Source organism: Aethina tumida, chromosome 1 (genome assembly GCF_024364675.1).
Source record: "Aethina tumida isolate Nest 87 chromosome 1, icAetTumi1.1, whole genome shotgun sequence".
NCBI lineage: Eukaryota > Metazoa > Arthropoda > Insecta > Coleoptera > Nitidulidae > Aethina > Aethina tumida.
The window spans coordinates 999,248-1,287,605 of NC_065435.1; the positions used below are offsets into that span (position 1 = coordinate 999,248).

At 30.6% G+C, this 288,358-nt stretch overlaps 13 protein-coding genes and 1 non-coding gene across 23 annotated transcripts; 6 read left to right on the top strand and 8 right to left on the bottom strand.

Annotated features, from left to right (window-relative positions):
• Positions 1–2,628: 2,628 nt before the first annotated feature.
• On the top strand, positions 2,629–9,525 carry LOC109594710 (acyl-CoA synthetase short-chain family member 3, mitochondrial). Its single transcript, XM_049969532.1, has 10 exons — positions 2,629–2,776; positions 3,848–4,013; positions 4,067–4,356; positions 4,412–4,720; positions 4,795–5,023; positions 5,074–5,530; positions 5,581–5,803; positions 5,855–6,030; positions 6,098–6,239; positions 7,374–9,525. Exons 1-9 carry the CDS (start codon positions 2,653–2,655, stop codon positions 6,191–6,193), a joined length of 2,070 nt encoding a protein of 689 aa, XP_049825489.1. The 5' UTR covers positions 2,629–2,652; the 3' UTR covers positions 6,194–6,239; positions 7,374–9,525.
• LOC109594709 (plasma membrane calcium-transporting ATPase 1) lies at positions 8,826–114,683 on the bottom strand. 9 transcript variants are annotated; one of them, XM_049969519.1, is made up of 17 exons: positions 37,070–37,183; positions 34,894–35,065; positions 33,245–33,439; positions 32,905–33,188; positions 32,631–32,841; positions 30,828–30,863; positions 29,730–30,124; positions 29,425–29,667; positions 29,129–29,370; positions 28,427–29,072; positions 28,165–28,371; positions 27,911–28,109; positions 27,638–27,849; positions 27,428–27,579; positions 25,705–25,840; positions 17,085–17,153; positions 8,826–12,654 (listed from the first exon to the last, which is right to left on the bottom strand). In XM_049969519.1, exons 2-17 carry the CDS (start codon positions 35,048–35,050, stop codon positions 12,433–12,435), a joined length of 3,606 nt encoding a protein of 1,201 aa, XP_049825476.1. In that variant the 5' UTR covers positions 35,051–35,065; positions 37,070–37,183; the 3' UTR covers positions 8,826–12,432. The 9 variants fall into 9 exon arrangements, with proteins under 9 accessions (XP_049825476.1, XP_049825480.1, XP_049825469.1 ...); XM_049969512.1 differs by lacking the exons at positions 8,826–12,654; positions 17,085–17,153; positions 37,070–37,183 and adding exons at positions 18,299–20,030; positions 71,711–71,755; positions 114,499–114,683; XM_049969509.1 differs by lacking the exons at positions 8,826–12,654; positions 17,085–17,153; positions 37,070–37,183 and adding exons at positions 18,299–20,030; positions 71,711–71,755; positions 108,836–108,915.
• A 5,422-nt stretch (positions 114,684–120,105) lies between these two features.
• LOC109600713 (uncharacterized) lies at positions 120,106–127,164 on the bottom strand (the record flags this gene model as incomplete). The annotated part of the gene is made up of 12 exons (XM_049961616.1): positions 126,926–127,164; positions 126,769–126,874; positions 126,535–126,713; positions 126,375–126,485; positions 125,801–125,939; positions 123,467–123,648; positions 123,303–123,410; positions 123,167–123,243; positions 120,686–120,840; positions 120,445–120,626; positions 120,284–120,391; positions 120,106–120,226 (listed from the first exon to the last, which is right to left on the bottom strand). Coding segments are annotated over exons 1-12 (1,482 nt in total), but the record flags the coding sequence as incomplete, so codon positions are not given.
• Positions 127,165–129,252: 2,088 nt separating this feature from the next.
• Positions 129,253–143,529, top strand: LOC109600724 (uncharacterized). Its single transcript, XM_049961625.1, has 6 exons — positions 129,253–129,447; positions 136,993–137,187; positions 139,317–139,520; positions 142,902–143,105; positions 143,160–143,302; positions 143,356–143,529. The coding sequence occupies exons 1-6, from the start codon at positions 129,364–129,366 to the stop codon at positions 143,444–143,446; spliced, it is 921 nt and encodes a 306-aa protein (XP_049817582.1). The 5' UTR covers positions 129,253–129,363; the 3' UTR covers positions 143,447–143,529.
• Positions 143,530–144,888: 1,359 nt separating this feature from the next.
• LOC109600834 (Bardet-Biedl syndrome 5 protein homolog) lies at positions 144,889–146,575 on the top strand. Its single transcript, XM_020017029.2, has 6 exons — positions 144,889–144,983; positions 145,035–145,183; positions 145,280–145,329; positions 145,610–145,737; positions 145,791–146,028; positions 146,092–146,575. Exons 1-6 carry the CDS (start codon positions 144,934–144,936, stop codon positions 146,494–146,496), a joined length of 1,020 nt encoding a protein of 339 aa, XP_019872588.2. The 5' UTR covers positions 144,889–144,933; the 3' UTR covers positions 146,497–146,575.
• On the bottom strand, positions 146,568–152,363 carry LOC109600813 (putative uncharacterized protein DDB_G0277255). Its single transcript, XM_049961630.1, has 6 exons — positions 152,046–152,363; positions 147,691–150,256; positions 147,343–147,658; positions 147,019–147,287; positions 146,835–146,965; positions 146,568–146,783 (listed from the first exon to the last, which is right to left on the bottom strand). The coding sequence occupies exons 1-6, from the start codon at positions 152,135–152,137 to the stop codon at positions 146,645–146,647; spliced, it is 3,513 nt and encodes a 1,170-aa protein (XP_049817587.1). The 5' UTR covers positions 152,138–152,363; the 3' UTR covers positions 146,568–146,644.
• A 6,252-nt stretch (positions 152,364–158,615) lies between these two features.
• Positions 158,616–170,609, bottom strand: LOC109601116 (chromodomain-helicase-DNA-binding protein 1). The gene is made up of 13 exons (XM_020017337.2): positions 169,990–170,609; positions 168,342–168,433; positions 165,366–165,606; positions 165,203–165,306; positions 163,692–164,613; positions 163,362–163,640; positions 162,053–163,300; positions 161,538–161,996; positions 160,356–161,485; positions 160,200–160,296; positions 160,029–160,141; positions 159,717–159,974; positions 158,616–159,662 (listed from the first exon to the last, which is right to left on the bottom strand). Exons 1-13 carry the CDS (start codon positions 169,996–169,998, stop codon positions 159,446–159,448), a joined length of 5,169 nt encoding a protein of 1,722 aa, XP_019872896.1. The 5' UTR covers positions 169,999–170,609; the 3' UTR covers positions 158,616–159,445.
• Positions 170,610–170,712: 103 nt separating this feature from the next.
• LOC109601124 (SHC-transforming protein 1) lies at positions 170,713–179,121 on the bottom strand. The gene is made up of 7 exons (XM_049961873.1): positions 178,606–179,121; positions 176,053–176,123; positions 175,748–175,982; positions 173,387–173,550; positions 172,979–173,244; positions 172,684–172,916; positions 170,713–172,622 (listed from the first exon to the last, which is right to left on the bottom strand). The coding sequence occupies exons 1-7, from the start codon at positions 178,693–178,695 to the stop codon at positions 172,494–172,496; spliced, it is 1,188 nt and encodes a 395-aa protein (XP_049817830.1). The 5' UTR covers positions 178,696–179,121; the 3' UTR covers positions 170,713–172,493.
• Positions 179,122–181,600: 2,479 nt separating this feature from the next.
• LOC109601053 (uncharacterized) lies at positions 181,601–187,203 on the bottom strand. Its single transcript, XM_020017261.2, has 4 exons — positions 186,772–187,203; positions 183,647–183,790; positions 182,447–182,801; positions 181,601–181,950 (listed from the first exon to the last, which is right to left on the bottom strand). The coding sequence occupies exons 1-4, from the start codon at positions 186,854–186,856 to the stop codon at positions 181,704–181,706; spliced, it is 831 nt and encodes a 276-aa protein (XP_019872820.1). The 5' UTR covers positions 186,857–187,203; the 3' UTR covers positions 181,601–181,703.
• Positions 187,204–189,861: 2,658 nt separating this feature from the next.
• On the top strand, positions 189,862–196,981 carry LOC109600922 (coiled-coil domain-containing protein 1). Its single transcript, XM_020017111.2, has 4 exons — positions 189,862–189,932; positions 192,428–192,516; positions 194,249–194,506; positions 195,292–196,981. Exons 2-4 carry the CDS (start codon positions 192,444–192,446, stop codon positions 196,758–196,760), a joined length of 1,800 nt encoding a protein of 599 aa, XP_019872670.1. The 5' UTR covers positions 189,862–189,932; positions 192,428–192,443; the 3' UTR covers positions 196,761–196,981.
• Positions 196,982–198,600: 1,619 nt separating this feature from the next.
• On the top strand, positions 198,601–204,685 carry LOC109601079 (uncharacterized). 2 transcript variants are annotated; one of them, XM_020017298.2, is made up of 3 exons: positions 198,601–198,881; positions 199,532–199,804; positions 204,179–204,685. In XM_020017298.2, the coding sequence occupies exons 1-3, from the start codon at positions 198,815–198,817 to the stop codon at positions 204,628–204,630; spliced, it is 792 nt and encodes a 263-aa protein (XP_019872857.2). In that variant the 5' UTR covers positions 198,601–198,814; the 3' UTR covers positions 204,631–204,685. The 2 variants fall into 2 exon arrangements, with proteins under 2 accessions (XP_019872857.2, XP_019872865.2); XM_020017306.2 differs by having other exon boundaries at positions 199,535–199,804.
• Positions 204,686–206,659: 1,974 nt separating this feature from the next.
• Positions 206,660–212,389, top strand: LOC109600735 (uncharacterized). The gene is made up of 4 exons (XM_020016915.2): positions 206,660–206,818; positions 208,375–208,611; positions 209,243–209,335; positions 212,041–212,389. The coding sequence occupies exons 1-4, from the start codon at positions 206,731–206,733 to the stop codon at positions 212,352–212,354; spliced, it is 732 nt and encodes a 243-aa protein (XP_019872474.2). The 5' UTR covers positions 206,660–206,730; the 3' UTR covers positions 212,355–212,389.
• Trnal-aag (transfer RNA leucine (anticodon AAG)) lies at positions 210,805–210,886 on the bottom strand. Its single transcript has one exon. It is a non-coding gene; the product is annotated as a tRNA-Leu (tRNA).
• Positions 212,390–219,427: 7,038 nt separating the features above from the next.
• On the bottom strand, positions 219,428–225,928 carry LOC126264306 (dynein axonemal heavy chain 7-like). The gene is made up of 2 exons (XM_049961637.1): positions 224,746–225,928; positions 219,428–224,646 (listed from the first exon to the last, which is right to left on the bottom strand). The coding sequence occupies exons 1-2, from the start codon at positions 225,926–225,928 to the stop codon at positions 219,428–219,430; spliced, it is 6,402 nt and encodes a 2,133-aa protein (XP_049817594.1).
• Between the last annotated feature and the right edge of the window lie 62,430 nt (positions 225,929–288,358).

The window sequence follows — 288,358 nt, forward strand, 5'->3', positions numbered from 1 at the left end:
GAATAATATGGAAATGCCGTATGCAGTTTGATTAATGCTTAATACAATTTAAAATGTTTTATTAGAATAAATAAATTTAACTTTTCCTTAATTGCAACGTGCAAAAATAAAGCTTCTCATCGTACATTTACCTTTAAAAATTCACATACATTCCACAATTGTGCCAAAACATTAATCATTTTAGATCGTTGACTCAGAATAATTTGAAAATTGTATTGTATAAACATAATTTGATTATTCATTTATACCATTTGAAATGGTTCATTAAAATAAATAAATTTAACTTTTTTCTTTTTATTTGAGCTTTTTATCGTACGTACATTTTCCTTAAAGAATGCATATATATATATATATATATATATATATATATATATATATATATTCTTCAGTTGTGCCAAATTATCAATAATTTTTCATCGTTGACAATTTAAAATGCTTAGAATAAATAAATTTAATTTATTTTTTTAATTTGTTCTACTAATTTGATTATTATCAAAGTTTTGGCACTTTTAATGTACAATAAAAATCTTAATTTTTATATGTTTCAATGAATTTTATAAATTACTAATGTTCTTATTACATACTCAAATTAAAAAAAAAAAAGTTAAATTTATTTATTTTAATGAACCATTTCAAATGGCATAGATGAATACTCAAATTTTGTTAGATACAATTTTCAAATTATTCCGAGTCAACGATCTGAAATGATTAATGTTTTGGCACAATTGTGGAATGTATGTGATTTTTTAAGTTAAATGTACGATGAAAACCTTTATTTTTTTATGGTTCAATTAGTTGTAGATATAAAAAGGAGAACTTAAATTTATTTTTTCCAATAGAACATATGAAATTGTATTAATAATTAATCAAAGTGTGTTAGACGTAATTTACACATTATTCTTTATAAACAATGAATAATTATTAATAATACGGCACAATTGAGCAATATTCGACTATTTTTTAAGAAAAATATACGCTGAAAACTTTTTTCTAGATGTATCAATTAGTTCCAGACATTAAAAAAAAATAAACAGTGTTAATAAATAATCAAACTAACTTAAACATAATTTTCAAATTGTTCCATGCCAGTAATAAAAATTGTTAATAATTTTACACAATTGAGAAATATATGTACGTGTATTCTTTAAGAAAAATATACGATGAAAAGCTTTATTTTGCAGACATTAAAAGAAAGAGAATTAGTTATCTTATTTATTCTAATTACTCATTTAACTTTTTATTTAGAATTAATCAAATGGTGCTAAATACAATTATGAGTATTGTATGATCGTTTTTAAGGAAAATATACCATACAAGCTTCTCATGCACTAAACAGTTATTAATATTAAAATTTATTTATTGTAAACCATTTTATATTACATAAAGTAATAAATAATCAAATTGTGCTAGATACAGTTTTAACACTATTCAATGTCATACGGTTTTGTGTGTTCTAATTAATTATAGAACTTAATAAGCTGTTTAATTAAATATTTATTAATTGACATAATAATTAGTAGAGCTTCGATCAATTTTTATTATAGGTTAGAGATTTCACTAATCAATTATTATTAATATTATTTTTTAGATTATGTGTGTGTTCAATAAAATATGACGAAATGAATGAAATACCATAAAACTTTACTTGTGAAGTTTCAATGGAATTGTAAAGCAGGTGAAATACATTTATAGCATTTAATCGTGAACACGAAAAGTTAGTTTCGCAATTTGCAGCTTAACGAACTTTTGTTTTAGGACGTTTACATCTATAGACAATTTTAAATTGTAATGTCTGTGATTGTATTGTGTGAAATTTTTAATGGCGTCCTTACAATAATCTCACAATTTGTTGATGTTTAACTTTATTTACCGATCAATCAGTCCACACTTACACACATTTACCTATTCATGGTTCGCATTTATTTATTTATGATTTTACTCATATTTCCTGTCTTTTGTCATTTATGTTAATAGACCTTTGTATTTGACACTTCACCTCTATTACCTGACCCACATAATCAAATTTATCGCCCAAGTTGTAATGCGTTTATGGTATATCACCGATTTACTTTAATAATAATAATAATAATAATAAAAATTAATAAAAGTTTTAAATTGTAAAAAATTCATTATACCCCAAAAATAATAGTAGAATGAATTGACATGAATTTGTAATGATTGTTTATTGTACATTGTACATTGTTGTCTAGGACCAATCGAATTAAACAATAACAATAGAACAAAATCAAAGCGCTGTGTCCCAAAAATATGTTAATTTAGTTCTATTTTTACTATTTTTGACGCACACGAAAAACATGTGAACTTCGATTGATTCGAAGTCGAAGGCAGTCGGGGTATTCGGATAACAATTGACCACTAACCAACCACTTACTTACTAATCCTGTTTTCCGCACAATTTTAATTTATTCCTAATGTACCGTTATTTGATCATATAATCGGATGTATTGAATTAACTGAGAAGCACTGAGAAGTTTAAAAATCGTAAACAATGAGGAATTGGTGGGGGTTGATTACAATACGTAATTTATTCGAAAACAATTTTAATTTTTACTTATCAGATCCGGATGACATTTAGTTTTAGTTCGAATTTCGTTAAGTGCAGTGCCCGTGCCTTTTATTTATTCTGTAAAAATGTTAAGTTCCTTCTATGAAGACGATGAAAAAAACGATATTGACAAGAAGATATCTGATATCATAGCATCTCATATGAGGAGTTCCCGTGACCAAAGGTTACTGGAGGATCAAGACTGCGAAGGTAAGAGACAGTTCATCTCATTTTGGTGTATAATATTTAATCAAGCACACCATCAAATCTTTAAAAGAGCGTTACTCAGCTGGAGGAATTCCTTTTGGACGCGAAAAGAAAGTTACTCTTGTTTATGTTTGACGAAATTTGCGTTAGCTTCAAGAATAACGACCCACATATTGAACATTATCATTTCGCCCCTGTTCGCAAAGTATATAGTTATTCCAGCATAGAATTTTATAACGTTGATACATTTTAAAACGCGTCAAAGTTTTGTTACGAACATAAAGTAGAAAACGTTGTTGAGTTGTCCATAGTATATAGACTTCATAATAACTTTAAGGTGTAAGTTTATATACCACAGAGAACATGTGGGCTTCACTCTAATTAGTCTATCACACCGGATTGATATTGATTTAAACCGAATTCGAACTTTCGAACGAATTTAACGCAAAAACTTTCCTGACGAAATATCGTGCAAGCTACGTTGCTCATTCTTTATTCATCAATTGCACTACCTACACACACAATGTGTTAAAATGGAATTGAATTTTCACGTGTTGCTCTTTTTTTGCACACATTGCGCAATTAACATCCGTCTCTCAAATAAACTCGTCCGTTCTTAAGTTGAATTTATGTCCTCCGTAACAATTGTCTAACAATTAATTAAAGACATAACTTAATAAATGACCGTTTCGTCTGGCGTTTGTCTATTTTCATGTCCCAGGAAAGGGATGCACACAAATTAATTTGGGAAGCATCCCAGTTCCGCAGGAAACGTATTGTCACCTTTTATTAAAAAAACAAAACATCCATAAACTGCAGCAGCCTTTACTGTTCTGGAATATCCAATTACCATAGTTAAGCCACACACAATTTTTTCAATAGTTGTGTCCAGATGTTGATGTTGTTGTTTGATGGCGTAACAAATCAATATAAAAAATGGAATCAAGGAGGCAAACGTTTTCTAGCGTCCTGTTTCTCTAAACGTGTGCGTCCCGCCATCTGTTGCCCATTAATTGGACATAACAATGCTTCCTGAAAAAACCTAGTTAGTTACCTAACAATATGTTTTTCTAGATCTTCTCATCAAGGAAAATCCTTACTTCAGTCAGAAATACGAAGACGCTTACCGAAAATCGATCCTAAAACCAGAGGAGTTTTGGGGGGATGTAGGGAATCTAGTCACATGGACGAAACCATGGAAAAAAGTGCTCGATCATTCAAACCCTCCATTTACCAAATGGTATCCGTTTATGATTTGCTAATTTTCGTTTGTTACTCGATTTTTTCTTCTAGGTATGTCGGGGGTGAGTTGAACGCTTGTTACAACGCGGTGGATAGACATGTGGAGGCTGGCAATGGCAATAAGATCGCCATCATCCACGACAGTCCGTTCACTGCGACTGTCCAAAAAGTTAGTTACGGTAAATTATTAGATAAAGTGTCACATTTGGCTGGCGCCCTGGCCAAATTGGGAGTGAGAAAAGGTGACAGGGTTCTAATTTACATGCCCTTGATTCCTGAAACCATCATGGCGATGCTGGCCACTGTTAGATTGGGGGCTGTCCACTCCGTTGTGTTTGGTGGTAAGGTTAATCAATTCGTCGAGCTTTCACCAAAGATAATGTTTGATTATTTGAGGTTTTGCTGCGAGGGAGCTGTGCCATAGGATAAACCACGCCGAGCCAAAAGTTATAATCGCAGCTAGCTGTGGAGTGGAACCCAACAAAATCATCAGATACAAAGACATATTGAATGAAGCCATCGAGTACTCTTGTCATAAGCCTTCGAAGTGTATAATATTCCAAAGAAGAAACATCGAATCGTGCGCTTTAGATGTAGAAATGGATATTTTGTGGGAGGACGCCTTAAAAATGGCCGGACCACACGAGTGCGTTTCAGTGGAAGCAAACGATCCTTTGTATATTTTGTACACGTCTGGCACCACAGGTAGTTGTTAGATACATGACTTCATTGTTTTTACCATTGTATGTACCAATGAATTAAATTACAGTATTTTACAGACCAACCCAAGGGTATCCAAAGACCAGTCGGTGGTCACATTGCGACCCTCACGTGGACCATGAGTAATATCTACGGAATGAAACCGGACGACGTGTGGTGGGTGGCCAGTGATTTAGGTTGGGTCGTAGGCCATTCATACATTTGTTACGGACCTTTGCTCTACGGCATAACGACAGTGATGTACGAAGGGAAGCCCGACAGAACCCCCAATCCTGGAAGTTACTTCAGGTAAACTCGAAGATCAGACGAAGAAACGTAATGACCCTCCGTAATTTCAGAATAATAAACGAGCACAAGGTCAACGCCATGTTCTCGGTACCAACAGCGTTCCGTGTGATCAAACGCGAGGACCCGGAAGTCGAATTTGGACGCAAATATGCCATAAATAGTCTCAGGACTATATTCGTGGCAGGTGAACACTGCGACTACGAGACCAAGTCGTGGATGGAGAAGATATTTAAAGTGCCAGTTTTGAACCATTGGTGGCAAACTGAGACCGGCCACGCCATCACGGCCTCCTGTTTAGGCTTGAGGAATAGCTTGAGCCCTCCGAAGTATTCTTCGGGGATGCCCGTTCCCGGGTACAACATTCAAGTGTTAAGGGATGACGGAACTGAGACTAAACCTCACGAATTAGGCAGAATAGCTATAAAACTGCCGCTGCCGCCTGGTACCGTTAGCACCTTGTATGAGGCACCGGAGCGTTTCTGCCAGACCTACTTCAACAAGTATCCGGTAAGTTTTTTATAACATTTCTGTTGCAAGTCACTGAAGGAATGTTTTAGGGGTATTATGATACAATGGATGCGGGTTATGTGGATGAGTACGGATACATTTATGTAACTGCCAGAGATGATGATGTTATAAATGTGGCCGGCCATAGAATATCAACAGCAGCCTTAGAAAATGTTGTTCTCGCCCATCCTGATATAGCGGATGCTACGGTTGTTGGTGTTCCGGAAGCCACCAAAGGGGAAGTCCCTCTTTGTTTGTTTGTCATTAAAAAGAGTAAGTGTATTTGAAAATCGTCTTACGATGGTGGTTCATAGTGTATTTTAGACGCTAGGAAAAATGAATCAACTATAGCGAGGGATTTGATGAGAATGATAAGGGAATTGGTGGGTCCCATAGCAGCCTTCAAGATGGCTGTGTCGGTACCAGCTTTACCTCGCACGAGGTCCGGAAAAACTTGTAGGAAATCTATTTCAGACTTAGCCAGGGATAAACAGATCAAGGTAATTGGAAAATAATAAGAGTGAATAAAGAAAACACTGTTGCATACGAAATAATATTTTATTGTAGATATCTCCAACGGTAGAAGATCCAACAGTTTACAAAGATATCAAAGCCACCCTTCAAAAACTGGGTTTCGCACGCACAGTGCAAGATTTCCAGTAAAACGAAGTTAAAAATATAAAGAATGACGAATAGCAATAAATGTACGGTTTACAATATTATATTTTATTTTATTTTATTAAATAGGTAATTTTAGAATATTCTGTAACTTATTATATTATGTACTTCATACTAATTGTTGGTTAGTTAGCAAACACTGTAACAGTACTGTGTCTACACTTAAACAATTATCCTTTTTATTAAATAAATACATTACAATACCAATAAATTAATTTTTGGTTACTTGAATCCTTCCATCTCATCTTGTAAAATTGATTTAAACCAGTAATAAAACAAATTATTAATTAATCAAAATTTTCCAATCAGTACTTGGTTGATCCTCCCTTGCTCTGCTGACAGCTTCCACCCCCCTTGGCATATCCCAGTTAACGAACAATTTTTTAATCTCAACCTCGCCAATTTTCACTAAAAGCTCTTCCAAATTTTGAGGCTGATGGGTTCAGTCAGTTTCAGCGATTACGAGACCAAATCGTGGATGGAGATAGTACCATTGATGGCAAACTGGGACTCCTATTTAGCTTTAAGGAATAGCTATAAAACTGCTGCTACCGACTTGAACTGCTAGTACCTTGTAGGTTCTGTCAGATCTATCTCTTATTGAAGAGATGTTACAGAGGTATTACGGTACAAATGCAGCGTTGAAAAATGTCGTCTATACTGATCAGTGGATGCTACAGTTGTTGGTGGTCCGGAAGCGACTGAAGAAGAGATTCCTCTTTGTTCATTAATAAAAATAGAAAGTGTATTTGAAGATTGCACTTACCTTGCTATTTGCCCTCACAATGGCGGTTCATGATATATTTTAGATGCTAGGAAAAAGAGAGAAATCTGATGAGCTCCAATTGTAGCTTTCAAGACGGTGGTGTCTGTGCCTCGCACCATATTCGGAGAATCTTGTAGAAAATCAATCTTATTCTGACTTAGCCGGGTATAAAGAAATCAAGGTAATTAAGAAATAATGTGTGTGAAGTGAATAAATAAAAAACTGTTGTATACGAAACAATAATATTTTATTGTAGATATCTCCGACGGTAGAAGATCCAACAGTTTACAAAGATATCAAAACCACTCTTCAAAAACTGGGTTTCGCACGCACAGCGCAAGATCCCCAGTAAAATGAAGTTAAAAATATAATGAATGAACGAATAGCAATAAATGTAAGGTTTACAATATTATATTTTATTTTATTAAATAGCTAATTTTAGAGTATTCTGTAACTTATTATATTATGTGCTTTATACTAATTGTTGGTTAGTTAGCAGACACTGTAACAGTACTGTGTTTACTCTTAAACAATTATTTTTTATTAAATAAATACATTACAGTACCTTATAGTATATTAATTAATATATCCCTAAAATCCTAGTTTAAAAATAAAAATCCTCTAGAAGTGTTGTGCATAATAGGATAACAACTTAGAAATGGGTAAAACAGTAAAACATCGTTTAACTATTACATATAATATAATATTTGTAACAGTTACCAATAACAGATGTTCATTGGAACATTCCTTTATCTAAAAACGCGAGTTTCGTAGTTTCATGTTTTAAACACCTAAATTTATTTAAAAAATAACAATTTATAATATATACTATCTACTAATATATTGGAACTTCGCGCCATTTAATAATATTTATATATTTATACCGCGGTGCACAGTAAGCTTCAAAACTAGCCGATATAATAATATTTATAATGGCTTTAAATATTTGCCATGAAACTACAACAGGAATAATAGTTTTTTGGTCCATCTCCAATCGTAACTGGCTAAGTCCCAAGAAAAATCTGTCATTTTATTTATAAACAGTTTCCGACACTATTAAAACCCATCTCTTAAAATCTTAAAAAACATACAGATAGACAGAGAGATAAGAGAGAGGTGAGAGGATGTTAAATAAAATTCCAAGTATAATTATATATGCGTGATTATATTTTAAAATTCATCTTTAATATGAAAATATCAATAGCATTTTGTAAGTTCTTTAAATTATATTACAACACTTATACGAAACTCGAAACAGATAAAAAAGGCCTTTCACAACAATTAAAACAATTTGCAGGCGATGATTCCTGAAATGGAACTAGTAAACACTTTTTAACAGCATATGTTATTCACCTCTCTTTAATTTTAAAGCTCAGAATACCTTTATAATATAAATGAAAGCATAGATAAATTATAGGGTAGTCCACACGTTGGACGCTTTTCCTTCTGATTTACTCAATCAATCAATCAGTTAACTTTATTAAAACACACGCAATGGTGGACAAATACTAATACGTATACTAATACGTATTTGTGCACAATTGGTTTTCACTTTTGAATTTGATTCACGAACGATTTAGAAGAATGTTTCCGATATTTCCGGAAAGTGTCCAACTTGTGTGGGTCACGACCTTACTCCTATCCACCTTTAGTAGATCTGAAAATCTTAGCAAGGCAATTATTGTAATGAGGTTGATTCACGTTACGATTTGTATTCTGTGACGGTGGTGGTGGTGGTGGTGGTGGCGGTGGTGTTGATGGTGGTTTTTTTTTTTAATTATTAATATGATGAATTTTGCGAGCAATGAGCGATATAATATAAAATAACACTATACATAATAACAAATTAACGATTTTTAAATTTATTTTATTATTATTAATATAATTACATTAACAACTAAAACTGATTTGCCAAACATTAATTTGGCATTAAAAAATTATCTATACCGACAGTTTCAAGTAATCTTATCCGAAAATGGATTAAACATGTTAAATACAGGGAGAAAACATGATCTTTACGGAAAACTAGCAGAACCTCCCTACATCAACAGATAGAGAGGCTCCATCAAAAGTGTAAGACCATTTCACAAATTTTAATCTAAAAGGTCGGCCTACATTCAACATGCCTTCATCATCCCCTACTTTTGAATAATAATGCTAATTACAAGAATAAAAACAGTGATCAATGTACAAGTCAAAAGTAGGTAGTGAACAATTTCAAAATCGATTTGCGAATAAAGTCGAAAAAATTTGTCGAAACACCCGGTACTTAATAAATAATAAAACCGTACGAGGGGCGCCAGTTTTTAAGATGGCACTCACGACATTCTTCCGGACCACGGAGAAATTATGTTTGCGCGATCGAGTGATCAGGAATTAATTGACAAATGACTTTCCGCTTCTAGAAACTTGCCAATCCAGTGTAAAAAAATTCTTATCAAAATAATTGTTTGTACTTTATTCACAGTTTCTCTTTGTGGGCAAGAAAACGATTTTTTTTTTTTTTCGGCGGACTCTCTTCTATTAGGCACGTGATTGTAAAAGCCAATCATCACACAGATTTGAAATGAACCTGGCAGGCACGCGTCTTGAAAACTAACGCCCGATTGACACGATTTTTTCTTCTTTATATTATCTACAGGCAAAAATTACTATAACACCCCATTTAAAAGATTTTTTTTTCTCGTACTTGTTCTCAAATTAGTCAAGGTGTGAGGTTTTAGAAATAAACTTATCTTACATATGTATGATCTATGTAGAAGCTCGCCGAGACGGCGAGAATGGATTTTTTAATGTACGTGACAGATAGTAGAATACGTAGTAGTAGAATACGTAGTAGTAGTAGTAGTAGTACTAGTAGTTCGTTTGATCAACTAGAAGTGTTTGGAGTTTTGAAGTGATGGCGTGACGAACTACTTAAATTATACTCTTTATAATACAACTTGATGACGTACATCGCTAAGGGGCGATGTGGTGTTACTTTTATTTACGTTTAGAAAGTACTTCTACGTTCTTCTTACAGCACACAATGCCTTCTGTCCGGTGCCTCGAAGTATAATTTATAATTTACAATGATTTTTGACAGAACAGCGGTCTAGAAGGCAAGAGAATTTGCGAGAAGACCGCAGCAAATATAAGAGCCTGCTACCAGCACTATTAATGATGGTAAAAATGGCGAAGCTGTGCGTCCGCAAACATGATTTTTGCCCTTGAAAAAACATGAAATGATCGTTTTTAGTGCTGGCAGTATCCCAATCGATAGATCCGATACGGAGTAGTGTATAAATGTGTGCGTAAGCGTATTGGAGGAACAAGCCAAAACGCAGGTCGCGCAAATACTGACGAAACTGTTTCTTTCATTTACTATACTGTGATTCTCTGATTTCCGGACAAAAATTTCAAACGTTTACTGTTCACGAACCAGTCCGTTCCCACTTCAACCATTGATTGCCCCATAACTTTTTATTAATTATAAATCTATTCAACATTAATTTCAAACATTTATTATTACACCGGACACTCACACCTTTCTTTATTAGGCTTGCAACAACGGGACAGGCGTGAGCCGCAACGTTGGAAACTCCACCGCCGACGTATCCGGTACCTCGGTGCAGCACCCGACGCGTGCGACCCTCCAAACTTACCCGCCGACTCGTGACCGGATTCATTCCGACCGTTGCATCATCTGGTTGTAATTTTTTCTTGCAAATATCACTGATATAGGGAGATTTAAGTATTGGTCCCATGTGTTGTTTAAATTTTTCGACTTAAAAACGACAACTGGAAGAAACAACTGTGAAAAAACCGGGCGGCTCCGGAGACGGACGGGGGTAAGCTTCGACGGCCCGAAGGTGCGTGTTGCACGGGTGCACCGGATCGATCGACGGTCGAATTGGAAACGGGGCGGACCACACGTGTGTGGGGGTAAATAAATGAATGGGGAAAAGTGTGGATGTCGGTGGAGGATCAACAAGATGTGACATTCAATGGTCGAGGTGGAAGAGAAGTGATCGATTGGCAACGATGATTGTGGTGAGTAACAATTGAACAGTTGAAGAGAGATATAGATACGATATATATAGAGAGATAGAGAAGAATTGGGAGAGATAGAGAGAGAGAGAGAGAGTTGAATTGAACCCAGTTTTAATCCTCAAGGTGCAAGAGGAGAAAAATGGTGTATTAAGTACAATTAGCCGACTAGAACGTTCGGCACGACTCAGCTTGTTTTTCCGGTGCGCCCTTAAACACAGCTCACTAACTACATACGTAATAACTTTAGAGTACTGTACTTGTAGTTGTATTAATGAAATACACACAGATAAAGTATAAAACAATCACTGAGGCGGAGGTAGTGTCTAATGCCCGTTGCCTCGTACTAGATCAATTAAAATATGTATAGATTACATACCTAGTGTTCACTTCTAAACTTCTATCTACATAACTGTCATAGTTAGACCTAGATTACAATAGATGAAAGTTGAGGGAAGACGGTAACCAGTTAACAGTAATAATATTATTTATAAATTCTAGCCTATAAAGTATGGGCGATTATCGGCTTCCCTCGAACATTTGGCAGACAACATATGAATCCTACCTTTAAAAATAAAACGGCGCCCGTCAGCGAAAACCGAATCTAGAAAATCAGTTCGGATCGATGAGGAGGAGCCGTCGAAAAAACTAACGAGGGCGAGAGACGTGACGAAGGCGCAACGAAATTGAAGCCGGGTGATGGTGCACTACTGACCTGGCGAACTTCGGCCTTCGGTTTCTGCGGCCTCGCGTCCCCGTTATTTTGTGGGATACGCCATCAACAAGCGAACCCCAACTAGGCACCTAATTTTAATGCTATGAGCGATTTGATCGCCCATTTATTGCTAATCTTTTGTTCATTTTGCCAGCACGGATCCTGTCTTGTGAATGTGCCAAACGAGTCACTCAAGTCCACTAAATAACAACAAATCAACGAACAAACAATGCAACGTATTCGTAGAGCAGCGGCGGAGGCGGCGGCGGCGGCGGCGGCGGCGATGGTAACGGCGACGGCGGCAGCGACGGTCGGCTTCTGATCTTCTTTATTGGTGTTTGTTGAGAGCCTGCGTTTGCTGTTTTCGCAGGCTCGTTCTCTTTTACATTTGCTTGACTTTAAAGGCCACGGCGACACCGGCGGCACCGGTAGTACTACATCTTCAACGTCTGTCCGACGCTCTTCTCGCTCAGTTATTGAGTAATTGTCTTTAAAACTATATAACATTCGCATTTTACTGTAGTGACTGTACTTGTAGAAGTAGAAGTTGTAGTAGAAGTTGTTGTATTGAAGGTGGTATGTATTGTAACTGGAAGTGATGGTGTAGTAGTAGTTGTTGTAGTTGTAGTTGTAGTTGTTGTTGTTGTTGTTGTTGGTTGGCCGGAGTAGAACAGGAACGGGAAGGCGAGGCGCGTTTGCGCACTGGGTGGGGAGCTAGACAGCCGTTTCAGTGTGACTATGAGAGGACAACCGCTCCACATCAATCTCGGGAATCGTCAACTCGTCCGGGATGTTATCGGCATATTCAATGGAAGATGTTTGGGACAGTCTCTTTGACAGAGACGACTGTTTGCGAAGTACCTCGGCTAGGGAAGTATTGCTGTGTTCGCCGTATCGAGCATCTAGGCCCTGACGGAAAGCATTAACTACTCGGATCTGAAATTAACAAGAAACAACAAAACAGGGAGAATTAAAATAAGAACATTCCCGGGAAATGGCGAGCTGTTAGCATAGACGATAGAACAATACAGTGCCATTAGATCGGCTCCTTGGTTGATTCTCTGTGCCTTGCTTGATGCTTGATGCTTGCTGCTGCAGCTGCTGATTTGCTTTTGCGTTTTAATTATCAATTTTTTTTTTAGTTTGCGGTTTTGCATCTGCCCTGCCTTGCTGAGCTTCTTTCACCTATCGCCTTTGCATGCTGGTAATTTTTTTTTGTTTTGTTCACTTGGCGTTACGCATTCTGGCCCTCCTTCCGTTTCAGTCACTTGAAAATCCTCTTTTTAAAAGTAAAACGATCAACTAATTGACAGCTAGTCAGGATTTTAAAGCAATTTGAAAGTGGACTTCAAATGCCACGCCTTGAGTGAAGGACAGATATTACCTCATAATAAAATCCACATTAATTTGATGATTTACTAAAATGACTTTAGGACTTTATTTGTGAAGGAATAACTGTATAAATTTTGTACACTTGATAAAACTTAATCTTTATTTTAATAACTAACAATTATATCAGCACAGTATTGTTTAAAGGGTGATTTATTAATGAATTAGTTAATTAACAGGGTGGTTACTTATTTTGAACCACCCCATTGTGTTTTAGAGAAAATTTTATCCAGTATACCAGTTACCTTGTATCCAACGTAAACTTCATTTTTGTAGCTTAAAGTTGGCACAAAATTTGGCAATTAATTAGTTACGTTGAATACTCAGTAATTAATTCGTTTTAGTTTGATAATTAACATTGTGTTTATAGTAGAATTTGTCAAAAATTATAAAAATGGATAATACTCTTAATGCTTCTAGTATTAATATTAATTTTATTAATTATTTTGCACAATTTTAAATTGATTTAATTAATTTTATAATTCCACCACCTTACCAACCTTTGAACTCTAATTACACATTTATTTTGAACGTTATTATTTGAATAAAGTTAAATTGTATCAGAGGAAAGTGAGTGTGTGACCTAAATATGACTTTAATTAAACAATTTGGCTTTTTTGAAGAAACAAATCGAGTTTGAGCCATACACAAAGAAGTGCAAGAAGTAGAAGTGCCCATGCAACAAGTATAATAATAACAATAATAATAATAATAATAAATTGAGATAAAACTCTGTACACAATAAAGCATTAAGAGACTCGTTGAAGTAAAGAATACTGTGCTGAAAGTAATTTTTATACCTTCTGACAAATGATCAATTAATTGAGTGTGGTGCATTGTTTGGCAATAGTTATTGAGTAAGTAAAGTGCTGTTCAAGCCAACTAGAGCGTCAACGTCGTTTTGGTATGAAAGATTTGAAGAAATAAAAATGATTCTCGTTTCATATCAGTACACGTTCGTTCGAGAATCGACCCAGGAGCCAGAAAATTCAAATAACAACTTAAACAACCATGCATAAATAATATATATATTTATATTATATACATGCCACAAGGAGAGCAGTGGCAGCGTCATACATACATGTGATTCTTGAGGCAGTCCAATTCATATACTGCCAGAGCGAAATGTATTTGTGTAGAGCTATCATGCCAGTGATTTGATATTTCGAGGGCAGGTTAAGCTTTACATATACATTACTGATATAGTGAATGTTTGAACGTCCAAATGAACTGTAACGTTACTCTGCGTACGCTAACTACTTTCCCCAAAAACATGTGAATGTATCAAACTAAGTGAGTTCCTGCCTTTTTTGTTGATTTTAAGCAGTGACTTGCGCAGAATAATCACACACATAATGTCAGCAGCATTGAATTAATATAATAAATCATTGAACATTAAGGACATTGACAAATGAGCGTAGTCGTTGTAACGTTAGATGGTTTCATTTCGACGCTAGTTGCAGATTGTAAGCTGCTGTCGATTGTAACATTTATATGATCAGGACCGGTGACCTGCCCTGCGGACGGACGGAGCACCAGGCAAACCCGGGGGTTAAGTTTGTTGTTATAGTTATAGTTATAGTTATAGTGTCCTAAAGGTAGGTGTGACTGACTGGGTTTGTTAGTGTTACTCTAACTGTTACTGTTAGTGTTAGTAGGAGTTTTGACGGTTCCTGGTGGGAGATGCGTGGTGCCACGTCCGCACGGAGCCCATCACCGGTCCACTGGTAAAGCAAGCAGTCGAATTTTTTCATACCGAGTGATTGAGGATCAAAAACATTGAACTTGCAAAATTTTCACAACTCAACACAATTTAAATATTCTGAGCACCACTTAACACACACGAATAACAATACATACAGTCTTTACCAGGTATTGGTTATATTGCTTACGTGATTATGCCCCACCTGTATGTATGTATATGGGGGTATTAGTAAACACACAAAACTGTATAAAATATTAATATAACACACAAAATAAAGGCCAGTTCAACACAACCTAGCATTAGTTTAAAATAAAAAGTGAATATAAGTTCATCAACTTTATTAAAAAAAACTTCTTTATCGAAAACAGCAAGTGTGTTAAAATAAAAACAATTCTAAGTACACTTTGTCAATATCTATATCCATATGTATCGAATTCCCCAGATATGTAAATATACACTACAACTTAATTCTATTCAAACTGGGTCAACATTAATGAAAATAACGTGTATATTTGCATCTTGGCCTCCGAGAACCGACTATACATATAAATACATTGAAAATACAATACCAAGTAATCGAGTTAAACAATTTCCTCATATATAAATAAATAGAAGCCTCTACAATAATTTAACAAACAATACTATCTATGTGCAAAGAGGCTGATAAGAAATAGCCTAGAATAAAGCGTACAGGCATCGATTTTTCTTTGTGAAAGTGTACGAGTCAAGTATAGTATTCGATTTCGCTTTGCCATTTTACAGGCTGACCATGTGATAATCCAAAAGTGAATAATAACGCTCAAAAGAACTACATCAACTGTTTTTTTTTTTTTTTGTTTTTTTTGTTTTTTTTTTAAGGGACAAACCAGGGACACGCGTTTCTCTCGCACAAACCTTGGAAGACATTGTAGACCGCGTTCGCCACATGATTTACTTACTGATACCGATGGTGGTAGTACTTTTGAGGTTAAAACAGTACTGGGTAGTGTGACTCAAAATTATAACTATCCTTTTTTACTTTTCATTTCAGTGGCAAGGCGTAATTAATTTTTGAAACGTTGAAATGACGGAAACATCACACCGATTGAACGACGAAAATGGAATGCTCGCATTAGCTATTACTCTCTATAGTAAACTAGTTAACTTGTTTTCTAATTAACAATTGTTTTGCCAAAAAAATGCCCGAAGCTAATAAATTTATACACCTGCTTCAAAACAAAAACAACTGAAATAATATGTCAATCAAAAATTTAGAATTTGAAGTTATTGTATATATATATATATATAATATTTTTTCGGCCGAGCAAGTCGTTTAGAGCGATCTTATGCATCTGTGAACTATGTGTAAATAATAAATAAACAAACAAAAACAACATGCAGCATGCGAAACAAACAAAAACGAAAAGAAACCTTGGTCCGATCAGAAAAAAGGAATACGGAAAAAACTACAAAAAATCTTATTATTCGTATACTTCACTGCTTCGAAATTGACAAGGCGACTGGCAATTGACTCTCTCTTGTACGGATTATGATATAAAATGTGGACTATTGTAGGTAGGTAAGTAAGTAAGTAAGTAAGTAAGTAAATAAAATACTACATACCCCAACTCCAATAACGCGTAGTTATTAGGACTTGGAGGTCTACAGTTTTCTACTCACTGAATCAAGAAATCAAATCAAATAGGTAATACATAAAAATCATTATAAAAAGCCACACAAATGATCTAATAATGGGCAAAAACACTGTGTGTGTTCGTCTGAAGGTGAAACGTCGAAAGTTTTTACCCACTGCAATAATAACAATATATTTTATACAGAATGTCCAACGTTACTGAATCAATTCAAGTCGTAAAAAGGGTGCGCAGACAAGGATGATGTAAAAAATATGACGCAGACATGCGCAGTTGATGATCGCGCGGCGCGCATCACGTAACTATAGTTACTCGTTACCGATCATGCGCACTTGCTACAGATACACCTCGACCAATTCCCATCGCCGTTCGGCACGGCGATGCGAACGTGTATCGCTAAATATATGTAATCATAATCATAATCATAATCATAATCATAATAATAAAGGTCATCCTGTATAGTGAGATAAAAAACGGTCAGTCATATAAAAAATGTAAAATGTAACAAGGGGCGGTGCCTTAGGCCTAAACAATGTGGAAGCAGTGAAAGCATTGCCAAACACAAACGTCCAAAAAGAGCGATACAGCGGCATACGAATACGGTTACATAGCGGACAGATAGATTTAGGAAAGCGGCTTACAGCTTGATCAGTCGAACTCTTGCTGTACGGAACCGGAATCAAACGCTCCTGCAATTCACCACCTATCACCTTCAAGAGTAAAGGGCAACGTTAAAGAGTGGTACGATAGACAGTGATAGACAACATACAAGTAGATAGTGCACAGAGTAAGACAGTAAGATACTACTGGATAATACCATTTCATCAATTCCAACATTTAGTTAAGTGTTAAAAACATTCAATGGTCGATTGGTCGTGACACTGATGACACACCACGTAAACACACGTGAGTTGCATGATGAAATGATACTATAACAAGTCACTAGATCTACAATAGCACCCTGAAGTCCTTACCCAAGCACACGTCAAACATTATAAACCGAAACCTGTCCAATATAAACACAATGACACCCCACATTATGTTATGTATAAATCTGAATTGTAGTACTAGTAGTAGTAGTAGTAGTAGTAGTAGTAGTAGTAGTAGTGAATAAATATGAAAAAATGTAGACGTGAGAAAAACGTGACTAATAAAAATGTAAGGAAAATAGGCTATTTACTTACTTGCTGGCTAAAACATGTAAACTAAGAGGGTAAGGGGGGTTAAATCATCGGTTTGAACGCTCGTCGCAATTTGCAATGTTTGAGGCATGCGTGCGAGGGGACCGGAAAACGAGATAGCGTTGCCAGATCTAACAACCCGCATAAATTACTTGAGAAGAGATCTTAGATCAGTGCCGAAGGAGAGTGCTGCACACGCAAATATAAATAATGTACATAAAAATAAAACAACAAACACCACATGACATGGAGAAGAGTAGAATTGTAAGTGATATGCAGCGACCTTATTCCCGAGACACTGGCCAAAATGAAACAGAACAGGTGGAAGCTGTACGAATACACGGTACGGCACCTAAGGCACATTGAAGATTAGAAAATACGTTTTGTTCTGGGTGTGGTGCAGCTTACACATGTTCTAAAAATATCATAGATTAAAATCAACAGATACACGATTGCTCGAAACAAGTGTATCTACAAGTGGCTCATTGCCGAATATATATTTGTCAAGTTTCGTTTAGAACAGAGCATAAAATATATAGATTGGATCAGGTGTAACCTAAACCAGAGACGTCCACTTTTTCATGGAGCGGTCTAGACGCAGTTAGGATCTGGGCTGTAAATGGTACTGTCTCTAGATTGAGTTAGGCCCAATGTTTACTAAATATATATATAGATAGATATGTAGTTATATATTTGACGTTTTAGTAACAATACATAGATATATTAAACATTTAGTTTTTTTATTTTTCATTTTTTTTATTTTTATCAATAACCTATAAAATAATTATGAATGTAAATAAGTAAATGTGGCCTGCTCATAGTTTATGGCGCAAAGTATTTTGGATGGGTAATCGTAAAAACCGTTCATATTGTTTTGTATTGTATTTCGTAACAATAATAGTTTGCTGGCCATCGACACACAATACAGTTGACTCGCAGTTAATGTGCGCATGCGTTGAATAAGTAGAAAAAAATAAAATAAAATAAAATAAAATAAAATAAAAATAATAACGTAATAAATTTGTTTCCATTACCACTAACCTGAATAATATATAGTACTAAGGCTAACTAACAAAAAATAAAAATGCTATACATACAGCTAAAACTACAGTGAACGACGAGTAAAACTTTATATACAGAAATAATACAAGTAGACGAACGGACGGACCACCGTTTAACCGTTTTATCGGAGACACAGCTTATTCCCTAATATTCTTGATGTCATCATTCGAAATCGAAATGTGTAATATTGTTTATTATTTTATTCGACCTGCATTTTTATAAACACTACAAAACATCAGAAAATCGAAACCACCTGTCTGTTTCACTCGAACTGGTCGATCGATCAATTATATAATAATTGAAGATTAATATCACAAGATGAGGCTCATGTAACAGCACCTAATTGCACTGGTTGTCGTATACTAAATGTACTATGAAAGGATATGTTGCAACTTGTAACGTATGTAAAAATGCAATTTCAAATCAAACATATTAGGAAATAAGTAATCCGGATAAAAGTGTGGGCCCAACGGCGGCCGATAACGATCGAAACGAATCTTGGTTCTGTCTGACTGTAGTAACGAGATTAATCAATAATATAGTAAGGTAGATAATAAGTAAATAAGTAATCTACTTAAGAGTGCTAAGCTAAAAAAACGATAACGATAAAAAAGTGGATCGTATTCAGGTTCGGTGATGGTTCGGATTGAGGGGGTCCAAGGGGGCGGGATTCTGGGGGGTAACATCTACTGCTTGCTGATAGAACAGTGGGCAGTGGCAGTGGCGGGTAGCTTTTGCGACGACCAAACAACACGAAGAGAGCGTTCAAGGCGGCGGCGGCGGCGGGCGAGGGGGGCGGGGGGTTAAGGCGTTGGCGTTGGCGTTGGCATTGGCAACTGTTTCGGATTAGCTACTACTACTGTTGCTGTTGGTGTTGCATTCGTATAGCGTCGATGTCTCGAGACGAGGAGACGACATCGACTTTGATACCCGCTCGGGGGAAGAAGAGTGGACGTTGGTGATTTGGGGCCACGACCGACACTAGATGCGAGTCTCATGCACCGGTTTCGGCAAGTCCGAGTTGTTGGTTGCGGCATTCGAATTCGGGGAGGGGATATGGTGGTGATGGTGTGCGATGTGGTGATGGGCGGAGGGTATTCTCAGGGTGTTAGGTGACAACAGACGTTGATCGTCGCCGCGTTCGCTCTTCGACGCCTGTTGGGGCGACAATTTCGTGGCAGTGGGATCCTCGTCTATGTATGTGATGTCAGAGAAGGGACGAGGTGGCCAAGGGCCGGTGTGGCTGCGCGAGCTGCGCAAACTGTGTAAGCTGTGTAAACTATGTACCGAGCGTCGCTCCTCCAGATCCTCCAGGGTCGACTTGAAAGCTCTGATTACTCGCAGCTGCAAACACAGGGAAGCAGGGTGTTCATGAGGCCGGCCGGGATTAACATGCACGCATTCACACCACATGCCACACATCTATTCGCGCCGCTCTTCTTTCTACCATTCATTCACACATCTTTTTTTTTCTTTTTTTTCTTTTTTTTTTCATTATTATTATTTGGCTCTTTCGACGACGACTTCCAATTTTTATTATTGAATATACCAACAGTGTCGGTGAAATAAACTAAAGTAACCATCAACAGACTCAAGTTTAAACTACTTCCAAGGCCTTATTAATTGTCTTCATTTGCTCATCATCAGAACAAAATAAAAACTCAACATAAATTTCCAATATTAATTCGTTAAATAAATTATATGGTTTTCAACTAATTAACTAAGAACTTGAACACTTGAATGTTTTATCTGATGATGACCTGTAAAGAGGAACTGATCAAGACAATCACAAATAAGGAAATATTTTAAACTTGGTATTTATGATAATATAACTACTTATTTTAGTGTGTGTTTCTAATTTATTTATTGACTGAAAACGAATTAAAATTTTCATCAGTTATCAATTTGACTTGAGTTGTTTGTTATTTAAATAATTTATAAATAAATATTTATTAAAAAATTAATTTGGGCAGTTGTAATTAAAGACAAATGATTATTTAGTGCTTAGTTTTAGTGTTTTCTCTTTAGTATCAAATTTTTATATTGACATTAATTTGACCACAATTTGTATGGAGTTAGTAATTGAAGACATAACTGATGTGATCACAGTCAAAGACTATCAACCATATTCACCCAACAAACATATGCTTTTTGCTTATTTATATAATGCACAAAGAGATGAGTGTACAAAAGTAAGTTAATTAAAAACAAATGACAGATAAATAAGCAAAGATTATCCATGAAATCGAATAGGAAAAACGTAGATATTTTTAAAGCTGTCCCCAAAAACAGGACAATGAAAATTTCCTAGTCTCTTCCATGGCGCACCACCACAGCATAGAAGAAGAATACGAGCCGACGTCGTTAACCGTCATATTCTTCCATAAATCCCAACCACCTGTTTCGCCCCCGCAAACATTCAACATGTAACTTTCGTACGGAAGACCGACTCGTCCAAACTGTTCCTCAGTCTCGTCTCCATGGCACTTACAGCCGATAACGCACGTCCTTCCCCTTCTATAGCGTTCATTCTATTTGCTTTTCTTAATTGTGTTCTTGGAAAAAGCTTCGACCCACGTCGCCGGCAAGCTGCACGTTTCTTCGTTCGAGTTGCTTTCGACAACTAACTTGTTGTGTGCCAACGACATGTCTGGGTGTGAATTGAAAGCAAATACGAAGTCCGAAACAACAGTTAGCCGGCGACATTTGCCGGAGGAAATCAAATTTCTCTTACCTATTAATGAAACTTCTAATCACGCTGGTGATAGTTTAACATATATTTTTCAATTTTGAGTTAGTAAAAAGGTTTGCTGCCAGACACCAATGTAGAACAGTTTGCTTGTATAGAGATGGTAAACAGAAAGATGGGTAAATAGTAAATAGTGAAGAGAGACAGTAATAGTAGTAGTAGAGGTGAGTTGTACCGTCCAAACACCCGTCAATTTGCTCTATGAGAAACAGGTAATTAGATCTATGATCAGGTCGGCAAGGAAAGCTCAGATTCACTCAAATACCCCCGATCTCCATTTTATTGTAACATCGTATAACCGGATTTATTCGCATCGCAAGCTAACGATTCGTTCGGTGGCTGTGTTGTCGCCTAGGCTGCTAAAATTGATCTACAGTTCAATCTACCTCCACTACCGTCTATACACATATCCACCGGGATCAAGGGACGAAATATAAGAAAGAGAGGGGCCTAAACCAAGCAGTGCACCTCTGTTACTACGCATAACCAACACCTTTACTTATTCTAGATACTGATTTTGATCAAGTCCTCCTGTGTTTTGTCGGTAGCCGCACTAACCCACTCCCCTGTTTGTTAGTTAATCATTTCGTTATGGTATAAACCGCCACTATTTCAATTTTGCATTTCAATTTTATCGCTCGTGTTGAAATGCTTAAAGTTTGTGTGTTAATAAAAGATTACATTGGCTCGTAAAGTGTACTACTGCCCTATTAAATAAATAACAGAATCGAAATGTTGTGTTGAAAAGGTCCAGCCTCACACATCCTGGGTTAGGAAGACAACATTTGCACGTGACTTGTTAATACAAATGTAGGTGATGGTATTAGTAAAATAAAAGCACCTGCTTTGCAATAGTTCCGAAATTGGATTTTTGTTTATCGGGTCCGCCAACGAGTTTATCCAACACACACACAACAGTTGAACAAAATGAAATTTGGAACGCAAGGAAGGTTGTTTTTGTAGCTTCTGTGCCGATCGGAATAGAACAGAATATAATAGAATAGAATAAGTGAAAGTTACCCATGTGTAGTAACGTATTGGGTGCTCTTCTTCGTTTAGATGGTCCTTTATTTTTGTATTTTGTAAAAGACATCCAGGGTTGCTCTAAGACAACTAACACCAGACACAGTGCAACACAGCAGAACGCATCTCAGTCACTGCACCAGCTAAAAGGCCTACTACAAACTACATACTTGTTTGATATTGTTGCAGATTTGACGCATGGCAGAGTTCCTATACCTCAGTTTCTCTCATCGGCTCCGCTGGCTGATAAATCACAAAATAAATGTTAACACACCGATCACTCGATCGATTCATATATTAGCATATCATTTCTCTAGATCTGGAATTTTGTTTGTTTGTTTGTTTGTTCTACAGTTTTATTTTTAGTTATTGTTTCTCGTTCCTTCCTTGTCGTTATTCTGTCTTACTTTATTTTTGATTGTTTGTAGTGATCTACGTCCGCTAGGTGGCTAGTTGCACAATCAATCAACACAGGACAAATGTTAGTGGGGTGAATAGATAGAGCGAGCTAGCATGAACAATGGAAATAATAACAAGTCATCAATCAAAATCAGTCACATGGTCCGGAGGAGGTGAACAAATCAAAGATCCTTAGGCCTTGCGGGGGTGTAGTGGTGCAACCTTAGACAACACAGCCATTTCGGGGCTCGGGTACGAAATAAACGAAACGGAGTAAAACGGATAGACTCAACGGGAATGAAAGATTTTGCGGGACAGTTATCGTTACTTTTACAACTAACTATCGAATTATACCTTATAAATATATAACTTCCTTCATTTTCAATGTATTTAAACATATTTTATCACCATTATTATTTAAAGTCGTCGTATTTAATTATAATATAAACATTCATAATAAATATTTACATATTATGTAAAAAACACGATAATTTTACTTCTGGTCTGTTAAATTTCAAGATGTCCGGTCCATTTTGGTCATGATTTTACATTTTGATGGAAATTAATCATTTGATTGACATTGACATTTTCTTTATTAGAAATTAAATTGATTTTTTCATCAAAATTATTATCATATTACATTATTTGAATAATAAAAAAAGTATAAATTAAATTTGTCACAATTAATATTTTTATATAAAAAATTCTTCCCTTTATATTATATTAATTTAATAACAAAAAACAATTTTGTAAAAATAAATATAAATTTAATTTGTCACAATTAATATTTTTTATAAAAAAAAATTGCCTTAAATTAGATAGTTTGAATAATAAAATATTTGAAATTTAATTTCTCCAAATGAGGTTTCTATTAAAAATTCTTCTTCTCATATTATATTATTTGAATAACAAAAAACAATATTGAAAATATATATATAAATTAAATTTGCTAAAGTATTAATTATTTATATTAAAAAAAATATGGTCAAAATTACTTTGATCTTTGAAATTGCTCAAGAATCAGCATATTTCAGTTCCATCAAAACATAAATCCAGGACCACAATCGACCGACCGACTTGAACTTGGAACAGCCCTCTATAAAAGCAGCAAATCCAAAGCATATTTGCCCCATTTAACAAATAAGTAAATACGTAGAGCACATAAATACCGAAAAAATCCATAGTTAATTCGAGAATTAGTCCTAAGAGTAAACAGCCCGTGAAATCGTCCATTTCTCGTAACTGTCTGAACGTCCTAGTGAATAAACGAGTGTCCAAGTCACCGCACAATCGATATTAAAAATGCGTTTACAGCGTAAAAGCCGGCGATCTAAAGTGCGTCATGCAGTTCGTCGTAATCATTATTCTTTGGGAGGTAATGTTAGCGCCTAAAGCGGTGCAGTAACTTGGAACGCGTTCGGTCACGTAGTCGTCCACCTTGTGGCGATTCGGACATGCATAAACTACTTGTAAAGTTTAAATACTAAAATGGCGCTACGCTAATGCTACGTGTTTCGCGGTAAAATCCTAATGTCTACGTGATGCGAAATGCACCGCAGTGTTTGTATTACCATTATAATTATTATTAGTTAGTGACAGGTTATTAGAGCATGCTAGGGTTGTTAGGTTTAGAGACAGAATTAAAGAGAATATTTGAGGTATATGTTGAACTAGAGTGAAGATGTATTCTTCGTTAAAATATAATTAAACACAAGCAAATGCTATTTAAAATATCACCAACTGTTTCAAAAACAAAAATTCAATTCCAAGAGGACGGGTGTTATATCCACTGCTGGCCAAATTAAATGGTCCTGTCTTGTTTGTTCATCATTTAAAATTATCTTATCTGCTTTTATATCACTACTTTGTGTGACAATTACGTCGTTTATTTTGCATTTGCAAGGCACTTTAATTTACTAATTGACAAAAAACATTTACATGAAATTATGCTACAAAAAGAAAACACTGACAACTAAATAAGCCATAATTATTTGGGTGGGTACCGATTTACGATACAGTCCAAATAGTCACCTCGTCTAAATTTGTTAAACTGGATCACATTTAGCTCAAGTTAATTTAGCGTAAAATCAACAAAAAATAACAGCGTATTAGCAGCTTCAAAATTTAACACGCATTTAAATATCTATATTAGGGGGCGTTGGTGACATTTTTTTCCAATTTAAATCTGTTGGTTGTACTAATATAGAAATTTAAACACAATCTAGTTTAGCAACACAAAAATTACATATCCATCACACTGTTACAATTGACAATTTAATTAAAGTGTTTTATTCTAATATAATAATAATAATAATAATAATTAAACGAACCAAAAAATAAAATAGTAAGTGTCCACTTCAACTAAGTGTTCAAGAGACAAAAAGGGTTGTGCATGGCGTGATGGATTCGTACGAAAAGGTTGTTTGGTCAAATAATTAATAAAAATAAATAAATAAATAAATAAAATCAAATAAAAGTGTAACCACCCAATTAACTGAATAAATAATATTTGCACACACATTGTCATATGTCAAAGCACCATGCTGGTCAAATAACAACTAACACAGATTCGGTATTCGGGATGAAAAAGGACGAGAGACAGGATGGAAGCCTCAACTGAAAGTGGTCTTTCTGATTGTCTGCCTATCAGATCCTAATAAACTGAGCTCTGTTTAATCAATCACACTTTTTCATAATGCCTAGCACACGCATAGACTAGAGGTGACCAAGTTAATGTACAAATAAATAATAATTAGTTTTAGTTGGCACATCTCGTCTATATGGTGCATACAGTCGTGTGAATCACATCGCAAATTTATACACATTGTACTCGATGCACGTACTTACCTGGGTTTGTAACCTAGTTAGACCTCTAATCCACAATATCTGACCCGCCCTAGGTTTCTTATCAGAGTCTACATCGAATTTCTCCTCCCCGATGTTTATCGCTTCAGTGTACTCTTCAGGGTGTCCTCGACCCCATCTATATATAAGTTTCAAGTAAGTTGTAAACGTGAATTCAACCGGTCACTGTTAGTTTATCTTAATTATTTTTTTTTTTTTTTTTTTACATTCCCTTCACCGACAACATTGAACTTCCGTGTTAATCTTTCACAATAACGCACCGTGTGTGCTTTCTAAACAAACTGTGGTTGGGACTCGTACGTCCAGAACTGCAAGACAAAATCATAAAGAAAACAACTAAATGACACAACATCGAGTTTGTCTACGACGAGCAGAGTCAAGTATCCGATCGGTGCCGCCCCAAATTTCACTTTACACAAACTAAAGAAAATTAGGAACAGGTTATTATCACATACGGAAACACGTGTGTAAGTGTGGTGTCTTTTGTCCTGCAGATTGAAGTTGACAGGAAGAGAAGATTAACAACGAAGCTCAATCTTGTACTTGTAAATAAATACAACTCAGGATATACATATACCATCAATATATCCAGTCAGATAGTCCTAAATTTTTTGATCTACTACTCTCATTGCAAAAAATTTTATACCAAACCTAAGGTCTGTCGTATGAGATTTTACTTTTCTACAATTAAATTTTGTCAACATAAGCACTTATCAGTGTTTGATAAAGGCATATGTTCCTTAGAGACTTTACTTTTGCTGCACTTTCACTGATATCATCAGTTTAATTTGTAACTAAGTCGAAACGTCAGAAGGTGTGAATGAAAAGTAAAATCTCTGGATTTTATGGATATATTTACCTGGATTGTATTTCTCAATTGGAATTTTGTTAATGAGTTTTACACTTATCACTCAGTCTCAGGTACTTTAATAACATGTTAAAACTAAATTTGATTGTTAATGGCGTTATTAAAATAAATGAAACGTCATAATTCCCCACAATGCGTAGGGCTTACATGCATATTTACACTTGAGTGGTACATGCTTGGTTACTTTAATGAATTTAAAAAGCCTACGTTGTTGTTAAAAATCGCAAATAAAAACTTAGTTAACATAAAGCAGTTGTGGGAAAGTACAAAACCTAAAATTTAACACCAAAACGGATTTATATAGCCTCTGGTATCCGTTTTCGTTTGCTAAATCCAGAAAGAATGGAAGATGCTAATATACAGGGTGCTAACAGCCAGCGTTTTTGTTCATAACTACTAAAAAACGAACAACACTCTAGCAAATCACGATTGATGGCAGCTTGTAGTACAGTTTTGTTACCATCCTGTATTTTAACTCAACACGCTTATTTTTTAAATAATTCCATACTCTCTGAAGGTAAGTGTAAGTGTTGTGTAGTAGATATGTGGTGTATACCCAAAAGCCACAAAAATATGATAATAATAAAATTAAAAGCTTTAATTATTAGTACGAATATTTTCTGACTATAATTTAGATAAACCTCGACCTATTAGATTTTTCAAGTTATTAATTATATAAAAGAGAGAAAGGTGAGTCAGACACATGCAATTTCAGAGTTGATTTCTATGAAATAAGACAGATATAAGACAGATTAGACCGTTGTGATAATGACTAAAGTTGTTAGTTGCATTCAAAAATCCAAAAAATAAAAAAAATGTTGAATTGGGATTACTCACGAAAGAATTTTGGGTAACTTTTTGGTAGGTATCGTTGTCACCAACTGTCCCCACAGCAATGTACCCACTCCAAAGAATAGACACCAAAGCCATTGTTCTAACGTCAGGCTCTTCGTTGAGAAGGCCATTTTACCGTAATGAATAATGACGAACTGAAAAAACACGTTATTAATTTTAATGTTCGAGGACATTAACAATCTGGAGATTCACCTGTGACAAACAAGTTCCAATCCAGATACAATAGAAAATGGGATTGGTGGTTATTCCTTCGAACACGTTGCGCTGTCCGTGGATCTTCCTGGCGTTGAACTCATTGAACAGGGTCATTAGCACAAATGAATTAAAGATAACTGTGAAATGTTGGGTTGGTCCGTGGGAGATTTCTACAGATCTACCGTTTTCAATGTCTAACAATTTGTCACCTAAAAATGACAACAATAATAGTAACAAATAACTTAATTTTTACTCCCTGTTGATACATACCGACAAACAATAAAGCGAATATAACAGTCAATTGATATATTGCTTGTCCTAAAATATTTTTCATCATAGTTCTTGAAATTAAAGGCTTTGTTCTTCCGTAGGGTTTCCTTAACAATAAGTCGCTTGTAGGAAGTTCAGTCGCTAAAGCTAGAGAAGCTAATGTGTCCATAATTAAATTTACCCATAACATTTGTACAGCCTGAAATAAAATTAATTTTATAATGTAATAGTTGTAAGGTAGTTGAATTTGGTACCTTGAGTGGACTGTCTTGTACAGCACAAGCACCAATAAATGCTACAACAACGGCAACAACATTAACAGTAAGCTGGAACTGTAAAAACTTCGCTATACTGTCATAGACATTTCTTCCCCACATTACAGCCTTCACGATACTACTGAAGTTGTCATCTGTTAATATAATGTCGGAGGCTTCCTTTGCCACGTCGGTACCAGCGATACCCTAAAACACATTTACATAATTATGTTGAAAAACTGAAGGAAGGTGGAGATTGTACCATGGCAAAGCCTACGTCGGCTTTCTTGAGGGCGGGACCATCGTTGGTACCGTCGCCGGTCACAGCGACGACTTCCCTATTGTCGTTAACTTTACTGTCAATGATACCCTTGACGAGCGTGAACTTGTCGGTGGGCGAGGACCGCGCCAACACCCTCAACTTAGGCCATACTTTGTCCAGCAGATGTTGCTGCACCTCTCCGCTGCTGTCCCTGATCCGCTTGTTGAACTCCTTGCCCTCGAGAATGAGGAAGTCTTCGTTCGGCTTGACGATGCCGCACTTCGTCGCTATCGACCTGGCCGTGTTCACGTTGTCGCCAGTCACCATGCGGACGGTAATACCCGCCTTCTGGCATCGCCTGATCGCCTCCGGCACCTCGGGACGTACGGGGTCCTCGATGCCGACCACGCATAGGCACGTCAAGTTGTTCACGATGTTCTCCTCGTCGTCCCAGTTCGGTTCCGTGTTGGGGTCGAAGTGGACCTGGTTGATTTCGGCCTTGCCGGGCACGAATTCCCTGTACGCGATGCAGATGGTCCTCAGGCCGTCGCAGGCCATCGGCTCGATCACCTGTTTGAGCAGGCGTTCCTGCATGTCGCGTGTGAACTTCTCCAGTTGGCCGTCGTGACCATATATAAAGGCACACCTAAAACCAACGTGTTACAATCCCCCGAACGATCATCTACTTTAGCCATTACTTACTTGTTTAATATAATTTCTGAAGCACCTTTAGTGTACAACCGGAAACCGCCCTCTCTCCTCGGAATTACGGTACTCATCGACTTCCTAACCGAATTAAAAGTATATACACGAGTGAAATTCTCCTCCGGGCAGTCGTCGCGCACCGTCTGATAGTTTTGGTTCAAGTTCTGCACGAAACCTAGCAGGGCACATTCGGTCTTGTTACCAACCTGTTTTGGCAACTCGTTTGCTTCATCAGGTGGCTAAAAAAATATTCCAGTTTAGTGCATTTCCACAATCCTTCATTCAATACATACCATGATTCGTGAAGTGTATGCGCAGTTGACGGCGATACCCTCGATGATGTATTTGCCGACCTGTTTTGGTATATCGCTGAACTTGGGCATTGTTTTGCAAAGTTGCTCGCAAATGTACGATTGCACGACGGTCATCCGATTTGTTGTGAGTGTACCAGTTTTATCTGAACAGATAGATGTTGCGTTACCCATGGTCTCGCAGGCGTCCAAATGTCTTACTAAATTGTTGTCTTTCATCATTTTCTACGGAAAGGAATACAAAATTAGTACGAACTACCCCAATTAGGTCCAATTAATTGAGTTACCTTAACACTATAAGCTAAGGACAACGTGACAGCCAAAGGTAGACCTTCCGGAACGGCGACGACCAGCACAGTGACACCGATGATTAAATGCCTGACCAGATTGTTCGCGTACGAGTTCTTCCAGGGTTTGCCGGCAACCACGAAGGTCTTGATACAAAAATGAATAATCAAAATAACGACGGTCACGACGGCGATACTGGAGCCGGCGTATCCTATTTGGATGGCCAATTTGGTCAGCTTAGCTTGCAACACGGACTTCTCTTTCTTCGGACTGTCGCCGCCGCCGCCCGACGACTGCACGTGGTTCTCCTTGCCGTCCTGGGCCTCGTCGTGTTTGTTGACGACCGGCGCCGGTGAGTTCATGTGACTGTTGCTCGTTACATTATCATCGTCGCCTGGATTCAATCACGATTTAATTTATTTTGCTATTTTGTCGTGCATGCTTTGGAAATTTACACTATTTCCATTGATTTGATGGATGCGGGCAAAAAGTCCGTTCATCTTACGTGAACTCTTACTTAAATAATATAATAACTGGTGGGTTTAATTGTGGACTTTTTGCCCACATAAATTTGTGATTACCAATACAAAACTTAAGCAGTTTTAGTAGTGTAATTTGTAAGAAAACCTGAAGCAAATCCAACATATACTGTGTTATATTATGTTGTTGACTTAGTCTCAATCAAAATTGGCTATCAGGAAACAATTTTCAAAGTATGTACTTAAAATATTATTTCCTTGAGCCAATTATTTAGTGTGAAATGTAATGTAACACTGCTAAAGTTTAAGACATAAAAAACGAACATGGAAAACAAACAAACAATAAAAACAGTGCAAATTTTTGGACCACAAATCAAAATTAGTATGTGGCAATACGGACAAAACAAAATAAAAAGCATGCATTGAAATTACTATTATTGATAGATGTAACCTGTTGTGTAATAATTTTTTCCTCCTTTTAAATTTAATTATTTAAATGAGCTCAATTACAAAACAGATTACATTGAGGATTAATTACAAATTATTAATATTAATTTAAAATTTATTTAATGAATGATTTCAATTATAAAAAAAATAAAATAAGAAAAATTTATTCACCTGTCAAACTTTTCTTCTTCCGCTGCTTTTTAGCTTCTGTACAAAAACACATGCAAAAGGAGAACATTAGCAAATTTTAAAACACTCCCACAGTCCTGGCATGGGTAAAAATTTAATAACAATAAATACAATCTATGGCGAAAATATACCCCAACAACAAACAAAAAAATAAAAATAAAACGAGGACAAAATAAACAAAATAAAAAAAGGGACTATAATAAACTTCTCAGATCACGTTACCCCCAAACAAAAAAAAAACTATTTTGAACGTCACAACATTTATCGAAATTCTGAGAAGTTCTATTATTTTAAGTTAATTTTAGTAAAATAAAAAAATAATTGTAAACTAAAAAAGAGGATGTGCGGTCCCATTTTATTTAGAAGATTATTATTATTGGTTTATTTAGGTTGTTTTTATTACACATTAATTGGACATACATGTGTTTAGGGTACATGCACAGTTGTGGGCACATTCAACATCTATAAGAAAATTGTTAAAATAGAAAATCTAAACATTTCCTTCGTAAATACAAACCTTGTTTACCGGTTGCTATATTTGCGCCATAAATTGATGACAAAAATAATATCACATCATGATTCAAGTGTATCAATTGTATTATGCAGCAGAAAGCAGGCTCAAAATGTATTGCAATTTAATACTGGTACTCCTTCCTGATTTATTTAATGGTGGTAATAAATCCAATATAAGAACTATTAAAGATTTGATTTTGTTTCAATAAAAGTCAGTTGTAATACAGTAAATCCCGGTTATAACATACTGGAAAAAATATTTATAAAAACCTCAAAAAATATTAAAAATTTGATCAGAATATCAGAACGTAAAAAACATACATATGTTTTTATTGTTTCTATTATTTTATGGAAAAAAGTAACACCATAATTCAGTTTAGGAGAAAACCAAGTAAACAAAATTGTCTTTAGTTTATAAAATATCCATTTATATAGTTAATAATTTAATTTAAAACAAAAAACTATCTTTACTTTTAACGACTTGCTAAAATACTGTGATATGAATAGAAAACTACTTAGGTATATTTCTTTCTAAAATTACTGAAAAAAATATTTCCAAAAACCTCAAGAAACATTAAAAAATGGAACAGAATATTAGAAGGTAAAAAACATACATATGTTTTGCCAAAACGTTTGATGACTACAACAATATTTTGATGTGAATAGAAAGTTCCACCTTTGTAACATATTATTTTTTCTAAAATATAAAACAAAAATATATTTCTAAAAATTTCAGAAAATTTCGGGAACATTTTGATGTGAATAGTACATTCTACCTTAGTATTACTAATATAAGTGTAAATAAATTATCCTTATTTCTTTAATGTATGTTATAAGCGTTTTACTGTATAATACTGTAAAAAATGTTTTATTTGGATATAATAATTTTTTTTATAATTTGTGGTACATTTAGTAAAGACAGCAAACAAAACATTTCATAAATAACAAGGAGTACATTTTTGAGGCTGCTTCCCATTGTAGTGAACTTATTTGCAATCATCAACAATTCAATATGACTTAGAATAAAGATACATTAAGGGGTGGTGGGTCTGGGGGTAAAGGGTGTGCACTAACAGTGACAAAAAATGACATTTAAAAATTCGATGCAACGCAACCACTTGCACGGCAGCGACCGCCTCGTAGAGCCGGCGAGGTCGTGAAAGTAGTGGCAAGGTGGTGAACCGTGTATGGGGGACGGGGGTATGTCGAAATTGTCACGTATCTCAAAACAGAACACGCATGCCCGGTGTCCGTCGGACCGTGGACACGTACCTTTCTTCATTTTCTTGATCTCGGCCTCCTGTTGGTCGACGGCCGCCCCGAGCAGCGTGAAGATGATACCCGCCTGGGAGTTGACGCCGACGGCGGTGACCAACATCTTGCCGGAACCCTCCATCACGTGGGTGCCGGAGAGCACCATCGGGTCGTAGCTCTCGCCTTTCTTCACATGGTCCGATTCACCCGTTAGCGACGATTCATCCACCTGAAACAAATTGTGCCACAAAATGTTTGAATACTTATTCGGGGGGCTACTGATTGATTATACCTTTAAGTCGTTGGATTGTATAAGAATACCATCGGCTGGTAAAAGGTCACCATATTTAATTTGGCAAATATCACCTACTACTATATCGCTGACTGAAATTTGTTTCACCTCTCCCTGTCGTATGACGGAAAACTTGTGTTCGCCTTCGATCCTACTTTGAAGACCTCTGAACTGTCTTTCTTTTGTATAATCGTTAAACGCCGTTACAAATACAACTACAATAACGGAAATTAAAATTGCCAAACCCTCTATCCAACCGTGACTCGTCTCATCGTCGTCAAAAGCTGCAACAAAACGGGCATTAAACGACACACCAGACACAAATTCTGCATTAACTTACGTTGATCATCTTGAGGTGGTTGGTAAAATGAAAGACCTAAAGAGACTATGGCAGCTACTTCTAAAATAATAAGGGTAATGTCTTGCAAAGCTTCCCATACTAATTGCATAAAAGTTTTCGGTGGTTTGGGAGGTATTGAATTCGAACCAAATGTTTCTCTCCTATGGTCTAGATCTACTCGTGAACCACTCAGGCCTGAAACACAAACACACCAGTTAATTATATGAAAAACATCCCTGTTGAATTTTAAATTAGTTTCACTAAAATTACATAAAACAGAATGTTTTTTAATAAAGTCGTTATTAATCTGTGTATCAAATTTTTACCCGCAAAAGCTCGTTCATGAAATTCTGAAAATTGGAAAATAAATTTGCGAGTAAAAACGTAGTTAAGTGTAATTTAATGACGACGAAATAATAAATAGGCTTTCGGTGAAATATTGAATTTAGCCCAACTTTTAAAAGCATGATGTTGAATTTACAGTTTGATAAAATGTTGAATTTACTCAAATTTAAAAAAGTAGGTAAACCTGTAAAAATAGGAAAATGATGTTCAACAATTCTTGAACTGTGACTGAATTTACCTTGAGTTGGGATGAAACCCTTTTTAATTAAATATTTAGTTGCTACAGTCTTTAGAACAAATTAATTGATTTATGAACAAGCTTGTTCATGAAGTAAATAATGATTTCTGACAGGATTAAAGACCAATTTTGAACAAATTGAAGTTGTAACAACAAAAATGGATAAAATAAAAATACGGAAACAGTTACAGGAAAAACTTCAGACGATTAAATCTTTGTTAATTAAATATTTGGTTGCTACAGTCTCTTGTACCAAATAAATGATTTACCAAGAAGCTTGTTCATGAAGTAAATAATGTTTTCCGACAGGATTAAAGACCCATTTGAACACGGACAATAAAAATGGACAAACTACAAATACAGAAACAGTTAAAGGAAAAATTCTAGACGATAATAGCCAGTGCGAATAAATAAGCGAGCATTTGTAGACGGATCCAGTTACAAAGTAAGAAAATCGATCGCCGTCCCCGGCTTCAGACGCAAAACCGAAACGTGAATTCGGTAGGTAAGAAAATGTCGTCCGGGTAATATTCGTTAATTCCCCGGCGATTATAGAACTGGCAAATTCGCCTAATATTTTGTCATCGTTTTCAGACGGTCGGACGTACGTCACATGAGAACGAGACTGAAATAAGTTGGACAAGATCCAACGATCAACTTTGACATTTTATTCATCCACCCGACAATTTTACGATTCACAACTGAACGCGAAAAAATAAAAATTCACTTGCATTACGCGAGTTGCGGTTTACTTAGTCTAGACTAATAATTCATTGCGGACGTTCGATTTTGTGCAACTCCTTGAATTGATTGCGCCCGATGTCGGCGGCATGCAATATCTGGTGGTGTGTGACCAAGCACACGATTAAATGACGTGCAGGAATCATTTCCTGTTGATTGTGGGCTTACGATTAGATTCACTTAAACTTTTATGACTGCTCAAATAAAATATGAACGGCTAAAAATATCTTTAAATAAGCAAAACTTACTCAAAAATTATTGATCAATGTAATATTTAATTGTAGCCCTCAAATATCAATTTGAAACAACTTTAAAAGGATCTTACCTTCACTGGGTGATGTGTATAATTTTTTACATATTTCTTGTACTCCTCCTAGTTCTTGTACTTTATTTATTCCTTCATGACCTCGATGTTCCATAAGGTCGCGCAAATGTTTTAAAGATATTCCATATTGCGCGGGACGGCCGTCTATCGTAGCCATTTCTTATATCGTAATCTGGAACAACATTTTACAAACATTAATATTTATTATTACGTTTAATGGGGGCAAAACAAAATAATACGGTGAAATAGCCAGTTATGCTGTGACCATGTGATTCTATTTGATTAAAAACAGTTTAAACATTAAATAATTAATACACAAATCAATAATTACTGGGTATGAGCAAATATTTAAGAAATATTGTAATTAAACAAAAAAGAAAAGCAAATATAAATAGACAGAAAAATGTAACATTAACAGTCATTATTACGGTTTGAAAGTTGTGGTACAAAAACCAAATTTTAATGTATTTATATCAGGAATAGATTTCGAAATTATTGACCTTAATTAAAAAGGAATAATCTATATACAACGAACATAAATCAAACATTAACAAGCACATAAAGTTGACATGTTGCATAATAATTAGGACATGAAAGCTTACTTATAAAGAGCAAATTTTAATTGATTGATATGTTGAAAAGCTTGCATTGATAGCAATTAATGTTGGCACGTTCTAAAATAAGTGGAACATTGGAAGCAATGTAGCAAATATTTAAGAAAAAAATCATTGAAACAAAAAAAAAGAGGTCTAGATATAAAACACAAAAATCAAACATTAACATAACATTAAAGTTGTTACATTTTATAATAATTGGAACATGAAAGTTTTGCTACAAATACAAAATTGTAATTTATATGTATGTGTAAGAAATATTGTAATTAAACAAGAAAGTAAAACAAACATAAAGAAACAGAAAAATGCAACATTAATATGAATTAAAGTAATAATTATGGCTTAAAAGTTGTGGTACAAACACCAAATTTTAATGTTTTTATATCTGGAATAAGTTTCCAAGTTATTGACCTTATTAAAAAAAAAATAATCTATATACAACACACATAAATCATACATTAATAAGCACATAAAAATGACATGTTCCATAATAATTAGGACATGGAAGCAGTCTTAGGAAGAGCAAATTTTAAATTATTGATGTGTGGAAAAACTTGCAATGAAATAAAACAAACAGAAATTAAATATTAACTAGCAACTAATGTTGCATGTTCTATGCAAAGCAAATATAAAGAAACAGAAAAATGTAACTTTAACATGACCCTAAAGTAATAATTATGGCTTGAAAGTTCTGGTTCGAACACCAATTTTAATGTATTTACATCTGGAATGGGTTTCGAAATTTTTGACCTTAACTAAAAAAGAATAATTTATATACAACAAACATAAATCATACATTAATAACCATATAAAGTTGACATGTTGTATAATAATAAGCACATGAAAGCTTTCTTTCGATGAACAAATTTTAATTTATCAACATGTGGAAAAACTTGCATTGAAATGAAACACACAAGAGTTAAATGTTAAATGGCAACTAATGTTGGCATGTTCTAAAATATATGGGACATTAGAATTTTGTTACGAACACAAATTTTAGAACTATTTATATGTGAAACAGCTGTAAGAAAAATTGCTCTCACATAAAATATGATAACTAAACAAAACAAACAGAAATCAGATGTTGATAAGCAACTAAAATTAATATGTTTTATAATAATTAGGACAAGAAACTTTAATTACAAACAAAAACTTTTAATGAACTTTTATGTGGGACATTTTTTTTTATTATAAAGGCAACAATTTAATGAACTTATGTGTGAAAAGTAATATATCATTTAAATGAGTAAGTAAAGTATGTATAGTATCAAACTTTGATAAAATGCTTTTGTTAGTGAAGATTTTTATAAAAAAATTCATTCATTCATTATTCATAAACACAGCCGAGTCTTTAAAATATGAATCTAGTTACTATTGATTAAAAAAACAAAATTTCTTAGTTAATCTGTTGTAAACTTCTTCAGAAAACACAGCAACCTACTGTAAAAAAACTACAAATAAAAATAAATTTTATTAGACTCTTGTAACATAACCTCAACACGGTTTGCAACGTCTATGTTCACATATAAATAAGGACACGTAATCAAATTTGTACGATTTACCGTATTCCCAGTCACAAAAATTACATTTCCTCAAACGTTTTTCGCATGTTAAACCACCACACCAACCGTGAACCAGTCAAAAAGTATTTAAAAACCCACAAGACTCGACCAAACATCGAGAAATACGAGACCGATGAATGATGTCAGTTTCGGTGCTGCGTTGTCGGATTGCCAAACTTAATCACTGAACGCGGCTCATTTTAATTAAACGCCCAAGATTTATGCCCTCGTTTATATTGAATGCCAACCAAATATTTACCCTGATAAACTGGCTAATAATGACGAATACTCATACTTTTTGCTGTCAATTCCCGGTTATTTACATGTGTGACGTGATTTATTTAACAAATCCTGTTATATAGTCTTATAGCAACACTATAGGAATGTAATAGGAACAGAAGACTTGTTCATTTGTTGTTTCACAACACGTAAGTAAAACAGGAGTTTACCCATAAAAATTGATTGGTCAGTGAACAAAGTATTATTTAATATATTATTAAATAATAATAATATTTTATTAATTAATACTTTTAACATAAAAAATGTAAATTAAACTTTTTTCTACCATCTAAAAATGTTATATTATTTATTTCAAGTATAATATGATTTATTTTACAAATTATGGTGTTATTTATTATAACTATAAATATAATATGAACAGAAAACTTGTTCACTTGTTATTTTACAACATTTTCAAAGTAATATGAGAGTTCTTCATATAAAAATTGGTTGGTAAGGGAAGAAAGTGTTATTTACTTTATAGATATTAGCAAAATATTTTTTAATTAATATTTTTAACCATCGAAAAATGTTATTTACAATATTTATTTCATGTGTGATGTGATTCATTTAACAAATTATGGTGTTACTTCTACAGAAAATTTGTTCACTAGTTCTGTTTTACAAAATCTTGAAAACACGTAAGTAAAATGAGAGTTCTATCTATAAAATTACGAAGGTGTTTTATTTACTTTATAGCTACTAGCAAAATATTTTATTAACAAATATTTTTAACAAGTAAATTGAAGTTTTTTCTACCAACGAAAAACGATATTTATTTCACGGTTTACTATAACAAATAAGATATTTGATAAATAAAGTTCAAATCACAAATTGAGAACATAAAATGTTTTTTATGTAAAATTTAATTTTAAAGGGGTTATAGTTTCAAGGTGCTTATAAAATTGGGCCTGGGAAGGAAACCCTAAAGATCTATTGTTATATCAATTGTAATGGACAGATGAGACGTCTGCTTTATCTTATCAAAGGAGAAAAGGGGTTTTGATCGTGGCAACCAAGATCATTTGTTTATCGATTTTGACGTATCAATTCGCTTTTCCATTATAGAGGAACCAAGTTATATTTATGAATATAAAAACACAAGAAATGATAATTAATAAATAAAGCATTAAGTTTAAGTAAAATATAATTTTTAAACTAAGTGATTTTATAATATATTTTCATTTTTCCTTCACTATTTTAAATAATTTATACAATATAGAAATGAATATAAACATTTTTTAAATTTAGATTAGCCGTGGTGATGGTTTATAATTAAAAAATTCACTCGTTTTTCCTTTTATTTTAGGTGTTTAATGGGAGCCTGGATCAAAATGATCATTTTTGTTTCAGGTTCTAAAGTTCGTACAAATTTTTTAGATAAGAGAAAAATATTTTAAAAAAATGTTGATGAAGTTAAAGATTTATGGTTTATGGTTATATTGACAAGACATCAAATATTTACCCTAATAAAATGATAAAACTAATGTTATTAAATATGTATACATACATATAAATGAACAAACATTGATAACAACTCTTCTATTATATTATATATATATATATATATATATATATATATATATATATATATATATATATATATATATATACATATTTGCAAATAATAATATAAACTGTAAATTATAAACAGCGACATGTGAATATTTTTTTTTTTTTCAATTTTAACAGAAATTGAAATGTATGACAAGCTCGCCGCATGGATATTGTTCTAGATACATATTTGTAATTTTGTTTATTAATTCAAGGTTACTGAGTCAGATCTGGCATCATTCTTTTACCACACATCTCAACCAAAGCAAACACTAGAATAATTATACTAAATTGCTTACATAAAAATCCACTGATTACACCGATAATAAATTAATTAGCTTAACGTTTTTTCTGAAGTAAAGTAAATTAAAAACTGCGTTTTTGTGACGTGCGTGACTGTGAAAAGATCAGCAACGAGGAGGATCCGGTGTTGTCTCACTGTACGATAACTTATCTGCTTGTTCTTGACGTAAGAGGACGGAAATATTTGTCACTTTATCTTGTATAAGTTGCGTGAAAAATATTTTTATGCTGCCAAATCGGAGAGGAACAGAGAAAAGGTTGATCGAAATGTTAGGTGCCACGTCGTAGGAAATCCGACAATAGCGTAACCAAAGGAGAAACGCCTCTAAACAATTGTTTTAACTGAACAGTTTTGCAACGGATGGATTACTATGCGAGGCATGTCTAGTTTCTTGGATGGTCATGTGAATGGACTGTTGTGTATTTCTTCTAGCACCGCGCCTGGTGGTTAACACATTTAAATTCGTAATGGTTAATTATAACTTCGGTGCACGTAGTTAGCGTCTAAAAGTTTTAATTGAAAACCAATATTAAGGTAACCTTAACTAAAGGCTAAGTGGCTGAGCCGCCGTGCAAATTAACAGAGGATTTATCGAAAATGCTGGCTTTGGGTTAAGGCGTCGCCGTGCTAATGTTACGGAGGTTTTCCTCTGACCTTGGCGGCGGTGGAAGCGGCTATGCCACCTGTGCACAAGTTCCCTTATGCCACGGATCTCTGGACCGAACTAGTTTTTGTTATTATACACGAAGACCGGGTACAAAAATACACTCTGTCCAACATAGAACCGACAACCGTGCAGCCGTAAGCCGTAAGCCGTAAGCCGGACCCGCTATATTCGGCAACAGAGCCAGACCAAAACACGTTTTGTTTCGAAGAAGATTCGAAAATCCGAAACGGTTAAAAATAGTTATTTTAATTACCCATATTCCACCGAATTAATTACAAACGTTCTATAGTTTTAAAGGCGACATTGTCCAAGTTTTTATTTTAATGTTTAGGTTTTGACGAAATGGGTTTTATTTTCATAAATTCATTCAATAAAGCGACGATTAAACCATTTCAAAATAGTTTTATATATTATATATTATATATTATATATTATATATTATATATTATATATTATATATTATATATTATATATTATATATTATATATTATATATTATATATTATATATTATATATTATATATTATATATTATATATTATATATTATATATTATATATTATATATTATATATTATATATTATATATTATATATTATATATTATATATTATATATTATATATTATATATTATATTATATATTATATATTATATATTATATATTATATATTATATATTATATATTATATATTATATATTATATATTATATATTATATATTATATATTATATATTATATATTATATATTATATATTATATATTATATATTATATATATTATATAAACTTTATACATAATTTTCACCCCAGATTCCATTGACAACCAATTTGCTTCAATATATAACCAGGGTACATGCGCACTTGCACATTTGCGTTCGCACTGGCATCTATCCGACAGTAGCCGAAGTTATCAAGAAAAAATTGCACATAATTTTCACCCTGGACGCCATTAACAACCAATTTGCTTCCATTTATCAAACATTCGACTTACCGATGTACTTTAAGAGTACGCATCACTTAATTAGATAAACGTGAGAACGAGTCGTTCAAGAGCGAATGAAACTTTTTCGCAATTTCCACACCCGTAACAAATTTGCCGCGTTCTATTGTTTCAAAAGCCTCGGACCGTCGTAAATGTTGGGAGATTACCCAACCGACCCATCGAGGAAGTCGTAGAATTTATAATTCGCCGCACGGCTGCATAATATAAAATTTAATGAAAACGAACGTATTAATGGTATTAACTTCAGAATAAATCGGGTCACAAATAAAAAAAAAATGTTTCCATTAATTTTTATGTCGAGTGATTTAATTTTGCGTTTTAACAGGTCGTCAGCAATGAATTTATCCAATGTGGAAATTTGCATAAATTGACAGATACGAGAAAAACTTTTAATTGGACTCCAAAGCATAGTTTGTCGATTTGTTTGATGTTTTTGATGACATTTATTCAACCCATGATAAAATTTTCTATAAATAGTTGAGAAGGTCATTGTAATTTAACTGAGGTAACGTAATTCGATTTTTAGACATTAATTAACAAATTATTATGATTCTTTTTATTAGATTTGATTCATATATTTGATTAATGAGTTGTTCAATGAAAACATAAAAATATTTCCTTTTAAAGGAAAAAGATGATAGATATAAATAGATGTTGAAGTACGTAATCGTTATTAATAAATATGCGAGTCAATGTAATGTTAAGGAGGTAGGTTAGGATTATTAACTAACATATTTAAAAGTTGTTGTACGTATCAAATAAGTTTATTCAAATTATTATTATTTTCTTAAATATAATATTTAAAATTATTTAAATAAAATTAGTTATTTATTAGAGACCGGAAGAAATAATTTAGTTTCTGGTTTATGATTTAGTTAATTAAATTAGAAATGACTCTCCATATTGTCCACATTATTTGAAAGTTTTTATACTCTTTCTAATTATGCTATTTATTTTTTGAGTTAAAAATAATGCTATAATTCATGCAAATTCGTTTTAGGAGTTAAAAATTAGGCTTAAAGTGATAGAAGCCATTTAAAAGTGGCATTGAAGATGAACAACGTCAAGGTTGTTCTGAAACCTGTACCCATGAAGAAATTAAGCAATATTTTATGCAAAATCCTCATGCAGCAGATTTGGAAATAGGCAAGTCATTTAACTGCGATGAATCAACCATTAGAAGAAGGTTTTATGCAATGAATTTCAAGTTATACAAAAGGATTGCATATAAATTGAGGATAATAATGGGCTAGTAAACCGAATGAAACAATTCTTAAAAAAAATTAACTCAATAAGACTTTGATGAAAAATTGATTGGAAAATTTACTATAGATAAAACAAAAAATGAAAATGGTAGAACAGTATTTAAGAAAAGTGATAACCCACTTGATAATATATTGTTGATGGACTGTAATGGAATTTTAAAATATAGACTAGCTGTTAGGAAATTAACGAAATTCATAATAAATTTCAAAATTGAAAAACAACTAGAGACCCAAAAGAAGCTTCATAATGTTAAATGTGAAGTTTTATATTATCCAGAAATATAGTCCAGAATTCTGTAATTATTATTAATTTTTATGTAATAAACAGTTTAATTCTGAAAAGAGGTCAAAACTGAGGTTAACCTTTTCTTCACTTTAAAGAATTTTTTTTCGTGGTATGAATTTCCACAAGATGGCAAAAGATTGTTGATTATAATTATTGAATTATTTTATTGAATAAAACTTAAAATTGAGAACCTTTTCTTCACTTTCAAGAACTCAGATTTTTTTTTTCTATAAGATGGCAAAATATTGTTGATCATCATAATGGATTACTTATTATTTCATTTATTTATTTTATTTATTTATTTATTATTCCATTGATTGAATAAAAGTTATTTAAAGAGAATTATGTCAGAATGAATTTTTTCAAAAACACATAATGTGATTGTTATTTCTTCATCATTCTAGTACGTGAGAAAATGCAAATTGGAAATAATAAACGGTTTAATCAAGGTTGAACTTTTCTTTAGTTCCAAATACCCAGAATTTCGTTCTCGTGCCATAAAATTATTTAAAGTGACTTACGTTATTTTAACGTTAAATGTTGAAAACGTAATTTATTTTTTCCGGTAGCTAATATAAGAAAGTGACAAATTTGTTGTTGATTCGTATTGTATATTTTACGACATTTAACAAGATATGTAAATGTCCAGTCGGAGTTCCGACTAATTAAAGAAAATATACAAAATACACGATTAAAAATTTGAATGTTTTAACATAAAACGATCCAGTTCAGTGGCTTATCGTTCGTTATAATAAAAATATCATGGATGCGTGCAAAAACTTCATCATACGAATTGTGTTAATATTTGAGGTCATAAAATTGCAAATTTATGAGTCGGTTATTATTTTTTTAAAAATAGATATTGGAATGAATATACTCCATTAATATTCAAACGTTCCACATAAAAATAATAATAAAAATACGCACATAAAATTGAATGGGATGTGGACTTATACCATAGAACGATACTGCTAAAAGTGAAAAATGTGGTCTAACGCGAAAAAGTTGTGACTCATAAAAATCTTGATAATGTCACATGAATGCAAACCATAATAAAACGTACAATCACGTGCATAAATAATTGAACAGAGTGCAGTGCTTTTCGTTTTTAAGGCGTCGCGTCCCACATTTTTCAAAACAAACTTAACTGTACATAATATACGTTCACCTGTTCATACCAGAAAACGCACCGAGTATTACCACCATTCTATACAATTTATCACAGATAAAAATAGTGCCTTTCATTGGTAGGAAGTAATTTATTTAAAAAATTAGCACGATATTTTAAACATCAATTACTACTGACGCAATTATTGTAGGACTTTCCCCGTAAATTAATATTAAAAATCATCCATACACAATGATTATACGAAACGTGAAGGTTATGGGCAAACTGATTATGTAACATATTTTTAACAATATTTACTTAACGGATTTGACTGTGTTCTTTATTCACTCAGGAAATTTATTAAAGGGATTAAAAACATCACTAAAATGACCAAATAAAAAGAAAGAGCATTAGTAGGATAAAAATGAAAAATGTTTAATAAAAATGTAATATTGCATCCGTTTCAATCAAAGCAATTATTCGCTCATTAAGTGACCAATTCCATTGTATTTCGTGATTGTTAATGAAAAAGGTTAAAAGAATGCGATATCTACATTTTTTGTTAATATTTGAACGTTTTAATAGAACATTTGATGAGCATATTAATTCAAATGTATTAATTAACCTTTTCGTAATTTAATAAATGTTTTTATAATGAAATGTTTATTTAAATAATGCGAATAAGGATTTTTTTAAATATTTAAGCATCAAATAAAAATGTTAAAAACTTTTCTGAATCCATCTGAACATTTAATTTATAAAACTGAAGGAAATATTCAAAAAACTAATACACATTATTCTTTTTAACATGTATTTTATTAAAATTTTATAATTTGAAAATGATTTTATAACCAAATATTTAATTAAATACTACAAAAAATACACATTACTGTTTTTAACATAAGAGTATTAAGCTTTTATAATTTGGAAAATAATTTTGTAACCAAATATTTATTTAAATAGTACGAAAAGGAACTTTTAAATTTCCCAGGTACCAAATTAAATGTTAAAAGCTTTCCAAAATCAATTTTACACTCGTAATTAATAAAAGTGAAGAAATAATTCAAAAAGATAATACATATTATTGTATTCGAAATATTCATTTAAAAAGTACGAAATGGAATATTTCAGATAGTAAATAAAATGTTAAAACGGTTTTTAGCATTAAGTGTATTAAACTTTTATAATTTAGAAAATGTTTTGTATTGAAATACTTTAAATATAACGAAAAAATAATATAGGTATCAAATGAAATGCAATGTTAAAGAAAATATGTTAATACACCTTATTGTATTTAAAATAATTGTGTTATACTTTTAAATTTAGAAAATGTTTTTATATAAATTTTTTTTAAAAATATTATTTAATTAATATGAAATTGATTATTATATTAACCACATTTAGTTTTCTTTTTTATGTAATAAAAACAACAACAAAATCTCATTTACAAAACTTTGGAATTTTTGGAAACCCATTAACTTCAATAAATTTAGATATTAATACAAAAAAAAAAAAAAAAAAAAAAAACATTTGATTTTAAACATTTGTATATGTAACACTTGAGTTTGTATTTTAGATTATAATTGACGACAGTCCTCACAATAAATTTAAGATAATCTGTCAAGTATTTATTACAACTTATTAATTATTTGATTAACTCTCTTGAACCACAATCTATTATATACTGATTGACAGACACAAAATTATTGAAACACTAATCAGTTAAATAATTTAATTCAATTTTCCAAACTAATACAGTTACATAATGGTAAAAAAAATTGGGTCGTTTAACTTAAAAATGTCAAATAACTCTAAGGCCATGCCCATGCTGTACAATGGGGTGAACAATTCATCTAATTATAAAAAATTGATTTGCATGAACGTGTTCGTCGAATAATTTTCATTTCAGTTCAGAAGTTGCTGAAGTATGGATGTTATGTTAATAGGTTTCCTGGGGTTATTTACCCGATAATCGGAATCAATATTAATAAGTGAAGTAGGTACATGTGTTGTTGTTTTTAATAAAAATCAACAATGGCAATATGAATAATTTTCATTATTGATTTTGTTGTTGATTTTATTTTAATTTTTCGAAAATTGGCGGATGCACCGGGGTGACTGTCATTTATTAATAGAAAAAGACCAGAGGACGCAGTTCAGTTGAAATATCCATAAATAAATTAAATAAAGTGATTAAATAAAATAAAACAAAGACGTATTTATGTAATAATTTGGCGGAAAATCGAAACGGGTGTCGAAAACGTGTCCGTTGACAAGTAGCGGACGAAACGAGGCGAGGGGGCGTTTTCGAAAGGGAAAAACAAGCAGGAAGTTATTCGAAAACTTTAATAATAAAAAAAATAATGTAACTCACCTTAGTATTTAGTGTAATAGAATCCTTAAAAACATAACTAATATCACAGATAAAATTAGTAGTCTTTGATGATAGACAACTTTACTATAAGTAAAAACTACAGATGTCACTAGCTGAATTTATCTGTCCGATTTAACATGGTACAATTTAACTCGCGTATACGAGACCAACTAGGTTGCAAGACCAGCTTACTTCGGGCACCAACTCTGCTACAGTACACTTTTACCGACAGAATGAAATGATTGAGGGACTTGGCACAACTTGGTAGCAGGGCTGGCCGCCACTGCGCCTGCGTACTATCGCAATTTACTCTCCTGCCGAATCCAGCAGTATTGGTATTTCGAAATTAGTAAAGCTCCGACCGCCCGAGCTTTCCGATCCCACGTCACTGCGGCTCTACTGACACCACTCTCCTCACACACCACTCGGCGATCGCTTTTTCTACTTAATGTTTATTGTTCGGTTGGCAGTTGGAAGTACCAGTAGTATTTTTATAAACATGTTGACGAAATGGTACTTTCACAAATATTTTGATCACAATTAACAGGGTCAACACTTTGTAGTTTACGTATTTTCTAGGCAATATAAAAATGACTGACAACTGACACATTTTCAATTTAATATGATCTAAAATTTATTTTATAAACCGTCGAATTTATTTTAGTCATAAAAATTTTTAAAATAGTGATATTTATATAAAAATTGAATAAATGTAAAATTAAAAAGTTTGTTGAAAATAAAATCACTGCTGGGAGTCATTTTTTGTATAATTCACCCCATTTATTATTATGAACAACACAATTTTCATATAATTATATATATATATATATATATATATATATATATATATATCAAACAAAAGATATTATAAAAATATTTAATATAATAAAAAATATTGTTAATTAATAATTTGTCTCGTATAATTCACCTCTTTAATCAACAATTTTAAAATTATAAATAGTATAATTTTTATATAATTATATGTATTAAACAAATAAGACAATAAAAAATATTTTAATATATAATATAATAAAAAATATTGATTGAAAATACGAATATTGGTTACTTAAATTTATTTAGAAATTACAATTAATATATTTAAATATAAAAATATAAAATCTATATAGAAATAAATATTGAACAAATGACATTAATCATAAATCATAGTCAGGAATTATTTGTCTCGTATAATTCATCTCTTTGATCAACAATTTTATAAATAAAATATACGTTAAAAATATGTTAATAATAATATTTATTAGAATTTGTTTTAAAAAATGGTAAAAATTTATTTAGAAATTACTATTTTTTAATTTAAATATAAAAATATAATATGTATACTAAACTAAAAATTTAATAAATAACACATTAACCATAATTAACAATATATAAACTATTATAAATGAAATAATAAAATAAAATTGATTTGGGCAAATTTTAATTAAATAAATGAATAAATCTAATTATTATGGCATTAATAATAGTAATTTGTTCAACCTTATCTTGTTTCTTTATTGAATTATAAATAAAATTATATCAAATAATTATTATCTTATTACATTTATATTATTATTATTCAAACATTTTATTATTTACTTTAATTGAAACAACCCAAACATGTTTTTAAACAAATAAAATTGTAATTGTATTTATTAACGGTGAGACAGTATAAAAATAGTAATTACCATATTGTTAGACAAAACAAATACAAAAATAAGTTCAGGTACCATTAAATTTTATAGCAGATATGTATCTGCGTACCTACGTCATTAGTGATGGTATGACGTAAAATAATGAGTTAAACATAATTCCTGGATTGGCATCTCGTGACAGAATAATCCAAAAGTAAATGATTACTTACGTTTCAATCCGGCATAAAATTTAATTGCATTTCATTCATAACAAGTTCAACTAAATGGTCTTACATACTACATTTACCTGTAGCCGCATCAGGAAGTGGAATATTATTAAACGGATATTTTCAAGAGTTCAATGTTTTGCATTTCCAACGTTTCGTTTATGCCGTTTTATGAACTCATTATTTAAGTTCGACTGCTCATTTCTCAACTGAATTTATCCTTGGGAGATCACTGATTAATTTACGTTAAATTTAAATTGATTAAAGATAAACAGAAATATGTTTGAACTACAATTTTTCCTTTCAAGCAAATTTATTACGTTCTCCTATCAATCAATTCTTGTCAATAACCATATTTATGTGAAAATATACATAATTTTAAAGAAACACTTACCAACAAATCAACATTAATAATCATAATCATAATTTTTATGAACAAATTAATATTAATTGTATTGTTTAGGTTCAATTTTAATAAAATAATAAAAAGTAATTAGCAGCAATGAAAATAACTGTATTTAAAATGTGATTCATTTTTTTATAAACAATTCAATATTAATTGTATTTTTTTGGTTCGCTTTTAATTAAATAATAAAAAGTAATTAGTAGCAATGAAAATAAATTTATTTAAAATGATGTGTTAATTTTTTTTATAATCAAATCAATATTAATTGTATTTTATAAGTTCAGAGTTTTAATTAAATAATAAAAAATAATTAGCAGCAACAAAAATAAATTTATTTAGAATGTGATATTCAAATTTTGATCATTACAGATTGTAGTGATTTTTTGTTTAAAACGTAAAACACATTTCTAATTAAAAATAATAACAATTTGAGTGCTGAGTGAGTATTTACATTTACGTAAAACTTACGTAAAATATTGAAATAATCTGATAAATACATTAATTTAAAATGATTCAATTTCGAGATTAAACAATTAGTAACAGACGTCAATTAATGAATAACGATTAAAATATTAGATTTGAGAACAAAATTCAAAATTGATTCACATATATAGAATTGTTTGACGTAATGAAAAATTCCGATAATTGAATATTTTATCGGGGATTTTTATTAGTGGGGTTGACGAAAAAATTGTTTTAGCCTGGATCTGTACAAGTAATCATAATAATAACAATAATAGTAAAAATAGTGGTAATTAATCGATTATCCATTAAGAACGGAGCAAACGGCACACCTTTAAATCATATCGGGGGAAGAACGCGAGCTGAAAGACTCGGAACTATTTATTATGTTGGTGCATGTTTTAGTCATCGGACACACCCCTAATTGTATATCTTAACATAATTTTTACTTAATGTCGTATTAAAAGGCGTTTTAACACAACTAAATGGTACTCGCACGACTAGATAATTAATTTTCCTTCAACCTAGAAAATATTATATTTATTCTCATCATTTTCTTAGCTGAATTAAGCTAATCAGTTTCCAGGTTTTCTTTGTAGGTCACAATTATTGGCAGTTAAAAAACGTATGCAAAATGTACATCTAAATTTATAATATTCGTGTTCCTGCATAATTTAAATAATCGATGAAGTAAAATATCAATGCACCAATGGCAAGTACGAAAAATAATAATATTAACAACAATTTCCATTGTCTAAACAAGCCGAACAAATTAATTATGGTCGTTTCCGCCTCCGAATTATTTGGAACAAAATGCATTAAAAGTAACAGTTAGCATTTTATGGTGTCGTCTATATTTAAATTTAGCTCATTTTACTGTTTAATTACACCAAATTTTGGTACGGATTAAACTAGAATTTACTGATATTGTTTATTATATTCATACACCACCGCAATTCGTTTCTTTTTCGCACAGGCTAAGCCCAGAAGGACTTTATTGATTCATCAATTATCGATATTCTCTTTGTCGTGTACTATCTATTTTTAGGCACCAGTTTAACAATAAATAATGATTCAAAGGCATCAGACAATGAGCGATAGGAAGTGACCCCAAGTGACTCATTATCTGTTCCTAAAACTATTATGCTTGTGTTATTAACGAAATTAATATTTAGAAATGAGTAATTTCGATTATTTAAATTGCTTAATGAAGGTACAGTGGTGGACAGATAAATGGCACCAAATTTAAGATCAAACATTTTGTAACACAGGAAATCATAAAAGGCTTTAATTCAAATTTTGTCCAGTCAGTATAAAAAAATTATTTCAATATTCTATAGGTTTTTTTTACTTTTTTTGTCACGCATCTTAAAAACGACGCAGATATTACTTTAAACAATACTCTTAATAGTGCGAATTTATTTTTATTAAGATTTATATTATTTTTTGAATAATTTACTTTTAGTGGGAGGAGAGAAACGTAGCATTCCAGGGAAGAGGGAAATAATGATTAACGTGAAACATTAAGATCTAAATAACCTCGAGGAATTTATCTGAGGCAGAAAAAATTCGACTTATCGAAGGTTGTGTCAAATATTTAGTTCGAGTTATCAAAAAATCGAGTAATCGAATTTGACACAAAATTTTCACCTCAGACGCCATTTACAACCAATTTGCTTCGATATATAACCTGGGTACATGCGCTCTTGCACATATGCGTTCGCACTGCCATCTATCCGACAGTAGCCGAAGTTCAAGTAAAAATTGCATATAATTTTCACCCTGGACGCCAGTACCAACCAATTTGCTTCAAGTTATTAAACATTCGACTTACCAAAGTACTTTAAAAGTACGATATTCATGTAATCGAAGTTATTAAGTAAAATTTACACATAATTTAATGTATTAAATCAGTGAGCCAATTTATTTTGTTTAATATTTAATTAGAAAAGTAGAAGTAGAGTATTTTGGTTCAGGTATTAAAAAAATAATTGTAGAAAGAATATAGTGTAATTATTTTAAATAAGGTATAAAATATTTTGATTAGAGGTGTACACTTCCTAATTAACAATAAATAATTCTCTGGCCTGTATCTTTAGATATGAGATTCAATTGTACCATTAATATTCAATGTTGCGTGTCATTTACATAAATTAATAACTGTACGCAATTAAAATGTTGTTTTTGCATGTAAACCTAAAAAACAAAACGTTTAAATGAATTCATAAACACAATAATCCCACACATCTAAGTGAAATTGTTATTGCCGTGTAAATTTATAACAATAATGTACATAATAGTATAATTTAGGGCAGTGGGTAACACTATAATTTGTGCCTGATGATGATATAATTATAGTACGATAGTCATTTAAAATTTGTATAGGATATCAGTGCGTTCGGAAATGATGTAATTATGTAATGGCAGAAATTCAGGATCAAGGTTAATTAACATTCTGGCACAAACTGGTAAAACCATTAAAATTTTTCAATGCAAATATTTAAATATAGCATCTTTGTACTTGAATAAAATGTTGTTTTGTCTGGGACACGTTCAATACCAAAAACTGTTTGATAAAGTGAAAATCCAGATTAAAATGTGTTCCATTTACCCAGTTCCGATAAGACCGATTATAAAATTTACTGATTTACGTCAATAGAAAAAACAAATAGACTCAAATGTTTATAATGGCAATAAACTCGATAGAGAATGGAAATACCTATTTTCACACATTCAATAGATAAGCTTCCAAAAAATGTTTTGATCAAAATAGTTAATTACTATTAAAAATGATGAGTAATGATAATGGACCCCAAAAATATAAAACGGGATGTAAATAAAAAGGTATAAACGTCAGGAATTCTCTCAAGCCCATGAAGTTATTTCAGTAGTAGTAAACCCGTAATAAAATATAAAGCAATCTGTGCATGTATTTCTATAAAACGTGAAATTTTTAAGAACTCGTTTTATACACGCTTTTACATACAGAAATAACATTTCGTTAAAAATCGAGCATGAAAACAGAATCAATAATTCGAGGCTGAGCATCCAAACCGCACCAACGTGGGAAATTTTCCGTTTTCCGGCGTTTAGATAAATACTGTGCTACTGTAATCTGTTGTGGGATAACGTTTGTTTACAATTATTAAAATAATATCGTTCCCCCCAATATTTACTGGAACGACAATAATCATAATAGTAAACTTAAAATATAATCACGCGTTCCTTGTAAAATTTTTAAATAACACGGACTGAACATTTCTCCAACAATTTACATAATTAACGATAATTGTTAAACACAACAATGAGACGAAACGTTTTTCCAGCATTTCTCAAGTTTTCCTTCACGGTGTTAAGCTGACCTGACCTTATCCCTTTTCCTGGGACTTTGACTGGTTCGATTCCAAACTGATGTCACACACTCCTTGCATGTGAAAAAAATTATAAAACCATTAAAAAAGTCTTTAATTAATTACACTAGTAATTTGCTAAGCTTCCGATGTTCAGCCCCAAAATTATTTTATCCGAATGTTGGTGTCAGCGTATCGTAATTAATTTATTTGTGTTTGTAGATTAATCGGATTTAGTTCGATGCAAATTATGTATTTAAAATGGTACCATTTAATGAAGTTGAAACACGATTTGTTTAATCCACTATACATTTTAATTATTTTCTGTTTATTTAATTCACATTTTATAATCTTATTGTCAGTAAAATAACATCGGTATAATTACTTTTTATAACATGATATTGTTGTAATCCGAAACGACCTTCTGCTACAATTACCAATATAAATTGAGTTAAATTTAAAACTGTTTTGCTACAATTTACATTTTATGAATGAATACAATAGCTTCGCAGCATGTTAGATGGCGCCACCATTGATGCGATGAAGTATGCAACTCTGTTGACATCTGCACTATTGATTCTTTAGTAGATGGCGCCACTGTGGACATGGCGAGATATGCAACTGTTATAACGTCTGGCTTATTGATTGTCCTATTTAAAAAACAATTATAGTTTTGTTTTATTGTTTACTACCACATTATGGGTTTTAGTAATGCATAACCGTAATTATTATTAATTATTATTAGCATTTAAATATTGACAAATAGTTAAAATATTTTATTAACGTTCGTTAAAGATAATAAAAATAACAGAAATTCTATTACGGTTAAAAATATCCGTCCTTGAATGTTTCACATCGCGATAATTATAATTATAATTTAAAAAAATCTTGGATAAAGTTACGTGAATTTTGAACATTTTTTATTTTTTGGCAAGTTTTAAATCAAGAAACGGACGAAGTCCGTAATGTAAATTTGTCAATTTATTATAAAAATTATAAATAAATCTGTGACGCATTAGTCTAGACATTTTTTCAAAACGATAAATTTCGAACGTTGCATTTTCTTCTCCGTCATAATACTGCCTATAACGACTGAATAAATTATATTTAAACTGGTGGTGACTGTAAAAATAACCCATCATATTCGAATATTTGTCTAGATTGTACAGGTTCGAACTGTGAATGAAAAAATATTTCCGAATCAAATGGCAGGGGTCCAAGAAGTTTTGTCCACAGTTCAAATCCAGTTTGTCTGACACAAAATAGAACATCGAATAATTAAACATCAAACAAACGGAACGAAGGGGACGGTGGTCCGGGGACGGGCACCCGAAGAGTTCAAAAGACTTGCAGGCTTCGGGTTAGCGACAAGGGGTCCAGAAAGTCGGCCGCGTTGCGTCCGGTGCGTCAGCGTCTACGTACTTCGCATACATTTCCAGACCCCGCAAAATATCTCTGTGTTGACAAAATAGAATTATTTAACACTGGCTCGCATAGCGAATAAAAATACACACGAGATACGTCATCTTGGACACGTCAGTGGTTACAAAATTAATTAGTCTGCTGCTACGGCGGGACGTTTCGCTGAAACACACTCGCTTATATAACGCAAACAATTTTCATTAAACCGAATCACGGCGAACTGACAATTTTTACGTTTTACCTAGCCTGCATTTCTATTGATTTCGGCGTTTGTTGAAAGGGGGCATCACGACCCGTGCACAACTATAGGCAACCCATTCATTCTGTACGGCTTTGTGCTCTTTCGTCAAATTTAGTTTGATTTTGTTAATCAATGGGAGATTATAAACAGTGAAAACCTGTTTGTTGAATAATTTATGGATTTTAACACTGCCTCTTTTTTTTAAACAATAGCCACATTCAAACAGTTTTACAGTTTTATATTGTTACATACGTTTGTTTAATTATTCAGAATCAAAAATATTTATAGACAATAATACAAATTTACAGATAAATTGTATAATGGTTCATTATTCAATAGATTAATGTTACTAATAAATAAAAAAATATCTGAAGTACTTTTTACGTTTTATCTGGTTTACTTTTGTACTGATTCAAATGTTGCTTAAAAGGGGGCAGCATATTCCATCCATAAATGTAGGCAACCCATTCATAGCATGCTGCTTTGTGCTCTTTCATTAAATTTCATTTTATTTTATCAATTTTGTTTCGTCAGTAAATGAGTGAGTGTAAAAACTAATGGAAAACTAACTTTTGCAACATGTTTCGTCTAAATTATGTGTTTTTAACACTGCCATCTATTGTAAAATAGTCAGATTCAATCGTGTAATACAATATATAAAAATTAAAGGAAAACTAACTTTAGCAATGGTATTGCTCAAATTATATTTTATTGAACACTGCCATCTATCATATAATAGCCATACTAAAGGGAGTACCTCAATTTTGATTATTAAAATGTTATCAATATGTATTTATCATTTGATTTTCTATTATTTACGATAAATTAAGGGTCATATTTTACACTTTTTTCCCATTTTTGAAAGAGCACATATTTGAAGGCAGAGAATATTAAAATTTCACAGACAGTTTGAATAATCTCATTATTGAACAACAACAACAACAACAACAATAAAAAATAAGGGATGATTATTTTTTTATAATTTTATTATCTAACTGAAATAAAAGGGCACTATTTTTACAAATTCATATATGTGAAGATAATAAAATAACCTATTAAAATTTGATAGATTTATGTTATTATCGCGTTTAGTTTAGAAATCAATTGTTAAAATCCATCACGACCTCCAAACTGGTTGATTATTTAAAGTAGTATGTGATTAATTGTTGTTTTATAACGTGGCATAATAGATATTTAATAATGATGAATTTAAACATTAATCTAATGCAAACCGCAGCACAGCAAAATGCATTTCATTCATGCATTATAATAAGCAACTAAGTTTGCACGTGCCTTAATGGTTGCCTGTAAATTTTAATGCACTAACTATTTGAAAATAATATTTTGAAATCTATGGGATTTTTGTCAGTTGTTTACAGTTTCAATTAAACCATTATATTGGAAAATTAATGGACTCAAATATAAACAAAAAATTTCAATTAATAATATTAATTAATTGTTGACAAATGATGGACTTTAATGTGTTTTTAATTTTGTAATTCGATTGTTATTTATACAAAACATTCAGATCACTCATGATGATCAAATTAAGTCGTGGATTTATTTTAACTCATATGGATGTTAAACGAGGGCAGCACATTTCGTCTAGTAATAATATACAACACAGATAACATGTGTATTTTTGACATAATGGAAATAATAATTTATAATGATACGTAAATGTTACATCATATTTAATTAAGCGATTGTTATTAGATTAATGACGTTATTAAATAATATTAGAAGGACAATTTTATATGTTGTCTGGAATATTAAAGTGTTACTGCCATATTTTGTTAGATGAGTGGTTTTATTACAGTTTCCACATTATGATGGCTCCATGCATAAATTTTATGTTTAATTAATGTATAACAATGCGTAATAAAACGATTTATTTTTAGAAAATAATAACCATGTTGTTCCAGGACTTATTAAATACACTTGACTGGGCGTTAAATTATTTACATAAAAAATTTGTTAAATACGTCACAAATTCGTCATAAAACTCATTGTGGGATTAATTATACAATCAAGATAAGGTACAATAAGGCAAATTGTTACAGCAGTCTAGTTATAATATTGTGTTTGTTGTAAAAAGAGAGAGACGGCGTGACGTGTTTGTATCTGGAGTTGGGCATGGTGCAGCAGCAGATAACATTTAGCAGAATCATTTCTCGAAATGTGGCAATCGGAATGTCAGTAACAGAAACGGGCCGAGATGCGATAAGTTGATATTGGCAATGCCTTACTGACGTCGTTTTATGCGACATTTGTCAAGGTTTAAGGACGCAGAAAGTGTTTTCTAGACTAGACCAGCCAGTGGGAGTAAACACGGCTCAGATATAACGTAAATTATGACTAACAGCGACGTATTTTCGTTACAGGGGGATTTTAAATTTTTATTATTGGACCAAAAATGTCGGGCCGACAGGAAGCCTGTCGTCTCGCGCAAATATTTTCCATGTTTTTTTCCGTCCGCATCAAATTATAATACTTGCTATATTTATTGTGTGCGTATATACCGAAATGTTGAATGAAATTTTCAAAAGTATTTTAAGAATTTTAATAAATCTTACAGGCTTTAAAATAAAAAAAAATATTTATTGCTTTCCAGGTTAAAGACACTTATGTTTTAGTATTTTTGGTGACATTAATAATTCGTATATAATCATTATAACTATAAAAAATATCGAAAAAAGAAAAAACATCTCGACAGTTCAATTATTGATTCATTATTGTTTGATTTGGTGATTTAAGACCTTATTGTTTTTTTTTGTGAAATTTTATGAGCCTTAATTAGTCTAATTTTGTTGGTGATAATTTAAAAACTTTAATAATTCATATAAGAGCTTATAATAATAAGAAAATGTCCAAAAAAGGAAAAACATCTCGACAGTTAAATTATTGATTCAAATGTTGTTTTATTTGTTGAAACATTGGTGGTTTAAGATGTCATTGTAGTGTTTTTTGTGAAATTTTTAGAAATTTTAACAAGTCTACTCTTTTTGGTAACATATTAAGAACACTAATAATTCCCATAAGAGTTTATAACCATAAGAAAATATCCAAAAAAGGAGAAAACATTTTGACAATTTATTTATCGATTCAAACATTGGAGGTTTAAGATGTTATTGTTTTGCTTTTTGTCAAGTTTTTGAATCTTTAATAAGTCTATTCTTTTTGGTGACATTTTAAGAACATTAATAATTCATATAAAAGTTTAAAATCAAAAGAAATTTTTCAAAAAAGAAAAAATATTTCGACAGTTCAATTAATGATTCAAATATTGTTTGATCTGTTGAAGCATTGGTGGTTTAAGATGTTAATGTTTTGTTTTAGAAGTTTAAGAAGTCTATTTTTTTAGTGATATTTTAAGAACTTTAATAATCCATATAAGAGTTTATAATCATAAGAAAGTATCCAGAAAAGAAAGAAACATCTCGTTCTATTATAGATTCAAACATTGTTATATATTTGAAACATTGATAATTTAATATGTAATTATTTTGCTTTTTTGTGTCATTTTAGGAACATTAATAAATTAATAAATAATAATTATAAAACATTACCCAAAAAAGAAAAAACATTTAACAGGTTATTGATTCAAATATTCTTTGACCTTTTGAAATATTGAAATTTTGGTGACATTTTATGAACTACAAAATTTGATAATTATACGAAATATCAAAAAATGAGAAACCACATTTCGACAGTTAAAATATTGATTTAAATATAATTTGGTAAAATACAGCGTAAATTATGACTAAAACAGAGGTATTTTCGTGACAGAGGGGTTTTAAATTTTTATTATTGGATCAAAAATGTGTGGTTTACTGAAATCCAACCGTCTCTCGCAAATATTCCATGTTTTTCCCGTCCACATCAAATTATAAAACTTTATTTATTGTACATGTATATACCGGTTTATTAAATGAAAATTTGAGGTGTGACGCATCGCAGGAATAAATAATTAAATTGTGCAGCACATGGCGAGAAGGAAAGGTATTTCCGTTCTCTCATATTAAAATTTATTCAGCGATGCGCATTGCTCAATGTTGAAATGAAAACGAGGGGGTGGCCGGTCGGTTACATCGGCAAATGCACCGAACGCAATAAATAATGTTATTCGAACACTGTGGAAATATTGAAATTTCCCGGGATCGGAACGGAACGTACCGGCGACAGGCAGTAAGGAAAATTTTTAATAAAAATTTTAATTTCTTAAGCAGGTCATAAAGCGAATGCTCCGCGTTCATTTGTAATTTCTCATAAAAGCAACTTTACGATCTAATTCCAATTTTAATAGGCAGTTTGGTTTGGCTCGTACGTTTTATATGTGCACTAAAAGGAGATGCATTTATTCGTGATTCACACTTTCAACGTTTTACAATGACAAATAAACTATAAAGTTCCTTGTTTAGGGTGACCGGTGCTAAAACAGTGGACAACACGAGTGCCCCTTGATTTTTTTTCAACATCGTTCATAAAGAGTGTCAAAAATCGAATGGAAAGTTAAAGCTGTTAGGACTTTGAATAAGTACTGTATCTATCCTTAAATTTCAGTGTATGTTAGTTCACTTTAGTGTAATCAAATTAATTTTTTATTGGTTCTGAAAAGGTCTACTTTTGTGCCTTTATTCAAAAGAAATCTGCAGCTGAAGCACACAGAATTCTTGCGGTGCAGGGACTGGTTTAGACGCTTCACAAGTAATGATTTTGAACTTGATGATAAAGGACGAACTCAATGTGTCGGTCAGTACCATAAAACGAAGACTAAAGGAAGATGTATTCTATGGTAGAAAATCAGCAAGGAAGATGTATTCATTTCTGTAAGAAATAGAGAAGCAAGACTACTGCTGGTCTGTAGCATGTGAACTGGGCAGTGGGCAATGAAAACAATTTACATATTTTAAAGGATGTTATTTTTTATGAGTAGTGTACTTTAGCAGTATCTTTTGTAATATCTAGCTTAAATCATACTTACATGGTAAATACACATTTATAACTTTCTATGTATATATTATTATATACAATATTTATGTTAATAATGACAAAGTACAAACGGTAAATACAAGATTTCTCTAATGAAATAATTAATGTATTTGGACATTTGTATTGTTCAAACATTCATTAAACGAATTCTCATTATTCAATGCAATGAGTTGAAAACCATTTTGAAAATATCCACCTCAATTGAACTTTTTGTTAACATTAAAACCATAGGAAATTTAAATAAATAGATAATGTTCTTTCTATCAATATTTTCATTTTTTTTTTTTTTGAACTTCTTTTGCAGTAGCTTGAAATATCTGAATAAACCAACCACTGAAAATTTAAAAATTGGGTTATTAAAATTATTTTTTGTTGAAAAAAACTACTCAAATAGTGAGAATGGCTAAAAATTAAACTTTAAGTTCCTTATATTTTAAACAAAGCTTTTATTTTGCGAGAACTTATTCGAGTTCCAAATAGTTTGGATACGAAGGGGTTAATTTGGAACATCTGTAAAGTTCGTGCGAGTCTGAGACCCTTGAGCATTAATAGGTAATTTAACCGAACTGGTGTAAAGGCTGAATTAACGCATATGGAAATTTTAAACAATGGCCGTGCACTGGAGCCGAGAATTTTGCCAAGAGGGTGGTAAAAGGACAATCCAACAATAATACACTATGTTACATGTGGAAGTTGCATTTTAATTAAGTGCCATGGTGTAGTGTGGCATTAATTAACGGTGGCAAATTCATTTTTACGCGTTCCACGTATTCGATTAGGTCCGGAACGTTAAACAAAATCGAGATAAAGCGTCGGAGATTGGATAAATCCGTCAATAAAACTATGGCGATGGTACCTATTAGTAATGAAGGGTAAATTGCTCGTCGAGCATTTCGCTAATTCAAAATTGATTTGGAACAACGTCGCGGCGGCTTGTTTGTAGTTTGTATCACATACTCATCCAACAAACACATGACTAATTGTTCGGTATATTTATTGACTGATGCAATTCGGTGCACACATAAAATCGTTAATTCGCTGGAAAATTTATTTATAGAATTGCTAGACATAAAAATATTGCCCAACACAATCAACGAAAATAAATATTACAGCAAACCATTCGCCGCGACGGTAATTGTTCGGATATGGGGGGAAAATATTCTTTCTATCTTATCTGTTTGGTGAACTTCTTGACCTAGTATCAAGCGATTTTTCTCGCATAATACTTGTTATGGAATCCTCATGTGTTCACTTTCATTCATCACACACAACAACAATTTGTTGTTTTGGGTCGGTACATTGTAACAAATAAACACTATCTTATGTGTATTCATTTTATATTTCTTTATTATTATTATTATTATTATTATTATTATTATTATTATTTTTATTAAGAAATCAGGTTCAAATAAGACAATTATTTATTTTCTCCTCAGTAATTTGGTTTTCTTCCTAGAAAATCTACCATAGGTGATGAAACATATGAAGAGAGTGAAACGTTTCTTCAACATATGACTGAAATAGAAAGAAGATATCAAAGCTTCAGGGATGACCAAAGGGAAGGAGAATTATTACTGATTTTTACTGAATACAAAAATACAAATGTGCAAGTCCAAAAAAGTGAATGAAACATAAAAATATAACAGCACCGGAATATAAAATACTTGTAACTGAATAAATTAATGATTAAATATGTAAAAACTGGAAATTTGAAACAGCGAGTGACTGAAAATGGTAAAAAATTACATGAAATTTGAACATTTTACAGCTATAACTCAGTTATTTTCCTTCCTATAGAAACGAATTAGACACCGTTGGATGTATAATTTACTCACTTTTCTGACGAAATATTATTAATATCGATTGAGCTTGCTGTTTATTCTGGACGACGTATTAAGTAAAATAATAAATCAAAAAATACAAATTTGCTATTATCCAGATAACGTCCCAAAAAAAAAGGCACTGAATATGATTTTCGTGTTCAGTATACTTGAATTAACCTAAAAATTTGTAAAAAGTACTATACTTTTGTTGTGAATTGGTGTTACGAATCTTTAAAATGTTTAGAATAAAAGAAAAATATATATTAATTATTTCATTAGAGAAATCTTGTATTTACTATTTGTACTTTTTCATTATTAACATAAATATTGTATGTAATAATGTATACTGTTGAACTTACATAACTGAAACCATGATTTACTACAAAAAAATCGAGTTATTAAATAAAATACATAGAAAGTTATAAATGTGTATTTACCATGTAAGTATGATTTAAGCTAGATATTACAAAAGATACTGCTAAAGTACACTACTCATAAAAAATAACATTTTGAATCCTATAAAATATGTAATACACAATGTATTATATCATATAAAGTTTTTGTTTTAATGGAAAAAGTCAGTTATTTGTGTTTGATGAAAGGATTTTCATTTGTAAAAAAAGCTACACTTAAATCATTCCAAATTAAATTCTGGCTGTTCTACGTAAGAATAGAATCACGTATATTGGTAATACATATGCAAACTTTGTAAAAAAAGGTACAACATGAAATAAAACCGTAATAAATTGTGCACATGACCGTGTAAAAATTCCACACTAGTTAAAGTTTTAATTGAAAGTGATGTGAGAAAATGGCCACAGACATAAATTGTTTTAATTAGTATAATCATGTTGAAAAAATGTCAATTACCCTACAATTTCCTGCGCCGTTTAAAAATAGAAATTTACCATTTCGTATTAGTGTCATGACAAATTACACCTTTATAAACCCGTCCGTCATTCGAAATCGGAACGATCGGAACGATCGGAACGATCGGAACGGTCGGAACGAACGGCGTCCACGGAAAAATCCTGCCCAACAATAAAATCGAAAATATAAATCATAATTGGTTTCTTAATGAACCGAAAAATTCAAATTGTAACGCATTGTTTTAAAATAATTTCGTGGGCCCGTAAAACGGTGATTGGGTTTTGTCGAAATAGAAAAGCAATAACGCATTCGGCATTATTATTAATTGGCGGGCATAAATTTAAAAATAGTCGAATTTCGAATGGAACAATTTCTGCCTGACCTCATCTCATTTGATTATTTCAGACGGAAATCCCACTGCTATTTTTATTCGTGCCTCCTCCACCTCCTCCACCTCCTCCACCTCCTCCACCTCCACCCGCTTCTCTTCCAACAACACCACCACCACCACCACCACCCTCTCCTTTTGCGCCCCATCCTATTAGGATTATGCCCGGGGATGAAATATCAAAGTCGACTAAACTAATAAGTTGTGCAAAAAAATAAAAAAAATCCACGTATCTCGGGGAGGAATTTAAAATGTAGTTGTGGATCCGTCAAGGGCGCCGCTATTGATTTTTCACACGCACTTTTTCTCCGTTTTTCCGAACAAACATTCGATAATTTCGTTTTCGAGGGTGGTAAATAGTTCAAGGGCGCGCCCTTATTAAAATATGTACACAAAAATAGATAAATAAAAGTTCAAGGCCGGACGCCGAGGACAAACACATATAGAGGGGCGACGAACATCAATTACCATGTAATATCTATCATCTAGTCGTGCATGTAAATTAACTGTATTTGTTTGTTAATCTAGTTCCAATACAATTAGGGTAAATTATTAACAGCGGACCCGTTAAACAAGTGAAACTTCTTCATCGCAATCAATCCGCTGACCTATTCTAGTGTAGTGTAGTGTACATTACCATGCGGTAATTACAGTTGCACTCCGTAAATGACTAACAGCAGTTAATTATAACACCAGTTTAATTCGTAGGCATGCGTGATCGTTGCAATTAATTATTCATAACTCCACGTGATTTACAGATAAACTGTTTTAAACCACCAACAACTATATCGTTTACCATATACACTGTTTACCGAACAAATCACAAAAGGAACGTCGCAGCTTTCCCGTCTGGTTGTTTATGTAATTATCGTCAAGATTTTACAAGGTTCAATTTTATTGTAATAATTGTTGTTTATTTATACAGGTTTAATGGACATAATTGTTGTCATTAAGTCGTACATCGACGATACTTTCAATATTGATTGACTTGACTGTATTGTTAAAATGTGACTTCAGATTTGAGATATTGTATACGCAAAACTTAATTTTATTTTAATTCAGGATATGATTACAAAACCTTTTTATAACATATAAAATTTTATTTATTGTTTGAACATATATTTTAATAATTTTCATAAATCTTCATTTTTCACAAAATATATATTTAAAATTAATTTTTAATTTCATTAACATTTTATAGATTTATAAGTTTTTCTAATAAAACTATACAGTTTATGTAAAATTTAATATTATTGTTGAGACTGGTAAAAATGAAGGCCACATATTTCGAAATATTTATTAGATATAACGTAAATAGGTCAAAGAACTTGTTTTAATAATAATGGTAAATTTTATTGTTTCTATTAATTATAATGAATATACATTTTTAATTTAATTGATATATTTTACAGATTCATTCATCAAGATTTTACAAGGCTCAATGTTATGGTAATAATTGTTGTTTATTTATACAGATTTAATGGAGATAATTGTTGTCATTAAGACGTACGTCTTACATCAACGATACTTTCAATATTCCAATTCAACAATATACGATTGTTTTATTAAATTAAAAACAATTAATTAACAATTCATAATATAATTATAATATTTTATAAGTATAAAACCTTTTTATAATATAAGAAATTATAATAATATACTATAAAATTTTATTTATTGTTTGAACTAATGATAATATTATGTACAAAATATTTATTAAACCCAAAATAAAGTAATAAAAAAGTATTTTTTAATAACAGGTACGTACATCATATTTTTTTTGTTTGTTTAAATTAATAATTTTTTTAATAATTTTCTTTTCTCTTATTTCTTCACAAAATATATGTTCAAAATTTGATTGATTTTATATTTTATAGATTCATTTTTTAAATAATAATACGAACATTTTATATTAAAAATAAAAAATATATTTTAATACTAGGTATGTTATAAATTTTATACATATAAAATTTTATTTATGAACATATGTTATAAAATATTTATTAGACAATATAAATTAAAAAAAAAAAAATTAATCATAGGTACATATTTGATGAATTTTATTATGTCTATTAATTATTAATATTTATTTTCAATATCATTAGTTTAAAATTTTCTAAATTCAGTTTTTATTTATTAACGGACATATATCGAAATGTTTATATTATACAGAATATAACATTTCGAAATGTTTATTAAACATGATATAAATAAGAATAAAAAAAATATTTTAATAATATGTATATGATAATTTCGTGCTCTCCAGTAATCATAATTATAATGATAATTTTATATTGAATTAATTTAATATTTTATAAATTCAAAATCATTTTATAAAACTGAACAAACCATGCAAAATTTTATGTATAGTTTAAATTAGTAACAATAGAGGACACATTTCAAAATATTATTGTTTCCAATAATTATAGTTAATTTTCAATTTAATTATATACAGAGTATGTAAAATATTATTGATTGTCAAACTAATATTAGCGGTCATACATAAATATAAATGAATAAAGTAAATATATTTTACTAATAAGTAGTTAAATAATAAAAGTTACTATTTCCATTAATTATAACTAAAGTTAAATTTTATTTATCATATAAAATGTGGGACATTCATATTTTAAAATATTTATAGAATACAACATAAATAATAAGTGAATAAAATAAAATTGTTTAATAATAAGCAAATATATCATTATTATTGTTTTCATTAATTATAATTAATATTTATTTTAAAATTGTCAAATTTTATTGACTGTTTAAACTGGTAATATAGGGGAACATATTTCAAAATATTTATAGAATACAACATAAATGGATAAACTAAAATTATTTTATTATAATTATAAGTACATATATCATAAATTTTATTGTCTTCATTAATAATAACAAAATAAAAAATAAAATATTTATTAAAAACACTAAAAATGAATAAAAAAATAATTTAATATACGTGACTTAAATTTTATTGTTTTTATAAAAAATCATTTTAAATAATTTTGTAATTCCTATAAATTTATAGTGGACCCATACTTGTTTAAAATAAATATTTATTAATTAAATTAAAAATGTTTTTACTTTAATAAAGTATATATAAACTTTATTGTAAAAATTCAGATTCAGTCAGTCAAATTATTAAAATATAACATTCAATTTTAGTTTTTAATTAAAGTAATTTAATATTTTATAAAAAGCAAAAGCTGTTTTTTATTATTTGTATTACTGAATATCAATTTTCAATTAAAATATTTGTTAATTATATATAAAAAAACTTTTAGCATTATTAAATCATGTAAAAACTGATTAATTTAAATTATGAAAATAAAAACGATTTTACCTTTTATTGTTAGTTTTTCTATTGTGTGTTTTTACTGAGCCACAAAAATGTACAAACGTTTTTATTTAGTGCAACGTTGTACAACAAATAAATTCGCATTTATAAAACGTTTATAGACACATTTTATGGAATAACGAACGAAATTATCAAGAACACAAAAACATTTATGTACCAGGAATGATTTTTTAATGAAAAACGTACCAGAATCGATTATTCATTTAACTGTCAATGAAAACATGAAGGCTAACCTGTCATTATTCATTTTTGATCGTGTTAAATCCCGATGGAAATAACTCCTGGTGCAGTAATAAATTTTAGTAATCGCGTTCAAAATTCAATGTAAAATGAACCTGCGAAATTTTCATTTTGCATCACACCAAAAGTTTTGCCCAAAAATTCTAATTGTCACAACGTGATTTATTAATAATTTTTCTTTGGAACGTCTGTTAATTTTTTCCTCTCTCTCTGGTTTCGACGTCTAAAAATAAAATTTCCGACGGTTTAGAATAAATCCATTAAGTCAGCGTCGAGAAAATGTTTAGATTTATTTACGAATAGTTTAAAACAAAACCTGCCTGGTTTTATAAATATCGATACAAGTGTAGGAAAATTACGTACCTAAAGCACGTTCTAAAATTAGACTAACATCAATTAAAACAAATTCAGGTTGAGGGTCCAGTTAATTACTCGCCATTTCCTATTTAACGCCCTAACGAAAAAAAAAAAAAAAAAAATACAATTTGCCGAAAACAATAAAATGGAGAGTCGGAAAGGCGGCTTAAAAAGCAAAAAGCTAGCGTACGTTAGCATTAACTTGTTTTATCTAAACATTGCCGCTTATATCTAAATTTAAATTTTAAAAACACCATCGACGCAAACTATTTATAGAACAATTTGGTAATCGTACTTATATAGATATAATTAAATTTTACATTAAAATAAATAATAAATATATGTTATAGTAGTGATCATTATTTTAACAACAAATTTTACTTATTTTTGCATAACTCTTTTGTTTAATGTGAACTGTATAAATAATATTAATTTACTATTATCGTTTTATATATATTATTATAATAACTACTGTCTTCTTATTCTAGGAAATGTTACAGATATTTTTCTGAATTGAGTTGGACATAAATATATCAACTTTAATCTGTGTTATTTAATTAAACTCCAACTCACTGTATAATGTCGTTTTTTATAATTTTCCGAATATACGACAAATATATATTCCTTCAATCTTTTTGAATTTCCGTGATGAATTTATTCAAATTTGGAAAATTTTTATGTCGAATTTAGTTATAAACATGATCCCCCATATTTTCTATAGTGTTGATGTCTGGAGATTAGAATGGGCAAAACAAAACCTCAATGGTTTTATCTTTTAACTAATTCATGACAATTTTGGATTTGTTTTTAAAATTGATTTCATGCTGATAATATTTATTAAAAAGATCATTTCTTCAATATATGGAAATAAATTGTTATTTAATATATCCCTTCATATAAATCAGTTTAAGGAGGTCAATGTCGGAAGGGTATAACAAACCCTTTGAGTAGTTTTATCCCTGTAGGATGTTGAGCATAATCAGAACCATCATTTTTTTATTAATTAACTTTTAATATTTTTTAATAGAAACCAGGGTTTTTAAAGGTTTGGGGTCAACCGGACTCCCATCCACTAACCATCTTATAACAGTCCTTATTTTTAATAAGATTGTGTCGTCATCTGCATGAGGGGCACAGAATCATTAAAAAAATTGCAATCTTAAAGGTAGATCTTCCAAAAGACCTTGGGCTTGTCGCTAATGGAAAGTATACAGCTGTTGTTCTTTTACAGTTCTCCAAACTACAGAATGCAATACAATGTGTATGTCTAAACCGACTATGATATTGTAATTAAAATTAATCATAGTATTTTTTTATAAAGTGTGCCAATGAAATGTAAATAGAGTGAGAAAAATAGGGGAACACCCCATCCAGAATCTATTATATATTACAGTTTATTACATTAAATTAAAGTTATATATTTTATGATGATAAATACCAAATTTAAGCACGACACGTGTTACCAATTTTTCAAAGGTACTTAAATTTTATATTAAAATAAACAACCGTAACCAAAATTGATAAGACACACACACACACACACACACACACATACAAGTCAATCAATTTGGTTATTTTCGGTTAAAAGTGTGAAAACTTCCTGCGAGGTGAGCCCATCGATTTTCTTCGACAAGATGGAATAACTGTTTTTGTCTTACGGACCATTTGTTTTAACCGTGCCGCGGGCGAAACTTTTCAACTTCACCTCTCCCGTATGTGTCCGACGCGATTTTATCAATTCCAAACGGATCGATTTTTTAATAATTTAACGGCTTGCACGGATTCGTGTGTTGGTGCGCAATCTTATCGGACGACAAAAAAAAAAAAAAAAAAAATACACGACGGAGACGCACTGTCAATAAACAAATTGTCAGTGATAAAATCACAATTGTCGTCGTCCGGTCGATTATTAATTTATTTTGTGATTATCGTTGTTACGTTTTGCGTAAGCGTTCCCAGAAGTTGTATCGATTTCGATTCGGGCTTCGGTGGAAGCAACGTTTCGGGAATTTAACGGGAATTCCTTTAAATTTTCTCAGAAATTTATGTACATGCTTAGGTTTTGTTTTGTACGATTTTATCGCTTTTATTTCATGTTAAAGGGGATATTTTTGGATTTAGTGAGTAAATAATCTGTTGTTGAAAACAGCGAAACGAAATTACTTAATTGTGTAGGCCTGGAATTCAATTGATCTCGTTTTGTATATATTGTAAAATAACAGTTAATTCTAGAGGTACACAATAAAACAAAATCTTTAATTGTATGTTTTAATTAAACGGGAAATCAAATGTTTTTTCTACGTTTTCATCCTTTATTCAATCCGTCAAAAGTCAGAACCTACTAAACAAAATAAACTGATCTAAATAAACAAAGTGACTAATTATAAAAAATTAGTAACAGCATTATTTATAAACAAATTAATAAATATAAAAATTTTTGAAAACTATCGGAAGCAACGTAACTTTAAAAAAATTAATTATGTTAGTAATATTACATGAAGAAACAATTAAAAAAATCAACATGAATTTATGAAAAAAAATTCTTCTTTCTATGAAATAGGAATGAAGTGATAAAATAATTCATATAAAAGGTAAAAATATAATAATATAGTAACTTTAGTATATTTAAATGAAATTTATAATTTAATTTGAACTAAAAACCATTCAACTTGTTCATTTGAAGTGGGATAAATATTCAAGAGTTAAACTTTACACATAATTAATTAACAGATACTTCAAATTAAATTTATCATTAAATGTAACATTCACTTTTGATGTTTAATTTATTTAGTTAATATTTTACAGATTCAAATGCTTTTTACAAAACTAAATTTTTTGTATGTATATATTATATATATTATGAAAAATATTAAAAACATCGAACTGTTATTTAAAAGCAAAGGTAAAAATATTTGAGAAAAATTATTTATTAAACTATATTACTAAAAAAAATTCATTTAATAATTCTAATTAATTTATAATTTAAATTGAACTAATTACCATTCAACTTGTCTATTTGAAATAGGATGAACACTCCAGAGGTAAGCTTTATGGATAATCAATTAAAACAGATACTTCAAATGCAATTTAATATTAAATGACACATTTAATTTTAGTGTTTAATTTATCTAATTATTACATTGTAGATCCAAAAACGTTTTACAAAACTAAGTAATTTTATTATCGTATTTACATATTTTTGTGAAGTGTATTCAAGTTTCAGTCGTTTTCATTTTGAATAATTATAAAACCTGTATCTCACATATAACGTAAAATTAATAATTTTATAAGCCTCATACTGAAAAAGAAAATAAAACGAAGTTTGTTATTGCAGTTTTATATAAAAGAAGGTTAATGTAAAATTCTTTGTACTTTATCACCCTTTACTCCATTAAAAGTAAAAACTTATTAAACATGTAAATATAATAAAGCGAGTAAATATATAGAAAAAATAATAATAAAAAAATCTACGGAAATACAAAGCATCAAAATAATTAATTACTACTGCTACTAAAATAAAATTTAAAGAAACTAATTTAATAATTTTGTACATCATAAATTAATAATACATGAACGATGAATAAGAACGATGAAAAGAACTCTTTTCCTGATAAAAATGGGGATAAAGTGACATAAAATCATATCAAAGGTAAAATTAATAAAATATAGTACTTGCAGTATATTTAAAATTAATTTATAATTTAATTTAAATTAAAAACCATTCAACTTGTCCATTTGAAGAGGGATAAATATTCCAGGGTTAAATTTTACACATTATCAATTAAAACAGATACTTCAAATTAAATTTATTATTAAATGTAACATTCAATTTTGATTTTTAAATTTATATTGTTAATATTTTATAGAAAATTAAATAATTTTCTTATTTTTGTGTAGTGTAATTAATTTTCAGCTGTTTTCAGTTTGCCTAATTATAAATCCTGTATATTACATATAATGTAAAATTAATAATGGTATAAATCTGACACTGAGAGAGAAAATAAAACGAAATTAATAATTGCAGTTTTTAATCAAAGAAGGATAACGTAAAATGTTATTTTTCGTACGTTATTACTTTTTACTCCATTAAAATTAAGAACCTACTACAGAATATAAATAAACAAGATGAGTAATTTTAGAAAAATAAAAAGAACAACGAATTGTTATTTAAAAACGCAGTTAAATTCAAAAATATTTGAGAAGTAAATAAACATCTTTAAAATAACTAATTACTATTTAAAAATAAAATTAAACGATGAATATATGAAAAGAACTCTTTTCTAGTTAAAAATGAGGGTAAAATGATAAAATTCCACATCAAAGGTATATTTAAATTTAATTTATAATGTAATATAAACTAAAAAGCATTTCACTTGTCCATTTAAAGTTGAAATAAATTTTCCAGAACTAAGCAATATTAATTATCTATTAAATTAAATTTTTATTAAATGCAATATTCAGTTTTGATGTTTAATTAATTTAATTAATATCTTATAGATTCAAATACTTTTCATATTCGTAGTGTATTAAACTTTCAGTTGTTTTCATTTTGTATAATTATAATTCCTGCATGTTACATATAATTAAAATTAATAATTTTGCAAGCCTCAGAATAGGAGAGAAAATAAAACGAAATATTTAACAGAAGATTTTAATTAAATCGGGGTAACGTAAAATGTTATTTTATGTTTGCTATCAACTTTACTTCATTGAAAGTAGGAATCTCATAAACAAAATACACAAAAATGTAATAAAAACAGACGAATAATTATTTAAAAGTAAAGAGAAATATAAAAATACCTGAGAAGTTTTATTTATTAAAGGAAAATTCTATCAAGAATAACAAATATTTTTAAAACTATCAATTGTGTTGGCTTAAAATAGAATTAAAAGAAAAATCAATTCTCAATAAATATACGAAGGGAACTTCTTATATTTAATTTAATAACAAATATGTTAAACACGACTCTTTTAATAAAAAAGTGAAAGAAAATTGATGTAAAAGCTAAAAATACTAAAATATCTTATTTCTAGTACATTTAAATGTAATTTAGATTTTAAATTGAACTAAAAACCATACGATTTGTTCATTTGAGGCAGTATGAACATTCTATAGTTAAGCTTGATTAAAAAAGTTTCATGAAGTTAAAATTATTATTAAAATTTAATATTCAATTTTATTGTTTAAAATATTTAATTAAATATATTAATATAAATTCAAATACTCTTTAGAAAATTAAATGTGTACGTGAATTAGTTTCTGTTGTTTCCGTCATATATAATTAATTATAAATCCTGATATTACGTATAATATAAAATTAATAATTGGGCCTGAGATTGAGTTGTATGTTTTAATTAAGGGGTATATTTTGTACGTTATCAGTCCATATTTCGTCAAAAGTGAAAAAATACATTAATCTAAACAACCAAAGTGGATAATTATAAAAGAATTAATGAAAAACAAGGAGAAATTATTTATAAACAAAGGCAAACATAAAAATGCTGGAGAAAATTTAATCAAAAATTTTGAATAATTTAATATTCATACAAGATAAACGTAAAAAAAACTGTTCTCGTTTAAAAAGCAGAAGCAAAATAAAGGAAAAATTCATATAAAACATCCGTATTTTTAATTTAATTTATAATTTAATCCGAACTAAAAAAACACACGGCTTGTTCAATTAAAGCGGGATAAAGATTCTGGAGTTAAGCTTTTACACCCACATCTGTTAAAAATCAATTAACAAACGCTCGGATTAAAACCGAACAGAGATGCTGCGCTGGACCGCAACTACTCGCACAAACGTTCTCAACTGAAACTGCGAACTGCGGCCTCCTTCATTAAAACACACGTTTCATTGTTACGTCGGACGACGTCGAAATAACGTAAACAACAATAATATTTTCGTTTTCCATTTCGTTGGACAATTTGAGGAAATACGCCATTGTTTGTTTGCGTTTAATAGAAAACAACTATTTGAATTATGAACGTGCATTTTGCTGGAATACGTGCGTTAATTTATTTTTCACTTACCCAAGTCCTCAGAAATTCGAAATAATCACGATTCAGGCATGGAAGCTGGAAAAAAAAAAAATAAAAAATTTAGATATTCCAATGTGACCGTGAATTACTATTAGCTATATTCAATGTTGGTTAATTGTTTGTTAGGTGATGTGTCTGTTGATGTTTACTTTTTCTGTTCATTCACACGTTTGTTCCTAACATGTTATTATAAACTACAAATATGTCTATATGCGAGGAATTAAATTAAGGTTGATATATTTTTCATGTGGGCGTATTTGAAAGACATATTTTCAGGGATACGCACATTTTTCAGGACGGTTTTTCTTTTGTTTGTAATCATGCCATTTATTAAAGGAAATATGCGGATTCTTTTTGTTTTTTTTTTTTTGGCCACTTCAAACGTTTGAGACAAATTTCATTTTAAATCTTATACACAAACCATTTTATTTTAAGTAAAGAATTTTTAAGTATCTGTCCTTATATTATATTTACTGCGGGTTTTTTGAAGTGGATAATTTGAATTATTTCAACATCGGAATAACAACGGCATTATATTGCAACAAAGATATTATCAAAGACAGTTTTAATAAACAATGCAGTCTCAATGTAAATGTGACCAAATTTCTTGCGAAATTAATAGAACAAAATTAATTTAAATTAGAAATTTAGACTACTTCTTGTTGCCATGTTCCAAAATTGCAATTATAGTGGCAAAAACTTCAGAAAAAAGTCTTCTTTGAGGTATTTTACGATGTTAAACAACAGATAAATTAAGAATGAACCAAATTACAATAAATTCTATATATATATTAGGAGAATTGTGTATGTTCTTTTGAATAAAAAAGTGCAATAAAATTGCAAAAAAAAATACACTTTATTTGATACAATAAAAAATTACTTTGTTTACACTAAAATGAAATAGCATACATTGAAATTTAAGGATAGATTCAGTACTTCCATGCACTGAGTACTATTACTGACTTTTTTGAAGAATCAAATAAATAAATAATATTAATAAAAAGTAAAATAAATTTAAAACTGTCTGGTCAAAATAAATTTAATTTAATGTTTAAATTATCCACATCAAAAGAAAGGTATCCTATACAATTTTTTCAGGAAAAGCTTTATAATAGACAAATTAAATGTCAAAACAAAATATTAGTAAATAACCGTTTATAAATGCTTAGTTATCTTTGTTTAATACAATGGAGCAATTCCGTAAATATTTTTCTCATTGTATTTTCTTTGTACTTCTTTAGAAGTATTATACAAGTATAAAACGATTTGTTGGAGAAACCTTATTCTTCGAAAGACTTCATGTTTTACCTTTTTACTTAATATAAATTACACAGTAACAAATTGGAACATTGTTGGATATAATTGTGGGAAATAATATTTATTCAATTTCAGTATTATTACCAATTTATTTTATTAATGTTACATATACACTATCGTTCTTATAATTGTTTATTAGTGGTTTCAGTTAGGTATTTATTAATAATTTACTTAATAAACACCGTTTTTTCATTGATTTCAGTAGCTTTTCAATATTTCTTTCCACTGATTTGAACTTTTTCTTCGTAGAGTTCATTCAAATTTGACAGTTTTTTGTATGAATTTTCTGGTCAATTTCACCTCAAAGGTTTTAAATTTGGAGTGAGGTCTGGGCTTTGTGCTGGCCAAGACATTACACATACTTCTTGAGAAGCAAACCATTCTTTAACTAATTTAGACGTGTTTCGTATCGTTTTGAGCTGAAAGGTCCACATTAAACTCATCTTATCTTCGGCAAATAAAAACATATGATTCTACAGAATGTCACGATAAACGAAACGACCCATTGTCCCATCTATATTAACCAGTGGGCTCATGTCAAACTCATGAAAACGTCCCCAAACCATATCGGCTCCTCCACCATATTTCACAGGAATTAAAAAGAATCGTCCATTTAATAAAATGATTATGTTTTTTAATTTGTTGCTCTACATATGAACGACAGTGTATATCAATTTATTTTTGTCTCAAACTATATTAATATTAAAAGATATATTTAAAAATTAATATAAAGTTCTCTTTTAATTTTTGCCGCCAGTTTATTTATGAACTTGCCATATTAATAGTAATCGATTCTTTGATCTGAAAATTTAATATACAAACAGAGCAAACCGTCGGATCAATTCAAATTAAATTGATCGCGCTGTAATTGATTTTATTCCGATTTAATGCCGTTATCTGCTATTTGAGCTCGAAACGATCTCCAAAATGGCACTAAACTGTTTACACGTCATCCGTTTAATTAATGCACAAATAATTCAGGGCTAAATTTTAATGTATGGTATCACACCGGATAATTTTAGCCGAAAGGTTTTTCGTCCTCCACGACCGTTGTATCTTCCACGTTAACAACCAACAAAGATACACGGCCACAATTATTTTTATGTGGCCCATTTTTTGTTGTTCCAGCATCCTGTTCGTGCATAATTAAAGGAAAAATTGTTTCGCGTTGATTTAACGGGCCCTGATTTTGCTCTGTGAAGGGGGGCGGTTTCGAATTCCATTGTAAATCACGTCACAGGTTTTTTTTTCTGTAAAAACTAATTTATTTTCCAAATATCCGCGTATTTGCTCAGTCAATAATATTTCCCGTGTCGTGAATGGGGGATTTTTGTGTGGTTTGCGCCGCCCCAGATTTTATCCATAATGACTTCTCCTTAAATACCGAAAGCGTACCTATACCATATTTATCTTTAATATCAGTTTATCCAATGAAGACCGTTACTTGATCCCACAGGAATTAAACATTTCATGGGATGAAAATTTTAATCCTGGTCCGTATAATATTTGTTTGAGAGATTATTTTGTTAATTAGAAACCAGTTACCTAAATAATTAAATTTTCCAACGTTTATTAACATGCAGGTCGCAACAATATAGTTTGTGAGTTATATTTATGGAAGAAACTATAATATCGGTGAGTAATCATCATAAAACTTCTAAAACTAAAATGGTTAAATGTGAAAATAGGTCAGAAAAATAGTAGGGGTGGAAAAGAAATTAATTACCGGTAATTTTTTTATTTACTAATATTTTTGGTGTAAATAATTGTAAATTTTTAATTTGATTTGTAACTGAAATTTCAATTAGAATTAGTATTGGAACTGAAAGTTAATTTGGAATTGAAATTTTGAATGTTATTCTGAATGTGAATTAGTATTAATTAGAAATTCGAAATTAATTGAAATTAAAAGTTAGAAGTAATCAGATATTAGAAAATAGAAATAATCAGAAATAATTAGAAATAATCAGAAATTAGGTTAGCAATTAAAAATAAAAAATGATTAAAACTAGAAATAATTAAAAATTAGGAATCAAATACTTAGAAATTAGAAATAATCAGAAATTATAAATTATAAAACAGAAAAAGAATTAAAAATGTGAAATTATTAAAAACTAGAAGTACTTAGAAACTAGAAATATTTAGAAGTTAGAAATAATTAGAAATATGAGTTAGAGTTATGAATAATTCGAAATTTGAAATAATAAGAAATTAGAAAGAATTAGAAACAATTATAAATTAAAAATAATTAGAAATTAGATAGATTAAGAAATTAGAAAAATTTAAAAATAATAAGAAATTATATATTAGAAATTGGAAATTAGATATTGCAAATATTTAGAAGATAAAAAGAGTTCAAATTTAGAAATTAATAATTTGAAATTAAAAATAATAAAATAATCTGAAATTAGACATTAGAAATTGGAAATTATAAATTACAAATTAGGTATAATTATAAATAGTTATTAATGAGAAATAATTCAAAATTAGAAATTAAAAATAATTATTAATTAGAAATTTCAAACATTTAAAAGTTAAAAATAATTCAAACTTAGAAATCAGAAATTCATAATAATTAAATTAGTTGTTGGAAATGAGAATTAATAGTAATAAAAATTAGATATAAATAGAAAATAGTAATCAGAAATTTAAAAATGTAAATTAGAAAATGGAAATTAGAATTAGAATTGATTGTATGTCACTTACGTTGACTGGTTTATTTTTAATAGCCGTAAAAAGAAATAATTAATTTCCTCCCTAGTTCCTCCGGTGAATTCTTTTATGCAGTGGTCTGATAAAGTATTCCGAGAATTTCAATATTTCCCACTACAAACGTAGGTGGCTGAGAAAGACTTTTCTTTGAGCCAGACGGATAATAAAAACACGGAAACCCAACATGATAAATAATATAATATTTTTTCCAACATTCTGTCCGTTTGAAGTGTATTAAAGAGAAGAAATTACAATTATTTTTGTAGTTTATTGGCATCACCTTCCTACGTTTATTGTCAGTGATGCCTTCTACAAAGTGATAACTAACTATGATTCATTCACACGTCAGGAAAACGTAATGCATTATTAATCCGAATGAATGAAACATTGGCGTGCCCAGACTGTTTTAACGTAACTCAAAATTGCTCTAATGCAAAATAAAATAGATTCGAGTATCAATTATAAAATTCGCGTGGGTGGAAATTGGATTAATTTCAATTTTATTGTACGAACTATAATGAGAATAAAAAAAACGTCTTTAACGTCGTATCGATAAAACTGGAAAAGTGGTATAAAAACATAAATCACAATGAGCATTAATCACTTAAGAATTCGATGAAGTCGGTATTTTCGGATCGAAAGTCTTTCACCGACAAAAGCCGCTCACTCCGGATTTGAATATTAATTAATTATCGAATGTCAAAACAAGAGCACGAGCATCGTTATTGTGAGTCTTTGTCCTTGAAATACTTAATAAGACTCGAGAGGGTTTTTCAATGGAAGACAACTTAATCTAATATGATTATCGAGATCCCCAACGTTAAAACGACCCCCCGAACTAATTAAATGGCCTAAATAAATTTTCCGAATCATGTTCACATTCTGTGAACAATGGAGAGCTGGAAAAGCCTGAAAATGCACTTAACGTTGCTTTTTCTTTATTTTCAACAGTTCCAATCCAAATAGTTTTATCTATACTAGTCGAATAGTTAGATTTTAACTAGTTTACTGACTAAAGTGCTTCAAACAGGTTATACGAACGAAATATTAATTAAACCAATTTGGACTTGTTCAAAACTCTTGACGTCAAAGATTAATTGTAGTTAATTAAATAAGCTACAAATTTCCGCGAATACAATTAAAATAATCTCATTAAATTCGCTTGTTAAATTTATTCGTCTAGGGACTCACAAAAATGGGAACATTTTTGTGTACCTACACTAACGCTCATAACTAGAGCCATTTTAGAAATTAGCATTTGTCTTGAAAGCTATATAAATAAAGTTACCCGTATATGAAGGGAGGTACGAATTGTTTAGACATTTAATAATTATAAAATTAATATAAATTTCTTTTAATAAAATGATTATGTTTTTTAATTTGTTGCTCTCCTTATGAGCGACAGTGTACTTGTTAAGATTTGCTTATTTACAAAATAATTAGGGCCGTACTTACGACTAATTTAAAGTAAACTACAAAAATGCAATTTGTTTGCTTCTGAGTTCAGTGTTAAAGGTCCTCCTTTGAGCTAACAATAAGGTAATTAATGTTGCTGCAACCAAACAAGATTGGGACTTTCAGAAAAGTTATGCCGAGCTTTTTACAACAACTGGCCGTCAGTTATTGAGAGACGTAGCAACGAAACTTTCCTCTATTGCCCCAAACTTTTCAATGGACTGCTAATTAATTAATTCAATGGATAAACGAGTGTAACCGCTTTGAAGGATTGAAGTATTGAAAAATGTTCACCGTCCAATTGTGGACGAGTGTTTAAATTTTATTTCATTTTACGTATTTCATAACCCGAGTTAAATTACTTTCCCGCGTCTCGCTTTCCTTGAGGCATTTGATAATTGTGTTATTATAATTTTTGTTTTTCTTCTAAATTAACATGTCAAAAGCAAGGCAGTAAAACGTACCTCGTTACTGAATTTTAATTTTAGCAGCAGGTTCCTTATTAAGCGAAACCAAGTCAATTTTGCTTATTAAAAATAAATCTACCAGCGGACGCTTAAATTTACAACCGCCCCAAAGGGAAGTATTTGCATTCTTAATGCGCATTGTTTAATTCAAGTGTATTTAAAATAAAAAAAAAGGGAGCGATAATCTTGACGTAAAAATTTTACGATTAATATCACAATTCGTTATTTTTAGTGCGGGTAATAAACGACTGTAAGCACGTTATATGATCTCATCATAACAAATTAACTCCTTGGTTAAAAGAACAATATCGATTGCAATTTACTTTATAGGGCAGTTAAAGTCCAACGACAAATTACCCTCTTATATTTCTTTTCCCTTTCATAAATTTCCTTTTAAACTCCGGTGGACTTTACAAATGTCCCACTACCGTTGCATCAAAATCACCACCTTTACTATGTTCAGGAAGTGTTTCATTGCAAATACAATAATAGTGGCGTTTAAAGGCATTGAAGAAATGTCCAAACATTCTTTATGGTTTTGTCGAAATTTAGTAAATGTTATTAGAAATAAAAATTATCTGCGTCATCAATCGTTGACCAAATGATGGGATTTATGACTAATTAAAAATGGATGTAATTTGGTCGAAACTATACTAGTACTTGCTAATTATGTATTTAATTAAAAAACTTCGTGCTTAAATTTTATTGGTATTTGACACTTAACTGTTTAACACATAAACAATTAGTGAAAATAACAATTAATTATATTATATGATCTTATTTAATTAACAATATTGGTTTTATGGACGCTAACAAACTTGACTATAACAAGTGGAATGTGTTAAATCAAAATATGTTATAACAACGGTTTCATACATAATAATAAATGGGACGATAATTTGTAAGAAACTGTCCTAAATTGCTGTTATATATATATACAATAGTGACCACAATTCTAGCAACAAAACGTATTAAAAATATGAGCTGTTTTATTTGAATTAGATGTTAGTACCTATAATGTTTATTGGTTTTTCTATTATTACTAAGATGGCTATTGGATGGGGATTTGTTTAACCTCAGACCTACAAAAAGGTCCTGGTTTCTACTAATAATGTGTAGGTCCAGTTGATCACATTCACTGGATCACAGTGATCACAACAAATAGTCTAGTGACGAGCCTAAATTTAACTTAAACAAAAAAATGATGGTTCTGTTGATGTTAGATATTTTACAAGGGCAAAACATCACCAAAAGTTGGTCATATTATGCTATGGGGATGTTTCATTTCTGCTACTGTAGATCCCTTTAAATTGATTTATGTATTGGAATATATTAAACAATAATTTGCTTCCATATATTAAAGAAATTATGCTTTTAATAAATGTTCCAATATGAACACAAATCCAAAATTGGATTGAATTATTTCTAAGATCAAAGCATCGATGTCTTGTCTCGTCTCAATCTCCAGACAAGCAACCCTTTAGGAAACATGGGGGATCACGTTTATAACCAAATTTGTCAAATTTAAATGAACTCTTCCCAACTCTTCAAAAAACCTGAAAGAACGTACGGCGGTGAAAATGTAACTAATTTGAGGCAATGCTGCAAATGAATGTCATTAAAATAAAATGCAATCTGGTCCAGAATTATGTATCCAATTAAAAAACTTTATGATCAAATTTTATTGGTGTTATTTTCAAGTACATATGTATTTGTATGCTAATTAAATGTTCTATACATATTAAAAACTACAGATATTTTATTCTAAATTTATTGTGTTTACTACCACTGTTTGATAAATATTTCCTATTAAAATAAACCTGATTTATAATAATTATTAGATTGAAAACTACAACTAAAATCACTCTATAATCAACATTTGAAATTATATGGACTGTTGTGGAAGAAAAGCGAATACACACAAACACACTATAAAAATATTTTAATGTATTTATTGTTTTTACATCTAAAATTACCAAATTCTAACATTACTTAATATCAGAAAATATTAACAAATACTTTTTATGGTTCTTTAAGTGCTTAAATATAATAAACAATTTGAATACGTGATACAAATTAAAAATTTGGGCTTGAAATCATTGTTCAAATCCATAATTTTACATCAATCAATCACATATCATCACTCCTTACTTATTTACCCATGAAAATTTATTGAAAATCTATTTACGGATAGTTTGTCGTGTTGAAAAATTGATCAGAACTGAACGAATACTCCTGAAAAGTTCCTTCATTAGAAATTCATTGTCACTTTTAAAAATAATGTGTTTTATTTTGTTTGTAAACAATACTCACTCTCAATATGTTGACAGGACTCAACAGAAAAATTCAACACGAACCCGAAACTTAACATAGGTTAGCGTCTCCTTCTGCGTTTTGTCCATAAATATGCGGAGTGCGCGTGATTCCCGTGAAACGATAAAACGTTTGACCTATTTAATTTATTTCAATTCGTTTTGAAATTACATTGCCAATTTGTTTAACGATTTTTCCACTCTTTTGATCTTATTGCATGGCAACGGAATTCCATATTAACAAACTACGGGTATTTTTAAATATTGCAATGTTTGCAACGGTTCCGCATTTCTATTGGCCTCACAGGCTCATTGTAACCAATATAATGTAATTTAAACAATTTACGGCGAAAATTAGAGTTTACAATCCGTTGTTTTCACGGATTTTTCTGTCGTGCTTGTTGTGTCCACGTGTATGTTTGGGCCGAGTTTTTCGTACTGCTTAAATACATATTGACATTATTGTTATTGTAATATTAAACAAAGTTTTTCATACGTAAATTATGTAGATAAAGCATAATAAATAATTGTTTGTGATGAATTTTCTATTGGTTAGAAATGTATGGACCCTAATCTAATGCAGTTTTGACATATTTTTATGATAACATTTTTCCTCGGTTTTCACGAGTTTTCTATTGTGTTTATTGTGTGAATGTGTCGGTGATATTTCATTTTTTGTTTGACTGATATGTATGATTTAAACGCTGAATTCTGATGAAAATTCGGGCAAGTTTTATGAATTTTAAGAGAAACATACAGTGGTGGAAAACGTATGGAATATTTATTTAATTGTTACAAATGTTTTCTCTAATCATTATATACACAGGTTTTACTTTTTTAAATATAAAATGAATGAATATGGAATATTTTATAAATATTCATAAGAAATTAACGATAACTCAAATATTTCAATATTTTGTGGCGTAACCTTTGGCTTCCATCACTGCATAGTTTCTTTCAGGCATAGACTCTACAAGTCTGTGTAATGTGCCAACAGGAATTTGTTGCCACTGCTCCTGTGTGGTTTGAAGAAGTTCTTATATCCTTGCCCCAGGGGATAAAAATCCAATTTTTAAAAATATCACATACTTTTTTCCACCACTGTACATACTAAACAACAAGTCTTTAAATATCAAAATGTTCATTATGCAGATGAATAAATTAACAGCTACAAATTGCAAATCATATAAGACACACTGCCTTTATGTTAAGTGGTTATTTTTGATGAATTTTTCCAGTCATTTAAATAATTGATGTGTACTTCTGTATAGGGTAAAATTTTATATTTACGTAAGTATTTTAAGCCGCTTTTCTTCATGTTTGAGTTGCCAGTTTAAATAATAATCGAGTAAACTTGAGACTTCATACAAAAATCAAGCCTAAGGATAAGAAAGTAGAACAGTCTCCAAGTTGTGGCTGAATATATGTATTTTAGATTTTCAATTGAAAAATTGTTAATAGTTTTTTTTACACATATGTGTACTTTTCCAATTATCAATTTTAGATATAAACATACAGATTGTTACATTTAAAATGAGGAAGTTATCGAAATTTCAAGTTTGTATTAGTTTTTCACACGAAATTTGTTGAAAAATTTATTAGTTAACATAAAATCTTTTAAAGAATGTCAGAGATTCCAAATTCAAACGTAACCTTAGCAAATATAAAAATAAAAAAGTTACAGACCATTTGTGATTGACTTTTATGGTACAGTGATGATCTAATATTAATTAGGAAATACACACCTCTAATTAAATGTATTCCAAATATTTTAGCCTTTTTAGGAATGGAAGCTGAGGTAATATTTTATTATTGTGGCTTTCAGTCACTACTTGTGTTTATCTATATTTAAAACCTACTTTTTATTATTAATCTATAATTTCCTTCTCCTGGCCAATCGAGAACTTTAGCATGATTATCTTTTAACCAATTTTGAACGTCTTTGGACGCATGCTTTGAATCATTATCAAGTATAAATCCATGTAAGTGGTCAATTATCGTTGGCAAAGGGTTTCATTACATCTCTCATGCTAATTCTATACATGAAACGGTCCATGTTTCCAATAATTTTGTGAAATGGTGCTATACCATGCCAAGAAAAGGAACCCCAAGCCATAACGTATCCTCCACGGTGTTTCAAAGTGTTAGTTTTGTGGCCAACCAAATCAGACTCCAACCATGAGACAGTTTAAAGTAATATCTCTATCGCTTTTAAGATGTGTGACAAAAAAGTAAAAAAAAAAAAAAGAATATTGAAATATCTTACAAATTGTTTAATTTTAAATTTAGTACTTTCTCTATATTTATGAAATTTTAACAAAAAAATTATTGACAGACAAAATAATACAACTAAAATTGAATAAGAGATGGAAGTGCCCAATAGACGAATATTTAATGCTTGCGGAGCTTCCAGAAAACAAAAGTCAGCAACGTTCTGCAAACTGCAAGTTGTTTATAAACATCAAGCCCATTAGAATTTCAAGTTGTCAATACAGAAAGTGATAATCGTTCGTGAAATACAATATAAAAATGATAAAAACACGTAGCAGCAATACCTTCGGTATTCATCACTGGAGTGGTACTAACAAAAACAAATTCCTCATATACTGCACGGTACCACTTGCCTCCCATCAGCACATCCGCAAGCATGTCGGCCACAAATCCTGCCGAAAATTTCATTTTCTCAAACGACGTGGAAAAGCTGTGCAAACTAGTGGACGAAGTGACCAGCGAGACCGGCGACGATTTGGACCTGTTCGAGAGTCCGTTCCCGAAACTGTACGTACCGGACTTCCACGTTTTCCACGTCGACTTCCCGTGTCAGTTCACCGTGCCGGAAAACCCCGGAAAAGCCCCCGGACTGCGATCGCCGAACTCGGTGGCCAGCACCCCATCAACGTCAAGCGACCCCTCCGTCGAGGATTCAGTGCTGAAGATGTCCAAATGTCCGGACGAGGATTGGATGACGGACGAGCTGAAGGAACGTTTCGGCATTTTGCAGAGGATGCACCAAGTGGCGATGATTCGGTGCGAACCCAGCTTTTGGTCGGGCTATATGCAGTTCAGGAAGGAATGTATGAATATGGCGCGCAAGGCCGAGAAGGATTTTTACGAAAAGATCATATTTGGGGAGAGGAAGCCGTCCGGAATCAGGTCGGTCACTATGAAGAAGTACAAGCCGAAGAATCTTCCCTCCAGGTTCATTCAAAGAAGTTATATGAGGAGATTTTTCACTGATTTTTTCATTTTAGCAATGCCAAGATGAGCATAAAGAAAGAATGGAGTGAATGATTTGTTTAGATAAGCTTTTTAATATTTACTTTAAGATTACCGAAGTCTGGATTTTGATTGTTATTTTGTTGATTTATTCAAGGTACGTTTTCAGTCTCCTATTTTTGTTATACTTTAGAGTTTATAGAAAGTAGGCCCAATTGATTTTTTTTGTGTATTCATCTTGTAATTTTTGATACAATTATTAGATTTGAATATAAAATATTAGGACGGGTGTAATAGTTTGCGATGGAAATCATCATTTTCACTCCAGAAAGTCATATGCTAAATCTATATTTTGGTTGTTTTTTGTGTTTTATTTGTAATAAAAATTACAGAATTTTGTGTGAAGTATAATTAATACACATTGTCCTTTTTTTTCTCTCTAGATTTTCTTTTATATTGTTTTATTGTTATATTTGAAAAAATTGTTAAAATTAAAAACCATTTTCATCGAAATCAGATGAAAATTGAAGCTAATTTCTTGTTATTTTCAATGTATTTTATATAATATAATAGTTATATATAATAATTGTTTTAATTGTGTGACATTTATAAATAAAACTTTCAAAATTAAACAACATAATGTGAAATGTATATAAAAATTGAATGAAACCTTTTATGTATATACTAAAGTTTTTTTATATATTCTACTATATATATATATTTTTGATATAATTATTAGATCTAGAAGTAATATTCAAAATGGGTGTAATTCTTTGCAATGGAAATAATCACTTCCGAATGAAATCAAATTGAATGTTCAGATAATTTTATGCAAAATCTTGATATTGACTGTTTTTTCTTTTTTTACTATTGTTTGTAATCAAATTCTCATGCCAGAAAGTGATATGCAAAATCTCGATTGTGATTGTTTTTCTTACAGTATCTAATTTTATAATATATAATTAGTTTTTTATAAATTTGTGTAAATACAATTTCGAATTGATTGTAAAATGAAGTTTAAAGAAAAGGAAAGTTATAATAGTAATGGTGTGAAGCAGAAAATGACATTTCTGTTGAAAATTTATATTTATTAAGTATTTTTTATTATATAATATTTGTGTCTTAGTTTTGTGACATTTACAATTTTGTATTGACTGTTTATAAAAGACTACGTTAAAATGTACAATTAATATATTTGATATGTGAAGATATAACTGAAAATTATCTAAAATATATTCAGTAAATGTTCTTGTAAATTTTTCATTGTTGTGTAATGTAAAATTTATAGAAAAACAGAATGAAATTTTTTATGTAAGCTCAAGTGATTTTTTTGTGCATTCAACATTTTATTGTAGGTATTAAAGATATTCTTTGATTTTTTTCTTATAATTTTCGAAATAATAGATCTTCAAGTGATATTAAAATATCTGAAATAAATATATGAAGCAAAAAATGGCATTTCTTTTGAAAATTTATATTTATTACATTTTTTTTTTTAATATAGTATTTGTTACTTTATGATATTACTGATACTTTTTGAATTGACTGTTTATAACCTGTATATTATTGACATTCAAATATCTAAAATATGTACAAATGAATTTGTATAATTCGTGTTAATAATAATACATATTGTAGTTCTCTCCCAATATCTTATGTTTTAAAAATATATTTGACTAGACTGTTATGGACTAAAAAGAACTGATTTATTGGATTATTTTTTGTGACATACATATGTGACATAATACAGAAGATGTATCAAAGATAAATCAACCCAATCAAAAGCAAATCAATGAATATCAGGAAAAAAAGCAGGGGATAAGAAGCAAAAGGTTGTATGTGACAAAGTAAATTTGTAAGTATCAATCAATTTAGAAGTTTGTCACTTAGAGTCGTTTTCTTATTTTTAGAATGATCGTGAAATAAAATATATGAAATAGTGGTCAGGTCAAATAGATTTATATCCCAGGTGAGGATTTGAAAATAAAATTCAGCTTGAAAGTCACAAAGCCATTGAGTTTTAACGTCGAACTAATTAATCACTGGTCGATCCATCAATGGTGACCCAATTTTTCTCACAGACAACCAAGCGATAACGCCTACATCGCCTACATCGGAAATCCACAAACTCCAATCGATCCCCGTTGAAATTAAATGCCCTCCTCGCCGTTTAAACAATGTTTTAAATTTGGAACGGTTGGAGCGGTTGGTGCGGTGTTTGATATGTCTTATGAAATGGAATATCCAATTTTCGATTTAAAACGGATTGACCCTCGGAACTTAGGACGGATGAGGGATTTGTTGTTGACGAAAAATCAATATTGTGCCCGTCGAATCTATTTCCAGTGAGCTTTTAAACGTCTCTGGTGTTGTCAAGGTGCAACGTTGCACCTCGCAAAACCGACGCCGGATAAACGATAACGGAATTGTTTTCGGGAAACCGGAGACGTCTCTGTAAATATTTACAAGTAACCAGAGAAAAATCGACTCTCAATTATTCCTATTTACCATAGATAGGAATTCTCGTCTTGCCAGTCAAACATGAAATGGAATTTTCTGTTGTAGGGTTAATGTTTCTTGACATGTGAATGTTTAATACCGTGCCGCAACTGAACGCGACGTCCTCCCCTTTACACGATTTATCCGTTTGCTTTGGTCATGAAGCGCATACGTGATAAACGTTTATTGCTACATCTCACTAAACATTCTACGCTCAAATTTATTTCGCGCTCTTGTAAAAATAGATACTAGAAGCGGCAAATTGTCTCGTTTGTGTCTGATCAAATTAGTTTTACGGAGCCGTTTTCCACTTAAATAAATAATAACGAGAGCTTCAGGATCATAAAGCTGAAATCAAAAAATGTGATGGAGATGTAATGAGACAGGTTTATCGTCCGCCGATTTGAGGATTAAACTAGTTTACGCGAAAATATTAACACGTAATCGTGTTGTCTCGTGTGTTCTCTACAATTTATATTATAGTTTTTACTCAAATTAGCACAATTATTTCAAAAGTGTGGAGCATCTCTAAAAGACGATTTATATTTTGGAATTTTACGTCAAAATGTCAATTTCAAAAAATTTCTCATTACATTGGTACAAATTATTTTTATTTATGTATATTCGAAACTACCTTAATTTATCTGATAATATTAATATTTAAGAATCATTTTAGTTTTTTAAAAAAGTAACATAATACTTAATTTATTATAAATTTTATCTGTTAATTTAAATAGATTTATATGTAACATTCTATTTAGTTAAACAAATAACACTATACAATTTGTTGTATAATTTATCTGTTCATTTAAATAAATTTATATTTATTAACTTTAATTTAATTTTATTTTTGGCTAATTTAAATTTAACTACTATACTAAGTGTTAAAATAAGGAGTTATTCTTTTATGGTAGTAGAAACTATTTTTATTTGAGTATGTTGGAAATTACCTTAACTTAACTGAAAAGATTAATAGTTAAAAATTATTTTATTCATTTAAAAAGTAACATAATAAATAATACATAATTTGTTGTATATTTTATCTGTTAATTTCAATAAATTTATGTTTATTAATTTTAATTTAATTTTATTTTTGTTTAATTTAACTGTGTCGACTATATGAAGTCTTAAATTAAGAATTTATTCTTTCATTCTGGTAGAAACAATTTTTATTTGGGTATATTTGAAATTACCTTAATTTAACTCGTAATATTAATATTTAAGAATCATTTTATTCAATAAAAAAGTAACATGATACATAATTTGTTGTATATTTTATCTGTTAATTTAAATAAATTTCTATTTATTAATTTTAATTTAATTTTATGTTTGTTAATTTAACTAAATCTGCTATATAAAGTCTTAAAATAAGAATCTATTCTTTTATAGCAGGAACTATTTTTATTTGTGTATGTTAGAAACTTAATTTAATAATATGTATTTATTATATGAAGTCTTAGAATAAGAATTTGTTCTTTCATACTGGTTGATATTTAAGAATAGTTATAATTATTTAAAAAATTATTTCGTATGTTTAAATAAATTTGTATTTTTTATGTTACCTTTGTTTAATAAAGGTATTTAAACGGTATTTACGAGAAGAAAGCAATTTATTCTCTCGTACTGATATAAAATATTTTCATTAGGGTGTATTTGAAACTACGTTAATTTAACGGAGAAAATTAATATCAAAAAATCGTTTTACTTATTAAAAGGAGTGAGTAACAAAATACTTAGAAAGTGTAATTTAAATAAATTTATATTTTAACGAGTAAAGCTCCAGGAAAATAAAAGGCAAATAACAAAATGTGATGGAAATATAATGGGACAAGTTTATAGTCTAATGATTAGAAAATAATGGCACGGCCAATTTAATATTTGTTATCGTCGTAGCCTTTAAACACCACCACCAGGTGCATTTTAAAACGGTTTTAACGACATCTCAGAAATGTCATTCACTTGAAATGGAACACAGACCTATTTTTAGCCAAAGGCATATTTGACACAGATATGTTTATACGCCATAAAAATGTGCACATAGAGAAAATGTTTCTCTAGTACCCTCCTTTCAACGTAATTCAATGTGCATTGACGTTAAGCCGTACAAGTTATTAATCAAGGGACTGGTAAAAAATTGTGCAGCGTTGAAAATCAATGTATAAGACCGTGTACCAAAGAAACCATCAGGTTTTAAACCGTATTTGACGTTCATTTGCCCGATCAATTGGCCCATTGAAAGGGGATGAGAACATCACGGTCGTATACCATAATTAATTTGTGGCTATTAACCTAAATTTTATGCATCGAATAAATTGCCGGATTAGAAATATTCAAGTTCCGTCCGAACAACACGATACACGGGCATATCGTGTATTATACACACATGAAATTTTCATTATTAATGAAATATTCACCCGACAAGAAAAACAAGGTTGGTTCATAATAATTTTTCATCCCCATCAGCACACATAAAATTTATTGACGTAACGTACGGGATCTATTAAAAGATGACCCAGATACATTTTTAGAATAATTTTAAATTCAGCTGTTGCAAATTAAAATGGCATATTAATAAAGAAAAAAATCAGTGAGCAACACACGAACAAACTTACATACATATGGTACACGTGGAGTGAAAATTACAAAAGCCAGTAACGTAACATAAAGTAATGAAAATACAAAAGGTTTCAATATGACATTCTAATAATAGCAAAACGATACCACTGTCTGCTGTTATTTATAATTCTTATAGTAAGATATTCAAGTTATTATTAAATGCGAGCTGTGACAATGCCGTAACGAATACAATACATGTTAAAAATTGTTCAGAAAAACATCCAACACTAAATCAATTCATCTACCAACACGAGTGTGGGGAATATTACATTTTCACCCCTTTCATACCAACCAACATCAATAGCTTGTCTGTTTTAAATCAACTGATTTTGCGTATGTAATTGCAGTAAACAACTTTGAAATTTGCCTCTTTTTGATTTCAAAACCTTCTAATAAGGTAATTTAAAGTCCTTGTTATTTATGTTCCGTATAATTTTCTATTTAATGATATATTCATGAAGTATTGATCTTTCTTTGATATTCATTAGCAGTGTTTAGTTACAGTTTGCATACGGAACATGCATAAAACAGTACGGTGTGAATAATTTTACTTAAAAAGTTGCTTACGTTATATTATTATTATATTATTATTAAATTTTTCTTACTTAAATTTCAGGCAATTTGCCTACATTTGAAACTATTTCAAATTTACTCAAAATAACATTTATAAACCATTTTTTTATTAACTAAATACTTCATTTTATATTTATATTTGTCAATTTCACTAAATTTGTCTTTTCAATTTTAACACATAATTTAACTAATAGTAACATTTATTATTTTATTTACTGAATAAAGTAATAAAATACTTTATTTATTACATTACATTTATATATGACAATTTCAATCTTATCATTTTAGTAAATCTCATAATTAAAAAAACAAAAAAAAAATTATTAATTACAATTATTTAATTTAATAATTATTTTACTTAATAATGATGTAAAAAATACTAATTATTTTAAATTAATTTTTACTTATTTATTAATTTAAATTTGTGTTTTGTATATTATATTTTCAATTTATATTCATTTAAAAATCATTTTATTTCTTAAAAGAAGTGCCACAATATTTTCCTTGACGTATAGTTTTATCTTAATTTTAAATAATGTATCTGTATTTATAATACTAAAAGTCTTAAAATAAAACAATTTATTCTTTCGTACTGGTGGAAAATATTGGATTTGGATATATTTGAAACCACCTTAATTTCATAAAGCACATAAAGATTTCCGAGTTAAAAAAGCCCCACATAAAAATGATTTACCTTAATCCAAATCTTCATTATTTACTTGTAATAAGTCTCCGTCCTTTAATCAGGCCTCTGCGGGCTTCAAAGCTTCAAGTTTGATCACTGAGAGAGCGAAAAAAAAAAAAAAAAACTGATTGCATTTTTGCCCGAGTAAATAGAAGTAAAAAATCAGGACATTTTCGTTGATGGTAATTATGTGGCGAGCAAATAAGGAGAGACGGGAAGAAAAAAAAGCAACGGGAATTCGAAATTAAAAACATTAGTTACGTCCCCGAATTTAATTTTCTTTTTCCTTAATTGAAATAGAGGACTAATATCGTACAAAAGATTATTCAAGTGAATGGCTTAATGAATTTGAAGAATGCTCGGTGTCACCGCCCGGACCGGCGGCATAAAATTTTACAGAAAACAAATAATACGGAGATCCGGCGGCCGATAACTCGCCCCGAAATTATTCGGGGTGTGTGTTGCACGAATAACAACAGACTGTATCAATAAATTAATGACGATGTTGCTCTAAAATATAATTAACGCGGCCACGATATCTATCAAATTTGACTGTTTAATTATGCATGAAAGACCCATTAATAAATTGTCCCACCATGTTTGCCAATGTTTATTTTTAATGAGAAATTCCTATGGGCTCCAATCTAAATTGAATGATTCAAGTGTTAATAAATTGAAGGGTTGTTAATAAAAGCGTTCGCAATTTTAAAATGTTCTGTAAAAAATTGCCGTTGCCTTTCCTCGGCGAATCAATACAAGCAATTTTCGACCAGGCATATTTTACTTCGTTCCTCATTATTTATTTGCAACCCCTTTAATATTTGAACGTGGCATGTGGAAGACTACAACAAACTGGATCATGCTTCCGTACTTTTTTTAAAAACCCCAAGTTATTTATATTCAAAAAATCACTGCCATTATTTTAATTTGCCTTAAGAATGTTAATGGTTCAATTACACACATTACGTTAATGTCCACGTCACGCAACGAAGAGAGCAATAAATCTTGGCAAAGGCAAAACACAAACGAATCTAAATTAAAGCATTGTAAATTGCATATTTACACGACTTTGTTGTCTACTATTTAATATGACGCTGGTAGTTTTACAAAGAAATTTCATTACCTCAGACGCACTGAAATTAAATTCATTCATAATACAAAGGTAAACAAAACACAAGGTGGCTCATCTAAAACGTACCGCGAGGCATTGCCGGCTTTTCAAACGAACGAAATTCAAAAACACGTCAAACAAACAAGCAAAACATGCAACCCCCTAACTGAGGGTGTCGTCATACAAATTTTTTAAATGTGACATGGCAGAAACGTTAAATATAACTCAGAGTGATGTTTCGAAGATTTTGTGAACGTCGATGCAAGTCCACGAAAAACCACTCACAAGATAAACAAAATTATAAAAAGGCTCGCCCTCAAAGAGACTCGCAAAACATCAAGGCAAATCACGGAGGAAAAATGGAACACTGCCCCTGATGAAATTAATTTAATTTGTTTGTGTAGAACATTTTTGAGACGGCCAGTGGGACAACGATACCATTTTAAACACCACATTCCTACGGTTAAACTAAAAGAATTTGGTTTCTATGAAAGACTCTTCAGCAATGAGACTGCTTTCTGAAAGAAGACATGTGAACAGGGCAGATGGGCAATTTTGTTTCCCGATGAAAGTCGATTCCAATTATTTAAATCTGACGGCATTTCATGGGTGAGAAGACCAATTAATGAAAGGTATAATCTCAATTACACCATTGTGAAAAATGGTGGAGGAACAGTTATGGTTTGGGGAGGTTTGGCATGGACCCACTGGTTAAGATAGACGGTGTAATGGTCGTATTGTTGTTATAACATTTTTATGAAGACAAATGTAAATTTCCAAAGTTGCTCTACATGTTGTGCGATAGTTTGTAAGGAATTAAAAGCCATTTTTAATCATTTAACCACACCTTCCATTTGAAATAAATTGGGGGATGGCGTCCCCATTTAGGGGGTTGAGAGTTTTGTTTTGCTTTTTGCGTCCCTCTGAGAAACAAACTTGACGTGTACATATTCATAAGCCACCCTGTATGTGGTGTATAACTGGTAGGTCATAATTAATTATATACTGGTTGAAGGTAGTTCAACACTACAGGAAATGGAATCTCTAAAATTAACTTTAACAGTAACAACCCCGATAACAGTACTTTGATGTCCTATTAAACAATATGTATACATTTATATCCATGTCACGCAACGAACAAAGTAATAAATCTTGTCAAAAGCAAAACACAAATGAATCTGAATTAAAGTAAATTGCGAAATGGAACTGAGGACCCTCATATTTATACGAATGTTATCTGATAATGTTCCGCATGACTGTTTGTACAATGGTCATAAGTGTGCTTGATATTTCCCACTTTATTATCAGATCTCCTCTTAATTATTAAGTTTCATTTGGTTTAAAACGTTGGATGCGTCACATTTTGCGGTGGTCTCCTTGTCCGTGTCCGTGTCCGTAATGCCGAACTTCCAAATGGCTGTTTAGTTTCAAAGCTCCTCGAAACCTTCAAACAACATAGTTTCGGGAATATGTAAGATAATGTAGTTCCGGTTAAGCATTTTTCTAACGTGCACAATAAATCTAAGCAACAACAAGGATTTAAATAAAACTAATATCACAATTATGTGATTTGCTGATAAAACGGTTAACTATCGAAATATCGATGCTAATGATTTTGTAACAATTGCACTTTATTTTAGTTTTTTAATTGTTGTAATCTCACACGTAAGTTATTGATAAAATTGATCAATTTCAGATTAGAACTGAATAAAACTTTATACGTCATAAAATACACTGTTCCAAGAAATTAACGTACAACCTGTAATTTCGTAAATATTTTTTTCTTTTTAAGTAAATAGTACATTGTTTGTATTATCTTTGAAGCACCTTCGAATATGTTTAGTTTTTTTGTTATTTCAAATATATTTATATATATATATATTCTTGAATGTAACTTTGTTGGGATTAATGCTATAGTCTAGCCAGCTTGCAGTTCGGACTTTAACCCAATATAACATAGCTGGGACATTATTGGGAGACCATCCTAACTGTTCAAAGAACTTAGAGGATGTAGAACGTCTTCTCGAAATTTGGAGAATTTGGACCAAAATAAAATTTGAACCCAGATTTTGAGTATGAACACTACTATTCGTAGTAGAGGGGGAAATATACCATTTTAAAGACAAATTTGTATTTTTTTTTAAACCGTCAAATTTTGTTAATTTTTAATTTTTTTAGAAAAACTATATTTTTTAAGATTTTCTGTAACAATCATGAGAGTGTTTTCAGAAAATATTAATGATTATTGTATGGTGAGTTAATTTCTGGGAACAGTGTAAGGACTTATAAATAAATCCCCATATGTAAGTAGCAAGTTATCTAATAAAAATTGTAGGTTTAATTATATAAAAAGCATTCACCGCCCTTTTAGCTAATAATTCGCAAATACAGCATAATTTGAGGACGCCTTAAGGGCGTTTTACGTCACCCTTTTGATGTAATCATATACTAGATATCGATTGTCTTTTGTATTCAGATATTATAGAACACTCCTTTTCAAATATCCCTAATAACGTGTTTGCCGACATCAACTTCGTTAACTCCCTCCTTTCTTTCTTTCTATTTTTTTTTGCCGTCTAAAATTATCGTAGGTCAACAACATTTAATCTAATGTTGCGGTGATTTGGTTAGAAAAGTTTTGCGCGACCGAACCAAAAGTATTTTTATGTTTATTTACAATCCATAATTATAGAAGCGATGAAACGTGTTTCCTTCTAAAATATAGCCGGTGCTGATTTTTCAATTTGTCTATTGTAGCATTTCTTCCACTGTAATAAATCATGGAAGTTTAAACGTTAATTTGCTTGGAGCTTTGCGCTTTCAAACTTTATAGTTTCGTGTCGTTCTTTGATTTTGATGTTAATAATTTACCTGCGTAAACTTTTCGTGAACTTTAAAAGGGACTTTGCCGTGGCACTTTATGAATTTTAACGCCGCGATGAAGTGTATAAAAAATGAATAGATATAATTTAATCCACGTTGCTGATACAAACTTATTTGTGTTTATTCGAAGTGATCTAATTGAATTAACCCACATGTGCGTTATTGACTGGCTCTGAGTTTGCTCATGGCAATAATTGTGGTTGATTTGTATTAATTAAAGGACTAAATGTTGAAAAAAAAAAAACGTGATGCAATAAAATTCAATAAATCGAAATAAAAATATTAATAAGTGAATGAATTATTTGAAGGCATTGAGTTAATCGACGTAGCCGATAAAGATTTCTGGCATCATAACTTATTAACAGTTATCGAGCTTCCCGAATGGACTTCCGCTAACCTTCACCTATTACTTTCAAATGAGATGAGCCTTATTTTCGTTTTTACGGAACATATTGTGGCATGCACATGTATTTTTCGTGTGTGTGTGTGTGTGTGTGTGCTCGATAATCTAATTATAAAACCGGTGGCCAGTTCACACAAAATGTGGCTATTTTCGAAAATTGATAATTTATGTAACTGACTAAACACAATAAAAATACTGTGTAAATTGTTCTTATGTTTAATGCTTAGTTTTATGCGTGCTTTTATCTTTACACGTGCTCGTTAACCTATTTTATTTTAAACGCGGGATCAGTTTCATAAATGGATGGCAAATTTTATAAATTCGTTTTACTCACCGACAGTTTAGTCAATATACATTGATAACACTCACCTGTAACAAAGTAAACATTATTATTTGCCATGTAAATATGCATTGTTAATTTTCAAAAACAATCCTAGTTAATATTTACTTTTTGCGATTTTTTTACTTTTCAAATTTGACCAATTTTCGAAGGAACCAACTGAATTATAGAAAACAGACCACAGTATAAATTATTTTATAAGGTATACCGCACAATGTCTTAAGTGGAGATAAGATTTCTGGTTAAAACTGTATAAAATTGCTTTTATTGAGTCGTTGTTATCATTAACCATTTTTATCAGTATAATAATGAAAGTCAATAAGTAAACATGTGTCTAAGGAGTCCTATCATATTGCAAATAATTTATTACATTATAATTTATTTCCAACTGTAAAAATTATTAGTATCCAATTTTAAATTTATTGTTTTCACATTTTTTTCCAGCTTGATGTATGTTTTTTTTTTATTGGAGTAGTAGCAAGCAAGCATTTTAAAAATTTATTTAGGGTTCATTATATTAAAAATAATCTGGCAATTATTACTTTTAATATGACAAAATATGTTTTAAAAGCTTTAAAATTTTTAATGTTTTTATTAAATAATAGATATTAGAAATTTTTATTATATTGTTTTAATAGAATTCTAATTCCAAAAATATAATTCGAATTAAAAAATTACAAAATAACATTTTTTAGGTTCTTAAAAAATATTTTTATATTAATCTATTAGAATCTGTATTAGAAATATTTACAGTTATTTTATATTATTTTTTGTTTTAAAATGTGTAAATCATCATTTATATGTTTTAGAAAAATATTGTTTTTGTTATAATAATGATGATTGATTGAAGTTTTTTGATTAAACATAAATAACACAAAATTATATTATTTTTATTTATGTTGTGTTGTGTTATTCTCTTCTAATATCAATCAATATTTTATAAATTTGGATTGGATGCATTATATTGGAAGTAATAGTTTTTTTATCGTTTAATTTAGCAATTATTATATAACATGTTTTAAAAACTCTATATTTAAAAGTGTTATTTAACAAATAATTATTACTACAACAAAAATAAATTCAAAACCGGCTTCAGTAAATAAAATACTGTACAAGTATGTCACCGATCGATTGACGTGGGTTTCTTAGTAACAAATTTGAATATGTAGCTACTTAAAGCTGAGATTAAGTCAAGCATAAATATTCCGACATAAATCTGGTAAACGTACAAGGGTGCATAATAAGAAAACAAATGATGCAGTCATTTCAGCCCTATTTTCCAAATATAAAAAACATACACGAACAAATTGAACGTGGAGCAGACACGGGATATTTTCCGTTCCTGATGAGGAATGTTATCCCCAAGGCAAAATCCAGTTCCTTATTTTACTAAGGGATGTTTAACATGGAAACATCTAAAGAAAGTTACGTTTCCCTTGATAATATTCCATCTGATTTCCTCTTCGATTAATCTAAAACGTGACGCAATAAAACTTATCGTATCATTCATATCATCGGAGATTATATACTTATATATTTTAAGTATTTTTAGTAAACCACATGGCTTTGTTTTGTTTAAAATTCTAACATATTCACATATAATTATTGTAGTGCAACACTTTATATAAATTCTAAAATAAACCGTTTCCATTGTCACATTTCTTCAGCTGTGTAGTTTCAGTCGTCAAAGAAGATTTATTTAGAAAAATGAACCGAGCTCAGTTGAGTGCATTTTATAAGTTGATACAAACGGTTTTCCACGATGGAACTATCCATGCCCAGTAAACCGTGCTAATTTAGACACTGTCACCCCCTTTTTTTGGTGTCTCTTTTTATAGTTGAAAAGGAAGTTGTTAATATGAAGTAAACGATGATAACGTGGCAGAAACATATTTATTGGACAGCTAGGAAATTTAATAAAAGTCGAGACTGGATGTAATTACTTTTGCCAATTAGCCGAGCTTTTAAAACTACATATACCAATTAACTTTGATTATACGACCTGCGTTTTTAAACGCATAAATACATTTATTACACGTAAGTCAGCCCCACGGAAAATTAATTGTGCATTCGCCGAGTTGCTTTTTGCCATTTTCATTGAAATTTGACCACGAAGTGAGCAGGAATTGGATTTGGCCTGTGGCTAGAGCAAATTTTCCCCCCTCGCAATCAAAATATTAGCATTACTTTTAATCATAAAGTCATTTGGCCGCGTGCTTTCATCAAAATGAATAATTTCATCGACACAATAAAAAAATACTAATAGATATTAACGATCCCTCAAACCTTAAAAGCCTTTTACACTACGGTTTTTTTCCCGTTAGATTGGCTTGTCCATAAAGTTTTTAGGACAAGTTTTCTTCTATATCATTTCTAGTCGGGGTTGACGCCGTTTTTATGATCAATCATAATTTCGATGTTGTCATCTCAAGCAATGTATGAGGGAATCATAAATAATTGACAAACAGTATGTTTTGCTCCGCTCTTTTCTTTGACCTGATTTGCTTTTACGATTCTCCCTTGAATTTATTTATACGTCAGTATAATAAAGTCTTTGTTTTATACGGAGCCATAATTAATTGACAGACCTTATGTAAACAACCGGCGCATCCACCATTTTTATAAAACTTTTACACTCCGTCTTTTGAAGTGGATCATTTTAAATCTAAAATCAATAAATATATTTCCAATAAATTAATGTATATTTTAATAAACAATGTAGGCTCCTGAATAAATTTTAAAAAATGCATCAACAATATAACTTTTGAGCTAGTAATAAACCAAATTCCTACTGGGTCAGTCCACCCTTGCTCTACGAACAGCTTCCACCCTACTTGGTCTACTCAACATTACACATGACCAAATACAGCTATTCGAGTGATATAATGTGTACTTAGACTCTTATGTGAACAAACAATTACGCCATTCGACTGCAGTCTATCGACAGTGATCATTGGTCCATACTCTGTGAGTAACCCTGTTAACAGAGATTGTTGAAAACGTCTTCTGGCTCTGAGACCAGCTTCATGCAAACTTTTTCTAATGGTATACAGACTTACAGTGTTTCCGTGATACATATAGAAGCAAAATCTTCAGAAGAAAGTCTTCTTTAAGACATTTTATGAGAAGGTGAGCTTTTTGAAATAAAAATTGTTATTTATATTAAATATAAATCAAAATAAATTTAAAATACTGAAGAAGCTCCAAATATTCAAATTACAGTAAGGACCAGTATTGAAAATATTTTAAAATCTATTCAATCTAAAAAAATTCAAATTATCCACTTCAAAAGTGTAAATTCAACGAGTTACACGACGCAATTAAAAAAATACATTAGTAAATGCACAAACGTAAGTGAGTAATTAAAATAAAAATGCGACATATGTTGAGGAGAATGTATTGATCTGAAACGTAGACATTACATGTGTACGAGTATATTTCTTTTTATGTAGGCGCCGAGAATTCTGCCACAAATGTAGGGCATAAACTTTTACATTATTACTTGTCGTTTAGGATGGACCAAAAACTGAATAATCGTAGATCACTTTGACAAATGCTAATTGCAATAAATTTTATAAAGATTAACGATTCTCCTGGCGATAAATCACTGAAAATTTAATTGCTGAAAATACATTTTATGCAGCAGCACAAAAGAACTTGAGTTTATCGTGGATTATCATCGAAAATAACAATGGATTATTTAATGGAAATGGTAAAAGTAACTTCTATATTTGTTTTGTTCTTGAAATAATTTTATCCATTTCTAAGGAATTAGACTAGGGACTTATTAATATTTTATTTAATTAGCTTTTGCTTAATGTCACCGATTTCCATGTTAATGGTTCTTGAAAATAGCTTTATCTGAAAAACAATTCTTGCACGAGTTTACAAGTTTCAGTGATTTATTTTTTCACAATAAATAAACGTGTAAAAGCGTCTTCATCAATCAATTTTGTCAATTTTAACTGGATGTTGCAGATGACTAAGGTGGATAAAAAGAGACTCATGTTCTATGCACACTTTTATTACATGAATCATTTCAATTCCCACGCAACAGAATTGATTAAAACAAATAATCGGTAAACATCAGCTTTGCAAAACTAAATTAAATACTAATTATAAAGGTATAGATAACAGGTTCGTACAATACCCATGACACTATTGTTTAAATTTGTCGTAATTAGGTATGGCAATACCTGCACACTATCGAACAACGTGAATCGCATAGAATCATGTGCCATAAACATGTTTACATGATGTCCAATTTGTCTTAGCTAACTTACCAGTTCTAAATTAATTAACTCACCTGCAACAAACAGTTTAATTAATTCGCCGATACGGACGGACATTTATTTAAAAAATCAGGACAATTCGATTCGGGTTATTGATTTTACAAATGTACAAATCAACTTATATGTCGCGCACAAATACATTATGTTGTCTAATTGTCAAATTAATATGATTATCGTAATTACATTTCAATTACTAAGTTCATTTATAAAGCGGAAACAGAAAATGATAGATCGATACAAATTATAATGAAAAACTAATAATATATTCTACATGAATTAATAATAAAGTTTAAAACCAAAATATATTACCAACGATTTATTCGAAATGAAATAAATTGTCATATTGAATAAAATAAATATATCCTATTCTGATCACGTTTTATACTATTATTACTTTTAAAATAACAAAACATCCACCCAATTAATATTCAACAGTCAATTACGTGATCAAAAGGCTATTGCACAAAAAATTATTATGTTCACAAACTTTTCACCAACTTTTACATATTATTTATGTATGTTGTTCCAGTTTTAGAATTATAAAAGATTTATTTTTAACAATTGAACACATTAACAAAATATAAAAGGTGTTTCTAAAATGGTCAAAATTTGGAGCCAATAACCAATAACCTAATAATGAAGAAAACCTAAATAAAATTTAAAAAAATAAATTTATTATTTATGTGAATGAAATTTATGTTTAATTGATAAAAAAATATATAGTAAATGATTATTTTGTTCTTTAATTATCAAAAATATTCAAAAGTGTATGGAAATTACTGCGATAATCCAAATTTATCAAGAGCACTTTTTTCTTTTAAACTGTGTGAATAATATGAAAAGCTTAATAGTTTTAAAAAATATGCAGTGGCGTAGTAAATAGGACGAATAAAATAGGGGAATCCCCAGAATCTATGCTACTGTATCTACTGTATATAACGGAAAAAATGTGTTTTAGGATAATACATACAAAATTTAAACATTATTGAACCAAAGGATACGAAAATATGAGAAAAAAAACCAAGCAATAATGAAAAAAATATTTAAATTTTCTTCATTATTGTATGTTTTAGTTGTTTTGACCACCTTGTATATAGTTTATTAAATGGAATAATTTTATGAATCCGTAAGTTTATTATATATTTTGTTGATAAATATATAGTATAACTAGGCAACCACGAAAACAATGTAAACTTGGTTGCCACGCAAAAATATAATTTTATCTGTTTATTTTTATTTTTATTAGAAAAAATTTCCCGCAGCCAAAAAAAAAAATGTAAAAAATTTATTTCCGATTTATTTTATTGTTTAGCTTAACATTTTCCACCGGTTTATAAATAATTATTTAAAGAATTAGTTCACAGTCTAGAACATAAAATGAAAAATTACTAAAATTTCCTGCAAGACTCCCCCCTCTTTTGGTACATTTACAAAAGGTTTGAAGTCTGTCCACACAGACAGCCACACATTTGCTTATCAAATTGTGTCCGCTAATGGATAACAAAGATTCCCCGCATTTATATAACAAGAGTGGACGGTAATATTGCGAGATATTAGCGGGATAGTTGGTCGCCCACGTGAATGCTGGTAGAATGCGACAGTTGGCATAGAATTATATTTAGAATTGAAGCCAATATATACACATGTGCTCATGTTATGACACAATAAAATTTCCTTATATAAAAAAAAACGTGCCTCAATGTCAGGTGGGTTTCTATTAAAGTTTTATTGCGTTCGGTTGTTTGAAGGTTCGGGAAGGGTTTTTGTTTGTCCTCGATAAAAGTATTTTTCCTATCATCGTAAATATTTTTTTGGAATTGCGGCTGTAAAGTTTTTTAATTGGGCCATTCGCTAGATACCTGTGGTATGTACAGGGTGTTCCAAATTGACTGTCTGTGGTTGGTACGAGAAAGTGACTTTTTAACAGATTTAATAAAAATATAATAAAATTAAAGCAAACATTTTTTTTATTTTAACAAACTTCGTTGATATTTCATTTGGCCGCATGCTCATTTGCACATATGCGTTCGCACTGCCATCTATCCGACAGCAGCCATACAGAAACAGGCAGTAAAGGTTTATATATTAATTTTTTCCAATACTTTGATTTAAACATTTAAGAATTAATTGAATTGTTAAAAGTAAAATTTTAATATATTCATACAAAATACAGATTTCATGTTTATTATAGAAACAAAATATTTATATGTCATAAATTGAAACACTCTGTATTTTATGTAATTATATGGGAATTTAATTGAATTAATATTTTAGTTTAAACTTGCTTATTTATTATTTATAAACTGATCAATATTTACAAGTACGGTAATAAAATATATTTCACATTATCAAAATAAAATATTTATAAACAAATATGAAAATGGGTTCAAATTTAAGGTAGAATTTGAGCTAAAATAATATTTATTATTGTTACTTTTACCTTTTTTAGTATTATTATTAGGTTATAGTCAATCAATAGCTGCCATATTCCAACAATACTTGTGTAGTTATTTTTGGATATAAATTAATTTCAGGACATTGACATGAGAAGGTGATTTGCTATAATTCGCATTGTAATATATATGTTTTATAGAATAAAATTTGATTTCTTGATTGAAGTTAGTGTAATATTTAAGATTGTGTTAACGTAAAAAAATATATAGAAAAGCATCAGATTTCACCAATATATTATTTGTTATTCATTAGCACAATCAATATATCGTTACAAATTATCGATATGCAGTAATTTGATACAGTCTACATTAAATATAAATCCACAATTAAAGCATAATTAATTTATAGAAAATGTTTCATTTTAACAAACATTTAGGTAATATTTAACCTGGATACATGCGCACTTACACACATGCGTTCACACCTCCATCTATCCGACAATAGCCATACAGAAACAAATAGTACAGGTTTCTGTATTAATTTTCAGATATTTTCACTTAAATTTAAGTTTCAAGGTTAAATTAATCGAAATGTCACTTAATTAAAATTGCAGATCTACTCAGAATCATTGATTAAGATTTTAATACTTTTTCACTCATATTTTTTTATATTTTCTTGTCAAATTAGTGTTTATTGGTGGAACAACTATGGTTTTATCATCAATATCCTAATGATAAGTCACTCACTTAGTGGTTAAACTTTATTTAACAACATTTGTTGATGTTACCAAAATAGATGCGGTCAGTTTCGTAATATTTATTTAAATTATTTAATTGGCTGTTAAAACTGAAATTCGTGTTTACCGCACTTTCGTTTCATTACATGTCATAATTGAACAAACCAATAAATTGTGAGGCTTCACTAAAATTATTTCCCCAAGAAAAATAAATATTGTGCTTTCAGACTGTTTGTTCTACATGTATATTTGCTTGTTTGATCTAATAATACAATGAAACAGATTAGTCATGCCGCAAACGAGAAAACTATCGCATTGCACAAAAGAAAAAACAAAAAACAAAAAACAAAAAAGGTGATTTTAATTTAAAGCAAGCAAGCAAGCAATCAAGTATTTGCTGCGGGGTGGACGGATCTGTTCGCGCAATTACCAATTTCCCTTAAACCGGGGGCTACGCAAATGCGATACTCGAACTGCACACAGAATTTAAGCGACGATGGAATTTGCATTCGCCATAAAATCTTGATCTCCCTCCTCTGAACAATTCCGACTCGGTTTTAGTGCGTCTGCTGTTTGCAAATCATTAAACATTAATGCCCTTTTAAAATTATTGGTCACGGGCTAATTTTTTATTGGTTCAGGTCGAATTACTTTAAAGATTATCCGGGGATCTCTCGTTTTTTTTTCTCGTGCCTTAAATGGAATTTATTAAATGGATTCGTTGACTCCTCGGAAAGTTGAAAAAATTCGGTTGGGTGGATGTGCTTATTAGAATTTGGTCGTTATTATCTGTTGAAGTTTGGAAAATGTGTACAACGTACAAGTTATAAAAGTTCCCTCTTTAATACGCTTAACGTTACTGTATTTCATCTTCTAGTACCAATATTTTTAGTGCGGCAAAGCTCCCACGGGTCATATTCTATATAACGAGATCGTATTGAAGAAACTTGGATAACTTATAATGACATTTAAATGTACTGTTTGCCGTGAGATGTGAAGTGTGCATTAAAAATTAATTTTTTACACGTTTTTATTGACATCGATACGAAACAATTATTAGACGGTGTGTATTTTTTTCTTTGATTGATTGATGCAGCAGAAAAACAATGTGGGTTGGAGTCTAGACCAATAAATACAGATATCCGATAACAATGTTTTTAAGATTGCAGTGCCAACATAAACACTAATCATTGACATTTGATGGAAAATTTGGATAAAACAGGATTTAATTTGATCAAATATAATCACAGTGACGCAACCATTGGGAGTGTATGAAATTATTACGAAAATAATCGAGTTATCAAGAATGTGTATTTATCATGTATGACATGCTGCTAAAATACACTACTTTTCAAAAATTATTTTTTGAAATCTATAAAATATCTATATAAATAGATAGATATGTAAATGATATGACAATCAATATTTTTATTATGTTATTTGTGTTTAACGAACGGATTTTGTCATTTTCGAGTTATTAAGATATTCGAGTAATCGAAGTTTGAGTTAACAAGTAAATTTTACATATAATTTTCACCCTAGACGTCATTAACAACCAATTTACTTCGATATTTAACCTGGGTACATGCGCCCTTACACATATGCGTTCACACTGCCATCTATCAGACAATAGCTATATAGAAACAAGTAATAATAGGTTTCTGTATTATTTTTCTTACAATATTTTGAATAAAATTTAAGTTTCAAGGTCAAATTTATCGAAATATTGCTTATTAAAATTGCAAATCTACTCAGTATTATTGATTAAGATTTTGATTTTTTTTTCAAATTCAATTGAAATTTAACAGTTAAGAGTAGAATTCTAAAGAATATTTAATATTTTCATATTTTACACATTAAACTTTATTATTGTGATTTGTGAGAATAATTCTCAAACAAATTTTCAATGGTAAGATACGTTATTATTAATTTTATTTATTTTAATATTTGGTAGATTTAAAAAATACTATTTTTCAAAAATTTCACAGAGGATCTTTTTAAATAAAAATTTTTTCAATAAATTTCTAAGAAACTTGGTGAATTAATTTTGTTACTTGCTGGAGCAATTTGTTTAATTCATTCAGGAGATTACACTGTTTATTAAAACTTATTTTGATAATTTATTTGTTGCAATTTGTATTCTATCTGTTGGAATAATTCAGATTACCCACTTCAAAGACGCCAAGTGTATTATGGCGACAAATTGAATTGAAATATTATATTAGAGGCATAAAAATTATATATTGTTATACTCACAAATGAACCTCATTTAGGTTTACTTCTGTTGTTTTTCTATTAACTCTATAAAGAGAACATCAGAGAACATTGAGTAGTGTTTAGATTAACCTATATATAATCCACGACATAAACACACACTATTCAAAGTTCTATTTACGAGAAGGTTGTGTAAAATCTGTTTGTTCTAAATTTAGCACCAGGTTAATATAAGTGAAACATCTAATTAAATGTAAATATATGTATATATACACGTATAAATTGAATTTTGAACACACTACAGGCAGTAGACTGTAATTTTAATAATTTTTAACTAAAATATCCGGAATAAATGTGAAAGATTTATTCAGTTTCAGAAATTTGACTTTCAACAGATAATCAAAAACACTTAGATAGGTTTTTAACAGGAGGCAGAACAAAGGAATTGTGCCATATTGTACTTAAATCGTCTGTAAAGATACAAATTGACACTAAAAATTTGCACATTTTAAAAGAGCTTACGAGCTTTGACGTTTCAATCCCGTCGAAATACATAATTTATCAAAAAAAAAAACGACTACATATTTGCATCAAGATTGAAATTCAACCCATCCGGATTTGCAACAAATAGTGGAATAATTTGAGCGGACCAAAACGAAAACGTAATTATGTCGACGTCGTGTGACACGTGCTTGAATCGGAGGCCCCGAATTAAAAAAAAATGACTTTATTCCTTCGTGTTCCGCTGCACAGATTAATTATCAAAGCTCTTCAAATTTCAGGTGGAACGCCGAGGTTGCGGAACCCACCTCGTGGCCGTATCACGTGAGCTCTTTCAAAATCGATATTTCAAAAGTGTTTAAATGCAACCTTGAAATTAGTAATAAAAATGAAAAAAACTCCCGGGAGTTTAAACGGCACGAAAACTTCCAATTAATAACGTTCGAAGACGCGAAAATGCGAGAATGCATTTAAACCGCCCCAGTTTGCATGGCTTTCGGAATTATGGGGATATATTTTTTTTTTTTTCTCTTTTCGCGTTCACAAAATTAAACACTTCGCTCATGTTCTCTATGTAAATTTCATTTTGAGTTGGCGCGTATCGTCTTTTTATTTTTAGTTCAATGTTATGTAGGTATTATTTTTGAATAGTATCACTGTGACTTAATAAATATTAACGGTAATAATGTGGAGCAATTTTTGCCGACAGTTCGATGGGTGGAAATAATTGAGAAAGTGCAAACATCGATAGCCGATAGCACGAGCTCCAGAATGATATCGATTACCCTCCCGATTCATATTTCATGCACCTAAACAATAATCCGGTGTACCGAATATGTTTGTTATTTATTTATAGTTTCGAGTGTTTTCCAGTAAACAATTCATGAAAATTAGCGCACCGCTTCACTAATAGACGTGCAAACATAGTTTATTGCATTAAAATGCGGACGTAAATTATTTCGAATGGTAAATTGAAATTGCACGGATTTATGGTGCATTAGTTTTAAGAAACTTTTACAGGAAAATCATTTATTTAGCTCCGCCTGAATATTTTATTAAAAATATCCGAATACGGAGAGGGAACTGCGTTGTTTCTGAACTAATCCAATTAAACTCGAGTGGCGTGTGTTGATTTCCTTATTGAAATTCTGGAAAATGTTAATAATGTCACTGTTCAACAGTAAGTTTAATTATGTATTTGGGCAACTCTACTAAGTACATAAAACTAATGGATCCGTGCCTCTATAATTGAATTATCGATCATTTTCGTGACGCCTAAGGAACAAAAAGGGTTTAATGAATAGTTAATGAATCGTGGCCAAGATAGAATAACTAACCTAGACAACTAGGACACCTTTATATCATTACACTATTTCTTAATCATTAGTTTAAAAGACACTAATTATAAATATGGGCAATGGTCTAATAAATGTACAGTTCCGAATTAAAATATTCGTAATTTATCTATAGAAATTTGTTTATTTTAACAAACATTTAGGTTTTATTTAATTGGGCGCATGCGTTCTTACGCATATGCGTTCGTGCTGCCATCTCTCCGACAATAGCCATATAGAAACAGGTAATACAGGTTTTTACATTAATTTCTTCATAATATTTTGATTTTTTATTTTTGTCAAATTATTTTCGTTATTTATCGCCTTTTGCAGTATTATTATTGAGATCATTCAATCATTAGCTGCCATGTGTCGATAATATGATGAAGCTATTGTTAGACACAAATTAATTTCAAAACATTAACATGGGATGTGTAATAATATATAATTCGCTTTGTAATTTGTATGCTAAATAGAATAACCAACGTATTTAAGCTTCACCATTATTATTTGTACACTACACGTCATAAAATGTTATAGACTTGTACAATGGTCTAGTACACCTCGACAATAAATATAACTACAAAATTAAAATTAGTTACTTTTCTATAGAAAATTTTTCAGCTTAGCATATATTAGGTAATATTTAAATTGAGAACTTGCGCACTGGTATATATGTCTTCGTACTGCCATCTATCCGACAATGGACATACAGAAACAGGTAATACAGGCTTCTATATTGAATTTTTATATTTTTATTTAAATATGTTTTTAGATTGAGTCAATCGAAACATTCCTATTTTTTGTCAAATTAGTGTTAATTGAACAGTTAAATGTAAAATACATACAAGTTCACAAGTACGATAATCTAATTTAATTGATATTAACAAAATTAAATAGTTATTGATAAGTGTGAAAAATACGTTGAAATAAAAGGTGAAACCTAAGATAAAATAATAAATATTATCATTATTTTTTCAGTATTATTATTGGAATTATTCAATCAATAGCTGCCATATGTTGATAATACTTTGTAGCTATTTTTAGATATAAATTAATTTCAGAACATTGACATGGCAATGTGATAATTCGCGTTGTAATTTATGTTATTTATGAAATAAAATTTGTGTGTGTGTTAAACTACCAGAAAAAGATTTTTGAAAGGCACCTACGAATTTAACTTCATCATTACATTAATTAATACGTGTTCAAATTAAAGCATAAATTAATTTTCTATTGAAAATTTTGAATATAATAAAATTAGGTGATTTTTAACTTGAGAACATGCGCACTTGTACTTGTGCGTTCGCACTGCCATCTGTCCGACAATAGCTATACAGACTTGACCAATATACTTATATATTAATTTGCTTAATTTTATTTTAAATGTGTTTTAATATTAACGTTCCTATTTTTATTGTCATATGGTGTTAATTGAATTGTTAAGAGCAAAATTTTAAAGGTGTATATAATATTTTCATATCCTAAATATACATTTCAATTTTATTATAGAAACAAAATATTTACATGTTACAAATGAAAGATCCTGTATCTATTAAATAAGTTGATTTTATGTAGTTTTATGGGAATTTAATTGGCTAAATATTTTAGTTTAAAGTTGCTTATTTAAAATTTATAAACTGATGCATGTTCACAAGTACGATAATCTAATTTAATTCATATTACCAAACCGAAATTTTATTGACAAGTGTGAAAAATACGTTGAAATTGAAGGTGAAACTTGAGTTAAAATAATACATATTACCTTTAGTTGTCGCCTTTTTCAGTATTATTATTGGGATTATTCAATCAATAGCTGCCTTATGCCGATAATACTTGTGTAGCTATTTTTGGATATAAATTAATTTCGGGGCATTGACATGTGAAGGTGATTTAATATTATTCGGTTTGTAATTTATATGTTATGTTATTAAAGTTTGATTTTTTGATTGAAGTTGGTGTAGTATTCAAAGTTGTATTAACGTACGGCCATGTGGTATATTTAATGAGTAATTTTTGTGTATATATTTAGAAGTCAAAATAAATCTTTCAATAAAATTCTATTAAATAACATTTACCTGTCTTTTGCACCTTCAACATAAACACCACGATGTTTTTAATATGTAAATTTTGCCACAATTATTTATATATTTTATGAATAATATTTCTTAAATATTTTTCTTATACATATACACTAAATCTGCCAAACATTTATTTATAGAACCCTTTTGAAGATTATTACAAAAGCTACGTGCATGCCTAATTTATAACATCTATTAAACACAAATTAATTTTCTACGGTACTTAAAAACAATCCCAACTTAAACTGAACATGACTCAATGTGGCTGAAGCACGTGACCTTTTGTGTGTGTGTGTGTGTGTGTGTGCAAAATTATTTACTTTCCTGTTACTAATTACTTACACTTTCGTTAAATTTATTTGTCAACTATTGCATTTTTTCCAGCTGAAGTGTTTTATTGCTCTTAATACATAAAGGTGAAGTATTTTAAGAAGTTAGAGTGGCGAGTCGAATTTAACAACAGCTGCAGTTCCATTAAAGAAAAATCAATTTAGTCCGGTTAGCACAAAACTTAAATTGAGCATGACTCAAAGTTGTAAATACACGTGATTTTTTATGTGTGTAAAATTTGAAGTCTTATGACGTTTCTCGGCAATGCTAGATGCCCTTGTTCCCCAGTCAATATTCGTAATTGTCTACACTTGTGCCAAAAAATGCCAGACCTACACATAAAACGCGGCCTAGAGAAACTACCTACACTTTTTATTTTATTCCATACGTTTCACCAATTATACCAATTATATTTAATACAACACACAATTATGTACAGATTTCAGGCGTTGCCTTTCAACTCGTTGTTGATCCCTTGATCAGCAAACGTAAAATTTCCGCAATGTCAAGTTCAAAAGTACACACGACCAAAAAAAGTAAGCCAAGGCACGAAGTTTGAGCCGGCGAGACCCAGTAACAAGACAAGTAACAACAATTGAACAGGAAGAGGTTGAATTCAGATATAGCAATTAGTCGTTGACTTACTTTAAGGTTAGTTGGAAACGTAGCGTTGTAAATCCGTGATTAAAACAAACTATAAGTCACACACAACACCGATTGCCCGCTCGAAATGACGTAGAAACGGCGACCAACCGATCGAGCTTTGGTTAATTTTGTATATATCTGGGACTGGGATGTTTGAAAATACTATATCAGACACATACACGCGGGATAGACGGGATGCTGGTATGTGCTCCCGTACACACCGTGCTCTAACACCGCATTACTGGGTACCCACGGGTACTACGATTTACCTTACCTGTTTTACTTGCTCCGTACACGGCCACCCGGCGACTCGTATTAACGACACATTTGCTAATTATTTATTATGTGCATGAGGGTACTTATGACGGAATTATTTTATTTGTGACTTTATCTCATTTATTTATTGCGTTTACTTTGGGGAAAATGTGTGCGATATTTTTAGATATTAAAATTTTCCTGTTACACCGCACTATCTATCTAGTTTATACAACTTAAAACTCGCCGTAAACTACTAATATATTTACTATTTCTACATATTTTTAATTTTATGTATGTATTGCCCTTATAACATCAAGTTTTATACGATTATGTTTTATAAATTTTACAATTCTTACCATAAAAAATTTAATTATTTCCAACTCTTTCCAACTTTTTTTATTATATTTATTTTACTCATAATAACATTAATTTTTCTATTCAGTGGAGATATACTAAAGTTTTAAATAATATTTATTGTTGTATTAAATACTAAATATTCTTTTGTTTTCAAAATCATTCAACTAATTTTTAGAAAATTAACTTAAACTTTTAAAAATAAAAAAATTATCAATTGTCCCTTTTTTCTTTTCATTGAATACTTATTTTAATTACAATTATTAAATTTTATTGCATTCTTATTGTTATATTTTGAAAATATATATTAAACTTTTATCATAAAAAATAAAAATCAATTATTATTCATTTTTTCTTACAATGTTTATTTTACTCCTAATAAGATTTCTTTTAACAAATTATTTAAAGAATATTTAAATTTTAATTATTAATTGTTCTATAAAATTCTTAAGAAATGTGTAACTAATTCAAGAAAACATTAAAATGTTATCAAACTTTTATCAATAAATTAAATTAAATAATAACCAATTGTTATTTTTTTCTTATAATGGTTATTTTAATCATAATTACAATTAAATTTCGTTTCATGATTAAACTCATATTTAAATATTAAATTTTTGTCTATAATACCTATTTCTTATTTAAATTTAAATTTAAAAAATATTTAAATGTTGAATATTAGTTGTTCTGTAATGTCTTAAGAAATATATAACTGATTCTATTAGTTACATTTCGGTTCATGATTTAAACAGTATTTAAACGAATAATTTCAAACTGTCATTTATTTCTTTTTTTAATGCTTATAATTATAATTAAACATAAATTTCTTTAAATATTTATTGTATTTAATATCTTATGTAACTAATTCTATCTAATATTAAATTTTTAATATAAAAACTAGTTATTAGAAACTGCCACTTAATTTATTTTTCTTTCTCTTTTAATATTTGTTTATTTTTATTATAATTTTAGATAAATTTCAATTCATTGAGGTGTCACAAATATTTTAAATAATATTTATTGATGTGCTCGTTAAATATTACTTAACCTCTTTTGATTTAATTACTACTTTTGAGCTAATTTAACAACTAATTGTTATTTTTTTCTTACAAAGCTTATTTTAATCATAATTGCACTTAAATATCAGTTTTTATGATTTGAACATTAGTTAAACGAATAATTCATTTATTCAATTATTTCCTTGTAATACTTACAATCATAATTAAACTTAAATTTCCTTTAAAATTATTTAAATGTTAAATATTAATTGTTCTGTAATGTTTTAAGAAATATATAACTAATCCTACAAAACTAAAATATTAGTAAAAAATTAATTATTATAAACTGCCATTTAATTCAATTTTTTTTTCTTTTTAATAATATCCTTTTATAAATATATGGCTAAATTTATTTATTAAACATCACAGTTACATGGAAATTTCATTTAAACATGTTTAAATGTTATGTTACGTTTTAAAGGGTATAAAACAAATTTCAGTATATATTAAAATTTATTTTTATTATTTTTTATAGCGTTTATTTTAATCATCGTCACATTTAAATTTCAGTTCAGTGACATAAAAATTATATTAAACAATATTTAAACATTAAATGTTAATTGGCAATTAAAATTGTCCAGAATAATTAAACGGGAAACCGTAAATTAAAATCGTACAACTATCATTAACTGTTTATTAACACTAAATAATTAGGAAAACGAAAATAGATATAATTAATTGTTGTGTACGAAATTAATAAAACAAATTTATAAAATGGATAGTAAAGGAAAAAAATGTAAAAGTTAGTTAGTGGGGCAAGTGGGTGACATAACTTTGTTGTCGGTGTTCGACAGATAAACCAATTATGTGATCACAGTGTCGCTAATTCGGTTTACAGCAATATTGAAAATTGTATGCCAGAATGATTGGTGTTTGATTAAGATAATAGGTTAGTGGTCATTTATGCGAGAATAAACGCTAATCTATGACTAATTGGCAGCACGTTAATAAGTCATGGAATATAGGTCACGTATACCGCGATCAAATCCAGTCTCTCCAACGGCAATTCCCGACCAAACTAATTAAACAAGATTTAATAATTAGGAATTGAACAACAATGGAGACGGCATACGTATTGTATCGGTTTTTGAGGGTCGGCCAGACGGAAAAGTGAGACGTGAACGAGTCCGAGTCCGGGTCCGAGTCAAGAGAGCGTAGGGAGTGTCCGGTAAATACCTCTACCTCCATAGGTAGACCTTTGGTGGAGACCTACTTCTGGATAAAATTCGCCGGTCTAAACTGGTATTTGCCGGCGAAACGACGTAAATAACGGTGAGTGAGATTATCTGAAATCGCAAATGAATTTCTGTTCGAACGCTACTGATCGGGCTGATCGGACTGATCGGGCTGATCGTCAATAATATAACATCTACAATATTATATATCGCACACGTAATCTGGTTCACGCCTTCAATAAACCGGCTAAAAATATTTTTAATTAAATTCCTTAATACCTTCCTCCTAATGGGGGGAGGTACGATCGATACGCTCTTGCAATCACTTAATTAGAAAACAACATTCAAAACACAAAATGTACAACATATTACGTTAAATTCCTTTATTTTCCCTACCTAATATTCCATAATTTTCATTTACGTAATACCTAGAATATTTCTATTTTTAAAATCTGTTCATTATTTCAGGAATTACTGAATTACGCTGGAACTTTGAAATTTAAAACTAATTAACTAATAGAATTTTATTAAGAAAATCGTATAATTTCCTTTTTTTTTCATTAAAAATTAGTAGAACTTTACTTGAAAATTTTAAGGATATTTGTAATAAAAATATAATGTAGTTAAAATGAATTTTATTAAGTAATGCTCTATAACTTTTAGACATCCTAATAAAAACTTTTATCTTTTCAAGAAAACTTCAAGAATTTTGAAAAACTTGCAAATCTTTTAGATATTAATTATTATTTGTTACTTTGACGAAAAGCATATGATTTATATATCTTGAAAATTACCTTTAAAGTACTTTATCCTGTATTATTTTAAACTGTGTTATAATTTGTACTTTGACGTAAAACATATAAGTTTTTAGTAATTAATGTTTTTTATGTAACTTGAAAATTACCTTAGAATTTATTAAATTATTATTTTTAATAATTAAGTATTAAACAAATATTTAGTAATTGTTACATGTATAATTTTTACGTCCTAAAGATCATATTTTCTGACATTTGTATAAAATAATTACTTTGAGGTAAACAATATAATTTTTTAACAATTAATATATTTTAAAAATGTTCTTCATTCTATTAAATTATTATATTTTGTCATATATTATTTTAAATTTATGAGCATTAAATAAATGTTTAATAATTACATATAATCACATATAGTGAAATCAATTTTGATTTTATTGCACCTATTATATTATTCTTCTATCTTAATAGTTATGACACTTGTATAAAATATGAAAATCATTGCTCTGACGAAGATATTTTATTATTATTACTTTTATTCAGTATTTTATAAAATTAATACTTCAAACAGTAATTTTCCATATTGTTGTAAAACTAGACAAATAAAAAAATATTTTATTGTTTAATAAAATAATTATAAATGTATGATTTAATAAATATTGTGCTAAAATTTATTTAGTTTAAAGAATATTTAATAATTTGCCATAATGTAATGGGTCATGCAATTTTAAGTAGCATAATTGAATATTAATGATAAAAATATTTTGTATATTTAATGTTTATAATATTTATTATAAACATTAATGTTTTAAATACAGTAATTAAATAATAGAGTGCTAAAATCGAGTAAATTGCATATATGTGTGTGATTTATTATTTAACCTTTTATAATGCCAAACAATCGTAATATTTCAAAATACTGAAACGATTCAAAATTTCCTGAAACGATACGCTATAACTTTTTAACAATTCAATTAAAACTTCTAATCTTTTTGAGAAACATGATTTCCAAATTTGGAAACCTAAAAATCTTTTAAGTATTAATTGTTGTTTAAAACTTTCACAAAACATTTAATTTTTTATTACAAAGTGTTGAAATATATAAAACTTAAGAACTTTATTCTTAAATAAATAAAAAATATTAATTATCTTTTATTTTACATATAACATGTCTGAGTACTTTATTCTTAAATAAATAAAAAAATATTAATTATCTTTTATTTTACATATAACATGTCTGAGTAAATTTAGAAATATTAAAAGATCTTTTGTGGAGTTTATATGTTAATAAAAATGTTTATAAAATTCAAACAATTTGGTAATACTTTTTCTATTAATCTGTTTGAATCGGTTGATTGAATTATAAATATTTATAGTGAAATACATAACAAATAAACAGATATCTTTTGAAATTGATTATTAAAATCGTTTTGTACAAAATCTTTTTAATATTTAATTGTAATCAGCGGACTACATAGGGAAGCCATACATTTTTAAAACCTCAATAATGAAGTACATATACATATAATATTGTATGTTACTCATTGATTTTATAATTTGTAGTAAATTCTTTGTAACGTGTAAGAAATAAACAAATCTTCTAGCATTTTCATTTAATAGCAGACTATTTCCAATGAATAATAAATAATTCATCGGTAGTTAATTAATTATACAAAATGATAAATAATATCAATAAAACGTGATTGATTTTATAATTTGTTATTTGTTGAAGTTCCTTTGAAGTATAATCTGAAATTGGCTAATAAAATTAAATTAGGTAGAAAGCAAATTAAAAAATGTAACAGCAAGGAGCATTCTAAATAAAACGAGGCGACGGAGTATCGGCAGGAGAAGCGCTGGCTGGAACTGGTGGGGACACATATTCGATCATACAACATATTTAAGAGAAACACTGAAACATGGGGGGTAATACATGTGGCTGTGAGTGTGGCAGGGCAGAGGCCGAGACGCTGTGGCGGTGGCTTAGGCTTAGGAGAGAGTGTCAGTGCCAAATCTACTCGTTCTACTCCGTCAGGACTGGAAAAGTGCCGCTAGTGACTTACTTTCTGGCTTCAGGTAGCGGTCGACCCGTGCTTTACTTCAGTCCAACCCTCGGCCGTAACGCGGATACGTTGCGTGGGTCAGGTTGACATTGGTCGGCGAAAATTTCAAGAGCCAAGAGCCGGGAGTGAGGCGCCCTGAAACGCACCCAGACACTACACGCACTCAAACTCAACTCTCGCGATCGCTCCAGCTGCTCTGCTGCTCTGCTGCTATCGCCTGTGCCTTTCTAATTCTCTCTCCTCTCTCTACGGCTTTCGGACCGCGATAGCCGTTAGAGGCGCTGCATACTGAACCTGCTGCTGCCGCCGCCGCCGCTGCTGCTGCTGCTGCTGCTGCTGCTGCTGCTGGTGCCGCTGGTGCTGATGCCGCCGCTCCTCTTTGCCCGCTCTTCCTGCCGTCTTCGCCACTTTCGCATCGGCCGGTCTCTTCCTGCTCCGGCCTACTTTCTAATCGCCGAAATGTCCGATTTATTCCAATACCATGCTCGGTTAGTGGTTCATCATTTTGTACAACACGCGCAGCTCGTACGCCATTTCTACGCCCTCTGCACGGTATTGTATGGAACTGTAACTGTGAAGGTTACAAGCAGGAGACACGCGCTTTTATTCACCTTATATTATTACAGATACGGACAAAAGCTTTTAACCTGTTTAAACACTTCCTCGCTGTTCTCGTTACCGCTGCCGCTGACGCCGCCGCTGCCGCTGCCACTGCCACTGCCCTTCGATTTCAACCTCTCCCAATTTACAGGTGTTTCTTTCGTCGTTCAGGAAATCTCATCGTTACGTCCAATTTATTATTCCCTATTGATGGAGATTCAGAACAGTCGTTAAACAAGGGCGGAATTCAACTTTGGCCATTCATAAATCATCTTGGAATAAGAACGTTTTTAAATAACTGCTCTTTCATTAGTTTTTTATAGTTTTATAGTTTTTTACGACAAGTTTCTTCCAGCAAAATCACTCCCTGTCTATCCCCAACCTCATTCTTACATTAAGCAGAGTATAGATATATAATCTGTATTAAACACTTGGATTAAAGCAAGCTCTATTAATAATCCAGAATATTCCAATAGCACAATGAATTATTATTCGATTTTAGTCTAGCGAGAATTAACTAATCCTTTAACAAGAGAACCATTAAGTACGAAATTTCGAATACGAATCTATTGAATGTTTTCACAAATAAAAGTCGCTTTAATCCTTGTATTAAAGTCACATATCAATACCAAAAGCTTGACATTTTAAGAAGCATGTTTAAGTGATTCAAAGTCAAAGTCCATTCAATCGAAATTTCAGCAGGAATGCTTATTTTAAATTCTTTTTTCAATAATTTTTTATTTAATTTCGTAAAAGGCTGTAATCTTGTCTTTAATGAATTAAAACTCTTGGATTGTTTTCAGTATTCCAATAAATTTAAAAATGAGTCGGAACATGCGTTACAAACTGTACTATTGATACATACATATTGATTATCAATGATTATGTTTTAAGACAAATTGATAAATTATTTAATTACTAAGATATTAAGATTATTAAATTTAAATTTAGATATTCAAATAATTTTAAAATTGCGTAGGACAATGCGATACAAGCTTTTCCAGTCTATATATTGATTACCAATGTTTGTGTTTTAAATTTTATAAATTATTTAATTACTGACATTTTAATATTTGTCATATCTGTACTGTTCAAATTGATATTAGGTAGGAAGTAATTTTAAAAGTGACCTTTATGTAGGAATATATAATGTGAGGTATATATGTTACAAGCACAAAGGAACGAAACTCAGCAATTCCAGTTTCTCATTATCAAGGCTATAGTAATAATTAGGTACGAATATTTCTATTAATTACTAATAAAAACCTTTTAAATCCTTGTACTAAAGTCATATATCATTAAAAGCATGACATTTTAAGAAATATGTTTGAGTGGTTCAAAGCATGTTATGAATTATTTATCTATTTAATTTATATTTGAGGAATTATGTGTTATTAATCAATAAATTTAGATTTTTTTTTGCTTTTACTTAAATTGATAAAAATCTGTTGCCTTCAAACTGAGCAATTCCAGTTTGTCGTGAATATTATTATACCAATTAAGTACAAAAAATTGTATTAGGAATCTCTTGAACGTTTTCATAAAAAAAATGTCTTACATAAAATATACTAAAGGCATAAATCAATTTTCAAAACTTGACGTATTCGTCCTTATTCAAGTCTATTTAACCTACATTTCAGAAATGTTTTGTCTAAAAAATGTGTTGCCAATAAATTTCGTTTCTTATTTTTATTTTAATTGATAAACAAATTTTAAACTTATTTTCAATGACTGAATCTTCTATATTCGAATTAATTCAGCAATGAACGTTTAATACAAACTTTTCTAGTCTATATGTTCTCAATGTTTTCATTTTAAAACAAATTGAGAAATTATTAAATTATTAATATTTCATACAATTCAAAATTAAATTAGGGTGAAAATTTAATTTTAAAAGTAAACATTGTACAGGAATTTATATTGTGTAGTGTGTATGAATCAAGTACAAAGGAAAGAAACTGAGAAATTTCAGTTTCTCGTGATCATTGTCACAGTAATTAAGTACGAACGTTCGAATTAGAAATCTATTGAATGCTTTCGCAAATGAAAAACTCTTCAGCCGTTGTATTAAAGTCACATATCAATATTAAGCGCTTGACATTTTAAGAAACATGTTTAAGATTTGTCATATCTCTACCAGTCAGACAAGTTCAAATTACTGTAGGACAACAAATGAATTTAATTTTAAGCCTTTTTGTAAGAATTTATATTGTGTGGTGTGTACGGAAAAAGCACAAAGGAACAATAATTAAGTACGAATATTCGAATTGAAAATATATTAAATGTTTTCGCAAATAAAAATTTCTTTAATCCTTGTATTAAAGTTGTATATCAATATTAAATGGTCGTCGTTTTAAGAAACATATTTTAACGGTTCAAAGCCTATCTGCATAAAGCTCATTTAACTTATATTAATTTTTTACTTTTATTTTTATTTGTAAAAATTTGTTAATCTTGTCTTTAATATAAAATATGTGAATGAAACCCTTATATTGTTTTAAATATTCGAAAAATTCTAAAAGTGGTTTTTAATAGGTAAAAAGCGGTTAATCTTGTCTTCAATGAAAAATATGTGATAGAAGCCCTCATATTGTTTTCCATATTCGAATACATTTAAAAGTGAGTCTCAGATAATGCGATACAAACTTTTACAGCCCACATATTGATTAATAATGTTTGTGTTTTAAAATAAGTTGATAAAATATTTAATTACTAACATTTTAAGATTTGTGGCAGCTATATTTTTCAAATAAGGGTAAGACAACAATTAAATTTCTTTTTTTGAAGGAATATATATTAAGTGGTGTTTATTGAACAGGCACAAAGGGGCGATACTAACTAATTTTAGTTTCTCATCAAAGGAATTTTTTTGATTGTTTTCGTAAATAAAAATTCTTTTAATCCTTGTCATATTAATATTAAAAGGCACCTTAAGAAACATATTTGAATGGTTCAAATCCATCAAGTTTACTTGACCTATATTTCAGTTAATGTTAATATTATTTATTAAAAAAACTTTTAATTGAAATTAGAGTTGGGCAACTATTAAACTTAATTTTAAAAATAACCATTTTTGTAATAATTTATATTGTGTGGTGTTAATGTAACAACTGTCAGGAACCAAAACTGAGCAGTTCCACTTTCTCAAATAATAAAAAAAATAAATAATAAAATTCTTTTCATCCTTTGTATTAAAATCCACTTAACCTATATTTCAAAAATGTGTTTTAAATCTTGTGTTTCGAATAAATTTAATTTTATTATTCTTATTTTAATTGGTAATCTGTAGGTCAGAAAATGGGGCACAACACATCTTTCCAGCCTACATATTGATTATCAATATTTGTATTTTATAACAACAAAATTTATACTATTAATTAACATTTTTCTGATCAAACTTAAATTAGGGCAGGACAACAAATAAATTTAATTTAAGGAGTAACCTTTTTGTTGGAATTTATATTGTGTGGTGTATATGGAACAAGCACAAAGGAACGAAACTGAGCAATTCCAGTTTCTCGAGATCATTGTTACAGTAATAAATTTTATTGTGCGAAATGATCACCTTGACCCAGACGGGGGTTTTATTTAATGATACAGCTGCAATTCCTTCGAGTTGGCATAAGACAAATTACAAGTTAATATTAGTAGTTTGTTGTATTATTGTGTACAATGATTGTCGCCTTTTAAACTCAACCAATTTAGTTCACTAGATTGCAAAGTGTATTTTTAACTGGAGTTTTTAAAAATAAATCGAGTAAGAACCGTGACAGCCACGGGTACAATACATGTGATGGATAGAAATGTATCGCCAGATAATTTTAGATCCGTACAATATAAAAATGTAGTCCTCCCCCGATCTATAAATTCCATTGTCACGTCACCGTCAAAAATATTATTGATATTATATATATATATATATATATATATATATATATATATTTTTTCAATTCCCGCAAACAAATCGAACGGGGTCCACCCCGTAAATTGTAATAGTATCTGGATTTAGCGGGTATGGAGTTTTGTGCAGTTACGGCGTCGCCGAGCGCCGGTTCGGACGTCAGAGGCGCCGCTCCCATGCCGAGGGATGGAAGGACGAGGACGAAGGGTGGTGCCGCTGATCCCAATGCTTTTCCTCTCTGCCTTCGCCACCCCCCGCAACACTCCGCCGCTCCCCCAAACCGCCGCCCCCTCCGTCTACGTGTTATGTTTACTATGTTCTAAACTCCAGTGCGGAGGAAAAATACGACACTTCTGATGCGGATGTTTCGGGGGATGATACAAATTCTGATAATATTGCGAATTTGAATTTCAAATTTCTTTTAATACCTTGCACAACGGTTCAGGGATAATCGCCCGTTTTTCTTTGCAATTTCAAAAAAATGTCCCAATCAACTTTGTGGCGTACAACGTCAACATTTGATGTCCGATACTGAGGTGTGGCTCACCACCATATTTTTTCTTTTAAATAAATCACTGAAATAAATATTTCACGTGTTGGCTTCATCTTAATTCCGGAGGTTATTGATTAGAGGGAGGAAAAAAAGTAATCCTGTAAATAGATCGAACCCAATAAGCAACAAGAAGAAGTGGAGAAGTGGAGAAGCCTTTTGAAATATTTAACAACCTAAAGTATTTATAAATCCAACTATTCAAGAAAATATGGAAAAATAAAAATGGACAGAAATGTGATCTCTGCGCTCTGGGGATCGTAAATATTGCCCGAACTCTCCTCTTTGCATTCGTGTAACTTCCAATAGTCCGTAAGTAGAGATGCCAGTCTATCCAATGCCAGTATTGTCGGTTCTCCTTCAACGTTAGGACTTCATGGCGCCCAACAATTTCGTCCTCTAATTTCGCTTTAACCTTTTATTACACATCTCCATATTGGATACAATGCAGCACAACACAATAAAATCCGGTCAATCATGTGAATTGTTTCCTAATGAAACTACACGATAAAAATGGCTATTCGAATGTATTAAATAATTTTGTTACAACACTAATTAAATCTAATATACTGATGTTACATTTTTTGTTGTATTTCATACAGTTTTTGGCGGTACGTCCGTATATTTCAGCCTTATTGTACTCGGTAAGATTGTCCTCCTTGGAAGATGTTGACGGTCTACAAATTTATTAACGTTTTTTATTTAACGAATTTGTGGTTGTGGTTGTTACTTACGATAAAATTATGTGTATAATGTCACCTAAAACACCAGTATCGTTCATGGTGTACAAAGAGGCTTCGCAAATCGTCCTTAGAAGGCATCCTTTGCCAGGAAATCCATGCCTATAAACACTAAATTATAAATTATCCCTAATTAAAATTATAAACTAACTTACGACTTTAGTTTAAACTCCAACATGTTATAAAATGACCTGCGACTCATTAAAGATCTGGAAACTATCGGAGGGTACATAAGTACCGTATCATTTTGGGGCAAAACGTAATTTGCCTCCATGTTGTAAGAAAACGACATACTGGTGTCCGGCAAATTGACTGGGAACGAAAGAGCCACAAAAAGCTTAAGACAAAACGTACAATTTATTAAAACACAATAGAAACTTAACATAAATATCTTACCCCTATAAATGGGCCTTCAATAGGCCCATAGGGAAACCTGAAGGGATTTATGAACGTAATACCATCGCTTCTGGCACAGTTCAATAGATACAAACTAAAAAACAAACGTGCAAAGTACGTACACATAGTTCGATACATATTTACCAAGAGATGGACTAAATTGAAATAATACTGGTTCGGATGCAACCGTCAGAGATTTACTGTTACAAATTTACTTAGTAAACACACACAAATTACATTTTAACAACTCTTTTGTGAGTCTGTTTTGTTAATTTATAACCAATCTTAAATTTATATACTTTAATTATTAGAACTGCATTATAATCTGTTTGTTCATAATAAATCACTTAAAATTATTTTTCTGTGTTTTAGTTTAGTTCACAGGAAATTATTCAATTTCCAGATTAAATTAATTTTTTAACAAAATTTTATTAACTGTCCGTCTTTCTTGACAGTAATAAACAGTTTTGTGACTTGAACATGACGTTTTAAATAAAATAGTTAAGATTGTTTAAGGGGATGAATGGGGTTTAATGGGAAACGTAATAAATTTTACTGCCTGAAGCGAACTCGAGATTTATTGGTGATATAAAACTCAACTAAATTAATACTTTCAGCTAGATATTATTTAGTATTAGGTAATATTAAAAGTCTATGTTCGTTTAAAATAAAGTTTAAAACATCTTATTTTGTACTTTACTTATTAGGTTCCAATTTATTTTCTTTTTGTTAACCCAAATATATATAATTAACAATAATAGAGACTTTTCCCAATTTAGTGTTAAAGTGTTAAACGATTACTTAAATTATTATCAGCTTTGATGCTTTTAAAGCACAGTTAATTTTGACAATTTTCTATTTGCGTCCTACGATTTTTAACAAATCTATCATCTACTTTTAATTGAAACATTTTACCAACTTGTTAGTTAAGTTTATGTAATCTATTCTTTGACTGGAATATTATATGTTGCACCTTGTTAATAGGCAACCCATAAAACACAGACGAGTAACTGAGCAGGAGAGAGGAAAAATAGTATTATGTGGGTGTGTACTTCCCATCACCACCTTCTCAGTTTTTTTATATGTACAATCTCCAAGTCTCAAATTTAAGTGTATTAAAGACAATTTATGCAATTTTTTTAATATCTTATAATGTTTATTTCATTTAAGTAAATTTAGTTAATTTAATCTTAAACATTGCTAAATTCACATTTCTAAAATTGTTTTTTGTTTTATATTAAATAATATTTTGTAAATTAATAATAAATGATATTTTTTTAAATATTTTATAATTTTTCTATAATTTAAGGAATTTTGGTAATTTTATTTATTCGTATTTTGTAAATTAATAATTAAATTTTGTTCATTATTTTTTATATATTTTATTTTTATATTTTGTAAATTAACAACATAATTTTCTATTTATTAAAAATGTCTCCTATCCATATACCGATTGGAAAGCCTTTGATCCTACTGAATTTTGAGAGAGACATCATGCATGACAGAGACAGTAAAAGATTCCCACTACAAAGCAAATTTGTAGATTTTTACTGCCTTTGTTGTGCATGTTGTCTTTCTTAAAATTCAGTTGTCTAAAAGGCACGAAATGAAATGAAATATTTTGTAAATGTATTTGTATAAAAACAATCTTTAAATATAGTAAATATTTGTTAATATTTTATAATGTATTTAATTTTGCTAATTGTGTCTTTAACATTCTTAAACTCGTATTTAAAATTATGTTTTATTAAAATTAAAATTTTGTAAAATAATTAGTAATTTTTATTATATATTATTTTCATATGTATTTTACCTTCATACATATATTGTTTTAATAAATATTATTTAATTGCATGGATATATTAATATTTTCCACTTAAAAAAAGAATAAAATACAGCATAACATAATTTTGTACTTATCAAAAATGTTTCCTATCCAGCTTATTAAACTTAACGAACTAAATCCACCTTGTTATACCTCCTATAATGACCATAAGAAGTTCTATATCTCTTAGCTTTACTATATTCATGTGATACTCTTAAATTATTCGAAGTAGAAGGACTAAAAAGCATAAAACAAAAAGAAATATTTTGTAAATGTATTGTGTATGGAAAATATTATATAACTTTTAAATATAGTGAAAACTTTTGTAAAATTGTATATCTGTATTTAATTTAAGTACATTTAATTAATTTTGACTTAAACATTCTTAAATTTCTAAAATTATTTTCAATTAATATTCATAATTCATATTTTGTAATTTAATTAGTAAATTTCATAAATTATTCTTATATATTTTTTATTCATATTTTTTTAATAGATATTATTTAATTATTGTGATATATCTAATTAATATTTTCCATTAAAAAAAAGGAATAAAAGACTGTTTAATAACATACTTTTTTATTTATCAAATATGTCTCCTATCCAACTTATTAAACTTAATAAACTAAAGCCACATTTTTTGTTATACTTCCTACAATGACCATTGGAACTTCCATACCTTTCGGCCTCACTATATTCATTTGACAGTCTTGCATTATTCGAAGTCGAAGGTCTAAAAAGCACGAAACGAAAAATATAAATATTTTGGCAAAAAAAAGTCCATTAACTCACGTTAAAATTAAATGTAAAATATCCCCTAATACACCGGTGTCTTTTGACGAGTGCTGCGACGACTCGCAGATTGCCCTCAGCAAACATTGTTTTCCTGGGTAACCATGGCTGCAAACCATTAATTAAAACTAAATAACGGCGTTTAATTGATGCCGTTTACTTACGATTTCATTTTGTACTCCAGCAAGTTGTATACAAACTTTCTGTCGACGACCGTGTCTCCAATTAGTGGAGGATAAGTAAATTCGGTTTCGTTCTCTGGCAATTGATAAGTTGCCTCGATGTTGTAAGCCACGAACACATCCAGTTCGTCTAATTCTAATGGTAATGCAAGTGCTAAGAAGATCTAAAACATAATTAAATTCGTTATTAAAATAAATTAAGTAATTATCTATTACTCACCCCTTGAAAAGGTCCTCCATAGGGAAATCGTATTGGGTTTATAAAAGTATATTCACTGGAAATTGAGCGGACGCAGAAAATTGTTAATAAAATAGAGTAGATTACTGTCATGTTACAATTTTAATGATAGTACTTCTTAAAATGAGAATTCGATCGCCGGTGACAAGAAAATTTACTGTTAATTACACACGCGTTCATTATTAACAACGTGTCAATATTGTGAAATGTCTTCACAGGTAATACCGCTATTTATTTACAGAATTATTTATAGATCACCTTTTGTTTCAGTTTTAATTAAAAATAAATTATCAAAATATTAAAGCAATAATTTTCTAATAAATATCTTATTATATTCAATTTTTTATCAAATTTATCATAGATTTTGTATTTAGTTTTCAATAACAAGAATTAAAATTACATAACATGGGTCCAAGTGTTAATTAAGTTAGTAAATACATAAATAGCTTTGCTTAGATATAGTTGTCAATAATTATTTCTTATTTAAGAGAGTAGTAGTATATGTTTGTGTCAAAAACTGTAGATGTATAGTTTAATTTGTTTATAATTTAATCTAAATTATATTAGAATACTATAATATAATAATAATATAACATAAACATAAAATTCAATTTATGGTTTTTCATTTATTTTTAAAAAAAATCTAGTTTTTATTAAGATACTAATTAAATTAAATAATGATTATGTTATAATAATCATAATAATATAAACAATTTATTTCTTGATTTTTTTATATTTAATTTGAAAAAACTTTTATAACAAAAAATAGCTTTTAGTTTTATTTATTATTCAACACGATTTGAATAACTATGTTGAGCGTATTTTCTCAAAAATTAATGTTTATTGAAGTTAATTTAATTTATTGATAATTTAATATAAATAAATAATTTTAATTTTCTACCATTCTATACTTTTGAAAAAAATTAGATACTTTTCACATAAAAACTTCTCCAACAAAATAAAAAATGTCTATATAGTTCTTATTTAACATGATTTAAATAAGTATTTAGAGTATATGTTTGTCAAAAATAAAAGTTTATTGTAAGTTAATTTAATTTATTAATTGTTTAGTTCAGATTTTATTAAACTATTCTGTAATAATTATATGATAATAATAATAATTTAAATTAAAATTTATTTCTTCCTTTTTTTTGTTTACATTTTGAGTGAATTGAATTTTGAATTTAATTTGAATTTTTTATATATATTTCACAAAAACTTTTATAACAAAATAAACAGTTTCATTAATTTTGTTTATTATTAAAAACGATTTAAATAACTATTGATCATATGTTAAAATAATAATATAATTTTAAAATTAATTTCTTATTTTTTAATTTAATTTTCTTCATTTTGAAAAAATCATCATATAAACATTTCTTGTTTTTTTTTTTCATTTTATTTCTTATTTAACACGTTTTAATTAAGACTATTGAATATTTGTTGTCAAAACTTAAAGTTTATGTTATTTTATTGATAATTTAATCTAGATTTTATTAAAATACTCTAAACAAAATTTATTATTGTTTTTTATTTAATTTTCTTACAGTTAGAAAAAAGATGTTATTTAGATAATTTTCATCTAAAAACTTTTTTCAGCAAAATGAACGTTTTCATTCTTTTTTTAAGTATAATTCTTATTTAACACGATTTTTAAATAATTATATTGGGTGCATATTGTTACAAATAAAAGTTTATTAGAGATCAATTTAATTTATTGATCATTCCACATATTTTTGTATGTATTTTAAAAAAATCTAGATTTTATTAAAAATACTTAAAATACAATAAAATTTATGTAAGTTATTTTATTTAATTTTCTTACATTTTAAAAAGAAATTTTTACTTTTTACATTTTTTTATAATAAAATAATTTCATTCTTTTTTAATTTTCTTGCATTATCAAAAAAAAAAAAATTCTTTTAGATACTTTTATATAAAAAAATAAACAATTTGTTCGTTTTTCTTTTAGAAAGTAAACAACACCAACGTATATTTTAAAATTTAATAATAATTTTATAATAATAAATAAAACACTCAGTTATTTTATATGTTTTATTTTAACAATTCTAAATAGCTTTTCCAATCCAGCTGATCAAATTTAAAAAGCTTATGGTACAATTCTTGTTGTACGTTTTACAGTTGCCTGTTTTCCTGCCAAGCTTTTCTGCAGCCTCATAATCCGACGACAAACCAGCATTCAACGACGACGACGGTCTACAAATCAAACACAATAAAAGACAACGACATACTCCTGCCGAAACTGCTGCAACGTGCTCAGAGATGGCGTATACGTAAGTTCGCAGGATTTCGTGTGAATTATTCATGGCAGCGAAATTAAAACGGCTGCAGGAGTATAATTGAATTGGGTCAGTGCATTCGGAAATGAATTAACCGAAAGGTTTTTTCGTCAATGCAACGCAAAACAACGCGAATTATTAAATCGGACGTAATTGCTGAAAACATCACGACATATGTTCGAAACGTTTCGCAGGAACTGCTCTAATTCAACTAATTATGGTTTTTTACGTAAGTTATGCGTAACATTGCCTTGTTTAAAATATGGAACGAAAGTTGAAATCAATAAATTTGTTTTTAATGATTAAAACGTGATCAATGCCGGAGCAATATAATAATATAACTAACACTTACGTAAAAATAATGTGCAGGATGTCCCCCAGGACGCCGTTATTGTGTTCCACCGTGTGCGAGGAGGCCTCGCAGATCGTCCTTAGAAGACACGCTTTGCCCGGGTATCCACTCCTAAAAATTACCTTGGAGGACTTCGTTTCCACACAATAAAAATGCTCACGTGTTCATTTTAGTTTCCAACGCACTGTAAACGAATTTCCTGTCGATTCCTCGGTTAATCACTGGGGGGTATGTGTACTCTGTTGTGTTGTCTGGAAGGCCGTAGTTCGCTTCGAAATTATAGGCCAAATAGGCATTTTTGTTGGGCAGATCCAGTGGGACAGCAATTGCCACGAACAACTAAAAATGCTTATTAATTTGTCCGTTTATTTGATGTGTATTGAACAGTTCTTACACCCATTCCCGCCCCGGAAGGAAAATGAAACTTCCAATTGTCCGTTGTGTATTCACAACGTAAGAGGTTCAAGGCAAATATAAAAATAATCGCCACCGGGGCTAACCTAAAATTGTAACGTTAGTACGAATGCAACATCAGAAAATGCATTCCTTACACTTTAAAGCCCATTGTACTTAAACGGGAGACGTTCAGCAAATGGGTAAAAGACTCGAGTCAAGTTTAGATGCTAATTGTAGTGTTTGAATAACAGGACAAACACAGTTGTGAACTGTGCCAGACCGTGATAATTAAAAGTAAATAATCAAATTTCCAGGTTGGAATTTCACCTGAATCAATGTCTTTGGTGTTAAGTGTTTTGGCACCTATAAAATATTACAAACAACTCTGTGTCGTTGCAACTGAAAATACTTCAATTAATATTAAGTGTACGGTTAAAATAAATCATCCTGTAATTACCGAGATTTAATTTAATAACTGTTGTATAACGTTGCATATCGGTATATAGTCATGAGTCCTAGTTTCATACCAAATTCCTTCTATATATTAAATATTGTAAAAGTCACATTTACTTCTCAATCTCAGTACCGTTCACTAAAAGTTGGCCGAATACTATTAAACATTATAAACGAACCATCATAAATTATGACCACGTGTTTTTTTTTATTGAATTGATCAACTACTTTCATGTGAATGGCAGAACTAATAATCAGGAAATAAACAAACACACTAAATATATGATAATTGTCTTAGACAACCGTTTACCTTTAAATTTGTGCTTTCTAACACTTTGATTTAGGACCATTGTCTTTTTTTGTCCTAAAAACAAAACACAAAACAATTGGCTGAAAGATTCATATAATCCTTAAGTATAGCCTAGGTATTAAAATATATATCAGAGCATCTTGGTACGGTGCTAACTTTCACCCAAGCAACGGTGCTAACTTTCACTCCCGACACTGCACAAGGCCACAAACTGCACGTACTAGGCAAGTACCTAGACGATATGAATGCACATTTTTTAAATAATTTTATTACCAATAAACCAACTGGTCTTACTTTTTATATTGTATCCCATTGACATGCAGGAACTAAGGTACGTCAGTGAAAGTTAACACCTAACTTTTATTTAAATAATGCATCCCACGTTGATCGCGATTGATTTACAAATAAAAATCGTCAGTGATTTGACGTTTTAATCAAAATAAAGTCGGTGCACTGGTGCTAAGCTGGTTTGTTCGTTAAGGATTTTAGTGCTGGAACTAATTGTAAAAGAGAAAATCCATCAAGTATATCCTTTATTATCTTCAAGAATTCAAGTTTTTGTCAAAAATTGTTATTTTAGGACTATAACTGTTAACATTGTTCAAAGGTGTTAATTTATTAAGATGAGAAAGTTATTACCTGAATATGCTTAAGAGGCATAGGCATTTCAGTAACTCTGTTTATTAAGATCAAAGGGCGAAAGTTCAACTATAGTGAGTTGAGACACTCTTCTGTTGTTTAAAAATTCAATAACATTAAACTATACTTTCAGTAAATACATATGTTTACTAAAATTTTAAAAAAAGATTAAACTTGTGAATAATTTCTTGTTGTAAATTAACATAATTACAAATTGTGGAATTAAACTTAAATAATATCATATACACGGTGTTTCATTTTAAAATAATATGAACATATGTCTCAAACGTCTAAAAGTTTATGAACAATATGGTACGCCTCTGCTTTTTTTGAAACAAACATTTTATAATTCCCATTGACATCTGAGTAAATTGGGTTTATCGATTTTTTTCCGTATAAATTTTTAATTTTCACATATAAATTTTTATGACCAAATATAAACAATTTTTCCATTCCTATTTAACACGATTTAAATAAATATATTGGGTATATGTTGTCAAATATAAACATAAAATTTAGCTTTCCTTTGTTTCCTTTATTTAATTTTATCAATTTAAACGAGAAATATACTCAGTAAATGTTGTACATCATAAAAATATATATCATATCTTATTTTATTAAAATATGTGTCAATTAGGATAACTTTAATAAGCACAATTTAAATGGTTCTATTAAACCACAGAGTTTGTAATTTGTGTGTAAATCTCGTTACGTTAGAACGTTTTGTTGTTAGAACACATGGCTCAACATCTTAACTATAACATATAACAAAAGTTCAATTAGTGAGTTAATGATGATCGCTTGAAACAGACCATTAATCGTCTAAATAGTATACGTAGCCGATGAATTTTTAATAAATAAATTCATTTCTGTAATTGTTAATTATCATATCTAATTTCCCATAATCCTTAATGATTCGTTAAAAACGTTACGACATAAAAACAGTAATTGAATGAATCACAAAAGCGTATTAAGAAAAATGGACATTTATAATAAACACAAAACGTTCTAGCTCGGACTTTGCAGAAGAGGGGACAATATAAGGATTCTCCCACAAAAGCTATGATGCTCCAAACAATCCGCAATCTGCAAGTATAGTTTCATGTCAAATCCTTCAAGCGCAAGATGCGAATCGCATCCTTAACATCCAATCTGAACAGTTAATCCAGATCCATTTGTTTTTTTTTAATAATGTCTAAATGGTTGGTTCTGTTGATTTTTGTTACTCTATGTTGTTTATGTAGTGCACATACTGGACCTGCCAACTATAGAAAGGTATGTTTTATGGTTTATAGCTTACTCAGTTTGCATGTGTAATTATTGTTGCACAAAACGCGTGTAGAACATTAATCTTTGATAATTTATGGGCATTAACCTCCCACTTTTGAGATTAAATTTTTATTTTATAATTTATATATTTCTTTATTTTTTAATTAAGGATTTTAATTAATATAAACAATAAAATTATACAAATGATAAACAATATTCTGAAAATTATATATTTTTATATTATTGTTCATTAATTAATAAACTTTAATATACTATTCAGCATTTTAGTACCACAATTAATTTCTATAAATTTATGTTATCAGTTGGTTAATATACAAAGTGTTTCAAAAATAGGTAATCAAAATTTCTAACAATAAAGAAAATATAAATAAAATTGTTTCTGAAGTAAATACAGCTCCCCAAATTTAAATTTTTAAAATTGTTTTTTACTCATATTTCGGTAACATTTGGTCCAATCGTGTTTAAATTTGGTATATATTATCCTAAAATACTTACATACAATTCAATATAATGAACTTTTTTCATAATGAGAGAGATTTTCCTCTTTTTCTAGTCCTTTTTCTATGCCACTGATATATTTTTTTAAACTATTAAACTTTTCATATTATTTGCAAATTTGATTAATTTTGATTATCCCTGACGCTTTCGAGATATTTCAGTTTGAAGAAAGTTAAAGTGATCTTCATACAATACAATATCAAATAGGTATGATAAGGCTCTTTCATTTGGCTCAACTCTGTAATATCTAATTAATTACCTTTCATTTTTTTCATTTTTAATCAAAACTAATCAACAAAGTACAATAGTAACTTTTTCTTCTAAACTGTGCAAAGAATATAATTTTAATAGGCCCCTAGAATCTGGCCCCCCAATTGATATTCATTATAAAAATGTTTATTATATTAAATTATGGTATGTATTTTAGAATAATACATACCAAATTTAAATAGCTTAAGGAAATATGAGAAAAAAAAACATTTTTTTTTAATTTAAATTTGAGAGACCGTATTTTCTTCAGAAGAAACTTTAGAAAAAAAAATTATTTAGATTTTCTTCATTATTGAACATGTTCTATATGCTCCCAAATCTTGATCACCTATTTTAGAAACGATTTTCATTTTTTTCTTAGCCGATATAGATTAATTAATAATAAAAAGGAAAAATTATAGTATTAAACAATAAAGGTCAAATAAATCAATTTATAATAATTTGATTTTATGAATCCTAAAATACTTATTTGAAATTAATTATGAAAATTGAAAAATTTTATTATTATTAAATACATTATTTGCGAGTAAATTAAACATTGCATAATTATGCATTATAATTATAATTTTTATATATAAAAAATAATTATTTTTTCACTAATTCATTAATTCATTCTGTAATGATATTCGGAGAATAAAATTATATAAAAATATTGAATATTAAAGTAATTTTTGTTAAAATTAACATAAAATGTGACTGTTAAAAACCGTTTTCACAAAATAAATTAATCAACTTTAAAAAATAATGCATTGTGGAATTTCCATGTTACTATCGAAACTTTCCAATTACAGTGATGAGAGCATCTCTTGACCACGCAACCATTAGATTGATTTTTAATTTTATAGTCAAGTCCTCGAGGGATGATAAAAAACATTTTACCATAAAGATCGTGCTTAAAAAAAAGCAGAGTACAATAAACTTTGGACCATCTACTTTCTTTGGTTCCATGTGTTAAGTTCACGGCTTTGGTCATGGCATTATTGTATATTCGAAGTCATAATATCTTTATAATGGTTGCGTACAAATTGTCTAAATAATTTGAACAATTGCACGATTTCCTACGATTTGCCACTGCGCATTACGAAATTTTGGCCCGTGGTGGACAACAATTCACCATTTATCTACACAAATTCACTGAGTCATTTAAATGTGACACAAAAAACTTCTTAAATATGATAATTTTGACCCAAAACGTCTGAAAAATGTTGCGGCATATTAATGACCGAGATATTTGAAATCCAACATTCGTTTTTGTCGCGACGAATGTTTACAAATTTGTGCCGATTATTCCGCGGGATTAAAGAAAATTGTCGCCTAAAAACAGTGAAAGGAGCGTAAAATTTAAATTTGACATCGGATCGAGAGTTATCGATTAGTCGTCGCATTTGTGTGTATCCACCTGGAGATGAATTTGGCCGGGGGCATCGCAAATACCAAGATTATTGTGTGTTAAGATTGTTGTACACGACACAACGTCTAGGAAATTTTTATTGGGATAAGTCAAGGTCTGAAAGAGTCTGAACCCACAACTTTGTAAATGTTAAAACTATGTCGGGAACATCACGTTTTTAATTAGTGCATTAATTTATTTTAATGAAAGGACTCATTTGTCAAGATTAAAATATTTCTTTAATAGGTTATTTCTATATTTAAATTAGTTTTAATAATTATAGATTTACTTATTTATATCACATTACTCATCATTCAAATTTGGTCCACTAAACCGGATTTAATGAATTCGAACGTCTGTATTTGCAATCAGGAAGTAGGTTTATTGGTGTATCATCAAGTAATTACAGAAAATCTGTTACTTTTACTTAATGATAGGCGTAGAAAGGCAATTGTTCGATTTATGAAATATTGACAGGTCAAAATACAATAATAAAAAACAGTTATTTAATTACACACAACAAAAACCAATTGTGTTTTGTTTACTCGTTGCTCAATTAGTTCTTTGTTTCAAATATTTGCGAATATAAAAGGCGTGTCAACATTGTGAAATATTGTCTTACTTAAGTTTTTCTACTTTTACCATAAACTGATGATGAGTTCCAATTTAAATTAGATTTAATTTACGAAACAAATTCTTTTAATTTGTTATGCAAAACAGCATTTACTAAATTGTTTACGTTGTTGATGTTATATAATAAATAAATAATAAATTATTTATCAAGTGAATGTAGGTCCTAAACATCTTTAATTACGAGACTGTTTCCATAAAAAATGTTTATTAATATATTAAATATCAATCAATACTCAGATGTTTTAATAAAGGTTGGTACATAGCTATTATGCAACATTTTCTGATGTACAATTTTTTGTAAGTGTTGTCCAAGACATTACACGTACTCCTTCAGAAGTGAACTATTCTTTAACTAACTTAGATCCCCGCACCATAACGGCTCCTCCACCATACTTCACAGTAGGTCCAGTGTACTTGGGATTGTGCCTTTCGTTAATTGGTCCTCTCACCCATGAAATGTCATCAGATTTGAATAATTGGGACCGACTTTCATCGGAAAACATAATTGTTCAATTATGTTATTTAGGCTAAAAAAATTTTAAAATTATGACAGTATGTTCGGAAATATACGAATTTATGTCACTGAGACAATATAAAACAACAATAGTTAAGATTGCATTAAAAAAAATTAGCTAAAACATTTTTAAAAGGTTATATTAAAAATTATTTTTTTTTACTAGAAGATTTAATCAAGATTGCCTCGAAAACTTTTACGGCATTTATGACAACAAAATGGGAACTGCACTAATCCTGCCTCAAATAAATCTCAGATATCTTTAAAAGAATATTATTACGTGAAACTGTTTCATCCAGAAACTCACGATCGTGATCATAATACAGATAAAATGTTTTTAAATTTAGGTGATATTCCATGCATGGATATAGAAAGCTCCCTTACAAGTATCTACCAGATTTGAATTATGATTACCTTTACAATAAATTTTCAAAAATATGTTTTTGGTTAGTTATTACGGAAATGATCATAAACATTGTTTTTATTCATTTCCATACATACATAATGTATGTTCACGTCTCTTTTTTGTTAGAAAGCACATGAAACAGGAGAAATTGGTTATTTTGGGAATTTAATGATGCCTAATATTATTTTTGTTTTTTAGATATTTCAACTAGAAATTTAACTGTGTGTGATTATGGGAAGATATTATTACATTTATCATATACCTACTACATTGTGACATTTACGAATCTAATTATTTACAAATTGTACTTATATTCAGTTAATTCAAAGTATTATTTTTTATTAGTTATTAATAGTTTATTCAAAAAACTGAAAATTGAAGAGTGAACGTATGTAGTAATAAATATATGAATTTACTTATTTAATTAACTTGTTTATTACACATTATATTATCCATAAAAATTGTGACTTCATTGAATTTATTGTTTAATTTCATTGCCAATAAAATAATTATTTGTTTCTTGAAGGTCTAACTTAATCGCTTGTTTCCGTTCTCGCCTTACCCCCAGCTAATATTTCAATTTCTAAAATTTCTCAAAATAATTTTTCACTACACCACAAGTTTACAGGGTGTTTCAAGATTAAGGTAAATTATTTAAGGGAGAGATTCTTTAATTCATTTAAAATAAAAGTTTATATGGTGGTAGTTTAAATATATCTTTTTTTAATAATTGTCCCAAATTATACAAAATTCTCAAGGGAAGGTGTCATCACATTTACACCTACTTTTTTGTGATATTCATAAATCATTTACAAATTGTAATTGTAATCAGTATGTATTTCAAAACATTTTTAATTAATAGTCTTCAAAAAACTAAAAGGTGAAAAGTGAATGTATCTTATAGTATAAAAGGGTTTCGGTAGCATTTTACTTATTACAAGTTACTTTGTTTATTATAAATGAGATTATTAAAAGAAATTGTGACTTCGTAGAAAATATTATTTAATTTCATTGTCATTAAAATAATTATTTACTTCTTGAAAGTCTGTCCGTTCCCGTTCTCGTTTTACTACGCTAACGCGATTAACATCTTTAAATATTACGTTAAAACCTCTCCAAATATTTTCTTGCTGCTATATAAATAGCAATATTTGAAGTTTTTTTGCAAATATTTTATCAAAAGTATAATATAAAGAGTTTACTCTGATCGTGTTTTGTCAGTACGTTCACGAGATCCTCGAATATTCCAATATATATATATGGTACATATACGGGGTGTTTCATAAATAAGGTAAAATATTTAAACAGATTATTTTTGGGATCACTTAAAAAAAAGCTTTCTAAATGTCATAAATTTTGAAATAAAGTAAAAATAGTAAAATAGTAGCTTTCGTGCAGAATTTTAAAAAATTTTTGAAGAAATATGCTAGGTCATTACTTTAAACCGTGTCAAAAGTTATTTTTATAATTCTCAGTTTTGAGAGAATGTTTTTAACTTTTTTTCACTGTTTTTGCTTAAAACATTTCTCTGCATTAACATCTGAATGTTTTGCGTCGTATTGAAAGCTGTATTATAGTAAGAGGAGGACACTTTCAACATTTAATTTAATTTATTGTTAGATTTAATGTAATTATTTTAATTTGTTATCCGTTCTCAGGAAATTATTAAACATTCATGTAATAGTTCTAGTCTAACCGGTATTATTTCAACAACACCAATGAAAACCAACTAAATCTAATCTAATCTAAGTGCAACTTGCTCTATATAGAGAACTTATCAAGTTTGAATAAAATTGATTAAAATATTTTAAAATTATTAATAAATCAATTTTTTTTTTGTTCACAGTTTAACACCTCAGGAATTCTTTTTTTAAATCACCATAAACGCGCTCATTCAAATCTTCAAAAACAAATATAATGAAGGATCTATAAGTGGAAACTGTATTTTAGATATTGTAAATACATTTTTAGCACATGGTGTATTTTCACAAGACTGGGAAACTAAATAAATTCTTCGTAATGTATGTAAATTTGAATAAATTTTGGGCACAGTGTGAAATAATGTAATTGAAATTATCAAAGTAGTTTTCGTAAAGAACACTCCTGTGAAACTATCATTTTTAATGTATGTGACATAGAAAGTAATAAAATTAAATTAGTAAATTTCCTGAGCTTTTGAAATGTTAGACAATATTATTGTTATAGTTGAATAAGATGAAATGAAATTAGTCTTCCACAAGGAACAATGCTAGGGCATGTTTTGTTCAACATACATAAATGTATATTGTGAAATATGTTCGGAATTGTAATATTTGTATGTTTACAGGCGGTACATTGCTAGTATTCATATTGATTATATGTTTGAAACTGTAATTTAGGGATTATCTGGTATCTTTAAATGGATTTATGATAATAATTTAAGTTTAAATAATTATAAGTTTATAAAGGTCACTAATAAAATGAAAGACAAATAGCTATTTTTACTAGTTTAATAATTCATATTACAAGTATTACTCAGAGTCTTTCACTTTGCTCAATACTGTTTGCAGTGGGTGGACTTTTTCCTCATCTTAATTTTAATTTTATGTAATGTCCTAAGGGCTCATTTTCAGATAGGGATTTATAAGACAAAATTACTTTTTTGAGGTCCACTATAACTCCTATCAGTTTGTCGCAATAATTGTGAAACTCCCAGTTATCTGAAAAATTGAGTGCCATCCGATAATATATGTTAAATCATAAAACACAAATATATTGGTAAATATTTGAATAAAAAAGAATTATACTAAAATGAATTAAATAACATCTCAAAAATAGAAAGCTTACAGTTAAAATTGGGAGTACTTCAACCCACATATTGAAATAAATAATAGAGTCCCTCAGAGAAGCTGTTATATTTAATATATGTAAATGATATCAAGAAGTGTTTTTTACATTGTATTCACTTTGTATATGCAAATGATACCCACAATAATAGCTGTTCACAAGGACATCGAAGTTGCAACAACGAATGCAAAATTAATTTCGAATTGTTCAAATATGGGCACATAATAAAGGACTACCTATAAATAAAGACAAAACTAAGAAATTGCATATTAAATTATCGCAAGACAGAACAATGCTTACTGGTGACATAATCTTTCCCTCATCAATGTTTACATGAGGAAGCAGTACATTGTAAATGTACGAACAATCCACAAAGGTACTTACAACTAATAATACAACAGGTTTTAAAATTCTACTAAAGCTCTATTTGAATTGGTGTTATTCTACGGAGTTTCTATATGGGGAACAGCTTCAAATTGCTTAAAAAGTTAACCAGAAAATTAGACAGGAAATTGCTTGAGTAACCATCCACAGAAGTTCACTGATTACAACGGTTTATGTTTTGTATAGAACAATAAATTTTACGAACAGACTGAAGGAAATCCTAAAATATTGGAAATTTCAAGGAATAGTAGGATATAGACCTAAGAAGGACTATTAGAGAAGAATGGATAAAAAGGCAGAATACATGGAAAAAATAGTGGAAGGCGAAGAATGGAAAGAACAGAAAGAATGAATATAGAAACAAAAAAAATTCACAGGATAGGATAGATTAGAATAGGATGTAAATAATGATAATTTTTTTAAAACTATCAGCCTATATAAAGTTTTTTGCTTAAAATGACCCCAAGAATCACCCCTTAGATATTTTACCTTACATTTGAAAAACTTTGTGTCACATGACCGTACTGAATGAACACAATGAAAAAATAGAGAAGTTAACGTTCTGTGAACCTTCTTTGTTCTGTGACATTACTATTATTTTTTTTACAGAAAAGACAACTCTTTCGTGAGCACCTCCTGCCGCATCAAGGTGGCAAAATTCCGGACTCTGCCTTCGTGCCCGAACGGATCAGTTTGAACAGGCTGAACCAAAATGGGTTTTACACGTTGGACGGCGTGGTGTTGGAACAGAAGTCGCCGGACGTGCATCACACCGCCAAAAAGTATCCGCCGCCGACCATCAAGGTAAGACCGATGGATTTGCCTTCGTCGATTTCAATTCGGCCCTTTTTCACCGTTCCGTGTGCGAGTGCGAGAGAAAGTACCGCTGCCCGTTTAATCCACTTTACTCTCGATATAATTAAACAAATTGTGCTGAACCTATTTCCGTACGAATAACGGCACGTTACATAAAAATGCCGTATGTTTTAGTTTTGCGGTGCGACAATGGTATAATTGTGGGATGGAATTGAATTGAATAGAAATTGGAATTAACAAAGAAAACACGGGATGATTAATAATTTAGTTATTCGTAACTCAGTCGGTTCGTGCATCCAGACGGTGTTCTTACATATTTAACGACTTAATTTATTGACTCGTTTCGCTGCTATACGGAATTTTCAAAAAGAATTATCTCTTGTTTCTTGCTTCAAAGTGCATTTTCATGTCTCTGAACCAGTGGTGGATTAGCCATTAAGCAAGATAAACATATGTTGGGACATCAAAGGTAAAGAAGCATCTCAGAAAATCTCCATAGTCAAATACGTGGTACAAGTGTAAAGAAATGTTGTGAATCTTTAATATAACTTAGATTTCGACTAAGAAATTTATATTCAGAACTAATTGTATGAGTCAATATAGTTATTGTCTTAGACAGAATGGTCCTCTCTCCCGATTTTTTTTATGTGTAGAGAAATGTTGGGAATCTTTAATATAACTTAGATTTCAACTAAGAAATTTATATTCAATACTAATTATATGAGTCAGTATAGTTATTGTCTTATACAGAATAGTCTTCTCTCCCAATTTTGTTATGTGACTCTCATGGCAAAATTTGGATGGTCATGATATTGGGAATACCGCAAGATCAGCAATTCGCCGGTCCCATTTGACCAATTTCTAATACAAATGTAAATTAGAAAACTTTAATTTCATATAATTTAGTAACCGCTGCTGTACTCACTGTTGGGCTAGTTAAGGTTTACTCTCTCTATATTCAGTAGTTTTAAAAAATTAATAGTATAAAAATTATGTTTGGTTGAGATGTCCTTGTCATGTAGTATCAAAAATGGTTTAATATATTTTAATAACAGGTTTGACAAATATCATATTCAGCTATGGCTTTAACATGACAACCTATTAAAATACTATTTTCTATGTTTTGTAAACGACGTTAAATTTATCAGAAGTATATGTCATCATAACTATATAAGACAATTATATAAGTATATATAAAGATATTAGATAAGTATAAAAAAACATATATTTTTAGAAAGCTTGAGTTTATTCTGATATAGACAAATTTATAGTTATAGTTTAAGTAGACACATTTTTTAAGGTAAGTAGTGTCTGTAGAAAATTTTTACAAATAAGAAATGTCCGTTAAAAATTAGTTTTTGATAGATATTTCAGAAACGGTTAGGGATATTAAACCATAACCATTGGTATCATCATTTTAAAAAATTGAGTTACAAATCCTCTTTCGAATTTTTCTCTGTCTGTTTTGGAAATACGAGTATTCGTCATTGCCAATTAATTTGAGACACCCTGTATATACATAGTGCACAAAAAATACATCAAAACTCTTTTATCTGATTAAAAAGAGATGCTTTAAGGTTTAAGAAAACGTTACTTTGGCATAAACCAAATTGATTGACTGACAAACAGGTTTTATTCCGTATATTTCTCGCATCGTCGAAATCTGTTGTTGTATCTCAGCATCGGCGTGCACGTCTGCTTTACGATGGGCCCAATGTATAAAAACTAAAATAATATAAAAAAAGGTTTTTTTTCCTTTTTTTTATGTGGCCCCTAAAAAGCTGCAATCCCTCCAGAGACAATAAGTTTCACTTAGCCCTTAATATCCGGATAACTGAGACTTTCGCGGGTAATGTAAAACCGGCATTCACTTCTCCTTTAAACTAAAATAAAAAATAAAATCGGTGTCGCCCTGCAATTCTGAATATTGATGTTAAAATCCGAGGGAAAATCTGGTTTCATATCGTGGTATTTGGTGTGCAAACAGAGAACGGAATTGAGATGGATTTTGCATTTTGACTCTTACACAAACAAACTTTTTGATTTACATTTAAATTATATTTACCCACCGACGAAGGTTGGACAATTAATTAATAAATATTCAATTCCCGCTTTAGTTAAAACTGGCGCCGGATAATCGACACGTCGCACCGCCGGGGAGACAATACACGCCGAGGGTGGTTGACACGACGTACATTATCAGGGAGCCGACGAGATATAGGTTGTCGCCGCATCAGATACTTTACTTCCATCAGTTGCCGTTACCGCCAAAAGTGAGGTACATACAAAGAAGACCAAATGAATTATATAACGCTGCTCAGGTAACTAACAAATAATTCATTGCGGACCGTTAAAGTTTTCAATTTATGGCTTTTGTCTAATTTCATGTGATTTCATGATTGCAGATATTCAAGGAGTTCCAACCTTACTTGAAGTCGTTACATGCCTACGATTGATACTACATCTAAATGGTCAGTTGTTAATTATGTATTTTTAAATTATTTATAATAAAATTTATGAAAAATTAAGTGGTCTTATTCAATTATTTGTTCTTAGCTACTGTAAACTGTTAGTGAGATCCTTCGCCATTTTTAAAAGTCTTCAAGTTACTGAAATTAGTTATTTTTAAAATTATAATTATTCAAATCGTTTTGTGTAATATTATAATTAATTTAATAATATTAAATTAAAAAACAATAATATTTTTATAGTATTTTTATCTTTGGTTATGTTTTTGAAGTTTTATTATGAACCTCCACCATTTTTAAAACTAATGTTTACAAACTTATGTCTAAAACTTAAGTATAGTCCAAAAGTATGTAAAAATAACAGATGAACTGTTAAAATAATATAATTTACTAATATTTATTTATACTATATTTTAAAAACTAATAATTTCATATTCTGTGAAGTGTTACATTTATTTTTTTTTTAATTTACCTGGACATAAATATGCAAAAGCAAATTTAATTTTGAAAAGCATTCTTATTAATTCAAGTAAATATATAAAAGCAACTTTAATCACAGAGGCATATACTTGGCTAATTTTCGAATACATGACATGGCATCATTTCTTCAATATGTGGAAACAAATTGATTTTTAATATATCTTTTTACATAAATCGGTCCATGTGTCCTATATGATGAAGGAGGCCTACGACGGAAGGAGAGAAACAATCCCATATCATTATTATACCACCCTCCTGTTTTTAGAGTGTTTATAAGTAGTGGTGTGAACTTCTGTCCCTGCAGAACATCTAACATAGGCTATATCACCATTTTAAATAAACTAAATGTAGATTCATCACAACCTATCGTTACAGTTCTGTGGCCCAGTGGACGTGATCCTGAGCAAATTGAAAGTGGGCCTTTACATTCTTAGTAGAAAGCAAGGTTTTCTTTACACGTCTTCTGTCAAAGAAACCCTCATCCTCTAAACTTCTTCTCATACTTCTTAATCGAAATTTCAGCAACTCCCATTTCCTCCAGGTAGGCTTTAATTTGAGTTAATGATAAGAATGGATTAAGCTTGACCTGTTTTTCTAATTATTTAATTACATATTTAGCTGTAAACTTTTTCAAAAATCTAAAAGTAAAAAAGTGAATGAATTTTATAGCATAATAAATACATAAATTTACTTATTTAAATAACTTGTGTTTTATAGTCATATTATGCATAAAAATTGTGATTTCATCGATTTTAACGTTCAATTTCATTGCCATTAAAATAAATATTTTCCTCTGGAAAGTCGCCAGTTCCCGTTCTCGTCCTACATTAATTTAAAACTATCATTATTTAATTAGCACATTTTAAAATATAACAACTCCAATAAAATGTCACAGCAAAATTAAAATTAATTTAATTAAAACAGACATTAGAGGATGTGCACACGTATACGTAAAAATTGTAACGAAAACGGATAAATATTAATTAAAATGTTCACGTTTCTCCCTGGGGAATTTTCATTTTTGCCGGTCCATTCCGTTTTTTTCCCGTTTATCTTTACCCGTCCCGCCTGAGCCTTCCACAAATATATATACATCGAGTTTTTTTATTTGACAATGCTATCCAGCCTTTGGGAATTGTGTGAATTTAATACGGAATTATATATTTATACGTGTTGCATGCAGCACGTTACTTTTTATTTCGGTTATTGTAACATATGAGTGCGCATTTCTATTACAGTTGACCAAGCCGATCGTAAAGACCTAATAATCGATACACAAAACCGTTTTAGCAGTTGATCTTTTATCAGGGTCCACCTTGGTATGGGAATTACATAACAAGAACGACTTTAGAACGATTACAAACTTAAATACAAGCCCGAGGCTAATTTCACAATTCCTTTCCATTTAGATTGATCTAATTTAAGGCCAGCCACGGAAAATTGGTCTAAATAAACCGATTGCACTAATTAATATATAATATTTAATCGGGTTTGTTGGTTAACCATTCAACCTTGGTCAATAAACGTGAGGAAAGGAATCTAAAGTGACTTTTACCGTCTTCCAGGAAAGTGTGGCAGTTGGGCCATAACTTCTTAATTCTTAACAGAGTTTTAATTCCTAAAACAAATTTTTATTGTAGCCAAAATTACATAATTATTGAAATATCACGTAATATTTTTTTAAACCTTTTATTTTATTATATTTATGTTTATTTTAACCGGTAGCTCTTTTGTTAAAGGCGATTTCCCTCCACATTAAAAAATTCTCTTTTGTTGTCCATGAGTGGATAATAAAGTCGGTCGTTACATGCGTTTTTATGAATGGATTGTTAAGAGAATAAGAATAAAAAAATAATTAAGTAGGGAAAGTGATATGTGCACATATGTAACCTGTATCTCGACTAAATCTTAATCTTAAGTCATTCCACGTTTGATACCAGTTGTGTGAAATATGTTGCGTGTACTTTGTGTCTGCGCCGCTCTTGTTCTCGTCGCCGAATCAGTGACAATTGTAAGTATTTGAGCGCATAAATTATATTAATTTTAATAAGCATAAAAAGTTTCTAAGGTTGCCTTTGTGGCTATTTTTAAAACACGTGTCCTTCCATGTGCAAAGAATAAAATTAAAACATTAGAATGGATAAAATGCAATTTTGTTTTAAATTATTTGCTTTCAACACTTTTACGATTTGTTTATTACACATTATACTACATTGTATTAATTTAACAATAAATACTTAGTTTCAGGAAATTCTTTCAAAAAGCCCTGAAATATAAATAATAGTATACAAATAATGACCCACTTTCCACAATTTAATTAATAATAATTTAATAAAGTATAGAAATAAAGGAGTGGTTCAATTTGTTTAAAACTATTAATTTCATTCAAAAACAACTTGTTACCTTAATGAGCTGATCATCGATACATTGATATTTATTGTTCCTTAACTGTAGAAAGTTATATCCTCCAAAAATAATCATAGTGATTTTGAATAGTTCAACAAATACAATATTAAAATTAACTTGTACAAACCTTTATTTAAAATTTTATTTGTGTGATTTACGATGAAATACGACATGTGGTTTAATTTTACAACCAATTTAAGAGAGAGTCTGATGTACATTCACCAAGCCAATCATCATGCAATTATTCACACAAGATTAATTTATTAGGTAGCACACAATTTCCTATTTAACTAGCGCAAATTAAATCGTTAGAAATTGCTACGCTGACTTAAATTCTTTGTTTGGCAGCAAGCTTATGGCGGCCACAACGGATACGCGGTACCGGTGAAGCTTCGCCAAGCCGAAAAGGAACAACAACAGGACTTGTCCAAAGTCCCCGGAGTGCCGGGGGTGGACTATCCCCTCTATCACACCGTACCTCACACCAGTTTCTCGTGCCACCACGTCCCAGCCTTGCCAGGAATGTATGCTGACGTAGAAACTGGATGCCAAGTACTTTCAACACTTAATAGTTTAGTTTTTCGTAATTAAATGTTTGCATTTAAGGCTTACCACGTGTGCCACGACGGACGTGAAGGTGAAAAGGGTGCTTCGTTCCTGTGCACGAACGGCACTTTGTTCAACCAAGCCGAGTTTGCCTGCGATTGGTGGTACAACGTGAACTGCCACGAAGCTCAAAGTCACTACAGGTATGTCAAAGTTGTAACACTGATTGATTTAGCTAATTTATTTGTTTTTGTAGGCTCAACTTGGATCCAGCCAAGAACCCCTACGTGCCAAAAAAGAAGCCCGAAGAAGAGCTTCAATATGCGCCAGTAGACGCTAAATATTAGGTACTTGAATTATGGATATTCTAGGTGCTTTGGCGTAAATTATTATAAAATTAATTTATTTTGGAAATAAACTTTTAGACTAACTTACGTCTGGTTTTATTTATTTAGTCGTGTCTTGTCAAATCAATAGACTTCAGAACTATTTGAAACCCTACAATTTTACATATGTTTAATCCATGTAAATTCAATTTTAGCGAATTCAGGAACAAGTGTTATTTACTTTGCATGGCGTTGGGAATCTTAACAATTACCAAGGAAGTCTTTTAACATTCATAGTTGCTAACGTCAAACTCGTTTCGTTTTCTGATATGAACTGAGCATAATATTCCTTTACTAGTTGAAAGTGTAACTTAACTTTTTTCCATTAAATATAAATAATCCAGATTTTATTCGTAGTCCTTGTGGTGACCACCACTTAAATAAGTGGAGGTCACATGTGAAGTTTTAAAGTTGACCCTAAAGTGAAGTTACATGTTTCATACAAGGAATTTATACTATGTTGTATTATGTTTTTACAAACCTTCTGATATTTAGCTAAACAAGCAAGATAATGCTTCTAGAGGTAAAATCACTGAAGCTAAATTATAAAATTATAGACGGTTTAGAAGCAGTTTCAGAATTTAAAAATGAAATAATTAACACTTTGACTGTGTATTTGACTGATGAAGGACATTCAAATGTTAGGCCTCCAATTTATTCCTCAGATCTTTGTTAAGTTGTCGAAATTTTTTTTTGGAAAATAATACGTGGAATTTGTGTTAATTTTCTACTTTAGCAATATTTACATAAATTGGAGAACAATAAATTAAGTGCATATTTTAATAAAATATATTTATAATAAAATATAATATAATTATTTTTTTTATTTTAGTGTAGTATGAAAATCTCTGAAAAAATCTCTTTTACTCATTGTGAGAACTGAAGCTGAAGTTGAAGGAGCTAATCTTATTTGTTACAGGCACAACTTGGTTCCAGCCAAGAATTTACACGTGCTAAAAAAGATGACACAAAGCGAGCTTCAATATGTACCAGTAGAGGCTAAGTATTACAGAACCTGAATAGTGAAATTCTAGATGCTTTGGAGGAAATCATTATAAAATTAATTTATTTCTGAAATAAACTTTAAACAAACTTATATCTGGTTTTCTTAAACCCCGCGTCGAGAGAAATCAATAGACAGCAGAACTATTTGCTGCCTTACCATTTTACATCTGTTTAACCCCTTTAAATTCAATTTCAGCGAATCCCCGTTAAATTCTGCACATGAAGTGCGAAAGACTTTTTCCTTTTATTTCAGTCGTAAAAGTCGACTTCTTCCCCAGTAATTCCCCAGGCTTTTGATTGATTCATTAAATTACGTACAGGTGGAAAGCGGGATCGATATTTTTACATTTCCTTCGTTCAGTCGTTACGAACAGCAGGTGCAAAACAAATCAATACAAACACGCTGCGTGTTTATTTATTTATTTTCAGCATTCAAAACTAAAATGGCACTAACATGGGAGGACAAGGAGGTCCGGTTCGACATACCGTACATGTAAGTAATATTTAAGTGATGGCGAATTGGAAATTCAACAAGATATTGCAGGGAAATGAGGTTGAAGCTGGGGGAGAAGGTTATAGACCGGTTGGAGAACATTGAAGATACAAAAGGCAACGGCGGCGACAGGGGCAGATTAATTATTACGAATATTAGAGTGTTATGGCACTCTGTTATAAGTCCCAGAGTTAATTTATGTAAGTACACGTTTTTAATGTTACCTGAGTTGCATATCAGCTATCACAAAATTAAATTTTAACAATTTTATGAACACTTTTTGTTACACTTTTCAGCGATCGGATTTAATTGCATTTTATCCATAAGCACAAAAATGGTAAACTCGGTAAGTTACTGTTAATCAATAGTTTTCTATTTTCACGAGTAATTCATTTCACAAATGACAGATAGTTTAATATCTGAAAGATATTTTCTGCGGGTTAATTCAGTAGATGATGAAAGATTCAAATCGTTACTGTTGTATCTCAAAGAAGGATTTGTTTAGGATTTATTATAACACAAACTGTTTATCCCATTAAAGCTACGCTCAAACATAAATCCGTATTGATTTAGGATTTAAATACACACAAAATCCAATGTAACTAACTCATAAATAATCTCCTCAGAAATTGAGAGGGACAACCCAAGCTCTTCATTTATTAACATCCTCAAACAACAGTAGATTCGAATTTATATTCACGAATCTTGTGCCTGGGAACATGAGACACTTCACTTCCGTCATTGGAGTACACAAGTAAGTAATCATCATGAGTCGAACAAATTATCCTTACAAATTTGTTATTATAGAGCATTTTTATCGTCGAAGTTGTACAGAGAGTTAAAACTTAGAGGAGCTGTGATTCATAACAAACAATTAAAAATACTGCCTTTGGAACAAGTGTTCTCTACTTTGCATGGCGTTTGGAATCTTAGCAGCGACCAAGGAAGCCTTGGAACATTCATAGTCACCAACGTCAGACTCGTTTGGTTTGCTGATATGAACGAAGCATTTAATATTTCCTTACCTTATTTACAAATTGAAAGTGTTAGTAGTAACTAAAACTTTTTCCCTTTAATAATAAATAAATAATTAAGATTTTATTCGTAGATAAAAGTTAGAGATTCCAAGTTTGGAACAGCTCTTGTGGTGACCAGCTCTGAAGTAAGTGGAGGTTACATTTTGGGTTTTAGAGTTGATCCTGAAGAGAAGTTACATATTTTGTACAAGGAACTTGTGTCGCTCTATTCTGTTTATACAACAAATCCGATATTTGGTGTCGAATACAAATGGCTCAACAAGCAAGATGATGCTTCTAATGATAAAATTATTGATGATTTGGAAGAAATTTCAGAACTTAAAAACGAAATGAGCAATACTTTGGCTGTGTATTTGGCTGATGAAGGCCATTCGAAAGATAGGCCCCCAATTTATTCGCCAGATCTTGGACTAGCTGTGGAAACTGTTAAAGATGGATTTACATTGCAGAAACTTTGGGAAGTACTACCTTCATAAAGTTGTAAATATTAAAAAATAAAATTATACTTACTTGTAATTTGGATTATTTTTAACAATAAAATCAGTGCATATTTTAACAAAATATATTTATAATAAAATATAATTTATTTATGTACATTAGTCTAAATATATACAAAATATTCAACTATCGTGGGGTAGTATAAAAACCTCTGGTAAGATCTCTTTCACTCATTGTGGGAACTCTTGACTTCCGCTCAGGACTAATCGTCCTTCCGCTGACAGACATAATTTCAGGAAAGTGTCTTAAAATTTCAGCATATTCTCTAAAAAATTCATCCCATTAAACAACATCCAAAAAAATAAATCGAAAATACCTTTCACTAAATAAACTATTGTTGGTTGAGTCTTCTTGGTACCTAGGCCTTGTAAGATAATATCTCCTGGTACTAGTTTTCGTAGGTCTTGGCTCCAATCCTGACGTTACAGAAACAGGTACATCGATTTTCTATCAACAATAGACATTATAACCTTCACGTACACAAAATATTACAATTATACCTTTTTTCTAGTTAAAGCATTGCTTTGAATATCAGGTAGCCACCTTTTGTAACCATTATTTACTGAAACAGATTTGTTAACACTGGCATCCGTGTAAACATTTCCAGCCTTACACACAGGATTTCCTTCAGTTTGTTTCGTTTCCTGTTTTTGCATATAGTCTATTCGTTTGTTTCCACTTTTACCATTGGGAAATCTCAACCTCATCTCCAATTCTGGAGCCAATTGTCCATAGCTGTTAGTTCCACTAACTGTTACAGACCATTGTCCTTTAACTACCAAAGTTAGTTTCTACAGGTTTGACTTACTACTAGAAGCGTTTACCTGTTTTGTTGGGTTCTGGTTTTGGATTCTTGGTCTTACTGGGCGTAAACTTTCTGGATTTCCCAGATGGCAAGTGTTGGGAAACATCTTCGCTGCTGGAGGTAAACTCCTTAAATAAGTCAGTCTTTCTACCACTGCTCTTGACAATTTTCAAGGTGGCCTGGCTTGAAGCAGGACTTCTATGATTAGCTCTTAGTTCATTGTTAATGTTAGTCTTATTATGCATATCATGAGTTTCATGGGGTTTCTGAATTTGATCAATTACTTTGCCTAAATAAAATCGTCTAAATGATGCGAATAAAATTAAAGAGTTGTACGGTAGGTGCTCTTATAAAACTAAGTGCATTAAGTTTGATATGTTGAAATGTTTATACCTTCATCGGATGTACTGTCGGGTGACCCCTGATTCTTGTGAAGCATGTAAAAGGTTATCCACCCTTTAGGAATGGTCGACAAATTTTCATCCCTTACAACGGCAATTGCAGCTTTGCCTTTGTAGGTAGGGTTTTCTTTTGTCCTGCTTCCCGTCGCAGTGTTATTTGTGTCTATTTCACTATTATTATTGCTTATGTCCTTGCTTAATATTTGATTTTCTTCAGTTGATGATTGCAGTTCTTCGGGTATCACCTCGAACTTTTGTAAATACTTTGAGTTTCCTGAGTGTTTTACTGGAGAAGAAGGACTTCTACGTTCAGTTACTATTCTACTACTAGTCTTCTCGACTTCTGTGGAGTTGTTCAGTGTGTCAATCAGTATGTTAGCTATGAGTTGGTCCAGTTTTGGGTCGATTTCAACTTTATCGAAGTCTAGGAATGATGGCTTGTTTGATTTATCATTGATTTTAGGCAATTTTTGATTAATTAAGACTGGTATCTTAGACTTTCCTTTAAACATTTGATTTTTCTCCGTGCCATCAACACACTCCATAATTTCTAATATCTCTATCCTTTTGTTGTTATTGCTGAACTCCGTTTTGTGATAAATTCTGCGAGGTTCGGCATCGTAAACGTATTCGTTTTTGCTTGTGTAAATCGGAGTGAGCTTCTCTTGCATTTTGTTTCTGGTTTTAGGCATCCACGGTTTGGCTTTGCTTTGATGGTACTCCGTAGAGTTTTCCTTGGATATGGATTTTCTTTTAACGGATTTGGGTTTGGGTTCCTTGTCACGTTTGTCTACTTTGATACGTCTTATACTTTCTATACTTGGAAGAAGCGGTTTGCTTCGTTTCTTCTGCTTCATATAATTGACGTGAGGGAGATTGGGGGTACTATTTAAATTAAAATCCGAACTGGTATCTACTACGAAATGAAGTTGATTATCACTTGCACTTATATAATTACTATCGGATCTAGGTGAGCTAAATTTGCTTTTGGTTTGCAACATTTTCTCCTCCCGTTTCTGTTGACGCTTCGCTAATTTTTCACGAACCTTCGTCGGCATCAAATCGGACACGGCTTTGGTTTCAGTTTGGTTCGACTCGATAGGAATGAAAAACGTCGAGGGCTTGGGGGTTTTAGATTTCTTCTTGTCCGTTTTGTCACTGTTGTCGGGCAGGATGGGGGTTAGGTTCATGTCACCTCGCACCAGTTTGTCGTCGTAGTTGTTAAAATTCCCATCAATCCTGGGCGAGTGTGGGTCCTCCAAGCTGTCCACCAGGCTAACCGTGTCTGATTCTTTGTCCTCAGACTCCGCGGATGAAGTGTTCACCTCCATGGAGGAAGTACGAGGAAGAGCCGAGAAGCGTGGCACCACCACTTGAGGGACTTCAGCCGGCTTACTGTACGGGCTGCCGGTACCAATGTTACTTATCATGTACTTCACTATTCGGCTGTGCTCGGGGTTGTCTGTGGTTATGTCCTCCTTGCGTTTTAGAAAAAAACTCGGCACTTGTTGGACGTTGATCACTTCGGTGTTTGTGTTGTCACTGATTGGGATTGGTATTGTGTTCACGCTCACTTGGTTCGAGTTTGTTTTGTTCACGTCTTGAATGACTTGTTGGAAAATTAGGTCTAAAGTTGATTGGCTCAGTTGGACGTTCGAGATGACGTTCAGGTTGGTGACGTCTGAGGTTTGGGTGCCAGACTCATTGACGTCGCTCGTTTGTTTGGTGTTGCTTGTAGAGTCCCTCGTTGAATTATTATTGGATGGACCGTTGTTGGCTTCGTGGTTGCTAATATCAGACTCCTCGATGAACTGCTTGGTTATTTCTGACGAGCTAGTCTTTGTTGTTGTTGTTGTTGTAGCAGTTGTGGAATTGTTGTTGGAATACTGTGAGTTGGTGAAGGCTGAGTCTGAGTTGTCTGAGAAGGTCGTGTAACTCGTTGTGGTGCTTCTGGTGCTATAGCTTTCACTTTCAGTTTTTGGCGTGAAAGTTTGAGCTGTCCGATTGTCCAAAGATGAAATGTTTGAGTTGTCCGTGGTGGAGTTGTTGCTGTAGGACGAGTATTCGTAGTTACCATTGTAGACGGAAACTTTACGTTTTGGTGACAAACACCGCTTGTTCGAATCAGTACTGTCACCGAGATGTTTCGGGGACATCTTCCGGTTTTGGGAGAAATGCTGCGGCGACGTCTTAAATTCGTTGCTGTTCAAAGAACGCCTGCTTTGCGACTTGTGCTCGGGTGATGAATGAGTGGACGTTAACGAATGGGTTGATTTTCCTGAGGACATTTTGCCGAAGGAATGTTGCCACTCATAAAACGATCCAGAAAACCTCGAACTTGTAAACGGCTTGCTGTTACTCCACATCCTCCTTAATAAAGTCGATTTTCTCATTAAACCCGAATCGCGTTTTTTACTTAAATTAGGATCACTTCCAGCGGCAATTTCGCCCCTCCATTGGCAACTTCTTGTATCGGAGGTTTGTGTAATATAGCTTTCTTGAGATTCGGATCGTTGTTGAGCCAGAACATGCCTTTTAAAGAAAATTACTTTTAGGTCAGAATTAAAAATGTATTCGAACACATAACTATCCCACTAAATGGTCTATGGTTTTACATCTTATTTTTATTATCCCATTACATGTGTGTCTCCCCCTAGTTTTTCGTTCAAGGGTATTTTGTAGTGGTAAACTTCCTTGCCTACTTTAAAATTCAGGTCTACACAACTACACGGGAGTATCGATTTTATTAAAATTTTATTGCAGCCCCTACAAGAGTCCCTTTTCATTATTTTCCCTTTATTTTTACTAATTAAAATATTCAAATTCGCCAGCAAAACCGATTCGGGGGTGTGCCATTTCAATTCCATACACCTTCGAATGTTCCCCCTTTTTTTTCCTTTTCAAGTGAAACTTCCATGTATCTTATAAATTATAAAGTGAGTCTCCAGTTTCTCTTTTATTGAATGATTTATTACTTGTCAGACGGACGGTCAGGGAAAATTGAATAATTTTATTATACGCAACTCAAAACAACCCCTATGGCTGCCATTTTTAGTTGTCGAATTGAATTTATACGAATATGTGAAAGTTGAAACGGATGAAAGATCTAATCAATTATTTTAGAATTATTGTTGTACTAAAAATGAGCATTTTTTGAAGCTTTCAGAGTGACTTAAAAATAATATTTGCCAGCTTTATAAATAAACTGTGAAAGTTATAATTAAATAGTGATGAATTAAGGCACATTTATTCCCATTTATCACACATATGTTTCATGCAACACGCATGGCTGCTCCATTCTTCTTTTTAACATTCCTCGTAATACTTATACGAGTATTAGTCAGTATTTTAAATATCCTCACTATAAATAATCTAAACCACGGAGGCAATTCGTACCGGAAAGGCTTATCACCTATTCAGAATTAGACAATGTCGTACTCATTGAGGTGGAATGTGATAAATTTGCGTCGAACAATACCCATTACTAATCAATTAAAATTGTTGAAGATACTGTTTAACACGAGTAAAATTGTCAAAGTGAACACCACGAGTGAGTCATGTGATCTTTAATCTGAATATTTCTTAGTTGTCCGGAGATCGATGAAAACTACAGCGGGTCACGCATAAAACGCCCGACTTGAGGTCACTTTTATTATTATCAGGATAAATTTTTGCGTGACCGTAACAAACTAATAAAAAATCAACGGACGTTACGATTATTGTGTGTAGTAATGGAACTTTTCCCAACCGGAGATAATAAACCATCGTTTCCATCGTTTTATTGAATCCTAATCGTTATCAGCTAGGAAGTTTACTGCTACCAGGAAAGTTATGACTCATTTCGGATATGGTATTTGGAATTAACGTAAAACACAATCGGGTTTTGTGGCCAAAACAACTTGGCAAATTATCAGTGCTGAAACTTGATACACCACCACTAGAGCGAGTTCAAGAAAGGCCAGAAAGAGAAGAAGACCAATTTAGCGTAGTACGAGGGAGTATTGATATATTTTAGCCTTGAATGTTCTAATCTTTCGGGCAAAAACAAATGCAAATCGCTTTTTATTTCGAGGGTATCCTTGAAAGCTTTTAATAGCACCTAAGGACACGTATTGTTCAAAACACCTCACTTTGTACACTTAATTATTCAATTTTATATATATATATATATATATATATATATATATATATATATATATATATATATATATATATATATTAAAAAAAGTTCCTCTGAGTACAACCCAAACCAAAAAAAAATATATAAAACACATCAATAATCCTTCGTACGTTTATATAGAATAAAATATATAGTTCTTACTTTCTCATAATAGTTTCAGGGGCACTTAATCTTCTTCTGAGGAGCACTGGAGATGGAATATCGGTGGAATAACTGCTCGCCTTTCTCTCCATTCTTTCAGGTGAATTGCACGAGCTGAAATAAATAACACGATAAAGAAATACACATTTATGCACCTGTAAAACGATTCATGCTTCCCTGGTGGGTTAATAAACACACATTTTTTTATGTCCCGCTGCAATTATATCGGGGGAGGCGAGATGAAAAAGTAAATTTTAATTTTGCCGGTGAAAGTACGATTAGGTCACCGGCAGTGTGTCAGAAATAGACACTTATTTGGACAGAATGGGCATTTTTTATAAAATACAGTTGACGACTTAAAAGCATTAGATTAAGAATATTTACTTTAATGGTTTATATTTGTTCAACGTGTAAAACACAGTAATTTGTGATAAGTCTGTTGTCTAAACTAACTACAGGTATTTTTATCTGCATTTTTCTCATTGAAACCAACGCAATATTTAAAACATCACAAACTAAATATTTACTATACTATCTATAGAAGTATTTGCTTTTTATTTATCTTTTTGTTTTAATGAATTAATATTTGTTTATTGTAATCTTGTACTTTGTGTAATTCGAGATTTTTTTAAAGTACTTTTGGCACGTTTTGTGAAAATTGTCACGTGTATTTTTGTTATAATCAGATGACAAATATCGAATTTCATAATGATCAATACTCTATGAAAACAAGTCGCAATATTTTAACTCGCCGTATTTAACACAAAAATTAAAAATATTATTTTAATTCGTTGTCAAATTAGGGGTTAAAAACAATAATAGTATTCTAAAATATTGTCTACACCCAAAATAAAGGTGTTAAAGTAATAAAGCAGACTTAATTCGTGAATAAAAATAAAAAAATCAATTTAATTTAATTAGCACAATAACAACAGCTGAGTCACATTAAAACATAAACAGACTGAAGTGAAGAAGAAAATTCAATATTTACCTGGTGACGAGAGCGAACTTAGAACCGAACTAGCTTGCTAACATTCGACCGTCGTGAGCTGGCGTACAGCTGATACTGAAGTTTAAAGCTCAACTCGCAACTCCGCACAGGCATGCTTACTGAACAAAATCTACTTGATAAACTTTGCGACAAATTTATTATTTTGTTAGCAAATAAACAGTGGTCCGAATTACGGGGGCTGAAACTTTTATTAGATTTTCTCCTGCTGACTAACATTTCCTTGTCTTTGTGGTACAAGCGAAAAAAAAACTATTTCAAATCAAATTTTCATGAATTTTAAAAAAATAAACATTCTAGGTTAGTATTATTGGCTAAATATTTCTTAAAATAAGACACACAAGTGTTAATTTCTTATTTTTTTTAAGAAGAATGTCGTTAAATAATTTTTAAATTTAATTTTTTAATTAAATTACTTGACTAAATAGATTAGTACTGTACTAAATATTAAAAACCTATAATTGTAATACAGTGGCCAGAGAAATAGGACACAACACTATTTAATATTAATTAGGAAATGCACATCTCTAATTAAATGCAATAAAAATATTTTAAATTTTATTTATAATATATTATTCTTATTACAATTAATCATTTTGTACCTAAATCTAAGTATTTCTACTTAAATTAAATCTTAAACAAAATAAAAACTCTATGTGGCTGCTCACATGAACAGCACACATTTAAAAAATATATATTTATTAAATAATCTATACAAATTTGTCCGTTATAACCCCATATAAAAGGCCAAACAAAGATTCAATAAGAATTTGATTTTAAAATTAAATTCTTCACTTCGACTCTTCAATTAACATCATCAACAATAAATTCATCTAAATTTGATGGTTTTTGATGTTTTAAACGAGACTTCATGTCGTTCCATAAGTTTTCAATTACATTCAGTTCCGGACTTTACGCTGGCCAATTGCCTTAATTCTTAAAATGTCTTATGAGGAGTTATCAGAAGTCAGAGTGGAAGAATTATTATTACTGATTTCATACTTAAGAATTATTTAGCAGAAGACACAACTATCAGCGCAAAATTGAGTTGGTCACTTAAATTGGTGTTTGGAGCATGAAAGCTGGACAATTGAAGATTGGCGAAATGTGTTATTTTTGGGTTTTGATGATTTGGGAGACAATCTAGACTCTGTGCTGCCCGATGGGTCTCCACATCTAATGGAGCAAGTGTTTTGTATTACGAAAAACTTTTTTTATTCCCAATGAAACACCGTTTCCCGTAATTTCATATAAGTTTGGTTGAGTCTGTGGTCCAAATTTTATTTGGAGAACGACGAACCTATTGTTTACCATCTGATTCTATTCTATTAAATTTAGATTCATAACTCCAAAGTACTCAGGAGTATAATTAATAAATTTTTGTGTGCCTTGTTCGAATATTCTTTTTTGACAGCAATGATTACTTTACTGAAGTACATCCTTGCAAGTTATTATATTGTGTGACTCAATTAATTCATTTTTTATTTGCCTTAAAGACAAGAAAGGATTTCGTTTAGTGATTCCTGCCATTTGTCTGTCTTTAAAAGGAATTGTTTTCTTACTGTCTTTTCAATGTTGAGTGTGTTGTTTAATAACATTGCAACCATTTTTTGAGAGCATCTTAATATTTAGACAATAATTTTTCACGTTAATAATTATTCGCCCCTTCTCTGGAGTTTATTGTTTATTTCTCCCCATTGGAAGTAGATTATTCAATAAAATAATTATAAATTATACTAATTCTTCTTACTATTAAGAGTATTGTTAAATATGCTATTTCTTTGACCAACCAAATCCAACTAAATAATGCCCATCATCGTCAAGATGTATGACAAAAAAACGTATAAAATATTAATATGGTCAAATGTTGAATGAAACAAATTTATGAAATACCTTCATACTTTGTGCTATTTCTCTGGCCACCACTGTATATTATATTATACAATAGCTGTAATACTAACTCAATAAAATATTAACGGAGTATCGATTTACAAATGAAATATAAGCTCTGACCACTGAGACAAATTTATTCTCGAGTTGACTTTCCTTTTTAATGGGATTGAGATATCCATGCATATTTAAAGAGATAAATAAAACTAAAACAATGGTGTTATTGGAACGGAGTGTTGATAATAAACGCATGGAAATATGAAAGTGCAAATGCAAGTGCTATTTTTGCCCCCCAAACAACGGACGATTAAAAATAAATCGAATATCTGTTTGTTTCAATTGCATTTGTGCCTAATACAGACAATTCTATTTATGTATATTGATGTCGACTCGAATTACTGCACGTTTATCGTGTAAGTCAATTTAAAAATTAGTTTTATTAAATTGTTACTGCGTCTGAAAACTTCTGGCGAGATTACATGGAACTTTACTGATGAAGTTTTTGTTTCTAATTTATTTTATGTCTCATCTCGTTTGATCTGGCCTTCCTCCACATTCCCTATATCGTTATCAGGCAGTTTTATATCCATGATTTTGTCTCCGAGCCGCAATTCCGTCTTTTTTCTCGTTTTCCTTGTTTAGCCGGATTAATCAGATTCATTTTTATGTAAAATGTCTGGACCGTTTTCGGCTCGTTTTATGTGTGTGTGTCCAAAAATATCTCCTAATCTTATTTTATATCCAATAACTAAACAAAATTTATTAATCAAAATCACATTTTATTGACTACACCGATATGACAACTTGTTATTTACTGAACACGTGCTTCGATTTTAATTTATTATAATTAAATTTTAAATAATTCAAGTAGAGAAAAATTATGTATAATAAATGTATTACCTTGGAACGTACGGCGATTTCCAAACCTCTTGTACAGTCTTCAAAACCTGATCGAGCTTCAAAGTTTTGTGACGCCTGTGCACCAAACCTAGACAGGAAAATCACATCACAAAAACAAATAAGAAAAAAGCAAATCAAACAAATCACTGAACGAAATTGAATTAATTGATATGGATTAACTGAAAATAGCGCATTGGTGGAGTTCGTGGCTGTGAATAAAATAGAATGCTGGGGTCGATATTTTGTTGACTTGACTGATCCATAATAAACAGAGGCCAGCGTATTTAATAACCGGTGGTTGTACATTGCGTTAAAAAACCTAAATCCCAGTTGATAAGGTTAATTTCGGCTAAAAAGCTGAATTGACACGTGCCTAATGTACGTTTTATTGTTTTAATTGATTAGTTGACACACCATGCGTGGCCACGCTTAATAGATTTGATTTGATTATTTTTAGGCACAATTGAGTCATTTGTAGATTTACGGTTCAGACAATTTGTGTGTTTGTCCGCCACGATCTCCTGATTGCAATCAAATTGCTGTTCGAAACGAAACGGCAGCAAAAACTAAAGGGGGTAGGTAATAAATGTATATCTTACCTGCGATGTATTTCGTTAAAGTGGTATTCGAGGTCCGTCGGTGTGAGGGTTTAAACCGGGTTGGATTGTAGCCGCCGCGACGCCAAATAAGGGCGGAGGGGTGGTTAGGCGTCTTCTTTCTCCGCATACAAGTCCTTATTGAAAACGAAGGCGACAAGCAAAACACACACAAAGGACTCTGGCGTGCTTTCTAATAAACGAATACTTTTATAACAAAACAGTTCGGGCGTAGCTCTTTTTTTTTGCAACAACAATTCCTCTACATGCACGCGAAATGCTCAATTAATTGTTTAATTGCATTTTTGCTGGATCAACGGAATCTATAAAATTTAATTTATGTTTAAAGTTCGCTTTGTACCTTTGCGTTTTAGTTGATTTTGGTGTGAGATTATTAATCCCTTAAATAATTACAGTGGTGGCCAGAGCAATGGCACAAAATTTTGGAGGATAAATGGATTTGATTCAAATTTATCTTCTTTTCTTATTAAAACTTATTTAATTATTGGTCGAAATGAACGTGTACAAAAAATAATAATTCAACGTGACCAAAATCAATAGAAATAAGAAGAGATGTCAAAGAGTTTCGGCTAAAAAAGTTAATCTTTTCCCGTATTATTAGAAAATTAAAGGAACTGGCGAAGTGTAGCTGTTAGTTGAGACATTAAAAAAATCGATGACTGGGTAATTCGAATGTCAAAAAAACAATCCAATCTTATCGTCAACTGAAATTAAAGCCAAAGTATAGGAAATAGAACTTTCTGAAATTAGTTCAAGGACTGTGAGAAGAAGGTTAATGGGTAGGGGTTCGTTTGACCCCATATTTACAAGAAAAAGCCTGGTTTCTACAAAAAATGTGTCCAGTTTTGACTTGTTCGGGATAATATTCACAGGATCACATTGAGGATGACTAGCTTTTAGCATTTATAAAAAAATGATGGTTCTGCTTATGTTAAACATCCTACAGGGACAAAAATACACAAAAAGTTTGTTATTCCTGCAGTGAAACATGGTAGCAGTTCAATTATACTATGGGGATGCTTCAATTCTTATGACATACACCCCTTTAGTCTGTTTTATGTATATATAAATATATAAACAACAATTTACTTATATATTTTGAAGAAATGATACAAAGGGTACCCAACAAAGTATTAACATTTTTTAAATTATGTATAAATTATTTAATAAATATATATTTTGTAAATATTTCTATGAGCAAGCACATTGAGTATCTATTTTGTTTAAGACTTAATTTAAGTAGAAATTATTTTGATTTAGACAAAAAAATTAATAAATGTAGAAATAATATAGCATAATTATTTTCAATAAAATATAATATATTTTGATTGCATGTAATTAGAGGGGTGCGTTTCCTAATTAACAATAAATAAATATGTGTCTTATTTCTCTGGCCACCACTGTAATTTTAAAATTGAAACTAAAATATAATAAAATTGTTTTGCTAGCATATGTAACACATAACATATAATAGTAATAATAATAATAATAATAGCTAAGTGTAATAAGAATCATGATATTCAATTAAATCTATGTTCTTTTATCTATTTTAATTGGAATAAAAATACCTCACTACTGTTGTATTCACTCATTTCCTGTTGGTTTAATCACTGTTTAATTTATTTGAAATTTACAATTTAGTTAAACTTGTTGAGCCGAACTTTATAATTACAGATACCGACGGTGATAAACTGAGTGTTGGGTTTTGAATCTTTTCGGTTATATTTTGTCGTATCAGGCGGTACATGGTTCTAAATTAGTTCAGTTTCTAGGTCCAATCAATAAAATGAAAAGTTTTGGAATGCATATAGATAAATGGGATTCGTAAGCTTCTCCACCAATATGTGGGACAATGGAAGCTATTCATAACACTAAGTCCTTGAAATTAAACTTTATTAACTTATCGATCGAAACGAAAAAAGTTTTCACTATTAACCGAATTTTTTGTTGTTTCGGTAAAGTAATTAAATTCTTCTTTAAAATTGTGTGGGCAATTTATGGTCTACAAGTATCACAATTAAAGTGATTAAAATTTCCTGTTAATACTGGTTTTATAATTAATAATGAAATTGTAAAATGTAATTAAAATAGTAAAAAAAGTCGGTTGTTTCAGAAGTAATTTAATATCAGGAAAGGCACAAGAAAAGCATCATAAAAAATTATATGTATATTTATTTCAAAAACAAGAATCAATTTAGAAATAACACATTTAATTTGTGTCTATTTTCATACCCTATATACTAAATTTGTTTTATGTTTACTAATGTTCAGTCATTTGTACAATAATTTTTTTAGTGGTCTAAGACCGTCAGATTTTTTAAATTACAAAAATAGTGAAAATTGTAACTTGTTTGTATTGTAAATTAAGGGAGAAGGAAGCAAATCTACTAGAAAAAATGTCATAAAAATTTTTAAGATGATATATGTATTATAAAGTACAAAATAAATTAGTGACTGGCAAAAATAATAGTCGATATTAATATCAAAACATATTTATCTATGTATGTACACAAAGAATATAATTACAGTTGTTGGTAGGCCAGCTCTTCATTACAATTTAACACAGCCACCTTTACACATAAAAATGTACATCATATTTATAAAATAATTGGTAATCAAAAAAAAAATGCATTCATCTGAAAAATCATCGAGAAATAAACGAAATACTTTATTTAAATAAAAACATTCTCAACAACTTCTCACAACGAATTAAAAATAAAGAACAATATACAAAAAAATCAAACGTACATTTAAACATGTACGTTATTCAAGAAATCGAATAATTTAAGTAATCTATTGCGTTTACGTCACGCCGGTGATCCCCCGAAATGTACTGAATGTCTTGCAGTGTCCGGCCGGGCAAAATTAACATCACAATATGGCCACACTTCCAAGTCTAATATCACGTTATAGCCATTACATTCGGAGCCGGATCACCAAGCGGCATAAACCAATTTCCTTTGTCTAACATGTAAAACCAAAATTTATTGTTGTCGGCGGTACTCCTCGCGACGGTAGTCCCTCTCTGGGGGACGCCAATCTCCGGGCGAGAACCGGTCTCTGGGGAACTGTTCCGGTGGGTACATGGCCGGTGCGTTCTGCAGATAGCCGCCACCTGCGTAGTACATGGGCCGACCGCCCATCGGCATCGGTTCTCTGCCCCTTTGATAGTTCCGCCAATCACCTTTCATGTCAGGAGATCTGAACGAAAAATTACGTTAACATCAACTTTTGATTTAAGTTTTAATGGTTTACCTTTTATCGGAGCGTTGGTAGTCCCGGTCGTTCCTGTGGTAACCGCTGGAAGCTTGGCGAGGATAATCTTGTCCTCTGTACCACTGTTTGTCCCGGTCTTGATATTGAGGTTGGTCGCGAAACTGTTGAGGTTTTTGTGAACCACTCGGCTTTCTGTGCCTGTACGAATGGTAATCGGGTTCTTCAGCTTCGACCTCCCTATCCTTTTTTCGTTCCTTCTCCTTGTCCTTGTCTTTTTCTTTATCTCTCCTGTCTTTTCTGAAAATAAAAATAAAATGATATTTTGCCAAACTGGTAATATTTAATACGTACTTGTCTGAGTGATGTTTCTTTGAACTCTTTTCTTCTCTGTCATCATCGCTTTCATGCTTTCTTTTGTGTTCTTTATCTTCTTTGTTCTTTTCTTTACTTGTGCTTGCCCCATCCTGAACAACAGAAATTGTCAGTCACATACTTCTCAGTAATAATAATAAAGCAACAAACCTCTTTTCTCTGCATCTGTTTGACGGCACCTTTGTACATCTTCTTCAGCTGTTTGTCATCGAACTCGGTAAACTTTGACACGAAATACCACAGATTCCTGCAAACAAAAAACATTTAATAATAATCCCCAAGCAAACTACCTTTCGTGTCACTCACGATTTCCAGGCTTTCTTTTCGGATTCCGAAGTGTAAGCCTCCAGGCAAGTGTTGATTTGTTCGCCGATTTGGATCAGACACGCAGTCGTGTTGGCAACTTGTTCGTTTTCAGGAAGAGACTGGTCTGGGTTGTCTAATGCCTTCAAAGCCTTTTTCACCGGCCTCATTTTCTCCTTGCATTCGTTGAAGACTGCAGGATCTAAGTCGCCTAGTACGTCCAAAGCACGCGGCTCATTGTTGGCTGTGAAATGCATAGGACCGGCCGCCCGTTTCTTCTTTTCTTTCTTTTCACGCTTCTTGGCCTTCTTGTCGTGCTTCGCCAAGCTCGTGTCTTCATCCTTGTCTTTGTGGTCCTCGCGTTGTTCTTTGTTTTCTCTCTTTGGTGTCTTTGCAGGTTTTTTGGATGAAGATGTGGCTACGGATTGCAAGGTACTTTGCGAGGTAGATTCGTCATTGGAACTAATATCATCGTTCTCAATGATTTCCTTAGTCAGCGCTTTGGTCTCCTTAACTTTCCTTTGTCTTTTTGGTTTCGACACGCCCTTCTTTTGATCCAACTGTTTACGTAGGATCTTCAGCAAATACTCCGATCTCGATTGTAGCTGTTTGGCCTGAGGTTTCTTGTCTTCATTCAAAAGTATTTTATCACCTATTCCCAATGAGGGATCAAGTTTTATTTGCTCCCAAGACCCCATTCCGTATATGTAAATGCCTTGAAGCAATTTGGAATCCTCCACGCTGTCCCAGTCAACATCGAAGTGGGCAGGTTTTGTCCTGGCCTCTAAAACCCACCTACTCCTCTCATGTGCATCTGACGGCAGCACTTCATCAAGGGGTGCAAGTTCTTCTTCACAAGCCATCATAGTTTTGGCGTTAACAGAAACGCCTCCAAGCTTGAAAGAAGGACCCCTCAATCGCTTCTTGCCTTTGCCGCCAGAAGTTTCCCCGTTTGTTTCGTTGTTTTCCTTGGTTTGTTCACTCAGATACGCCCTGCATCTCTCGTGCAACATCTCGCCGAGCTTTCTGAGTTCAGCCAAAGGCTTCTCCTGCAACTCCGCGTCACAAGCCACTGCTTCAAGACGCTTCAGAGGCGCACTGAATTTTTTGTAACTCTTTACGAACCGACGAATCTAAAAAAGTATTAATTCAGTAATTTGTTACAAAGTAAATATGGTTGTTTACCTCTGCATCCGTGAAGTTCTTGATCTTCTCCCGATTATTGGCAGGAGGTCGACCACGTTTCCTGGGACGCTCCTCGTCACTTTCCTCGCCGGAATCGTTCGAGTCACCAGATTCATTTGCGTCTTTCTTTCTACGTTTGCGGCCTTTGCCTTCTTCGCCATCGCTTTCTGAGTTATTGATTTGCTGCAGGGTCTTCCTGCTACGTGGCGGCAGATACAAGTCTTCCATTTCTTTTGATTTTTCTTCTTCCTCGACTTTCTTTCTCATATTCTCCGGGATGATTTCATCCCAGTCTTTGCTTTCGTCGTCGTTTTGGTTTGTGGTGACTGGTGATGGTTCGGTGTCTTCATCGAAGGCGGCGAAGCTGGCCACTTTGAAGGCTGACAGCAGTTCGTCGCCCGCCATTGTTGGAGCCTCGTCCCTTGTCTCAGCTCTCCGAAGGATTTCATCGATATCACACTGGAAATATATTTTTATTATATTAGAGGAACATAAAATTTAATGGTGGGACTTACGTTTGGTTCCTCGTCAACGTCTTCATCTTTGAACAATTCCTCGGCACCGAATTTCAAGATGGCGGTGAGATCTTCCTTGTTGAAGGGATTTTGAGTGGAACCGCCTTTCTTATCCAGTACCGTTCTACCGGTGGTGTCCATCCGTTGAATGACCAAATGATCGAGAACCATCTTTTGTTTGGCACGTTCGACGATTTCTTCCTCCACAGACCTGGCGGTTACTAATCTATAAATGTTGACTTGGTTCTTTTGTCCTATTCTGTGGGCTCTGGCCTGAGCTTGAAGATCGTTCTGAGGATTCCAGTCGGAGTCGAAGATGATCACTGTATCGGCGGTGGCCAAATTGATACCCAAACCACCGGCACGTGTGGATAAAAGGAAACAAAAGTCTTGAGATCCTTCAGCGTTAAAATGATCCAACGCTTGACGACGCATTTCACCTTTAATGCCACCGTCCAAACGTTGGAAAGGAAAATGTCTCAGCTGCAAATATTCACTTAGGATGTCCAACATGCGAACCATCTGAGAGAATATCAATACGCGATGACCGGTTTCTTTTAAACGGATTAAAAGTTTGTCTAAAAGCACTAACTTCCCTGAGCCACGCAGAAGTGTTTGCAAGTGGTCTTGCTGCGAATTCATGTGTTCGTATTCGGTGGGTTTGGTTAACAGAGCATGATTGCAGCACTTCTTCAGCTCAATCACGATGTTCAAGAACGTGTTCGTTGACCCTTTCACCCCTTTCCGCAATGCGTTGTAGTTCTTGGTCAGGATCCATTTGTAATATTGCTTTTGGATTGAGGTCATTTCCACTCGAAGAATTTGTTCCACTTTGGCAGGTAGAGATTTTTCCACATCCTTCTTTACTCTTCGCAAAATAAATGGTTCTAACTGTTTGTGCAGCTTTCCGTAGCCTTTAGTGGCGGCACATTCGTGTTCCTTTTCGAACTCTTCCCAAGATGTAAATTTGGAAGGCATGATAAAGTGGAGCAGAGCCCACAACTCCTTTAGACTGTTCTGGAGTGGCGTACCCGTAATTAGCAACCTGTGATTTGTGTCAAACTCCATCAGAGCCTTGTACAAGAGTGAGTCGTCGTTCTTCAGCCTGTGTGCCTCGTCCACGAGTAAAACTGCCCAACTTATGCTGCCGAGGAAAGCCTTGTCTTTTAAGACGATCTCATAGGTCGTCAGAATAGCGTTGAACTTCAGTCTTTTTGATCCCTCGTAACTCCATTCGTACTGTCGTATCTGGATTAGAATTGAAAGTTAGTTAGAAAGGACACTTTCTTTAGAAGATAAAAATACTTACAGTGTCTCTGGATTGTACGTCGCCAAGGTAGGTGACAATGTTAAGATCCGGAGCCCACTGCGCGAACTCACGTTGCCACGATGTCATTGTCGACAATGGCACTACGCAGAGGAATGGTCCATACAGTTGTTGGGAATGGAACAGATAGTTGATGAAGCATATGGTCTGAATAGTTTTACCCAATCCCATTTCATCAGCTAGAATGACCGAGTTTTCTTTCGTCCAACTGTGGATCATCCAATTTAAGCCGTGGATTTGATAGTCTCTGAGTACCAACATCTGTAAATCGAAATTAGTAATCTTTCATTAATTTTAAAACGAAATACTTACATTATCCTTTCCGGTCATGTAACTGGGTTGCTCCTTAACTTCGTGGAACTTGGGCCGATGTCTCAAAACTTTACAGTGTTTAGTGGGTGTTTTCGTTGAACTCTCTCTTTGATTGAACTCGCTGATTTTATCAGGCCATTTTCTTTGTATCAAAGCGGAATCCTCCCACGTAGACTCGGCGTAAGGTAAACTTTCCCACTTAATAAAGTAGTCGATGCCGTTGTCTGGCTTGTTAAATTTGGCAATAATTCGTTCAACATTGTTGAAACTTTTTAGCAGCTCCTGACTTAATTCTAGTTGACACTCGTAGTACTCCACGTCTTCGGGTGTGGCATAGCGTCTCCACTGATTGATCTCGACCTCCTTTTTAATGTAGTTTTCTAGCTTTTTCAAGCCCTTCACCTTTTGTTCCTTTAGCGACTGATCAGACTCCCACGTGTTGTGGATGTGAGCCCAATCCTTCCACTTAATGAGGTACTGATCTTCAGTACTGTCCCTGTCGTTGGGGTCACACCCCTCATTCGGATCTCCGTTCTCCTCCACGTAATAACAAGTAGTTATATTACCCGTAACACCTTTCTTGCCCCTGCGCATACTCAAAATCTTTTCAATCGTTTCCGATTTCTCCTCAGGTACCATTTCGATGGGCTCGGTGTTGTCCACCTCCAGCAAGTCCTCCGAATCCGTCTTATCTTCACTGTCCTCCTTGTAGCTGACAGTTGCAGCTGCACGCCTGGACACCGTCCTTTTGTTGCCGTCCGAATCGGCGCTAGACTCATCCGAGCTGTAACGCGTCTTACGTTTCGGAGGCGGCTTCTTGGGCACCACCCTCTTCGAACCGAATCTTTTGCTCGGCGGTGGCTTCTCCACGTCCTCTTCCTCGGATTCTGATGAACTGCCATCGTTGTATCGCCATTCATCGCTATAAAACATATACCACCATCTTTATCCGATTGTAAATGACACAATTAGAACATTATGACTACCGGGTTCTTTATTAATTTATCTTGAAATCTTGTTTCAGTTCGTTCTTTCACATTGTTGTTCGAAATAATTAAGGGACGCCTCAATTCTGATCGAATCTGAAGCAAAATGGGGGGACAAGGGGGACAAACTTGAGATTCGGGAACCAGCTGAAATAAGTATAACTAGGATTAATTTGATATCCAGAAGCTTTCAATCAAAAAAACCCTTTTACCTCTATAAAATTATAAAAACAAAAACTATCAGAGATTATTTCGTAGTATTGTTTGTTATACATATTTAAACGTTAGGCCAATAATTTATAAACAATATTATGGTTACAGTGATAAATAATCGTCGATATTTACACATACCGTAATTAATATTATAATCTTGTTTATAAATATTAAATAAATTTCCTGTTAAGAATAAACAATTAATCAGAACTTTAGGCAACTTGACAACAATAGTTATACCACGAACTAAACTGAATATTAAGCAAACATTAAAATTGACTGCTGTAATAAAGAACGAGGTGTGATTCTTACCTTCCCCTTTTGCCACTGGTCCTGTCTTTCGCCTGCAACCTTTCTGGCTCTTTGCGCGACCTACCGGACCTCCTGATACTGTAAAGGTCCGGATTCTCGTCCCACTGAAAAAATAATCAGACATAGGAGTCGCATTTCTCAGTTGGTGTGGAATTTGACCTACATCTTTTGACGAACTGGACCGTTTTCTCTTCGGCTCGGGAGAGGAAGCATCATAGTCCCCGATATCTTGGTCGTTCGTTTCGGGACTGTTATTGTAGTCGGATGTTGCGGCGGGTGTGGTGGTCGTCACGATCATCGTCTCATTTTGGACGTAGCTGTTCTCTTCCTCCTTCTCCGACTGCTCGTTGTCAGAATTGTTGTCGCCGCCGCTTTCTGAACCGCTCGAGGAAGACGACGACCCACTGTCGGGACATACGTGCGAATTAAATGAGAGTTATCTCCGATAATCCCGGTTTAAACATTTTTTTTTATTGGATATAGTAGCATGTGAAATAAATAATTTATAAAGAGTAACGACATTGGTTTTATTTAAAACATTATATAGTATACCTCATTTTAAAACGAGTTATTTATCATATTATTATAATCTTATCTCCCTACTACTCAAATACGAAGTAAAACCATTATGTGAAGGTCAAAATTTTGTATATTCTTAACGGTTTATTAATTTGTTAGATAAATTTGTTTTTGTTAGTTCACGGATCGTGTAAATTTGTGCTGGATATACATATAAAGTATATATTAATTTACATATTACTAATAAATTTCTTTACTTTTTATATAATTCTGAAAAATAAGTAAAAATGTAATAAATATTTATTGGAATAATGAATTGCTACAAAAAAAGTATAGATATATACACTTCTTAAGTTTAACTATACATTTGAATGTCAGCTTATATTTCCTTTAATCTTAAAAATTATGCCCCTTTTAATTGATAGATTTAATGTTTTGTGCAACAAAAAATTGGAATTACATTGTAGAATAGATAACAATGAAAAAACAATGTTTAAATGAATTTTAAACAATCATATGAAAGTTATATTTTAGATACAAATTATTTTTTCTGTTTAAATATGTATAATCCAATATTTAATGATCAATAGTAGCACAATAAATTAAAAATTTAAAAGAGAAATGAATCATGTTTCTTCTAAAATTGCGTTTGTAGATTATTTATTTAATTAATAATCAAACAACAGTTTGAAACTTAAAAAAAAATATGTAAATAGCAGTTCAGTATTAAAAGATTTATTTATTATATTTACATAAGAACATTTAATAACCAATTATCTATGTTTAAAATTATTTCTTAAGATTAAGTTTTCTTGTTATTTTTAAAAATATATATTTAAATTATTTTTTATGCTTATCAAATATTTAATAATGTAATGAAATATTTCCACTAAATAATTTATTAAAATTATAAAAGGGAATTTGAACAATTGTTTGTACTTCTTGGAAAAATACATTTCATATGAAAATATTAATAACAAAGCAATAGTTTGAAACTTATTTAAAGAACCAAATGATTTGTATTAATTAAACATTTGTCTATACATTTTTAAGTAAAAAATGCTCCATATAAAAATATTAATAATTAAATAATTGTTTGGAAAATATTTAAATAACAGTTTAGAAAGCACTAAAAGATTTATTATATTTACATAAGAATTTTTAAAATGATATTTCAAGTAGCCAATTATGTATGTTTAAAATTATTTATTAAGTTTTTATGTTATTTCTAAGAATACAGTTTTTTTCTGCTTATCAAAATCTTTAATAATATAACGAAATATTTCCACACAATAATTTATTTAACTATTTTATAGTTAATTCTTAAACAATTGTTTGAAACTAATGTAAAGAGAAATTTAAATAGAATTAAATGATTTATCATACATATAAAAAATATATTTTAAATGACCAAATCTAAGTTTAAAATTATTAATTAATTTTATAGTACATAATGAAACTATTTATTCTACACATCTGAATGTATAAAATCAAATACTTAATTTTATAATATTAACGACCAATAATATATTAAAAATATAAAATGGAAATTAAACATATTTCTAAATTTTTTAAAAATATTAATAATCAAACAAAGTGGAAGGAAAGTGTAAAGGATTTTAAAACGTACTAAATGATTTATCATATTTATAAAAAAACTTAAATATATTTAAATAATCAAGATTATGTTTAAAATTAATAAACAGGAAAGATTTTGTATGTTTATAAATATATATAACGAAACTATTTTTTTATATATCTAAATATATAAAATTAAATATTTGATTATGTAATGTAATATTTCCACACAGTTATTTAGTAAATATACAAAAGGAAAATTAAATATATTTCTAAATTTTGTTTCTATTTAACTATTGCATAGTTAATAATAATTGAACAATTGTCTGTACTTTTTGAAAAAAAAAATATATTTCACATGAGAATGTTAATGACTGGTATAAAACTTCTTGAAATATGTAAAGACCATTTAAAAAGTACTAAATAATTTATCGTGTTTATATAAATAACTTACTTATGCTTAATCAACTTTAGGTTTAAAATTATTAATTAAGAAAGATTTCATGTTACTGTTATAAATATGTACAACGAAACTATTTTTTCTACATATCTAAATATATAAAATGAAATATTTGACTACGTAATAAAGTATTTTCACACATTTTCATTTATTAAATATACTATAGCACAGTAAATAATTAAACAATTGTCTGTAGTTTTTGGAAAAAATATATTCCATATGAAAACAATTTATAAATACATTTTTTTATTTTAAATAATCATCAATTGTTATCTATATAAAAAATTAATTACTTACTAAATATATCTATATAAAAAATGAATTTAAACAAATCATTTCTATAAATAAAATATTACTCTTACCAAAATACTAATGCTATATATATATATATATATATATATATATATATATAAGAAATATATGAACCAATAAAAATATTATATGGGCTTTAAAAACCATAATATTTCCGATTAATTGTTGCCCCCCATTTATTAAGAAAAATATTTACTTACCTTAATTGCTCATTTGTTTAACATGTATAAGTAACATACACTAAATTAAAAAATCAATTGTTGTTCTTACCTTTCTGATCCTGAATTATTTGACGAGGAGTCACTTTTGCTTTCATTATCAGATCCAGAACCAGAATTATCTGAATCTGACATCTCGCCAGTCTGAAAGTATACGAATATGTTTAACCCCTGTTTCCAACTCAATAGAAGATTGTTGAAGCTAACTTTTGTCTAAAATCACTATGATACAGCACAGTCACCAGAGAAATACCTTTAGGTATACAGGCAATTAACATGATTACCTATAAAAATGTTTTAATCTAATTTTGATTCCATTTACTTGGGCATTTGTTAAGTTATTTTTGTATAAATTTACAAATCAGTTACAGATTAAGGCACATAAATCATTTTAATAGAAAAATACTGAAATTTTTCAATAAAAGTATCTTATGTGCTGAATATTTTTGTGTCATCCTTGTACAAAATTACTCAAAAATAAATAAAAAGTACTAATTATAACGGTGAAATTACAACATCCAAAAAATTTCTTGTCCCCTTTTTTATTATTTTATACAAGAATTTGTAATAGAAAACATATTACCCAAGTACGTTAAATTATATAAAAAAAGCAATAATAATAACAAAAAATACTATAAATACTTGATTAATTAAAGATATTTGAAATATTTTATTATTCCAGCCACATACCTTAATTAGCCCAACTCATATTGTTCTACCCCAAATATAAATTTACAGAAAAAACAACATAAATCATAAAAATAATGAACTACCCCCTAAAAAATACATTTTAATGAATCAATTTATAAGATTATTTTCAATTATTACACCAAAAAATCTTATTTAAGGTTCAGCAACAGTGACAAATTTATTTTTTATATAATTTATTATTGAGTTACCCCATATGGTTGAGGTTATGTTAATGTAAACATACCAAAATTGCCCCAAAATACTCAATGTTTTTCATTAATACCATGGTTTTTAAGGTACAAGCATGTGAGGAACGATTTGTTTTACATAAAAAACGCAAATTTTGAAAGAAAAACGGCAAGGTTCGAAAGGGGGTACTTCTTTGTTAAGGTTTATTTGCTAAAAACTAACAAGTTTATGACTATGAGGTGAGTGGATTTGAGTTATTAATTCTGGAAATGAAGTAAAAAGGATGAAAAAGTTGTGATTGAAGATGAGGATAATGTGGAAGTGCATAAGGAGTAAAAACACCCCTTAATTTGTAAAAAACTGGTAAAATATCAAGTGTAGAGGTTCATTTTACATCTGAAGGTGGAAATGATAAAATAAGCATGAAAACTGGACAAAATACGGTGAAATAGACGAAAAAACATCGGAGTTTTGTGGTTAGGGAGGTTATATCAGCGGGAACTGCAAACTTTGGCTTAAAATTGCTAAAAAGGGTCCATCTCAAAAATCGAAAATTCCGGCCTTAATAGATAAAGGAAAGTCCAAAGAACGTTCCTGAACAATAAAATCGGTGGAACACGGCTTCTGAGGGGGTTATTTTGCTAAAATATTACTTGTAAACAAATATAAAGCAGAGAAAAAGTTCTTCATATGTTAGTTTTAATGGAGCCACGCCCTTGAATTCACATTGAGGATGGAGTTGAATAACACAGAAAATGAACCAATGAACGACATAAACGAAGAAACAACCCTAAAACTGTTAAATAAATGGCTAAACTTACCTCAGGCATCTTTTTCACGTTGAAACGGCTATTTCTCGCGTAAATTACTGTGATAATTGAACGAAAATTTTTATAAATACGCGTAAAACATCCCTTAATCCAGTCATCACTGTTTTACAGACGCAAAGTCTTATAATAATAAATAATTAAAGGTTCCCAGCACACTTCTCAAACAACAGCACGGACCGACGCCATTTTGTCCCTCGCACAGAAAGCAAACCTATATTACGGCGAATTGTACAATTAAAAGTCGACAAATAAAAACGGTTTTCAATCAAAACCAAATGCACGATCACTTTGTAGGTTAACAATCGAGGAATCGGCGGAAAACTAGGGTTAAGTCGGTGTTATTACTGTCACATTAATCGAATACGTCTGTTGACCGCAGCCATATTGGATTTTCGTACTACATCGACAGCGTAGTCAAAATGCGCGAACGACTCGTTACGGAAGAGCGGCGCGGGGTGGGGGGACTGGCCGAGGACCGCGCGTTCAACTACACCACGATTTCGGTAACGTGACATCGACGATGACGTCACCGCCACGCCGTTATCGTCTCTAAAGCGCGCGAACATAAGGCCGACATTCGTTCGCGCCGTCGCCAATGCGGGAGACGACTCGGAATTCGCTCTAAGTCACTTCTGATCCAATCGAAACGTACGTACGAACGAACGCGCCGTACTTCCGTTTCCGCGCGAAAATACGAAACATTTCAAACGACACTTTTTAGAAAATATCATTGTATTTCAAGCAAATAATACATATCTCGGCACAATAAATCACAATTTTTTTTTCAAAGTAACGGCGAACTTTTTCCATTGCAGAAAATCGCTCTAATCATATTTACATGCATGCAAAACCGACTTTTTCCATACCAATAAATTGAAAATAAACCAGTTTTTTGTACTCAGACAGGCTTTTGTGCTTTAAATATTTTTATCCAGGTCCGTTTTTAATTTATTGAAATAGAAAAAATTATAATTTTGTGCGTTGGCAAAATTTACAATTAATATTAAAATATATCAATTTGAATAAATAAAATATTATATATACATACACATATTTAATACAATTCAATGACTAACATGGCCTTAATATTATTTATTTATGTTGTTACAATGCTTATAGACATAATCCTATGAATTCTTGCCGGTATATTCAAGAAAAGCACTTGGATAGGCACTAATATTGTAATTATTACTTAAATCTCAGTCAGTTTTTAAACAAGTTTAGCTTTTATCAAAGCCCTGATTCGTTCCAATGACTACAACCACCACAACACATGAATCTGATCTAAAAAATTATTCGTTTGACTAGAAATTTCAATACTAAATTGTCACTGTTAAGAACAGTTTTCATAAGGCAGCACATATTGCTCAAGCATTGTTAAGAGAACATTCAAATTGGTCATAAAAATACCCAATATTACATCAATTTTTCAGTTTCAAAGTCACTTCGACTCAAATTAATTCATCTTTGAGAGTAATAATTATAATATTTAAGCCAGATCAAGATAAAAGATTCAATGTCATTTTTATTCTAATTCTCTAAAACATTTGGGTCAGATCAAGAAATTATCAGAGATTCAATTTCATTTTAATTCAAATTATAATTCACCTAGCTTCATTCTCTGTGGTTTGAACTAACAGTAAGAATTAAAATTTTCAAATTAAATTTATGATTTGTGCACCTATTTCTATGATACTCAATCAAGGAATAACTGAAGTTTAAAAGTCATTTTGATTCAAATATAAAGTCTATTGTATCATTATCTATAGTATTTGATACACAGTAATAATTAAAATAATTGGATGGCATTGATGAATAACCAACCATTATTTTCTATATCTATTTTTTTAAGTTATATAGTATATATTTCAGTGTTAAGTATGTACAAAATATTTTAAGTACCATTGTGATAAATTTTAAATTAAGTGAATTTTCAAGATTCACTCAATTAAAGTATAAAAAGTATTAGATAACAACTATTTGATTCGAGGTAATGCCACAATAAAGATTAAATATTGTTTTATGATGTATGTTAATAAAAAAACTCTATTACAATATATCATAAAAATATACCATAGCTTTTTAAGAATTAATAAAGAGGATTTAAAAATTCAATTGAATAATAGGATGGTATCTCTTCCTTCGATGTTCTTGAATATGTAATAAAATGTTTTATTTTAAACTATGGAAATAGTTACTATTTATATTTATAACCTAATATTGCATTTTGTCTTTTAAATATCAAATTCATGTGTTAGGCATAAAACATAATACCTGATTATATTACAGTTAAATATGTAAATGTCTTTTAATTCACTAATCAATGAAATAAATCAGGGTAATCACACTATTGTAAGTTTATGTTATCATGGAATGTTTACAATTTGTTCACTTGCTAAGCTTGTTAATTATATAACAAAGTATTCCAAAATTACATATTGAAACACTTTGCTCAATAAATAAAAATAAAGAATGGATAAGATATATTCACCATTTCAGGAAGACCTTACTACTTTATTCCGAAGCACAAGAGCACTCTCCGCCGATATTATGGGTAGAGCGTTCTCGTAGTGATACTGAATAAGATGACTAACACTGTTGAACCTTTTGTCTTTGGTGCGCACCTAAAACAACAACGACAAACAATAACGGACAAGTTCGAATTCAATTCGACTAAAAACTTACAATTCCCTCGGGATCGATCAACAGCAAATGTTTCTTGTTGTTGTCCTGCATGCCGGAAAGTACGAACTGTCCGGCAGTGTTCATCGATTCCCTGACGAGAAAATCGCCGTCCTTCACTAGCAGCCTTTCAGCCTCCGCCCTGCTGATGGGGCCGTGGAACCATATTTCGTTCTGGAGCTGCGACAGGTGGTCGTTTTCCACTGGCCGGTTGTTGAAGCCACGCGTAAACGGCTCTGTAACGAACGGTTGCATTTGAAACGAATCTCGAACAACCCCACACACTAGTAATACTTACGCATATCGAAGACATCCCGGGGCGTCACCACGGTGTCGTTGACGTAATCGTGATGAGGATCGTGTGCCAATATGTCCGAGTTTAAGTCGATGAGGTTCGGGGTTTGCACGGGAGGGAGGGTGGTGAATGGTGGCACAGATGTGGGTAGTGGCGGCACCGGGGGCGGGCCCACATCTGGAGGAACTTTACCGGGCAGATCGTTGTAATAGTCTTTATCCGCGTCGCCTCCTGACGAAGTCGTCGGATGACCCATCGACACGGCATTCCTGCAAAAACACCACCATGTTCCCAATTGGTTTTACGGTTATACTCCATGCTGAATGCCAACCAAAGCCATGTTATGCAAATTTATGTGCCATGTTTTCATATTTTACATAAATTTACAAAAAGAAACACCACTCGACTTACATCAAGCCTACTTTGTTGCTGCTGAACTGCTGGAAACGTAGTTCAAAGGCTTGTCCTATTGTTGATATCACATCTTTGGCCAAACCGCCACCGCATTCTAGTACGTAGCAGGCTCGTAAATCGTTGGCCCCTTTCGCGATGTACGCTACAAAGTCCAATGTGTCCTACACAATAGAAATTACTAAATATTACTTAATGTGTAACATTTACAATTTAATTTTAATCATAAATTAAAATATACATTATGTAACTTTAAGTAGCAACAGACCACGTCTAGAAATTTTCAACATATTTTGCAATTAACTGAAGTATGGACAAGATAAGAAGTATTAAAAATCACTATATAAATAGTTTCAAAACAATAATAAAAAATTTAATAGAAGATCTTCATCGAATTTAAGTTTATTGTTAATACATCTTTCTACAGTCTTTGCTCATGTTTTGTCTAAATGAAGTTGGATCATCCATTACTATTTTGAACCTCTTCTATAAGTCATCTTTATCTAATCTTGTTTTTATTTTCATGCTCTGAAGTAGTCAATTAAAATAAATTATAAATTAAAGATTATTAATTACATTACTAGTACTGAAAATATTCAAATAAATAGTATTAGATCAATGAATAATAATATATTTCAAATATTATATATCATATTTACTGTAAATGGAGTTGATTCACTACTTCTTTGAACCTCTTTACAACATATCTTTATATATAGTTTCATGCCGTCAAGTACCAAACTAAAGATTGAGCTCTTCAATTAAAAGTATTAAGTAATTGTGGAAGAACCTCATCGAAATTTAAGTCAAAGATACATCCAGCATCTTTCAAATCTAAAAAATTTAAAAAAAAGGCTGAATTTGAACCTCTCTTACATGTCTATCTACTATTTCTTTATTCTCATACTTTGAAGTATTAAATTAAAACGTCAAATTTAATCTAAATATACTTGATGATTCTCTATTATAAACACATCTTTATCTATTTCACTATTTTCATGTTATGGCGTATTAAATTAAATATTTTTCAAGAGTGTCAAAAGAATAACAGAAAAAATTAATAAGAGATTATTTTCAAAGCTGATCTTTCAGTAGGCACTTCTCAAATTTAGTACAAATGAGCTAATCCACAACTACTTTGAAACTCTCAACAACATTCTGTATTTTTTTATTATTATTATTTATATCATACTTATTATTTCGTTATTTTAATGTTCTTATGTAACAATTTTCAAAATGCAGTATTAAGTTAAACATATTTAAATACTATCAACATCAACAGTAAGTAAAAATTCTTAATAAATCTTTTTTAAAACTTAAGTTTATTGTTAACAGCATCTCAATAGATATTTCTCAAATCTAGAGTAAACGGAAAATCTGTAAGACATCTTATTCTTTCATCATCTTTATTCTTTAACAAATTAAAAATTGAAGTATTCTATTAAAATAATTATTAAATTAAACATCTTTAAATTCTTTTACAACAATAATGTAATGATCTTTATTGAAACTAAAATTGGTCCATAAGGCAAATTTTACAAGAGATATTTCCAAAATTTAAGCCAATTGTAACACAAATCTTAAAGCAGGTCCGCCAGAAGTATTCATGATCCGTCATTGCATAAACCTCTCCTAAAATACGTTTACCAAATTTAATGTAAAGATTTGATTCACTACTAATTAAAACCTCTTTTACAACACATCTTTATTAACTCTTTGATTATTTACATGTCTTATTTAAATTGTATAAAAACAATAATGAAAGATCTCCAATAAAATTTTAGTTTATTGATATGACAGATCTCTTTAACAGATCTCTCTGAAATTTAATGTAAATCAATGAATGACTCACTATTCATTTCAATATGTCCTATAAAACATTTTTATCTACTCTTCCATTATTTTTAAGTATTAAATTAAACAAACTAGCACAATGAATACCTTTAAACCATGAAAGGTTTTCATCAAAATTCGATTTTATTTTTAACGGAGATCTTTCAGCAAATGTTTTTCAAATTTAGTATACTTGATTGACTACTAATTTAAACCTCTCCTACATCACATCAAGTTTTTAATTACTTTCACACTCTGAAGTACTGAAATAAAGATTGAAGTATCCAATCAATTGAATCGTGCCAAGGGAGTAATGAAATAAATTGAGTGAATAACTTCCTCCAAATGTAAGTTTATCTTCAAGCAGACGTTACTCAAGTTTATTGTAAATAGATTTGATCTACTGCTACTTTAAATCTCCCCCACAACAGCTTTTATCTAATCTTTCAAAATAAATATTTGAGTATTCAAGTTAAGGTAATATTAAATTAAACAAAACTTAAATAGAAGAAAATGATGAAAACTTACGCTGTCGCCTCCGGATGCGAACGAAATTTTGGGCATCTCGTGGTCGGCGATAACTTGATTGGTCTCCAGCGACGTTAAAGTGAGACTCAGACTCGATATCTTCAAGTTGACGTTCATGCCCGCGTAGGTCATGTCGGGCACGTCGGCGATGGCTTTCAGCACTTTCTTCTCCAATTTGCGTTTCTTGTCGGCGGTTTTGAGACCGGCGGTTTCGCACACTCGATTGATGCATTCTCTGGACAATCAATGATTTTGTTTTGTGAAGTATGCGTTTTCGCGTGTTACGCTCGTTATTAATTACTTACTTTGCTACGCTTGATCTTGTTTTGAAACCTAGTGTCTTCATCGAAGCTTTCACTTCCAGGCAGCCGACGTACTGTAACAAATATTCGAATTTTTTAGTTGCAACTTACAACAATATATTTAGTATAATACTAAGAAAATAAAATAATTAGTTACCCATTATTAATTAATTAATGAATTAAATTTATTAACTAACTATATATATATATATATATATATATATATATATATATATATATATATATATATATATATTAATATGAATAATAATTAATCAAAACATTTTTAGCTATTTCGTATTTAATTTCTATTAAACAATGTTAAAAATTAACATTTTTTACATAATCTATTATTACACAAATACATCATAAGTATGTCAGATACATGAATTAAGATTATTAAATATTTAATAGTTGATGAAAAATATTGATTATAATTTATTTTTTGTCTACTTTCTATTTAAATTACAATGAACTGTGTTAACAATAAAATATTTTTATATTACTTTCTAAATTTATTATTATTCACATACAGTGATGGTCAAAAAAATAGCTCAAAATTTAATATTGTGAGATATTTTATAAAGGGATTATTTAATTCAAATTTTGTACAGTAAGTATAACAAATATGTCAATATTTTAACATCTTAAAAACGACGCAGATATTACTTTAAACGCACAAGTGGTGGAAAAAAGTATGGAATATTTTTAATCTAAATCCTATTGTGCACCTCTGAGAAGTATTAGACCGTTGCATCCGAACAAAAAACACCAAATGTTCATCAAGAACTTCTTGAAACCGTACAGTAGCGGTGGCAACAAATTCCTGTTGACGCATTGCAGAAACTATGCCTAAAAAATGCCAACTAGTGATAGGAGTCAAAGGTTACGCCACAAAATATTGAATTATTGTTAATTTTTTATAAATATTTGTAAGATATTTCATACTTTTTTCAGACCAAAAAAGTAAAAAACCTGTGAATTTAATTATCCTTGTGATTAATGGACATAGTTAACAACTTAAGATGCTAACAAATATAAGACAACATACTCAATTGAAGATACTATAAGAAAATGTTTTAATACTTCCTTTTATAGACAGGCAAATTGAAAGAATCAGTAAACAAAATCCTTTCTTGTCTTCTAGGCGAATAAAAAATGTATTAATTGAGTCATACAATCATACATCAGAGTGTTTAGTAGAACAATCAGACATTGACTGAATGAACAAAACTTACAAGGATGTATTTCAGTAATGAAATCATTGGTATCAAAAAGAATATTTGAATAAGACTAAAATTTACATAAAAATATATTAATTATCCTTCAGAATTTTGGTGAAGAGAACTTTGGAGTCAAGTCTAATAAAATAGTCTTTCAATTAATAGTTTTGATCCTCGATACAGTATAAAACACAGTGGAGGAAACATTATGGTTTGGGGTTCCTTTATTTGACATGATACAGAACCATTACAGAAAATTATTGATAAAATGGACCGTTTCATGTAAAGAAATATCATGAAAGATGTAATAAAAACATTTGTCAACAATAATTTACCAATTACATGAACTTTTATGCATTATATTGATCCAAATCATACATCCAAAGTTATCTAAAATGGGTTAAAAAATTCATATATGTGGTTCTCGCCTCGCCAAAGCAAAATCCAATTGAAAACTTATGGAAGGACATGAAGACTCGATTAAAACACTAAAAACCATCAAATTTAGATGAATTGTGGTTATTAATTGAAGAGACGTGGAATTTAATTTCAAAGGTCCCTTGCCGACATCTCGTTGAATGTATGCCTCGCTGTTTTTACAGGCGGTTATAACGAACAAAGGCTACCCAATAAAACATTAACAATTTGTTTATGTGATATACAAATATATATATAAAAATGTGTGCAGCTACACTACTCATTTAATTTGTGTCAGATATAATTTAAGTAGAAATTATTTTGATTTATGTACTAAATGAATGATGTAGAAATGCATTCCTTAATTAACAATTAATAGTAATGTGTGCCATTTATTTGGCCACCACTGTATGTCAAATGTCAAAGCATGAATTCATTAGTTTTTTTAGTTATTATTAGAGCTACATCAAGTTTTAGAAGACCAAACAATGAACATTTTAAGACGCAATTAATAGTTTTAGGTTATTTATGTTTTCCATATGAACAATGCCCATTGTGGTGGTTTCTTATTCGAATTTTACTTGTAAACTTGTATTTTAAAAGGGGCTAACTAAGAGGTTTGTACTAGATAAATAGTTAAATTAGTTTTAATGAGGAAATATACTTGGTGAGTCATGTGTTGTGACACACCCCGTATATTGGACCACATCCAAATACAAACAAAGGACTTTAAACGTAAAATAAACATCAGGTAGTCAAAAATATAAGGATTTATTGTTGATGTGGAACAACTACAACATTCTAGAGTCAAGTGAACGTCACAAATATGCAATAAATATATACTAACAGATACAAAATGATCGATAACTGTTGTGTCGTTAGAAATGGTTAAAAATAAACTTAAATAAAAACTCACCCTGACAGCATACGTGGCACCCTGTTTCTCGATCAATTTGTCGGAGTGGATCCAACCGCTGGACGGCTTAATGTTGAACGCGTATGACATTTTAGCCCGTGTACAAAATTAAATGTCGGCCAGTCGCAAAAAATATGTGGGTGTGTTCCAGCGAACGGCTCCCATGAATCCGTCCAACATCAACATCTCCTATCGCCGATGACTAGTTTCGCTTTCCGGGAAGCGTGCTCGTCGAATTTAACCCGTCCGAATGCGGTGAACGTCGTACGTTGCGCCTCCATATTTCGCTCCGTCGTTTCGCAACTCGATCTCAAACAACCTGACGTTTACCAAACACTTCGACGCACTAACGATTCCGTCGATCAGTCTCGCACTTTTCGTTCAAATCAATTTTGACGGGTTCCGTGGATTTCGGACCGCAAAATGCACGATTCTTTGTTATTGGATGCCAGCAACATATTCTCCAAGATGGTGTTGGATGAATTACGAAAACCCCCAGAACGGCGGTTCCGAGAACACCACGCAGGCGACGTTTCTGCGCAACGGTGCCGCACATCGAGCGCAACTCCTGGCGGCCAGTTTGAAAAGCGGACGTGCTCTCGACGCTCTCGACGCTCTCGGTCCGAATTGGGATTAATAAAAGATCACGATGGTTGTCCGATACGTAAATTACCTCTGGGAATCCCAACTCACTTTTTGTCGAAAATGTCCGTGAAGAAAGTTTACTTTCCACCTTTTCGTATTCGTTTAATATTTCTAAGTACGACCACATAAAATTTCACATAATTATTGACTATTCTGTGTCATCAGTAAATACGGAAATTGGAAATTAATAATATTATAGTAATGGACCAAGTTGAGAAATGTGTTAACAATATGTATTTTATAGATGAGAAACTTGTTAATCTTGCCTTGAATATGATTAATTACAACAAATTATATTCATATAACATTCAATTAGTTTGAGAAATACAAATTTTCTACCATTAAGAATATTTTTATGTTCTTTGTTTTTATCATATACTTCATATGTATTTGTCAGTAAAATAAATTGATTTGTAACTATAAATAAGTTTTAAACGATAATGGTCTAAAAAACTAAGATGAAGACTAAATGATAAGTAATAGTTGATTGTTTTAATAATTAATAATTATTAGTTAATAATTAATAATTTAATTAATAAAATTCTATAATAATAAATAATAATAAATTTTAAACGACAAAAGTCTATAAAAACCAAGACTGGTTGCAATAAAGTAAATATAAATATAAATTAAATTTAATTACACATAAAAATAATTATAATTAATTACAACTACCAATATTTAATAAATAAAAAATAATAATGAATAATTAATAATAACTTAATGGTAATTAATTAATAATAACACATGAAATATTTTAAACTATGAAGGGTGTCAAAAAAGGATAAAAAATATTTAAATTATTAATAATACAGACCAAAATATAATTATCAGTGAGAATAAAATTATTTACTAATATTTAATAAATAATAATATAATAGTAATTAATTATTAATTAAAGCCTAAAATATCTTTTAAACTTAATTTAAAGATTGTTAAAAGGGGTGAAATATATTCAAAGAGTTAGTAATATCTACCATATTAAGGAAAAAAGTCTTAATGAAAATGGGCTCGTAATTGACCGATTTCAGAAATATGAAAGATAATTATTTTTCACACATTTATTTCTTATTTATTAATTGCAAACTACCAAAACAGGCTTTTAATTCATAACTATCTGCTTTCTATTTTTAAACAGGCATCACATCTTTATGTGGAGGATTTAATAATTGTTCCAAAGAGAAAATATATATTTAATCTACGTTGTCTCAGTTCTAGCTTCTCAGTTTTACTTAAATAATAACTGTTGTTTCTTGAGATTATTTACTGGAGTACCATACACTATTGTTTATGTTGAATATCAACAAAATAATGAAATTTAGTGTTTAATCAGACGATCTTGCTGTTCATAACACAGATCCATTGTCGTCTTTGGCTTTAGTATTACCTCTTTAAATACTTTAGATTCTTCATAAAAGAATTATTAAAAACGGACCATAAAACTTATAGGAAAAAATATGATTGAATCACATTATGAAACTAAAGAAAGATATGAAAAAGATTACAATTTTTGGACAAGCTCCACTTCAGGAGGAGAAATATAATTACTTGTTTGTAATAGAATATAATAGAACACTACATCTATATATTTATTTCTTCTGATCAACTAAACCATGGAATAAAGGATCAAACATATCTGAGAATAGTATATAACAAACAGTGAACTTAATATATCAGCTCTCACAAACAGTTTAATTCTTAGTGCCAACAAGACCACAAGTTCAAATTTTGTTTGATACACTAATTTCACTAATGACCCCACTTAGTTAACGATATTCCAACATGTCACTGACTATGAGAACTAATGTATTAAGTTACTGTTTGATAGTCTCTGATACACGTGACACTTTATTCAATAGTTTAATTAATCAGACCATAATTTTTTTATGAAATTTTAGTGTTTTTTATAGAATGCTGGCTATAAAAAAATGTTATAATAATATTTGTGTAGTCAAATGTGGTAGATTGACAACAGGATTATCACCATTTGTGTCGTTAGTCGTCGTCACTTTTTACAACATAAAAATTTATCGCTTAAACATTTTTCCCTTGTTAACAATATGAATAATAAAATTTTATTATTAAGTTAGCAATGACATATTCGGCGAAAGACCTTAGGCAGACAGCAGAAAAAGGATAGTTGACGATATCGTTTGACGGGAAACTGCTGTCGTCAGATAATCGATAACGAATCTCGACATTTTAATCATCAGGGATTATAATATTATCTTATGTCATTGTAACTGTAAACGCGTGCCAAATTTTCCTACAAATTTGCGAACATTTACACAGAATTACATTAAAGAAAAAATAATAAAATAAAAGCCTCAATTTCCATGGTAATATTTTATTAAACACATAAATAAATAAATAACAACATGATATAAATAATACTTGACGTATGCGCGTTCTAGATAATAGAACAAAAGCGGGGTTAAACGGGGCAAATAAATTTAAAGTTGATTATGGGTCTTAAACAACCGTCCAAGTTTCCGTGAATGTGACTGTGGCGCATTTGTGGAAACAGGCTCGATAGTTGTGGAAGTGGATATCTGAGTAGTTGTCTCGGCATTAGTATCGTTGGCTTCCGGTTTACCAAATGTTATACCCAATAGATTTCCGAAGAAAACCAGGCCCTGTTCGGCCGATTCATTTACAGCGGCTATTAGTTCTTCCTCATTGAGTCCCTCCGATTCGGACCTGGAATAAGTCACCCATCTTAGGGAAAGGCCCCCATTATCGATTGCATTTTATACAATTTGCTATTTACAGTTCAGGAGCTCATTGAATTCACGTTCCCCCGATCCGATCCTTGTTTTAAACGACTTCATTTCATGTTCTGGCAAACGATATATTGCCCCACTCTCGTATCCCTTATTTCATTCAACAACAACTAATGCCTACTTAATTTTTTTTTCGTCCCAAACACCAATTCTGGGGTTAATTAGCTCATTAGGGATTAGTAAATCTAACCAATATTAGTACAATAAGTAAACTATGTGTTAGTAGAGATTTGGTGGAGATGATATAATATATAATATAATTGAAGTAATCTTCAACCGTCCTCCCATATTGTCTCGCGTTAGACGAACAAAATAAAGCCTTAAACATAAATCACAATCTTAAGTCGTTTAAAGTGCTAAGTGTTTAGTAAATTATATGTTATGTAAGCTTGTAGTGTGGAGTTTTATCTTACTGTGTCGAGTTGCTGAGAGCGTTCCCATTCTCATTTTCCGTCAGGGTTGTAAAAGTGGTATTCGTTTCCTCCAGCTTCATTCCTTGTGGCCCCATAGTAAAACATCCTATATTAAAACTGGTCGTAACGTCGCCCAACAGTTTTGGTTCTAACAATAAACAACCCCTCAGTCCATCATCCTTAGGTTGCAGGTCCGAAAAACGTGCACATACTTGGGCAAAATTTACAAGTAGGGATATACATGTAGGCTCCGGATTCTGACCTTTTACATCTGCGCTGTGTAACAGACTGTCGCCATAAGATACATTCACTGAAATTCCTTCTGATTGCGAGATGTATTTCATTTGTACGCATCCTGAAAATTATACGTAAATTTTCTTCATTTCAGTGCTGTTATTAGGCAACCCACTATGTTCAGCATAAGTAATTATTAGTAAATACTAGGTGTTCAAAATTTCAAAAGAACACGTCCAATAATGACGAAAATCTAAATAATTTTTTTTCTAAAAATCCTCCTGAAGAAAATATGGCCTCCCAAATTTAAATTTAAAAGTATTTTTTTCTCATATTTTCGTAATTTTTGGTCCAATCTTGGTGATAAAATTTGATATGTATTATACTAAAATACATACTTAGAATTAAATGTTTTAGGCCATTGAATATTTTTTAAACTATTAAACTTTAGAAGAATATATATTAAAAAGTATCATATCATATCTACTTGATTTTTTTGTATTGTATGAAAATTATTAACTTACTTCAAACGTTAAAACTGAAATATCTCAAAAACGACAATTAATCAATTGGAGGCCAATTTATAGAGAAATCATTCCCACAGCCAAACCATTGATTTGGAAATTTTTCTGAGAGCTGCTGTGGAGGAAATAAGGAAAGAATATTTTTAAAAATTGAATTTTTATGCCCTGGGATTTTTCATATCTGTTGTAATGGGGTTAAACAAATTGAATGGTTTAACTTTGTTTGACTATGTAACTCATTTAAAAAACACGTGCATAACTCGCACAAAATAATTGAACTAGACGAAACCAAGACACGGAACTCCAATTAAAACCGAAACTGTAACGTTTTCACCTGAAAGTTGGGCCCGTGAACGTTTCTTCTGAAGGTATTCTCATGTGTCAAGGTCAAGGACAGCTGGTCCGGGTGTATGAAAGCAATGGTGAAAATGTTGCTTCTTACCTGGCCCACCTAGGTCGATGTAGGTTAGGTTGAAATCCACGCAGCACATACAAGCTGGACCGTTGCAGATACAGCTCTTCTGCGATGAATCATCGGCCGATTCCTCGCGTTTTTCCACTTCTTCTTCACCGTTCCATAGCAGATCTACAAAGCAACTCGCTTAATTAATTTAATTTTTTAAAAAACTCTTGTTGGAGAGTGAAGAGAAAATTAAATTGCAAGATAATTACTAATTAAAACTTAATTAAAGTAAAAGGGATTAGTGAAACTGTGAAAGATTATATTATTTTATACTAATTGTAAGAAGAAACATTGTTCCCGTTTGTTTATCTCGCAAAATACGTTCTCTTAATGCCAATATAATAGAGCTAGATTTACTCTTTTTCAATAAAGTGTTGTTAATGAACCTGTGTTAATTAATGAACTAGCTCAGTAATCCTCCTTTGTCCATTGAAGTATTGTGCATTATGTTTAATTAAAATAGTTTTTAATTGACGTTTATGGATTAGTGGCATTATAGTATCATAGACAAATAAATTCGTATCGAAACGACAATTTAACTTAACCGGGTTTGGCACAATTTTATAAATTACAAATAGTTGCCTGAATATTTTTGTCTACGTTTTAGTTTCTCCCAGATAACTTTCAACAATTTTATTAAAGTGGAGAAATTGGTAAAATTGCGAGGCCAGTTCTAAATATGAACTTTCACAATACTTTATTGTTGTTTGCCATCGAACATCTTTTGTTATTGTTATTTTTTCGAATAAGTGGAGTATGAAGATTGACATAGATTAAACGTATTAGAAATTGCATTAAAAAAAAAGAACAGCTGTTTCTAATTACAGGATAAATATCAAAAGACCATTCGAATATACAAATAAAATAAATATCCATTTACCCTCGAAAGTCGCTTAGTAAATGTTTGCCGTCTTTTGATGCAAGATTTATTGGTCTTCCCGGGTGTTTTAACTTTTAATGAAAGTGCAAATGAAACGCTTCAAATTTATTAATTATATAAAAAAATATATTTTGTTTAATTAATGCGGATATATGTATTTTATTTACTTCAGTATTCTCTTTTTGAAGTTATATCAATGAAAATAATTTGATTTAATTTTAATGCAACTAATGTCAATAAATTCATAAAACATTTTGTACATATATTATATGAATTTAACAGGAATCCGAAAACTGCATTATTTTAGCACTGTTAATTTATAAATTATCGTAATGCGGTAATTAAATTAATTAAAATGTCAATTTTATTTAATTTTTAATCAAACTAAATTTAAAATGATATTTATATGTTATATATTTTCACGATCACTTTGTGATTTGGAAATAACAGAAATCCGAAAAATGGTACAATTTATAAATTATCTTACTCCAGTAATTTTATTTAATTTTTAATAAGACCATATTTAAAATTATATTAAATATACTAAATTGATTAATACTATTCATTTATAAATTATTTATTAAAATGTCAATTATACTTAAGTTTTAATAAAGCACATTAAAAACTAAATTATATATGTACAATGCTATTTATTTATTTAGTAAAATAGGAATCTGAAAAATGGATTAATTTAACATTGTTAATTTATAAATTATTGAAAATTACAATACAATTGTAATAATTTTTAATTAAACTATATTTAAAATTACTACAAAAGTATTTTTTGGTAATAATAAAAATGGGAAAATTGTATTGATTTAACAAAAACGTCAAATTTACCTAATTTCTATTTAGGTTAGTTATATTTAAAATTAATTTTTGTGTTTACAAGATTTTTTTTATGATTTGGTAAGAACACCAGTCTGAAAAATGAAGTAATTTAACTGTTCAATCACTTCAATTTTACTTAATTTTTAATTAAAATATATTTAAAATTACTTTATATATTTATAAGGTTATTTTTTGATTCGGTAAGAACAGGAATATAAAAAATGGGTTAATTTAAAACTATTAATTTATATATTAATTAATTTTTAATTATATCATATTTATTTAAATTATTTCAGGTATTTAAACAATTATTTTTTAATTTGATAAGAACAGAAAACTGAAAAATGTAATTATTTATTACTGTTAATTTATAGATTATCAAACTGTGGCAACTAAATTGATTAAAATGTCGATTTTACTTAAATAAATAGACCATATTTAAAATTACTTTATATTGTTTTTTTTTTTTTTTGATTTAGTAAGAACACTAATCTGAAAAATGTGTTTAATTTAGTTCTGTCCCTTTATAAATTATTGTACTGTGGCAAGTAAATTAATTAAAATGTCAATTTTAATTCATTTTTAATTAAAACATATTTAAAATTACTTCATGTATGTATAAGATTATTTTTTAGTTGGTAAAAACAGGAAACTTAAAAATGTATTGATTTATTGACTGTTAATTCATAAACTATCGAATTATGGTATATAATAAATTATTAATTAATATTATAAAATTATTTTTAAATTTGGAATTAAGAATAGGAATCTGAAAATGTATTAATTTAACTAAGTTAATTTTTGAATTTGAAAAGTCAATTTTCTTTAATTTTTAATAAAAATATATTTAAAATTGTATAAGATTATTTTATAATTTCAGTAAGAAGAAGAATCTAAAAAATTGATTAATTTAACATATTATATTTTTATAAGAATATTTTGTGATTTGTCAAGAACGTTCGTATAAACATACAAGTTTATTAAATTTGCAAATGAATGCGGTTAGTTCTTTTTCCAGTTTAAACCGTTATACACCTAAAATAATTTGCATAAATCAAATAAATATCTGAATAGTTTTGGATAAAATTTGGTAAGTGAATTAAAATTGTAATCTGTATTAACCCAATATATTGGCTAATAATTGGATAATTATAATAACATAATTAGAATAAAAAACACACACACACACACACAACAAAATAATAAATTAACCAAATTATTGGGAGAATTTCTAATTAAATATGCTGCACGTTAATCAATTTATTTACAACGAACAAAACCGAATAAATGCAAATATGTAGATATGTTAATGAAGCGCCATAAAAATAAATTAAATCAAAGGCCTACCTAATTGATATGCAAGTGTTAAAGAAGCTTTAGTTGAATAACTTACCTAATATATTGGCGGTGCGAGCTGGTGAAAATGTAGCAACAAACACCAGTAGTAGAGCAAAAGAAAAACACAGCCGATACTGCATGACTGTTTGCAATATTTTAGCGTTTTAGCGTTTTAGCGTTTTAACGTTTTAGCGTTTTAACGTTAGGCGTTTATTCGTTTGATGGATATTGGAACTCTTCTTCGTCGGACCAGTTACTTTGGTTCAGTATTCTAGACACGACGGTCTTCGATGGTTCGACGGACGGATCGACGGTTCGACGGTCGTGGTCGTCGTCGGTACTTGCCCCCAATTTGGGTCACTGGGTCACCCACATCCTCGCTCATTGTCGATGGTCGAGACATAGTGCTTCGTTTCTTCACGTTCCATCTTTTTCCGGTCTCCAATTTGACGCCTGCTGGTGTCCTGCTGGTCACCTCCCACCCCCTTTTCACCAAACATAGTTTGCATAGTGCCAATTTTTTTCCCCCTCTCTCGTTCTCTAAAATTTCTTCTTCTTTTATTATTCCCCACATATTTTTTTCTTCCTTATCTATCTATCTATCTATGTATTTTTTGTGTCTTTAGATATTTCCATTCTTATTTGCCTTCAATTACAGATGCACACATAAAAACAAACAATAAAATTGAGACCTTAAAAGCAAAAGAGAAATTGGGATAAACAACATATAATTTCATTTATTCATTTCCTTTTCCAACCTTTCTTCCCTCAATTTTACTTCAATTAACCTACACAAATTACTGGCAATTATTATTATTTTGTTATAAGTTTTGAATATGTTTAGATCTTTTTATGGTGACCTCAATCAATACTTGAAACAAATCATGATACAAAAATAACAACACATTTAAAATTTTTATGAATGAATAAAATAACACATTTTATATCTATATATTTTTTTCTTCTTTATTGATTTTAATTTAATTACTGACAACTATTTTATAAATTTCAAAAACTCTAGATTATTTCAGAGGAACCATGGTCAAAACTTGAAGCAATCCAGGATTCAGTTTTAATAAATCTAAGAACTATAAATAAATTAATATGTATAAAACTAAAAACAAATTACTGTCAAATATTTTTATAAATTTGAAATAAATATATAATTATTAAAACACAATATTATCTAACATGTTCTTAAAAATGTGAAATTAATTTTTAATTAAATTTTAATTTAAATGAAATAAAACACAATAATGATGTTTAAAATTTTTATTTTATATACAATGCCAATATTTGCCTATTAATCAAGTTTTTAATCAAGGGAATTAATACAGCAAATATATAATTCACTGAAACACAATATTATCCGACGTGTCCATAAAAATATGAAATTAAAAAAGAAATATTAAATTATTTTCATATAAGTTTAATTGAAATTAAATAAGACAAAACAATGATGAATAAAATATTGATTTAATACACTGTGTCAATATTTCCCTAATAAGTTTTTAATTAAGGGAATTAATACAACAAATATATAATTAAATTTGAAAAAAGTTTTAATTATTTTACAGGGACCACAATCAAAACTTGAAAGATATTAATATTATTAATATATTCAAATTTAAAATTGAATAAATAATAAATAAATAAATGAATGAAGTAATAAAATATCAAATCTGTTATATATAGTACATTTTCCTGTCTTCAGTTACAGATGCACAAATAAAAACAAACAATAAAATTGGAACCTTAAAAGCAAAAAAGATTGGAATATAATTTCATTCACTGACTTACATTTTCAATTTTCCTTTCCTCAATTTTATTTCAATTAACCATCATAATATAGTGACAATTGTTTTATAAATTTGAAAAACCTTTAAATCATTTGGGAAAAATCAGAATTTAGACTTAAAAATAAATATAAATTTTTAAATAAATGTTTATTCATCACCCCATTTTCATTTATATAACATTTTTCTATACGTATATTTCTTTATTCTTTATTTTCTGTGTATGTAGATATTTTCATATTTATTTATCTTCAATTATCGATACACAAATAAAAATAAACAATAAAATTGAATCCTTAAAATTAAAATAGAAATTGGGATAAATAACGTAATGTCATTCATTGATTTCCGTTTTCAGTGTTACTTCTCTTAATTTTACTACAATTAATTAATCAACGTAAATTACGTCCAATTATTTCATAAATTTCAAAAACGTTTAGATAATTTAAAGAAACCACAGTTTTTCTTCATTTTATGTGTATTTAGATATTCCATTATTCCATGGTTATTTATCTTTGATAAATTAAAACAAACAACAAATTGGGACCTTAACAGCAAAGGAGAAACTGGGATAAATAACACATAATTTCATTAATTGATATCCGTTTTCAATTTCCTTCCCTCAATTTTACTTTTCAATTAAACAACATAAATTACTGCCAATTATTTGATAAATTTAAAAAAAAAACTTTTAAATTATTTTATAGATTAAAAACAGTAAAAACTTACGAATCTGAGTTAGATTTTTAATAATAAATTTAAAATTTTAAATAAATGAAAGTATATAAAATAAACGTCCCAACTAATATAATAGCTGATAAAGTTTTATATATAAAAACAAAATAATCGCAACGTCGTAAAAGTTTGGTAAACTATCATTTATAACGCAAGTTTTTAACAGAAATTTTCTTAAACCCAAGATATACGAGCAAACTTTAAACAATAAATGGCCTGTACGCATTATCAAGGTGTGTCGTTTATTTTTTCGTCAATTAATTTAATAACCTTTAAGGGGTGAACGCATAGTTTTTCATTGTGACATAATAACCCGCAGAATACACGTACGAGAACGTAGTAAAAGTAAAAACGACTTTATCAATTAGAACTAATTAGTAGTAGCATTATGCAAAATAGATAGAACAAAATCAAAGCAAAGCGAAAATGATAATCGCTAATCGGTAACATCGAAACCGACAACGGGTGGAAGGAAAAATGCTTTCTACGGATATACCGGATAAGCATGGTTGACCTGACTATCGGTGACCGACTTCGGCCCCTCTTTCCATCAAAAAGACCAATGAGGAACCCGAAGATACATTTCAAAACAGACATACACTGACGCTCATCAAGTTCACAACCATCATTCACAATCTACTAAATTTATTTTAGTATTGTTACTTTGGATTACGATTAAATTTTGGTAAGTGGCTTTTCATTCATTGTCAAGTTCACGGTCTTGGGAATATCCATTGGACATTTTGGTTAAGACCAATGTATTTCTGAGTCCTTCTGAGTGAGTGATTTAGTAGTTTTTATAGTGCCACAGTGAAACGCAGGTATTTTTTATTATTATTTAACTATTTATTAATGTTTAACATTATAATTGTAATTTTTTGGGTAAACCTGACAGCATGTGCATTTTTTAGTTTATTAGTAAATTTTGATTAATCATTTTTGATTAGTATCTACAAATTTAAACCGGCAAATACGGCAAATAAAGGTTGTATTTATTTTTTAATTCTCAAATTTTATTAGTCATAAACATAAAATTGTTTTTATATTTTTAAGGCTAAAAACAAGATAAATAAATCTTTTTTAATATGATATTATAGTAATACATACGAGGATAAGTTGCTTTTATATTAAAATATATGTTTTTATAAAATTATATTTCGAGAGAGTTTTATAATTAAATTTTGATATTAATTTTGTATTAAAACATTTATTTTGAACAGGTATTTATTCGTATGCATCATATTTGTTTGTTTTGATATGAATATTAATATAATATGTACGTTTCAATTTATTTAATTAATTTTATTCGGTCGTTTTGGTTTGAAATACGATATTATAAATGTGAAACAAAAAATGATTGATTCTGTGCTGTCTAAAAGATAAAAATTTTAGGACTTTCTCTCAATACAAACAAAATTCCGGTGAATCAGATACGAAATTTGTTGTTTAAACAGTTTTAGAAAGCAGTGAATTATTGTAATTAATTTACATTTAAATATTTATGTTAATTCGTCAGAGGAAATCACGATGCTTGTACAGATTGTTGAATACCAATTAGAAAATGAAGCAGTGTACGAATCCATTATGTTTGTTCTAGATTTTGTACTGTTAATTCATTAACACCGATTACCTACTTACTTACAAATTAATTTATTTCAGGCTTCTGAAAACTGATCGCTTGTTTCACTAATTAGATCTAAACGAGATAAAAATTCTCTCAAACATTAAATTGTTTTCCTTAAGACAAATAAATAATAACGAATAAAATTTTGTTTTTGTACATGGTGTCAATATTTTTAATTAGGGGAATTAATACAGCAAATATATAATTCATTAAAACACAATATTATCCAACTTGTCCATAAAAATGTGAAAATAAAACACAATAATGATGATTAAAATTTTTATTTTATATACAATGCCAATATTTGCCTATTAATCAAGTTTTTAATCAAGGGAATTAATACAGCAAATATATAATTCACTGAAACACAATATTATCCAACGTGTCGATAAAAATATGAAATTAAAAAAGAAATATTAAATTATTTTCATATAAGTTTAATTGAAATTAAATAAGACAAAACAATGATGAATAAAATATTGATTTAATACACTGTGTCAATATTTCCCTAATAAGTTTTTAATTAAGGGAATTAATAGAACAAATATATAATTCATTAAAACAAAATATTATGCAACGTGTCCATAAAAATGTGAAATTAAAATAGAAACAATAATTCAAAATGGTGAATATTTACTAAAGTGGTTTTTACTGGCATGTACAGCTTTAATAATGCAAAATAAAATACTGCATTTAGCATCCGACGTAAAATTAAAACGGTCATATATTTTTGGCTTTACGCCACAACAATTTCGAGGATTATTTAATATATTAAAAATAAACTCGACCAATAAAACTATATTTAAATCCTTTCTCGTATTAAAATTTTATTACTGTATCTACACATTTTGCCGGGGACAATTTAAAACATATTAAATGGGTTCATGGTGTGCATCGAAAAATGCATAACTAACTGTGCACAAATTGTTTATGACAGTTTTAATTGTGTTATATATGTAATACATGTTAAAAATAGTACATTTTTTACGCAGAATAGTTTAGTTGAACATTGCATTTATATTATTTAAAACTGAACAAGTTAATGTAGTGTGTTGGTAAAAGAGATAAATCCTGCGGTGATATAAATTGGACGGGGTGACATTTATGCGTATTTGCGTACCACCAGGTACGTGGTGGGGTGCCTTTGTTTTCATGGCGAACGTCCGAGTTAGTTTTTGTTAAAGACCCTCTTATTAAACTCGCACACTGAAATATTATGGATGTGTTTCACAAAATTGGTGCTTGAAAAAAATTAATCAATCGTGTAGGGCCATACGGACGTACAAATGAAAATTCCTGCTAAAAGCTGATCTAATACCAACAATAAATGCATATGACATCTTGATTTAGTGAAGTAATTAAAAAAGTATGTGCCGAAATGAATAGCTTTCAAAACAGATTGCATATATTTGCCAAAGTTTATGTGATTTCTTTTGATTTATATCCGTCCGCGTTCGCATTTACTCAAGTGGACATGAATAAACTGATTGCTGTAATTTCTCCCTTAAATTTATTTATTTATTTATTTATTTAATTTATTTTTTGTTCTGTTGCAGATTGGGTCGGAGCAACATGAAACTGTCTTTTATATTTGAGTTGCTGCTGATCTTTGTTCTCATCGCGTTCGCCGCATCTGCTGTTATAGGTGAGAAAACAGACAATTATCATCAATTGTTAAACGGGGCACATGTTCCAATCAATTCCAATCCAATCACGACACGAAATTGTCGTTGTTGTTTTCGGCCAAACATTTCATCCGTCGCAAGTCGGAATTTTATTCCGCTTTTCATTTGAATATTTCCTAATGCGAAAATGAAAAGCGCCGCACATATTTAATGGCACAAAAGAAAACAAACCCCGTCGTAAATTTCAATGGGAAACGGTTCTGTGTGTTGCTGTTTTTGTGCTTTATGTTAATTAGCATGTATTAAATAACGGATTAGTTCTTATGGGGACGAAAAATTAATTTAAGCTTTTAATGAAATATCTGTTTTGCTACATATACAGAGTGTTACAAGATTAAAGTAAAACTTTCAAAAAATTTTCTTTTTTTTTTCGTGACATTTATGTTATAGTATTACTCTGGGTATTTTAATGAAATTTGGTACACAGATATTATGACAATGGCATTCATCCCCTTTCCCCCTTTGACAAAATGTCTTCAAAACAGGAAAAAGGCATCTTTGTATCAATTTCAAATATTTTTTAATTATTTTTGTGAAAAGTAGTCAAGACAAGGGATTAAATTTTTCTCAGAAGTGAATTATAAAATAATTTTTGTTATGAAAACATAAATAATTATTAATTAGAGTAGTTTATAAAGTGTATTATTTAAATTTAAATTAAAAGAAAACAACTTATCAATAGTAGTAAGAAACTAACTAAAAAAATATTTTTTATTGATACAAGAAAAACCAATGACTTATCACTTTTTTATTAATATGATTAATATTTTTTATTGATGCAAGAAAAACCAGTGACTTACCACTTTTTTTTCAAAATATTTATTATTTATGCTTATTTATGCTGTACGAACGCCTCTGAAAGAATAATAATTATTGTTTAAAAAATAAAAATATTAGAAGCAAACACAGTGAAAAATATAAATTCAACTGATTCTAAAATGTATTATTTATATTACTTAAAAAGAAAACAAATTTTCAATAGTATAATTTTTACCTTATTAAAACCCATTAATAATAAAATATTAAATATACATTTTGTTAATTAATAAAAATAGTTGTTTTTTTTTTTTAATTCTTTTAAAACTTTTTATAATTGTCTATTAGAATATTAAGTTTTCTGTACATTGCATCTCTTATTAGCATTTTTATTCAAAAAATAATATATATTACAATACAAATGGTATTGAGAAACTAAAGATAGTTTTTGTTGTATTGTTACGAAAAAAATCAGTAACTTACATTGTTCTTTCAAAATAATTAATCTTAATCCTGCACGAACGCCACTGGAAAAAAATAAAAAATCGTACACTAAAAAATGGTTATTGAATCACTGATTTTATAAACAAGATATATTTTTAAAAATCACCCTGGATCTCAACATTTAAGACGCTAATGTGACAGGTGCATAAAATTAACCCCAGAATATTTCACCTAAGGTTTGAAACAGCCTTTATGATTATTATTATTGTTATTTAGTTAGTTGGTAAATGGCATGATAAAAACGTGTAAAGTATCAAAGTGTTAAGATGGGGAAGTCGGAGTAAAAGAAGGAATGTATGAAAGAGAATGTGCCGTTCGTGAAGCTTCCTAATAATAATAATAATACGAAACAAACCAATGTTTTAAAGGATTTTTATCGAGTAAACTAAGCTCGTTATTACGTAGGCTGACAATATTGTCTTTTACTTCCAGATTCACGTAATGTAAGAAGTTCCCGTAAACAAGTCGTAAAAAAGCATGGGAGAGTAAGCCAGAAGAAAAGGCAGGACACATCAACGAACAAATACTGCAGTTGCTCTGCTAAACTGTGCAACTGTTGTCGCGAGTTTAACATACCTGTGGTTTCGTTACAAGGACCTGGATGTGCCTCCCTGCAATATCTGAAAGGAGATCGTCTCTCCATTTCCATGAGTTTCGGCGAGAGGGTGCTAACCAACACGACCATCTCAAGTAAGTCCCGCCGACTGGCGTTCATATATTTCTACATCTACATCTACGTCTACATCTACATCTACTTCTGCTTCCACGTCTCAGCGTATTTTCTATCTACTTATTTACTTTTATACTAATATAAAACTGCTCTTTATTCGTCGCTGTTTTATATCTTACAAACAAACATCCACAACGTATCTTAACGTTTCCTTTCCTAATGTAATTCGTGACATGTTCGTACGAGACAAAAGGATACTACTATACTGCTAGACTGCACTTTTACACCTGTTTGTCAAATAAATGCTCCCTCACCGTTCACTAATTTTCTTCAATAACTCCGAGATTAAACTTTCCTTCCTTCTCCACATTTTTATCTTAAACTTCTACCAATTGTGTTTCAGTTCCATAAAGGCATTTTTATAACAACATCTTTTTTAAATATTTCCGTCAAAAGAACAATTATTATTCGTGCAACACGAATGGTTGAATATCAGGCACTTAACCTCGATGAGAAACACAAAACACAATTTGCATGATGTCAAGTCTATTTATTTAAAATGGAGCATAACCGTTTCATCCAGCATCTGCGAAATTTACAGCATTATAATTAATAGTAAACATTGTAATTTCTCGACACGCCCCGGCATCAATCTATTTGTCTATGTTAGTACGTCTACTGTGTAATATTAAGCGATAATTTATGACTGTGGCGGTAAACGTATATTACAATTGTAATTAGCGCAATAAATGATTATACAATGCGACGCATTTGTGAAACTCTGTACCGTATTTACGTTTTCTAGGTAAGAAACCGGATCCCGTATGCATGCCACTTCCGGGTGGTGTATCCAAGTTCTGCGGCCGTGTGTACAACATCAATCGTCAAGGAGAGGACTTCAACGCCTGTCTCGGATTGGAGCTTAGGGCTTTGCAAGATATCGAAGCTGCACTTAGAGTCTCCTGTTTCAAATTCGGTCCCTCCGGACTGCGAGTCGAGCCCAGCCAGCCACTGCCGCCCATTGAAGACAACGATGACGACGACGACGACGACGACGATGATGACGACGACGACGACGATGATGACTTCGATTTTGATGATGATGACGATGATGACGACGACGACATAGAAAATGACGTGGACTCAGTCGACTACACCGCCTTCAGTGTCTTGGACGACGACTTCATTGGAGGATACTTGGACGAAGACGACGACGGAGAATCAGACGTTGTTGAACAACCTCAACCAGTCAGACGACCTGTAGTCACCAAAACACCTTTGAAAAGGAAAACCGAGACCGTCAAGCCTGCTGTTGTCAAACCTGCAGATAAGAAACCGATCCGTAGGAAGCCCGCCAGCAGACCAAAACCAAAGCCAGTCAAAGCCAAAGTAACCACCAAAAAGCCAGCCACCACAACCACTACAACCACCACCACCACTACGGCAGCAGCACCAGTAACCACTGTGGATGAGCAATTGCCAGAGAACCCAGACGTCTCCCTTAACACCATCAACACTGACAATCAAGGCGTAGACAGCCTGGCCTCACCAAGTCACGATTCTATTGCCGTTGTCACTGCCATGTTGCAAAACGACGAAAAAGCAGACGCCAACGAAGTTCCCGCCCCAGTTAAAATCACCAGCGCCCCAATTGAAACCTCCCCCACCATAACCGAGTCAATTATGGAAGGCACCACTCAAGAAATTCTGAACGAACTGAAACAAGAGACCACAACCGTAAACAGTTTCGAAACCACCACTGTACAGGAAGTGACTGACAAAACAGAACAGTCGTTCATTCTGAAAGGAGACGAATCCGAGGAAAGCGAAGAGGATGGCGACCCCTTATCTGACGCCGTTGAAGACGCCTTGAACGACGAAGACGACGATGATGACGATGAAAGTGCCGAAAGTACCGAAAGTGCCGAGTCCACCGAGAAGACGGTTGACAAGGAAGCGGTCAAGACGAACGCGACCAGTACTGACAAGAAAGAGTCCAAGGATGTGGTTGATGATATTGTTGATGGAGTGATTAACACATTTACTTTGAACGAGGACGATTCTTCTGAGTCGACGAAAGCGGAGCCAGAGAAGAACGATGATGATGATGAGGAAGAAGAAGACGATGACGATGATGATGACGATCTCTTAGGAGACGACGATGAGGAGGATGATGAAGAAGATGAAGACAACGAAGAGAGCAGGAAGAGGAAGAATAGGAAATTTAGCGGTAGGCAGAGCAGGGATATGTGGCTAGACAGATTACACTGGTAGATAGACAAAGGTCACCGATAGGCAATCCATTTTTCAGGCATTAATAATCACAACATAAAGATTGTCCCAAAGAATGTGGTTATGAGTTTAATACTGATTTTTCTAATTTATTTATTTATTGTTATTTATTATTATTTATTTTAGCATTGTACATAATGACTGTGTAAAGAATTTTGCTCATACATTTTGTAATTGTTAATACAGTAACAAGTGTTAAATAAAGCGAGTATCATATATTTTGTTTGTTGTTTTTATCAATTAAAGTTTTTGACAAATTAACTGGAAATTAATAATAGATAATAGATGGTAAGTTCAAACGAATAATATATGACGAGTCTAATAAACTAATATGTTACTATCGAGGATACGTAATTGCCAGAGAACGCAGATGTCTCTTAATACCATCAACATTGACAATCAAAGCAACAGTCTGTCTTCACCAAGTCACACTTCTCCTGTTGTTGTCACTGTCATGTTATAAAACAGACGTTAAAAAAGTTTCTGCTACAGTAAAAATCACCAGCGCACCAAAACAGAAACAAATATGAAAGGCTCTGCTCAAGAAATACTAAACGAACTGAAACAAAAGAGCACAATCGTAACCACACTTGAAACCAACACAGTTGTGGAAGTGACTGATAAGTGAATAATCGAGTTGTCATTCATTCTAAAGGGAGAAGAATCCGAAGGGAGTGAAGAAGTTGGCGACCCCTTATCTGACACTGTGGAAGACGATGAAAGTACAACAGGTCTATTTTCAATAAGGATGATTCTTCGACTGATTCGATGCTTATCATGAGGAAGAAGACGAGGACGATGATGATGAGCTTTGTGGAGATGACGATGAGGATGAAGATGAAGAAAATGACAACGAAAGGAGCTAGAAGAGAAAGATTCTAATAGTTAATGCAGTAACAAGTGTAAATTGTATGTAATTGTATGTAATTGTAAATTAATAACAGATGATAATTATGAGGAAGAAGACAAGACAATGAGGATGAGGATGAAGAAGATGACAACAAAAGGAGCAGGAAGAAGAAGATATAGATACATGAACATCACCAATAAGTGATCCATTTTCAGGAATTAATAATCACAATATAAAAATTGTCCCAAATAATATAGTTATGAGTGTAATATTGATTTGTGTGTTAACATAGTTTGTTTGTTGTTCCTATACATCAATGTTCCTATTGATGAACTAATTGCAAATTAATAACAGATGATGGAAAGAAAAAAGTTTTGTAACGTCTAAAAGGATAACTGTGGAAATAAAATGGGGTAACAGGGTAAAACAGCGTGTCCAATAAAGTATATTGAGTTGTGTTCGATTATAGTCGAATAAAACAATTAATCAATCAAAAGGAAAGGGGGGGGGGGGACAAGGAACGTGGCAATTCGTCAGATTGATAGATTTCGGATTTGAATTTTGGTGTGGTTTGGATCGATTATGGGATACAATAGGTTGTGGAACGAAACTAAGCATTAGCAGTATAAATATAAATATGTAGAGATTAAAACAAGTGTTTTATGTTGACGCAAATCTATGGACGTTAAACAATGTCACGTTAAGCAAATAGAGTAAATAAGTAAAAATTTCAGACAAGGCTAAAAGTGAAGTAAGCAGGAAGTATGAAACGCTTTGAGTTTAATGACTTGCTTTTTAAGACAGGTACTTAAAAATGAAATTTTAGTGAAAGCGGCCAGCATCACACAGATCTAGACTGACTGGTGTCGTGTTCAGTCCCTGAATAATGTCAAGGTCAAGGAAGCCGGCCTACAACTGGGTTCTTTCAAATCGAACGATGGCTTCACAAACGAAAATATTAAAACTTTCACATGTACGCGTGAGCATTGTTTCCGTGTGTTATGTGGGAAATTATCTCATTGTTACTAATTTTTATATCATTTGTATTGGGTATTGGCGACCCGTATGATCGAGGAAGAAAGTATAAGACTATGGAAAGTGGTACGACAGTTCATTTTTCTACCTTCGGTGGTTTACTTGACAGTTCCAATTTTTATAGTGACAAGTGCTAAGAGAAACTGGCGAAATGCGATCTATTATATACTTTTGTGTTGTGCTAATTTGCATCGGTTCTTCTCAATCGGCTGAAACTGGTAAATTAAATTTAAAACATAATTAAATTTATATTGCAAATGTTGATCTATATGCACACTTTTGTGCTTCCCTAAATAAATTATAAATGTTTTGTTTAACAACTAACAACAAAAGCAATCTAAAATAAATTGTGTGCTATGTTTGTTTAAATATAAATATAAATTAATTGTAGGTTACAAACAAACTCTATGTGGTTGGGAAATTGAACAAAACGAAATTTAATTTACTCGATATCCTGCGTGTAATTACTTCAAAAATTGTTTTCAATATTTTTTCACTCCGTTCTTACGTCATATTATGGGGTAATCAGTTTAAACACCAACACTTCATTTAAGTTTGTTAAAGTGGAACGCAGCTGGTTCTATTTAGAAGAAAATATAACCTTCGGGAACTCTTCCATATTACTTCTCCATTATACTCTGAGTATATTGTGCTCATAGTAAAGAAAATCACCAGCGTTTCCACGTAGAGAAAATTATGTGTCGTCAATGTTTTCAATTATTCCTACCAGATTTTTATATATATTGAATCGTTTACTTTTATTCAACAATATACCGGGAAATAGGAATCCCATTCGTTCCCATAACACTATATTGCCTCATAAATGTTAAAAACATATCAACGATTACTTATTGCTTCGTTGTTTCAGCAGTGAATGGCACGGCTTTAATCCCTGAAAAATCAAACGCAACAACAACTGTAACAACCTCACCGATTGCGACAACAACTCGGCGTCCCTTGCTGCAAGGCCTGCGTTTGCCCTGCTCCTGTCAGGACGGCCAATGCGGATGTTGCACCGGATATATTTTGGACAGGTTCAACCAAAAGGCCTGCCTCAACATCACCTACGAGCCGGACGATTTCGCATTAACCGCCGCCATGTCCATGAACGGAAAAGTGCTTTACAAGAACAGCATTTCGGGTAATAATCGTTTCCACCCATTCCGCCTTGGCCCCCGGGGCTGAAGGATATTAAATTGGATAATTTATGTATCGAATAATTTAGAAATTTCAGCGGTATATTTACGTATCGCCTTGAAAACTGGCCCCGTGTAATCGCATGGAGTTTCAGGATCTATTATGTTCGCAAACTATTTTAGTCCAGGTCGTTTTACATGATTTCCAAAGGAAGTTACAAATTATGTTACACCTAACAATTTGAAACTTAAATATGTAAGATTCGTGTTTTCTAATAATAATATAAAAGCCCTTTCAACACGCATGTTCGTATATACAAGATGATTAGTTGTAGACTAGAAACTGTAATTTATAATTTACACGGAAATTCACGGCCCTAGGTTTGCATAAATCAATAGGGGGTCGTAAAAAATTGGAATATCCAAGATTAACTTGTTGCAAGTGATTTGTCACGGTCACATTCGCTTAATTTAGTCCGATTTTTGGGCGTTTTCTATTTGTCTGAAAGTTTTCTTGTGTGCATCATTTCGGCTAATATCAAATAGATGTATTGGAAACACGATAAAAACTAAGTCAAAAAAAACCATACTCGAACATATTTGTTCGTTTTAGTATTCACTCGAATAAGCGAAATAGAAATAAACTCATAAATTCAGTGAAGTTCTGTGCCAAAACACAGTAAGGCGTCATGAAGTATATATTGCAAGAAGTCGAACTAAATCTGTGGATTTTTTGCTAGATTTAGATTTAACTTTTGCGTCTAAGGTATACTAGAATATATATTTTTTTTTAGTTTTGATTTTATCTGATTGTGAGATTAATGTGGGGATTCGACTTTCCAGACGTACATCTCTCTCTTTTAATTCCCGATACGTTTACGTGATTATTTAAGAGCATTCATGGAAAATTGAAAAAGTTTTTTATCACGTGTCCAACGATCCCTTTTTACAGCCATTACAAATAACGACCACGTTATGCCGTCTTTATTGCTTCAAGAAGTTTATAGTTAAAAAAGGCACATTTGTTCCAAGGTTTTTTCTAATCATGTGTACCAAAACGTCGGACATTAATTACTGATATTTCTGTCCTTAAAAGGTTTTTTACGCCATCAAGAGCTCAAAACATTACTGGATCTCTCTCGTAATTATTGGACTGTCTGTGTTTCACTTGAACAACGTCCCACAACAATAAAATAATTTAAGAAGCGTTGTTTACTTTTGACAAGTCAAATGGTGGTGACACAGTCATTATTTCAGTCGAGGTGGCGGTGTCAAAAGCATAATTTTAATTGATTTCCTAGTCCCACAACACTGATAATTATAATCGTTAACTGGTTTCAGTTGACGACATTTTTCAAAAGACAGTTTAAACGTCGGTAATCTAATTTTAATTGGATCCAACCCCCTGACCCTATTTCTGGACCGCTAAGACTCATTATTCACAGTTCGATATTAAATGTGAACTTAAATTAATTATCTGGAGCATGATAATTAGGCCATAAATATCATCGGATATTGTATTTTCCGATTACACAAATACATCCTGGGCGTTACCCCATGTATTTATCTTAAATAAGTTGTTAATTTCTTGGGAAAGACGGAATTTCATTAAACTTAAGGGTTCGTAAGGTCAAGAAAATCTATATTTATTAGTTTATCTAAGCGTTGGATTCGAAATTATGTTACACAGGGTCGGACCTCCACACTACTATTCTCGAATTAATCCTTTACACAACACTCAAATGAATTTCAACGGAAACGGGAAAATCCTTTTCCATCTTGAACTATTTACTTATTAAATTTCATTTTGTCTACAATCACTTATAAAATTAATTAAATTGTACATTCCCCACAGTAAGGCTGTGCGGGGAAAGTAACAATAGATAAAGAGTGAAATGGGGTAAATGAAAGAAGCATATTAAGTTGAAAAGTTTAAATAGATCTCATTTAAAAGCATTTAAATACTTCTTAGAAACCATTTCGAATATATAAGTTACATTAAGTGTTGTAATCTTCCCATAATAAATTTCGTGCAACGACTTTTATTTAACTATATATTTTTAAGGGCCTAAAGCGTTTTACTATCAGATTTGTAAATCATTTATCTTTATGTTGATGCTTTGGGTATCACTTAATGGGAGGGTGAAAAAATTTTATTGTGGATGCTAAAATCAATCAATTGAAAGCTCTGATTGATGAAAATTTTATTTTTATAAATTAACTGGTCACAATTAAATACTTAAAATGTAAACTGTTCTCATATTTCTTGAGATAATCATGTACATATTATTTACTCACACAGTATCTTTTAATTTTACAAAAAACTTCTTTATTTTTTTAATACCTGTAGAAAAACTACAATAATTGAAATTTACCATAAAATGGTTCAGGATAGACTCGTTTAATTCGTGAATAACATTGTTCATCGGTCTTCTTCACCGTGCTGTGTGATGAACAACGATGCTCTTGGAAGACCTATTATACAAAAAATCCCAGTCGACATCCCAGTCGACAACCCAGTCGAGATGGTGTTGTTAGGACCTTTGCACGTCAGTCAGCTGGTCAAAGAAATTGATATCAGTCATAGGAGACCATATATTCTTCGTCAGAAACTCACTACCACTTCGCTAATGAACACATTAACTGGAACATGAACTAGTGAAATCAGGTTCTCATTACAGATGAATCCAGGTTCTGTTTAAAATCAAATGATGCACGACAAAGAGTCTATGGACGCCGAGGAGAACGATATTTGAATACAAGTGTGACTGGAGGAGGATCAGTATGGTATGGGGCAATATAACGTGTAGGCCTTCACGTCTTCTCTTACGGCGAATCGATATATTGACGATACTCTGAAACCTATCGTGTTACCTTTCATGAATCAGTATGGACCAGGACACTGCCAGAGTTGTTCAAAGTTTCTTTTGGGAGCATAAATTTGGGGTTATAGAGTGGCCAGCGAATAGTCCCGATATGTATCCGATAGAACATCTTTAGGACATTCTAGGGAGGCACATAAGAAATCTGGATCCCACAGATAACCTTCAAAAATTAGCTCAACAGCTTCAGAGAATAGAACAATGTACCCCAAGACTTGATCTGGGGTTGATGCAATCAGTTCAGGCTCAACACTTCGTCGAACTTCGAAGAAATTGAGGACATACTCACTATTAAATAATATAGGGATATATTTAATTTTTTAACATTTTATAACGTTAAATTAATTTGAATATTTGCCCATATTTGTTACACCCTTCTTTACTATGATTAAATTCAGTAAAATCTATTATTCAGTTGTTTTTATAGAAGTATTAGCTATAAATGATCAAGATTTCATTTCGACATATTTATTAAATAAAAAGTTACAAACACTTTTTGAAGTGACTAGTTTATTTTATCTACTCGAATGGCAATAAACATTAATTTAAAAATGAATTGTGTCCAATATTTGGGTGGAATTCAAGAACTGTGTAAGAACTCCAAGTATTAAATGGATATCGATTAACTTCGACTGCGATAAAATATGATTTATAAAAATAAAATTATAAATCCGTAATGTATATACACGATAAAATCGATACATTTTGAAAAAAATATAATTAAATCTGATGGCGCATTATGTCCATGTTAATCAAAATGTTGTGATTTAGTATGACCTAATTCATCGAATAAAATTGTGTGCAAATATTCATTAAAACATAATTCTCGACGGGGAGTTTCGGTTGATATTTTGCCTAATGCCTTGCTGAAAACTGAATAAAACAGTGCTTTAATAAAGTTACATCAGAGACACTGAGGATCCTGATTAATGTATAAAATTAGCTGAGTCATTAGATGACCTTCAAACTTTACAGATAGAAGTAATGTGTTGTTTTCCTGAAGATTATTTAGATTGTTTCGCATTAACTTCTGGATAATTTTATCCACTGTAATCACATTCCAAATTAATTTTATTAATTACTATTTAATTGAAATAAAATCCCTAAATTACCGAACACAATGTTAATTAACATAAATTACTTTTTTAGTCAAAAACTCCAGTTCAGTTTCTTATCAAAGAACAAGATGTTCTTGTTGCACATTACTCAGCACAGAGTTGTAAATAAACATGAAAATATCTTGCCTCGTAATTGCATTACTTAATCTCCTTCCTTTTTAGTAAAAATCAGCTTCAATCTCGATTTGCTCTAATTTGACACGAGATGTATCGCATCCTATAATTAGACCTACACTTGTGTGCTCCTAAAATATCCACAATTGATTTATAATTTAACAAAACGTTAAATATTGATACATCTTGCTGAAACGTTTCATAATAAATTCAATTAAATTGAATCGACAATTACGTTGTCTAATAATTGAGGAATGTATTTCAGGTAAAAACCCACCCCCGATGTGCATCCGAGTGCCGCGTCTCCAATTCATAAGATTCTGCGTCGAGTTCTCCAACGTGTACATCGCCAGCAGGAACATCCACCTGTGCATCGACGCCGAGGCCAACTGGGACGACTTCACCCTGCTCGAATGGTCGTTCGATTGCGTACGCCTGGGCGCCTCCGGAGTCGCCATCGTTCCGCCGGAAGAAGGCGGTGGGCTGCCGCCGAACTCCATCGACACCGAGGACCAGACCGACGAAGATTACGACGACAGTGCCAGGAACGTGCCGCTGGATAAGGAGAAACTCATCCGGAAACCGGCCGTTAATAAGATTATTTTCGATAGCAACATCAGGAGTGCCGCAAAAGTCAAGCCTAACAGGTCCAACGTGCAGGTCAAGAAACTGAGCAACGGGGACTATTTTATTTCTTATGTTAAGGGGCACTTGTAAAGTTTTACCAAAGATTTTCCTTGTTTTTAATGTTTTATTATATTCGTTTTGAGTAACGACTTGTTATTTGTATCTATATTTATATATTTAATGTTAATAAAATGTTGGTATTTTTGCGAATCGTTTTATTAAACCTACCTAGTTATAAAGACTAATCTAATTTGTTTACAGTAATAAAATGTGAAAACTTGGTTGCCTACTGATGGGAAACAAGAAGTATCGCCCTCTTTTCAATATTATTGAAGAATGTTTCCGTATCATAAATCAAACTACATCGACACCGAGGACGACATCTTCAGTTATTGCAACAGAGCCAGGAAAGTACCGCTGAACAAGGAGAAACTTATCCGGAAACGAGCCATTAATAAGATTGTTTTCGATTCGAACATCAGGAGTGCCGCCAAAGTCAAACCTGACAGGTCCAACCTCGTAAGTTAGGAAGCTGAGTAATGGGAATAGTAGTAGTAAAGTTTTACTAAAGATCTTTCTAGTTTTTAATGTTTTATAATATTTACTTTGAGTAACGACTTGTTTATTATATATATATATATATATATATTTAATGTTTATAAAATATTGCTATTGTTCTGAGTCGTTTTATTAAATATTCTTGGCTATAAAGACCAATCAAAACTTTTTAATACATTTTGTCAAATTATCACATTAATAAAAGTGTGTAAACCTGGTTGCATACTGTTGACAAATAAGAAGTGCCGCCCTCTTTTTATAATTGAGAGTTTCAGCATCATTAGTCAAATTACATTGACACCGAGGAGCTATAAATATTACGACAGAGCCAGGAACATATTTCTGAACAAGGAGAACTCATCCGGAAACCAGCCATTAATAAGATTGTTTTCGATTCCAACATCAGGAGTGCCGCCAAAATCAGGTCTAGCAGGTCTAACGTGGAAGCTGAGTAATGGAGATTATTTTATTTCTTATGTTTGGATACTTTTGTAAAGTTTTATCGAAGACTTTTTGTATCTACATTTATATATTTAACATTAATAAAATGTTGGAATTGGTCTGAATCGTTTTATTAAACCTGCTTAGTTACAAAATCTAATTGAAATTCTTTATTGTGATCTTTCTAGCACATTATTAAAATGTGAAAACTTGGTTGCCTACTTTTGGCAAACAAAATGTGCCGCCCTCTTTCTATAATAATTGAACAAAGTTTTAGCATCATAAATCATGTAATATGAAGGTGCAAATTCATATCCATTATAAACTTTATTATTCACAAACATTATAATTTCATGATAAAAACTGGCAACTTCGTTTATGCACTCAAGCCCTCAATTGTTAAACAGGTCTGGTTGTGGAACATTGCATATAAAAATGTGTGCAATATTATTAATTGGTTGATGGCATTTGTGCCACTTGGAATTCGTATACAGTTAGATTTAATTTGCAATAAATTATTTAAATCACGCCACTATGTATAAATAAAAAGAGAATCGATTAAAAGAAAAATATAGTAAAGTGAAACTATTGATTGTTTTGGTGTGCAATCTAAGTAGGAAGTCCGAGGGCGAGAATTAAACTTTAATTCTGTATAAAGTTTCGTGGAATGGCGAGAACTTTTCGTGTTGGTGGTATAATTTTGAGAGAATTCCATACACATTCATGGTGGTGAACAGATTTTATAAGGACGGTGAATAAATGTGTTTTAATATGATATCGGAACGATGCAAATCAAGATGAACGAATAAAGTAAATTAATTAAATAGGTAGTAGTGGGAAGTTTTATTAGGTTTAAATGTGTTTGAAGAATGTAGTTTGGTGGTGATCCTTTGCGCTTAAAAATGTCTCACGTTCTACATCGAATGAAGATTTATTGATGTATGGTCCACTAACCTCCTTCTTTTTACCGAATTCATGACGTTATATGTACGGTCAGACAGCCAGTAAAAAGCTGTAAATAGTCTGTTGTACTTAAATAAATAATTGATTGATTTCAAGTCCGTGCCTGTTATGTCGGCATAGTGGGCATTTAGGTATTAATGTATTATTTACCCTAAATTTTATATCGGCGGACTCTTTCATTCCGTTCGAAGTGCATGAATACATTGACTTGCAACGGACGAGGACGATATGAGTTATTATTTCTTTTGTGTGCTGTGCGCTTTATGTTCGGTTCTTCATTATTCTGCTGAGGACGCTCCTGCTGCTGCAAGACGAAGTAAGTTTATCTTTTTATAAATGTCTCATCGATTCGCCACCATTACTTCCTTATCACTTATCTGAAATAACTTTTGCATGTTGTCAACTTGTTTTGTGTGCTTAATTAATACGTTAATGAAATAAAAGCAGGTGGAAATTAATTAACGCACTGGTTTGTTGCAGTCCAATGTGTAATTAGGATTGAATTAAATTTGCAAAATTACCCACACAACTGTGAAACTAAACTAAAACGAGAGCCACGTAATATGTGCCATATTAATAAACAGTTAATTAACAACTGTTATTATAATGGTGGATCCTCAAAGGAAAAATTAATTAACACTACTGTGTACATCTTTGAAATATAGACAGTCGACAGTAAATTATCGTTGAATCGAGAGGAAACTTAATTTACCGGCAGATGCGGCGCGTTATAATTCAGATAATAAGGAAATATTTGTCGCAGATTGTACTGTGTAATTTATACCTATTGAAATTCTATTTGTATTGTCCTAGAATGCATACGCGAGTACATAGTTACTCGGCGCACAACAGGAAGTCAAATTTCAAGATCTTATCGCCATTTTCTCTCATCGATTATCTTCACCGGCTTGATTTTAAATTGTTTCGATTTGTTGCCTTGCTTTTTAACTTTTTAACTGGAGTCTTTGCCCGATGGAACATAATTGACTTTTGGCAAGATGTTCGTTCTTTTTTTTTTTAAAATTTATTTGGCCCTTTTAATGCTGTTGAAAAGTGCAGCCTTGTTCAAACTTTATGTATTTATAATTTTAGATATCTGAAAAAGTAATTTAAACACATTTTTACATTATATTTTAATATTTCTCTGTTAACATATTATTTGAAAGCTCTTTCTAACAATTGTTTTATTTTTTTCTATTACATATCTATAATATTAGGTGACAAAAAATGTCTATCTGACTATACTATACTAATTTTTTTCTTTATTGTATTTTTTGAGTTAAAACTGGTGCATTCAAGTGTCTTGATCTACTGCTTTCTATTTTGTTTTAATAATATATTTTATAAATTTTTTTGTATCAAGTCAAATTTCAAGATTTTATTGACGTTTCTCTCAACTAATTATGTGTATTAGTCTGATTTTAAATAGTGTCGATTTGTTGTCCGCCTTATCGTGAAACAAAATAGACTTTTGTTAAAATGTTTATTTATATTTTGTTGAATATAATCATTAAAATCATCTGGCGATTTATTGTTGACTGACTGACTGACTGACTGACTGACTGACTCACTTTGATGTGATAATAGTTAAAATTATTCAATCCATTTACAAATAAATCCATATAAATTGAAACTGTTTTGGCAGGAATGTTATTATATGATATTAGATTGTGGACAATTGTGCTTTACCGTAATGTGAAGCAGTGAATATTTTATAATTGAATGACAGGAGTAAATGTATGCATGTATTATTTGTGAAGCACATTTGTAATATCGGGTGTAAAAGGAAATTTGCCAGATGTACCCCGATAGAGTGTCAGATAGGATGCAAAACCGTCTGGTAATCAATTACAATGTCACTTTGAGTTACAGATGCCAACATATCTTCCATGTCAGTGTACTACGATCCAAAATCTCGATTACCTTTTCGTATAACATCAATTGAGAATAGTTTGATGAACACGTTCGGCTCGAATGACCAATCATCCACCAAGACCAGAGGACTTCTCAGAAGGGTTGGCTTCAGGAGTAACGGATGCACATGTCAAACTCTCACGTGTGGTTGTTGCCTAGGTTTCAACTTTGACCAGTTCAATTTCAATAGGGAAGGTAAATAATAAGACACAATTCGCTTCGTCTAATTAATGCACTTGAATGAATGTCGGTAATTTCCCCCTTTCAAGAATTAACAAAGTTTCGCAACAAAGTAAATAAAAGGCGGAGAGGATTAATTAATATGATGGGGACTTAAAATATGCCGTTAAAATAAAATTTTTAAAATTATCGTACCAAAAATATCTCCCGTTCAAATAATTTAAAATTATCTGCCCCAATTTATCTAAATTAGGGCAATTATTCTTAAAATTAAAGACTATTATATTTAAATAAAACCGTTGGAAAGGAAATTAAGATGATATAAATTCACAAAGTATTCCTCTGTTGAATGGACCAACTAATACCACTTTAACGACATTATTTGGTTGCTCTACTCTCCTAATGGTTTATTCATTTTTAATTAATAAAATAAATCAATTCCCGGAAACGTGAATAGAAAAACACGCGTACGTTGTCACATCATGGACCAATTCCATTTCGGATATATATTTTTTATGATCCTTCTCCGAAAAGCCAACTTCCAAGGGATATATCCGCCAAACTGATTTAAATTCACATTAGAATATCGTTTATCTTTAAGCCCGCAATTTAAACGTCTCTAATGCCATTTTATTTCATTTTTTAGGCTGCATGAACTTCACATACGACCCAGATGACTTTTCGGTTAATATGAATATGTTAATGGATGAGAACTCTGTATTTAGTTCCACATTTTCAGGTAATGTAACATGGTTTTTGTATTACTAAAATAATATTTAATTTATAAAATCCACATCACGGCTGACTTATTATTATTAATACAGAAATGTGCAGTTTCAACTAATTAAAAATACAACATGTTTTTAAAATAGTTGATCTAAATTTGGAAATAGGTTGAACACGTCCAATAATGAATATTCAAGTTTTGTTCTGAAGGAAATACTGTCACTTAAATAAAAATTTCAAAAATTGTTTTATTCTCATATTTATGTACCCTTTGATGCAATCGTGTTTAAATTTGGTGTGTATTTTCTTAAAATATACATCTACAATTCAAAACTAATCAAAGGTTCCTTATCATATCCACTCTGTATTGTTTGAAAATCACTTTAACTTACTTCAAATATTACAACTAAATTAATACTAGAATAAATATTCTTCATTATCCCAAATTTGAACCACCACTTTAGAAACACCTTGTATAAGAAGTAAAAGAATTTCCCCCCATCATAAATCACATAAAATAGCATAGAAATTTTAAAATAGGGCTCGTTATTCCCGACGATATCTGCACAGATGTAAAGGATTTGATATTCGAGAATTCGTATAATCCTAATTTCATAATATTGTTAGGATTGAGTGGTGACATTTCATGTATTGTGCAGTTCGAACCGTTATTACCTAAATTGAAGTTTATTGGATTAGCTGACAATGCTCAGTTGGGATTTAGACATGTAAGCGATAGGGTGTTTCTGTATTAAATCTACTGCTGATTATATTATTGAGAAATAATACCGCCATGGTAACATGCTAATTTATACAGGATGCACTTTGACAACGGACAAATCAATTCTGGATTTGATTTTTTTCCAAAACTGTTAATCAATATTTGAACAGTTCGGTGAAATTTATTGGTTAAAGTTTGCCCATTCATATATACAACTGGAAACTGTCGAGATAATTAACATATTTCTGACATTACACGCAACTGTGAGACCGTAAATCTATGTAATTTTGAATTACTGTTAATTAATTTTATTCCACCAATATAAATCTAACATACGTATGTAATATTTGAATATAACCAAATTATTTTAACTTACAGCTTTTTATAAAACAATTAACTGTAAATTTTCAACAGAATATTTTTAAACATCTCACACAATAAAAATGAATAAAATTGTTCAAAAACGTTACAGGATAATAGAGAGATTATGAAAGTAAACATTTACATGTTTTGGTTTGTTGACTGAATTTAGTTCATTATAATTAATACCTTGTAACTCCGGTAGTAATTAACATATTTTACGCATCAGTAGTAATGATAAACATTTCCAAACTAATAGCAATAATATAATTGTTACTTTGATCTGTATAAAATTGGCGTAATATCGAATAGTTCTAGTTTATTACATTTGCACATATAAATTTGCTATCATGTGATGTGTGAAAACTAATAATTTGGATAATTATGCTGGGAAAAAAAGTTGGCAGCGGTGGGATTCGAACCCACGCCTCCGAAGAGACTGGTGCCTTAAACCAGCGCCTTAGACCGCTCGGCCACGCTACCTTGGTGATAAAAACTAGTCCAGTGCCGTAGAAAAAAATTTATAATTAAGTAAAATAAAAATAAATAACCCAAATACCCCCACGTTTTTAGGATTTAAAAATACTTTAAATATTTATGGTTTATATCTTCGAGATAAAGTGGAAATTAATTTAGATTTTTTTAGTAGTTTTTTTAACTTACTAAACTAAAAATTAAACTATAAATCTATATTTCTGTTTATGATCCTTTTAAATTTTATGTACATATATGTACTTGTACATTCTTTTTTTATTTTAACATTTTTGTATTAATCTGTATATATAATGTGTAAAAGTAATTTAAAATATTTAAGGAAGCTTTTCCTGGGTTTCATTTTGTGATACAGGGTGATTTTATATCAACAATTTTTTCAGTGACGTTCGTCTGGAATTTGAACTAAATGCTGAAAAAATATACGCCACAACTTTAATGTCTTAAAAATAAATATTATTATTATTTGACATCTGAACAAATTTGATCTCTTTATTATTTTTTCACAGACTTTCGCGTAAAAAATATTTCTTTGTATGGTCATATTGTATATAATGCATCTTGTAAAAAGTGTTTTAAAAGTAAGGTAAAAGATTTGAAGAAGAGGGTCTTAGATATTTGTTCGAAATGTTGGGTTTTCCTGGTATTATCTACTCATTTTAAATATATATTTATTTTATTTCTTTATATCTTCGAGATAAACGAAAAACTAATTGAAATTTTCTATAGTTTTGATGTTTTTTTAATGAAAATGAAAAGTATAATTAGGTTACAGTTTTATTCCTTCTAAATTTGATGTATTTATAATATTATTATTATCTTTGAATTAAACAATAAATATTATTTGAAAGGACTCTCTAAATGTGCCTGGTGCATTCAAGTACTATTATCTAGTACTACCTACTTGTTTTAGTTGTAAAATGGTCATTTATCTTTAATTTGAATGCTTGTTTAGCCAAATTGGCCAATTACAAAGAATATATTGGATTTATTGAAAAATTAAAAAAAAAAAACAATTCATTGTTAGTTGATTCAATAAAAAAATTGAACCTGATTTTTAGATTTAGTGTGTCAATTTGTAATCTAGTGTAATGTAATGTTTATGTTTAGCATCTGAAATACAGTGAATGCTGATATATTTTCAGCGAAAAATCCGCCGCCGCTCTGCCTGCCGCTCCCGATACCATATTTGCCGCTGTCGATGGACGTGTGCGCGAAACTGTTCGACATCCGCACGCCCGGCCGGAATTTGCACATGTGCTTGGACTTCGAGACACGCATCGAGTCCGCCTCTTTGCTGGTGCTCCATTTCGATTGCATGAGGATGGGTACGGACGGTTTGGCGCTGACGAAACCGGGCGACACGCTGCCCACCCCCGGTCCCACCACCGAGTCGCAGGTTAATCCCGACATTTATGACGAGGTCACCGAGATAAAGTACCACAATAAACCTTTGTAAAAATCGACATTTATTATTCAGGCATTTTGTTTTTGGTTTTTGTGTAATAAATTTGATAGGGTCCGTTTGTAAATGTTTTGTTTAATATGTTGTAACAGTTGTAAACAGATTAACACGTATTTTCGGGTTGGTGAACGATGAAGCGTCCACAGGGAGCACTTTAATTAGGCTTTATTATTTATTATTCGTCTGTTTTTATTTGATTTGGTAAAGTTTTGTTACTAAATGTTGTTGCATAATTTGGAGAATGCATGGGATTTAGTTCGAATGAATGGAACGTGTTGAGTCGAAGCGTTTTAGGCAACAGATACCAATAATTGTTGAATACAATTCACACATCACTTCCCGGTAACATCAAAGTGAACAGCCAATACCTTTTCCAATAATACAGATACATGAAACAATTGATTCCGTTTTATATTAGTATAACTTTTGCAACATAAAGGTGATTTTATTACAGCCGTTTGATGTGAGTAAAATCCATAAAAATATAGAGACATAAAGGAGGAGACAGATATATCCAATATGATCATTTGTTTTAATGCTTAAGGAAGTGTATAGTTAAATTTATATATAAAATATTGTGGTGGTAGACATATTCTGATCGGTATTCATCCCATTCTTTGGCGACTAGTCATGAGAAATAGCCCTAAATCGCGTAGTATCATGCCAGTCACATATTCCAGATATGATCCTTTCAACAGAAGCAAGATATGTGGCAATGAGAGAAACCCCATCATCCCCCATCAACTCCCATTTTCCCCTCCAAAGTCAGGTGAAACTGGTCATTGAGATCGCTTGATTGAGTCTCGGTCCCTTTTCCCTTTTCAATTCAACTTGTTTGTTTCTTGTTGCCAAACAACACTATACTACACAATACAATTTAATTCTTGAAGAATTTTATCAACTTTAATACGGTTCTATTGTATTTTCATTTGTCCTAACACGAGAAATTTTATTTCTCTTTAAGACATTTAATACCAAATTCCATAATATAAATTGAATTTACTGTTTATAACTTTTATTCGTCATGATTTTTTTTATTTCTAGTATATCCATTCAAATTATTATTTGGGAATAAATCCATTTAACCGGAAGTTTCCAACTTACAATTATTAATTTCACGTTGAGCTTATTGGTTTTGACAGTTTATGTGCTATAAATTAATAACATAGGGAACAAAGGGTTAATGATTATTTAATTGCCCTTATTTTCAATTTGTAATTATAAAAACTTTAACTCATAATTTATTTATACTTAGAATATTAAAAAATTTATTATTTATTTAATTTAATTATAACAAATAAAATTTATTTTCCACTGTTGATTTTTATAATTAATAAAACTTTTGACCTGTGTAATTTATTATGCGTATTTATGGCATAATTATTTAAATGGTTCAATAATAATAAGTGAGTTTAATCTATTATTATATTAAATAATTCAGTTAAAATATTAATTGTTGTTTTACTAAAATTTTAAATAATATTTAAATATATTACGCTTATTTGCATATTTTACATTCGTAGTCATTTGTTATTTGAGATGTATTATTTATGGGGTCGATTGTTCATCATTAATTTACAATTGAACATTTTTCATGTTGCCATGATTATGAATAGTTGGTTAAATTCGAATAAAAAGGTAAAATATTCCACTATTAAATTTCCACAATGATTTTGTTGAGATGCAAAAAACTTAAATAAATTTGCGCATAAAAATCTATTATATATTTATTAAAATAAATACATTTAATAACTCCTATAAATCTAATTACTCTAATTAATCACATTTACCAATTACTCACAGAAATTCAATCAATCCAATAAATTAAATGTATTATATATTCAATTACTCCAATATGTACAACAAATTCTATCAATATAACAAATAAATACAATTTGTTAAAACAAGTCAAAGTTATATAATCAGTCCTATAAGTCTAAATAGACCTATAAGATTACTGAGTCCAATTCATCTATGCCCAATATGTACAATTAATTTAATAGGACCAAATAATTCAATTTATCAACAAAAATGCAAAATAATTTTTAATTATTGGGACATAAAAGAGTAACCCATTCTATTTATTTTCCTATAAACCTAATTAAACATACGAGTATCAGTCCACAATTAAACCTATAAGTCGAATAAATCTAGGTTTAATTAATAATTGAAATATATAAAAAAATGAAAAGTTTTTGACCAATTATTGTCATATTACAGTAAAAGAGTGACCTATTATATTTATATTAAAAAAATTATAAAATTCTACTCGTTTTAAGAAAAAACTGGATGAACCAATTTATGCCATAAAAATATTGAATTTTATAAGTTAAAAGATTTTTTTTTGTTGATTTTGTTAATTCAATTGAAACAGGTAGTCCAATTAATCCTAGTCTTTAACTAAATCAATTCATCGAGTTAGTCCACTATATCCAATTGGTTCAATATGTATAATAAATTGAATAAATAAGCTCAATTGACTGATCGAACTTATTAATTAATTCAGTAAGTCCAAATAATCCAATTCATCCAGCTAGATCAAAATAAACACAGTTAATTCAGTTAATTCAAATAAAACAAATTGTAGAATTAATCCAATTAATTCAATAGGTTTATCAAAAAAATCCAGTAAAAAATTAGTTGAATTTTAATAAAATTGTTCGCGTTTGAAAAAAAAAAAAGAAAAATATCCATATCAACAGAATTATTTTTTGTTGTTAATCAAATTCTGTATAACGGAATTGCTCATGAATTATCAGAACCTAATTTAGTACCATCGAAATTAAAATTATTTACAGAGAATGTCGTCAAAACGAAATAAATTTGTAAAGTTCTTTGGTACGGACGGACGCCTTTAATAAACAGACAAAACCGGCGGAACCATAAGTGTCCGGTTATGAGAGACCTCACAGTAACTATTTTATAATTACATGAGCGTTAATTGCATCTTGCACCTTAGTGAAGCAATTATTTAATGCACAGTTTAACCAATACACACCAATAAATTTCACGAAACTATTAGTTGGCTCATCAGAAATTATTGAACGTTACATTAATAGATCAACGCACTCTAAACATCAAATTAATTAAGATGGAATCAAATGAACCGACAAGTTTACTGATCGTCCAATTTGCAGGTACTCATTCATGTTTGAACGTTCTGATTATACGCGAAATTATTTCTAGTCGTGATTGTAACTTTTTATTCCTTTGATTTGCTTCAATTACTTCGATCGTTGGTCATTACAATTTTTATTCGTGTTAGTTTGTCTCTATCGTTTGGTTAAATAGCTTTGACACTTATATTGCGTGAAAAATTAATTGAGCTAACTATTAAGAGTAATTTGTTTGATATAGCATTGCGAGTGGGGAATAACTGGGGCGGCCAATGAATAGGGTAATTGTGGTAAAACACAGCAATAACGATTAAGCAGTTAGCAAAATGTTTAACGCTTGCCGACTTAAATCCACACCCACCAATTCTAAATTATTTATTTAATTTAATTGTTTTCTGTGTTTCTACTAATGAACACGGTGGCTAACTTTTGTTCTTATTATTGTGCCCTACATTTTCGAAATCGCTTTTTTTATATCCATCTAATGATGATACACCAAAATCATTTTTTCCTCTCCTAGTATTGATTTCAAATTTGTGTGCTAAGGACTTTGTGATATATGCGCAATTTGCAGAGGGAAGGGGGTAATGGAGAGTAAACAATTTATTCAATCCGATACAGATATGCATAACGTGCTATTGACCTCTTGCAGATTAATTTAATTAGTTGATATCATGTTCTAATACCGATGTCAATAACACAAACCTAATTAATTGGTCAACTGACACCAATCATCGATACCCCACAACTTTTTTATAATTGTTACTGGTTACCCGATACTTGTATTAAGGCCGTTCATCGGTAGATGATGCTATTATAATTTTTATTTTTCTGTGATGCTGCTATTGTCTTCTAGATGGCGCCAAATTTTTACAAAAGTAAATGATATCCTGTTCCAAATGTAAGATAAAAAATTTAACGGTGCGATTCATGGGTTTATTTTAAGAAAAAACTTTCATATTCCATTTATGTTTTTTTTTTCTTTTTTTATAATAAGCAAAAGACTGTTAACAAAGAATCGATTTAAATTAATAGAGAGCAATGAAATACCGTAACGTAAAAAAAATTTTGCTCATTGAAAAATATAGATGTAATCAATTTTTTAAAGAATAAAATTAAATTGAACAGTTGCGTGGTAGACACAATAATAACAAAAAAATAGTAATAAGCATCCACTTTAAGTAGTACTACTCACATTTTTAATATATTTTAATAAGTTGCTCTAATTATGGCTCCTACTGTACGTTAACATTTTCAGTATTTTCTCTATTTTACCTTATTTTTGAAACACCCGGTGTTTTTTGTACTATTGTTTGATTGCAAAATATCAAAACTTTATAATTCCACAGCTTCCATCATAATTCCATATTTTTATAGTTTTACAAGTTTATTCCTTCATATAATTTATTTGCGGCTTTTATGGCTGATATTTTATTCTGACACTTCCACAAATATTTGTTAAAATTGGAACGCGAAAAGAAGGTTTTATTTTTATACATTAACATACTGTGAGCACAAAAAAAGTTATTTAGTTACTTTAACGGTGTTACAAATAAAGACATGATTTTGATGTTCAGTAAAACCCATAGTAAAATGTTTTACATCTTTTCGTGTGATGAAAATAACGCATAGCATAAAATTTACGCCAGACACACTATGATTAAAACCGTTTTATTCCCTTTACAGTCAAATTCGAAGCGAAACTCATATAACTGGCAAGCAAATTACAAATAAAAGTTTCCCTGTTTGAGTTTGGGCAAAAAATGCTTATAAACTATTGATTGTCAAGTTTATAAATGAACTGGCGGAAGTAAATTGTTAATAAGTGCAATAACCCAATTTTCATGATACTATTTGAGGCAATAACTTCAGTAACCGGATTGTTTAATACAATTCGATTATATTTTGTCCGCCACTCATTAAAGTGAGCACATCAACTTCTTAAAGTTTTAAACTGGCCGAACAAATAACAGCGTCCGATTAAAAAAGAAACTAGGACAAGCTGAATAAGTTTAAGGACGGTCCTGTTCGTTTGGTGGAGTGGAGAAGTGGAGCGGCCCTAGTTGGCGGAGTTGTGGTATTCCAGGATGTAATAGACTGGGCGGGAGCGTGTATATAAATTCTCGGTGTCTTCCCAAAGGTGTACTAGAAAAGTCGCACACTTTGAAGGCTCCACACATCTAAGATGATGCGCCCGAGACGTGTGCTATCCGAAAATCGTATACACGCAATGCCACAATCTGAATTCAGATTATGTTACGCTTCCACTGATTTTTTTTTTTTCTTTTTCGCGTTTAAATAGGGCGTGATCGTTTTCGTAAGTTTGTTGTTAAACGGTTTAATGCTAATTTTGGTAAAGTTTAATAGTTAATCGGATATATTTGTATGGTACAAAGTCAAAAGCATTGTGGTGACGATCTGTATTCAGATTGGGGCTCAGCTCCTGCTGACTTTAGATAACACATGCCACTTACTGTCATCTACAGTATACTGAAGCGTTTTCAAACTTGCTCCGTCCCTTGAGGTTTCCTCAATGTCAATGCAGACATAAATATTTATTAAACATAAAGAAACAATCACTTTGTCGACGTAAAATGTATTTTTAAACACATGCTTACTTGAATCAAATGGAGGATAAATATTATTTTTACATAAAAGTATTGTATCACTCGTTTGTCTTATATGCCATAGAGATTATGTGAGTAGATTTCAGCTCATATTGTTCTGAACATTACACAAAGGAACAAATTCCTTATTTCTATACTATAAAAAAGAATTAAACCAAAAGTACATTATAGAATTGAATGAAAATCCATTGTAAAAGGGAAATGATTACTTTGTAACATAGCATAAAAATATTTTATTTATTTGAATGTAGCACATGAATTAAAAAAAAATGGAAAGAGAATTAATATTTGAGCCACAGAGTGCAGCCACCAGGGCGAACCAGCAGCGGATCATGCAACCAACAGCCATGGACCTTAATTATCCAAATGACTTTATTAAAATTTAAATATAAAACCAACTCTTTACAATTAATTCAGAATTTAAATTAATATTTACATAAAGTAAACGGCGGCATTCGAATATTAAACCTAGCGGGGTTTTCGTTGAAGTTGTTTGGGTAAAGTGACCAGATGTGATTTTAAAAGGATTATAAATTTCGACTTTGTTTTTAAATTATCCAATTTCAATAAAAATTATGAATATTCATGTCGGAATTGGAATCAGATTGGGAATCTATCAACACCTGAGCATATCCGAAAATTAGAATGAAAATCAATCTTCCATCCCATATTATTAAATCGGGGTTTCTACATCTATCAACAAAAAAATACAATTCCATGTCGGAGTGAAATTCCTATAAAGAGTTTCAATATTGGATGATTTACACTCCGGTGACGCATCTACTATCGCATTTTTATCACGAATATTTCTTGTATTTGTATAAGGGATACATACATTATTTGAGCCAATAAAACTTCATAATTTTTTTAAAAATGTTTAATAAATTGTAAATATTTTATATTTCTTATCAAAATTACAATACAAAACTAAGCCATGATTCATCCAATGGATTGGATCAATTTCAGTGCTCATAAACACCGTCATAATATCATTGCAGATTTCTTCGAATATCTTCTTTTTTGTGGCCACTGAGGTAAATCTGACATTTGTACTTCTTGTTACTGGACACTTCTTTTTCTAAAATTGGTTCAAAAACTAAATGGGAGACATTACTGTGTAACTGTATTGGACAAATTCTCTTCCATGTAGCTCAAAATTCCAAGATGCATTTGACAAATATAAACTAAATATACAATCCTCCATATTGTTCACCTTTTCTAGGATGATTTTTTCTAGATGAACATTGTGCTCCTTCGAATAATTTAATTTTAAAGCCCACAACAATGCCTTAAAGTTCTGTCATCTCATTCTCCTGAATACGTTCTACTCCATATCAACATTACAATACAAAACTACGCCACGCTTCATCCAATGAGCTGGATCAATTCCAGTGTTCAAAAACACCGACATAATATAAATGCAGTCTTTTTCGAATATTCTCTCTTTTTTCTGGTCACTATGGTAAACCTGACATTTATACTTTTTGTCACTGGTGACTTCTTCTTCTAAAATTGGTTTAAAAACTATGGGAGGCATTACCGTGTAAACTTTATTGTACAAATTCTCTTCCAACTGATTCAGTTCAAAATTCCAAGATGCATTTGCCAAATACAAACTAGATGTTTTCAGACAATCCTCCATGTTGTTGACTTTTAAAACATTATTCTCCAGGACGATTTTTTCCAAATCAACATTGTACTTCTTCGAATAATTTACTTTTAAAGCCCATAACAATGCCTTAGGATAAAAGTGTGCTGCCACTTCATACTCCTGAATTGTACCTTCAGAAAGTCTTTTAATATAATTAAGATTGTTTGAAAAGTGTTTAAGAAAATGAGAAAGCTTATGATAGACGTGTTTCGTTACAACTAACCACTCATCAGGCATTTCATCATTTAATAGCCTCTCCATGACAGTTTGAATCCTGCAGTTAATTGTGGTATGACCTTCTAAAACGTCTCGCACCTCCTCCATACATCTTCTAACAGTTTTGATGATCAAGTTGTATTGCTTTATTTCTTTACACACAACGAAATATTTAAAATCTTCGACGTGTTGGTTGTTGATTTGTAAACAATCCGGGAGTAAACAAAGCACTTCAGAAACAATACATAAAATTAACGTCTCGTTATTGTGAATCGTATTCCTTTGATTTAGTCGTGAGGCGTTTAGCAGCGACGCAAAAAATTCGGTTTTATACTGTAAACCTTTTCGTACATCGGTGTTTGGATTGAGTCCAAAAATCTCTGGCATATCATTCGCCGGAAGTTTTTCAATGTAATGCATAAAATCCTGATGATCATTTTTGTTTGGAAGGCCATAATTCAATACATTGTTAAAAGTAAACGTGGTGTTTTTAACTGCGTCTTTGTTCACGCATTCTTTCAGCAGAACTTTAACAAGCTTTTTACCGTAATTACTACCAACATAGCCGCCATAATTGCACGTTCCTATGATATAAATTAACTTTTTGAACGTAAAATTCGGCTCGTTTATTATAGATTGTAACTGCCTAACCGATACCAGAAAGTCTTTATCACTGAATAAATACGGCGCATCCAGCGAATATATTTTTTGTCTCTGTTGGATTTTCGAATGAAAGAACGCTAAACCGTAAAGCAGGCGTGCGAATAAGGCATGTTTTCCGGGACAACCACGATAAAAACTTTCATCAATTATTGGATCCTCTTTGTACAATTTTATAAGTTTCTGTCGCAAACTTTGTGGTGGCTCATTTATAATTTTTATTGAGTTCTGTAATAGGGTTTCCGGTATTTCAGGGAAAGGTTCTACGCTTAGCCACAGTCGAAAATTCTCGTGCGTGCTTTGAAAATCCGTGCCCTCAATGTTTGATTCCAAGTCGAAGAGGAAATTTCTGGAGAATTGACAGTTCTGCAGGAAAATCCACGAGCCCTGAAGTTTTGCGGCCTCCATCATGTTGGTCGCTTTCTCGCAACAGTCCGGACCTAAGGAAATCGTGAAAAACTTGTTCTTGTATTGCTTTCGATACACCAGCTTCTCCAACTCCTTCAAAGGATTCTCACCGCCAGTCACAATGAAAATTATTGGTTGAAGGTTGTAGGATTTATTATAAATTGCATTAATGTTCATTTCTATAGGTTCTGTAAACTTATCGCCAATTTCTTTTTCAACAAACTTCGGCAAACTGTTATACAGTTTCTCAGGCCTTAACAGTTTTATTAATATCAGTTTCTGGAAAGAATTTAATCTGTCGTTCCATTCACCGGGCAATGGGACAGAAAATGGGTCGTTGCATGTTAAAAAGTCGTTCCAAAATGCAATGTTTTCAATGAGGTCCTCTCTGAATCCCTGAAAACATGGTAAAATATATAAGTGGCAAAGTCCACTCCATTTGCTCTTAGAAATTTCCGTTGGAAGTGGATTTTCTTCTTGTAATTCGAAGTTACATTCGCCAGAAAGAAAATACCAGTACTCATCCCGACTCACTTTCTTCTCGTTAATAAGAATATTAGAAGCTATTAAAAATGCCAGTAATAATCGATCTTTATTATACATACTTTCAGCAGTCTTCAGATATAAACTATAGGTGAAGGTTAATTTTAAACTTCTCCGTCTTTCTTCTATTAATCTGGACGTGCTGGCATTTATGATTGAATGAAAATATACGTCAACAAACCATTCCAAAGAAAACTGATACAAATAATGCACTTGAAACAAATCTTTAATGCAATAATAAATAGAACATGCATGTTCAGCTACATCAACGTATTCTTTTTTAAATTCAAGAATTGGCCTTTGCAGTTGCTTGGTATCCTCTTGCTTTAATCTAATTTTTTTAGCCATATCCTTTGATTCTTGCAGTATGACTATTGAAGATTCATCTTCCAAAATATCTGTTTCTGATTCAGTTAAAGTGTACAGAATTTTTTCTTCTAGTTGTTTAATTTCAGCTTCGTTTTTTCGTAATTGTTTGCTCAGATCAGCTTTGAGTTTTTTAAATTCGGGTTTTTCTATTTCGATTATTATATTTAAGAGCATCTCAGTTAGAGCTGTTTTTGTAATGTAAAAATTAATTATGGTCAATCTATTCCATATTACAGGTGGATAATGTGGGTTGTGTTTGTTGGTAAACATGTAAAACCTGAAATTTTTATGCACCTTAATTTCCCGTTCATTAATGAAATAAAAAACTTCACCGTTCACTATCATTTGCTTTTCGAGAAATGACATTAGGTTAAGTGGTATGTCATCTCCCACATTATAAATTAATACCGGTCTACCTAGTTCAATTGCTGTTATTATTTTTTCAAGATAATTCTCGGTTAGACGAGTTCTGATACAATTATTGTTTTTTTCCTTGTTGTTAACCCAGTTTTTAGCTGAGTACTGTGGGTCAATAAATAAAGGATAAAACATAGTGTTCTTTAATATTAAATAATTTTCAACAAAAATCGAATCGTTTGGAAGACCTTGCATTTGTGCAGTTCCAATATCCCTATCTGAACCAATTACTTTTTCAAAAGAGTACTTGTTAGAAATTGGCACATCTCGTTCCTTAATCACCTCATACCAATTATTAATAATATCATTTCTTTCACACTTCACAAAACCTGCCAGATAAGAAATGTGAGCAGAAGATAACAAAATGTCGCCAGTAAGACAATCATAATGATACTGCAGTTTCTCTGAAATTTCCATCCATCTAATCTTTTCCCCACTCAACCCTCCAATCAATTTTTGGGCCTTTCTCAACTTCTCTTTGCACACATCCACTTCTTTTTGTAAGGTTTGTTGCTTTTGTCTTGCCTCCAACAGCAGTTCATTGAGGGACGCCAACTTCTCTTCAATTCTGGCAACTTCGTCCTTCTTTTCGTTTAACACTCTCATAGTTTCGGAGTATTCCCTTTCAGCCTTTTCTAGTTTTTCTTTCTTTGGAGCCACCTCTTTGGCCACCTTATCATACATGTCCATTGCAATAATCCATTTACACAAACCTTCAGCTGCACTCGAAGCCTTTGCCACAACGTGTGGCTTAAAGTCTTTGTGAGGTAGATAATCTTTACGAATTTTAACCATGATTTCAGGTTTTATGTTATCTTTGTCGAATTCTTTTAACGTTTGCAGAAAATTCATGTCTCCCAGGATTCGTTTACTTGGTCCCCAGTAATCGAGAGTTTTCCTGCCCGTTGAAGGATCGGGTATTCTATCAGGTTTCACGTCCTTTATAACGCAGACAGCAGCCATAACTAACTTAATGGCGTCTGGAGGATTTTTCATAGACTTTACCAAGGTGATGTCGGAAGGCTTTAGAGTATTAAGGGCGGATATGGCGTCTTCCAATATAGGAATTGCCTGTGCCAATTCGGCTTCACATTCGGACTTGAGGATTTGTGCGACTTCCGCCTGCTGATGGGCAACTTTTTCATCAGTTCTTACCAAGGCTGAAGCTTTTTCGACTTCTATGGTTTCCAGGGCGATTTGTTTGGTCATTTCGGCAGCTTTCTGAGTCATTTCCTCCAACTGTGGTTGGTATTCAGCTAAAGACTTTTGCATGTCCAAGATTTGGTTTGCTGCGTAGGATAATTTATTCAAACCCAAAGTGTAGTTATGTTTTGTCTCTGATAGGCTCTGTTGTTTTTTATGTATTAGTTTTACAAATAAATTTACCATGTGAGCATAATGGGAGGTGGTAATATGGATCCTTCGATGATATTTTAAAGGTACCCGAGTCTTTATTTGAATATATCTGTGGAAATTAACGAAAACTTTCGGTAAAATAGTTTTCAGTTCGTCGGACACATTGACATCTTTAATGAACACTTTTGCTACATCTTCAAAATATTGATCAGGCCAATCATTCCACCAGATCACGTTCGAATTGGTTAAATACGGGTACATGCTTAAACGTTTGCTCAATTTTGAATCACTAGAATTTAAGCAGATGAACAAATGTAAATTAAGTAAGCAACGTTTGTGAAAAAATAGAAAAACTGACGAGGAACTTATGTCAACGTTTCTGTTGCCGCCTTGAGCATCCAATCTGACGAGTTCTAAAATTTCCTGTCTTTCATTAGGATTATACAGAATAGGAATTTCGCTTCCTTTAAGTAAGAAATTAATGTTTTCTAGAAACAGGTCATGTAAAATGTCTTGTTCTCTCAAAAGAAATACAACTTGATTCCCAAATCCTCCAGATTCTTTCAAAATTGACTTGATTTGATCATTCCAGTCTTTCCCTGAGTAGTTCATTGTAATGTTGGGTTGCATGAATTTGATGTTGTTTATGTAAGAAGCCAGTTTTGTAAGACTTCTTCTACCAGAACCACTAATACCAATTAATAAGGCATTTCCTGGTGATGATTTAAGAATTCTGGACAATTTAACAAGTCTCAGTATCGAGTCTTTGAAGACTGTTATATTCAGTTTTACTCTATTAGATTTATTGAACTCCATCAACGACGTATTGACGGTTTCCAGAAGAGTGGTTATATTGGTTTGTTCTTCGTATCTTTGAACACCTTGATTATCCACCTCTCCATTGAATCCAAATATGAGATTTTCTAAATTTTGTATCGTGATTTCTTCATTTTCAAGTAAGTTTTCAAATATTTCATTAATGTTTTCTTCAAAGTATTCTTGAAAACAGTGTTTTATGTTACCAAACAACCAATCGTGGTCTTCTTGAGTGTTCATTCTGTCACCAAAAGTTCTTAGTATTTCATGTGTCCAAATTTTCATGTAAATTTTCTTGTTGCTGTCGTAGGTATCTTTCCTTAAAAACAAACATGATTTAATAACTCTGGTGAAGTCCCTCAAATTGAACACATAATGACACTGATTTATGTTGGGTTGGAAATGATTCTGGATTTGCCTGTAGATATATAAAGTCGACTGCGTTAACTGTGTCGCCATATTTGCAGTGTCACTGGGAAATCCGGATTTTTTCCAACAATGTTGCAGAGTAGTAAAATAGATTTTTGTTATTGTATCACATGAAAAATTATTGATGGAGTAAACACAGAAATGCCTGAGGAATCTGGAGGACAACTTTTGTCTGTAACCACCAGGCAAATGTGCCTTGGTTATAAAATTAACATGTTCTATGGTAATGGGGTTGAAGGTGGCCAAGTCGTACCAAGCGTTATGATCAAAGTACTGCCTAAGTAGCTCTACCGTACAGTTTATGTTAAAATTATCTATGCTTGTTGAGCTTATGTCTTCTAGAAAAATTAAGCATTTCTTGTTGTCTGAAGGAGTGTACACTCCGTATTTTCGCCTGGTAAGTTTAGATAAAATTAAGTTTTGCATCTGACTGGGGGAAATACTGATGCTGCAAGCTATTCTCGATATATCGTAGGCATTTCTATCTACGTCATTTATTAGCACGTCTTCAATCATTAACGTTTTCCCTGTAGCTGGTGGTCCAATAATTAAAACGTTGTGCTTGTTCTTAATGTGCAAGTTAATGATTTGTTTGTATCTCATCGTTTCAACCGTTGGCACCGTAAAGTCCATCATGTATTCAGACTCAGATATCTTTTGTGTTTTTAAAATGTCGATCCACAATTTCCAATTACCCCTTTGCTTGTAAATGTAATTAAAATCGAACAAAATCCCTTCCTGTGGTATGCTAATGTCAAGTTTCTCTAAACATTTCGGATAGGGGTGATGTTTATTCTGTCCTTTCCATAAAAGTTTATAAAACTCATCAAATTTGTGTCTCGAATCAGTATTTAAAATGCCTGCCAATCCCCAAACACCACTTTGTATTAGCGTGGCTTGGATCCAAGAGTATATATTTTTCGTGTCTTCATCGTGAGAGTATGCTTCATCCAAGATCATTTCTGTAAGAAGCAAAGTTGTCTTCACTTGATTTAAAAATCCGGGGTAACAAAGCTGCGAACAGTGTTTTCGGAGAAACTCCAATGATGCTGGTATGATCCACTCCAACAGTTCACTTATGTATTGCTTGTAGGTTTGTACACAATCACTTTTACAAGTTGACATGAACGACTCCAGTATGTATTTCCACGATATTGTTGATGGGTCCACGTAGACAATACCACAATGAGAAATCTATAAATTAAAAACGTATGAAGCACATAAATTAAATTAGTTAGAGACCTTACAGTGGAAGGCGATGCGGTCCTCAAGTCTTTCACTTCGAACAAGATGGAGAGACGTTCGTCCAGCAAAAGCTTTTCTCCAGACGACAAGTAATAGACCTTTTCAGTTTCCAACAGATTATTTATGTTGTCAATCCAAGATGAGTCAATGTTACCGTCGAAACAAATCCATCTTGTGTTACTGTCCTGAAGACATTCCGTCAACAGTTTCGTAACCAATCCGTCAGTCCAAATTCGTGATATTGGATCGAATGTTCCGAATAATTGTTGGTAATTAAATGTCTTTGGATTTATAATATTTAAAGACAAGTTGTCGTATAATCTTGAACATATTTTGAGAATTGTGGTTTTTCCTGCTGAAGTATCGCCGGTAATGACAACGCCATGTTTTATTTGTAAGCTCGCATGCAGTTCAGAAGTTTTCAGGCATAGTAAATCATTTGGAATGAGTTTAAACTCTTTACAGTAATTTTCAACAGTACTTTTCACGTGTGCGTTTCCCTCGGATAATGGAGTAGTTCCCGGAAACATATCCGATAATATGCTGTTAAACATGATAATTTCTTTGTCCGTTAATCTGGAATGAATTAGTTGTTTAATTGAATTTGCAACAATGCCTGTTTCGTCATGTTGTGGATGTTTTACTTTAAATTCTCCACATACTCTTAGTAATAATTTTATAGACTCAAGACCGAAGTTTTGAGAGTTCTCCGTTTTAAGAAAGTCCTTTAGAATTTTAAACGACGTATTAATCTTCTTCGACAGTTTGGAAGCTTGCAAGAAACCACGGGAATACAATCCCACTTCCGTAATAATTTTCAGATCAGGCGTAGTCATCGTAACATATCTAAATAATAGTTTGAAGTTTTCAGGAAAATTCCTCGTTGATTTGTTGATGTCAACTGTCATGCATACAAAGCACGTGGGACTCACATTTATGAGTTCACCCTCGAAACTGGCTTTATGCAGTTTATTTTTAATCGACGTAAGTATGGCCAAAAGGTCCTGATAAATTATCGATAAAACTTCGCTTTGAACCAAGTTAACTTTTTTAATACAAAGCCAACTCCCACAGATGGCGGAACCTTTTAGGAATCTCTGAATCGTTTGATAATTAAGACATTCGGAACAATTAAAGGTTATAATCAATACAGCGAAAGCTTTAGACAAACTTTTTACAGTTTCAATTTTGCCTGTTTCAGCGGAACCTTGCATTAAAGCGTTGAGGTGTAAGCAATTTGAATTAATTAGGGATCTGAAACATCGATCTGTTAATGGTGTTATAATAATTTGGTTTAAATTGCCCTGATACTCAAATAAATAATTTATTGTGCACTTTAGCGTCCGAACGAAGCACCGTTCACTTTGATGGTAATATTTCAATTGTACTTCCCAGTTAAAATTGTCCAAGTCTGTTACATTATTTTCTAACAGCAATTTTATAATCGACTTGCTGTTCATGTCTGTTATTAACATGTTGTGAACTTTATCACGCTCAAAATTTGTTAATTCTCCGTGGTTCAATAGCTCTAATTTTTCTTTAAAGCCGCTTTCAGTCTTTTTCAGTAACAACCTTAATCGGATTTTGCTCCTACTACTTAAAGCATTATCGACAGCTTCCGTAAACAAAATTTGTAAGTGGAGTTCCATAATTTGCTGTGGCCATCTTTGAAAAAGTTGCATGAAAGTGTCCTTCTTACAATACTTTCTACACTCTATGAGCATACTTTTTAAAGTAACAACCATTTGATTTTCCGTCTCTTTAAGCCATTTTTCAACATCACCATTTGCTTCTTTGATGTCAACAGCTGTGTGAAACGGTACAGTTTCTTTGTCCTTACTGATCATTGCTAAAATACAATCATCTTCGTTTATATTTAATTCATAGATGGATCTGAACAGTTTCCTTAAGCAATGTTCTATTTGTTTTGGATATTTAGACTGTGATAAAATTCGAATCAAACCTTCGTCAGGTAAGAAATAAAATCGAGGAAAATAACTTCTAATGTTCTCCAAATATTTGGTCACACCTTTGTTTATTACTTCAAGGGTGCCAAGGCAAGTTTCAACATCACGAGTTACGTTTGTTTTGCAAATTAAATGTAATACAACCGGATTTTTCTTAACAAGGTTGACATATTTTTCAAAGACTTCATCTAAATGCTGAAACAATTCGTTTTCCGTCTTTAAATTGAAACTGATGGTTTCTATCTCAAAAATTGGGGCTAACTTCATCCACTCTGCCTGAAAAACGGTCCAGATGCTTAAGAAATGATTTATGTTTAGTAAATAAACATGGAACTCCTCCACTTGCTTCTCAAAAGGTTGAACGAAAACAGAACTCTTCATATTTGATACCTTTATCAGATGGTCGTCTACAATTTCAGCTATTTCTGGTAATTGTACAAATATAGTTTTCCCATTCACTTCTGTTGTTTGTATAGAAATCTTTTCCCATTGCTCATTCAACTCATCAAGATTTTGGCTTAAGAGTTGTTCTTTCATGGCTCCATTGCTTATGATCTCGTACTTGTCCAGATTTGCGTCCAGATCGTATTTCATAATTTTTCTCATAGTGGTTCCAGCGTTTGGGGTCATATCGAAACTGGCGATTTCCGACATTGCAATCCAATGGCGTTTCCTCAATGATTTATTGCACATGATTTTCATGATTCTTAAAGACGGTTTAAAATCTTCAATCATTTTTATAGCTTTTACGCACAGTTTTAATGGGGCTGGCCAGTTTAGGATGTCGGGATCATCTACTGTTCCCTTAAAGCGGACTGGAAGATTGTCATCCTGAGCTTGCCTTAATTTTTTTCTATAATCTTTTTGGGTTTGTATTAGTTCTTTGTAATATTTCTCTACCAGGTTATTAGTAGTGTCGTAATCCAAGTGGTCGAACTGCCCATCTTGCCAAACTGATAGATTTCTTTGGATATCCAGACAGACCTTAAGAAGATGGTAAAAAGGATAAACGTAATTTTTCAAGTTTTCATACTCGCTGTAGGTTGATTTGGGGAAACTTAGGCAGACCTCTTCTTGATTTATCCATGAAATTTGTTGTTCTATATTTTTAATCTTTGTCATGTAACCAATAATGCTGTGCAAGTAACTTTTAACATTTTCAATATTATCCATGTCATCCAACATGACCAACGACGGGAAAACCTCTTTGATAGCAACATTAACGTCTTCAATGATTTTCTGTAACTTCTCCTCAGCTTCGAACTTCATCTGTTCGTAAACAGTCGAGTGATGCTCAATGACTGGTGGAATCTGGTCCAGCCAATTAATAGCCGCAGCGTTGGTTTTCATGTGTTCTTTGCTTAAAAACCCCAACATGATGATCTTTGACAATAACTCAAGGGAGGCATGAACTCTATCAATCAAACTTTGAAAATATTCGTCCTTGACAAACGCCATGAACTTGCCAGTTTCTATCAATTCCTCGGTGGTTTCAGCCTTCTTCAACGCCCTCATGTTTATCAACTGAAAGGACTCGCAAATGTCGTTTGTCTCCCAGTAGTGTTTCGAACGCATTTTGTTGAAGATGTTTTCAGTTATGGTCTTCAGGGCAACGTGCAGTTTTTCTCTGTAAGATATTAATTCTAATCTGCCACCGGGGAAGTATTCGAAATTGGGAATGAACTGGACCATTTGGATGTAATTTTTGTAGTAACTCATTCTCGTGCAACCGTCCTCAAAATCCATGTCCGTCAGCGATTTAAGAAAAGTTTCTGAACAAAGATCAGGGTAAATTTTCACGAATTTTTTATCCAACTCTTCCAGGTACTCTATTATTGGTTGGAACTCCTTTCGGATATTGGTGCTGATTGACTCCATGCAATTCGAGAGGAACTCCTCCGTTAAACACAAGTACAGGTGTTTTTGGGGGTCTGCTAAGGATTTCATTTTTGTGATAATGGCGCAGATGTTGTCAAATAGTTTTTTGTATTCGTCTATAACAGCATCGACTGTTGGTGTGAGGACTAGTTTTTCTTCGAATGTTACCTAGAAGACAAATCTTCCCTTAAGCATCAGTGCGACGGTCAGGCGTGAATTGGGACAGACAGGATGGAAAATAGAAAAAATGAACTTGTGCGGAAGGCTTCACCCAAAAACAAAATGAAAAGCAAGCAGTTCGAGGAATGGAGAGAATGATGGAGAGGATTGATTGATTCTACATTAACGTGACTGATGGAAAAGGAAAAATAGGAATAGTAATGGAAAAGGACAACATAAATAGAAGGAATAAACATTTAATATAGGATAATTTGAAGAAATTATTTCAATTCTGGAAGCTGTGAGATGGGGCAAAAGTTTGGAAGATTGGGTTCCTGAGGCAGAGATTTACTGGATAGTGCATGTAACTGGAGAAAAAGGTTTAGAACCGAAAGGTTGGGTAGCCTAAAGCCAAACTCTTTCTACTCGATCAATTACAAGTAAAAATAAAATTCAATAAAAATATTAATGTCAATTTAACGAGCAATTAAAAAACTAATAAATGTTGATTGAGTGCACTGAATTAGTCTCACCTGCAATATTAAGTAGGGATTCATGTGTTTATTAGCAGTAAAATCCACAATATGTAGTAGAGTGTGTGCCATAGTTCTGCTTAAATGTACTGATAATAAACCAGTGCAGGCTCCCAAATAATGTTCATCACTTATGCCATGGCAGTCGATTAAATTGAGTATTTTGACGTAAAACTCTTTGACGAGCGACTTGGCATGTTGTAGTTTATCTGTTAGTTTATCAATAAAATTGTCGAACGTTAATACTGAATTAAAGTTCAAGCTCAGTATTTCGTAGGGCAAAGTTGTGACGCACTCTTTTAATAAATTTTGTATAATAGGTTCGTGTAAAATCCATTTAAGTGATAATTGCTCTTTAATTGCTAGATACAACGGATAGTTGTCCGTTTTCCCTAAATACTTGAAAGGTTTTATAACGAAGCGTTGGTCTTCCGCTTTAACTTTCATATTCATTCCGGCGAAATGTGTAATTTTCAGATACATTTCTTTCGCTTCGTCCATTATGGTGTTTAATGATTGCGGGTATTTTTCTTCTAAACCACGACCATTTATTTTATTTTTAATGTCCCTCTCTTGGAATCGAGACATAAAAGTGGAGGGACACTTTTTAGCATACTCACGTATTTCATGAGCGCTTGAGATTTTCTTTGGTAGACTTAATTCGCCGACAGTTGATTTAGATGCCTTCTTCCTCTTCGTTAAACGTATCGATTCGCACATGTATTCGGATATCCGTTGTTTTCTTCTGTAATTCACGTTAAACAATCTAGTGATTTCCTGCGACAGATCCAAAGCCACCGGATGTTCGATTGACACGCGTAACGTACGGAATTTGTTATACGCAATACTCCTGCGACGTTTCTGATCCATATTTTTCTAATCTGTCTTACATTAACATAATTTAACGAAAGTTTCACACCGCACACCTGTATCGGGACCGAGAAAGGAACTTTCGGCACAAGTTTTATCAATAGCGTCCTGGTAACCGCATCTCCATGCGATCAGCGTTTGTTTTCAGTTTTGCCACCGCCACGTCCCGATTTCAAATCGTAAATTTCGTTGCTTCATTTAATAACTGTTTTATCGTTTTGCAGGAACTATTTTCCCACACGTGAACAAAAAATTATCGCCAGTAACGGCACAACTAAGTCATGGAACTGCACAAACGCCCCCAATTACAGGCGGCGAAACAACAACGGATCGGTGGCCCGAACCGTCGAAACGCACCCCCCAAAGTGACCAGCAGGAGCCGGCGAAAGAGGAAAAAAATGAAACGGCGGCGTGGAAATGAATTCGAAGAGTTTGAGGTTGCGGCAGTCCTGCGAGAACGTTTGCTTAGAACTTCCTGGTGAGCGGCAGGAGAGTCTGGATGGCGCAGGCGCCCCATCTGTGTCCAGCCTCCCTAAAAAATTCTTCTACATAGAGATATCAGTCGTCGATGTTCCGCGCTCAGATCCAGTCGGATATACTCGTTCGTTGGGGCCGCGCGTGACTACGCAACTAACGTGCGCTCTTTGGGAGACTTTGGGAGACGGAACTTTTTAATTGTCGGTGCTGGTAAATTGTTTTGCGGGTCGGTTCTTTCGACGCACGTCGAGCACGAGTGGTGGCGATTTTTTTGGTTGTGCAGTTCTGTTCGTTGGTGGTTGTGTTTGTTGAAAACTTAAGTAAGTTTTTGCGAATTTTAGTTGGCACCGTTCGACGGCCCGTCCGTTTGTCGTCGGCGGTTTTGGCTTGCCGATTGTCGTGTCGTCGGGTATGCTTTATCTAATTTATTATTGGGTGGAAGCGCAAAAAATTAACGAATTTCCAATAAGACATCGACACAAAAAAAAAAAAAAAAAAAACAAATGACTGGTATTTTTTTTTTAATTCTAATTTAAAAAAAAATATTGATTTTTCATGTTTTAAATAATAATTTGTCAATAGTTAAATGTTCATAAATAACTTTTTTTATTAATTTTTAAGATATTTCAGAAAATACTCTAAAACAAATTAATAATATTTAAAATAAAAATAAAATTTAAAACAAATCCTTGTGAGAAGTTATTTTAATAAAATTATACTGGACATTTTTATAATTTAAATATTAACAAGTTGTTGTGCTTTTGAAACTTGTACATTATCTCCAAGTATTTTAAGGAGTTGATTACAATAACTGAAATTATACTTTATTTTAATAAACTTTAAATTTTAAAATACTTTTTTTTAATTACATGTAACTAGTAAGTAAAATTTTTTGTACTGGAAAATTCAATTAAAAGTTAACAAATTAATTAATAAAAAATACATATAAAAATGAATTGCTAAAAAGTAACGACTAAAACATATTTAAGAATTAATATTTAATTTAAAGGGAATACTGGAAAATTTAAACTAAATTTTAATATTTTAAAACAAAATATAAATTGGATATATCAAAGAAATATAAAAATGAATTGTCGAAAAGTTACAACTAAAAATGTATTTATGAATTAATATTTAAATATATAGAAGATATTGAATCATATTTAAATAAATTTCGACATTTTAAAGTGTCGAAATTTAATTAATAAAAATGAATTGTTAAAAAGTAACAATCAAAAGCATTTTAAAAATTAATAATATTTAAGATATGTAAATTTTGAATTGAATTTCGACATTTTAAATCAAAATTTAAAGTAAGTAAATTAATTAATAAAAATAATAATTATTTTTCAATTGGATATCAAGTAAGTAAATATAAAAATGAATTGTAAAAGAGTAAAAACCAAAAATATATTTAAGAATTAATATTTAAATATATGCCAATCAACTGAATTTCGACATTTTAAAACAAAACTTAAAGTGACAAAATTAATTAATTAATTAAAATAATACTTATTTTTTAATCGGATATGTTAAGTAAGTAAATATAAAAATGAATTGTAAAAAAGTAACAATCAAAAACATATTTAAGAATTAATATTTAAATATATGCAACCACCTTCTGAAAAATTTTGAACTGAATTGCGACATTTTAAAACAAAATTTAAGGTGACAAAATTAATTAATTAAAATAATACTTATTTTTTAATTGGATATGTGAAGTAAGTAAATATAAAAATAAATTGTTGAAAAGTAACAAATAAAAACATATTTATTAATTAATATATAAATATTTTCAACCCACTGAATAAAATTTAAATTGAATTTCGACATTTTAAATCATAATTTAATTAATAAAAATAATACCTACTTTTTAATTGGATATATGAAGTAAGTAAATATAACATAGAATTGTTAAAAAGTAACAACCAAAAGCATATTTAAAAATTAATAATATTTAAATATATGTAATCTACTGGAAAATTTTGAATTGAATTTCGACACTTTAAATCAAAATTTAAAAATTAACGAAAATAATACTTATTTTTCAATTCGATATCTCTATTAAGTAAATATATAAATGACAAACAACCAAAAATATATTTAAGAATTAATATTTAAATATATGTAACCTACTGAAAAATGTTGAACTGAATTTCGACATTTTAAATCAAAATCTAAAAGAGTCAATTAATTAATTAGATATAAAAATGAATGATTAAAAATAACGACAAACATATATTTAAAAATCAATGTTTAAATGTATGCATTCAACTGGAAAATTTTAAACTAAATTTTGATTTTATAAATGAAAATTTAAAACGCACAATTTATTGCAAATGGAGTTGTTAATAAAAACTAGCAGGCGAAGTAACATATAACATCAATTAAAAGTTTATAATGGACAATTGAAACAGGATAAAAATATTGTGTGTTAATAATTATGCATTTCATATAAAATTAAATCAAATAAAACATTATTTGATGACAAATAGTTTAATAAAGTTGAAAAAGCACTTAAAATATAAATATTGTAAGAGTCAATAGTAAAAGTTGAAAGTGCATCTAATCAATCTCGGCACACATTCGGCGGAAATTAAATTTCTGCTATCACCAAAAATAAAAGGCATAAAATTCAGTTAGAATATTAAAATCTGAGCATACTTTATTATGTCAACGTTCCGTATTTTTGCTTGACGCTTAATAAAGTACAACCGATAAGTGAAAGTAATGTACCTGTGTTTATAGTTCTCCGAAGTTGTAAAGTTATGATTTATGAGATATTTCGAAAATTATGGTCCATAAAATCATAACATATTAAACTGATTTAACAAAGAAATGTCATACCTTGAGTTTATAACGACTAATATTTAGACAATAAAACTAGAAACTCGTCCGTTATGGCTTTTAGGAGCACGACAAAATATTTATCGGATATAAACGTGCCAAGTGCCCCTGTTGATTTCCGAAAGAATTTTTATTAACTGTTAATACGTGAAAAGGTAAATTGAGACAATTAATTAATAATCCGATTTCAAAACAATTTGCAGCTATACATTAAATTGTATTATTTTAATGTTCAAATAAAATTAATAGGTAAACAACACTTTAACAATTTCATTTTAATGGATATTAAATTAAATTATTTGTGTGTAAAATTTTATGTTTGTGTTAGTGCCACTTTAGTATTAAAACAAACATGCAATTATCAAAACGGTGCCTTTTTTATTTCTAATTTACGGGAATCGATGATGTTTCTGACATTTTACAGTTTAATTGTCGATTTTATTTGGGCTACAAACGGAAATGTGGCTGTCAATCTAAATAATAAATTTCATTTTGTGAGACAAATTGTTGGTCTAAAATATATAATTCCTTGAATTCTTTGAAATTTTGTGGGGTGTGTTGAAATGGTGGAAACTTTACGATTAAAATAAAACAGCATTTGTTGTTTTACTTAAAGGAAACAGTTTTGTGGTGCACCTGGCGTCTTATCGACTTATTGTGGGGTTACATACACTATCGCTCATATGTAGAGCACAATCATTTTATTAAAAGAACGATTCTTCTTAATTTTAGATTAATTTATAGACGTCGAAACAAAATTGTACACTTTAAAAATGATTGAGTACATTCGGCAAGTATTTATGGAAAAACTGATAAAACCAGTTCCCTTTATAGACAGCTAATTTATCTTATCATTAAGATACATTACGTTACATATTTGATTGCTTACTTCTTCTCGTATCTAACAAAACTTCCAGCAATCAGACACCATCAATACTTGTGATTGATGTTACCTGCGTTATACATTGACGATTAATATAATTGATTAATTGCCAATTACAACCGGGACGCAGTCGTAAAAATCCTCGTTTCGATATCCCACCAAAAAATGGTGTTTAAAGGTTTATATTTTAGGCGTCGACGAATTTTCACAGTTGAGACCGTTGAGAAAAGACACATCGAGAGACTGTAATCTTCTCCACAATATATATTTTCAATTTCGACCTAAAACGTATTTATAAAATTTGCTTTAGTGTGTTTCCGCCCAAACGGTTTCAATCCCTTCAAAATGCGAATTATACGCCAAACAATTTTATAGCCCGCCGAAAGATAAATATCTACTCAAATATTTAATGTTTTTTTATTATTAAATATTGAATTAATTTATTAACTCCGACCTGTTTGATTACAATCAGTTTAATTAATGAACTCTTTATATAAAATTCACCTTTTAATTGAATATGATCCTTGAAATCTGCGACGGAATCAGAATGGGGTAACGAATAAATGAAACATCAACAAGTATCGATAGCCGAAAAGTTTTGAATGAAAAATGAGGTTGAAAGTAAACAGTTGATTTAATGGAAGGTAATTTGAATATAAAATGGTAAATTAAAAGTGCCACTAACTCAAAATTAAATTAATATGCAAAGGGTCGTACTGTCGTATGCCGTTTTAGCCGCAAATAAATGTTTGTTATTGTATAAAAGTTTTGTTTATTTGAACGAGCTTTATTTAAGTTTTATTTAATCAGACAACTATGAGATATCACCTTTATCTAATTTATTTTGTTCCTTTGTTTATCAGAGATTATAATTTGTAATGATAATAATAATAATAATAAAGGAATGTAAATGATTGTATATAATTATACATATTCATTATAATCAGTAATGAAATATAACGAAATTCCAATAAGGCGCCGTCACAAAAAAGTTTATGCCTCAAAAATTCATTGGTTTTTTGAAATTATTTTTTTTTATTAAAATTTATCAATTATTCAGACACTTTAAACAAAAAATACAAACATACTGTAAAATACATAAATAATCTTTAAAATAAAATTAAAATTAAAAACAAATACTGCTGGTAAGTTCTTCCAAAAATATATATTGTAATTTTAACTTAATTTAAACTTTTTTAGAATTTAAATATTACTCAGATTTTGTACTTTTGAAACTTTGTATATTATCTCAAAGTATTAAAGAGTTGATTATATTAACTGAAATGATACTTTACTTTAATAAACTTTAAATAATAGACTACTTATTTTTTAATTGAATATCTCTAGTAAGTAAACATAAAAATGGAACGAAACTTTTAAGAATAAATATTTAAATAAATGCAACCTACTGGAAAATTTTAAAATAACTTTTGATATTTTAAATCAAAAATTAAAGTTAATAAATTGTTAAAAAATTATGATTAATAATGTGAATATTTAAATAAATACAGTTCACTGGAAAAGTGTATACTAAATTTTGATATTTTAGTTCAAAATTGAAAGCCAATTAATAGATTAAAATAATACTCATTTTTTAATTGGATATGTTCAGTAAATAATAAAATAATGAATTTTTAAAACGTAATGACATTTAAAAATGAATACATAAATAAATGTCACAAAAATTGAAAGTGAACAAATTAATTAATTAAAGTAATACTCAGTTTTTAATTGGATATATCTAATAAGTAAATATAAAAAACATATTTATTAATTAATATTTAAATATATGCGACTTACTGGAAAATTTTAAACTAAATTTTGATATTTTAAATCAAATTTTAAAGTGAACAAATTAATTAATTAAAATAATACTTATTTTGTAATTGTATATATATGGAAATTAAATATAAAAATGAATCGTTATAAAGTAACGATTCAAAACATATTTAATAATTAATATTTAATATATATGCAACTTACTAGAAATTTTTAAAACTTTATTTTTTAAGTAGATATATCTAGTAATTAAAAATAAAAATAGATTGTTAAAACGACTAAAAACATATTTAACAGTTAATACATAAATACAATTAAATTCAAATAATCTAAATTTTAATATTTTCAATCAAAATTTAAAGTGAATATATCAATTAATTAAAATAATACTTATTTTGAAATTGGATATAACATATCTACTAATTAAATATAAATATGGATTGTTAAAAAGCAATGTTTCAAAACATATTTAAAAATTAATAATTAAATATATTTAATTTAATTATATATCCAATAAGTAAATATAAAAATGAATTGTTTAAAAGTATCCAACTGGACAATTTTTAAATAATTTTGATTTTATAAATGAACATTTATAAAATCAAAAAAGCGCAATTTAGTGTAAATGGAGTTGTTGATAGAAACTAACAGGCGAAGTAACGTTTCACATCAATTAAAAGTTTATAACTGACAACTGAAACAAGATAAAAAATATTTTGTGACAATTAAAAATTTTTAATTATACAAAAATTAAATTGAAACTAAATCAAATAAATCATTATTTAACGACAAATATTTTAATAGTGATGAGAAACCACTTGAAATATAAATATTCCAAAAGTCAATAGTAAAAGTTGAAAGTGCATCTAATCAATCTCGACACACATTCGGCGGAAATTAAATTTCTGCTATTACCAAAAATAAAAGGCATAAAATTCAGCTAGAATATTAAAAATCTGAGCATACTTTATTAACTTAATGTTAACGTCCCGTATGTTTGTTTGACGTTTAATAAAGTGCAACCGATAAGTGAAAGTAATGTACCTGTGTTTATAGTTCTCTGAAGTTGTAAAGTTGTGATGTAATTTTGGCCGCAAATAAATACTCGACATTGTTTTGTTAATTTAAACTTTTACTTAAATCATCAGACATATTTTATAACCACAACAAACGAAAATAGTTGTATATAATTTATAGTTTTGTACCTTCACTTAACACAAATTAAATGTAATAGTAATAAAAATAACAATAATAATATAGAAGTGGAGGTAACATCTTGCAGCTGATGAATGTGAATGATTGAATAAAATTAGTGGTCCTTTATAATCCAGTTGCGTAGTAACATCAAAGTCGTATAACAGATAAAATTCTTGGCGACATTAAAATAAAATCAGGCTGGGCTTTATTATCTTTAAAGTTATATCTAATTAAGATTAGATTTTGAATACGCGTGGCGTATAAATTATGGACGGCAAGGTATGGTATGAATCTAAATTTGATGGTGAAGTGCGGTAGACGTACCCTTTTTAAAGATCTGCCTTTTGAGCAGTATAAATCTAAGAAGACTGTAATATATAATAGGGAAGCGGAATTGTAGGGTTCCGAAGCCAACGAATAATGTTCACATGTAATCGTCAGCCCCGGAGTCCTGTGCAGAATCACAAGATGCCATTGCCATTAGAATATATTCGGGGCCCGGCATCTCGGCATCTCGGCATCTGTTGCCACCGCTCTGCATTATTAATTTCGATTTCGATAATTATTTATTACGTTAAAAGCTTTCTTGTATATTGGACTTTGTGACAGTTCGGAGATTTTTCAAATGGCACACGGACGCGGAACGGTCGCAAATTTTTCATTTTATTATTTTAACAAAACGGAAAATATCGTCTGGCGCAAAACTGTACGGATTTAATTGCGTCATAAAGTTAACGCGAGGTTCAAGTAAACACTTTTCATTTGACACTTGTATTTACTGCCATTCAAATTGTGGTAATTGAAATAATTATTTACATTTCAGTTCAGTTTTTGCTGGAAAATGGTGAATGCAATCATAATTAATTTGTAAAAACGGACTGACAGTATGGGAATACTATTAAATAGTAACTGGAACAATTATTTATGCTTCATATTTTAAAGGATAGTGGATTTAGAGTTATTTGCTGCAATAGTGACCGTGTCAACGAAGATTTTACTTCAGGTAAATGTAATAATTATTCATGATTGTTATTTCTGACATTTTTGAGTGGTGGATAATTCTTTAAATTAATTAGATTCTGTCGAAAATAAACTAATAATTGTCTCTACATAATTTCTTATAGACTAAACTTTCTATGAAGTTTTTAACACAAAGAAATATGTAATATATTGAATTACCTTTTTGTGTTTTCAGACATCGAAATTCAGGTAACAGGAATAATTGTTCATTTCCATTTCTGGTGAATGCATTTATAATTATTTGTGAAAATGATGAATGTATCTAGAAATGTTATTGAACTGTGAATACGTCATTTAAATTGTTCTAATTAATTAGATTTTATAGAAAATCAAAATAATAATTGTCTTTATAGAATTTCTTCTACATTAAACATTCTATGAATTTTTTCACACATTAACATTTAACATTTATGTTTACAAACATTGAAGTTCAGATAATTGAAACAATTATTCATGATTGTTTTCTTTATGAAAAATGGCGAATGGAATTACCATTATTAAAAATTCTGAATGTGTCTAGGAAGATAATTAGTTTAAATTAATTAAATTTTTTTCAAAAATAAAATAATAATTGTTTTTTTAGAATTTCACGAAAACTATGTAACCTTTTCATTTGATATTCGTATTTACAGTCATTGAAATTGAAGTGAATGAAACAAGTATTTTTTGTGTGAAAAATGGTGAATGCACCACAATTACTTATGAAAATGGTGGATGCGCTCATACTAATTTATAAAAATGGTGAATGCGACAATACTTATTTATGAATATGGTGAATGCGTCCATAACTATTTATGAGTTATGTATGAGGATTTAGTTGCATAAATAAATTTTTGATATTGGCCTTATTTTATTGTTAGAAAACAAAACAAAAATGACACACTTTATACTTATCGTAATTTTTTAAAATTTCATACAAAACTAACTTAATCTAAGGAATAAAATAAATTCACCTACAATAAAATTTTTCTACCATAACCTTCAGTTTTATGAATTTATTTTTACGATGTTTCTGTAAGTAAAACATCTGATACAATACAACTTTGGACCATTACTATTACAGTTGTCATAAAAGTTATTACATTTTTCTATATTTGTAAGTTATTCTGTGTGTTTAATAACACTAAAATTTCATTTTTACAGTTCACTTAAAAAATTAATTACATAGAAAAACAGTTAAGGATATAGTGTCGCATGAAGGAAAAACAATAGAAAGAAAATGGCAGAAAATAAGAAAAGAAGACACAAACGCCGCGATATGAAACAGTGACATAAGTTAACAGACGATATTTTGTTCGGAAGCAACAATTAAAAGCGCATTGTTCCGCTAGTGAGTTATTAAGAGGGAACAACGTGTATTTTCGAAAGGTTTGTCACACTTGAGATATTAAATCATGCGTGGGGGCATGGGGATGGAAAAATATAAAACGGTTCCTAAGACTGGGACATCGGGGGGGGGGGCGGGGGTTGGGGAGCTGTGAATTCGTAATAACAGGCAGCATGTTGCATTAATCAGACCTGGAAGGCCTAAGGCAACGAGCCGGCCGACCAAGCAGCCAGGCACATTTATATATACATATATATATAAGTCGGAGGCACGTTCCACTGCATAATTATTCAATAATAACATGTAATTTTGGAATAGCATTAGTTTCATCGGCATATTAGTGTGCCTTGCCTGAACAATTCTCATTTCAATATGTTTAACGCGCAACTTCATAATCGCCTAACTTTCATTAAGCAAATATTACGACGAAAGTTTGATTATTTGAACGCACCGAATGAATTGGATAAGTTTACCACACGACAGAAATTAAAAATAAACCTGCGAAACACATTTTCCGCCGGTAATTTACTTAACCCGTTCGAAAGGGTTTTATGCTGGTTATATTTACGTTCTAATGTTTTCAACTCAATAAAAACAAAAAAGTTCCACTGTGTGTGTTTACCTAATTCCTTTTAATTTAATAGCCAAGTTTGTTGCCTAATGTATATTTAATGAATTAACTGATCAATGTACATACGCAGCACAACAACTTGTCAAATTACTTTTCTATTCGTAAATTCGTGACACCGTATAAAGAAAACAAGTGTTATGCAAAATTGTAAAGCAAAGTCGAAGTCAAAGTCGTGACACAATACATTATAATACCTCCCGAGTGAAACAATGGTTGTGTTATTAATGCAAAAAAATTGCGTACTACAATATATATTTAGGTTTCTGTTGTTAGAGACCTAGAAAGTGTTAGGAAAGAGAACAAGAATTATTAACATAAATTTGTAATTTAATTCTTAAGTTCTTTTTAAAACATACATACAATTTTTTTGTGTAAATATATAGAAAAATAACAAATGTGCAAGTTATGTTTAATTTAATTAACAGTTCTAAAAAGATACATACAAATTTGTTGTAAAAATGGTGGATGCGCTTCAAAGTATATAAAATGGCGAATGCGTTCATTTTTGTACTATTCTCAGTAATTCTTGATTAAACTGGAGGGTAAAAAAATTAAAATCCTGTGAATAATATAATGCTCATTGTGATTAATAGACTGATCTTGGAGTAAATTAAATTTATTTATATTTGGAGTCATATTAGGGAAATAAATAATAACCAAATAAATATTCCAAACTTTTTCCATCACTGTATTTTTAAGTGTTTGTACTAAGAGATCAATAAAGGAAAAGGAACAGGAATTAATAACATAAATTTGTTATTTACCATACAAACTTTCTCTAAAATGATGGATTCGCCTCAAGATGTTTAAAAAAATGGCAAACGAATATAAATTTTTAATATTTAAAAATTTATTTAATATTAACATGTTTACTACTCCACATTGTACACCAAAATACAATGAAATCTGACCACTAAATTTATGTTCTATTTTCTGTGTCATTGAACTATCTAAAACAATATAATGGGCATTTAATGGACTATAAATAAAGTCACTTATATCAAAATTTGACCAGAAGATTCTCCTTGTTTTCTTGCAAAAAGATGATGGGTATGGAATCAATCAATAAATATTATTCAAAATATCTCAATTTACTTTTTCTACATTTTTGTTTTTAGTATTAAATTAATAAAATTGGTACTGATCAACACATTCAATATTAATTATATTAATTTTTAGTAATTTACTAGTTTCTTCTATTTCAAACTCAGTAAACAATCATTATCTGACCACTGGATATGTATTCTATTTTCTGTGTCACTAAGTATATTATCTAAAACAATTTAATCGACATTTAATGGGATAGAAGATAGAACAGATCCCCCTTGTCTTCTTAGAAAGATACGGTAGGTATAAAATCACTTGATATTTGTATTCATAGTCATTGAAAGTGAGGTAAATGAAACAAGTATTTTTTGTGTGAAAAATGGTGAATGCGACCATTATTATTTATAAAAATGGTGAATGCGCTACAAAAGAAATATGAAATTGTTAGTACAGGTTTTAGTTGTATAAATAAATTTTTGATATTGGCCTTATTTTATTATTAGAAAACAAAAGTGACACAATTTATACTTATCGTAATTTTTTAAAATTTAAAGAAGATATGGTAAGTATAGAATGAAATATATCATTCAAAATATTTCAATTTACGTTTATTTAATCGACAATTATTAATAAAGTAAAATAAAAAGTTTTGCACATTTTTATTTAATTATTAAATTAGGTTTTAATTAACTTTATAACTTTACCTTTTAGAAACTTTTATACTCTAACATTATAAAAACTTTTTATTAGTTAAAAAAATGATATTGTTTAATATATTCAATATTTTTGCCTAAATTTTTAATTATTTACTACTCCCTATTACCCCAAACTGTTTCCCAATAACAATCAAATCTGATCACTGGATTTATGTGTTTCATTTTCTATGTCATAGAGTATACTATCGAAAACAATATAATGGACATTTAATGGACTATAAATGAAGTCATTTAGATCAAAATTTGACCAGGGGATTCTGCTTGTTTTCTTGAAAAGAGGTGGTAGGATAGAATTGAATATGTGTCATTCAAAATATTTGTACGAAAATTATTAAACAAAGTAATATTCGAAGTTTTATAAATTTTTATTTAACTTTCTTTTATTTTACAGTTAGTTTTTAGTGACTAAATTTTTATCATTTCATTTTATTCACCCATTATGAGTTAAAAAAAATTAACTGATTAGTATATTCAAAAATTTTGTATGAATTTTTAATCATTTACTATTCCCTATAACTCCAAACTATCCATCAATAAACAATCAAATCTGACGATTAGATTTATGACTATAAACGAAGTCATTTAGATCAAAATTTGACTCTTTATTTTCTTACTTAGATGGTGGGTATAGAATCAAAGTTTTCTACATTTTTACTTAAATCTTCCAGTTGCTTTTTAATGAATAACTATAAGCAAAGAATCAGAATATTCAATGTGTAATTGCACATCAAAAACCGATGAAATCTGATCACTGGATCTGTGTGTTTTATTTCCTAAATAACTGAGTGTACATTACGAATCGTGTGAGAAATGTTTGTCCGTGATGGATATTATCTAGTATCGATCTCGCGATAGGAGAGAACCAGAATGGCCGATGACAAGAGGTCCGAGCACCTTGGTTTTTATATATGTTAGTTTCTCCCCGGAGTGTTCGCCTTAACTTCAGTCCGGGGATCAATTTCCGAAGTGCTGAAAATGGCATATCAATTGAAAATGCCGAACAACGACACAGATTCACGGAATCATCAAACGGATAGATGCCATTCGAAAATTCGCCCCAGAACAAACAATCTGAGGCTTAAACATTTGGCCATTTCAATGTGTTAGGTTGTAATCTCGTCTGTGAAACTCGTGCCGTTCCACATCATTTTCCCCTTTTGTTGTGCAGTGCCGTCGCAACATACACATACTAAAATTTACGTATCGGTTTGTTGACCCGAAAAAGAAAAAAACAAAAAACAAAATAGGGAAATAAAAGAAGGAAAACGGACAGAACAAATTGGTATTTACAGACAGAAGTTAATAAATTAATGGTGCAGGCTAATAAATATCGTGTAGTTAAATAACTATTGTATGTAATGAGTGGCAGTTAACTAACAATCCAAATGTCCAGAGTAATTATATCGACTGGCGTGGGAACAGAATAACATGAAATAAGCAGATAGAGAAGTAGGACGGAGCAGAAAATATAATAAAATAAAAGGAACGACACAAAACAAGAAACCGAACGACAGGAAACTAGGCATACATGATTTATTCCCGCATTTTTGCGAAACGATGTTAATGTGAATCAACATATCTCATTTTATTATGCATTATGTACGAACATATTCCATAAAGTCTGCGTATAGATCATTGCCTACAAAAGAGCCACGGTTCGGTTTAACCTATTTTCTGAAATAACATTGAAATTTCATTTTTGTGCAGCTGCCAAATTCAATTAAATGCAGGTAATTACTATTGTTGGCATTTTTTTGTTACAAAAACCGCGTTTAACATGCGACGTTACGATGAATTTTTAAATTGATAAATTGGACGCATTAGTTTTGCGTGTCATAACACGAGCCCGTGTTATTCGTTAAACAAACTAAAATCGTTGTGGCACAAAAACCCTTTAAACTATTCAAGTGATTATAAATCACTGCGAACTACATAATTATTATAATCCGAATTAAATTATGAGAGGAAATGTGCATTCGCCAGTTTTCTAAAAACATTGGTTTATTTGGTAAACAAAACTTTACAACAAAAAATAACATTGTGCAAAATTTAAACAAACAGTGTAGATTAAAACGCATACAGTTATTTCAGGGAGGGGGACTGGTTTATTTTATGCAACGTAATTTATGCCAACATTTAATTTATTAAAAGATATAGTTTTGGCGGTGTTAAGGCGGCAACGTTTAAATAATAGAAATATTAATTTTGCATGGTTACGTTGTGGTTGACGGGCTTTAATTTGTTTCAAAATTGACAGATAATGATGAATATTGTAGATTTCATTGTAGATGCTTTAATTTGTTGCACAACAAATACCACAGCGATAATCAAACAGATTATCAATTTCATTATGATCAAATTGTAAATTTAATACATCACTCACTCAAAGTCTCCAGTCAAATTAAAAAATAATAATTTTTTTGTAGGTATATTACACTTTATTCATCAACATACACAGTCAAACTTTTATGGAACCATCCAGTAATTACAAGAAAAGATGTTTTCTTTGGGCATTTGAGACCATGGTATCAAATAAATTCGAAAACACCCCTGCTAAGTACTACCCTGAACTGCCATATATGTGTCAGACCAGAGACTTATTGAGTGATGTGTTATATTGACTACTATTTTACTCTTAGACTGCAATGCCTTATTTTTTTTTTTAATTAAGATAATGCAAGTCTAAAAAACAATTCAATCCGGCGTCTTTAATTTGTTGTACAACGGCCAAACCCGCAGTAATAATCAAGCAGATTATCGGTTTCACTTCGATTGAGCAACTCGCAAATTTATATTGTCTAGTATTTTATTTATTAACCGACTGACTGGAGGATTTTTGCGCTTTTGCTACTTTTTTTATCGATTCGGCAAAGTAGATAACATTTTAATGAAATTCTGAGGGTGTGTCGTGGCTGCGTTGTGTATATATAATGTTTTTTATCAAAGAAAACTTGGAAATATATGAAAGTAAAAGTTTGTGTTTGTGAAGGTCTCGCAAACCTAGTTTTAACAAGGTAAAACAGATTTTGTATAAGAAGTGTCGCCTCTTAATTTCTAATTTGGAAATTCTTTTTGTTCAAGTTGTGCGATATAAAAAAATGAAATTCAGTTTCTTTCTTTTAACTTTCGACGTGGATTACGTTGAACTTTTTTCATTTTGTATTTGTTACGTGCTATATGTCATAAGGAATAATTAATCATCAACTCATTTAATCGAAATATTCTTTAAATTAAATGTCAATTATCTAATAATTTCAGCTTTAAATTTTTCTTTTTTTCAGGAAATATTTTCATAAGAAGTTTTTGTTAAGAATCCAAGAACCACCACCTCACTTTTTTGACACCCTATATTGTCTTAATTAATAAATTAGTCGTCCATTTAATCGATTTCTTTTTTATTGAAATGTTCCTTAAATTAAATTTTAATGACCTGATGACAACAGCGAAGTCGTTTTAAGGTTTTAACATATTTTTATTAAAAAACTTTATAGTACACTGTTGTAATTTCGATGGAGGACTCGTTCAAAAATTTCCTAAAATATGAATTTTGCATAGAATTTCATTTAAGAGCCATTATAGTGAATGTGTGGCATAATTTATAAGGCATTATATAAAATTCTTGCCGCCTCGTAAATTCCTAGACGGTTTTTGCTTGTCTTATTTCTATTTAAAATTTATCGCAGCAGTAAAAATTAACAGATAATTTACTGTGATGATGTCGAAACTTAATGCACTGCATCTAGAACTTGACGACAAACAGTAAAGATAAAATTTGGTCTTTATATTTTTGAAAAATTAATAAACGACTTTAATGGCCTCATAAAGTTGTACTGGTTTATATTATAAATGTAAACTTAGTTAATATTTTATTTTAAATAATATTGTGCTATATATTTCAACACAAAATGCTTACTTAATGTTTAACAGTATTTTATATTTTTACTCATTTATTAATGTTCTTTATAATTTTATTGTGAGTTGAAATGTACATACGGATAATTTGAAGTAATAGAAGTTTTCTTACATTAAATTCAAACGAATAAGTATTTATTTTTAATCAATAATATAATCACCCACGTTTTCAACAACCTTTTGTTATCTAATGTGCAAGTTTTCATTCCCAGATCGATAAAAATCAATGGATTTTTGAGTAAAATATTGTAATATCTTGAGATGACATTCTGGACATCATCTAAATATTCAAATTTTTTGCCACTAAGAAAATGTTGTAGGTAACAGAATAAATGGAAATCCGTGGAAGTAATATCGGATGAGTATGGTGGGTGGGGCAGTACTTCCACCCCAATTCATTAATTTTTTCCAGTGTAGGTTGTACACAGTGTGGTCTTGTTGTTGTATTGTCCTGTTTCAAAGATAATATTTAAATAGAAAAATGTATTTACAAAATTATAGGTGGTGCGTTAATTACTTGAAGCAGTGTACACTTGGACTACTTGTTGCTGACTCACATTGCTATGTTATAAAATTTGTCACTATGGCGACAAAATCTTCAGAAGAAAGTCTTCTTTGAGGCATTTTAGGGGCCTAAATAATAGATAAATTAAGAAGAGCTGTATCAAATGTGTTCAAATCCACAAAAAGCGTTTTCGGAAATTATAAAAAGTAAATATATATATTGCTTGTCTAGAGCTGCAAATATTCAAATAATATTGCTTGGCAAAATAAAACATATTAAACATATTTTTAAATTTATATAATCCAGGAAATTCAAATTATGCACTTCAAAAGACTCGCAGAGTATTATTAAACAGCGAGTTTAAATATATACATATTTACATCAAGCATGCTATTAACATTAGCATTTTATATTATTAATTTTAACTGTTATTAATTTATTGTTAAATATACACACATATGTAATTAGTTTATACGTAATTGTAACCAAAAAGATTAATCATAATGCTTTAACAATTTCAACGTAAAATAATAGTTTATTATGATTATATCTCGAAATAGAAAATTAAATGTTTGTTGTGTAATGTAGTTATTAATTGAAACCCGCGAAATTAAGTAACTTTCAAAATTAATTTATCAAACAATAAGTGGTTACTTATTATTGTTAGGTTAGGTTAGCATGCAAATATCATAAACAACAATAATAACAACAACGGTATGATCGCATCATATTCATTATATATAATATGCATGTATATTTAGATGCAAACTACAAAGTATAATATCCATAATGAAGCGGCTAAGTAGGTATGTTTGTGGCTGGGCATTATTAACATTTATCTGCAACGTAATGCACATTTTTTCGTAACTTACCACCCGGTAAATACGTACACAGACTACCTCTTAACCCGGCGTCAAAAGCGTATTTTTTTGCGCTCATTACACGGCAACTAAGCACGTAGCAAAAAACTAGCCCGGTTTAATTAAATTCGGGTGTTAATTAATTTCGAGTCGATATCGCGACCGTCAATATTGTTAAATATTTTAAGTATTAATTGTATTTTTTATTATTTTACAGGTTTGGCCAACGTCGAGATAAACACACAGTGAGTAGGTTGTATTTCTACGCGTCCATGGCACACAATATCCTCTTTACGTAGAATATTTTTATTATTAACCGAGGGTCGAAAACCGCGATAAACCTCTTTCTCCCGATGCGCACTTTAAATTGTGTTTCTGGAACGTATGAGGATATTTGGCAAAAATGGCCAGATAGGTCGGAAGTCCGTGACACAACTATTTATCACCTTTTACCATAAGGGGGGTTCCCAAGGAGATCATTGCCTATGGCTTGTAGATGTGTTACTGCGCCCTTATGTGACTTATCTTCCTTGTAGCGCCGTTGCTGATTTATTTGTATGTATTAGTTTTTATCGAAACAATACATTATGCCACGGGACGTACAAAGTGTTTCCATAAATCTTTTCGATGTTATTATTACTGAGTACTCGACCATTTCAGGTTACATTAACTCTTACTCTCTATTTTAACTTCAGCTGCTTCATCGAATAAAATTTATGAAAAATTCCACATATTTTCATTAAAAAACGTTTCTTACTAAGTCAGAGGTAAGTGTTTATTTATTTCAATTTAGTTTTATATTTTAATTCTTAATACAATTTAATTTTAATACTTCTAATTAATTTTCATTTAAATTTGAATTTGAATTTTAATTTCTAAATTTTGAATTTTAAATTATATTTGAATTAATTAAAATCTTTGAATTTGAATTCTGATATTTAGTTCTAATATTTTAATTCTAATGTAATAATTTAAATTTACATCCGAATTAGAATTTAAATTTCAATTTGAATTGAAATTTGAATGTAAATTTTGAATTTTAAATTGAATTTGAATTATTTGAATATAAATCTGATATTTTAATTTAAATTTAGTTTTTATATTTTAATTCTTAATGTAATATAATAATTTTAATACATTTAATTAATTTAAATTCAAATTTAATTTGAATTTGAATTTCAACTTGAACTTGAATTTAAATTTGTGAATATGAAAATATGAAGTTTGAGTTTGAATTCGATCTTCGAAATATGTAAACAAAGTGTATTTTGGTTTAAATTTTTGTTTTTTACCAAATTGTGTATACTTGATTCGTGTGTCGAAGGGTTAAATAGAACAAACAATATCCGAATAAATGAAAAATATTTATTTTAAAGGGGACAAACATGTATGTTTTCGAACAATTTACCCCAAAATTAAAGTAAATACAACAAAATATGTTCACATGTCATTGCTATAATTATAACATACTAAAATACTTTTTTTTATTAGTGTAAAATAAGGTGCTCCAATTGAAAACACCCTGTAGTCAAAATTTAACAATAGTTGCAAAAGTAAATCATTGATAATTATCGCAATTCAACCAATTCTCCGGCTCTTCAAACACGATAAGAGATAAATAATCGACAAATAAAATCCACAAGAGCCAGACATTAAAAACCCTTGTGCATTTTCCCTTAATTGAACCATCGCCAACTGGATCTTGACAAACGCATTTACCCCGCTTACAATCCAATCGAAATTTTAACACGATTATAATCAAATTTTAGCTCAGGTATATTTTATGACAAATAAACCGCCAGTTCCAAGTTAAAATTTCAACAACGACACTAAAACACAGTCAGAAAAATATAATAAAACTTCGAGACATTTTAGTTTAATTGAAGCGGTGCCAAGTGCATCGAAATAAATTTAAAAGTTCCACTGTGCCATATTTATTGTCCTCCCTAACATTTAAAGACTTGTCGTGCGTTTAGACAACCAAAAAAAAGGGGCAACCTTTAAAGTTACAGTGATAACTTGTCAAGTTTATTTTTAAAGGATTCTTGTGATGTCAGTTCTGTTCAACTGAACTAATCCGAAATAGGTCAAATGTTTTGGGCCCTTTTTATTAACCCCCTTACAGAAGTGAAATGTTATCAATTCCAAGTTTATTTTGATTGTGTTCATCTGTGTGGGTATTTAAATGATTTCGTCAAGCATTTTAATAATCTGTATTTGAGCTTCCAGTCAGTTACACGACTGTGAAGTAATTATTTCATAATATATGTTGTCATTTACTACAAATAGAATAAATTTTGCTTTATTGTAGTAATCACAGGGTCAAAAACTAGTAAATTACTATTTGTAGTCAAACACTGCGTTAAATTCATTCTATAGACACATATTTGAAATTCGCTTTGAAAGGAAAGTTGGTACAAACCTATTTATTGTTGTTTAACCAGAAATCACCACTAGAATCACCATTTATATTGATTAACTTCAACAGCAATGTTGTTCATTATCAATTGACGTTCTATTTTTCTATAATTAAACTTATTAATGATAAACTAACAAATAATATTTGCAGTAAAGATAAAATCATAAAGGACTCCGGATTAAAAGCACTATATAAACGACAATTTTATATCAGCCAAACTGTATATAACCATAAAGATACTTAATAGCTACACTACAATTGCCAACAATTATTTGGTAATGTAATATTTGACAAATTTGACAGCAATTTTGTTCTGAATAATGAACTAGTTATGTATTAATTATGTGTCTAAGTAATGAGTAGATTACATCGAGAGATGTACTCACAAAGGTTCAGTATATCTTAAAATTAATTTATTTATAATGATGTGTTAAGTGAAAATTGGTAAATTCCAAGTTAAAATTACTCTGTACATACAAATCATTTTTTAACATTATTTTACACTGTTTCCACTCAAAATAATTTGTTTCTATTTTATTTCAAGATACAAATTAACTAAAATCATTAATTAGATGTTACAATTGATATATATTAAACAAAAACATATAAATTGTTTAAATACCATTGAAAATTTATTAAAATCTTTTAGATTTTTAATTTTTATCCTGTTTATTTGAATTATTCACTTTGATACTTAGAAAATGGACGTCAAAATGTGATTGTGTTTAGCACAGAAGTAATATTATTGCTGTGTATGAAAGAAAAATGCTTAATAAAACAGTCCAAGAAAAACATACCTGAAATTTTAGCAGGATGCTGAAGTATGCAGTGCTGAAATCATATAAATCAGTCAGATGAATAATAAAATACCTCAGGACAGATTTACACAATAACCACGATGGAAAAATCGTTGAAAACTGACGAAAAACCGCAAACGTTGTTGTTGTGCTGTCCACAAAACTTTTCTGTCACCACAAATTCATAGTCAACAAAAATGTGTGGTTATGTACGCAATTTTTATCACATTTATTTGACCTATGAAAATTTATATTTAGATGATAACGGACGTATGAAAACTGTATTTGTTTTCCACAACAACAGTTATAAAAATCGTTGTCCTCAAAGTAAAATTTGAAGTAAACATTTCAAATAAAACATACCCGAAACCTTGACAGGTCGCAGAAAATCCAGCGTTGAAATCACACAATTAAATCGGACGAATCGTTTAAACACCACACAACACATTCGTACAATAAACACGAAAGGAAAACCCACGAAAACCGACGAAAACGCGGACGCGTCTAGTTGCCATAAAACACATTCATTATATTGGTAATAATGAGCGCGTCTGCGTTCGACCAATAACATGCAGTACCGGTGCGCACGTGACGTAGCCAATTTAAATATTCTGCGAATTTAACGTTTAATATTTAAAATTTCCGTAGTTAATATGAAATTCTTTCACCGTTTAATAAAACCAAAAAGTTTCGGTAATCGATAGACAAATTCCCAATGTTATTGCAAAACGAATAGATGCAATGTAAATAGGTCAAATGTTCATCGTTTCCGGGAATAACAAGCGCACCGCGTTTTTTATAGCAGCGCGAACGCATCAGGACGCTAACCTAAGTTTCGAAGAATTTTAATTAGAAGACGCGTCGCCGGTTTTCACGGATTTTTCCGTCGTGTTTGGCTTGTACGTGTGTCGTGTTGTGTTTTACGATTCGTCCGACTGATTTGCGTGATTTCAACGCGGGGTTTTCCTGCTGTGCGCCAAAATTTCGGGTAAGTTTTGTTTGGAATGTTTATAAGAAATTTCAAGCTATGATTTTACTGGTAAATTAAATAACAATTACATTTTTATATAAATAAAACGATCAAATCGAACAATACACATTTTTAATGCTGGCAGGAAAATTGAGTGGATTATAAATTGTTTTCATTTTTAATAGTTTCAATTTGTCATTAAATAGTTTTGCAATAAATTCTCATGAGTGTATAAATAATCGACATGTTTTTTGTCTGACATCATGTTAAATTTAGTTTTTATTCACTGATTTTAAATAGGAATTCTTTTGGTTATTAATATAATTATTTAAAATAATAGTAATTTAAAGAATAAGCTTACTAAAGTACTAATATTAATAAAATTATTACTATAAGTTTAGTATTTATCACTTTAAATATTGTTATACTGAAAAATTTATATTTCAAATGTATTAATTAACAAAAGGTATCTCTAAAATAGATTGTCAAAATTTAGGAGTAGGTGGTACATGTTCATAAATGAAGAAAATCTGAATGAATTTTTTTCCTGAATTAAATACAGCCCTTCAAAATTGAATTTTAAATATTCCTTTTTTTCAGATTTTCCTTATATTTGGTCCAATTCAATGCAGTAATATAGTTCTTAATGACATAGTACATATATTTTGTGGAGGTTCTAATAGAACTAATATTAATAAAATTATCACTATAAGTTTAGTATTTATCACTTTAAATATTGTTATACTGAAAAATTCATATTTCAAATGTATTAATTAACAAAAGGTATCTCTAAAATAGATGGTCAAAATTTAGGAGTAGGTGGAAGATGTTCAAAAATGAACATGAAATCTGAATGAATTTTTTTCCTGAAGTAAATACAGCCCCTCAAATTTCAATATCAAATATTATTTTTTCTCAGATTTCCCTTATCTTAGGTCCAATTCATTGTAATAACATTTTTCGTAATGACACAGTACACTTAGATGGGGGGTTGCCCTCTTTTTTTAGGAGTCTACAGGAGTAATTCAAAAAAAAATTCATTAAAACCTCTATCATTGTTGAACGTGTTATTCCTGGTCTCAAAATTTTGACCTATTTTAGAAGCACCTCGAATATTCTCTCCAAATTGTCTTTGCATTTCAATTATTTTGTGTAAAATTTGGTATATACTCAGAGATTTTAAGCGACCTGTCTTTATGTTCGTGCATCGAGTTTAAATAGAAATTTATTGTTGTAGTTTACAGTGATTTCTAACCATGCCTCTTGAAATATTGCTGGATTTGTGTACCTTATATATTATAAAGATTTGTAAATTTAAAATGGTACCTAACTATTTCAGTTAGGGGAAATTTTTGTATTTTTAATGCATTTTAACATGGACTTTTCCTCATAAGTAGCTTAGAAACACTTACTGTTCAAATATCTCAAGATCCGCAGCTTTCAGGTGCTCAGAAATTATGTGTGCACTACCTTGTTTGATGTCATAATATTTAACTTGTTAGAATTTTCGATTTTTTAAACAGTTACCGCCGTTAAAATTAAATCACACAATTTTTATTTACGCACTTAATCCTCAGCCAAAGTGTATTAATTGGTCGATTATAAAAAAATAAAATTTCGAACATAAAATCGGTTAATGGCACATGCCCCGACGGGGCAATTTTAATGGTCTAAATATTTTATTAGAAAATTATGCACCCACATAAATTGTTATTTGCGGTATGATATATGAAATTCATTGGATATTTCAATTTAGTTTCCAGGGAGTTCATGTTTCGAATAATTTAATAGTAGGTACATATTAGCATCGGTCGGGCACAAGAAAACTGAACGTAGACCGCGTAATAAATAAATCAAATTCAATCGGTTTTGTGTGTGTTTCGCCGTCCAAATATTTGTTAAGTTATAATCCTAAACTTAACACAAACTACGGTCAATTTTATGCACTGTCAATTAGTTTAAAGATAATTCAGCGGAGCCTCACAGATTATTATTTGTTGTGTGTATTTAAGTGAACAGAAGGTCTAGACGAAGTTGCAAAGCTTAAAACAGTTTGAGAAAGTTGCTCGCTGGTGTGCAGAGGGTAAGCGTACCGAATTAATAATACAAGGGGATTATAAAAAAATAATGTAAACCGATTGTTGCCCTGTTTAAATGGGCACAATCGAGATAATTCCATACGTAAACAAGCCGACGACTATTCAAACTTTTAATTCTTGGATTTCATGGAAATTTGTTTAATGTTTGCACAACTTCCAACCGTTAGTGTTGTTAGTGTGTCACTTTTTTGTATTTAATCTACGCTGAGTTAAGGGTTTACACATAAAAATATTGATTAAAAATTTTAAATGACATTTTCGACTCAAACTTAATTAAATTGTATTAAAAGATACTGTAACAGAGTGATATAATTAGGGTGTATTCTGGATAACTGGATAATGTAAGTACGGCAATAAAATGAAATTTTAACGACCATCCATGCACGATATGGTGTGGAAAATATGGGCAATAATCAATTGTGAGTTTTATCCGCAAATATAAAATCTTTGACGTTCGTCGAGATGATTTTATGGCTTCGGTCTGGTTAAAAAGATATATAAGAACGTGTGAAGCTCAGTAATCATTCGTTTTTAAAAATATTATCGGTTGTCGCTTCACTTAAACGACGTGTAATATTTAATGTGTTAATACTGAAGCACTATTAGTTTTTTAACTAGGGTCTATTTATTTATATATAAAGTGGGGTACACGTTACCATTTATTAATGTTAATTAGGAAATGTTCACCTCAATAATTAAATGCAATTAAAAATTTAGATTTAATGGACAAAGTTTGACTTGACTATAAAATGTTTATATCAAATTTCGTGCTGTTTCTCTGGCCGCCAATGTAGTTGCAAACAATCAAAGTGCATTATGCTATTTTCTTTGTAAACAAATCGATAACTGTGCCGATATTGTGTCTTACGCATTAACTGGCATGTCTATGTCTCTGTCAAATATTACGTTTACGCAATAAATAGCCGTGAGGTTACAATAGATCCATGTGCACCAACAACATTATTGTGCTGTTGACAACAACGTGATTACACGAACAGTGCACATCTTGAGAATTTTTTAATGCGAAACTTTTAAATGGAAATACACGGATCCGTTTAATATGCATGGTGTGCTTCAGCAGATTATCCCCCAGTATCCAAGAACTCCAATTATTAACTGAATTATTCAAATATTAACAAGTTGTTTCATTTAATATGAATATAATGGAATTTATTCAAAGGTCGATACAACGACGAGATCCACCCACTGCATTAAATCGTGTTTGCCATCAAGTTTTCTGTTATACATTTGTCTCGATACCATGATTAATTATAACTTCTGTATATTAATAGTTTTGGATGGAGGGGTTGAACCAGACGATTTTGATTCATTACGGTTTTTCCTAAGTAAAGAGCTTAGCGTCTTTAATGAGTTACAAGTCTTTAGGCTAAGATAATTCTATTAGTATTCATAGAACAACGTTGCTTTACTTTGTTTAATCCATACGTAATACTTCTTAGAAAACTTTCAGGGGAAAAAAGTTGACTTTGCTGATTTTTAATTTAAAACAAATATTTGTGAAAAACATTTTTCAAACAGAATTATATTTTACAATTATTGTTCAGGCAGAAGTTTTTGTTTTTTCATCCCTTTAATTATACGAATTTTGTCTTTCCTTTGTGCTCACATAATAACAGCTCTTTAATTATGCTGCATAGAAACGTTCTTCGTCTTAACATTGTCTTTTTTTGGTATGTTACTTGCTGTAGTCGGTCAAATTGTAGCAAATTTTAAATTAATTAATGCCTGCCTTTCAAATGATTTTGATCTCAATACCCAATTCCATTTTAATAAACCAAATCCATTAAGTTTGAAGCAATTTTATTAACTAAATTAGCGAGATATGGCAGATTTTTAATTAAATTTTTAAATACAGTAATTTGAATATTAATAACCTTAGTTCGTATTGAAACGAACGGAACATTTTCTTTGTGCATTCCGCGAAAGTTTAATCAAAAGATATTTATTTTTATTCAATTTTTGTTAGTGTTCTAGTGTTTAAATGTAAATTGCATTGTCAAGATATGATCTTGACCTGTTTATATTTTTATCTGCATAAAATGTAGCTGAAAAGTTGTTGTGTACAAACAACAGTTTGTAGACAACAACGGCATGTAGACGTTAGAACGCGGTGATATGAACTTGGGATAAGTTGATTTAATAAATACATCCCTAAAGAATATAGTTGGCTGAAGAACGGGCCACTTAACGCCCACGGGACCAATAAGGATCATTTAAAATTCAAAAGTTTAAGTAGTGATAGCGCCGAGGTATATATTGCTTGTGGCTCTACGGCTTGATTAGTAGAAATCCTGTAGAAGTTGACATTCGGGACCGGCAGTTCCCCTGTGGTGTGTCGTATTTAGCAGGAACTACGAGTTTTAGTATTTTAGAAAATTAAATTACCCCCAATCTCTCGACTAATCACTTTATAAATTCATGCCGACGATTATAACCAACCAAGTTCACAGTCCACGAAAAGTATTGTCAACACCACAAACTTTTCCTTACATTTAATTTGTATAAGGCCAGGTTAACTGCCGGCACAAACTTAATTCTTCCACCTTATTCACTTATAACTTTAAATGAAACATTTAATTATAAAGTACTCTTATTTGATACGGATATACAGATACGAAAGAACAATTTATTATAATTGTAGAACCATTAGTAATTTTAGATTCAGTTATAAACAGTATATTTTATCAAAAAAAGTTACATTTCAGTTCATAATTTTGGTTCAAATAAAGGAATTAAACGAAAGACATTTGATTCGATATTTAGTATCTTTTTGGCAGAAAACAAATGGGAATCGCTTGCTCAAATTTTGATCTAAGTGACTTAGTACATGGAATACATAAATCCAGTGGTCTGATTTCATTGTTTATTGATCTATAATTTGAGTTATTAGAGAGTAGTAAATATTAAATATATTGATATGTACAATTTTTAAAACAAATAATGAGTTGGATTAAATTTATTCATTATAAATTAACTGTAAATAAATGAATAAATAAATATAAAAATATAAAAAAATTCGTATATTACTTTATTAATAATTTACGTTCAAATAAACATAAATTGAAGTAATTTTAATGATATATAGTGGTGAAAAAGTATGGAATATTTATTTTTTTGTTACTTAATGTTTTCCCTCATCTGTTACAAATCTAAACAAATCTAATTTACTACAAGATTGGTCCACAATGATTATTATATTCACAGGTTTTTACATTTTTTAAATAAAATTGTATAAAATATTTAATTAATATTCATAAAAAATTAACATTACTCAAACATTTCAGTATTTTGTGACGTAACCTTTGACTTCTGTTACTGCTTGGCATCTTTTGGGCATACCAGTCTCTACAATGTGTCCACAAGAAACCACTGTTAAAAATTTTAGACGTGTGTCTTATTGAAATATCCAACTAAAAGGTATCTCTTCCTCAGCAAATGGAATCACGTGTCTTCCAGTATGTCCCTGTATTGAAAACGATTCATTTTACCCTCCATTTTAATTAGGGATTACTGAGAATAGTACAAGAATGTAGCGCATTCGCCATTTTATATACTTTGATGCGCATCCACCATTTATGCAACAAATTTGTATGTACCTTTTAAGAACTGTTCAAACAAGATTAGAAGTTCCAACGATGATGTTCCAATGTAAGAGGAAGTACAAACTGGGAAAGAAGAAAAAAGTTCAAAAAACTATGGTATGGGATTATGGAATTCTCTGGCAAATACTTCAAATGGTCAGTATTTCTTCTTCAGTAAATCCCTAATTGGTCATTGCACAATTGGTTATAAAGTGATGGCATAGAGTTTTAAACACAACAATAGTCAAATGAATACTGAACTGTATCTGTATTATATAATATAATAAACACCAATTGTACTAAAAGTGTGTAATACAAGAACTCCTCAAAAACTAATGACACCAAATTGAATTGAAGCTAGACGACTAGATGAAAATATATATGTAAAGAGAATTTCAAATATTAATAATGAGACATCTTGATTTTTCATCAGCCCTCCAGAAATCCATTTCATCGGCCCTAAATGCACAAGAGAGTTTTGTTAATGTGGTTATCCAGGACATAATAAATTTCGAATTCCAGAACTTGTCGGAAACGCACTAAAAATGGTTATGATCATAATAAAAACAACAAGTTTAGCTTATACGTAAAATGGATGGTGGAAAGCCATAAAAGAGGTTTGGGCATATAACTTTTTTAATACCAAATAAAAACGGTCGATGATTAAATCAAACAGAGCCTTTTCCCTAACGGATAGATAATTCGGTTGTTGCAGTGTTTAATCCGTGATGGAAATGGTCACGTTGCAATTCGAAAGGTATAAAAGTAAATTCGTCAGAGATCCTTACAAGGCATTGAGGAAAATCACGTTTTGTATAAACGGTGTCGATCTAATTTTCTCAATTGGACCTTCGGAGGCGATGAATCTTTTTGTGCCATTAAACTATTCAGCGCCATTTTATTGGCTAACGAAATACTCAATTGAAAAAGTGTGGATGATTCAATGAGCTGTTTTAAAGTAAGCTTCAATTTAAAATAGTTACGGTGCCATTAAATTGTTTTCTGGCGTTCGTTTGTTGAAATTTGTTTTCTACGAAAAATAGAGCCGAAAGCGGGAAAGCGGGAAAGCGGGGACACAAATGAATTTTATTGTATTATTTTCCTTAGATTTAGGAGGGATTTACTAACGATATCCCTCCATTCGATAAGGATTTCAATGTAGAAGCCATCGGAGATGGGCTCTGTGTACAAATAAAATATGTTTAAAGAAAGAATAATGAAATCTGTCGACGTTAGGACAAAGTGTCAAACGAAATAAAGAACTAAACTGGACAGCTTTAGGTCTTTTGTGGGTTATTACAAGTGTTAGTTTGATAAATCGTTTAAAAAAGTTACGGGTCATCTGATGGACAAGGAACAAGGACGGGGACAAAGACAAAATGTTTGTCTTTGTTATTTTGTTTTGTCATGTTATGTATTCCACACAATGTTTCGCCCCGTGGAATTCGAAACTCAATTTGGGTAATATATGAAAGCAAATTGAGGATATGTGCCTATTATTGATTATCGTTCGTGTAATAATAAGTGATATTTGAATGTACGTACATTCATTGTACGCTAAGGATAATTAATAAATTGGCGAAGCCATAATAATTATATCATTAGGTGGGAATTTACGCTGTGCAGGTTAAACGGTTAGAGACAATTCGTAATTCATATCAAGATATCATCTGCGTTTATAAATTGCAAGTGTAATTTGTAAAGTAGCTGGTTAATTGTTTTCGGCTTTGAGCCGGTGTCTTGTGCTGTTGAAAACGACAACATTCGCCCGCATCCTGTCACATCCATGGAAGATCCGCTATGACAGCCAATTTATTTTGCCTTCCGTACAATCAGTCGATAAAGGTAGACCAAAAACAGGGCGCATAATCCTTCGGTTTACCGAAGTATGTATAATCAATTTGGCTTAGCACCGTTGGAACATGAACTTAACGACTTTATGCAGATAAAAACAAAAATGCCCTTCCACAGTTCTGAAACTGTCTGAACGGACGAGTTAATTTTGATTGAAACGAATGGAAATTGGGAAGGAATATTCGACGTGTCGGTATGCAGGTGTATGTGCGGATACATATTTTTGTAAACATCGATGAAATAGCTGGACGTGATTGAACATGGGGCATTTGGCTTGGTAACCAGTGAATACTTTTAAGCCTCATAAATTATAGTGGATTTCGGGCATGCGATATTGCTCATTGTTTGTGCCATTTGATGAAACACATTTAGTATAAACATGTACAAAGGAAGAGAAAACCAATTAACAATGATATTGCCTGGCCGTAAATTATGAAACTATTTTCTATATAAGTAATAGAGGGGGTTACATTGTAGCTGGATGTGTTCCCATACGGAACACATATTTCTGAACATCCGATGTTGAAATGAACTGATAAGGGCGGATGTACACAACATCCTCGGGCGGGAATTTGAATGGATAGACTTCGGTCGGAATAACCCTCATATCCCAGATAGGTCAGTGGGGCCAGTTTATTCAATAGATCTTATTAGCAAACGCTTTATTGTGATATTATACGGAACTGTCAGATTTCTGCTTCGCCGTCCCACAAACAATATTTAATTACACCTAACCCAACCCTTAAAATAATGCTTGCACACCCCATGCGTTGTTATCACGCCACATCGATTCGAATTGATAACTTTGCAACTCAACATCAAGAAACAATTGTATTCTGACTAATTTAATCATATTAAGCAACAACATTCTAAACTATATATTGCATCTCTTAAGCTTAATTTTGTAAAATTAAATTAATATTTTAATATTTTTTTGAACAGTTTTAGAAATTTAACCTTAACTTTTAAATTTTATAAGTTCAAAATAATATTATTTAAAATAATTTTTACATTTAATTGGTTAATTTTAGTTTTTTCAAAATTAATAATTGTTAATTTTTTTTTTTTTAATTTTAAGTCTAATTTTTTAAATTTTGTAAATTTAAATGATAATTTTTAATTTTTCTTTCTTAATTTTTTATGTTTATATTTTAAAATTTCATAAATTACTAAATTTTAATTTTTTGAACTCAATTTATTAAATTTTATATATTTAAATTAATAATTTTATTTTTTAATTTAATTAAGCTTATATATCTTTTTAATTTAAATTATTATACTCTTTTTAATTTAATAGGCTAATATTAATTTTTAAATTTAAATTAACAATTTTATTAATGTTTTTTTAATTTAATTGCTAAATTTTAATTTGTTAAGCTTAAGTTTTTAAATTTTATTCTTTTAAATTAATACCTTTTAATATAATCAACTTTCTTTTTATTTCAATTTTTTAAACTTCTTTGTTTAATATTAATTTTTGAATTTAGTTACTTAAATTTGATTTTTTCGTTTAATTTTTTTTTATAAATATAAATTGTAAATTTTAATTTATTTTTATTTTAGTGTCTTAAATTTAATTTTTAAACTCATTTTTTTTTAATTTAAATCAATAAATTTTATATATATATTTTTATTTAATTATAATTTTTTTTTTTCAATTTATATTAATTATTTTAATTTTTGTTAATTTAATTCGTAAACATTAATTATTGACTTAATTTTTTAAATTTTATTATTTAATTGCATAATTTTGTTGTATTAAGTAGTCTTTTAATTTAATTTACTAAGCTTATTTTTTTAAATTTTATAAATTTAATATTATTAATTTTAATTTTTTTTATAAATTTAATTAATAAACATTAATTTTATTTTTTAAATGAATGAAAAGTTAAATTTTTGATATTTTAATATATTTTTATTAAAATTCCTTACTATAATTTAACTTACTTAATGATAACAATACCTTGAATTTTAATTATATAAGGTATTACAGAATATATTACTAAAACTTAAAAGATCGAGATTAAAATTCATATATAAGAAGAAAAAGCACTCTATTAAACCATACATATATTAATATTATTTACCTTTATCAAATGAAATGTTTTATTAAAAATTAGTATTTCAACATTAAAATTAAAATTATGTATTTGTGTATAATTTAATCTAATCTAAAAAATTGTAAACATAATATTATAAGAGGAAAAAGTGTGTACTCCAAATACATCTTTTGAAAATTACCCTAACAAATAAATCAATAAATCATTAAATTTTTTGTATTGTTGAAAAAGGTTATTTAACATTATCAATAATATATTAAGTTATTGAATTGAAGTATTGATTGATTGATTAAAAATAGTAAGTTAGAAATGAAATTGTCATAATTAATATAATATCGAATCCAAAATAAGTTTATTCGTAATGAGGCTAAAACAGTATCACCGACATTATAAAGTTACTTACTTAAAGCATTTAATTAATATTCTTCAAATTATAACCTGAGGGTGTTTTAAAATTTAAAAATAATAAAATAACCATTAAATACACAGCCGGATTGGCAAGTGGGTTTTCTTAATTATTTTTTTAGGCCTACGGCCCTTGTGGCACCTTTTATTTTTGTCAACTAATTAATTTCCGTTAAATGTCTCGAATGGAACAAAAAGGACGAAATCTTGGCTTAAATGGAAGTGACGGTAAATTAGTGGTTTTGTAAAGATAGAGGAGTTATTAAATAATTATACATTCGACCTCATATAATATTCATGGAATGATTAGAGATCAGAGTTCCAACATTAATTTCTAGAGCAGCATAATCAATAGAGTAATTTAAATACATGTTTCTAAATCACACGCAGCCATACCAATCCTCCAATCCTGTATAGGAAATCTGCAATGTTTATGGCAGATGAATATGTATTTTACGTTGCGAACCAGTGCGATTATACTGAATGGCCGTGTGAAGTTTTTCATAATTTATTACACGTTTATAAAAGTGTTGGGTGGATCATATTTCGCATCAATAAACGCATCCTGACCCTGGTGACAGGAAGGGATAAATTACTAACATTGCTGACGCCGAAATCTCACTTATTTCTTTCGCCGTACAAAACTTTCGTTCTCTGTTAACTCCCGACCTTTTCATCAAACCGTTCCGTCTGCATCATAATTTATCTAGTTAGGAATTCAACAAATATACTCATTTACATTTAATTGCCCATCGTTAGTAGGTATCTTTTTGAATTTATTACACTATAAATGAACTGTAATTCACAAATTGCTTACGGCTTACTTAATAAAACTGATATTGCGTGAATGCTTTTGATATTACTATTTATATTTAGCACTTTGTTCCTTTATGTAGATAAAATGGTAATTTTATTGGCCAGTTCTTTCTGGTTGCCTCTGCGAAAAACGTGCTGTATATGATCAATTCCGTTGTATCTACAAAAGTATATTTCCACTAGTGTTGAAAACTTCATTTATACGTTTAATCTTTTAATCTGATCTTTAGCACGATTCGTTTGAGTTTAAATTTAACACTGGTTTTATTGCATTATTTTAAAAGCAAGTCCTATTATTTTTCCATTAATTTTTTTTTAACATACCACAGATAGTACCATATTTGAAGCTATGATTTTCAACGAAATTTTATGTTTATTCAGTTAAACGTCCAGGTAATTTGAATTTTCACTGATATTCGAACATAATTGGAATATTATATTCGGAAATGCATTCGGCTAATGCAAATTCTAAACTTGCATGTTTACCGTCGAAAATTAATTGAAATTATTCTTGTTCAATTATTTATGCGTTACTTGTTAACAGGGTAAATATTAATTATATTAATTAGATTAATTAGTAGTGTAATAAGCCCCATACTGGCTTGAACTGACATTCAATTTGTGGCTAATAGATATTAATACGTACAAGAGTTGACGGCGTAAGGGTAGAAGGGCAGCCCTTAAGTGCTACTGCTAATTTTATATTTCCGGATATTTCGTGCAAATTAAAAGCAATGAAATTGCTTAGAATATTTCTCTGTTCATTACTCTCCTGTGAGTAATGTCCGGTAAATCCTTAAGTGATTAATGTTTTCTGGCGCTTCCACAACCGTCCATTTCCTGGACGTATCGATTTTCGGCGTTTATCCTTTTTTCGATATAATTTTCATTAGAATTCGCCCACTTCGGCCGGCTCTAATGCACACGACACACTTATTAAATAACCGAACGAATCGATTATGTGTCAAAATAATAATAATAAAAAAAAGTTTTGTGTCTACTATGCTTATTCCTTACTTGATTTGAGTGAAATCGGTTACATAACTATATATAAGTCTAAGGATACATTTTTATATACAGAGTTTCTTTTGTTCATTTTTTTTATTTCGCTGTAATTAAAAGTATTTGATAATTATATTTGTTAAACAAAACGGATTCCAGCACATTTCTTAGAGGAACACCAATTTCATTTGTTAATTTGAATCAAATGCACTTCATAATTTTGACTTTTAAACAGTTTAAACCAGTTAAGTACAGTAATATTTTCATAGGAGTGTCCTTTAACAAAACCACTTTAGTTATTTTCAATTACAATATTTTTGTCACAATATTTGATTGACTGGTTCTTTACTACTTTATTCAATTTTTTTTTTAAATATGTACATTTTTATATATGTGTATTTTTAGTTCTATAATTACGTACAAGTCTAAAACCACTTTTCTTTAATATTTTTTTACAAAAGTACAGATTTATTTAACGAAAAATCACTTTTAATCACATAATATACAATTTTATAACCTGTTTCACTTAAATTAAGTTGCAAGTTGTGCCTTAAGTGCTATTTAACAAGTATAAATATCAAATACTTTTAATTATGATATATATATATATATATATATATATATATATATATATAATTCTAAAATTAATTTTCTTTAATACATTATAACAAAAGACAGAATTATCTAATTTAAAAATGAGCTACTAGATATCCTTTAGATAAAACTGGATTTAGATTTATATTTAAGTCTATATTTCGTTTCACTCAAAGAAAATAGAAAATAATTTTCCTTTACTAATAATAGAAGTAAAAAATGAAAGTACTTCCTCAAACAATATTTACCAATAATATATTAATTTACATACACGTGTTCAGTAGGTAAAACACATTTTGGTAAAAAATAGTAAATAATTGTGGGTCGCATAACAGAATTAGTAAATAATCGGTTCGGTCTCATTTAGGAGTAATGTAAACATCAATATATCAACATCAATCAAACCGCTAAAAGGTTTTTTGTGCTGTTCTAAATACACACCCTTAAAGTGTATAACATTCGGTTAAAAAGATTACACTTAGTAATTTCAAGGAGTAGAAATAATTTAATTTGAATAATATAATGCATAAGGTACAGTTAAAGTGAAATAAAATCTGAGAGGTTGCAGGAATGGTTGAGTGAGCATAAAACGAAATAAGTAGTTTTATGTAAAGCTGTTTTTTCCTAGGATTAGGTTTTATTAAAATACCCCTGGAAGTTCCAAGTAACAAACGTTACATTTGGTACCGTTTTGAAGCATTTCAGTAATGAAACCCATTCATAACCGAGTCATGGAAATGTTAAAGCGACTATTTAGCATTTTTATTTAAGTCGCTTCGGTTTCGATTAGTTATCATTTCGATAAATTGGAAACGGACGCAAAATAAACATTAGGGAAGCATAATCCGGCCGCTTAAAATTAAACTTAACCGGGGAACTTGAGAAGAATGACCGCAATTCCGAATCAAAGTTATAACTAAAGAAACACAAATCCTGAAAATTAGTACGGAGTTATTAACTCGGTGAAATTGAAACAGAAAAAGCTTTTAATCTTTTCAACTCCCCAAGTCAACTTATAATAAATTTCGAACAAAGAACTAGTACTGAAGTAGGGAATAAGTAGGTAGGCATGAAAAACTTTTTTTATTATTATTATTTTGACATTTAATCAATTCTTTCGGTTATTTAATAAGTGTGTCCTGTGAAATTCTGTGACGAGCCATTTTACGAGTAAGTGTCAGTAGATACAAACATTATTTTCTTGTAATATTAACTTCTTGTAATGTGTTGTTACTTTGAGAGATGAGAGAACGTCATATTTTTTCTATACATACGATATTATGAAACTGTTCTCAATAGGTGACTATCTATTCTATCTCTATTAGACAAATTCAGTGTATCAAAAGAACAGTATTTTTTTTATAAGAAAGGAGATATAATTAAAAGTATCTGTTGGTTACACCTGTTAGATGGCACTTGAGGCATGAAATTGTTTCTTGACTTTGAGTGACTAAGTATTATGATAAATTTGGTAAGATAAACTGCGGTCGGGTGGGGAACGTCAAAAAGGAAAAATGCCGGAGGACCACTCGAGTTTTAAAGTTGAGGCATTCCAGTGCATGCACATCTCTCTCAAATATTACTATCGGGATTTTATTTGTTCGCAAAATGTCAGCCACACTTTTTGTGCACGGCTCATTAAGCTTGAGATACGAATTTAATAGGGAGATAATGAAAATGAGACTTCCTCGAGATGCAATATCTATATGCAATTTGCCAGATTTAGCACATAAAAACGTACATTTATAAAATTCTTTCTTTTATGCCATTATTGTAGGAGCGTATCACATCTCTTGTTTACCTGTGACATACATTTTCGTTGTAGTTTCATGAAAGAGTTCCAGCAACAAAATAGAAATTTGCATTCGGAGTTATGAAATAGTGGAAATGATTTAAGTAAGTAATGTATCATGCTAAAAGCACAAAACCAACAACAGTTTCTGTGCTTTTCTCAACTATGAGAGATATAAAGGCTTTTAGAATAACAAGCGGGATGTTATATTGACGAGAATGATAATAATTTGCAATAAATCCTGTTTATAGTTTTCTTTATGGGTCAATAGTTATTTGAAATTTTATAAAATATCGATGAAATGATTTTCAGCAAAATGTAGAAGTCGAGCTTGCCTTCCAAACCTTTCGACCTCCTTCAACATTAATACTGTCCTTCAATCTATTTGGTTGGCTTAGCCGATCCGATCCAATAATAGTTGGACTGTTTAAAAATAGTATTCCCGGAATAGTTGAAAAAAATCAATGTACATGAATAATATTTGTGTGAGCACTTTGGTAAGTTCAAGTGAAGTCGTTCGAACGGTACACGAAGAACACATTAAAAGTATCCATTTTACATATGGAGATTCTCATGGGATATTTTCTCTACTGTCTAAATACCAGAACATGGTAACGAAAAAATAACTTCTCCATAAGTGGCAAGTATGAATAAAAGTATGTACTTATTACATTTATTAAATGTTATTTACACATAGGATTGAGGTAACAAAACATTACAAGAAAATATTTGTTCTATAAACAGTAATCATAATTGAAAGTATCAGTTAGGTACACTTATCAATGACAAACACATAAAATGGCTTCACTCATAAAATTTTAGAGTTCTTAGTAGGTCATTTTTTCATTAGATAAGATCTTTGTTTTTATACTGAAGAATTAAAAAAAGGATTTTTATAAAGTTATAATTAAAATAATAATATATCATTAACACTTGTACAATAGGCAATTGTTTAATTAAAAAACTATACAAGAAAATAAGTTTATCTATAAACAGTAATCATATGAAAGGCTTCACTCATAAAATTTTGTCTTAATTTGAGTAAAATACAAATTATATCATTCTGTAGATATGATTTTCCACATTCTGTTCTTAGTAGGTAATTTTTTTTGTATTTAAATATTAAAAAATGGATTTTTTGTAAAATGAAGTTATAAATAAAATAATATATTAGTAACAATTGTTAGTTATTTTATAATTAAAATAATATATTAGTAACACTATTCTATCACAAATCTATTTTAAAATTATATATAATTCTATAGAAACAATTTTTGCACATGAAGTTTGTAATAGTCAATTTTGTCAATTGTTTAAGTAAAAAACTATACAAGAAAATAATTTTATCTGTAATCGTAATGAAAGTATCTGTTAGGTACATTTGTTTGATGAAACTTACACATAAAATGGCTTTACTCATAAAATTGTCTTAATTTGAGTAAAAAACATTCTTTTTTTGTACTGAAACATTAAGAAATGGATTTTTTGTAATGTGAAGTTATAAATAAAATAATATATTAGTAGGTTAAGTAAAAAACTATACAATATATATTATATATTGTAATTATATCCATAAACAGTAATCATAATTGAAAGTATCAGATAGTTACACTAATTAGGTGCCACTTACATATAAAATGGCTTCACTCATAAAATTGTCTTTTAATTTGAGTAAAAAACCGATTATAAAATTATATATCATCCTACAGATATGATTTTAAACATACAGTTCTTAATAGGCCATTTTTTCTTTAGACAAATTCTGTATTTTTATACTGACGTTATAATTAAGAAAATACTTAGTTGGTCATAAATATTGATATTCCATAAACAGTTGAAATGATCAATATACGTGAATAATATTTGTGTGAGAACTTTGATAAGTTCAAGTAAACGCGTTCGAACGGTACAGGAAAAACACATTAAGAATATCCATAAGAGGTATTGATGGATATCCATTTTAGTGTAATCTATAGTATAAAAGATGGATTGTACGAACACAATGAAGTATTATATTTTTTCCTGCAACTCAATTCTTTTGTGGCTCTTTTACTGAATGTAGATTAATGTTCCAACCAACCATCCTAAACTGGTTCCCTGAATATTTATGTTGGACCGTGAATGTTTAATTTAATAATATGTGATAGTGGACGAATTCCAAAAATATTAAAATTTAATTAAAACCAAGATGACAAAATATTCATTTGACAGCAGTATCACGAACCCTGGCCCCTTTATTTAATCAACTTCCAAAGTTATAATCTGTTAAATTAAGAAAACTTATTACTTAAACAAGGCGAAACATGAAGTATTGTTTATATTTGTTTGTCGAGTTGTAATGGGTAATGGGTAAGTTCTTGTAAATTTTGTATTCAGAACTTTCTCCAACTTTTTGAAAGGGTGATTATTAAAAATCAAATAATGAAATTAATGCCACAATAAAAACGACTAAGTTTTAAGTAACGAAAATTATTACACATTTTAGTACTTTAAAAAGTTTTTTTTACTCTCCGAGTATTATTTTTACATTTAATTTATAATCACTTCCAATGAAGTTAAGAAAAAATAGCGGCCGGTCCGAAATGAATTTAAAGTTTGCACTTTTCCAGATTGCCTGTTGAAAAATACCGACTAACTTCACGTTCAATTTCACTCAGGGCTTAAATAAATTAAAGTATGCCACATTCCACTTTAAAACGGACAAAATGCAGACAACAAAGTGAAACTAAATATGTCTGAAGTACGTGGAAAGAGGAACGGAAAAAATTGAGTTGACACAATAGTTTTATTGCAGATAAACTCCCGAAGCCGGTAAAAAATTAATTTACCAGCGAAAACCGAGCAGTGAGTTATGAGTTGTGTTATAATGGTCATAATGTTCTTTTGGTACAAAGTAACTCGGTTGATTTAGGTCCAACAATATTAACCACCTGATGACAGGGGTCTGAGTTTAATTTCTTAATCCAAATTTCTAATTCCTCTATATTAATCATCAAGTAATATGTCAGACAAATTTTAGACGTTAAGGCGAAACTTTAAGTAAACACTAAAGGCAGTTACTATTGTAACAACTGGCAAAACATAATTATCATTATAAACACCCTTTTCCCGTACATCCGTCAAACGTTTAAATAACAATTTTGTTTTCGTAACTCTTCACGCAATTTACTGAGCTAAATTCAAACGTTTGTTGCCAATTTTTAACCTCGAGAAGACAAATATAAGACAACTGGTTTTGTTAGGTATTTTATAAAAGGATTTAAATATTTCATTCGTTTTTCTTTTGTCCATTTCGTCAAACAATGGATATATTATTTTAACATATTAGTCTGATTTGGTTTGTCAAAGAAATACCACAATATAATATATAATACAAACATATATTAATTATTCTCTATAATTTTGGCAAAAAGTACTTTGGAGCGATGAACTCAATTGATAACTTGACTTCACTTAATAAGTGAAGTCACAAATTTATTCGTCCCCTTCCAATATATCAATTGAAAACCGTTTGATCCGACTGAATTTTGAGAGAGACGTCATGAACGACAGAGACTTTATAACTCTGCAAATTTGCTTCGTAGTGAGATTCTTTTACTGTCTCTCTCAAAATTCAGTTGGAGAAAGGGTTTCAAATCGATATATTAAGAAATATATTGGTATTTGGTTTGGGGTTCCGTTTTCTTTGTATTAACCATTTTTAATAAAATATCAATTTGGCCTGGAAAAAAGTATGGAATATTTTATTAATAAATTTTAATTAACTTTAAATAAATACCATGTGTTTATGTCAATAAATCTTTCAGTAAACTGTTACTCCTCAAACATTCCAATTAGACGTCTTCTTATTACCTTAAGAAATTTATAAAACACGGACGAATAGAAGAATATTAAGGGAGAAAGTGCGATTGATTCTTTCTTTTTTTTTCTTAGGCAGCATCTCGCTTTTAACTTGATGGCCATTTCAGCCATTAGAGTGCGAACGTTGCGAAGTAATTCGGACCTACGCATTTTGCTTCTGGACTATGATGTGTTAACTACTGAACCTAACATTATCATTAAATAAAAGTACACCCTTGTTCCCCACTAACTTTCCGGACGGCCTCTCCATCGTTCCACCTACCCATTGTTTATTAGCGTGTGCTGAAAATTATATGAAAAAAGTAAAAAAATCACAAAAAATTAAAACAGGCAATATTATTTATGCATTTGTTAAATTGAATACGCGAAAAACTGGAAACGTGATCCGATTTTAAATGAGCTTCGAGTACGTTGAAGCTGTAACGCTAAACATTTCAGATCCAGACTTCTGTCAATAAATTTAAAATTAGTTTGTTTAATGCATAGCATCAATTTACACAAACTATAAAGTGCATTTCATTTTGTTAAATCTGTTTGTTTAATATTGTTTATTGTAAAGTAAACAGGCTGTATCAATTATTTAAACAGTTGTAATTGCGTTACGTCGAATAACCCTTTTTTTTCCCACCCACACTTTATTATTAATTTACTTTTTGTCGACGACAAAAAAATTAACGTAATAAAGCACACATAATTTGACTAGACAGGGTTTATTATTTGTGCAGACCTAAGGAAAATACCTCATTTCTCTAAGCAATTTGTTTTAATTTAATACACCGCCCATATTTCGGAAAATTTGTAGATTGAATCCATCCAGTGCAAATTGGATTTTATCTAGTTTATTTGCTAGGCCCCTAAATGGTTTTACACTAGGTACAATCAAAACGAGAATGCGTATAAAATGTCTTTTCTCCAGGCAATACGCTCCAAATGAATTCCACGAGATTGTTTTGTAATTTAATTTTTTAGTTTTTCAGTAATGTAAAACTACTCAAAGAGTTTTTCATTAGCACTATTGTATGGAGAATACGAGCCGGTTAATAAAAGTGAAATTGCATTCGGTCGGTTTCGGTTTGAGCGGCCTGAAAAAAAAGTTATAATCCAGCCGGCACGTAAACGAATTTAAATGAATTAATAAAGATTAAGACATTTAAAATTAATTAGGATCTGTTATAATCCGACTGAAACCGTACTTTCAGCGTTTTATGCAAAGGCGAATATTTTTTCCGTGCCGGGCATTAATCGAAATTTACTGATTAAGAGAAACAAATGTTCTAATTGCTTGCTTGTGAATAACAGGTTGATCTGCTGATAACGAAATTGCTAGTTTATCTCGGTATTATCTCCCCACCCCAACGTGGATAACGGATTATAATATAACCGAACAGAAAAACGATCTTATATTAAAACATTTCCCCAAAGTTATAAAACAGGGATGAATATTTTTTTGTCGGTGACAATAAGCCGGATCTCTTTTTTTTCGCCTCTTGCAAGCATACAAAGCATAAAAGGTTTGATGAAACTAATTTAGACATAAATTTTTATTTAAACTTTCAAATTGCGTTCCTCTAAACTTATCTTAGGCGCATAAAAATCTCTTTTGCGAAATGCAATATCTATAATACCTTTTTTATGGCCGTACCTTTAATGCACCATAAACCGTATTTTACCAACTTTTCTAATTCTTGATAATTTTCTGATTCATTAAATTGAAAAAAGTTTGTGTGTGTGGCCCAAAGGGAAGTTGCTTCGACATTTTAATAAATATAATGCCTTTCGCAGTGGATGTCTTCTGAAATTTGTAACATTCATTCTGGGACGTTTGTTAACGCCTTTTTCCAGTTCTTTTTTCCGGACGTTTAAAAATACTGGCTTATTTTACATGGACTCTCAATAAATTGGAAAGATCTCTAATGAGGTAAAAGTATACTCAGTGACATAGAAAATAGAACACTTAAATCCAGTAGTCAGATTTCATTGTTTTTTAATGTATAGTTTGGGGTAATAGAGATCAATAAATAATTAGAACTTCAAAGAAACATATTCAGTATCCTTAAAAATTAACTGCAAAAAAATAAATTTAAACAAAAATGGACAAAACTATATGTTTCTCTGTTTATAATTATGGTTAAAATAAACTTTCTATATATATTCTATACCCATTATTTCTTTACAGGATAAAGGGGAACGCCCTGGTCAAATTTTTACCCCATTAAATATCCATTATATTCTTTTAGAAAGCATACCATTATTATAGTGTACGTTTAAATATCCATATTATTGTCAGTTATGCAGTATGTTTGATATTTATGTATTTATTAATATTTGAAAAAAATTCAAGGGTCAAAGGCAGAGCAATTATAAAATCGAATAACATTACCCACATTTAGCCTTCCTTTATTTAGTATCTAATAGCATATCCATTATTTTAATAACTTCTAAATACTTTTTTTCCATTGATTTGAGAATCTTTTCAATATAATCGTTTGATATTTTTTTCCACGCGCATTCACCATTTTTCACAATAGATTTTGTCTTCTTGAGATTATACCTTTGATTAAGTAGTCTCATTACCGTATTTTTTGCAGAAATGAATAGCTTCTTTGCCGATTTTTTTCCATAGAAACCAGGTGATTGAAAGTTATTCATAATAATGCGAATTTTACAATACTTTTAATAGCATAATACTTTTTGCGAGCCCAAAACAAATAATCATCAGTAAAATTAATCTCTTTATTTTTTTTATTGTTTAACTATGTAATTGTTAAATTAGTAAAGGAAAGTTAATTTTTAAAATACATTGAATACAATAACCAGGACAAATAAACATTTGAATTTTAAAAAAGCTCTACTTCCTGCCAATACTGTTGGTAATTGTTTATTAGTGGGCTTAGTTAGATATTGTTGTATGTAAATATAATAATTAAGTAAGTAATTAGGACTCCTGACATGAATTGTAACTTTTTAAGACCAATAAAATCAAGGGAAGTAATAAAATAAATCATCATTATTAATTATTATTATAATTTAATGTTAAAATAGAGGAAATTCAAAGGAAATGCATTGTGTAAACAGATACAGTTTGCGTAACGTATTAAAGCTGTTTAAATAAAATTTCCTCCCGTCGAAAGTGTATTTTAGTGATACAAAGTAAATTGTATTTTAAAATATGGATGAAAATGCTGGCACAAAATCGCTTGACTAAACTGTTGTGTAAAAAGTATACATTTTTGACTTTTATACGCTTGGCTTGATATGTCTATACGTCGGGGCATTTTATATCTTCCACTTGATCTTTGTTTTATTGGAATAAACTTATATCTTATATCAATAGGACCTTTTACGTTATCTGAACCTGTCAACGTGGTACCGTTCAGCCACTGGATACGCAATGACTCCACCAACGTTCCTTTCTTTACTTAAATAAGATTATACTTTGATTTGTATCTGTATCCAGGCACAAGTAACATTATACTATATAACATTACTAAAAAAAAGTAAAAAATCAAACAGCAGACGCGCAGATTTAAAAAAGTCTTTGAAACCGGACGCTAAAAACCGTTTTAAGTAGCGAAAAAGTAATTAGTAATATTACGGCACATCTTAAAGAAGTAATGAAAGAAATTTCGTAGCGGAATGTAAAGAATGACGAAAGTCGCATAAACACCTAAAGGCACCTTTATTAAAGTGACTTCTAAAGAAACCATGGAGCTAACCCTGAATGGAAATCGCAAGAATACTAAACAGCCCCTTTATAAAAATGTGTTAAGTTTTGTTCTCAACAACCACGTATGCTGTATTCTTTAATTAAACTTAATAAAAGCGGTTTCAACACAAAACACATTTATACATCTCAAGTTAAGGATCAAGTGACGTAAATATAAAATACATAAAACAGTCTCACGTATGGGAATGTTTCAAACAATTGTCTATAAGGGCACAACATAAGAATAAACATACAGACCTAGGTCATAACCATTGAAAAACCAACTGAAAAAAAAAAATTACTGTTTGATTATTATTACCAATATTAGTTATTAACTGAAAACATTTTAATAACAATGTATTGATAAAAATAAATAAAGTTTTATAAAAGTCGGTATTTAATATTGTATGCCTGGTTGCCTAAAATGTTCAGTAAGCTACTGTCTTTTACATTTTGCTCAGCAAAATAATAATTAACTGATTTTAAATATATCCATTAAAAACCAGTTGGAATTCAAAATACTGACGATGTCAAAGATTAGAAAAATTAGAGCAGATTTTTATATCTAAACATAATTTAATTAATAATATATAATTATTAACCTAAATCACTATTGAAAACAGCTGATCTAATGTGTGTGATGAACTACTGCCAACTTAATTTATATCAGTTAATTTATTATTTTACAATTTAAATTGTTAGTAATAAACTGAAAACATTTTAATTGTAATATGGATATATATATATACAACATTGTAAGCATGGTTGCCTAGAAATGTTAATTTTCAGCAGTGTGCTACTGTCTTTCAGAGGGCGCCACCATTAGACGTATAGCTTTACGCATGCGCGATTAATAAAATTTGTGTATAAACTACAAAATAAATATTTCTTTGAAACTAGAGATGCTATAACGAATAATATAATCAGAGGGCGCCACCATTAGACGAATTGTTTTACGCATGCGCAAATAATGAAATTTGTACATAAACTACAAAATAAATATTCCTTTGAAACCAGAGATGCTATAACGAATAATGTAATTTGCTTAAAGATTCTCCCCGGGCGTTTTCAAGCAACTACACAACCATAAAATTATTCGAAGGGATTAATCCGCAGGTGGAAATGAAATTTATTTAATTTTCATTCAAATACACACACATTTAATTTCGGGGGAAGCTCATTAAAACGTAATTCATACCGGGCTTTAAATATCAGCTCAAAGTTTTTACCTTGCGCTATTTGTGTCAGACGTGTCCGAATTTAATGCAGCCCCTTTTACGCGACAAAAGATTTATAAAACATCGGTTATAATTTTAACGACACAATCGCGGAAATAATTTACCGTTGTAATTTTTCTAGTTGCACGTAATTGCATATAAAAGTTTTTGCTGTTAAATGCAGACTGTATAATTAAGGCAACGATTCAGTTTAATTGCGCCAACAATTAATCCTTTAAAGCAAATTCCGTTGGAATATTCAATTCCGATACTTTTGGCTTCACTGGAACTCTTTGTGATATAGTGTGTATTTAAAATGTTTTTTGTAGCCGCCAGTTTATAATGTTATTTTAGAGTATCAATCGATTAGTACAGAATACGGTTTAGCGACTTTGTTGAGCAAATCAATTGTTGAACACGAATGTGTTGAATGGACTGCACTCAATGATGCGCATTCAGTGTTAAATATCCAAACCGGGTTCCAGCTAAAGTTCCTCCCAACAAAAGGATCCCTACGTATGAATATAGTGTCTAGGACAAGAATAGAGTTGGCATTAGGCGTGAATGTCTTATCGTTGGGAGAAGTCAAGGAGAAGAATGATAAGGAAAAGGGAGACGCCCAAATGTGGAATTGCGATGAGCCGTGGCGGTGGCTGTGGCGGTACACACACTCTCTCACAATCCCCCGGACTCACGGACTCAACGAAGCCTTCCCCTACGCGCCATCACTTTTAGGACCAGAAAGGCGCATTACAAAAACGCCAATAAAAAATCTGCGGACAAGTAGGAAATGGTTTTATTGGCGAATTGATAAGAAATAATGCCAGCCAACACATATTCCTCCACGCTGTGCCCTCCAACTTCATTTTATATCATATACTTGCGGCCACTACAAAAACATTTAATCTCTCTCCTCATACTTAAGTGTATTCTAAAATTATGGAATCTTTACTGTTAATTAAAGACGGCACTGCATAAGGGTGTTGAGCCTGCATGGAGGGAGGTGTTAGTTCACATCCTTCATTAACTTCTAATTTAATACAAAGTTAACACCAAGGAAAATTTTTAATGACACTTTTATCCACTTAAGTAGACAATTAAGAACTAACACCAAACTTTTTGAAGCTTTATATTTATTCAATATTTCATTTTATTTCAATCTTCCCGTTTGAGATGCTTACTACACCAACACATCCTCTTTCAAATATATAAAGATAAAATCTATAAAACTGTAGTGGAAAGAAAAATTGTCTTAAAGCGTTCCACTACACATATTTGGTCACCGTTCTATTATTGCAACTTCTTTATTTTTATATTGTGCAATAAAAAGCGGATGAAAAATTGCTCCCATATTAAAAACGGAATTTGATTGTTGAAAAAAATTAATTACTTAATTCACCATCGTCCTCAGTTTAATTAAAAATACCCCTTAATAATTATTATAAACAAAACACTTTTGTTCTATACGAGTATCACATAAACATTGAATATTTGTTCAAGAAAAGTAGTAATTAATTGATCTTGAATATATCCATTTAGAAACAAATGGGAATTTAAAATAGTGTCCATATTATTGTTTTTACAAAGATGGTAGATAATGTAATTGTGCCTAATAAATTATTAATAAAAATGAATATAAGTACGTAACGTTGTAAGCTGGGTTGTCTAAAAATTTTAGTTTTGAACAGTAGGCTATTGTCTTTTAGAGGGAGCCACCATTAGACGAATAGTTTTACGCATGTGCATAAACTGCAAAATAAATCTTAAAACGTTCTACTACACATATTTGGTCACCGCTCCTCTATATTTTTATATCGTGCGGTATAAAGGGGTTGAAAAATTGCTTCTACATTAAAAACGAAATTTGATTGGTAAAAAAAATTAATTACTTAATTCACCATCGCGCTCAGCTTAATTAAAAATACCCCTTAATAATTATTATAAACCACCACATCAGTCTTTCAATTTCCTGGCCGTTCTAATTGAAATTGAGCGCCGATGAATAAATAGGATAAAACAAAATTTATGTTGATAGATGGACCGAGATTGTACAGTTTAATGTGTGATAATGGTCTATAGAGTTAATCAGGTCGGATGTCTTAGTGCAATTCCAGCAGAGGCACGGATCTAGACACAACCACAGCCGTAAACCCATCCCTCTGTCTAATGAAATGCGGTCCGACTCGCAAAATAACAATTATAAAATCAGCTGCCGTTTAAATTACGTAACTTACTGAATATTATTACTGGTGGCACACCCTATTTTACGTCCTTAATCAGTCACTCGCTCTGATATGGATTTAAAACAGTCCCCGCATCCACGGAATTATTCCTAATTCGTTTTGGGGAGATTAAAAACTAACAGGTGACGCGGTTTATTACTCCTTAGATAATTTTTATATTAGAGATGACATACCCACATAAATTAAGCAGTCGCTGTAAAATTAGTTGTTTTTTATCTAGCAGCTTATTGCTGTCATTAATCATAGACATCTCCAATTTTGTTTCTTACGTACTATAATTATATCAGCCTCCAACTTCCAGAATGTATTAAACACATCAAACAGATTGTGTTATACGGAATATATTGATGTATTCTTTATTCAATTTCTAAAATCGATAATAATATTTATAATAATAACAAAAATGTACGATGTATCGAACCTACAATTGGCTTACTTAGGTTGTTAACTCCCAAGATTCACCAACAACACAAAACAATACATTAAGAACAGTCTATTGATTTATTCGTTATTCAGTTATTTATCCAATAATAAGGGTAGATTTGATAGAAAATTAAAATTCTTCATTTATGTCACATGATGTCCATTTCGTTAATGATTAGCAAAGAAGAAGAACATCTACATGTTATCATTCACTAATATTTATAAATTATTCATTATTTGCAACTAATTAATTAATTGGAAGCTTAGTTTGATTGTTCACTTTCAAAATTCACCTAAAACACAAAAAATACATTAAGATAAGTCCATTAATTTATTACTTATTGATTTTTTTTTATACGACAGTATTTGTGAATGTGACAGAAAATCAAAGGGAAGAAAAATCTCAGCAGCATTAACACAATATAGTATGTTATTATTGACTGATGTTCGTAAATGATCTGATTAAGTGTAGCCTCACCTGCAATACATTAGAAAATTAGGTTTATGCAAGTAATCAATTAATAAGGAACTTACTTAGGTTGTTCATCTTCCCCGTCAAACTTCATTGATAATATTAAATTTTTGCAGGAATAATCTGGCCTTGGTTATTCGGATATCTGTGAGGTTGATTCACCTTACAGTAAAACCTCGAACTGGTTTATTTAATCTTACTGTAAATTAAAATTCACAAAGAACATTAAGTATAAAATAAAACCAACAATTAAAGAACCCAAAATGATTTATTCAAACAAAAATATTAACAACTCCTTTCGCAACCCAGAATTTCAAATCAATGCAAGAAACGGAACAAACAAACGAACATTCCACGGACGCAAATTCGGCAAAACCTTCCCTTTTCTCAGTTACGACGTCCAACACTAAAACGTCAACATTTGAGCAATTATTTGGTTAGGTTATTCATCAGAACTTACCCGGGACGGTGACGTTGATTGGGGCGTCTCGGACGCCTAATTGGAACGTTGTCCAAGTCGCCGAACTCATCCTCGTTGTTCTCCAGATCGTTCTTTCCGAATAGGAGGTAGAGACAGTTGAAGAAAATTAAGACGAGGATCATCACAAAGATACCGATGGAGACGTGTGCCACCCACTCGTCGAACTCATCTTTCCGTTGTTGCGGTGTTGTTTTTAAAAACACTACTAATTAAACTGTCGAATAGATTTGTTGAAACAAGCAATTTAAGTTTTACTTACGTGGAAATGACATTATGGTGTCAAGGGCTTGTTACTTGGGGATGTTTAATGGACAACTTGTGTCACACTTGTGTCATGTAATTACCGGGAATTTTAAATTTTAATATAATACATTTTAATAATATTTAATAGGTTGGGAACGCAGAATGACAAGTGACATTTAAACATTTATACACTGGAACTACTTTCGGTTTAATTTATTCAGATTAATATATCAATATTTATAATAAACAACAAATATTTTAATTACAATAACTTAATAATGAATATAAATGAATTGCATAAAAATATATAATCAGGTAAAGAGGGTTGCCTACTGAAGCAGACAGCTACTATCTTCTAGAGTGCGCCACAGTCACATGAATTACGTTGCGCATGCGCCGAAAATGACATATCACATTCAACCTTGAACAAATAAACTACACCAGTGACATCTGTTTTTTAGATTGGTTTACATTGTTTATTATTATTTCTTAAGTTTTTATTAATTTTAAATGGTAATATAAAGTGTGGTTTAGATTTTATGAGTATACTTTGTTGTGGTTTTAGATTTGGTTGTTCCATTAACACGTATTTGATGTTTGGAATGATAAATGACACAAATATCTAGACAGTTATTCGAGTGAAGTTACTAATTTATAACATCAACATTAATAATAAACAAAACATACTTAATTGCTAAAAACTTAATATTAAAAATAATTCAGCTGAATGAAAACAGGTATGTAATAATGTAAAGATGGTTGGTTGTATATGGAAATTGAGTTTGAGTTCTAGAGTGCGCCACAGTCACATGAATCTTGAGCGCATCCGCCAAAAATGAAACTACCACACATGAACGAATAAACTGTACCACAAACTGACAAACGTTTCTTTTGTTAATTTAAAACAGTTGTATAAAGCGTGATTTAGATGTATGAGTCGACTTTATGATGGTTGTAGATTTTGATGTTCCACTGTCACGGATTTGATGTGAAATGCGGCGAACAGATAAGTTTATAATTAATTTGAAAATTTAGTGGCGTAGTTGTGTAATGCAATCGCAGTTGGTTATTAAACAGAAGGATTTTTATGTTAAAGTCAATCCGAAACGTTTACAAATATTGATGGATCCTATAACATCATTTATTTGCACATTAGGTCAATTACATTTGAAATCGTCATTTATGGACTGTTGTACACATAAACAGTTTGTAGTAGGGATTGACTGTAGATCGCTGATTAAAACCGCGTTTGTCCCTTTGTTTATTCTAATTCAAAATAGTAAATCAGCGTAAAATTGTGCGCCACATAAATTCGGTAACGACGCGTCGTCGTGGAAATTATCAAATAATTATTTGACGATAAATTTTAATTTATAGTGTTGAATAAAATAGTTCGTTAGGGTCTTTATCGTTTCGCTGGTTCGCTATCTTCGGAACGTTATGATCAAGACTGGAGTCAGCCAGCTCTTATTCACAATTAAACTTGAACCATTAATGTCAAAGTTGCATTTAAGAGGGAACACTGCTTGATCTAATTTCACATTCTCCAAAGCTTATGCAGCCGGGAAATGCATTAATGCCTAATTATGATGAAATAATTCAGCATTTCTTCACACTGCTTTACATAGTCAGTTACTGAAAGAGATTTTAATTATCCACCTCGAACGGCCCGACTCGAAATCTCAATAATAAAAACGGCCGGACCTAATTTATTGTAAGGCTATGGCGGGGGTTGATGTTTACGGCCCTTCATGTGGCGGCGCCATTCTTAAATGTCGGATGTCGCATCCCTCTCGTCGGGTTTAAATAAAGGTGAATAGAATGTACGGCGAAGTAGCGGGGGCTTACTGTTTCTCAACAAACGACCAATTATGTACCAATCTGGGCATATTAGCATGGAAATACCTTCCTGTGGAGCAGGATGAGATATGCTCGAGGACGAAGGGAGAACGGAGGAGCTAAATTTCCTGTTTCTTATAATGTTGTGTCAATATTGCCTCAATTTACACGTTAGGACGGGGAAGTGAATTAAAAATTTACTAATTCGATATTGTTGTGTGCCGGTTGCATCGTGTTTCGGTTTCGGCGTTGTGCGAGACGGGGAAAATGGGTCACTGAGTTCTGCACAATAAGTATACAATATATACGTATATTGCCGCATAATTATCACTTAAATTTAAATACGTAAGCCGTTATTTACACAAGATACGAACTCACTAAAATGTTTTACTTTATGTGTTTGCCTTCATTTATTTTACGTGCAATCATTTACACATGACGACGAAATTTTAATTAACGTACAAGCACCACACGTACTAATTATTTAACGTTAATTTTAAGATGAAAAATATACGTACACTCGATATTGTGCGCCAGCTAATTCGAACCTTTTATGCTGATGTATCTGCTGTGAAGTGTGCTACTTTCAGCGTAAATCTGAAATGTGCAGTTAAATTATTGTTTTTCTCCCTGCCAGGGTTAAATTTCAATTTACAATGTAGCCACTGTTATTCGTTACATGATTTGCATATTGTTGTTGATGTGTCTGTGTCTGTGCCTGTGCCTGTGCCTGTGCCTATGCCTGTCTGTGTCTCTGTTATAATAGTTATATAAAACAAGTTATTCTAAAACACGGTTCTGTAATAATCATTAGTTTGATCCCGCCGGACCGATATTTGTAAAATACGATGGATCCCATATATAATTAAATAAATATGTATAATTTACAGTTTTAATTTAATCCATTATAACCGCAGTTAGAAGGGTTGGCCGTTACAAAGGCGTAACTTAATCCTTTGTTGTGACAATGTAATGATATGTATAATTTGTTGGCAATTAGGTGGAGTTTGCGTTAGATCTTTGTGTTGTTTGGCCATGCAGAACTCGTTCTTTCACCATTTAATGCGAGTGAAACGGCCGAGTTAACTTGTCGAGGAACTTTTCTAGATTTAACGTGAAAAATTAAGTCGTTGTGATGGGTTGACAAGGAAATAAATGGTGCGTGGCATGGCTCTAGCAGATGTCAATTATATTAAAGAATAGTAGATATAAAAAATACTTGTTATTCCATTTTTTTCGGCTAAAAACATCAATTATTAATAATGAGTTAATTTAAATATTTTGACACTCCTGACAATGAAATATAGGACGCTGACCAATCAATTTTTGTTGTTTATGATTTGGTTGCCATGCACTCAGTAAAATATTGCATGGGCCAATTTAAATAACATCGATACCGCTAATACAGTCGAACTTCGATAACTCGGACCAGGATTTCTCATAAAAAATTCGAGTTATCAAGACTTAATTAAATAAAATACATATAATACATAATTGTGTATTTATCATGTAAGAATTCTTTAAGTTAGATTATTACAAAAGATACTGTTAAAGTATGCTAAATATCGAAAATAATATTTTGAACCTATAAAATATTGTATGTAATAAAAAAACATTATTATTATGTATTAGTAAGTATTTGTGTTTGACGAAAATATACGTATAAATATCCATATTTATTGTCCATATAATTCTTTATTAGTTAGTTATTAATATTTGAAAATAATTCAAGGGACAAAAGTGGGGACACTATAAAATAAAACATCCTTACGTACATTTGTCCTTCCTTTATTTAGTATCTAGAAGCAAATTCATTATTATTAATTACTTCTAAACACCTCTTTTTCATTGAATTCAAAATTAATGATTCTATATTTCTTTCCATTGATTTTGAATATTTCGTAGAGTTCATTCAAATTGATTGTCTTTTTGAATGGTCATCAATTTCATTCCAAAGGTTTTCAACTGGGTTGATGTCTGGGCTTTATGCTGGTCAAGACATTACAAGTACTCCTTGAGAAGCTAACCATTCTTTAACTAACTTAGACGTGTGTCTGGAAGGTCTATATTAAACTCATGTTATCTGAGGAGTTCATCTGAGACAAGAGAAATTTGATTTATCGAAGGCTGTAACAAATACTTAGTCAGAATTATCAAGATATTCGAGTAATCGAAGTTCGAGTTATTAAATAAATGTTACACATAATTTTCACCCTGAACACCATTGCCAATCAATTTGTTTCGAGTTATCAATAATCCGAGGTCGACTTGTAGAAGAATTTTAATAATTTTTTGATCATTCACGCACATTTTTCGGCAGTACTTTAGCCTCGATAATGATCCTTGGACGAGGCAACGTATTTGCTGTTTATAATAGGACGTAATTAATTGCCGCAATTGATCAAATACTAAATTTGATATTATTGTAGAGCGTTGCCTTTAAACTAGGATAAAATATGGTGGAAAGGTTAATAACAAATTAAGTCAATTAATACGGCTGTCGCCTAAAACGGCTTTGAACCCAAAAGGAAAATAAATTAGCGATGCTGAAACAATTTAAGTTGTCTTCAATCTATTCCCGAACACAATCAGGTATTTGTTCAAATCGTTCACTCGAGACACACCAACTTTTGTCTTAATTAAACGCTTGGTTTTTTCTTCTGCGGAAAATTATTCTGCCGAGGTCGATGGGAACTATGTTCGACAATTTATATTTACTGAAATTGGAAAATTGCGTTATTTAATTAGTTCATTTTCGTAGTTTTCAGGTGGCAATAAGTCATTTTTCAGCCTAAGACATACAGATTAAAAATTTAACTTCCTAACATAAGTGACAAGTAGTACCTTGCTATGCTAAATAGGTGTGTTTTCAAATGTGGTTATTCTGGTAAATTTTGTGAAACTCATACATAAATTGTCATATAAATAACAAATGTATTGATTAGTTAATTTTATTAATAAAATCCATTTTCATTATCTGCGCTTCGATTTCATTTGAACTTGATTAATGGCCCGATGTAATGGAATTATTTACATAACTTTGCAAACATTGAAATTTAAGCAAACTTGTTTATTGTATTTGCACAAGGCAAAGAATAAAGTTTTAAGGTGCTTAATTAAATTTAACGTTCGTTTTAAACTGAACAGCTTACCCTTGAATAGTTTATTAACAGTTTCGCAGATACTCTCATAGCTAATCTAATATATATGTTATTTATAGTGGTGGAAAGATTCTTGGAATAGTTTTAAAAATTAGATTTTTATTCCCTGAGATTTTTAATATTTGTTGTAATGGTGTTAACATAATGGAAAACACCATGTTTCCATTTTCAGAGGAAGAGATGCCATTTTGTTGAATATTTCAACAAGGGTGGTTTCTATTGAAAAATTTAACTGTGCATAAATGGCCGTCTCAGCCTCCCGATTTAAATCCTCTTATGCACTTTTAGGAAGTAGTAAACTGTCGCATGCGAAAAAAACAGTTCTTAAAAGACGCATACAATTTTGTCGTACAAATGGTGGATGCGCCTGAAATTATAAAAATGGTGAATGCGCCTCAAAGTGTATAAAATGGCGAATGTGCATAAATTTTTATACTGTTCTCAGTACAATTGCAGAGGCCGGTACAAAATATTGAAATATTTGAGTTACTGTTAATTTTTTATGAATATTAATTTAATACTTTTTTCCAAACCAAATTGATTTTTTATTAAAGAATGTAAAAACATGTGATTAAATAATATTTGTTCAGATTTGCAACAAATTAGGATTAGCTTTAAATAATATTTATAACAAGTAAATGAACATTCCATACCTTTTACCATCACTCATAGATAAAATTTTTTCCTACATTTAATAGTTTAAATCTGAAGATATGGACCTGAGTTTATTTTAAATGGTTCACTAAATTTTTTCTTGTCATACTATTCTTTAATTGAACTTTGATATAATTTCATTTTAATTTAAATTCATACCAAAAATCGTAGATAAAAATGTGATATATGTTTATACAAATAATAGTTTATATCTCAAAACATGTATGAGTTTATTTTAAATAGTCAGGTTTAAAATCAGGTATTTATTCAAATCATTCACTGGAGACAAAACTTTTGTCTTAATTAAACGCTTGTTTTTTTCTGCGGAACATTTTTACGCCATAATCGATGGGGGAACTATGCTTGACCATTTATATTACTAAAATAGGAAAAATACGTTGTTTAATTAATTCCTTTTCGTTGTTTCCAGGTGGCATTAATTCAATTTTCAGCCTAGGACGTAAACATTGAAAAAGCAGTGTGGTTGAAAGTTTAAATTGCTAAGAGAGCTTTTTGTAGTACCCTGCTGTGTTAAATTGAGGTGGGTTAAAATATGTTTATTCTATTAAATCCTGCGAAATTCGCATATAATTGCTCATATAAATAACAAATGTATTGATTAGTTAATTTTATTAATAAAATCTATTTTCATTATCTGCTTGCATGATGTAACGAAATTATTTGTATAATTTTACAAACATTGAAATTCAAGCAAACTTGTTTATTGTATTTGTACGACAGGAATTTATTATGGCCAACGTGGCTAAATTTAGTAATTATTTTATTGGTCGTACAATATAATTAGAAAGTCATAAATTTGTTAATTGTGCATTCGTTCCGCAGGGACTCATTCTCTGACCGATAACTTTCACAAAATAATGAACCTGAATGTAGTAAAGCTTATTATGCCTAGCTACAATTAGATTGGACTAACACTAGTGTTATGGAGTTTATAAGGAGAGTAAACAATTTAGCCGAAATGTTGACTCAGAAATAATCTGTATGTTGTGGTCGGGCCGTAGTCCGGATATTTAATTTAGTTAAAGACCATGTCGGTAGTGCAAGTAGGAGTTTACCGAGGTTTTGTTGAGAAGATTGAAAAGGTTGATAAAACATTGCGGTCCTAGTAAACTTATGTAGTGTCCTAGTCGGTCCCTTGCTCTTTGGGGTAGTTTCGGATGCTGGGGTTGCGAAAGGTTATTTTAGGGTTTTCTCGATGAAATATTTATTTAATGACGGAATATCTTTCATCTAATATTACGGTAGATAATAGTTTCTATTATACGGGGAATTTAATCTTTATTGATTGCAGATTCCTCCCTCCTCTAACTATCAGAATACCAAATGTTAACCATTGTTTATAATAGGCAACGTGCATATTATTTTAAATAAATTTAAATTTATTAATATTCAAATTTACTTTTGGGGGCTACATGTCTATTACAAAGTAGATAAATTGTGTACAAAGTTTCGGTATAATTACAATTTAATTGATGTTGGTGGGTTAACCAATAGTTAAACAGATTAGTAGAGCAATTAGCTTCAGTGACACACTCTAGGAAGCTCATTATTATTAAAATTAACACATTAGGCTCTGAAATAATTTTTAGAGGACACAGGTGTAGATGAACTTTCGGTTAAACTAGGGCCACAAATTTAATAAATTTATTTAAAGGTCACCAAACTTTATTCATAAACAACACTATTATTTAAATTTAAAGAATAATTAAATTAAATATGTACATATTCATTAAATCTATGAAAAAAATGAGCTTCACTTTAATATAAATATTTAATACATGCAATTTAAATATTTTGTAGCCAGTATTTCCGACTATAAATTTACGAAAACATAATTACAAGTGACTATGGTAAACCGGACCGTTTCAATTCAAATAATAATAAATATAGGAATAAATATTGTGCAATAAATTACGGATATAAAAATAAAAATGTAAATTATGATATACAATATTCTAGCACTTCATAATTGGAACAAACAACAAACTTTACAACTGTATGAATATATAGCATTTCAATTCGGTTTATGGATTTTGCTGCATTCAATATATCAGCTAAAAACTGAAAAAAAAAACTTGTTCGTTGAAGAATTAAAAACCAAAAGTTTATTCGCTTTAGTTGTTGTAAATTAAAATTTTATTGCTCAGTATACTTATAAAATGGATCGTATAAAAAGAAACGCTGGTAACTACCGAAAAAAAGACGTAAAACATAAACAAATTAAAAACTACAAATTTAATTAATCGGATATCACTAATCTGTATGAATTTTGAATAATTCATTAATATCAATTACACGTGACAGGTTTAATTATACGTTATCACAATAGAAATAGTGAACTAATGATTCATTGTGAATATTATTTGCACATCAAACAATAGCTGTGGTAATGAATTAATGTTCTTTAGGCTCAACAGACACAGAATTAATTAGTTTAAAATCAAACTGAATATCAACAAGGCAAAGAATAAAGTCTTAAGGTGTTTAATTAAATTTAACGTTCGTTTCAAATCCCTCAAACTGTACAGATCACCTTTAAATCGTTTATTAACAGTTTCACAGATACTCCGATAGCTAATTCAATATTCTCTCTAAAACTTTCTAATTCTAAATCTATTACTGTTTTCTACTAGTCTACTAATTAATACAAACAATATCTAAAATATATACATGTATTTATTTCAGATGGTCCACTATTTTTTTTTATTGTCAAAATACAATTTTTTAAGTTTATTTTAAATCAAATTTCTATTAGGAATCTTGAATAAAAATGTGATTCTTTTCATATAAATATTAGTTTAAATCT

What these genes read in the sequence shown, in the direction of transcription:
- LOC109594709 (XM_049969512.1), bottom strand. Translation starts at nt 35,050, where the DNA reads ATGGCTACGATAGACGGCCGTCCCGCGCAATATGGAATATCTTTAAAA. An exon ending in CCTTAGCTTATAGTGTTAAG is followed by an intron (nt 29,668 to 29,729) that starts GTAACTCAATTA and finishes TCCTTTCCGTAG; the next exon opens with AAAATGATGAAAGACAACAA. An exon ending in TACAAGACAGTCCACTCAAG is followed by an intron (nt 28,110 to 28,164) that starts GTACCAAATTCA and finishes ATTTTATTTCAG; the next exon opens with GCTGTACAAATGTTATGGGT.
- LOC109600724 (XM_049961625.1), top strand. Translation starts at nt 129,364, where the DNA reads ATGTCTAAATGGTTGGTTCTGTTGATTTTTGTTACTCTATGTTGTTTA. An exon ending in GACCTGCCAACTATAGAAAG is followed by an intron (nt 129,448 to 136,992) that starts GTATGTTTTATG and finishes TTTTTTTTACAG; the next exon opens with AAAAGACAACTCTTTCGTGA. An exon ending in ACGTAGAAACTGGATGCCAA is followed by an intron (nt 143,106 to 143,159) that starts GTACTTTCAACA and finishes TTTGCATTTAAG; the next exon opens with GCTTACCACGTGTGCCACGA.
- LOC109601053 (XM_020017261.2), bottom strand. Translation starts at nt 186,856, where the DNA reads ATGCAGTATCGGCTGTGTTTTTCTTTTGCTCTACTACTGGTGTTTGTT. An exon ending in CATCGACCTAGGTGGGCCAG is followed by an intron (nt 182,802 to 183,646) that starts GTAAGAAGCAAC and finishes TATAATTTTCAG; the next exon opens with GATGCGTACAAATGAAATAC. An exon ending in GCTCTCAGCAACTCGACACA is followed by an intron (nt 181,951 to 182,446) that starts GTAAGATAAAAC and finishes GACTTATTCCAG; the next exon opens with GTCCGAATCGGAGGGACTCA.
- LOC109600834 (XM_020017029.2), top strand. Translation starts at nt 144,934, where the DNA reads ATGGCACTAACATGGGAGGACAAGGAGGTCCGGTTCGACATACCGTAC. An exon ending in AAGTCCCAGAGTTAATTTAT is followed by an intron (nt 145,184 to 145,279) that starts GTAAGTACACGT and finishes TACACTTTTCAG; the next exon opens with CGATCGGATTTAATTGCATT. An exon ending in GCACAAAAATGGTAAACTCG is followed by an intron (nt 145,330 to 145,609) that starts GTAAGTTACTGT and finishes TAATCTCCTCAG; the next exon opens with AAATTGAGAGGGACAACCCA.
- LOC109600813 (XM_049961630.1), bottom strand. Translation starts at nt 152,137, where the DNA reads ATGGAGAGAAAGGCGAGCAGTTATTCCACCGATATTCCATCTCCAGTG. An exon ending in ACATTTCAACATATCAAACT is followed by an intron (nt 147,659 to 147,690) that starts TAATGCACTTAG and finishes GAGCACCTACCG; the next exon opens with TACAACTCTTTAATTTTATT. An exon ending in ATGCTTTAACTAGAAAAAAG is followed by an intron (nt 146,966 to 147,018) that starts GTATAATTGTAA and finishes TATTGTTGATAG; the next exon opens with AAAATCGATGTACCTGTTTC.
- LOC109594710 (XM_049969532.1), top strand. Translation starts at nt 2,653, where the DNA reads ATGTTAAGTTCCTTCTATGAAGACGATGAAAAAAACGATATTGACAAG. An exon ending in GGAGGATCAAGACTGCGAAG is followed by an intron (nt 2,777 to 3,847) that starts GTAAGAGACAGT and finishes ATGTTTTTCTAG; the next exon opens with ATCTTCTCATCAAGGAAAAT. An exon ending in GTACACGTCTGGCACCACAG is followed by an intron (nt 4,721 to 4,794) that starts GTAGTTGTTAGA and finishes AGTATTTTACAG; the next exon opens with ACCAACCCAAGGGTATCCAA.
- LOC126264306 (XM_049961637.1), bottom strand. Translation starts at nt 225,928, where the DNA reads ATGATCTTGGATGAAGCATACTCTCACGATGAAGACACGAAAAATATA. An exon ending in AGACCACGATTGGTTGTTTG is followed by an intron (nt 224,647 to 224,745) that starts GTAACATAAAAC and finishes TACAAAATTTAG; the next exon opens with AAAATCTCATATTTGGATTC.
- LOC109601116 (XM_020017337.2), bottom strand. An exon ending in AGAACTTCACGGATGCAGAG is followed by an intron (nt 161,486 to 161,537) that starts GTAAACAACCAT and finishes ATACTTTTTTAG; the next exon opens with ATTCGTCGGTTCGTAAAGAG. An exon ending in TACCAACGCTCCGATAAAAG is followed by an intron (nt 159,663 to 159,716) that starts GTAAACCATTAA and finishes TTTTTCGTTCAG; the next exon opens with ATCTCCTGACATGAAAGGTG.
- LOC109601124 (XM_049961873.1), bottom strand. Translation starts at nt 178,695, where the DNA reads ATGTCATACGCGTTCAACATTAAGCCGTCCAGCGGTTGGATCCACTCC. An exon ending in ACAAGATCAAGCGTAGCAAA is followed by an intron (nt 175,983 to 176,052) that starts GTAAGTAATTAA and finishes TTGATTGTCCAG; the next exon opens with AGAATGCATCAATCGAGTGT. An exon ending in CCGGGATGTCTTCGATATGC is followed by an intron (nt 172,917 to 172,978) that starts GTAAGTATTACT and finishes CGTTCGTTACAG; the next exon opens with AGCCGTTTACGCGTGGCTTC.
- LOC109600735 (XM_020016915.2), top strand. Translation starts at nt 206,731, where the DNA reads ATGAGTTATTATTTCTTTTGTGTGCTGTGCGCTTTATGTTCGGTTCTT. An exon ending in GTTCAATTTCAATAGGGAAG is followed by an intron (nt 208,612 to 209,242) that starts GTAAATAATAAG and finishes TTCATTTTTTAG; the next exon opens with GCTGCATGAACTTCACATAC. An exon ending in ATTTAGTTCCACATTTTCAG is followed by an intron (nt 209,336 to 212,040) that starts GTAATGTAACAT and finishes ATATATTTTCAG; the next exon opens with CGAAAAATCCGCCGCCGCTC.
- LOC109600922 (XM_020017111.2), top strand. Translation starts at nt 192,444, where the DNA reads ATGAAACTGTCTTTTATATTTGAGTTGCTGCTGATCTTTGTTCTCATC. An exon ending in CGCCGCATCTGCTGTTATAG is followed by an intron (nt 192,517 to 194,248) that starts GTGAGAAAACAG and finishes TTTTACTTCCAG; the next exon opens with ATTCACGTAATGTAAGAAGT. An exon ending in AACCAACACGACCATCTCAA is followed by an intron (nt 194,507 to 195,291) that starts GTAAGTCCCGCC and finishes TACGTTTTCTAG; the next exon opens with GTAAGAAACCGGATCCCGTA.
- LOC109601079 (XM_020017298.2), top strand. Translation starts at nt 198,815, where the DNA reads ATGCGATCTATTATATACTTTTGTGTTGTGCTAATTTGCATCGGTTCT. An exon ending in TTCTCAATCGGCTGAAACTG is followed by an intron (nt 198,882 to 199,531) that starts GTAAATTAAATT and finishes TCGTTGTTTCAG; the next exon opens with CAGTGAATGGCACGGCTTTA. An exon ending in TTACAAGAACAGCATTTCGG is followed by an intron (nt 199,805 to 204,178) that starts GTAATAATCGTT and finishes AATGTATTTCAG; the next exon opens with GTAAAAACCCACCCCCGATG.